The sequence below is a fragment of the Lepidochelys olivacea genome, assembly GCF_965140295.1.
Source record: "Lepidochelys olivacea isolate rLepOli2 genome assembly, chromosome: 1".
Taxonomy (NCBI): domain Eukaryota; kingdom Metazoa; phylum Chordata; order Testudines; family Cheloniidae; genus Lepidochelys; species Lepidochelys olivacea.
This window is the reverse complement of record NC_140411.1, coordinates 195,337,181-195,625,538: the sequence shown is the minus strand read 5'-3', so window position 1 is coordinate 195,625,538 and position 288,358 is coordinate 195,337,181. Positions and strand designations below refer to the sequence as shown.

Sequence of the window (288,358 nt, the reverse complement as noted above, 5' to 3'; positions counted from 1 at the left end):
CAGCAAGTCTAATGCCACCCCTGGCGACCTCACTCAAATGGGGTCACGACCCACAGTTTGAGAACAGCTGATCTAGACAGTCAGTGGTAGCCTGCAGCAGCAAGCCTACCTCAGGCTCATGTTACCATGCTAAAAATAGCTGTGTAGACAGATCTTTTTAGGTTGGAGCTTGGGCTCCAGCTAAGGCTCTGACACCCACTCCCATCTATAGGTTTCAGAACTTGAGCTCCAGCCCAAGTAACAACATCTACACAACTACTTTTACTGCGATAGCATGAATCTGAGTTTGTCAACCCTGGGCTGGAGGCTTGCTGCCATGGGCTGTGTAGATGTACCCTAAGTGACTTGCCCAAGATCACACAGGAGGACCAGGAATAACCCCCCCGCCCACCACACAAACAAACAAAATGGACCCAGTCACAACAAGTACTCAACAGCAGGCAACTTTAGAGGAAGGCTAGACTGCAAGATCACAATTAGATTTCTAGCCAGATGGACATTATTGCAATTTTTACTTGAATTGGAAATAAACGTTATTATGTAGTCTCATTTCTGATTCTCAGACTAGCGGTGGCAGAGTTATCGTAATTTATATTGAAGCCAGGATAAAACTAAACATGTCAAACCAGGGGAGTCAGACAATTAAAAAACTTGGCACTATAATCCAAAAGCAGAACAAGAAAAATGCAGAAAAATGCCATTGCATAATAGTAGCAGCCACTATGTTTCATTTCGAAGTACGTGAAAGAATGAGATGTAGTCAGAAAATGTGGGCCACATTTAATCAGATAACCAAATTTGAGGATTTAGCCACCAAGTAAATCAAAAATAGCCCCAGCGTGCACTTGTGTTTCTAAGAGGTTTCATCTTCTCTTATTGATGTACACGCGGAAATTCCATTAGTGTTTCTGGGAGTTGCAGCTCACATGGAGTATAAATGCCCTAAGGGAGGGAAGGGAAAGAGGAGCATGAACTGAGCTGCAAAACAGCATTTTATAATTTATTGCAACCTTGAAAGGCAACAGAGAAGGATTAGGAAGCAGCTCTATGGATTTAATCTCTAAAAACAATCAGCACAGAAATTCTGTTTAACAAAGTCTCTAGCACCTGGAAAGGACCCTATTCCATAGATATTTCATGCATACAACTCCCATTGACTTAATTACATGAAGTAGGTACGGGATCTGGCATGGCACAAGAGGTGAGCAGAGAGCAAAAGGGAGCATGGCCTGAGAAACAAAACATTTTATAACACCAATCTCACAGACAGAAATGATGCCGTGTTTCAAATTCTGACTTTAAGCTTTCTGATGCCTTCTAAAGAATACCTTACATGCTTTCTTCCTTCAGACAATTTATTTCTCTGCTCAAAAGCCAAAGAATCCAAGACAGGCTCTTGCTCTAACTATTAGTCAATACTCCCTAATATGGAAAAATCTTGAAAGTGAAATTTCAGAAGAGCTCCACATGAGTAGAGAAAATAACTTCTCATCATTTCCAGCTCTCTACTCTATTATTCCATTTTATATGCCACACTTTAAAGGCCATTTGTCACATATTATTATGGCCAGGGTGTTACATTGGGTTTTCAGAAGATTGAGATTTGTGCCTTTGATATTACTGCCAATATATTTTGTTCAGGTTATCACATTACTTTAATAATAATTCATTCTGCTTAGTTTGATCAAGACTGTTTCATCAGAACTGCCTCGGTGCATTTTACAGACAATAATTCATAAGAAACATTTTTTTTTCATTCTCTTTCTTCTAAGCTAAAAGAAGCTACATCTCCTTTATGAATTTGATTTGCCCTTTGGCAAATTGAAATTATTTCCATCTGTAAAGTCCCCACTTTGAAAACCTTTCAAACCCTTGGGCACTGTAAACTGTCTTATTCCAGTTGCTCTAAAAAATAGACACTACACAACTGTTGTGATAATTGGGCCTTCAAATTTACCCTAATTGTGAGCTCAACAGTAAAAAGTGAGTAAAAGTTCATAGGGGTTCACAACAACTTATAATAATAAATATTGATGGGAACAGTTGCAAAAGGAAGACTGAATGACTGAATTAGTACAAACAAAAAGGCCTTCTGATATAACTCAAGGACTGTGTTAAGATCACACCTGGTAAACAAGAACATTGGGAGACCAAGTATCGATGACCCAAAACTGGTGTTATGGAAATGAGCTCTGTTGGTGGCCAAAGTAACGAGGGGATGGGCTGCTCCGCCCACCACTTCCTTTTGGATTTCTTAAAAAGAAAGACTTTGGGAAAAATATTGGCTCCAGAGTGAGCTTCACCTTCGTGACTGCCATCCCTAGACCTCCATCATCCTTATCTTCAGAGATGCCCTGACCAGACTGGGCCAAAGAGAGGGAACCGGATGACACTGCCACCTCTATCGGCTTCAGCTATATATTCCAACCACCACCTGGGATTGAAGACGGTCTTCCCTCCCTTCACCCTCTCCACGGTGTCCATTTCCCTCCCTAGCTTATTTCTTCTTTCCTATCGTTCTCCCTGTGCCTTTAGCTGGCCAAGACTGTATATTTTACAACACTGCTGTAAGCGTATGAGCAGAAAGAAGCAGCTAAATGCAATGCCCTAAAGAGCCCCAAGCTGATACAAGTTTGCCAGGTCTGATAAGGAGTGACTGATAAGCCCGTATGCTGTGCCATGTGTTTTTCCATCGCTGACACTGCACGGGAGTCAACACCAGAGACAGAAGCGGCGTTTTCTTTTTTTCTTGTTCTTTTCTCTCCCCTCGTGTGTGTTTGTCTTCTTAACTAACTACTTCTCATTTCCCTAAAAGGACAGTTATTACCATCTTTAGTACTGCCTAAAGACTATCAAACAAGGCCTTTTTCCTTCTAAAGGCTCTCTACAGCTAAGAGGGATGTTAACAGGAAAGCCTTTCTTAATGCCTTACCTTTCAAAGGCTTTAACTGCTTTTTCTTCTTTTTCTGTCTTTAATACAAGTTTAAAAGGATGTTTAAGGGGGTGTTTGCCATGGTACTGAGCAGGCTGAGCCCAAACCTCGTTTAACACTGTTGGGCAGTGACTGGGTTACGTTAACACCCGTTAGCCCACATAGTCCATCTAAATTCACACCATACCACCGAGGAAGTCTTCACGAGGCCTCTGAGGCCATTTGCAGGCTGATGACTAAGGCAAACAGTACAGGCTTCTGGAGCTAAAAAATCCATCATTGCCCATCATTATTAGAGCTCCCCATATTACTACCCACAGCTGGAACTGAAAAAGTGTTAGCATGGGTAGGACATTGTACACAACTGCCCGAGTTTAAACAGGACTTCTGCAGCTCCTCTTTTTTCCAACAGTGCAGTAATAAGCAGAGGTATGGCTCAGAGTGGCATGCAGCGAGAGAGAGAGCGCACGAGCTGCTGCTCAAAGGACCTGAGAGCCAGTTCAAGTGCAGGGAAGAAGCTTTTCTCTTCCCTCCACCACTTCTTCAGCAAGTAGGGGAAGAAGCCCAGTAGCAACTGTTACTTAGTAGGATGATGATTTAATTCCCCCAGGTGACAGCTCATTTCTCTCTTTTCTCCCAGTAAGGGGCGGAGAAACCCAGAGGCAAAAGGAGAGCACAGCATGACTTCACTACTCATAGCAATGCATTTATTTATTATATATACACACACACACAGAAAGAGGGGGGGGGCAGAAAAATTAGCTGATTCCATTCCCACATGGCATCCCCCTTTTTTCATCACTGCTTTTAAAAACAATGAACACATCACCTTGGATGTTTTCACTGCTGATCAGTTCAATAAAAAGCTTTAAAGGTTGATGTTTAACTTGTCAGTGTTTGGTTTCAGCATTAACACTTGCCCACACCTGTCAGAGCTACTTTTCAGACTGGCTGCAGATTTGAGGGAAGGAAAAAAAAAAAAAGAAAAAAAGTCCGGCATCTAATAGTAGTGGCAAGTTAACTACCTTCAGAACCACGAAGGACCTCACTTTTAAAATAAAATCCAAAGCTTCAGTTCTGCAGAAACTGATTGGAGAAGAGTGTTCCTGTTAAAGTTTGAGGGTGTTAAACCACCATCCCCATTTACAGAAAATTGTCTCTGCTGAATAGATCCATGTAAACCCAGCCTGGTGCTTCATTATATAAATACATATTAATACCGATAAAACTACATTAAGATGGAGTTATGTTTGAGATTATGTACCAATAACATAAGTGTGGAAAAATTACATGGATGTTGTAATTATCTTCAAACTAAAAGTATCTCAAACCCAGGAAATTCAGAGACAAGGTTACACTCAAAAGAAATCCAAACATGTTAGAGTGGGAAAGGCACAGTTAAGGCCCCCAAACAACTGTAACTCTCCTGCATAGCGATGCCATGCAATAACTGTATGATCATGATTAAGGCATTTTAGTATTTGTGGGCCCTGATCAGAATAAACTGATTTTTAGAGACATTACATTTTAACCCCATGTTTTTCCCTTAAGTGATCTGTACTCTCAAGCTCAACTTTGTCTTAACAATTTTTTCTCTGGGACTTTCCCTAGTTTTTTTTTTTAAACTAAAAAAACCTCATACACAAACACTAAACAAGAAACTCAGAATACTACGAGGTGATATTTCTAATGGTTTGAAGGTATGTAGAATCAACTTGAGATCATGTTGTAAAATGTATTTATTTAGTTAGTTAGTTCCAACTTTTAAGGGCAGATTCACCAATAGGCCAAAGAATCACAGAGCAGCCAGCACCTACTGGTCAGTGAAATGGAGTTGACCACTGTTTCAAGTTGCTAGAGCAGTGCAATCCGTGAATCTGGCCTTTTGTTTGCAATTGACTTATTGGCTTGGAGGGCTGTGTTAGTGAGACCAATGCTATGTCAAGGGAGGGCAGAGAGAGCCCAGTCCCTGAGCCCCAACAGCTCTGAGTTTTAAGGGCTCCCGTGTGCTTCTGCCCCAGTTCCCCCGGTCGTACTCACTCAATGGACAGTGCAGTCAATGCATCCATGCCCTGGAGAGCTTTGATGCCCAAACCTGCATGTGGCCATGGACGCTTTAAAGAGCAGGGACGGTTGAGACAGTAAATCTACCAGTGAGAACTCTTGATGCATGTGCTCTGTGTCCCTCATATCACTGAGTCATTACAGCCAATTTGTTGCATGGAAATTTTATGTAGAGGAAGGGGGTGATTTGATTAGTTGAGTTACATCTGATGTCACAATGGACCCACTTAAAAAGAGTTATTTGAGCCCGTCTGTAGCCCATATAATCACAACAATTAGATATAACAGTTGCTTATAACTTAATTATAAACTAAGTTCTTCAAATACACCCCATGCACAAGATTTCAATTAGTTTTAACTATATGGAAAATGTCAAGTGTCTGTGCTATTCCATTTTCATTCAGAACAAAGAAAACAGTGACAGATCTAAATTTCTTAAAGGATCCAGTTTGGAATGTATTTGAACTCACATTAATTAATGGAACTGTAAATTCTCAGTACATTTAATCAATTCTCAAAGAGTAAGTGCTGTAACTTTTGGGATGCTACACTTTATGTTTCATACAGGAGCTAGAAACACAACAATATGTATAACACTTATTGATACAAAGGTCTACAAATATTCCATTTGCCCATAGCTTCTGGAACATCTCAATATAATAGTCTGAAGTCTCCATGCTTCCAATGTCTCACATCTCCCCTCTGGAAACGATCAGTGACAATAAGAAGCAAAAGAAGTTAACCCTTTCATCCTGGTAGGTAACAGTATGTATTGCGGGGTGGGGGGTGAGGGAGGGAGAGAGGACCAAGTACATGTATTCTTTCATAAAATATAAATCTGAAGTTTTCCAGTTCTCTACCCCTGGCAGCAATCTATTTGCATCATGAAACAGATCTGATTTCCTTTCTGTTTTGGCATATACTACTGAAATAATCCAACTGGTTTAAAGAACCTACTTAATTAAAAAAAAAACTATGAAAATATTAAATCCTTGACTGCAGTGACCAAAGTCACATTTTTACCCATGACAGAACTTCTTGAACTAGCTTTCAATGAGATCATCATATCAAAATATGTATAATGTACACCATGATTTATTAGCTTGCTGTATCAAGTTACTGTGAACAATGTAGATAGCTACAGGAAGTAACAACCTCCTGCCATTGTGTTTTACATTTCTTTAGAAGACATTCTGTTTACACTAGGAATTTACGGAAATCAGCTGACTGAATTGCAACTGTAATTATCCCAACTGGAAGAGTAAGCATAAGAGAGAATTGGGTTCATAGTCCTGCAACACCCTGCCTAAATGACATGAAGTGACCTTGTCTATTGTTCTCTAAGTGGTTTTTCCAGAATGTCACATGCATCTATTACCCACTTAACCCACTTGAGCATATAGAAACCAGCCAATGTTCTCCTTGCTACATATGGTTATTAAAAATGCAGTATCAATGTGCATTCAGTATCTCTAAACAAAATTCCTAATCCATATACTGTAGAAATATGATCTTAGATTAAAAACGTCACAAAAAACGTTTCACCTGAAAATAATAGTTCTAGAATAAATGTTTATATGTAGTAATATGCATCCAAAGGCTTTTAAGCTTTTAATGTTTAAGAAGTGAGCTTCATAAAACCACTCTGACGTGAGAACTATGCCAATGTCACACAGGGAAACTGAGGCAGAAAGTCTAAGATTTAGCCAGGGTAATACAGGAATTGTATGGAAAATCTAAAAAGAAAAGGAGTACTTGTGGGACCTTAGAGACTAACAAATTTATTAGAGCATAAGCTTTTGTGAGCTACAGCTCACTTCATCGGATGTATGCAGTGGAAAATACAGTGGGGAGATTTTATATACACAGAGAATATGAAACAATGGGTGTTACCATACACACTGTAACAAGAGTGATCAGGAAAGGTGAGCTATTACCAGCAGGAGAGTGGGGTGGGGGGCAAGGAACCTTTTGTAGTGATAATCAAGGTGGGCCATTTCCAGCAGTTGACAAGAACAGTAGGAGGGGAAATAAACATGGGGAAATAGTTTTACTTTGTGTAATGACCCATCCACTCCCAGTCTCTATTCAAGCCTAAGTTAATTGTATCCAGTTTGCAAATTAATTCCAATTCAGCAATCTCTTGTTGGAGTCTGTTTTTGAAGTCTTTTTTGTTGAAGAATTGCCACTTTTAGATCTGTAATTGAGTGACCAAAGAGATTGAAGTGTTCTACGATTGGTTTTTGAATGTTATAATTCTTGACGTTCTGATTTGTGTCTGTATGGTAACACCCATTGTTTCATGTTCTCTGTGTATATAAAATCTCCCCACTATATTTTCCACTCTATGCATCCGATGAAGGGGGCTGTAGCTCACAAAAGCTTATGCTCTAATAAATTTGTTAGTCTCTAAGGTGCCACAAGTACTCCTTTTCTTTTTAAGGATACAGACTAACACGGCTGCTACTCTGAAGCCTATGGAAAATCTAGGAGCTGAACTCCTTAGTGCCTCACCCTAGTCTTTATTAATTTATATATTTTCCAAAGTATACTAGAACAAACACACCCTGCCCCTTGTTTTCTTAGTGCAGACTCATGAATAATGAAAATACCACAAATGGGGGAAATGCAAGGGTGAGAGGTCTGATGGTTAAAACAAATGGTTATAACAAAAGGACTTGCAGTTACTTTGCTGAGTTGCCTGCATATTAAATGGTTGTGTTTATAAACAAATTTAAAAAGCTAGATTGGGCTACTTTCACCCATGCCAGGAAATAAAGCGGGGCGGGTGAGGAAAGGAAAAGAACCCTCCCTCGCCTGCAGCTGTATGTGGACTACCCAGATCTGGGGTGTGGGCATGACAGAGTAAGCAGGGGAGCTAAGGAGTGAGAGGAATGAACCACCCCTCTTCTTGCTCTCACAATTTCTTTGCAAGGGTGTTTCTGGAGTAACACAACTACATGTCCCTTAATATGAGCAATGTCCTTGGAACATAGTCTAGCCCCAAACTGTTTTTATGCTTCCAGTTGAAGTGATCACTAATTTAATATTTCAGTTCATAACATATTTATGGGAATTAGGTTGATTGCCACTGTTTATATTTCATGAGTCTGGGTTAAATCCAAGAAAATGTTACCACTTCACAACAGTCCGAGACTAATGCCAGACTTTAGCTACCTTATTTAAAACTTTATCTCACTTCTCAGCACTACAGTGAATGGAAAATACTTACCAAAGATTAACACCACTCCTTGCAATCTGACCCTTTAGTTACTTAAATGAATTTGTACTGTAGGTACTTTGAAGCAGAAGATTGTAGGAAAAATCTATATGGGGTGGCCAACCTATCGCTCTGGAGCCACATGCGGCTCTTCAGAAGTTAACATGCGGCTCCTTGTACAGGCACCGACTCTGGGGCTGGAGCTACGGGCGCCAGCTTTCCAAAGTGCCGGGGGGGCTCACTGCTCAACCCCCAGCTCTGCCACTGGCCCTGCCCCCACTCCACCCCTTTCCTCTCCCCCGCCCCCCGAGCCTGCCGTGCCCTCGCTCCTCCCCCCCCACCCCCCAGCTTCCTGCATGCCACGAAGAAGCTGATTGGGAGGTGTGGGGGGGGAGGGGGAGGCGCTGATCAGTGGGACTGCCAGTGGGCAGCGGCACTCGGAGCGGGGGATGGGGGGAGTGAGGAAGCTGAGGGGGGGCTGCTGACATATTACTGTGGCTCTTTGGCAATGTACATTGGTAAATTCTGGCTCCTTCTCCGGCTTAGGTTAGCCACCCCAATCTATAATTTTACTGTGCAGGTGATCTGACATTTGATAGCCTGTAAGAGAGGAAACATTCATATCTACTGTACATCCACAGCAGCCATGCTACAGAAATACTTTCAGTCTGCAAGACATTAAAAGTTTCTATAGAAATTCAGAACATTTACATTTTAAAATCTCTTCACCCCCAATTCTTTGGGTCTTATTCATGTAGAATGACAATATTTTATGTCTATGTAGGATCATATTAGTGAGAGACAAGAGACCTATTGAGAATCCAACTTCCTACAAATTCAGGATACAGCCTTCCTGGAAAGATATAATGTAACAAAATTGATCTTGGCCAAAAGGCCTTTTATTCTAAAAGATCCGAGTACAATTTAAGCTATAACCATATAGCACTGCGCTGGAGGATCGCTCTGCTTTTATTGACTGAATCAACTTCTTCATGGCCCCCTTGTAGTGGATGGGTTCTACAGGTTCTCATCAGCCACCTCTAATGCAAAAGCTGCTGGTGCACCTGAGCCAGGCAGGATACAAGGAGCATGATCAAGTAGGGAGACAGAACTGGAATTCTAGCGCATGGGGTAGATGAACTGCTTTGGTCTCCTAGTATAGCTGGAGCTCCTGGCAGGTGGGGTGCTTTAATGTCTTGCGACTGGAGGGGCTGCAAAAATGTACCGGGTTGGTGTTATGCCACTGGCCCTGACTATGCTGTGGCAGGGGGTAAGAGCCACAAAGAAAGGCATTTTTATTTCTCAACAGATATATACTGAAGAAATTGACAATTTTTCACAGTATCGAATAGGTTCATTGTCCTCCACTTTTATTAAGTGGTAAAATTGTATTATGGCCAACATAACGAAACCCCCAATACATGTGGAGTGTGGCATGTTGCCACATCTCAGTGTACCAGGATAGTAATAATTTCCATAGCAACTTGTCTAAAAAAAAATTCCTATTTAAAATAGAGCCTTTCAAAGCTCCAGTACTTAGTACGGTGAACCAACAGCTTCATTTAAGGTTACTTGCTTCTGAAGGTTTTACAACTGGCCTAGGCCTTGTAATGGCACCACCACCAGATGTCAAAGTAAAATGTTTAGAGATCAAAATGAACATCTTACATTTCCACAGCATTTTTTCACCCTAAAATACATCAAAGCACTTCAAAATGTATTATCGGTGGGGAGGGGAGCACCACTTATTAAGATGCCTAATGCTTCCCATTGTAACACCCTATTTTCAATTACTTATAACTTTCCCCAACTTTAATGGCTTGGGCTAAAATTTTCCACGCTGAGTGACTGCCTCAGGCAGAATTGGTCAGGGGGTTTCCTGTGTGTTTGGGTTTTTTTGAAAGTTTTGCTCAAAATGGTTTAGCCTTTTCCCAAAATTAGGCTGAGGAAAAACACTTTATTTTGCTATATAAAAAAATTCTGGCCACCTTTTCTTTGAGAAGCTCCATCACCTCTATGCTTTGGATCAGGGACTTAAATTTGGAAGGAGGTGGCCTTTGTGGCAGGGATGTGTGTCTTTTGCTGTTCCTGTGACAATCCACCCAAATTTGGCCTAGTGGAAATATCACACTTCACACATGCTTAGTAAAGACTTTAGAGGTTTTAGCAGCTAAATTCTCCAAAAGTTCCCTCATCACTGAGCATGCTCCATCGCCTCAGAGCTCCCAGTGCTGACCAGACTGAGCATGCTTCAAGCCCAGGGCTATATGTGCAAAACTGGACATTTCCTGTAATTGCTGCTCCTGGCTTGTCAAGGCCAGAGCAGGGCCAGGTTTCAGAACTGAGAGCAGGGAGCATGTCTCTCTTGTACTCCCAATCATCACCCAAACTGGCACCCAGGCAGCATAGAGGAGGAAGCCACCTGACTCGAATGCACAGGGGAACAATAGATAGAGCAAGAAACTTCTCCCACATTGTCGAAGGCAAACTGTTTTTTATATACTGATGCAGTCTGCTTCTGAAAAGCTGTGAAGGTTACAATCCCTCATTGAGAATTCCTATTATTTTACAAGGCCACAAGAACAAAAGAGTTATATTCAGAATAGGAGAAATCCACACAAGCAAGAAAATTCACAGATATTTCATTGTAACCTAGATTTCAGGTTGGATATGGCATAAAAATAAACCAAGGATTCGTTGAAGCCAGTGGTTCCCAAACTTGTTCCAGCGCTTGTGCAGGGAAAGCCCCTGGTGGGCAGGGCCGGTTTGTTTACCTGCTGCGTCCACAGGTTTGGCCGATCGCGGCTCCCACTGGCCGCGGTTTGCTGCTCCAGGCCAATGGGGGCCGCTGGAAGCGGCGGCCAATACGTCCCTCAGCCCACGCCGCTTCCAGCAGCTCCCATTGGCCTGGAGCAGCGAACCGCGGCCACCGGGAGCCGCGATCGGCCAAACCTGCGGACACGGCAGGTAAACAGATCAGCCTGGCCCACCAGGGGCTTTCCCTGCACAAGCGGCAGAACAAGTCTGGGAACCACTGGTCTAAGCTATATCCTCAGGAGATAAAAAGAGAAACAATTAAGGCACTTGATGTGACACAAATAAGCAAGCAGCAATGGCTTTTGACCTTTTTTCTAAGATAAAACAAAATATACTGTAACTGATCAGTGTTGTATTTTTCCAGGGCTTACCATAAGCCTCTGGATTTTTAAATTACAGCAGCTTTATACTTCCTTCAAAGGTCATAGGACTTTTTGGCTGTCCAGTAAAACTCAGTTGAAATGCAACACTTGAATACCAACATAAACAAACAACACACAGATACAGTATTCTAAAGTAAAACCCAGCCAAGATAACAGCTGCTTACTAACAAAATTAGTTTTTAATAACATAATCCAGTGTGAGACCCCAAAACACATTATAAACTCACAGTTACTTTGAAGAAGAACTTAGCCCTTCATGAGGTATTTGTCCGCTAGTATAAAGACTCAGTTTATGTTTGCAGAAATCAGTGAAGAGGATTACAATTCCTGAGTAGCCATTTCTGCTATGTGGAAGATCCTAGCCCTATATAGAATCTGCTTTTCATGTTTGGGTAACTTTTTCCAGAGATGATATGCTTTGTCTTGAGGGAAAGGAGCTGCAGAATTTAATCTGCATGTATTCAATGACAACCCATTGGATGGAGTCAGAACAAAGACAACATATTGGGATTAGGAGACAATCACATTAAAAGAAAAACACAGCTGTCAGTTATTATGCTATTGCTAATTTAATTTAATGTAGCCATATCCAAGGAAACCTGGGACTCTTTTCTTCTATTTAGTTCCCCTACTGTGAATCCCTCCATTGTCAAAGAAGTGTTGCTATCTAGAGCCAGTTGGGAACTTTGTGATGAAACATTTTTGCATTAGAAAATGCAGATTCATTGGGAAGCTTTCACAACTCCAGGATAGAAATTCTGTTCAGAAAATGAGAAAGACCCACTCCAGAATAGCCAGTAGCCTGGTGGTTAAGGCACTCACCTTACATGTGGTTTTACTCTTTGGGACTGGGGCTTTACCAGTCTTGTGAAGCACCTAGCACTTTTCTGGATGCTCTTGAAAAGAGTATTACCTATCTCCTGCCCCCACACATGCTAGAAGTGAAAATCCTGCCTTATCTTCCCTCTTTGCAGATGACTGAAGGTTCAGCCATTAACTTGCTCCACTTCTGACCTATCTGGATACATATATTGTTCCCATCACAGTTATATCCTAGAACCTGTGATAGCAATGAGTTTGTCCATGCAGAACCTTCATTTTACATTGAGGGAACAGAGACATGAAATTCAAGAGACTTTCTCAAGATCACACAGGCAGTCTTTGGTAGCAGAGCTGGAATATGAACTCAGATTTCCTGAGTCCCAATCCAGGGCCTTAACGATAAGAGCATCCTTTTTCTTCACAAATCCCATTGTGAGTAAGCATGAAGATTCAGCTACAACATGGAAAGTGCAGCAGCATGCAGTCAGTCTCCTCAAGGGTTAATGGTTACAATGAGTTTCTCCTGTAGGTGGCTTCTGCAGAAATCTTCAAGTTGAAGGGCAGGAACCTGAGGTGGAATTTCTGGTGAGTTTAAGTGGATGATGTGGCCCGGGGGTTTTTTCCAGCATGGGGTATGGGTCACTGGCTGGAGGATTCTTTGCACCTTGAAGTCTTTAAACCATGATTTGAGGACTTCAATAGCTCAGACATAGGTGAGAGGTTTATTGCAGGAGTGGGTAGGTGAGATTCAGTGGCCTGCATTGTGCAGGAGGTCAGACTAGATGATCATAATGGTCCCTTCTGACCTTAATATCTATGAGTCTATGTCTACGTGCTTAAGTAAGAGAGAGGTGCATAAATAGCACCATATTATTATTGAAAAATATTGTTAGACTTTCAACCCTACACAATAGAGTTTATATTTTCAAGAAGTTCTTCACTGGGCCTGCAGACATGAGTGAATTGCAACCAAATTCTTGATTTAGTCCTAAGTGTAGCACAGGATCTGGTCCAAGAGGTGATTATAGCTGAACCACTTGGTAATAAGGACCATAATACAATCAGATTTAACATCCCTGAGGTGGGGATTGGGGGCAAATATCAAAGAAGCCCACCACAGTCGTATTTAACTTCAGAATGGGGAACTACACAAAAAATGAGGAAGCTAGTTAAACAGAAATTAAAAGGAACAATCCCAAGAGTGAAATGCCTGCAAACTGCATGGAAACTTTTAAAAACCACCATAATAGAGGCGCAAATTAAATGTATACCCCAAATTAAACATAAGAGGATAAAAAAAAACAACGTATGCTACCGTAGCTAAATAGCAGAGTAAATGAAGCAATCAGAGGCAAAAAGGCATCCTTTAAAAATTTGAAGTCAAATCCTAATGAGGAAAATAGAAAAGGAGAATAAACTCTAGCAAGCCAAGTGTAAGAGTAGAATTAGGCAAAAGCCAAACCAGAATTTGAAGCGCAACTAGCAAAAGAATCAAAAACTAACAGCATTTTTTTAAAGTACATCAGAAGTACATAGGAATCCTGCCAAACAATCAGTGGGGCCACTGGACAAACTAGGTGCTAAAGGAGTATTTGAGTAAGACAAGGCCATTGCTGAGAAGCCACAAGAATTCTTTGCATCAGTCTAAATGGCAGCTGATGGGAGGGAGAGTCCCACACCTGAGCCATTCTTTTTAGGTGACAAATCTGAGGAACTGTCCCAGAGCTCTGAAGGAACTCAAATACGAAATTGCACAACTGTCACTTAAATCATCATTCTCCCTTACTGCAGATTAAGCCCGTTACTTCTTGATCTACTTTCAATGGGCATGGAGAACAAAGTCCTCTTTATAGCAGCCCTTAACATATCTGATGACTGTTATCAGGTCACCCCTCAGTCTTCTTTTCTCAAGACTAAACATGAGCAGTGTTTTTTAACCTTCCCTCATAGGTCAGGTTTTATAAACCTTGTATCATTTTTGCTGCTCTCCTCTAGAATGTCTCCAATTTGTCCACATCTCTGGCACCCAGAATTGGACATAGTACTCCAGCAGGGGCCTCACCAGTACCTAGTAGACCAGGACAGTTAGCTCCCATGTCTTACATACAACGCTCCTGTTAACACACTCCAGAATATTAGCCTTTTTACAACTGCACCACATTATTGATTTATATTCAATTTGTGGTCCACTATAAGCTCCTGATCTTTTTTCACCACCTACCCGCTTATTCCCCATTTTGTTGTTGTGCATTTGATTTTTCCTTCTTAAGAGTAGGACTTTGCACTTCTCTTTATTAAATTTCATCTTGTTGATTTCAGATCAATTCTTTAATTTGTCAAGGTCATTTTGAATTCTAATCTTATCCTCCCAAATGCCTTCAAGTCTTTGCAGGTTGGTGTCATCTCCAAATTTTATAAACATACTGTCCATTCCATTATCCAAACCATTATTGAAACTATTAAATGGTACCAGACCCAGATCAGACCCCTTTGGGACCCCATTAGTTACACTCTTCCAGTCTGATAGTGAACCACTGATAACTACTCTTTGAGTACAGTCTTTTCAACCAGTTGTGCACCCACCTTATAGTAATTTCATCTAGACCGCATTTCCCTAGTTTGCTTATGACAATGTCACATGGGACTGTGTCAAAAGCTTTATTAAAATCAAGTCTACAGCTTCCTCACTATCCAACAGCCCAGTAATGCCGCCAAAGAAGGAAATTAGGTTGGTTTGACATGATTTGTTCTTGACAAATCCATTCTGGCTATTACTTATCACCTTATTATCCTCTACATGTTTACCAATGGTTTAATAAATTTGTTCCAGTATGTATCCAACCATCGAAGTTCGGCTGATTGCCCTCTAATTCCTTAGATCCTCTTGGTTCCTCTTTACCCTATTAACCTAGTCTTTCCCCATTTTGGCTTGCATTTCTTCCCCCTTGTTTTTAATATTAATGGTGTTAAGTATCTGGTCACAATTTACCTTTTTAGTAAAGGCTGGAGCCTCCTCATCATTCTAATACAAGCCTTCTAATAGAAACTTAGGTGTAATACTGATTCTAATAGAAAGCTTCTAATATAATTGAATAATCCCATCACAAATCAATTTCATAAAGGCAACTTACAATGCAAAGAAACGTTACTTTGAACCTAACAGCAATTCTTCTCCTGAAAACATCAGTTCATGAATTCATGAATCACACATTAGGAAGCAAGTAGCAGAGAATTAGACAGTAGAGGGTCTCTCTTTGGAAGGGTTACATGGAATGAGAGTACGAGAACCATTGACTTAACACGTGTATGCTGTGATGCAAAATCAACAAGCAAAAGAGTTTGCTTATCTCCATTGTAAATGAATATAACAGAAGTTGGAGATAAAAGCTGGAAAACATGTTACCTGACAGTGTCTTCTCTGACATTTACATCTTCCCTCAGAGGGTTGCAGGACTCTTCCTGCAGTTACCAGAGCAGTCCAGACCCACCACTCAGGCTCTGAGGCATGGCCATGTCCCTTCCCCTGCCTACTAGTTGAGTATTTCCAAAGCTGCAGAGAAACATATATCTTGTTAAGTTCCAACTAATATTTAATTTTGAACATGACTAAGCATGCATTACATGCACATCTGATAAACATCAGATTTTCGAGAAAGTCATCCCGCACAGACCAGATGGGAGATCAGGACCCCAGGAAATCTGTTATCTGTGATACACTACGTGCAAACTGCTCCTGGCTTCTGTATCCCTCTGCAACAGGAAAATACTGGTGAGAGGAAGTTGGCAAGATGGAATTGCTATGTGTTAAGTTATGTTCAGTTTTGCTCAGCCTTTCAGAAATAGCCAGGCATGGAAGAGTCATTCTATACGTAACTGAATGAGCTTTCTTCACTCAACTTAAATACCTACAAATACTCTCTCTTTAGGTGGCAGAAAGAGACTGTTTTAGCTTACAAAGGAGTAGAGGGCCTCTCTTTGCAACTGACCTGGGAACAAGGAAGTACACTCATTTGTTTGCAATGACTAAGTTTTGCACAGACAGCATCAGTGGAATGGACTTGTTCAGATCTCTGAGAGCCAAATTTGTGCCTTCTACAGAGCAGAACATTCCACTAGATGTATCAAAGCATGTCTAGATTAATTTGGCCCACTTTTAAAATCTGTACTGTTGATCAGCGTTAAACTTGTTTGCAGTCCCAATTTCAGCTGAACCAGAAGATGAGTGAGGCTAAAGGTCCACTAGAATGACTTGACAGAGTGCTCAAATGGATACCAACCACGTTCAGCGAAGTCAACCTATTAAGATTGCTCTAGTCATCCAGTTATGTTAGACGACTGCTACGTCCAAAGAGGCCTCCCTAAAAAAAGCACTATTTGAAACAAGAGTCTTATAAATTTCAACGAGCCAAGATAATATCTAACCAGACGAACCTGCATCTCTAACATATGCAGACATCTGAAAGGTCTAGAAAGCAAGCTGGAAAGAAGCTTTTATCTCAGCTTAAAAGCCTATGTACAATTTAAATGAAAAAAATATATGCAGCCCTAAGGCTCCTGGCACATAGCTAACTCAGCTCTTGGCACTGCAAAGATCATTCACTACTGAAATCTATAGGTGAACTTTTGCAATTCTCTGCTTTGATCTGACAGAACTTTAGATCTCCCTTTCTTGACTTTTCCCAAATCGATCTGATTATCCACGTATTTAGATCACTAGCCAACACACTCAGATTAACATCTGTTACAAATATGAACAGTGTAAATAATGTCAGCAATTCAATACATTGCTTTGTATAAGCAGAGCTGGCAGCATCTCATTATAAAGACCCTGTTTTCAGCTGATTACAAATTTTCTAAACTTAACTGTTTGGGCTGCAGTTTCCTATGCTCCAGCATATGCCTCAGGCCAATTTATTTTTTTGAAAAATTTCAACCAAAATAGTTATGCTGTTTCTGGTGACCTTTTCTTTGGAAAGAATTTGTGGCCCCGTCCTCCCCCCCATGCTTTGGAGCTAGGACTTGAATTTTGGCCATTGTTTTAGAGATGCGGCTTTAGAAATCTGCCTAAATTATAAAACCTTAGGGAAAAAAAGTTAGTTTGCACATGCTCAGTAAGGACACTTATTTGATTTCAGTTAAAAAATTCCCAGGCAGCCAGGGCTGAGCATGGCTTTCCCAACAATTGCAACTCTGGGCCATAGTGGGTTTGGGTCCCAGACCATAAACGGAGAGCAGGGAGCCTGTGATTATGCTCTCAAAGACCCTCCTGCCAGGCTCAGGCATTGTGGAGGAGGAAACTACCCAATTCAAATGCAGAGCAAAGATGAGCTGGATGTGTGGGAGGTGTAGATTGGGCCAAGGAGCTGTGGGGGAGGGGGGACACACATAAAACTGAAACCCAGGAGAAGGGAGACAGACAGGGAGCCGACAGATTGGATGAGGAACTGGAAAGACTAGGACTGGCTGAGTAAGGAGACTAGGACCAGTGGGTTAGCTGAAAAGGAAGAAGTTACTCACCTTGTGCACTAACAATGGTTCTTTGAGATGCGTGTCCCCATGGGTGCTCCATTGTAGGTGTGTCTGCATCCCTGTGCTGCTGATCAGAATACTTCAGTAGCAGTGTCTGTCAGGCCCGTGCAGGTGCTGTCTCTTCTTGTGCTGCACCATGAGTCTAGCCAGCACGCATGGGCTAACCATCCTCAGTTTCTTCTCTACCGCAGAATCATAAATGAGAACTCTGAAGTAGAGGGGAGGAGGGCGGTTGTGGAGTACCCAGAGGGGGACACATTTCAAAGAGCCATTGTTACTCCACAAAGTGAGTAACTTCTTCTTTGAGTAGTGTCCCTATTGGGTGCTCCATTGTCAGTGACTCCTGAGCAGTAGCCCTTCTGGAGGGCTGGGACTTCGGCATTGGGTCACTCACAGATGACAGAACCGTGGGGCCAAAGATGGCATCAAAGACAGCGTCACCCCAATCATTGCAGAGTGTTCTGTAAAGGTGTGGGCTGATGCCCATGTCGCTGCTCTGCAGATCTCTGAGATACAGACATCATTAAAGAAGGTGACAGATGAGGAGATCAGTCTTGTGGAATGTGTAGGGATCGAGTCTGGAGGGATCATGTTACGAATTTGGTAGCACTGTCGGATGCAATTTGAGACTCACTTAGAGAGTCTTTGGACTGATATTGCTGAACCCTTAGATCTTTCCTCCATAGAGAGGAACACTTTAGGGGACATCCTGAAGGCTCTTGTCCTGTTGAGGTAGAATTGTAGGGCTCTCCTAGTATGATCTCCCTATTGTCTTGGTGAGGCTTGGGGTAGAAGATGGGAAGGTGGATTGTGAAAAGTTTCATGTGAAAAGAGGAGGTTACCTTAGGAATGAACTTTGGATGAAGCCTGAGCGTAACCTTGCCAGGGAAGAATACTGCATACAGGGGATGTGCCATCAGAGCTGCTACCTTCCCTATTCTTCTATTCAAGGTAACTGCTATCAGAAAGGCTCTTTTCATTGATAGTGAGTGAACAGGTGGCTACAGGTTCAAAGGTGGACCTGGTCAGCCCTTTCGGTACCAGGTTTAGGTCCCATGATGGGGTAGGAAGCCGAGGTTGAGGGAAGAGGTTTGTTACTCCCTTAAAAACCTTTTTGTGGGTGATTGTGATAGTACTGAGTATCCCTCCATGGGTTGGTGAAATGCTGTGATGACTGCTAGGTGGACCCTGAGAAAGCTCAGGGATAAGTCTGATTTTTTAAGGGTCAGAGCATGTTCCAGAATATGTGGAAAAGTTGCTGACACTGGAGAGGTTTGTTGGGACATGCACCAAATCTGAAACCTGGACCACTTCTGCAGGTAAGTGCATTGCATGGAAGACTTTCTACTGTGTAACAAAACTTCTTGCACTTCCCTTCAGCATGAGCTTTCTAGGTTCTGGAACCATGTAGGAGCCATGATTTGACACAGACAATCCCCAAGTTGGGATGCACGGTTCTGATAAATATAAAGGGAAGGGTAACTACCTTTCTGTATACAGAACTATAAAATCCCTCCTGGCCAGGGGCAAAACCCTTTCACCTGTAAAGGGTTAAGAAGCTAAGATAACCTCGCTGGCACCTGACCAAAACGACCAATGAGGAGACAAGTTACTTTCAAAGCTGGAGCGTGGGGGGGGTAAGGGAACAAATGGTCTCTGTCTGTCTGTATGATGCTTTTGCCGGGAACAGATCAGGAATGCTCTTCAGAACTCCTGTAAAAAGTTAGTAAGCAATCTAGCTAGAAATGCGTTAGATTTCCTTTTGTTTAAATGGCTGGTAAATAAGCTATGCTGAATGGAATGTATATTCCTGTTTTTGTGTCTTTTTGTAACTTAAGGTTTTGCCTAGAGGGATTCTCTATGTTTTGAATCTGATTACCCTGTAAGGTATTTACCATCCTGATTTTACAGAGGTGATTCTTTTACTTTTTCTTTAATTAAAATTCTTCTTTTAAGATCCTGATTGTTTTTTCGTTGTTCTTAAGATCCAAGGGTTTGGGTCTGTGCTCACCGATACAAATTGGTGAGGATGTTTATCAAGCCTTTCCCAGGAGAGGGGGTGTAGGGCTTGGGGGGATATTTTGGGGGGAAGACGTCTCCAAGTGGGCTCTTTCCCTGTTCTTTGTTTAACAGCCTTGGTGGTGGCAGCATAGGGTTCAAGGACAAAACAAAGTTTGTACCTTGAGGAAGTTTTTAACCTAAGCTGGTAAGAATAAGCTTAGGTGGTCTTTCATGCAGGTCCCCACATCTGAACCCTAGAGTTCAGAGTGGGGAAGGAACCTTGACAAGGGTACATCCTTTGTCCTGTGAGAGGAGGTGAGGAGTGGTCAGAAGGGAAATCAGCAGGCACATCGCGAGCTGCATCAGGCAAGGATACCAGGTCTGGCTTGGTCAAGTAGGAGCAATCAGGATTACGTGAGATCTTAATCTTTAGCAGGCCCTTCAACAGAAGAGGAAATGGAGGGAAGGCAGAAAGAAGGTTCTTGAACCAGGGGAAGAAAACATCGACCTCAGAGTGCTGTCCCATCCCTGCCTTGGAGCAGTACCATGGACACTTCTTGTTCTGGTAAGTGGCGAACAGGTCTGTGGACGGTGTTTCCCACCCTGAGAGCAAGTCGTGAAGTACGGGTGAATGCATTTCCCACTCGTGGTCATGCGGGAATTTGCGACTGAGCTTGTCTGCCATCAAGTTCTGTGTGCCCGGGAGGTAAGTCACGGACAAGGTGACATTGTGAGAGATGCACCAGTTCCATACCCTAATCACTTCCGTGCATATGGAGGGTGACCTGGCCACTCCCTGCTGGTTGATGTAGTACATGCAGGCTATGTTGTCCATTAGGATCTTTGTACGTGACCTGCTATCTGAGGAAGGAAATGAGTGCAGCCATTCCTAACTGCTCTCAATTCGAGGAGATTGATGTGCAGGGATATCTCCCCGGTGACCATCTGTCTTGCATCATGAGGCCATTTAAATGCACCTCCCGATCCTATAAGCAATGTGTCAGTGGTAAGGAGCGACGACGGCGCCTGCGAGAAGGGAATCCCTTTGCATGCATTGGCTGGGTTCTTCCACCAGTCCAAGGAGTTTTTGATCCTGGTAGGCAGTGATAGGGGTTTATCCAAACTGTCTCTGTTTGGTCTGTAAAACAAACTGAACCATAGCTGTAGGCGTTGCCTGTGTAGTCTGGCACGCAGTATCAAAGCTGTGCTTGCCACCATATGCCCCAAGAGTTGGAGGTGGGGTCTGGCCAGTATTTGAGGACTGTATTGAGCTGCATCTGAGTGAGACCAGGGATAGGAACTGGTCTTGATGTAGGAAGACTTTGGCCTGTAGTGCAGCTAGGTCGACCCCTTTGAAGTCCAGGTATTGCATGGGCACGATGGTCAACTTTTGGATGTTGATCTGAAGGCCTAGATCTGTGAACAACCATATTGTGAAATCGATAGCTCAACAAGCCTCCTGGAGTGACCGGGCTCTGAGAAGACAATTGTCCATGTAAGGGTAGATCATTATCCCTTGTGATCATAGATGAGTGGCTACCACAGAAAACTTTGGAAAATATGCTTGGGGCTGACAGAAGTCCAAAGAGGAAGACTCTGTGTTGGTAATGGTCGTGTCCCAGAATAAATCTGAGAAATTGTCAGGGAGACAGTAGTATTGAAATAGGAAAGTAGGCGTCCACTAGGTCGAGGGACAAAATGATGGAATGATCATTGATAAAGTGACCATCTTGAAATTTTGAGCTTTGACAAACTTGTTGAGAGCTCTGAGGTCCAGAATAGGTCTCCAAACTCTCTTTCTTTTGGGTCTTAGGGAGTAATTAGAGTAGAACTCCTTGCTTTGCAGATGTTGAGGTACCGATTCTACAGCTCCAAACTCCTGACATAGTAAACTCTCATGAGAAGGAACCCTGAAGGGGGATGGAGAAGAGTGTTGTGGAAGGGATAGAGAGGTGAAATGGATCCAGTATCTGGATAGAATAATCTCTAGAACCCCTCTGTCTGATGCTTTGCACTCCCAGGCTCTGCAGAACACAGCTAAATGGTGCATGGTCACAGACAGTAGTGGGGAGGGGTCTTGTGGTGCCTCAATCTGCCTGTCAAAAGTTGTGTTTAGGGGCAGGGACGAAGATTGAGAACTGGAAGTTTACAAATTTTATCTTCTTTCCTTTGGGGCTCATAGTGGCACTAGATGGAAATTGAGACGAATGGGACCCGTGCTAGGACTGGGTGCTAAAACATCTCTACTGCCCCAGTGTGTAGATTCCCAGTGACCTGAGAGTAGCCTTGGAAGCCTTCAAGGTGTGGAGAGGAGTCTGTCTCCTCCACAAAGAGTTTCACACCCTCAAAGGGGAGGTCCTCTACTGTGGTCTGCACCTCCTTTGAGAATCCCGACAGGTGGCTCCATGGTGGCTGTGGAGCCATCCAGCCGTGGAGATGGATCTGGCAGCTGTGTCAGCGTCATCAAGGGCCAAGTGTAACAATGTTTTTACCACCAGTTGTCCTTCCTGGATGATGACCGTAAACGATTCCTAAGAACTCTCCAGCAGCTTGTCAAAATCACCTAACTTATTGTAATTCATGTGGTTATATTTTGGCAATATGAAATTGTAAGACGGCTGAGGAATATACCTTCCTACCAAAGAGATCGAGGCACTTCCAGTCTCTGTCGTAAGGCATTGCTCTGAAAGGATGTTGTCAGCCATGAGAGTTTACAGCATCCACCACAATGGATTGGATGGCGGGTGGGAGAAAAGGAATGCTGATTCCTTTGCAGCGACATACTATTTCTTGTCTGCTGCTTGCGCATTGGTGCTACCAATGCCAGGGTTTGCCACACCGTTTTAGCTAGGTCTAAGATTGCCTTATTGAGTGGGAGGATGATTTTTGAGGACAACGAAGAATGGAGGATGTCGATGAGCTGGTGGTGCATGCTTTCGACCTCCAATGGTATGTGGAGGGTATCCGCTATTTTCGCCGGCTTCTGACACAGGGGGAAGTCATCTGCCTCGCTGCTGAATCTGAGGAAGCATGCCTGGAGGGTTGTTGGTTGAAGCTCATGAGGCAGGTTGTCTGTGTGCAACCCAGGGGTCCCAGTTTGGCCATTATGGTGGCATATGGCCTGGTGGAGGTGTCCATCAGTGGCTTTACCAAGATGGTAGTGGTGCCATCTGCTGGTACAATTGTGGACCCTGTGGATAGTCTGTCCCATATGGATCTTGGGAGGAGTACTGTGAAACCCCATCTGGCTCACTGTCTAATCCCTCACTTGATAGTGGGGAGGCATGGCATGATTGCAGGGATATACGCCATACCCAGCAATGGCTTAGTGCCATGATCTCGGTACCGATTGGTGGAGAGTTGGGTGCCTCCATCATGCTTAGGTTACTGGCTTGATGGAATCCCACTGGTACTGAGTGTCCCAATGTCGGGGGAGATGGAGACCTCATCTGTACTGGGTTCTCAGGTGCCAGGTGGTCTATTATCACTGGCAGTATTGATGTCAACTCGCCTACAGGGAGTGTCCTAGGGCCTTCACCCTTCTCTCTTGACACTGTAGATAATGTGCTCATACCCAAAGGGTTCATGGGCCTATCAAACAATTGCTATGACTTGTAGGTGCCCAATTGTGGTCTGGTGCCAGCAGTGTAGAGGATACCGAGTGAGATGGTGATCGCTTTTGGCTACTTGTGGGCTTGCTGAGGGGACTTCCCACTCTCTTTTTTGACTCGTGAGAGGAGTCCCCAGGCCGTTTCTTCAACCCACTCTCCTTCAAAGTCGAAGGTTGAGGGGAAGGCTGGGGTCGGAGAGCTGCCTCCATAAAGATGATTTTCTGGCAAAGCTCTCTGTCTTTGTGGGTTCAGGCAAAACTGCTGGCAGAGGGATCACTTCTGCTGGATGTGGCCCTTACTGAGGCAGCAGATGCACTGGGAGTGCTTGTTCATGACCAGGACAGCTGTGCTGCAAATGTGGCAATTCTTGAAGCCCGGAGAGCTGGGCATACCCTTGTCCAGGAGGATTCCCCACACTGAGGACCTGACAAAAGAACAAAGTCCTTCTTTTTTTTTTTGTAAGGCACAGCCAACTAAACATTTAGAATGAGGAAAGAAACAAAAGACATTTCAAAGGAAGCTAAAATTTAGCAAATGTAAGAAAGTTAAAGATCCGCAAATGGACAGCTCGGGCTCTGACTCTAGCCAGATGCGGTTGAGAAGGGACTGAAGATGATTAGCCTGCGCGCGCTGCCTATCCTCATGGTGCAGCACAAGCAGAGACTACGCATGTGTGGGCCCGACAGACATGGTTACTGAAGTTCTCTGATCAGCAGTGCAGGGACGCAGACACCTACCAAGGAGCACCCATAGGGATGGTACTTGAAGAAGTAAGATGTTAAGAGGCAGGCAGAGAATTGGGACAAAGGAGCCAAAGAGTGAGGTCATTGAAATTGGATGAGGATCCCTCGGAGGGACATTGGAACTGCGACCAGTTGCTAATAGAGGCCAAAGTGAGAATAGGGAGACAGAGCAGATGAGGAGCCAGTAAGGAGTTCGAGGGGCAGGACTGGTATAGTCTGAAAAGAAAAGATTAGGACTTAATGGGCAGGAAGACTGGGATGGGAAATGGAGATGGGAATGAAGAACAGGGGCGGGGAAGACAGAACCTGGCAGAGATAGATTGGAAGGAACAGGACAGAAAGCGGGGGGGTCAAGCATGGGGGAACTAGGAAGGCCTTTGCTCATTAACAGAATCCTCTCCTATGAAGTCTGGAATGGAATCTAAGGCTATGTCTACACTACGAAATTAGGTAGAATTTATAGAAGTCGGTTTTGTAGAAAGCATTTTTATGCAGTCGATTGTGTGTGTCCCCACACAAATGTTCTAAGTGCATTTAGTTGGCGGAGTGCATCCACAGTACTGAGGCAATAGTCGACTTCCAGAGCATTGCATTGTGGGTAGCTATCCCACAGTCCCTGCAGTCTCCGCCACCCATTTGAATTCTGGGTAGAAATCCCAATGCCTGATGGGGCAAAAACATTGTCGCAGGTGGTTCTGGGTACATGTCGTCAGGCCCCCCTTCTCTCCCTCCCTCCATGAAAGCAACAACAGACAATCAATTCGCGCCTTTTTTCCTGGGTTAACCGTGCAGATGCCATAGCACAGCGAGCATGGGGGCCGTACTCCAGGGTGCTCTTTTAGCTGACCTCGGAGAGGTCGGTCGGGGCGCCTGGGCAAACATGGGAGTGACTCAGCCAGGTCATTTCCCTTTTAAGTTTCGTCTCATGGCGATTCAGTCCTGCCGGCAATCGTACTGCACCATCTTCTGCCGAGCACCCAGGAGATGACAATGGCCAGCAGTCGTACTGCACCCTCTGCTACCAGCCTAAGATGTATAAAAAGAGATGAAATGGATCAAAACAAGAAATAGACCGGATTTGTTCTGTATTCATTTTCTCCTCTCTTTCTCCCTCCCTCCGTGAAATCAACGGCCTGCTAAACCCAGGGTTCTGAGTTCTATCCTTGAGGGGGCCATTCTGTTTCTCCTTGATTCAAAGCCACCCACTTTGTTGATTTTAATTCCCTGCAAGCCAACCCTGTAAGCCACATTGTCAGCCGCCCCTTCCTCCATCAGAGCAACAACAGACAATCGTTTTGCACCTTTTTTCAGCGCAGACGCCATAGCACTGGGAACATGAAGCCCGCTCAGATCACCTCAGCAATTATGAGCACTATAAACCACGCATGTATTATCCAGCAGGATATGCAGAACCATAACCCGAAAGAAAAGCAAAACCAGGCGAGGAGGAGGCGACTGCAGCGTGGTGATGAGAGTGATGAGGACATGGACATAGACGTCTCACAAAGTACGGGCCCCTGCAATGTGCACATCATGGTGTCAATTGGGCAGGTTCACGGCGGGGAATGCCGATTCTGGGCGTTCTGGAAACAAGCACAGAGTGGTGGGACCGCATAGAGTTGAAGGTCTGGGATGATTCCCAGTGGCTGCAAAACTTTCACATGCGTAAGGGCGCTTTCATGGAACTTTGTGACTTGCTTTCCCCTGCCCTGAAGCACAAGAATACCAAGATGAGAGCAGCCCTCACAGTTGAGAAGCGAGTGGCAATAGCCCCGTGGAAGCTTGCAACGCCAGACAGCTACCAGTCAGTCGGGAATCAATTTGGAGTGGGAAAATCTACAGTGGGGGCTGCTGTGATGCAAGTAGCCAACACTATCACTGAGCTGCTGATATCAAGGGTAAGACTCTGGGAAATGTGCAGGTCATAGTGGATGGCTTTGCTGCAATGGGATTCCCTAACTGTAGTGTGGCCACAGATGGAACCCATATCCCTATCTTGGCACCGGAGCACCAAGCCGCCGAGTACATAAACTGAAAGGGGTACTTTTCAATGGAGCTGCAAGCACTGGTGGATCACAAGGGATGTTTCACCTACTTCAACGTGGGATGGCCGGGAAAGGGACATGACGCTCGCATCTTCAGGAACTCTGGTCTGTTTCAACAGCTGCAGCAAGGGACTTATTTTCTGGTCTGGAAAGTAACCATTGGGGATGTTGAAATGCCTATAGTTATCCTTGGGGACCCAGCCTACCCCTTAATGCCATGGCTCATGAAGCCTGGACAGGAGTCAGGAGCTGTTCAACTACAGGCTGAGCAAGTGCAGAATGGTGGTAGAACGTGCATTTGGACGTTTAAAGGCACGCTGGCGCAGTTTACTGACTCGCTTAGACCTCAGCAAAACCAATATTCCCATTGTTATTACTGCTTGCTGTGCGCTCCACAGTATCTGTGAGAGGAAGAGGGAAGACATTTATGGCAGGGTGGAAGGTTGAGGCAAATTACCTGGCTGCTGATTATGCACAGCCAGACACCAGGGCGGTTAGAAGAGTACAGGAGGGCGTGGTGGGCATCAGAGAAGCTTTGAAAACCAGTTTCAGGAATGGCCAGGCTACGGTGTGAAAGTTCTGTTTGTTTCTCCTTGATGGAAACCTCCCCCGGGCTCACTCTACTTTCCTGTAAGCCAACCGCCCTCCCCTCCCACCTTTGATCACCGCTTGCAGAGGCAATAAAGTCATTGTTGCTTCACATTCATGAATTCTTTGTTTATTCATCACACAAATAGGGGGATAACTGCCCAGGTAGCCTGGGAGGGGTGGTGGAGGAGGGAAAGACAAGGCCACACAGCACTTTAAAACGTATTGAATGCCAGCCTTCTGTTGCTTGGGCAATCCTCTAGGGTGGAGTGGCTGGGTGGCTGGAGGGGCCCACCCCGCGTTCTTGGGTGAGAAGGCTATGAAACTTGGGGAGGAGGAAAGTTAGTTACACAGGGGCTATAGGGGTGGTCTATGCTCCTGCTGCCTTTCCTGCAGCTCAACCATACACTGGAGCATGAATTTGATCCTCCAGCAGCCTGAGCATTGACTCCTGCCTTCTTTCAGCAAGCTGACGCCACCTACCATCTTCAGACCGCCACCTCTCCTCGCGGTCATATTGTGTTTTCCTGCACTCTGAGATTGTCTGCCTCCACTTATTTTGCTGTGCTCTGTCACTGTGGGAGGACAGAATGAGGTCAGAGAACATATCACGTGTGTGTTTTTTTCGCCTTCTAATCTTTGCTAGCCTCTGGGAAGGAGAAACATGTACAGCTGGTGGAGGGGGAAAAACGGGGAGAGTGGTAGTTAAAAAGACACATTTTATAGAACAATGGGTACACCCTTTCACGGTAAACCTTGCTGTTAACATTACATAGCACATGTGCTTTCATTACAAGGTCGCATTTTGCCTCTTATTGAGGGTGTGCTGGTTTGGTGTGAGAGATCACTCACGCAGGGGTGGGCAGCAGAATTCGGCTTGCAGGCAGCCACGGTAAGCCACAGTCTTTTGGCTTCTTTAACCTTCGTAACATGTGGGAATTGTTTCAAACAGCAGCACCCTCATTTCCCATATGAAGTAGCCGTTGGGTTGGCCATTAAAAATGGGTTGGTAATTTAAAAGGAGGGGCTGTGGTTTCCAGGTTCACATGCAGCAGAAACCCAACTAACTACCCTCCCCCATACACAATTCTCTGGAATGATGGCTTCACTCCTCCCCCCACCGCGTGGCTAACAGTGGGGAAGATTTCTGTTCAGCCACAGGCAAAAAACCCAGCAGGAATGGGCACCTCTGAATGTCAGTTTACTAAAACCACCCTATTTCAACCAGGTGACCATGAATAATCACCACTCTCCTGAGGGTAACAGAGAGATAAAAAACAGATGTTGTTTAAATGCTAGCAAACACTGGGACCATACGCTGCAATGCTTTATTCTGCAATGATTCCTGATTATGTGCTACTGGCCTGGCGTGGTAAAGTGTCCTACCATGGAGGATGGAATAAGGCTGCCCTCCCCAGAAACCTTTTGCAAAGGCTTTGGGAGTACATCCAGGAGAGCTTTATGGATATGTTCCTGGAGGACTTCTGCTCCATCCCCAGACACGTTAACAGACTTTTCCAGTAGCTGTACTGGCCATGAATGCCAAGGCAAATCAATCATTAAACACGCTTGCTTTTAAACCATGTATAATATTTACAAAGGTACACTCACCAGAGGTCCCTTCTCCGCCTTCAGGATCTGTGAGCCCGCCTTGGGTGGGTTTTGGGGGTACTGGGTCCAGGGTGATAAACAGATGCTGGCTGTTGGGGAAACCGGTTTCTCCGCTTCCTTGCCGTGAGCTATCTACAACCTTCTCCTCCTTGCCCCCAAAACCTGTTATAGCCTCTGTCCTTCATGCCATTGGAGATTTTTTCAAATATTTTGGCATTTTGTCTTTTCGAATGGAGTTCTGCCAGCACAGATTTGTCTCCCCATACAGCGAACAGATCCCGTACCTCCCATTCGGTCCATGCTGGAGCTCTTTGGCAATTCTGGGACTGCATGGTCTCCTGTGATGATGAGCTCTGCATGGTGACCTGTGCAGGTGAGCTCTCCATGCTGGCCAAACAGGAAATGAGATTCAAAAGTTTGCGGGCCTTTTCCTGTATACCTGGCCAGTGCATCTGAGTTGAGAGCGCTGTCCAGAGCGGTCACAACTGAGCACTCTGGGATAGCTCCCGGAGGCCAATAGTGTCGAATTGCGTCCACAGTACCCCGAATTCGACCCAGCATGACTGATTTCAGTGCTAATCCCCTCGTTGGGGGTGGAGTAAAGAAATAGATTTCAAGAGCCCTTTAAGTCGAAAAAGGGGCTTCGTCGTGTGGACGGGTGCAGGGTTAAATTGAGATAACGCTGCTAAATTCGACTTAAACTCGTAGCGTAGACCAGGCCAAAGATTCCCAAGTGTTACCATTCTTCTGCAGTCACCCTATACCTGTGGTAAAAAGTGTTTCATCCCCCTTGAATACTGGTCCATATATAGGATGACAACCTACTAAGCTCTACATTACTATTAGCTCAGCTCAAGTGGCAGAAGCCTGCAGTGGCTCTAAAGATTTCAAACCCTGCTGGTGATCCATGTGGGTCTGAATCTGATGCCATCTGATGGAATTTATTTTTTTGTTTTTAAAGAGACCTACCATATTAAGAGCATTCAAGTTGAAAGGCCAAGCACTCAAAAGTTAAGTGCCAGAATTAAGGTTGCCTGTGCAAACTTAATCCAGTTCCCCCTTGTGTGTATGCATTATGATAGTCTTTAATTACATGTTCACATACCGCCCCCCCCCCTTTTTTTTTTTATAAACACAAGACCCCTGCCTCATTCAGTGCACAGGGTTGCGTAGTGAAGAAGGCTGTTGTCTGTAGGACCCTTGCCTCGTTTGTTGCAGAAGTTGGAAGTGTGTAATAAACAAGGCAAGGGATTGTAGAAAGAAAAAGGAAAGTCAATTTAGGCATCTCAATGTTGCCTTAGAGAAATGGATTCTATCCCTGCTTCTCCCATAAGAGTTTCTATATGTAATGCTAGACAAGTGCCTTAAACCAAAACTTTTTGCTAGGAGTCACTATTTTCTGGGTGCACAACTTGAGGCTCTTGGGTTCTGATTTGCAGAAGCACCAATGCCTGCAACTGAAGTCAAGGGGAGCTATGCTTAATTATAATAAAGTAATTAATGCTGAAACCAAAAGAGGCCCTGAATATCTCAAATCCCCCCCCACCAAAACAGGATTTAATTATGACTGGCAGAAAGTGCTTTGTTTAAAATATGCCTAAGTTATTTGTAATTTCCATTAGGTAATATTCAGTATTACAGGTCAGAGAATGCAAATTACAAGTAATACCAATACACAAGTTCAGTCAAAGTGGTTTGATGCGTCCATGTATTCATTTGTTCAGAGTATTAATAAGGCTCAGCTAGCAAAGTAAAACTGGGGTAGTACATTTCTACAGAAACATTTATATAGAGAGCCTATCTTTGTGGATTCTGTATACTAAACCCTGAAACATTCATTTCTAATTGGCTGTGGCCATTAAACATTTTTATTGAATAGTCTCAATTCAGTGATCAGAATGCCTATTTTTAAAAGGGGAGAAAAATGCCATCTCAACATTTATCAGTTAAAATTAGTAAAATGCTTCATATTTTGACTAAGTACTACCTTACATAAAGGAGTTTTTGCCTGATGAAAATATTTACTAACTTTTCACCCATGAGAAAGATTTTTCAAAAATATACCTGTGCCTGTAAAATGATTTTATGACATTCCCTCAAACTTGTTAACCCCTTACACTGAACTATACATTTTAGCTAACAGGCTATTTCCTCAATATATGCATACAAGTCTAAAAAACTGACAAGCAACTGAGCTGGTAATAGAATATTTACCTTCCAAAGCACCCATTATCAAAGTCCGGGAAATGCATCAAAGCTGGAATTTATTATAGATTGACTAGTAGCTGTATCTCTAATTAAGGTTGCCCAACACTTTCTATTATAGTATATATGAAGCACAAACAAAATATGGAGTCTTTTTTTTATTCCCCTTCCCGTCGTGGAGGCCAATGATATCTATAAACTGGCCAACAGCCAAAAGATACACCAAGTTATAATAAATATACAATTGATAAGCAAGTTAAAATAGCCACTATTCAGCTGGAGTTTACAGATGTGTCTAATATGTAAAAGATTGTGCTCAGACTCTGCAGTTGAGCAGATTTAAAAGAGATGGACCCATAATACAACTGAAAAAACATAAGGCATCTACACTTATGGCAAGACCTTAAAGGCTGGTCAGTGCAAAATAAATAGTAAAATAATGGCAGTAATAATACAATTGTGATACACATTACATCATTCAAAATGCTGCTATGTTTTTTCTAAAATGCACACAGCCATTCTTGAAATTTGAGGTTGTAGACATGTTATTCATGTCACAGCCAATGTTGGTAAATTACAAGGAAAATAATGTTCCCATGACCCAGAAAAAAGCATGTCTTTTACATAAAAAGTATAAAATGTTCTTCACATGAAAATGGCAAAAGTAGTTATACTGTAAGTTTAAAACAGTATAAAATCCTTTATACAATGCACAGTTGACAATGCTGAAAAAGCTAGTGTGTGCCAGGTAAAACTGACAAATTAATTGCAGACCTCTAAGAATCAGAAGAAAGTGCTGTAAAATTTAAGAGTAATGTACTGATGGAGTTTAACAGATATTTGAAGATGCATAAAGAGATGTACAGTATTCCATAAATCTACCTTTTCTAATTTACACTACTTTCTGGAAATTTGACAAGTATGCATTTTTTTTCAAATTCACATCCTTTCACAAATGTGTGGAGGCATTTCTAATATTAGTTCAATTTTAATACTTAATGTAATTTCAACTAAAGCTATGTCAAATACAGTTCTCGCTGTAAAATAGGTCTCTTGCAACAAATACTACCTTTTAATCCACATTATCAACTCCATTTTATTTCTAGATTTGTACCTTAGACATTTGGAATCAATATTGCATTAATATTTCTATATCTGACATCTGTATAATTCCATACTGCTTATTTTGAGTCTACTTACAGAAGTGGCACTTAACCCTTCCATAATGAAAGTCTCAGTATATCTCACTGGCAGTAATAGGATGGGTAGCAAGAAGAGAGGACTCTTTCTCCTCTTTTTATTCCGGTGTCAAGGGATAGTTAGTCACATTAACAAGACCAGGGCTTTATCCTGCTTCCACTGGAATCACTGGGAATTTGGCCATTAAATCTCAACTAAAGCAGCAGCAGGCCTACCTTCTGTAATACGGCTCAGATTTTTCAAGCCAAAGTGTTTTTTTAAAAACAAGCAATCAAGTTTTTCTTCAATTAACAATGGTTTACGCTTGTGTCAATTTCAAGTGGGCTACGAAATTTGAGCAAGATGGTGTATAAACTTTAGACTTACACAAACGTACAAGATATCACAAAACCAAACTTTATACTACAGAGCCCTATAAACTGAGGTTCACAGTTTCTGCATTTAGTTTACCACCACTTAAACTGTGAATCATTGCTATCATATGAGAATGTTTGCTCAGCTCTTCTTGCTGCAGTTTTACTATGGCTTCCTTTTCTTCCAAACGTCCTTCCAGTTGGGACTTTTGAACTTCGAGGGAAGATGCCTGCAACATGAACAAAATCCAGTTCAACAGTCTCTTCCACAACAGAGATCACAGAACACTTTCACTTAATGTGTAACAGGCTCAAGTAACTGATGTAATACATTTAAGCAACATATTTAATAGCAAAGGCACAGTTTCAAAACAAAGGGATTTGTTTTGGATGTGTCTTCCCCCACACATACATACATTTTGTTCATAACTAGTGCTGTTATGCTTCAGAAATGATTTGGGCATTAATTTTTTTTTAAAAAAATAGCTATTTGTTGTCCTGTCATCTTCCTAATGGTCAGGACATTGAGTTAAACCCTAAACAAAAGTTTGTGGTTGAATAAAAACTAGCTTTTTTCCCTTAGAGAGGCAAATTGTGTGTAAGAACAAGGGCACTATCAGTTTTGTAGCAGACACTAGTTTCTTTGGATAATTAGCCTGCATTTCCAGGGAATAGAATATTATTATTGGTAAAAAGCACATGCTGTAATTTGCATCTTCAAAATTCTGTACAAATATCAATACTCATCACTGATGAGTAAGTATTAGCCCCATTTAAAAAATTTTAAAGACCAAGTTGTGCTGAACCCTTGCAAGAGCACACAAAAAAAAAAGTGCAAAAAAGTCTCTCTTTCTCCACAGCCTCCAACCGGGGTAAGACCCCGTGTTGTGCTCAGTGCAAGGACAGGTCCCTAACTAACTCTAAAGTAGAGATGTCTGTCTTCTAGACTAACCAACAGAGCCCATCAGTAATTGCAGAAGAACATACAGCACTCTCTCACAACCTGGTATAGCATATGTGCATGCTTCAACATGCTAGATAGTTCCAGGAGACATTGTGGCTTCCAGAAGCACATCTCCTATAACTTACTGGACAGGGTGGACCCACACCAACTCAAACAGAAGCTCATTGCCTTAACAGCACAGATAACCCAAATCATACCTCTCTGGTTTAAATCTCAGAAGTCCCTTACTCAATTAACTATATAAGAAATTGGGGCAGCCTTAACTTTAGCTATTTCTACCATTTTCATACAATTTTTCATTTCTAGCAATTATTTTTTAACTCTGGCTTTTATAGTTTTCAGTAGGCTACCAAAAAAAATTCTTACCTTAATGCTCAATTCTTTTCTTGCCTGTTCTGTTTTACTTAATTCCTTTCTGAGAATGTCAATAGTTTCTTCCATATCTGTTTTTTCTTTCTGTCGGGCTTTCAGTTTTTCTTCCAGAAGCTTTATTTTTTGTTGTAAGCCTTTTGAAAGATTTGTTAGAGTCAGTTAGCAAGTTTTAATTCGTCCAATTACTAGTAAAACTCCCAGTATGTTTAAGTTTTACACACACCAGGGCTGCTCATATAAATTACCCAGTACTGCCATCTACTACAAAATTTTAGTAGGAAGCTACAGACTTTTCATATTCACTGAAGACTTTGAAAATTATGATCTATCTAATCTAATGTCTAATTTGTAGTTTAGCAAAAAAACTTTTTAGTGAACTTGTTCTAAAAAGAAAGTTTTCAAGGAAGCAGCTATGGTTTTTGACAGCATGTAAAATGCAATGGTTTAAGTGTAGGTTTGGCAGACTTTTAAACTTCCTTGGACTTTCCCATCTGTCCTTAAAACAATTCCTCATTTTTTAGTTTACAAATATTTAAGTCTATGTTTTGACTAAAAGTTACAGGCTTTTCAGGAGCAGAAGGCAGCCAGAGAAGTGCATTTTGGGCCTTATAATCTATTTAGCAAAAAGGTAGCTGCCCACAGAACTAAGAAATTCACCAAAAAGTCTATTTAAATCCAGTTAATTCTATCCAGTATGGATAGCACAAGATTTAGAAAATCAGACAGTGACTTACTTGATATTTTACTATCTCTATCCTGTAGCTGTTTCAGTAATTCTTTTCTATGATCTTCTGTTTCCATCAATTGTGCAACAGTTCTGAAATTGGAATAAAATCCCGATTACCAGATATTTCAAACAGACAGATGCAAGATTCATGTCTCTATCTCTTAGCAGCAACAAGCTAGAATAACTTGTGCAGCATTGCTTTGCACGGTCATGAAAGTTCTTTTTAAACCAGGCAGGCTAAAGTGCACCTTTAATTCTGTGCTATACAAATATATTATTTTGATTCCTTATTTGGTTGAAAAAATATAGTATTCAAGTTTTATTTCCTTCCCTCTGTCAAACACACAGTAGAAACTCCATATCCTAAGAAACCTCATTCCTTCCTAGAGCTTGAATCCTGGAGAATCAGTCCCCACAACTACAAGCAGTAAAGCATTCTTGATATTACCAAGGAAATGAGCCCAACCATCCTACTAAAACTCTAAAAACCCATTTATCTAGTGTTTTAGATTTACTAATATTACACTATCCCATATTGAGCAAATTAGAAAAATCTGCTTCAAGAAAAAAAAAGTGTCTTCTGCAACTACTGTGCAAAGTTTCCAGTACAATTCTGTTCATCCATTAGGAGGACCACATATACTAGACCTGTGGTTCTCAACCAGGGGTATGCATACCCGTAGGGCAGTGGTTCTCAAACTTTTGTACTGGTGACCCCTTTCATACAGCAAGCTTCTGAGTGTGACCCTCTTATAAATTAAAAACACTTTTTATATATTTAACACCGTTATAGATGCTGGAGGCAAAGCGGGGTTTAGGGTGGAGGCTGAGAGCTCGCGACCCCCCATGTAAGAGCCTTGTGACCCCCCTGAGGGGTCCCGACCCCCAGTTTGAGTACTCCTACCATAGGGGTATGCAGAGGTCATCCAGGTGGTACATTAGCATCTAGATATTTTCCTAGTTTTACAACAGGCTACATAAAAAGCACTAGCAAAGTCAGTACAAACTAAAATTTCACACAGACAAAATGTGAAAGTACGTACTTTTTCAGTCACAGCGTGCTATGACACTTTTGTATTTTTTTGTCTGATTTTTTAAGCAAGTAGTTTTCAAGTGAGGTGAAACTTGGGGTACGCAAGACAAATCAGACTCCTGAAAGGGGTACAGTAGTCTGGAAAGGTTCAGAACCACTGTCCTAGACAATCTTTTTTGCTGGTAGCACATCTACACTTTAAGGTATTAATTGCTTAAGATACAAATTTTAAATGGTTAGAATTTAAGTTTAGTTCGACTCCATCACTGTGACCACTAACTTATGCAAATGCACTAATGTGGGTCACTTTGTCCTCCCTCTAGTTTGTCTGTTATTCACCTGTTGCCTATTGTCTAAATCCTAACTGGAAACTCGCAGGGTGGCGGATGGGGAGTGAAGGGAAGTGGACTTATTTATTTCACAGTACCTATTACACTAGGGTCCCTAGGCACTATCCCAATAGACAATCTGAAAACGGCCATGTGAAACACAGAACAGCTTCCTGGTGTATGGAGTAATATCTGATTGCTAATACACATTTTTACACTTATTAATGCTGAAGACACAAACTACAAGAATGTGAATGGCATTCCAGTCTGCCTCATGAATCAGACTTGTTAACTAAATTCTGATTGCAGAATTTTTACTACTGGCAATACAAGAGCCAGGAATAATGCAGCTTGACCTCCAGGGCTGGCAGCTAGAAAAAAAAATCAAGCATTTTACTTATAAAGTGAACTTGTTTGATCTGGCCTGACTGTCATTTTGAAGAAGAGTACCAGACTTTTAAAAAAAAATATTTTTCTTGTTTCTAACTGATATTTTAGTTATTTACAACCAGGAAGCCTCTTCCCTCAGCTGCTGTAGTGAAATATAAATTTTCCTGCCCTGCCCCGCTCTTGTCAGACCACCAATTTGCACCAAACTGTAATTTCTATCCTCAAAAACCTGGGTCAGGTGGTAAGCTGGAGGATTAGGAAAGATGAATGAAAAACAAAATTCAGAATTCTTGCTCATTTGGTATAGGAGTATGGATGTACACCTGTGCTTGTGAAGAGAAGAAAGAAGTTAAATAAATAAATGATGTTTGAACATGTTTCAAGTCCTACATCACAGGAGGAGACTGAAATGCAGCAAAAGTGAATTATATATTGAATTACAGTAGTGATTATAGGTTGACTCCCTGCAATCAAGGACAGCCATCTACCACCATTACTTCAAGTTGTACAGAAGACCCCTGCTATAAAGGTAAGTGATGAACAAGTTAGAAGCTCTACAACTGTAGAAGAGAGTTTAAGAGTCAAGTTCTTTTCTGCCTTAACTACTACCAGCTAATAAAGACTGTCAAATTTAGCCACATATATTAATCAAACAACTCCTGCTGGACTTTAATAGAAAGTTGCCTGCGTCATCAAGGATTGAAATTTGGCCCACGGTAGTTAAATGATAGTGAATTTCAATAAACTCTGGCATGGATTTAAGATACCCTCTAACGAGAGGGCATTAATTAGCAAAACTTTTGACCCCATCTGCTGACAAAAGCAATATTCTACGTGAGTAGAGAGAATCGTTGTACATTAGAAGGGAATCTTGAAACCTACTAAGTTCCATAAAATATGCTGTAAGTAGTCTCAGGTATTATACATGACCTCAAGTTCTCTTCCTGTTTGTGTGTAAGACCAGAAACAAAACCAGAAGAAACCGATTACACAGAGGAAACAGGTGAGAGTAACTAATTAAAGCAAAATGGAGAAGTCTCCCCCCCCCTCACACCTCAGGTGATACTTGAAACCACAGACACTTAAACAATCAGTATTGATGTGACTTGATGGTTTCCCTTTAATTTGCTTTTAAAAAAAATGAACTTACTTGTCATTCTGTTGCTTGAGCGATTCATTCAGCTTTTTCATGGCCTCAGCTTGTTTATTTAGTGAATTACATGTAATCTGCAGATCTTTATATTGTCTTTCAGTGGTTTCATGCCTAAAAGTAAGTTAGTTAATGGGTTATGGTTAAGAAGCCTAAGTAAACTTTTTAAAAGGTTTACTGTGTCATGAAAGAAAAAATACTTTTGACATCCAATGAGCTATTTTTCCACTCCACTTCCAAGCAAAACATAGTTATGCCCACTTTTGGCAAAAAAAATTATTAAAAAACCTGCAGTGCATAAAATATAAAAAGCAAACAGCAACTTTCATCTTAACCTCAATCCTCATTGGAACCCTTACACATTATCACTGACTGTTTATTAAGATTAAGAATTGGATTGAGACTACACGTTTCTTACAGACAAAGTTCACCACAATCAGGTAGTTCACACAAATGTAGCGAGTTATACATAATCAGACCAGTAGCTGGAAGTAGCTTGTCTGACAGAGGCCAGACCAATGCTTCAGAGGTAGTCAAGAATTCCCATAATGGACAATTACGAGATTATCTGCACATAGGAGACGTTCCTTCTTAAGGAGTATCTGGTAGAAGTTAGTCTCTGCCTAAAGTACAAAGGTTTTTATTCTTTAGAAAATTTTTGATCGTCTAATCTAACTCCGAATGGTCTCATCCAAACAAGTGCATTCCTTTTTTGAATCCCACCAACCTCTTAGCCTAGTTTTTTTTGTATTCGCTTTAAAGTTGTTGCCTTTATTTCACTAAGTGTCCCTTTATTCTTGTATTATAAGGACAGGCAAGTAGGAGCACTCTATTTGCCCTTTTCAGCCATTAATTTTGTACACCTATCATGTCCACTCAACAAACTAGTTCCATTCTTTCTTTACATGGAAATCTTTACTCAAATCATCCTCACCCATTCCTTAACTTAATAGCTTTGGAATCTGCACCTTCATCCATCAATTTCTATATTCTGTTCAAGTTACAAACTTTTTCAAACACAGGATTAATTTGATCCAAGAACAAATAAAATTCAACTACATTAGCAGTGACCCACTTAAAACCTATATACAGAGTGTTTTAACACACTGTCCTGCAATACGATTAGCCTAGAAAAAGACAGTGCTTTGAACGCCTCAAAGCCCTTCTTCTGCTTCAGCTAAATTGGGCACTTACTGGATTCAAACAGAGCTCTAACCAGCATTCCTTGGCTGAAAGGACTAATCAGGTCAAAGTAGGTCCTTTAAGAAAGGCCTGTGTAAACCTATTTTCTCTTTTAATCTGTTACCTATCCAAAAATTTTCCGTTTTGGGTTAGTAAACAAGTAGTGCAGATAGATTTTAAGTTCTTACTTCTGCAGAAGATCAATGGAGGATCTTTTCAGTATCTCATATTCTTCAGCCACTGTTTGTAACTTCCTATTATGTTGAAAGAGCTGCTCTATGTCATTCTGCGCCCGTTCAGATTCTACATGCTGAGCTTTCAGCAATACATCTAGTTCTTCATTTTTTCGCTCTGCATCCTTCAACATTGCAGCAAGCGTCCTTGCCTTTTAGCAAAAAGCAAATACACAGACTCCTTTACATGCTTAATCTATGCTATGTTACTTATCTCACTCAAAACAACGGGGAATTTTACATGGAATTAGAATTTACCCTACTGCTAAATTATCCACAAAAACCTATATGATCAAATGTTCCATGGTCAGTGCACTATATTTAAAATTAGATAGCAAGTTTTAAGCATGTCTAAAGTTTTGGCAAATGATGACCGAATCAGTTATTTTACACTCAGATACAGTAGTCATTTGTGACCTTAAAAATAAACCAAAAAAAAAAAAAAAGTTTAGATACTCTTTTAAAAAGTATCTGAAGTGCTTACACTTGTGGCTTAAGCTTCATTTGAAAGCCCAGACTAGCTGTTAGCTTGCACATAAACAGGAAAAGGTTCTAGGGCTGTGTGCAAACCCCTAACATTTTAGTACTGTACTTAGAAGTACAGTACTCTAGAATAGTGTTATAAAACAAACAGTAACACTAGTACAGTAAATCTTGTTGCGTAGATGGGGGAGATTATTGAGGCTGTTCTGAAAGACCAGCCATTAATGGGGCATTAACACTAGATAGCTATGTCAACAAAAGGTCATATACATAATTTAGCTAAACAGTGGAGGAAGGGACAGCTTCAAAAATGACATAAGGTCATACCTAAAGGGCAAAAATGTCAAATATGGAGGCTCAAGTTCCTTATAGAGAGAAGGGGATGAAACTAAAAGAATATTTACAGTAAGTATCAGAAAAATTTAGCAGTGACACTAGATTAGAATATTTTCCACAAAAGTGGTAATCTTAGAACTTGAGTTTCTTTTAAAAACTAAACACAAAGATTATCTTAATACTCATGTAGAGAACCATTCTGTACTGGGGCCTCGACTAGATGACCTTATAAGTATCTTCCACCTCTTCCTTCTAGAGTGTGGTTGTTCATACTCACCTCAGATTCAGCTTGGACTCTCTGACAACGGTACTGAGCAATTAGCCTATCAGCCTGAGCAAGCGCTAGTGCCTTTGCCTCCAATAGATCTTGTAACCTGGTTTCTTTGGACTAAAGATTAAGAAAGATTAGTAGCGCTATTTCCTTAATTTTATCTTTCATAGTAAGTACACATACTCTACAGTCACGTAAATACACATGTTCATTTGTACTCACGGCTAATGCCGCTAGTTTCTGTTCGTAGACATCCATTATGTCAGACATCCTCACATCAGTGATTGGTTCCTTCATCTGTGGGAGAAGTTAGAGTAGTAGAATTCAACAGCCTGAAGATAAATAGTCTAATTTGTAGCTTCTGGATGAACAGTCATTCATTTTATAGATGTTGATGAGAGGATATTAATTAAATAAGCCCACAGGCTGGCAGCTACTCTGCCTTCAAAGCCTTGCTGCATCAACTTGATTATAGCTCAATCCTGTTCAGTTTAATGTAGGAAAGTATTGGAATTACTGAATAAAATTTACCCAATAAAGGGACAATCATAACATCAGCTATCATGATAAGTTAATGTGACTCCAAAAATGAGGAAAAACTCATTACGTACATATTGCTGGCTACTACAGTAAACCTACTGGTTCGGTTGGGTGTGGGAAGCTTAAATGTTCCTCCTGACAAATGGTATTTCAGTTCTGCAAGACTAGTGGCAGGGCATTATGGCCAAAAACCTAATCTCAGACTTCATTGAGCTTGACAGAGATAGGTCAGAATATTTTGATGAAAATAATCAGAGAAAGTTTTTGTGAAATGTCTCCTCCATCTTTCATTAAGATTCTTTAGTATGCTAAAGAATTTACTGACCTTTATGGCACAATATAGGGCTTATATGTTTACTCAAATGAATACTTGTGTAAACATTTACATTTGTATATATTCAGTTAAGTAGGTAATTGAGGAGACAGTCTTCCATTGGTGGGCTGGGGATTAAAAAAAAAACTTTCCATGACGATAGTGCTCGGGGAGGTGCCAGTGCCAGTTCTGGGGAGACCGTTCAGTGTAGGCTGATGGATGATGCTGTGCAAGTGAGCCCAGCTGTTTGTGCTTTTCAGTACAGAAGATAAATGTCATCCAGTGGTAGTTTACTAACATCTTGTTTTCAGAACAGCACCAGCTCCTACACAGGGAAAAATTAGTTCAAAATTCCAGACTGCAGAAGGAGATTAGATATCTATTCTTTTCCCCCATTTGTATGTTTTTCAGTTCTCTCTGTATTGTCTTGGACCCTACCGCTGTTGTTGTTACAAAGCTGAAGGATCACGTGGCATAAGTACTTTCATCTAGAATTTTATTTAAATGTACAAACAAGTCAATAACAAAACATGACTTGCAATATTCGGTTTTCTGCACATCTTGTATTTAATTTATTTAGCTTCTTCACGTGAAGAACTTAAACTACATTACAACAAGATGGCATATTCTACAGTGTCCACTTTTCTTCTGTAGCTTGTGTTAAACATTTAAGGCTGAAGAGTTTGATGTTCATGGAACAAAAGATCAAACTATAAAAAGTCATTCCCTCCTAGAAGGAACAACTCCTCTGATCAGAAGAGTTAAGTGCATCGCTAGGTATATGCCAATAAGCTTTCTTTCTGTCAGAAGTTCATCTTATGGTCTGGGTTGCAGGAACTGTTTCTGTATTTGGAGTTCCTTTGTGTTGGAGAAACCACAGTTAACTTAATGCAACAAATTCTGCATTTGGTGCCTAGACACTATGGTGACATGCTTTAGAAAATTCAAATAAAAGGAATGATAGTGTAATAAAGTTATTCATCAACTTACGATGCACACTATATCGGAGGGAAGCAAGATTTCCACTGTTGTAAAACGACTTCCCTAGGGATGCTATCAAATATCAAGATAAGGAGGTGCTCAAAATACTACCGTGTTTGGAGGGCACATACAAGTATCTAAAAGATGGGTGATTATCCCTGATCCTATACGCCAGAATGTCATCTGCCCCCCAGGGAGTGTCTTTCTATAAAAAACTTCTCTCTCTCTTATCATTGCAATAGCTTAGATCTTCTGGGACACATCTGCTAAGTCCCCATGTCTGAAAGCTAGGTAAACATAAGCAATACGCTCTCAGGGTAAAGTTTCTGAACTATGAAAGTCTGACAGACCAGACTGTTGACCTTTCTGGACACAACAGGGATCCTCTGCTGGAGCCTTCTGCCTGAGAATGTAATAGCATACGATTGAGTTCTGGTGAGGTGTTTGAGTTTACATTTGTCAACGTATACACCGTAGTCTAAAAGTTTCAGGTGCTACACCCCTTCTGTAAATACTAAGAATGTTAGTAGTTATCCTACCAGAAATATTAAATAGTATTAACCTCCAGTCCAGACTGAAGTTTCTGTATAAGCTCTTGAATGTTCGAAGTTGTTGCATCATCATTTGAAGGGTAAGAAGTAGAGCACTTCATGGACATAACACTAGTAATGGATGACTGCACATGGATTTTTTTTGGTGCATGCTCTGTCTCTTGTTGTCTGTAAGCATTATTTGCTGCAATGCTTTCACCAAGCCTATATAACAAGATAAATGAAGTAAGCAATAGAACCTGGAAAGAATGTTAATGTGAAGGCAGGAGACAATGATTTTATACGTCTACAACAATTACACACTACACTTCAAAAACATATCAACCCTTCTTGTACTATCATACTGAATTAGGTACTTCAGTTAGATATGTGCATGAAGTATTTCGAGATATAAAAAAGGAGAAATGCTAAAAAAACAAACAGAGGCTGATCATTCACTCATAGCAGATTTTCTCTACAATCACTGTGTGTATTTTAAGGTTCCATAACTCATTATCTACTATATCTAGAAACAAGTGCCATATCCTATTGGAAATGATATTTCCAACTCCTCTCAAATGGCACAACATCTGTTTCTAGCTTTGATAGTTTGAGTTATTGGACTTTAAACCTCTCCGAGAACTGTGAATGTGGCCCAGCATGCATGACAGACCAGCATTGGGGGTGATGAGAAGAAAGATTCAACTATGAGAGCAGAGAAAATGTTTTGAAGAAGGTAACAATTACTCAAACATTTGGAACATTAATAGTCCTAATGAAAAAGATTCAAACACAGACTTTACACAAGTCACTCAGACTAAAGTAAGGAAAGTGAAAGACACCACATTATTACCCCCTTACCACACACAAGAAACTCACACTATGGCAGGGAAGTCTGGTAATGGTGCTGCCTCAAACAGTATTCTAAGTCCAGCCTGTACTTGTTCTCTGTGGTCTGATGTTAAAGCAAAAGCCATAGGTGTAATCAAACGTTGATCCTGGGCAGAAACCACTTACGTCAATTTATAATCAACTAAGAATCCAGATATTTCAACAGACCGAAGCCAATGTGAATAGATATAAATTTTTAAATTTCAGTTACCCTTTAAAAAAAAAATTATGTATCCACACATACTTGCAATTTTCTGAAAACCCATTTAGTTAACCAGAGCAATGACCTTTTACAAATCTGCAAGACTTGCTTTCAGGATTCTGTACATTATCTGCACAGAATTATGTAATAGAAGCATTCAGATCAGATAATGTGTAACGAGTGAGTGGTATTATTGTCCCTGAGCGTAAAATCATCTGACGTATCTAAATACTAGTCTTCCTCCCATCTGGCCTGGATAGCAGAGGGAAGACTAATGCCCCAAACCTGCAATCCATTAAGCACGTGCTTTACTTTGAACATGACGGGTCATGTGGTAAAAGGGTTTAACCTGATCATGCCAGAAGCATGCCTAGAATAGCTTAAGTCATCCACCCTCCTGAAAGCTACACAAATCTTGTTTTAGATGGTCACCCAATGAGAACTAGAAGGAAGTTGAGTGTCCTTGCATTTGCAAAAAAGGGTGCAAAATACAGGCATTATGATGGTTTTTGCACTGTGAACCCTTGTCCACATGAAAGCGTACTGAATACTATTCATTTGACTTGTCAGTAATGACTGATATTGTACCATACGAACAAAACAGCTAAACTGGATTCAGACAAGAGGTGAAAAGTTTCATTTCCTAGTAACCAATCATCCGAGCCAGCTACATGATATAGGAAGCAAAATAATTTTCTGAGTTTAGGACATTTTAAATTTCAACCCTAATACTATTGCTGTAGTTGATCATAAATGCTATATTTAAGTATATCTTAACATACATCACTGGAATAAAAGGCTCAAAACTTCAAAAACTAAATATTTTAAACAAACAAAAAAACCATTTGGACTGAACAAGAAACATGAGGAATCTCAGCTCCCTGGATAGGTTCTTCAATGTGTTATGGACACTTAAGATTTATACTGGAAACACATTCAGAATCAAATCAAGGGTGATATAATATACACTCACTTTCTTAATGATTCTCTGTAAATCATTTAAAGCCTACCTGAAGAATTTTGTAGAAACTGACTTCCATACTAGGCACCAACTGTTTAAGTCTGCTCATAAGATCAAGCGTTTTCAAAATGACAGCAGCAGCAAGTTTGCTTTAAACAAAATAAAATTGGAGTGAAAAGTCTGAAATATACACTGAGAATAAGTTTACACTTACTTAGAAAAAGTATGTGTTTTATTTTTAGAAAAAAGGTTGACTTGAATTTAATGATACAATGGCAAACATGGAGATTGAATAGAACTGAAACAGGTGGTAGCAATGCAGGCTTCCCCTATTCTACCATGTAATGTGCACCAACTATATCTAGCAGAAAGTTCAGTCATCACACCATGGTCTCTCTGCTTCGATCAATGATAAGGAAGCCAATAGCAACAATGGAGGATTTTACAGAAGACATTTGTAAAACTTTAAGCTGACATAAGAAATTCATTTCATATAAGCCAATTAACAGAGGATAAATGAGAACTCCAGGTCACCAATCATTTGGGATAGATCCAGATTGGTGACATTATGGTGAAACGTATGATGATCCCATTCCCATGCCCCAGCCCATTTGGTCCCCCTGAAATCATGTATTTTCAATGTTTCTACCAAAATAATTTCAAATAGATTTCTGAAGTTCAGTTGTCTAAACCCAAGATGTAAAAGAATGGATGGCTTGAACATTAAAGGCTCCTAGGATATAAACTGATAACTAAGGTTGGACTAGTATATATTAGGTTAGCTTTTCCATAAAACCAGAATTCCAATTTAGCCTGAAAGAACTACAAAAGGTCTAACAATTTAAGAAAGACACTCAATGAACAGCTAAAGCTATCATTCTGCTCTCTCAGTGCTGCTCTCTATTGCCAAGAAAATTAGCCTGAACAGAAGCATAGTTTTTTTTTGGTACTTTATAACCCTCATTTTCAGAGTAAATTAGGTTTTAGACTAATTTGATTTTAGCATGCTCACCACAGTTCAGAGTCCACTACCTTTGTCCCAAAGCCAATGTCAATCCCACTGCACGTAAATTGGTGTTCTATAAGAGATGTGCATCTGCTTGCAGTCAGTGCCTTAGAGACATGCATTTTCATCGGGTCATCTCCACAAAGCAGTAAATTCAGTTAAGGATGCAGACTAATTTATTCTTTTATGCATTATAATAAACTAAAAGCTTTCTGAATTAGATTAAAAAAATCAAATGTTTGAGACACTTGACAAGTGAACACAACTTCTCAATTACAATGAAGCGCCTTAAAGACACAAGGGAGTAAGCTTTTGTTTGTTTTTCTCTCTCCAAAACAAAACAATTTTTTTGGCACTTAAGAAACCTAAACTCATACCATATTAAGCTGCAAATCACTAGCAAAGCAAAGTTTGCCTAGGCCAGTTCTTGGATGGGAATCTCCCAAGAACACCAAGATGCTACAGGAAATAACTGATGACTGAAAAGAAGGCACCCTTCACTTTAGAGCTCATGCAAAAGAATACCCCTCCCCCCCATCACAGGACATGATCATTAATGCTGTAGATGTAATCTTTCCAAATTTACAAAAGAGGACTGACAAATGCATGAATTGAAAGCTTTATGGTGCTCCTCATAGTAACTGACCATTCCACATTGTTATTACTTTATCCTCAACACTGATGTGAAATAGCATAATAGCCCCCGCTCCCCCCCTTTTTTTCTTAAATAGATGGGACACTGATAGGGAGCAAGTGACTTGCTCAAGTCTGTGTCAGAAACAGAACACAGACTGCCCAAACAGCAGTGCAGGTTCTTAATCACAAAATAATCCTTGCAAAAAGAAAAGGAGTACTTGTGGCACCTTAGAGACTAACCAATTTATTTGAGCATGAGCTTTCATGAGCTACAGCTCACTTCATCTGATGCATACCACGGAAACTGCAGTAGACATTATATACACACAGAGACCATGAAACAATACCCCCTCCCACCCCACTGTCCTGCTGGTAATAGCTTATCTAAAGTGATCATCAAGTTGGGCCATTTCCAGCACAAATCCAGGTTTTCTCACCCTCTGCCCCCCCCCCACAAACTCACTCTCCTGCTGGTAATAGCCCATCCAAAGTGATCACTCTCTTCACAATGTGTATGATAATCAAGGTGGGTCATTTCCAGCACAAATCCAGGTTCTCTCACTCCCTCACCCCCCTCCAAAAAACCACACACACAAACTCACTCTCCTGCTGGTAATAGCTTATCAAAAGTGACCACTCTCCCTACAATGTGCATGATAATCAAGGTGGGCCATTTCCAGCACAAATCCAGGTTTTCTCACCCTCCGCCCCCCCCACACAAACTCACTCTCCTGCTTGTAATAGCCCATCCAAAGTGACCACTCTCTTCACAATGTGTATGATAATCAAGGTGGGCCATTTCCTGCACAAATCCAGGTTTGTGAGAGACTAACACGGCTGTTACTCTGAAAATAATCCTCCTTCTTTTCCGATCATCTAAAATCCGTGGATTTTTTGCAAAAGCAACCTAGCAAGTATGTGCTACTTAAGTTTCCCCTGCAGTTTCAACTAGAAAAGGTTATTTTCTGTCATAATTGTGGGTAGTGGTACCATGTGCTGTTAAACAACTGCCTGCCACATTTCTGTAGGCACCTGTATTGAATGTTAAATAAGGTGATCTTTGTATATTGGTTACAATCAGTGATGAGCTGCCAAAATCTTAACAACCGATTCCCTCCTCACACCACGAGGGGGTCGTGGCCCCCCCGGGACCCGTACCCCATCCACCCCTCATGCCCTGTCTCCTGACTGCCCCTGGAACCAGGCAGAAGGGTCTCGTGGGCCACCGTAGTGGGTGCCCACTCCGCCCCACCCCTAAGAGCCAGAAGGACCTGCCGGGGAGCGAGGTGGGGAGTCCCAGCGGTGCTTAACTGGGGCGGCTCCCAGGAAGCATCCGGCAGGTCCCTCTGGCTCCTAGGGGCGGGACAGCATAGCTAGGGAGGGAGCAGGGGGAGCGACTGATCACATCAAAAGTGGCACCTTAGGCACCCACGGGGAAAATTTGGTGGGTGCACAGCACCCACTAGCAGCTCCCCACCCCCAGTCCCAGCTCATCTCCGCTCTGCCTCCTCCCCTGAATATGCCGTCCTGCTCTGCTTCTCCCAGCTTCCTGTGAATCAGCTGTTTGCGCAGGAAGCCGGGGAGGGCTGAGAAGTAGGCGGCGGCTTCGCGCTCAGGCCCAGGGTGGCGGAGGTGAGCTGCGGTGGGAAGCGGTTCCCCTGCGTGGCCCCGCCCCCTTGGGTTATCTGCTACAGCCCAGACAGCCCTCCTCGCGCCCCCCCGCCCCAGCTCACCTCCTGTCCTTGGGCGTGAGAGCGAAGCCACTGCTTGCTTCTCAGCTCTCCCAGGCTTCCTGTGCGAACGCGGGAAGCCGGGGGGGGCGGTGAAGCAGAGAGAGGCAGAGCATAACTCAGGGGCGGAGGCAGAGCGGAGGTGAGCTGCTGGTGGGTGCTCTGGACCCAACAAATTTTCCCCATGGGTGCTGCAGCCCTGGAGCACGGACTGAGTCGGCGCCTAAGGCGCAACTTCTGGCTTAACAACTGGTTCCAGTGAACCGGTGCCAACCGGCTCCAGCTCACAACTGGTTACAATAACTAGTAGAGTACTTTTCATCCTAAAAGATTCCAAGCTGCAAGAGAAAAGGAAAATTTAATTTTCAAGTTTCCTTTTAATTAAGATCTATTAATTTCAGGTCATCTTAATATCTTTGAAAAAAAAAAGCGATTTTATATCTAAAAAAATAGCAACTGATACTATCCTACAAGAACAGAGCTCATGTTATACAGCCAACAGGAATAACTTGCATAAGGATATTTAGCATGACTTCAATGACTTTGACTATTCTTTCACATTTCTTCTTTGCTAATAGCTCATCCAGATTCTGTTCTGGCAACTGAAGGTGATCAAGGAGGACAGGGAGCAAAAGATCCACAAAGCGTTCAGCTGAAGTGCTGTTGCCGGTATCAATAACATCCTGCAGCAAAACACATAAAGATTCCGTATTTAAACCACCAATCAAGGATGTGCAACCTACTCTTATCCCTAGATCAGCCTACTAACTTCCTCACCTTGGTCCCAGTGACATTCATGCATCCAAGCCTAGGGGCCTCTCCAGCTCTGCCACCAACTGATCATGCTGTTTTTAGATTTACTTTTCAAACTATTGACCAGCATCATCAGATTTGAGGAAAGACTTGTTAACTATACACAATCAGCAGAGACCACCACACTTCTGCAAGTCCTTCAAAATAGCTACAATTGTTTATTATTTCTTGATGAAATTTTGTATTCTAAACATTTTAGAACCAAATGCAAGACTTTATGCATTTGGGTAACAATTTTAATGTATATCAGATAAGATCTAGACTGACAGTGCCTTCTTAAGTGGAAAACCGGGTTACAAAATGCAGAAGTCTAGAAAGAAACATTACAGCAATAACACTTAGGGTTTATCATCACACTTTGCTTTCTAAATAAAAACATGTATGTGATACCCCATTTATGATTGGTAAAATACAGGCGCATATGTTTCTGAATTGGATAACATATAATTCAGATACAAGGTGACCACTAAAATCAGTCTTGGTACCTCAAATATCTCCTTGAACAATTCTAAAGTTAGAACACAACAGTTTTCAGATCCTTCCAATGGCTGGTTTAACCAGTGCACTAAAACAATAGATGGCTCTGAAGGTTTAGAACGGGCTGTGAATCTGGTACTTCCAGAGACTGGCACACCAGATGGCTCCAGTATTGTCTGACGCACAACATGGCGCAGTTCAGTCACTGAACAAAAAGCAAGTAGTAATTCCAAGACCTGTACAAATCAGAAGTACATGAGGAGTTAAATATTTTAGTCATGCAAATAAAGCAAATACATTGTTTATTAGAATTGTGCACAGTGACATCTACTGCCGAGGTTGTCTCAGCATATCCATGAAGGTGGATTGATTTAAAGTGATTTAAATCACTGATTTTAATTATGATTTAATACAGCAAACAGGAAATCTTGATTTAAGTCACTGATTAGGAAAATAACTAAAGTACAAATGCAAAACAAGATTATAAACAAAAGTTGATTTTCATTGGCATTTAACCATAAAAACATTTGCAACTAAATATAGCCTTTACACTAAATTTGGTACTTTTTGCTACTAAGAGGATGCACTATACACATTTGAACAATTTCATATATTCAGATTCTTAATTTAAGCTACGTTAATGTTAGAAAATGGTGAATAATGCATTTCTTATTGACTAAATTAACTTCAATTTGTGACTTGTCAGGCTGCACTTGAATAGAAATTTAAATTGAATTATTTAAGCTAATAATTTTTTTAACTACCTTAAAGTGCTGGATACATAAGAAAAAAAGTTTATCAAAACATATTTTGCATTTAAAATGGATATATTAAAACGTAAGTATTAGCTGTAATAAAGTTAATTGAACTGATTTTTCCTGGTCACAATGTCCTTCAAGATTATATAACTAGCAGACCTCATCCTCTCAGATTTTTATTCATAGATTCGAAGAGAAAACAAGCTTTTTCAGATCCCAGTCTGTTTCTCAATTTTAAATGAGCTTCTCATTGAATTGAACTAGCTGAATAAAACAAAATGAAGAAAATACTCTCTCACACCTGCACAAGCAGCCACCACTGTCAAAGCTGGTTTAGGATTTCAAGCTAATTCTAATTCCAGATATTTAGTCAGCGACTTCCACTAGTACAGTAGTTTGTCGCTATCTAAAATTTTGGCAGCAAACATGTATTGCTTGAGTATTAAAGTCATTTAAATTAATAGATTAGCCAGTTTAGGCCTTAAAATAGGTTGTGAAATTCAAATTTAATTGAAATTACATTTAAAAAAAATTATTAAAATAAAAAAATCTAATTTAAATCAATATCCACCTTTTCATTAAAAATGAATCATCCATTACAAAAGATCACTCGGTTGCTTGCAGCTCTCTCAGAATATTATTCTATTAAATAAATTAGGTATGCTTGCTCTCTTTTAAGGGCAATTATTTTTCTTTGAAGGTAGCAGGTTCAAATTCCCTAAGATGTAGATATCCCTTTAAATGGTCTGATGGAAACCGCACTAATTTGACCAAGATATAAGGGTTATTAAAAAAAAAAAAAAAAAAAAAAAAAAATACTTTGCCCATGCACACTGGATGTTAAACAATAAGACTATTGCCCAGCAACCTATTGGCAGTGCACACGTATATATAATAGGATATTAATGGATGAAAATGTGCACATTCACAAAAGAGATTTCAAATAACGAATCTCTAGGAACCTTCACATATCGAGAATGTATCTTTTTGTTCACTAGTAGACTCAATGTCCAACACATTAAAATGTTTTAGCATTTATCGTCTGCCATGTTGTAAAATTCATTCTAGGAAGGTTTACAAAAACCTTTAAAAATAGCTAAGTTTACATTATATGCAAGGTACAACTGCAAATATTTAACCTGTAACATTTTCAGGTTGCTGTATGACTATTAATCTTCAAAACAAGAGGAATTATTTCATTTTATGAACAGTGAAATTGACACAGAGGTTAATTGCCTGATCCCAGAATATACTGAGCACCTTCAACTCCCACTGATTTTAACAGGACTGAATACCTGTGAGAGAGATTTGGTTAAGGCCGCAAAGTATCTAGAGACAGTATTAGAAGTTAGCAGCTCCTGATTTAGGCCAAATGCTTGGTAAATTAGATTCCATAGTTTCTCTCTCTGTAAAATACCTTTGATGATGAATCAGGATCCCTTCCATGAAGAAGGCCTAATACTTGATTGAGGCATGAGGTGAAGTGTTCATATCTAGATTTTAAATGAGAAAAAGTAAACTAAGCTCTTACTTCAATGACGTAGTTACTCGATTAAACATTTATGAACAGCAGTGGATTAAAATGCCCTCTTCCAGCCACATCCCTAGAATAGTAATGAAAAGCCAATAGGAAGAAATAAAAGACAAAGGAAACATCCTCCATCTTGTAACTGCTATATTCAAAAAGACTAAGCTACAGTTTAAAAATCACTTTCTCCTGAAGCTTGTTTTTGTATTTTATGTTTCTATCTAAACATTTTTTTTTAAATAAAAGGAGTACTTGTGGCACCTTAGAGACTAACAAATTTATTTGAGCATAAGCTTTCGTGAGCTACAGCTCACTTCATCAGATGCTGTAGCTCACGAAAGTTTATGCTCAAATAAATTTGTTAGTCTCTAAGGTGCCACTAGTACTCCTTTTCTTTTTGCGAATACAGACTAAGAGGGCTGCTACTCCGAAACCTTTTTTTAAATAGGAACTCAGGATGTTAAGTTTCTTTCATCATTATTTGAAGATGAGTCTAAAACTGCAACTGGCTAATTTTACAAAGCAAAGTCATACCTAGTGAGATAATCTGCAATTTTGGGGTTCTTCAGCAGATCCATGAGTAGATCAACAGAATATTTTCTTGTCAGTGTGCCATCGCCGTTTACAAGAATGTTGAATATTAACTGAAATGTCTGATGAATGTTTCGGGCATGGAAGAGCTAATAAAAGGAAATGAGAGCTATTTATGCTACAACACCAATAAATCATCTCCCACTAGTCAAAACAATCAGAACAACCGACTCAGTCATTGTGGTTACTCGATAGTTTTACTCAAAGTTTACAAATTTCAGTGAGATTTTCATTACAAGACTCCGAAATATTTACTTACCTTTTCTCCAACTTCTTCATTTAAAGTCAGGCTTGATAATATCGAAAGTGCAAACACGACCATAGTTAAACTACTATGGGCCAAGAAACTGATCAAGGTACGATAGAAACCCTTCACGTCATTCTATAGCAAAAAGGAGAAACTCATTAGCATTTGACAGTTTTGATGAGAATATAATTGATAGAACTGTCTGGAATAATGTTTTATAAACAAGGATTCAATCTAGCCTAAGAACTATTCTAAGGTGATACCCAGAAAAAGGTCAGTGAATTACATGGGAAATATACAAAATGTGATTTCCACTTAAGGCACATACCGGTATGCAAAGTATCCTCTAGAACAGAAATTTTAAGTCAAACTTGAATGGTAAAGAAAAAGGGGAGGAAGGATTTTCACTCATTTTACAAGATGAATGGAATGCCATTTCATGAACATATGTCTTTATAGATAAAAGATAGCTATCATAAATGGACACCCGATTCCTGTCTAATTCGGCTATATTTTTTTCTTTATAAATATCAGGGTTACAATGGAGGTATACTTTCAATGACATCTATGGAAGGATTAACTTCCCCACATGCTGGAAATATCTATGTATGCTCCTAAATAGTTTGGAAAAGCTGAGGGTACATTTCACTTTTCCATTTTATTCCCTTAATTAGGGTGAGAATTATTTGGTGAAAATTTTAGCTTTAGTTTGCCCTAAGGAACCAGGAGTAACTTGAAGGGTGTTAACTACTCCCTAGGCTTTTAAGTAGGATCCTGTGTACTCTAATTCTGCAGCACTAGACTTCACCTCATGGCACATAATTATGCTCCAAATTCTCAGCTTTCACTAAAAAATATGTTTGGAGCCTATATCATAGTAGAGAAATCTAAAAACAACCAAGACAAGCCAAATGTAAAGCAACAGGATGATGTCTGCTTGAGTCTGCAGAGAAGCTAACTGAGATGTGGATTTCCCTTTTCACTTTAATCTGGCCCCCTGGATTAATTCCAATGGCATGGAATCTGTCTTTCCCCCCCCATAAAATGCCACAGTTTTTCAACTTTGCTGGGAATTCATCACTCAACTAAAAACCACACTTAACGTTAATTTGTGTAGTGGAGGGAATAACAGTGAAAGTATACTACTGTTGAATAAACTGGTGTCGATGCTGAATAAGGGCATGAATCCAACATCAAGATCAGGGGTGATTTTTGCTTTCTTCTCAGATGGGCAAAAGCCTTAAGTATTCAAGTTATGCCAAAAATCAACACTGGTTATCCAAATCCATCTACAATAGTAACATGAGACTGTTTTAATGTTAAAGATATAAAGAAGATGCCATGCTTTTACACTGACAAAACTTAGCTTCTCCCACAAGATCTCAACTGGTGGGTCAGAATCAGACCTCAACTTAAATCTTTCACTAACAAAGCGTGGAAGCAGTAGGTGCAATCTGAACTAGGTGGTAATGGTGTGGACAAAGCACAGAGAAGAGCCTGACCTCCTGAGGTCCCTTCCAACCCTGATATTCTATGATTCTAAGAGTAGGCGCTTCACATTAAAATTGAGGAAAACGATCAGTGGGATAAAGTGGGACTGCAAGCTCTGGAGGGAAAGTTGGAATCATCACTGCATGAGGGATGGGGAGAAACAGGATGTCTGTGAAAAGGAGCTCTAAGTCCTCAAATGATCAGATTCTGACTACTCTCTTCCTTTCCTCTATCCCCAGAAGAGAAAATACATAATCAGAGAAGTTTCTTACCAAAGATTTTATATGAGCTTGAACAGAGAGATTGTGTCGACAAAGATTTGCCATTAGTCCCAAACATGGTATCGTTAATTCATCTTCTGTTGATTGACTAAAAAAAAGTTCCACAGGACTTAAGAATTTAACGGTTACAGCCATTTAGCTTCATTTATATATTCAGAATTCAATGAAATCTCCTTCTATATATAAACATCCATCCAAATTACAGTCATGTATTAAAAGGACATTTATAAACTTGCAATGCATATTCAGTATGGGAAAGCTACCCACAATACAAAAGTGAAACCAATCATATGACAGTTCATTCATGTCTATGGTCCTGAACCGGCAACGGGCTTCAGGTGCATGTAAAGTCACTAGAGCTCTACACAGGCACAGGGATCTGCCAGCACAGAGCTTGTTGTAGAGTTGGTGGTTCAAATTGTGAAATAAGTCTAAATGACAGGCAGAAGTGTTCTGCTATTTTAGTTTTTTTGACTTATTTCTTCAAAAAGCTCAAATTCTCCTTAAACTCTACCAGCTGTTGAAAATCATAAGTAAATGCCCCATCTTTGAATATTCTTTGCAACAATAGCATTTTGAAAGAGACAAATGTCTGGTAATTTAGAAGCAATTACTACATAATTTATGCTACATCCAAAGCTTGTGAAATAACACATTAATGAAGCTATTAAAGAAAGTTTAGAAATGTGTTTAGCTAAAGATTTCCTCCCCAGAAAGAAAATTGGACACATACTTACATATGACGCATTAGGAATAAAATCAATTCATCAGTATTAGTGCTGGCTTGAAAAACTCTGACATTGTAGGTTAATCTCTGCAGAAGTTGAATACTCTGAAGAAATAAAATGAAGTCAATTATATAGCCTTCCCACGGCATTCTACTGTAGAACATGGACATTTGGTGTTCAGACTAGAGGATACTTCTCTACAGTTTAATGAGTCATAAGAACAAGCAGTGTTAATTTTGAGACTTGATCACATTTAGATCTCATTAAGTATAAAGTTATGGTATTACAGAAACAATGTAGTATTGATACATGTGGGATATTCACCTAGCATATCTTTATTTAATTAATGAAAGCAAGGTAACAATCTTGGATTAGTACATTTGAATGCTCACAAACACATACAAATTGCTTAGAAATAGGTTGCCCAGTTCTCCCACACAGCTTGGCCAATAAACTTGCAATGAGGTGGAGGGATTCTCTATATTTAACTGGGTTTCAGTGGGGCTCCTGAATTTTTTTTATTTTTTTTTTAAACAAATCCCATATAACTATTTAGAGACCTCCAAAATGTAATCCACAACAGCAATAGTATATTGTAAGCAGACATGCATACTAAGAAGAACAGTATAATTTTTTTTTTTTTTTAACATGAAGGCTTTTCCCCCAAAGGAATATGGCTTTTTTGTCAAAATGGAAAATTTCCATAGGAAATGTCTGTTTACAACAAAAATTTTCCCAGGGAAAAAACATTTTCCTACAAACTGTACTATAAATACGCCCCCATTCCCCTTTTTATGTGCAGAGAAATGACAGTGACTCACTCAACTCACTCAACTTCCCAAAGTAGCTAATTTGAGATTTGACTGTAAACCTTTACATAGCATAGCCAAGGTTATCACCCAAATACATAACCTAACTTACAATTTCTAAGTTAGGAAAGTGGGGAAAAATATAAATATGCTGGTTGCCACTACCCTCAACACTTCACTGCTATTTTAAATGGGAATTTTCATACTGAGAGAAGCTTTCCTATGTTAGACACCAGACAAACCCATGAGCTGCTTCAGTCGCCTAGTGCCTTAACAGTCCCCCACAGGCCCTCTGACCTGTGGAGAGTCCCCTTAGATCAGAAGAGGTGGGCTCCAATGGTGACTCAATCTGGTCCCTGCAGATCCCTGTCTAAACACCATCAAAGGAGTGCAGTATTGTAGGCAGATCCTGTTCTTTTGTCTGTCTTTTCTCTCTACCATAAAGAAAGAGAGAGCTGCAACACAACAAGGATGGCAGTGAAGTGACAGCTGGGAGACCAGTACCAGCTAAAAGAAAATCTACAGGGATTAAAAAAAGCATTGCCAAATGCTCTGGGTTAATAAAGAGTGAACCAGTGAAATCAATCTGGGGAGGACTGCTTTAAGAAGAATGAATAGGATCTGCCTGAAGCTGCTGGTGGCAGAACATATATGGCAGGGTCTAAAAAAGTACAGCCATTCCCATTCTGCCTTGTCTGATAGGTCTGGTTCCGCCTTCAAACAGCAGTGAACAGATGGCAAAACGAAAACATGGACACGCTGTAAGTAACCTGCAGACCGTTCAGTGGGAAAAAGCCAGTTTTCCTTTCATTAATGACTGATGTTAGAGTAGACACAAATAAGTTGACCAGAGAATCACTGTCTATTGGTATTTATATCATTCATTCTCCCATCCATGAAAAGGGATAGAGATGTCTGTCTCCTTTGTAAAGTGCTTTGAGATCTACAAATGAAGGGTGCCGCAAGAGATGGGGGGTTAAAAGGGTCTGTAACAAAAATTTAAAGATGGAAATATGCAAGACAGCAGAGAGATATCAGACTATCAAGAGTGATATCCTAAAAGCTAATACTTGCTTCAAAATAATAGAAAATGAACCCACTCCCCCCTCACTCATTTCTTGAAGTAAACATTGCCAATTTCTAAGTTAATAGTTTTTGTAAATTAGAGCGAGGTGAAAACACAAGATAAAAGTAAATAAGCAGTTTACCATAAGTAAATACTGAAAAGTAGTCCTAAAACCATTTGTACATCACTTAGATACTACGATGATGATGATATAGAAAACTTTGAGACAGTAAATAAAATATACAACTTAAATACTTTGATTCTATATATCAGGGAGATCACCTTGAGCAGCATTTCGCAAATGCGGCCACCAAGGGCTCTTCTTGCAGCCACAGCCTCCTGAACAGCAATTGAGGAAGGGAAGAAGTGGCTTTTCCTTTCTGGAGCCACAAACGCCAGAGGAGCAGGCAGCTGATGTGAGTTGCCCACATTCCCAGGGGCAGTGGGACATGGGCTTCCACCCTGGGGTGGTGGGTGGCAGGCTCTGGCTGCAGGGCTTCAAGCTCAGGCTGCAGGCTCACCAACCCCCCAAATGTTCCGGGCCCTGGCACTTCCCTCAGCCCTCCATCACCCCTGGCCCCCACTGCCTCCCTACCCACCTTTCTATCCAGGGCTTAATTTATTGCCCGGCTCGTGCTAGGGCTGAGTAAGTCTGCTGTGAAAAGTGATATTTGTTATCATCACTCTTCACTGCCTCCGAGCTATATAGTAAGTCTGCTGTTTAAAGTATATTAGCAAACATACAAGTATCAGTTTTCACAGCAGTAGACAGGTTTCAGAGTAACAGCCGTGTTAGTCTGTATTTGCAAAAAGAAAAGGAGTACTTGTGGCACCTTAGAGACTAACCAATTTATTTGAGCATAAGCTTTCGTGAGCTGTAGGTCACGAAAGCTTATGCTCAAATAAATTGGTTAGTCTAAGGTGCCACAAGTACTCCTTTTCTCACAGCAGTAGACTTACAGATGCTCCCCAGGTTACGCAAGACCCAACTTACGCAAATTCACACTTACGAGAAAAGTTCCGTAAGCTAGAAATAGGAAGGTTTTTTGGGCTCCGTAACTGTTGGGTATACGTTTCCGACTTACGCAAAATTTGAGTTACGCAAGGTGTACTAGCGTCTGTACTAGCTAGCAAGTCTAAAAAAAGGAATAAAACAAAACAAAAACAAAACAAAAAAGACAAGACCATGCAAAGCACCTTATTTTATTTCTATTCTGTTTATGTCCAGTAAAGAAGAGACAATTGTACATTATTTTTTATTATTGAGACAGCAAAAAACCCTACTTAAATAAATTGTGATTTGGACATGTATATGTGCATATTTGTTTTTCCTCAAGTTAAGTATTTTAAGAAACATTGTCAGAGCAGCCACCATCAAGAGTTGGTGGCTGCACGCTAAGGCCACCAAAACATTTTTTGTGAGAATTCCTGACCTTGAGTTTCCTAAAATGCATGATTTCTATTAGGGATCCCTGCTTATTAAAAATATAGCATTTTTGGTTTTGTTATAAATGTTTGAGAACAGACTCTTCAGAAGAATTAACTTTAGGATACAGATAAAATATTAAGCATTATTTTGTCTTACCTGTAACAATACTGGATCATTAGGATTTGTAGAGCTTCGGTGAACCACTCCTGCCAGCACGCTAGTCAAATTATAAGTATTCTGAAGAGCTTCTCTGGTCTCTTTGTCCAAAACTACAGTGTAAAGTCATTTGTTAATGTTGTCCTGCACAATTGCAGTTAATAATAAAAGCAGCATTAGCTAGCAGTCTGAGCACTGAATTGGGAACCAGTAACTCTGAGCTCTATCCCTAGTTTTGTTGTTGTTGTGTGTATGTATTTTTTTTTAAACCAGCTTTTAAACTTTGTACATGCTCTGTGACCATGAGCAAGTCAAAACTTCTCTCTGCTTGTTCCAGACTACCTTCTGCCTAAATGCAACATGGGAACACTTCCACTTACTTCACATGATGTTGTAAGAACCATTCCACCCTGACTAAAAAACCCTCTTGAAGTATTATAGGCCAGCTGCACAAAACTGTCAAGCAGCTTTGTTAGCCTGTGCAGAAAAATCTACCTGTAGTTCTTCAACCAAGATGCGCGGGGGGCGGGGGGGTTAAAACTAAGTTTACTCACAGATCAAACACACGGCAAGATACAACTACTCTTCGCTCTAGTGAGTAAACAAGCAGACTTTTACAAAGGTGATCACTGCCATTGCAAACTATCCAGTCTCAAATCTACCTCTAACCATGACCCATCACCCTCAGATCACATGACACAGAATATAACTTAATAGGCTTAAAACAGGCATTTTGTCTAGGTTACTGCTACACATTTAAAAAAAAAACTGTTTCAAGCTCTAGGAACCCATTAAAATCCTTTACAAAAAAAAAAAAAAGATTTAAAACAGACTCCAACTATCCCGTATCATACCAACATACAACCAGATGTAATAAACCTAAGACAACCAGCCCCCTTCAAATGCCCTGCAACCTCTTTCATTTCCCAACTTTTATGGGCTAGATGCCAGAAAGCAAAGATCATCCTTCAAGCATGCCCTGGAGATTGGCTTGAATCACCCGGAGTCTGTTAAAGAGCAGAAGCAAGTTCCAAATGTGCAGCCCCATAACAAATGCCCTGCCAGCAACCCTCTCTTTTATCTCAGACACTTCTGCTAATTGCACTGTGAAAGAATCTCAAAGGGAAAGCAGCTGTCAAAGAAAATGAATACTGCAAGTGTCATTCAGTTACACAAGCTAGGTTGATGGGGAGAGAGAGAAGACAACCACGAACTATATGGATTGAGGAACAAACTTCTCCTATGGGTGTATTACAGGGGTTCTCAAACTGGGGGGAGGTCATTACATGGAGGGTTGCGAGCTATCAGCGTCCACCTCAAACCCTGCCTTGCATCAAACATTTATAATGGTGTTAAATATATTAAAAAGTGTTTTTAATTTATAAGGGGGTGGTGGTGTCACACTCAGAGACATACTATGTGAAAGGGATCACCAGAACAAAAGTTTGAGAACCACTGGTGTATTAGATAGCTGTCAAGCACAGGAGCTTTTACGTAGTTCTCTGAAACATCTGGTATGGGCCATATTAGAGACAATACTAAACCAGATGGATATATTTTCTGATTCAGTTTGGCAATTTCTGTGCTCCCATAGAATGCAAGATATTACACATTGCCAGGAATAAGATATTAGAAAACTAAATACTTAATTTTGTTACAGTACATAGTTAATTATTCCCCATCCCTCAAATCAATGCAATTTACACAGATAGTATAGCAGATAACTCACTTGCAAATGCAACCTGTCACAGATTCCAACTGTTTTAAGACTTATTAACAATCTTTGAAAATTTAGCTTTAATTCCCCAAAAGAAAAATTAAAGATGTGAACAACTTACCTAGTTGTGACAGCAAAGTAATCACAGACAGGATTAGACATGGACTTATATTTGGGTCCTCAATGAGCTCCGCTAAACAGCTCAGACATTCACTTGGCAGTATTTGGTTTGATGCAAACAATCTTGTTAGCTTCAATCCAGAGATAACCTAAAAACACATTTTAAATTAAATAAGTATTATATAACTGCAACAATATTTGTCTCAGTTCTGCACAAGATTCAGAGGGGAGTTGTATTTTCAGTTCAATGCAATATACTGCCAACACCAGTGGCATCCTTGATAGCACACAGATACTTTCGCTTGCCTCTTTTAACCCACTTTTGTTGAATTTGTAAACTCTGGAAACATGTTTTTCATTACAGTAACTCCTCACTTCACATTGTAGTTCTGTTCCTGAAAAATGCAACTTTAAGTGAAACGATGTTAAGTGAATCCAATTTCCCCATAAGAATGAATATAAACAGGGGGGTTAGGTTCCAGGAAATTTTTTTTTTTGCCATACAGTACAGTACTATAGTTGAGAGGTGCCCCCGCCTTACCCCATACAGTCACAGCCCACTGGCATTGGAGACAATGAGGCAGGCAAGGAGGCTGAAGGTGCTGTAGGCTAGGAGAAGCACGTTGCTCAGCAGCAGCTTCCCCTATTCTGCAAGCACCAGGGGCAGGGGGCTCAACCCTCTGCCCGCCCACTCCACCCCTTCCCCAAGCCCCCACTCTTAACCCTTCTCTTCTTCCCCCCTCCTTTACTCCGCACGCAGCATCCTCACTCCTCCCCCCTCACTCCCGCCCACGGCAATTAGCTGGCTTGCGACATTCAGGGGGCAGGAGGGTGGACACGGCGCGCAGCCTCCCCCCTTCCTCCCCGCAGCAATCAGCTGGTTTGCAGCGTTCGGGAGGCAGGGGGAGCCTGCATGCCAAGTCCTCACTCCTCCCCCGCCCCCTCCTGAATGCCACAAGCCAGCTGATTGCCATGGGCAGGAGGAGGAAGGGGAAGGCGCTGATCCGCAGGGTCTACCAGCGGCTGGGAGATGCTGTGGGGGGGGCCATAGGGGAGCTGATGGGGGGCTGTCAGCTGTGGACAAAGCAGGCAGCCGTGGACAAAGCAGGCAGCCAAACAACATTATAGCAAAGCATTGCACAACTTTAAATGGAGCATGTTCTGTAATTGAGTAGGGACGCAAGATCAAAACACCGTTAAGCGAGAGGACATTAAGTGGGGAGTTACTGTACTGTATGTGTCCCCTTTATATTTGAAAAACATACATTTCTTCTGTTTCGGACTCATAATTAACAGTTGGTTTACTTTGTGCACAGCTCTACCAATTATACCACTGGGAATTGATTTTAAGTTAACAGCTGCTGCAGCGTGAACACAAATCATTACTAGTTTATAAATACAAAAATACTACAAGTCTGTATTTGTACATAAGAAACATACAGCATCAGGTAAGTTACCCACCAGTTTATATATCTTTTAGGATAAAAAAAAAATTGGTTTTACATAGCCTGGAAATGTATTGTTTAAACAGAATGTTTGAAAATTAGTTCCCAATTAAATATGATAGACTAATTCACAGTAAGACACAGATTTCAATAAAAAGGCATTATTCTGTACAAAGATATGAAATATCATTCACAAAGAACTTATCTGTTGTATTAAAGAATGCAAGGCAGAAAGACTGAACTCTATTTCTTCAACTCCAAATTAGTGGTTGTCAAAGAAAGACTTGTTTTCTTTTATGTAGAACCATCAAATTAATTAAAACACGCTGGAATTAATCTCATTTTAACTCTACAGCCTATACCATGGAATAGCTTGCTAGAACTAGTATATACAATAGACAACAAAAAAATTACAGCAGTTATGTCTACAGTTGGTTGCTATAGACAATGAAAAACAAAAATGAACGAACATGGAAAAGCTACAGACAGACTCATTAAAATATTAAATTAATTATCTTCATTTGAGCATATTTTGAAAGTTATGCAACTGACAATTTCAGCTGTAAAACATTCATGTACCACTCATAACTCGCACCAGCAGACTGAGCGATTGGCTGAAACAAGAAATAGGGCTGAGTGGACTTGCAGGCTCTAAAATTTTACATTGTTTTATTTTTGAATGCAGGTTTTTTTGTATATAATTCTACATCAAGTGCATTTTGGGAAAACAAGGTTGCTTAGAGTTTTAACTAGGGCTGTCAATCGCAGTTAACTCACACAATTAACTAAAAAACTGATCACAATTAAAAAAATTAATCATGATTAATCATAGTTTTAATCGCGCTGTTTAACAATAGAATATCAATTGAAACTCATTAAATATTTTGGATATTTTTCTACATTTTCATATATATTGTATTCTGTCTTATAACTGAATTCAAAGAGTAAATTATTTATTACAAATATTTGTACTGTAAAAATGATAAAGAGAAATAGTATTTTTCAATTCACCTCATACAAGTCCTGTAGTGCAATCTCTATCGTGAAAGTGCAACTTACAAATGTAGATTTTTTTTGTTACGTAACTGCTTTCAAAAACCAAACAATGTAAAATTTTAGAGCCTACAAGTGCACTCAGTCCTACTTCTTGTTCAGCCAATCGCTCAAACAAATGTTTTACATTTAATCGGAGCTAATGCTGCCCTCTTCTAAATTACAAGATCACCAGAAAGTGAGAACAGGCATTTGCATGGCACTTTTGTGGCTGGCATTGCAACTTATTTACGTGCCAGATAGGCTAAACATTCATATACCCCTTCATGCTTCGGCCACCATTCCAGAGGACATGCTTCCACGCTGATGACGCTTGTTAAAAAAAAAAATGCATTAATTAAATTTGTGACTGAACTCCTTGGGGGAGAATTCTCCTTGGAGGAGAAACGGCTCCGTTTCTGCCATATATTTCATATTATAGGCAACTCAGATGATGACATGATGTTCATTTTAAGAACACCTTCACTGCAGATTTCACAAAACGCAAAGAAGGTACCAATGTGAGATTTCTAAAGATAGCTACAGCACTCGACCCAAGGTTTAAGACTCTGAAGTGCCTTCTAAAATCTGAGAGGGACGAGGCGTGGCGCATACTTTCAGAAGTCTTAAAAGAGCAACACTCCGATGAGGAAACTACAGAACCAGAGAGGTGTTCTGATGGAACCACCAAAAAAGAAAATCAACCCTCTGCTGGTGGCATCTGACTTAGATAATGAAAATGAATATGCGTCAATCTGCACTGCTTTGGATTGTTATCAAGCAGAACCCATCATCAGCCTGGACGCATGTCCTCTGGAATGGTGGTTGAAGCAAGAAGGGACATAAATCTTTAGCACATCTGGCACGTAAACATCTTGCGACTCCGGCTACAACAGTACCATCAGAACACCTGTTCTTCAGGTGACATTGTAAACAAGAAGCAGGTAGCATTATCTCCTGGAAATGTAAACAAACTTGTCTGTCTGAGCGATTGGCTGAACAAGAAATAGGACTGAGTGGACTTGCAGGCTCTAAAATTTTACGTTGTTTGGTTTTTGAATGTAGGTTTTTTTGTACATAATTCTACATTTGTAAGTTGAAATTTCATGATAAAGAGATTGCACTACAGTACTTATGTTAGGTGAATTGAAAAATACTATTTCTTTTGTTTTTTTACAGACTAAATACTTGTAATCAAACATTATAATATAAAGTGAGCATTGTACACTTTGTATTGTTGTAATCCAAAAATATTTAATTCTTAAATAACAGCATTTAATATAATAAATCATATTTAAATAATCTATTACAGTAACTCCCCACTCAACGTTCTCTCGCTTAACGTTGTTCTGATCTTACGTGCCTGCTCAATTATAGAAAATGCTCCATTTAAAGTTGTGCAATACTTCGCTATAATGTTGTTTGGCTGCCTGCTTTGTCCACAGCTGGCAGCCCCCCCATCAGCTCCCCTTTGCGCCCCCCACAGCACCTCCCGCCCGCCGGCAGACCCCACAGATCAGCGCCTTCCCCCTTCTCCTGCCCGCGGCAATCAGCTGGCTTGCAGCTGGCTTGCAGCGTTCAGGAGAGAGCAGGGAGGAGCGAGGAATCAATACACAGACTCCCCCTCCCTTCCCAACGCCACAAACCAGCTGATTGCCGAGGGCAGAAGCCAGGGGAGGAAGGGGGGAGGCTGCGCGCCTAGTCCCTTCTCCCCCCACCTTCCTGCCCCCTGAATGTCACAAGCCAGCTGATTGCTGTGGGCAGGAGGGAGGAAGCAGCATGCAGAGTAAGGCGGGGGGAAGAATAGGCAGGTTAAGGGTGGGGGCTTGGGGGAAGGGGTGGAATGGGCAAGCTGAGGGTTGAGCCCCCTGCCACTGGTGCTTGCAGAGTAGGGGAAGCTACCACTGCTGCTGAGCAATGTGCTTCTCCTAGCCTACAGCACCTTCAGCCTCCTTGCCTGCCTCATTGTCTCCAGTGCCAGCGGGTTGTGTCTGTGTGGGGTAAGGCGGGGGCACCGCCCAACTATTGCAAAAAAAAAAAAAAGTTTCCCTGGAACCTAACCCCCCTGTTTATAATCATTCTTATGGAGAAATTGGATTCGCTTAACATCGTTTCCACTTGCAGTCGTATTTTCCAGGAACACATTTACAACGTTAAGTGAGAAGTTACTGTATTGTTTAATCACGCAATTAATTTTTTTAATCGCTTGACAGTCCTAGTTTTAACATGTATTTAGATTTTTTTAACCCGATCCACAGCGCTGGGGAAGGAGGCTAGAACCACATTTTAACTGTAAAGACACATGTTATAAAATAGATTCCAGCAATTTCTAAGGAAATTGCTTCATTCAAGTCTCACCCCACGGCTTTGTTTGTTAATATTTACAATTTCTAGTTATGAAATGACCCCCCATTGTATTATCTGTAGATCAAACTAAGAAGTGCTTTGGCGTGCATAAGAGACTACATAAATGCAGAATACGATTATTAAATGACAGCACGAAAGTATTAGCATATCTTCCAAGGACAGTCATCCTGAAGCTTTGACCAATTCAATAAGTTAAAAAGTCTCAAGCGTATGCCTGCCTTTTAGGCTCCCTGACAGTTGCCACTGTTTTGTTTTATAAAGGCATATTTTTTAAAGTATTTTTCCTTTTCTCTATTCCTGTGTGAAAAGGTCCAAACGAGCAACAGGGTAAACCGACTTTTCCAAGCTTAACACGGATTTAAAAAAAAAAAAAAAAAGCCGCCCCCCCCACGCTCATCCCGGGACTCCCGGAGCTGGGGCTTTAAGGAAACACCCACCCAGTATTCTAGGACCCCACAGTAACTCCCCACCCGCCGAGCAGAGAGAGACCAAGGAGGCGGGCTAGGAGCAGCCCCCAGCCCGACGAGGGGTGTGACGCAGGGAGCTGCGCGGTGCCCGGCTCCGTCTCTCCCGGGGGCCCCGGGCTGACCGCGCGCTCACCTCCAGACTGCGCTGCAGCAGCGCCGCGTGCGCTGGGCTCTTGGCGGCCCGGTACTGGGCGGCGGCCAGCAGCAGGGACTTCATACAGGCCGAGGCGTCCATCCCGCCCCGCCCGGCGCCTCACGCGCGCAGCCGGTTCGCAATCGTATTTGGCGCCCGCGCCGCCATCTTAGCTCCGCGAGCGTCCGAACTCCGGGGAACCAGCCCGCCCCCGCGCGGTGCATGACGGGACCGGCGCGAGCGGAGGCGCTGGCCATGGCGCTGTGGGAGGGGGACCCTCTGCGCGGGCATCCTGGGAGCTCGGCCCAGCGGGCGGGGCGGAGTCAGGTTCCTGCTGGTGCATGCTGGGAACGGCGGCCGCCATCGCTCTGTGGGGATAGGGTCCCGCCCGCTGCCCATGCCGGTGGACCGTACCGTGGGAAGGGAGGCCGCCATTGCTCTGTGTAGAGAGAGCTTCGCCCTGGTGCATGCCGGAAGCCCAGGGAGCGTGGCGTCCGCCATCGCTTTGTGGGGGGGGGGGGGTCTACCACGTTCGGTGCTTGGGGCGCCCGCCATCGCTCTGTGGGGGTGCGCTCGGCAGGCGGCGAGACCAGGCAGCTGCTCGGTGCTTTGTCCTTGCTGGGCGGGTGGCCCAGTGCCCGGCTGGCAGCGGGGCTGGCACAGTGTGTATCCTGGGGGAGCTGAGAGGCATTGAACCAAACTGCAAACCCTGTATGTGACAGGGACCACGGCAAGCCCCCGGCGGGGGGGGGGGGCAGCTGGACCCCTAGTTCCCTCACTATGGGAGGGAGCAGGGTAGCCGGCAGCTGGGCGCGCCTCAGTGCAACCCCCTCTGCTCCAGCCACATGGCAGGGCAGATGCCTCTGCCTGCCTGCCTGCCCCGCCCCTGGAGCCAGTGTCCCCAGCCCCCATCGCCATGACACAGCAAGCGTCCCGACATGTGTCCTTGGCGCAGCCCAGCCACTGAACAGGGCAGGATGCTGCCCACGGGCTGCAGAGGCTACATGAGCTCTAAGTGTCCCTGGCCCCTAGCGTGGGCCACCTGCCCTGGCCAGTTAACATGGCACCTGCTCTATGGCACGTGAAAGTAGCACTGACAGAAAGTATCCCGGGCAGTGAGACCACGGTATAATTTTGCATCCTGAGTAAAGCATTGTGGGCTGTAGGCATCTGAAAACCAGCATAATGCTTTCTGTATGCAGAGTTGTTGGGGTGTTGATCTGACAATATTAGAGAGACAAGGTGGGTGAAGTAATATTGTTTATTGGACCAAGTGCTGTTGGTGAGAGACAAACCTTTGAGCCACTCACAGCTCTTCTTTATGTCATCTTCTGCTTTGTGAGAGCATGAAAGCACCTTTTTTGCACCAATAGAGGTTGGGCCAATAAAAGATACCACGTCTTGACACTTTATGTCCTTCAAATGTACAGCACAGTAGAATGAGTCCATAGGGAAAGTGTGATAGGCAGGAGAGTGGGTAGCAACATGTTAGGCCAGAAGGGGGAGAGCTCAGCTAATACAAGGGACAGGACCTCTCCTGATTTAAATCAAGGGGCAGAAGACAGTGGAAAACAGGCTGCCATGGGTTTCACCCCTACAATTTTCTCAAGATAGTAACCCATCCCTCCTGTCCTACCCCCTAGAAAAACAGCCTTCTCTTTGGATTAAATGGTTTTTGTTAACCTTTTAGCTCATATGATAGCAGTCTGTACTAGAATAGTGATGGTTTAAGGCTCAAATCCTTCTATGACTCCTAAGGAGAAATTAGTTGTTAAAGTTGAACACAAAATTTAGTTTTACTTTTTTTATAAAAAAGCAAATACAAAAATAAACATTGTTTCAGAATCAAGTACTCAAAAATTAGGAAGTGCAAGCTTATTTTCACCACTGCATGCATATATATGCACACACACAGTGATAAAGGTTTTAATTACACGATTATATATATTTTTTCCCACTACTCTCCTGCTTCATTCAGTGCACAGATGAATCCATAAGGGGAGCAGAATTAAGGCTGTACAGGCAACCATAAATCTATCATTTGCTAATCTCTGTATGCTTGAATTTTCTACCTAACATTTTTAATAGTTTGTGTGTAATACGGTTGATAGGAAGTTTGCCAGAATCCCTCAAGAAAAAGCTAATAAATCTTTGATAGGTTCTAGTCCTTGCTTGAGCTGCACATGGAAGAGTTTGCCTCTGGCATCAAAAGCCTTTCCACTGAAAATGATAGTGTAGTTTAATCCAATATGGAACATTTGTTAATCGATTTAAAAGGTTTACTTTGGGATGATCTCTTAATTATGGTCAGTTGTTGTTGTGGAAACTCACCAGCTCTGCAGTTCAGCTGCAGACAAAATGTTCTGGCCCTGCCCTATATCGTCCCACAACTGTAGGCTTGCTGAATGCTCTGTAAGAGATAGGCTTACAAGGAAGGATCAGGTGGTGTTATTATGAAACAGTTAATCATCTCTAAACTGTTCCTCATTAGGAAAGACATCCCTAATTTTAGATTCTAATTTACTTTATGTACACACCTGGTGTTCTCACTTTGATTACTGAGTTAGAAATACTTAAGAAATTGAAATCAGAAATCCTTCTGGAGGCTGAAGAAATTGGCACAATCAGAGCTCCCGCCCCTATCATCTTTCACTTCAACTCTATTTTACATTATATTCCACATTGGGTCATTAGACTATCAAGCAGTATGGGCTAAGTAATCACCACAAATAACTGCTAGTTCCTATGGCTACAAACAGTTTTCAAAAGATCCTGGGTTGTTCTTAAGGTTGACTCCAAGCAATTTAGAGGGTTTTAAACCGAATCTTGTCATATTTTTAATCCTCATTTAAAATGCATTACGTCTGCCTACTGTGGGGTTCTTATAACTTACTCTGAAGCATCTGGTACTGAACACTATGAGAGGCAGTGTACTGGAGTAGATGGATCTCAATTTGATGCAGTCTGGCAATTCCTATGTATCAGAAGACGCATTTTTCCTAGATAAATTGTGAGAGAACAAGATTTTTTTTCCTCAGACTTCCAAAACGTTAAAACCAATAGTGAGTAAATGTAAAATTAGGCTTATTTGGCTCTGTTATGTTGTTTCTCAGCCTGTGCTGGATAAGGGGAAATGAAAATTACAGCTAGGTAAAATTTTTAGGCAAATGGTTAATTTTGCCAAAAATCCATTTTTCAGGGCTCTGAAATGATTCATTGAATTTGGCCCAAGTTTGCAAATAGCTTCAGCTGGAAAAAAAAAATAATAAAGAAACCTTTCAAGAGTCAAAACAGTTCATTTCAGCCATTTGGAAATGAACCATTTTGTTTGGCCATTTTGAAACTAAATGTTTCAGCTTTTCATTGAGAAGCAGCATTTCATTTTGAAATTTAGCTAATTTTAACAAAAACTATCCAAAAAACTACACCCCCCCCAAAAAAAAGTGCATGTGGGAGGGGGCAGGAGGGAGGGCTTTTCCTACAGAAATAAAAGTGAAATCTGTTCTACCACCCTCTAGCTCCATATCAATTCTGCGTTCTCCACCTCTGCTTCTCCTGGAGCTCGTCACCTCCTCTCCCAGGCCTACATGGGCTGCAACAGGATCCCCTTGTGACAGAATACACCCTGGTTTTCACACCCTACACACTGTTGTACTAATCTTTGTGAAAATATGCCTTTTGAGATATCATTTCAAAAACTAAATGTGCTGGTCAATAATATCATGGTGAGATGTATATAGCAACATTAGATGTAAAGTTATGAACGTGCTCTGAACTCATGACTGAAGTGCATTTATCAGACACGTCTGAGGAGTGGGTAAGCCTGGTTCTCAAACACAAAGGACAAACTGACACCTCTAGCCAGGTGTCATCAAAGCTGATGGACCATCACCTGTCAAGTGGCCATTCTTTGGTAAAGAAGGGGAGTGGGAACAAACAGATCTACAGCTTATCAAACAACAGCATGAAACCTTTTCACAACAAGACACCTTGCTGCTGTCCTCACAGCGGGAAGGAACTTTATCAGGCAAATGCATTTCAAAGGGTTACTGAACTATAAAAGTGAGGGGCAAAAACACCCGTAGTTATCTCTCCCTGTCCATCTCTCTCTCCTTCATCCAAGATGACAAAAGAAACAGCCTTTGGACTTGGGGAGATCCTGGCCTGAGAATTTGATCAGCCATGTTACTGGGAATGTGTGGTAAGAGATTTCACCTTGAATCAAGTCTAGTTTGTTAAATTTTAGTACTAGGAAGAGTTTTATCTTTATTTCTTTTGTAACCATTTCAGACTTTAATGCCTTATACTTGTATTCACTCAAACCTCTGTCTGTGTAATTAAATAAACTTTTTTATTCTTTAATCAAAAGTAATCCAGTGTTGTATTTAAACTGAATTGTGTGGGTAACTCCAGTTAGGGTAGCAAACTGTTGTATACTGATCCCCTAAGAGGGGCAACAGACCTAATATATCTGGACTGGTGAGGAGGGGGCTGGACAGTGCAGAATACATGTTTTGGATGAAAATTTGGGACTGGGGATATGTTGGGATCACTCTGTAAGTAGTAATCAAAGCTGGTGAAAACCAGAGTGGGACTAACATGTGGCTGGCAGGCTACAGCTATACACAGACTCTCAGGATGTGACCTGCCTGCTGTTCGTGAGTGGCCTAGGTGGGAGCTACAGCTACAAAGCATTGTGAGGCACCACAGGTTGCCGGGCAAGGGTGACACAGCCCCTCACTGGTCTGGATTGCTCCCTGAAATGTCATACCCCTGTACCTCTTCCAGGCTGGGTTCAGCAGGAAGAGGAGGGGAGAGGAACAGTAGAGCCATTCTCTTGCTCACAGGAGGGAAGGAGGGAGCAGAGCCATCTTAAGGGGCTGCTTCCTCTTTCTGCTCCGTCTCTCCCTTCCTGTGAGAGCCACTTTGGCTCCTGAGAGGAGCCAGGCAGATCTTTTTCCTCCTTCCCACAGCAGTTCTGATTCCTTGCTCTTCCTTGGGAGGGCAGGCAGACAATGAAATCAGCAAGGTTTTTCCCTCAGGCAGGGCTGAAGTCTGCATCCCTCAGCTAACTGGCTCAAGCTGTAGCAATATTATTTGCTGGGCCTGTGACCCAGCACTCTTTAAGCACTGGTAGTAGAAGAACAAACAAAAGCCCTTCGTCTTTAGGTCACCTATTCAAATCCAGCCCAGGTTGGTAGTAACCAACAGTCATTACCATCCTACAGTTGTTCAATAGCCTGCATGAAATGCTCTGGTCTAGAGAATAAGTGTTTATCTCAGAAAAACAACATCACTTCATTGATAGTGACTGGCGCACTGAGAGTCTCGGCATTGGCTAAAAGCTGAACAGGAAATCATATTACAATTTTGATTCACAAGTGGCCCTTCCAAGTTACAGTTAAAGTATATTGGAGAAGAGAGGTGGAGAAACTTGTGGTTTCCTGTGCTGTACTGTTTCTAACACTATTTAAAAGTCAAGAAAAGAGAGTAACTCATTCTCTGTGACTTTCAAGCTAGAGTCTTTCCTCAGAATTAAATCTTATTTTCAACAATGTTTTTCTCATTCAGTGTGCATGGCCTGTGCTGACCTAATATGTTCATTAGAAAACACCTAGCAAAGATTTCTGCAGGAGTGAAGTTAGTGAGCTAACTTAGTGAACTTTATTCAGATCATTTTCAAGAAAAATGGATGCTCTTTTGCTGTTTCGATTTTTAAACATACATGTAATGCAATACCTGCCTAGGATACTGGCATAAAGCTGCCTCTGATATATACAGTCATGAGCTTTCCCTGAAACCTTTATAGAATTAATACCCCACTCATTATTTCCTTGATTTTTCAGGCCACTGTTATCATCTAGTCTGACCTCCTGCATAACACAGACCATGGTCGGGCCTTAACCTCTTGCATGTAGGTATTAGAAACTTGGGCTCATTTTCCTGATGCTCAAGGCCCGTGAATTATCTAGAAATAAGACATCTGACTATGTATTCCTCCCCCTGCCAATAATCCCACACGCTGCTGAAAGAACAACTACTGCCTATTCCAGTGGGTCCTATATGGGTACAGGTGGGTATTTTGGCTCAATTTATCTTTATACTCCCTACCCTCTCCCCTCTTTTAGGACCCGATCCTGCAATGTGCTGACTGCTCTGTGCTTCTACTGACATCTACTGTACTTATTACTTCCAGCTGCAGCAGATTGAGTCCCTCGTTCTCTCACATGTTCTTCCAAAGGATATGTAGTTGGCTGACCTATTCTTCAAGCCATCGAGAATTGAACACAGCTTCTTGTGGAGCTTAGTCTAATGATGCAGCATACTGTAATCTGGAAACCTGAACACTGCTGGCACTTAGGTGGGGTCGATACTAAAAAGTTAGGTTGATCCAGTTACGTCACTCAGGGGAGTGAAAAATCCACACTCCTGAGTGACATAGTTAAGATTGTTATGCTTATAAGAAGCACACAGAATTTTTAAAAAGGGGATACGGCAATATGCCGCATTTATTGAGAGTACAGTTAAAGCATTAAAATTAGTATATGCTTCCATTTACACACACCTCCCCCACCAAAGGTTCTGCAGCTAGATTATATAGTTACCAGTCCTTCGTGTTGCTCAGTCAGTTCCAATGGTCGGCTGAAACTGCACACGAGGGAGGGGGCGCTGTGTTCTGACGAACACGTTCGAAGATCTGATGTTGATGCAGAACGAACCCAAAGTCCCATGGCAATACACTCTTTTTTTATAGTAATAAGTTCCCATACAAGTCTTTGGACCTTGCTGTGTATGCCCTGTTCAAGGTTGCTTTAATTAGCATTATTTGGGTTGTTACTGGGAGTTATTCGCAGCTGTTTCTTATCTCGTCCCTCTGGCTTCACTCTTTATCTTGTTCTTGGGGTGTATGCCTTTGCTTTAGGGTTGTTAATTTGCCATCTGGGTAAAAGTTGGTGCCTCTCGACTCCTCCACTCCCTTCTTGACCATCTGGCCTAGCTGACTGTTCTTTCTTAGTTAATTACCATATATTCTTCGCTCACACCAAACAGTAAATAAGGCAATTACAGCCATACAATTTTTATCCTTCTAAAAACAGTTATTAACACAATTAGTAAAGAATAAACTCAGAACAATTTGGGCTTGTGGTTTTAATTTGAGGCTACAATTTTTTTTTACTAATTTAAGGCTAGCAAAATAAAGTATAAGGCAAAATAAGCAAAATAAAGTACAATTTTACTTGAAACAATTTCTTCCCATTAGGCTTTTGGCCTACAAGATGACCTAATCCCTGGCGTAGACAGCGTTAGGTTGATGGGATAATTCTTCTGCCAACATAGCTACTGCCTCTCCTGGAGGTGGATTAACTACAGTGATAGGAAAATCCTTCCTTTTGCTATAGTGAGTGTGTACACTGATGTGCTATCTCAGTGCTGTAGCAATCTGATGATAGAATGTGGAGCAGGCTGCTGGAGCTCTGCTAATATAAAAGCATTAATCCCTATATTTCTTTAAAGTAAGATTTTCCCTACAATACGGAACAGTTTTTTCTCCCCTTCGGCAACCACTTACTTTCTCAAACAAATCAATGTTTTGGCCGTCTACACTAATCAACCTGGAAGTCTACGGATTAATTTAAACACCTATTTGCATCATAACACTACAAATACCCTCTGATTCCAACATGTGGAATCACCAGCACTTTAAATTTACAATGAGCCGAGAGTGATACTTCACAATTCTATGGCATGTTACCTGAAGATCTCAAGGCCCTTTACAAACATTAAAGAAACAATTTTTGTCGTGCCTCTGTATCTTCATTTTACAGATGTGGAATGCACACAGCAAGGTTATATGACTTGCCAGAGGTCACAGAACAATCCATTCTCCGTTCTTAGTTCTGCCAGTCAATAGTCCTGAGTTCTCTTTCTGGCAGGTAACCATTAGACATACCACTTCCCCAAGCAGTGACCTTCAGAACAAAACTGTACAATAAGCAGATCCCTGGTTTAATTCTTTAAAGCCAACTCTTGTTAGAAAAAAGAAATATAGACACCACAGAGCCATTTGTTTGCTGTGTCAAATGCATGCAACAAATATTAAATATAAAAAAATTAAACTGTTCCTAAAAGTATCTGTGTAAAACTTGCAGTCCCAAAGTAAATCTTCAACACTACCATTTATAGATATGAAAACAGTCCAGGTCATTTATTTACACTGTATAGTATATTCTCTATTTTCAGTTGCTGCTACTTTCAATGCTTTTTTGTCAGCAGCCTTGGATTGTATCAGTGCTACAGGATGATATTATTCCTTCAAGACAGTAAAGATTCTGATTGAATACACCATTCAGTTAGCTGAAAATGAGGCAAAACTAATGTCTTTTGCACAAAGTATGAAAACACAACAAAACATGGTTTTAACATTCTGTGGAGTCTATAGAGTTTGTATCATAGTAGATTTCAGCTCTGCCATTACCATTTGATCTACCCATATGCAATTAACATATTTACCTTACTATTTTCTAACAGGCTGCAGACCGGGGCAGCTAGAACTTCAGTTAGCAAAAAGGAAAATAACAAATTAAAAATAAAAATAAGTTATTCTAATAATGAATAAAATAAATATAACTTGGATTGTGTCCCAAAGAGTACAAGTCTGTTACTTGGATGCGCTGCCCAGGAGAGTGAATTTCAGAGGCACAAGTCCACTGATGAGAATGCCCAGTCAGCAGATGTGGCATGTGCAAGGACAAGTTCTGAGAGCAAGCTTTTTACATTTGATCTGCTGAGATGGGGGCCAGGATAAGAGGTGGCCTCTGACAAAAACCAGGTCCCAGATGATTTAAGGTAAGACATCAACATAATCTCCATCTTCAATTTCTGTAAAGAAAGCAGCATAACAGTATGTCGTCATTTGTACATTCCAATGATCTTCTAGGGGGAGGAAAGAGGAGCTTGTTGTAAAATAACACATTTTATTTTGGTTTTTGAGATGGAATCATTCAATGTTCTGGACACCAATTATATATGACTCCAGTTAAGACTAGGGTCTTGCAGATTTGGCCCCCAAGACCACTCCTTTGCCATTGATCTGAGTGAAATTGCCTGAAACTCAAGCTGAAGAGATCCTGCATTGTTCTCCTCCAGAACCTGACAGCTCAGTTCTTGAACTATCATGTCCATGAAGTACAGTTAGGAATGCCTCATAGCAAGAAATAATCAACTGCTTCTGAGTGGAAACAGTTTACAAGACAGGTCAGTGGATCTGATGGCCAATGCTACAACATATCCTTCTACTACGTACAATAGTTCCAAATAGAGAGACAATTGTAAATTGTAGGGCAAGAGAACCTAAGACTCCTTTTCTCTGAGAATAATAAATGTAATGCTAACTAACTTCTGTATTTAGCTGGGGACAAGGATGAGATTTGAGGTCTTAAGACCCTCATCTCCCTCTCCATTAGCTTAGATGTCCTTTCAAGCTGCTATCTGCACTGAACATTTCGTATATTACTATCACACATTCAAATTTTGCAAGAGAAAGGAAGTTTAGTAGAGGCCCAGCTACTTGTAGAGCTTAGGCAGATAGCTGGCAAAAGGATATTGCGGTTTTCTTTAAGAGACACCAGTGGCCTCTCAAGGTATCCAGTGTCAAACAAACATTATTCTTTAACCTCGACTCATCTGTGCAACTCAGTAGCATTACACGGGAGCCAAGGCTGCTGCAAAGTGGAGCTTTATGTAGAAAGGAACAAAAATGGTGTAAAAATAAATACAAACTACGTTTCCAATCCCAAAGTGTTATGACAAATCCCTACACGTATTTGCCGGGCCACAAGCCAAGTTCAGGGTTCAGTCTTTCTCCTGCAAGAGCCGATGCAGCTTCAGCATCAGATACTACAGCATGTTTTAGATTAGCCTTTTTCTTAAAATCTCCCACCATTACTCTCCTGCCAGTAGAGCTCCCCGCGTGCTAGCAAGGATGAGAACTCTAGTTTAGACCAGCACTGTAGCCACCATGCCAGGAGCCCTGCTCAATGCCTTTCACCTCAGCTCAGAGCAGGTCTAGATGGCAACTGATCTACCCTAGTGGTCCCACCATGGCTACCAGCTATCGGCAATTGTGGGGAGGCTTAAGAAAACCTGCTAGTATAAACAAGGCTGCAACTTTACTACCCTTTATTGTTGGCTATGGTGTAGATGCACTGGCACCAGCAAGATGGTGAACACTAGTAGGCATAGGGCTCAAGGGATTCCTGGAGCAAGTCTTCTTGATGCTGTGCTGAAGATGTCTAAGTTTTTTAAACCATTGTTCGAATCAGGGTAGCTGCACCATTGCTGAAAAACAGGTGCACGGTGCCAATGTAGACAAGGCTCTAAAGCAGTGCAAGAGCGTCATTCCTTACACCGCTTTAGATGCCAGGGATAGGGCTTAGCTCTTACTGGGGGACTCAGGTAAAAATATATTTCAGTTAACTATTAGCATGTACTTGTCATTTTAAGTCTACCCATGTGTTGCACTAATGATCTGGAACCTTAAAAACTGGGCCATTTAAACATAAAATGTCAGTTCACCTTTAATTAGGAGCTATTTCAAAGATTGCCATTCAGGGCTCCAGGCTACCTACAAGAGGTGTAACTCACGCAGAGGATTGGAAACTTGAGTTTACACTCGTATAGCCACTGTTCCTAAGTGAGGACTCTTGCGTCATGCATACATGATTCCTACACTTTTGCTGGTATAATCACTTACTCTTATGGGTAAGCAGTTCTAATGGAGAAACGGTTTCTAATGACAGCTCACACTGCCTGATTAACTCAGCAATTAAGCATTATTCAGCAGTTCTTAAAGTCTTTTGCTCTGTGTCAACAGCACTGTCCGGATTAACAGTTACCACTCTTACTAAATTCATCCGAACAAAACCAAGGGCATGTTACAGTAAAGACACATGACTACAGTCAAAGTATACTATATCTGAAAGCCTCACAATTTTTAATGTATTTATCTTAAACACCTTGGTGAAGTATTAGGCACATTTTATAATTGGGGAATTGAGACAGAAACAAAGTGAGTTGCCCAGCTTCACAGAAGATGACTATGGCAAAGCAAGGATTGACCTTGAGACTTACAAATTCCAGGACAGCGCCCTAACCACTGGACAATACTTCCTCCCCCAATTTTTATTTTTAGGACAGTTTGGATTTAAGACTACTTATGATGTTAGAACACAAGGCAAAACAAAAAAACTATGAGTTTGAAGTTAGTTTATATTTTCTCCCCTAGGCCCTCAAAGATAATTTAGTTTGTGCCATTTTTGGTATGAAGGTAATTTAGGACTCGATCTCTCACTGAAATCAGTGGACTCAGCACCTTATAGGAACTATATTGTAAATAACCATACTAAAGTAATGCATACTGGCAATGTTTATATTTTTTAAATCTTAAAACATTATGGGTCAAATCCCAACTCCATCAAAGTCATTAAGTATGTCTTTGTCCCCATTTTCGTTAGCGGGCTATTTAGCTAATGTCACTGGTAGGATTTTGATCACTTAGGCAGAATATGTAATTTTTGCTTTTCATCTTGAAATAAAAAGAAAGTTTAAAATCAAGTATAGGGGACTCAGTGATTCAGGGATGCGAAATATTTTGCCTCTAACTCATGGGTTCAGATCCAGCCTGTGTTGGTAGTACTTAAGATTATAACCATCCGGAGGGTGCATCGGAGGCAAGAATTCTGAGTATCACTCCTGACTCTCACCGTGACATGCTAGGAGAGTTTAGATGAATTCTCAAACCTTTCTGTGTCTCAGTTTTACCCATCGGCAGTAGGCCGAATTGATTTTCACATGCCTGTTCATTGTGATGCGGACACCTATTCTGAGAGTTGCCATTATCTTGTTACTAATGGGTACCTTGATTGGCAGGCTAAGAAAGGCTGACAGAGCTACCTTCTCTCTCTTAAATGTGATTCAAAGCGTTATTGAAACACAGTGGTAAGGACTGAGTAGGAAATGTATAGAACTGCTGTCTGGGCTCTCTGTGCACTGAAGAGAAACAGAAGGGATTCATTCTCAGAACGGTCAATCCAGCACTAGGCTAAAAAGACAGAAATAAACCTCTTACCATCATAAACTTCATCCATCTCTACCTTGGCTTTCCTTGGGGACTTCAGTCTCCTTACTGGGTAGCGAAGGTTGATGATGAGTCCTTGATTTGGCTTTTCATATGCGTATATCAAATCATTTATCGTTTTGAAGACCCGTTGTGGAGCATCTTCAGAAGTCTGAAAGAAAGTGAAAAAAGCGTTGCCACTGCATGTATGTTTCATCCATAGGGTGACCATATTTCCCAAAGGGAAAACGGGACACCACCTAGCGTGGGGCTGGCCCAAGCCACTTGCCTGAGCTCCCCGACTCCCTGCACAGGGCTGGCGTCACTGCTTGCCCAAGCACTGCCTGCCCCCCTGCCCAAGTCCTGCCTACCCCCTGCATGGGGCTGGCATTGCCACTCACCCCCAGGCATATTCCTCCACACCCTGCTTTTTTCACAAAAGTGGGCATTTGTCCCATTTGCTCTTGACAACTTGATCAGTCAAGGAATATCGTTAAAAAAAAAAAAAAGAAAAGAAAAGAGAGAGAGAGAGAGAAAGAAATCACACTCTTAGCTGACATTTTTATGCCAGGGAAACTTTCTAGGGTACACCTTGCCTGAATCTCTCAAATAGTTAATCTGACCCACCCTGTTCTAAATGTTTTTGTTGCTTCCCCAGAACAGCAGTTCTCCTGCAGGCATAATTAAACCACCCGCAACAAGCGGCGTTAGCTATGTTGACAGAAGAGCCTCTCCTGCCAGCGTAGCACTGTCCACACCAGCACTTTTGCCGGTGAAACTTAAGTCGGTCTGGGGAGTGGTTTTTTCACACCTCTGACTGACAAAAGTTTTATAGACAAAAGTGGTAGTGTAAACAAAGCCTTAGTGAATCAAAGTTCACGTTCCAAACACCATCCCTCACATTCAACTGGGTGTATAGCAGTCTCCTCTGCCCAACCTTGTAAACAGCACTGAGACACTCTGGAGGTGTCATGCCTGTGATTGAGGGCCCAGGCTGCTGTGATCAAGGTGAGAAGGCTTTTGAGAGTTGTGGTGGGAAAGATAAGGCTTGGAAGTTATCCCTCTATAAAAAAGGATATGCTGTAATGCCAATTCTGAGTGTTCCAAAATCAGGAGATTGGCTTAAAAGGGATACTTTTTTAGAAGTACTTTTGAGTTCTTTTTGTCTTCTGACATCATAGTCTTTAGGTTGAACAATTTGTCTGCAAGCTTTGCTCTGCAACCATAAAGGACGGAAACTTTTTCTAAATGAATAAACACAGGCCATCAAAATTCCACTCAAATACCCACCACCAATACCTGATGCCCCTGGAATGCCAGGGAATTAGTTTGGTGAGATATCCCCAGATGATCCTAGCAAGCAGTCTATACCCTGTGCTATAGAGGAAGGCAACAAAATAAAATAAAATAAATAAAGCAGAATGCCCTTGCGTAGAAATCCAGCCCAAATCAGTAATGCTCGAAAGCACCTCTCGGAGCATTACAGTCGCACAAAAATATTATATACAGATCTTTTTAAAAGGAAAGGACTAATTCCAAAATTCAAAACCCCTGAACATTCAGAAGCACAAGGTGTTTGTACACAGGACCCAGCAATGTCTTTGGTGAAATGGAAGCGGATTCCATCAGAAAAAGGATGAAAAAAAATATGTGAGTAGATACTCAAGAGATAGATTTTATGTTGTCAAAAAGACATGATCAAATCAGTAGCTATGGGCAAGCCATGCAATAAATTATGGATACAAAGAAATTACTGTGGAGATAGCAGTAGTGTATTACTTCCAAGCTAATGGGTAATGAGAGAAAGTGTTGTTAAGGGTTGTGTGAGGTAGAATGCAGGTATGAAAATACCTTGTGAAGGTGAGATTTTATGTATATGATTTTTTAATCAGAAAATGACATTAAACAATATTTTCTCTTGCAGATGAAATGAAATTTTTTACCTGAATCCTAAAGTAACCTTCATGTTCCCTGAAGATTCGATAAGTGTAGATGAGCTGTTGAAAGCTGTGAAGAGATACCCTTTCATAAACTGTTTTTTAATCAACATTCAAGGAACAACAATGGCTAGACACCACTACATCTAAAACTTTTGGTGGAAGTATTTTTTTTTTTAAATGTAAACCAAGCTAAAACAATAAATGACTAAAACCCCAGGGAGCCAATCTCAGGAAATGTCTGTCATTACATTTTTTGCTAACAACAATTACATACCATTTACATCTCTTCCAAAGTACAAAGTATGTCACTTGTACAAACAGCTATTTTAGAAAATGCTTAGCCACTTAATTAGTGAAGTTAGATACCCCAAAGCTAACTCTGCAGCCTAAATCTAATAAATAAATAAATAAATAAATTTTAGGAGTACCTAAAAACAGAAATAGTGTCCATTTACCTTTTTAAAGTGTATTGTGTGCATTTATAAACACTTGTCTTCAAGCACTACCATTGAAAGAAGGATACTGGAGAGTTTTGGGCACACATTTGATTACATTTGATTTAGATTAGGGCTGTCAATTAATCGCAGTTAACGCAAGCAATTAAATCAAAACAAATTAACTTGATTAAAAAATTAATTACGATTAAACACAATTTTAATCGCACTGTTAAATAATAATAGAATACCAATTTCAATTTATTATATTTTTTTTGATATTTTCTACATTTTCAAATATATTTATTTCAATTACAATACAGAATACAAAGTATACAATGCTCACTTTATATTATTTTTGATTACAGATATTTGCACTGTAAAAAGATAAAAGAAACAGTATTTTTCAATTCACCTCATGCAAGTACCGTAGTGCAATCTTTATCATGACAGTGAAACTTACAAACGTAGAATTTTTAAATTTTTTTACATAACTGCACTCAAAAATAAAACAATGTAAAACTTTAGAGCCTACAAGTCTACTGAGTCCTAAATGTTGTTCAACCAATCGCTAAGACAAACAAGTTTGTTTACCTTACAGGATATAATGCTGCCCACTTCTTATTTACGTCCCCTGAAAGTGAGAACAGGCGTTTACATGGCACTTTTGTAGCTGGTGTTGCAGAATATGTACGTGCCAGATATTCTAAACATTCATATGCCCCTTCATGCTTCAACCACCATTCCAGAGGACATGCATCCATGCTGATGACAGGTTCTGCTCAATAACGATCCAAAGCAGTGCGGACTGATGCACGTTTTTTTTTTTTCCACCTGAGTCAGATGCCACCAACAGAAAGTTGATTTTCTTTTTTGGTGGTTCAGGTTCTGTAGTTTCTGCAATGGAGTGTTGCTCTTTTAAGACTTCTGAAAGCATGCTCCACACCTCAATCCCTCTCAGATTTTGGAAGGCACTTCAGATTCTTAAACCTGGGGTCTAGTGCTGTAGCTATCCTTAGAAATCTCACACTGGTACCTTCTTTGAGTTTTGTCAAATCTGCAACGAAAGTGTTCTTAAATCGAACAGCATATGCTGGGCCATCATCTGAGACTGCTATAACATGAAATGCATGGCATAATGCAGGTGAAACCATGGAGCAGGAGTCATACAATTCTCCTCTCAAGGAGTTCAGTCACAAATTTAATTAACACTTTTTTAAATGAGCATCATCAGCATGGAAGCATGAAGGAGCATACAAATATTTAGCATATCTGGCACATAAATACCTTGTAATGCTGGCTACAAAAGTGCCATGTGAACATCTGTTTTGACTTTCAGGTGACATTGTAAATAAGATGTGGACATCATTATCTCCTGTAAATACAAACAAACTTGTTTGTCTTAGCGATTGGCTGAATAAGAAGTAGGACTGAGTGGATTTGTCGGCTATAAAGTTTTACTTTGTTTTATTTTTGAGTGTAGTTCTGTAAAAAAATAAAAGATTCTACATCTGTGAGTTGTACTTTCATGATAAAGAGATTGCACTACAGTAATTGTAGGAGGTGAATTGAAAAATACTATTTCTTTTGTCTTTTTAACAGTACAGATATTTGTAATAAAAATAATAATATAAAGTGAGCACTGTACACTTTGTAATTGAAATTAATATATTTGAAAATGTAGAAAACATCCAAAAATATTTAAATAAATGGTATTCCATTATTGTTTAACAGTGCAATTACACCGGTGATTAATTGCGATTTATTTTTAATCTCGTGATGAATTGCTTTATTTGTTTAACAATCCTAATTTATCAAACTAGAGTTTTCAGACCCTGGAAGCAGACATCTGTTTGTCTGATGTTGTTGCTTCAAGTCATGTTTTAAAAACAAAGGCTGGTTAAATGTGATTATGTAAAAATAGCACTTTCTTCGCATGCAAGTTCTGTTCAGTTAGTTTTAGGATCCAAATTTGCTTATCTTAGTGCAAAGTGATCTTCTTCTTGTTCCTCTGCAGAAGCAGCACAGCTAAGAGCCGGTCTGTAGTGCAGTCACTTGGTGCGACTGCGGATGGAGCAGACATACCGAAGCTAGCTTTAATTTAGCTAGCTCAGGTCCTGGAACAATGAAGCTGTGGCAGCACGAGCTTTAACATGGGCTGTCCAAACCTATCCAGAACCCTAAAGCTTGTGCTGCCCATGGGGATTCCACGTGTGGTAATGAGCCAGCCACTTTAACCTGGGGTATATCTGATTGGGCTGGATTGCAGCTAGAGATGTATATGGGACTTGGTCTTTAACATATTACCATGCCAACTGTATGCAAAGCATGCTGTGTGCCACCCTTCCAACCTTTTCAATTTCAGGGACTCCTAACTACTGCCACCTCCCTCATGCAAGACATGTTTACCCCCCACCCCTTCCATGCCCAAAGTCTTCACTCCCTCCTATGCCAGAGGCAATGTGTGCCCCTTTCCTCTGCAGAAATATTTTGTACGCTAACTAGGGCTATGCAACTTATTTAAGTTTCTGGCCTGTGAGATCACTTTCACATTTGCTACTTATTCACCTTTAAGGATGTAATAACTTCCACTTGTGATTGTCTTAAAATTAATGCAATTTTAAAGTACAATACTTACAAAACACAAAGACATAAGGCTCCTGTCACGCTCTCGCTCTCTCGTAATAAAAAGCTGCCATCCTTGCCTTTCTTGCTTAGTAATTCTTCACAGGTTTTTTTTGTTATGTTTCCATGATAAAATGGGAACTCCATGGAAGAACAGCAACCAGACCCCTTGTCTTTATAACTGATTCCAGGTGAATTCAGCAGTCTGGCATGAAAATGAAGTTGTCTAGAGGATGTTGAAACTGAAACTGTGGTGCTAGGAGAAGTTTTTCTTGAAGCATTGAGTATATCAGTGGGTTCATCTGTGTGGTTGTTACTGACCATTCTGGAAAGCTTTTCTAGCCAACAGAGAGCAAATGAATATGATTAACACAGGAAGTGCGAAATGGCCAATAGTTTACCTGAAATAGGCCCCATCCCCCAATGCTTCCTTATAAGACCTTGTTTTCCAATGCTCATAGCAAAGTTTTGTTGTACCAATAAAATAAAAACCAGCAGGATCTTATTAAAGGGAAAAAGGCAAAATACCACATTTATTGTGAATACAGAAAGAATCATAGTAAGCAGTTAGTTATAGCTATAACATTCCATTCAATCTCATATTTATTCACACATTCATTCATACAAACACACACACCCACACATACACACCCACACACACAGGTTCTGCAAGGTTGTTATCATAGTTACCAGCCTTAGAGTTGCTCATGCCAAGCCACTGGCCAGGTGGCCTGGACATGAGGAGGGAGCAGGGCCTTGTCAGATGCTCATCTGAGGCTCCTGGAAGTTGGTTTGCAGAATCAGACCCCCAAAGTTCTCACTTTTTAGAGTCTATTTTTATAGGAATTTCTTCCTATGCCAGTCTATGGGAATTGCTTCATCATGCTGTTGCTGACTCAATCAGCAGATAGCACATTCCTGACGGCTCCAAGATGTTATCTTGTTCTTTGGTTCTCCCATTCTTGAGGCTGTTGGGTGGATTCCAGTCTGCCCTCCGGGGGCGGGGTGGGGGGGTCCTCTGGTTATTTCCCCTTGACGCCTTCTTCAGCCGATGGACACTGGATTCTTAGGCTGGCACCTCCCTGATCATTCAGTTATTATCCACACCAAGCATCCATCCACATACATCCTCTATCTCTATTTTAATCACAATTGTTAATACAACAAAAGGGTGGGGAGTCTCTGGGTGCTGTTTCTGTTGTTAGAGTATTGCTTTGAGTCTCTCTGTGTGTGAATTGCTTTGAGAACAGACTCTGTCTTAGAATGTACTAACACAATTAGCAGCTTGCAAGTTTCACACAGAGAGGGAGAGAAACGGTACCAAAAACCAAGAGACCTCTTAATTAGTGATACCCTGGAATTTAAACTCTGGGGAATCAAACTCATTTGTGATTTTAATACAGAACTTCTTTAATATGATCCAACATAATCCCCCTTTTGACACTAAGATTTATAATCGTCAGTGTCACTTTCTATGTAGCCTATTCAAGAGAAAGTACTGTGAGGCAATTTGAGTTTGTGATTCCAATTCTTGCCACATACATGATCCTAGTGATGTATCTTTACTACAAGGTTCTGGGGCAACAGGCAAGGTGAGGCACACCCACTTTTGAGGAGTCCATTCGGTACAACCTCTAGTGTCCAATAGCTTCCCTCCCTCCCCAGCCCACTGGCTCAAGGTCCAGGGTAGCCAAAAGGATCCCATGTGTAATATGGGGAGTGGGTTAACCTTCAATACCTTTGCCTCCAGGGACTGTTGGTGTGCAATTTTGACAACAATTTCTCCCATTAACAAGTCTGGTTTACAATAGTGGAAACATATTGCATCCATTCATATTGATAAGTGTCAAACAATGATCTCTTTCTTTTTTAACAAATGCATCAAACCCTTAATATTTCCCAATATGACCCAGAACATTTTGTGTTCCAAAGTAGCTCGTGCAAGTATCTGCATTTCAGTGCATCCGATAGCTATGGCTGTGTAGTTTCCTATTTCTAATATTTTTTTTTTCTTATGGATAAGCCATGTGGTAGTATTAAGCCATTACTAAAGATTCCATTGGCCTTTTAGGTTACCCAGACCAATTTGGACCAAGTCTACATTGGCATGTACTTGTTTTTGTATCAGGCTGTCCTGTAGCTGGGACAGAAAGCTTAATTTATTTTTAAGTTCCTGCAGGTCTTCAGTATTTTTTTTTTTTAAACACACAACAGTGCTAGCAACAACACAAAACACAATTTCTATTGTGACAGTAGATTCATGGTATTGGGTTGCTTTTCAGCTGGCAGCTTTTCCTGATTTTCTGAAAGACAAAAAGAACATGTTTCTAGCCCTTTTGGGGTGGCAGATTATTGCTTAAAATATTTCTTTTACAAATACCCTTGCTGATTGCTGGCAAAACAGAGAAATTGCCCCCATATTTTCCTGTTTTTGTTCTATAGGCAGGCCAGGTTTCAAAGGCTTTTATCTTTTAAGGGTTATGGGGAAATTATCCCACTGTTTAGTCATTAAATCCCTGAGTTTTCCTTCTTATACAGCAGACCAAGTTTATAATGTTTTTCCTGCTGTGTTAAGCTTTAAGTTTTATTTACAGGTAATAACTGAGAAGCATCATTACCACACGACCTTAAAGGATTTTTCCAAAAATCATACACACTATACATTGTTACAGGGATACTTATTATCATTAAATTTATTAAAATTATCTTGTTATCCCATGCCTTTTATTTAGACAATTTGTTTGCTGACCAGGTATGTCCTTTATCTGCAGCTCCTTTGTGCTGCTAGTTCTTTCCTTCCTTTATCATTTAGGTAATTTGCATTTTCACAGAAACTTCCTGCTTTTGGATTTAAAGCCATCAGCAGCTCAGAGACTCTATCTTAAAAGGGACACAATCAACTTTCACCAGAGTTTTGATTACTTTTAACTTCTGCTTCCAAAACACACAGCAATCTGAAAAAGAAAACCCAACCTATTGTGGCTCCCTTTGGAGCCCTAATAGCATTTTAATTAAGTAGCATGGTATGTTTGCATTTCTTTTGCCCCTTCTACAATATACCCTGCACATGTTCTGGGGCAAATGCACATTCCTTCCATAGTTTAACTTCTATAACATTATCCAGATCCATTTTTACATAAGGTGTCACTATTTCTTTTTTTGCTTACAGAGTTTTCATGTACCTTTATCAAAGTGACAGTCTGATTACTCAGAGCCATTTTAAGACTCAGTGTTTCTAACATTGCTTCTTTTTGTTTTGTGCACCTCACCCCTGCTGTTGCTTCAGAGAGGCACTGTCTTTTTTTAATTTTTTTTTTTACTACAACTCTCATCTGCTATTTTGTTACAAAAACAAACAAACAAAAAACAAACAAAAAGAATCCAAATTTTTTTTTTTATATTCTCCTGATTTTGACTGCCCTGCTGCAGCCACAACTTAAAAACATTTTAAATTTAAATTTAAATACTCACCAACAACCACATACCACACAACAGAACCACTAACCCAGGAACTTATCCTTGCAACAAAGCCCGTTGCCAATTGTGCCCACATATCTATTCAGGGGACACCATCACAGGGCCTAATAACATCAGCCACACTATCAGAGGCTCGTTCACCTGCGCATCCACCAATGTGATATATGCCATCATGTGCCAGCAATGCCCCTCTGCCATGTACATTGGTCAAACTGGACAGTCTCTACGTAAAAGAATAAATGGACACAAATCAGATGTCAAGAATTATAACATTCATAAACCAGTCAGAGAACACTTCAATCTCTCTGGTCACGCGATCACAGACATGAAGGTCGCTATCTTAAAACAAAAAAACTTCAAATCCAGACTCCAGAGAGAAACTGCTGAATTGGAATTCATTTGCAAATTGGATACTATTAATTTAGGCTTAAATAGAGACTTGGAGTGGCTAAGTCATTTGCAAGGTAGCCTGTTTCCTCTTGTTTTTTCCTCCCCTCCTCCCCCCCCAGATGTTCTGGTTTAACTTGGATTTTAACTTGAAGAGTGGTCAGTTTGGATGAGCTATTACCAGCAGGAGAGTGAGTTTGTGTGTGTATGGGGGTGGGGAGGATGTGAGAAAACCTGGATTTGTGTAGGAAATAGCCCAACTTGATTGTCATGCACATTGTGTAAAGAGTTGTCACTTTGGATGGGCTATCACCAGCAGGAGAGTGAATTTGTGTGGGGGGGTGGAGGGTGAGAAAACCTGGATTTGTGCTGGAAATGGCCCACCTGATGATCACTTTAGATAAGCTATTACCAGCAGGACAGTGGGGTGGGAATAGGTATTGTTTCATATTCTCTGTGTATATATAAAGCCTGCTGCAGTTTCCACGATATGCATCTGAGGAAGTGAGCTGTAGCTCACGAAAGCTTATGCTCTAATAAATTGGTTAGTCTCTAAGGTGCCACAAGTACTCCTTTTCTTTTTGCGAATACAGACTAACACGGCTGTTACTATGAAAACTGTCATTTTAAATTTTGTAAAGCATTGAGTTACCTTTTAAGGGTTAAATGCCAAATCCCAAAGCCAAACAACACTAATTACCTGTGTCTAGCAAAAAGGTCTGTCAGTTTTGCAACTTTGAATTAAAGAGTCAAATGGATTTTTAGTGGCATTATTTAAAACAAAAACAAAACTAACTGGTCCTTAGAACTTTACATATTTACACACACACAGACAGATACATACACATATTCTTTTCCTTAACATCCCTTCCACACTGCTCTGTTTTTTACATCTTACATTCCCTTTATACATTTGAGGCAGTTAAGTTCCAATAGAACCCTCTTATGTTCTTTTAGCAAATTTGACTAAATTGTCCAGTCAAATGATTTTAATCAGATAGTTTATTTTTGCCTGGCTAATTTACAGACATTCCTTTGGAAAAGGGCCCATTTTTCTTTCAGAATGGCTGCAAAGAAACCAAGAATGCTCTAACACTTTTCCTTTTTAACATTTTCGGTTAAAAGTTGTTTGGGTGAAATACAAAGTTTAACTGCTTAATTCCCTCCAGCCTCTGCAGAGTTAAATTTTTTTTTTTTTTTACTCTCTTTTCTCTTTGTAATTATGCCTGGGGGTGCCTACATAGGACCTTCTCCCCCTTTACCTGCCTCCCTCCAGCCTCTGCAGAGTTAACTTTTTCACTCTTTTTGTATTCCTGGAGTGCCTCTTTCACTATTTTCAGCTGGCTTTGGATATTTGTAGCCAGCACCTTCCAATTGTCTGCTCCCTTTTCCATTTGTGCCTTTTCCTCTTTACATGAAGACAAGCGGAGGGAAGAATCCTTACATGCCTCCCACAACAACCAAATTGCTGCTGCATCTCTTTTGGCAGCACTAGAAGGTTTGTATATGAGGATATACTGAGCCAATCTATCCTCTAGGTCCGAAATAGTGCAGACATCAGCTAGGGCTTGTTTAGTCCAAGGACTGTGCCCAAATTTTTGAAGGATTTGTTTAAAAGGTGTAATTTCTTTAACAAAAGGTGAGGTTGGAGTTCCTTCTGACTCCATTCCTCCCTCTAGTACTGGCTTACCCTGTTTTCTTTTAAACATCTTAACATGGATATTTCAATCTCTTTGTCACTGCTGGTATTACTTAGCAAGTGACACAGCCTAGATTCTGAAATCATAGCTTAATCTATGCGTTTTTCCCCTGCTACCTTCCCGGAGGCCAGCAGGTCCCCTGCTACCTTCCCAGAGGCCAGCAGGTCCAGTTAACCTATTTCTCCCTGCTACCTTCTCGGAGGCCAGCAGGTCTGGTTAACCTGTTTCTCCCTGCTACCTTCTCGGAGGCCAGCAGGTCCGGTTAACCTGTTCTTCCCTGCTACCTTCTCGGAGGCCAGCAGGTCCCCTGCTACCTTCCCGGAGGCCAGCAGGTCTAGTTTAATCTGTTTTCCCTGCTACCTTCTCGGAGGCCAGCAGGTCTGGTTAACCTGTTTCTCCCTGCTACCTTCTCAGAGGCCAGCAGGTCTGGTTTAATCTGTTTTTCCTGCTACCTTCTCGGAGGCCAGCAGGTCCCCTGCTACCTTCGAGGAGGCCAGCAGGTCTGGTTAACCTAATAGAAATGCCTAGCTCACTAGAGCTGGCGGTGTGCACACCAATATTTACAATAACTGAAGTTTTTTACCAATATTCCCCCTTTCGCAATTCTCCACCAAAATGTTGTACCAATAAAATAAAAACCAGCAGGATCTTATTAAAGGGAAAAAGGCAAAATACCACATTTATTGTGAATACAGAAAGAATCATAGTAAGCAGTTAGTTATAGCTATAACATTCCATTCAATCTCATATTTATTCACACATTCATTCATACAAACACACACACCCACACATACACACCCACACACACAGGTTCTGCAAGGTTGTTATCATAGTTACCAGCCTTAGAGTTGCTCATGCCAAGCCACTGGCCAGGTGGCCTGGACATGGGGAGGGAGCAGGGCCTTGTCAGATGCTCATCTGAGGCTCCTGGAAGTTGGTTTGCAGAATCAGACCCCCAAAGTTCTCACTTTTTAGAGTCTATTTTTATAGGAATTTCTTCCTATGCCAGTCTATGGGAATTGCTTCATCATGCTGTTGCTGAATCAATCAGCAGATAGCACATTCCTGACGGCTCCAAGATGTTATCTTGTTCTTTGGTTCTCCCATCCTTGAGGCTGTTGGGTGGATTCCAGTCTGCCCTCCAGGGGGGGGTCCTCTGGTTATTTCCCCTTGACGCCTTCTTCAGCCTATGGACACTGGATTCTTAGGCTGGCACCTCCCTGATCATTCAGTTATTATCCACACCAAGCATCCATCCACATACATCCTCTATCTCTATTTTAATCACAATTGTTAATACAACAAAAGGGCGGGGAGTCTCTGGGTGCTGTTTCTGTTGTTAGAGTATTGCTTTGAGTCTCTCTCTCTGTGAATTGCTTTGAGAACAGACTCTGTCTTAGAATGTACTAACACAATTAGCAGCTTGCAAGTTTCACACACAGAGGGAGAGAAACAGTACCAAAAACCAAGAGACCTCTTCATTAGTGATACCCTGGAATTTAAACTCTGGGGAATCAAACTCATTTGTGATTTTAATACAGAACTTCTTTAATATGATCCAACAGTTTAATCTATTGGGCTGATATTTTCCCTGTCAAGTGTGCACCTCAGGCTTGGGGGAGGGCGGGGAGGAGGAAGTATCAGGAAACATTGCTCAACTATTTGAGAACAAAATTAGAGAAAAACATGTTTTACCCATGTTAAAAATTGTACACAACCATTTTGTGGAGCAGCTGGAGTGCGGCCAAGATTTAGAACATGGAATGTGAAATTTGGCTGGGCGGTGGTTGCTCTGCTGTCAAGGATGTCCCTTCTGCTGTCCCCAAGAAAATCTACTCAAATTTGGCCAAATTATAACTCTTTGAAAAATGTTACAATTCACGCATGCTCAGCAAAGACTATTTAGAGTTTGACAGCTAAATTTGCCCAAGATTCAGTCTGTACTGAGCATGTGCCAGCCCAGGGATGCAGAGACAGAGCAGAACTTTCATTGGAATTGCTACTCCCAGCCACGGAAGCAGCAGAACTGAGAGCAGTGAGCTTGTCTTTCCTGTGCTCTCAGTGGTCTCCCTTTTACTGCCCAGGTAGCATGGAGAAGGAGGAAGCATTCTGAGTTGAATGCAGAGGGGACAAGAGGCAGACTTGGGGGTGTGGCAAAGGAGGGATTAGATTGGGATGAAGAAGGGAAACCCAGAGGAGGAATCTAGGACTACTAAAGCAAAGAGACTAAGGTCTGGTCTACACTACGAGGTTAGGTCGATTTTAGCCACGTTATGTCAATTTTATAATGAATGCGTCTACACAACCAACCCCATTCTGCCGACCTAAAGGGCTCTTAAAATGGACTGCTGTACTCCTCCCTGATGAGGGGAGTAGTGCTAAAATCGACCTTCCTGGGTCTAATTTGGGGTAGTGTAGACGCAGCACTGTGCAATTCGATGGTATTGGCCTCCGGGAGCTATCTCAGAGTGCTCCAATGTGACCGCTCTGGACAGCACTTGCAACTCCGATGCACTAGCCGGTACACAGAAAAAGCACCAGGAACTTTTGAATTTCATTTCCTGTTTGGTCAGAGTGGTGAGCTCAGCAGCACAGGTGATCACGCAGTCCCAGAATCGCAAACGAGCTCCAGCATGAAGCGAACGGGTGACACTGGATCTGATTGCTGTATGGGGAGAAGAATCTGTACAGGCAGAACTCTGATCCAGCAGAAGAAATGCTAATATATATGCCAAAATTGCACAGGGCATGGTGGAGAGAGGCTACACCAGGGATGCACAGCAGTGCCGTGTGAAAATTAAGGAGCTCAGGCAAGCCTACCAAAAGACAAAGGAGACAAACAGTCACTCCGGGTCAGAGCCCCATACATGCTGATTCTGTATCAGCTGTATGCCTTTCTAGGAGGGGGGACCCTAAGAGTACCCCAACACTCTCTGGACACCTGCAACGTGGCAGCCTCACGCAACACGGATGACGATTTTGTGGATGATGATGAGGAGAATGCACAGCAGGCAAGTGGAGAATCCATTCTCTGCAGCAGCCAGGACCTTTTCCTCACCCTGGCGCCAATACCCTCCCAGAGCCTATTGTTACCAGACACTGACGGCAGAGAAGGCACCTCTGGTGAGTGCACATTTGTAACGACACTATGGGGTTAAAAGTAATTGTGTTTAATGTTTGATTTGCCCTGAGCAATTGGGATGCATTTGCAGCCAGTACAGCTACTGGAAAAGTCTGTTAACGTGTCTGGGGATGGAGCGGGAATCCTCCAGGGACGTCTCCATGAAGCTCTCCTGAAGGTACTCTGAAAACCTTTGCAGAAGGTTTCTGGGAACCTGGGGAAGGTTTCTGGGTTTCATCCTCCACGGTAGGACACTTTACCACTCCAAGCCAGTAGCAAGTGGTCTGGAATCATTGCAGCACAAAGCCTGGCAGCGAATGGTCCTGGGTTTTGGTTGCATTCATGCAACATTCGGTCTTTATCTTTGTGTGTCAGCCTCAGGAGAGTGATATCATTCATGGTCACCTGGTTGAAATTGGGGAAGTTTTGTAAGGGAACAGTAATCCCTTCTGTTTGCTGATCCCCAACACATTAGACACATTATGCTTGGCTAAAAGGGATCATCCTGGAGAATAGCCATGCGGGGGGTGGGGGGGCAGGAGCGGTGTGCTGCATATTCACCCCAAAACCGCAGCCCCTCCTTTTAAACGGCAAACACAATCGGCATTGGGAAAGCAGGATGCAGCAGTTTGAAACCATTCCCATACGTTATGAAGGCGGAAGAAGCCAACCCCACGTACCCTTTGGCTTACCATGGCTGCCTGTAAACCGAATTCTGTTGCCCAGCTATGTGTGATGTGTCACCATACTGGCAGGCGCTCAATATAAAAGGCAAAAAGTGACCTTGTACCTAAAACACATGTGCTGTCTGCTGTGAATTGCTTGATTCACTGTGAAAGAGTCTCCCTTTTGTTCTCAGAAATGTATCTTCTTAAAAGTCTACTCTCCCCTTTTCCCCCCTGCAGCTGCAAATGCTTCTATGCTCCCCGCATCAACTCTGTCCCTGAGGTTATCGCAGATTAGAAGCTGACAAAAATGCACTTGCAATGACATGTTTTCAGAGCTCATGCAATCCTCCCGCACTGATAGGGCACAGCTGAATGCATGGAGGCTTTCGGTGGCAAAGGCCAGGAAAGCATTAGGTGAGCATGATCGCAACACGCAGGAGGAGATGCTGAGGCTAATGGGGGAGCAAATGGACATGATGAGGCATCTGGTGGAGCTGCAGGAAAGGCAACTAGAGCACAGACCCCTGCTGCATCCATTGTGTAATCGCCTGCCCTCCTCCCCAAGTTCCATATCCTCCTCACCCAGACGCCCAAGAACACAAGTGGGGGTGGGAGGCTCTGGGCATCCTGCCACTCCACTCCGGAGGATGGCCCAAGCACAGAAGACTGTCATTCAAACAGCTTTGATTTGTTGTGTGGCTACAATAAGCAATGTGGCCTTGTCCTTTCCTCCTCCCCCCACCCCATTATCAAACCCTTTGTATACCCCTGCTTCCTTTTACTAGTCAGTGTTGTCAATGATCTCAAGTATTTTTTAATAAATAAAGAATGAATGGATTCAGAACAACAGGGACTTTATTTCCTGTGCCAGCTGTGGTTGAAGAGTGGGAGGGGGATTGGCTTACAGGGAAGTACATTCACCAAAGAGCGCGGCTTTGCATCAAGGACAAACACACACAACTGTCACACCATAGCCTGGTCAGTCATGAAACTTTTTCAAAGCCTCTCTGATGCGCAGCGTGCCTGGGTGTGCTCTTCTAATCGCCCTGGTGTCTGGCTGTTCAAAATTGGCCTCCAGCCGATCTTCCTCAACCTTCCACCCCGCCATAAATGTCTCCCCCTTACTCTCACAGATATTATGGAGCACACAGCAAGCAGCAACAATAATGAGAATATTGCTTTAGCTGAGGTCTAACCTACTCAGCAAACTGTGCCAGCCCGCTTTTAAATGTCCAAAAGCACATTCTGCCACCATTCTGCACTTGCTCAACCTATAGTTGAACTGCTCCTTACTGCTGTCCAGGCTGCCTATGTACAGCTTCATGAGCCATGGGAGCAAAGTGTAGGCTGGGTCCCCAAGGATAACTATTGGCATTTCAACATCCCCAATGGTAATTTTCTGGTCTGTGAAGAAAGTTCCTTCTTGCAGCTTTCTGAAAAGCCCAGAGTTCCGAAAGATGTGTGTTCATAACATGTGGGAATAGTTTCAAACTGCAACACCCTCCTTTCCCATAGCAACCAATGGCGGTTGTGTTTGCCATTTAAAAGGAGGGGCTGTGGTTTTGGGGTGCATGTACAGCACACCCCTCCCCTGCTCCCCGCGTGGCTATTCTCCAGGATGATCCCTTTTAGCCAAGCGCAAACAGCCAAGTTCCATATTCCCTTCTAAGAATGATTAAGAGCCAAGAAAGCCATAGGGTCTTTGACATCATGAGGAACAAAGCAGCATAGTGCACAGGTCAATACCATACCTCCCCACCGTCCTGGGTTTCACAGGATTATCCTGCTCTGACCCGCTCCTGCGCCTGCCCCCACAAACTCCATCCCCATTGAAGAACAACATTTCCCACATTCAGTGCTGTACACAGCCATACGCATGGCAAGCATGGTACATAGCATTGACAGGGTGAGAGCTAGGGAGGAGAGCACCTTTGGCTGCTCTTGGGCATGCTCTGCCCTCTTGGGAATGCTCAGTGGCTGCAGGAGAGCTTAGGGATGGAGAGTGACACTGCACCTGGGTGGGCCAGGCTGGAAGGTGGGGGCTGAGCATGGCACAGACTCGGCAGGTGAGGTACTAAGGCTAGCAGCTGCAGTGGGGATAGCTCCACAGGGATTAATGGTGACTAAGTGTATCCCACTTTAGCCATTTAAAGTGCTGTGAAGTCTGAAAAATATGGGATTAAACTACATTGCTGCCAGGCATTGAAGACAAAGTAGGTGTAACCATTCTGCCAGGTGGAGTTGGCAGCAACAAGGATCAGATTCAATATCAAGGGGTTCCTTTGCTAACCATGAACAGCCAACCGTGAGTGGGGTACAGTGGAGGGAGAGAGGAGAGATGTGTGATTCATTCGTTGGAGTTTCCCACTGTATGGTGGGAAACTAAGCCAAAGGACACTGCTCAACTGTGGGGTCATATTTGCTTATAGTCACATGCTTTTGAATGTGGTTGTGATGCTTTCCCAAACTAATGCTTGTAGGATTGTCAGTTTTGGTTGGACGTATTCCTGGAGGTTTCATCACATGACAATTTTTAATTAAAGACTAATCTTTACTTCCTGGAGACTCCAGAATAATCCTGGCCGGTTGGCAACTCTAAATGCTTTGTTCCTGTTCCCTTTTACACAGACTCAGAGCCTGCAAGTGGGGAAGTATTGCCTTAAATTTTCCCAGATTAGTTAGTTCTGTTCTGTATTGTTTATAGGAATCCCTAGATATTGAACCCAGCCTTCGTTGCTGCTGACACTACCTGATAGAAGGGTTACATTTTGGGGGGCTCATCCGGGATACTTGGGTCAGTACCTCTCGCAAGCACATCTTGAGTAAACCATTATTTTGGAAAAACAATTTTGCTATATTTTGAGGAAATCACAATTTGTATAATGGCTGTACACATGCTAGAGGATTGGTGCAAGGGGATGAATACTGACCCTAACAACTGCCTTCAAGTAACAAGGATACCTGAGGCATTCGATGAGGGCTCAGATGAATCCACTTCACAGGCAGCCACAGAGAGCCTGAGGAAATGCAGAGTGCATGACTGCATTTTATGAGGGACAATGGTACCTTTGCAGCTCTGTGTGAGCTGCCAGAGGCGGAGGACGCCCCACAAGTTCCAAGTGAGGTAACAGTGGTGGGCAACATGTGGAAGCTGGTAGGCTCTGGAAGCCAGTCCCCACCCACTCCTGCCTCAGATGCAGTTGTTTAAGAAGATGTCTGCCTTCTTAGGGAAAGAGGGAAAGACCCTGACTGATACGCTGGATGTCTTGGGTCTTGACCCAGAAGCCCTGAGTCTGGGGGCAGCAGCCTCACCCGATGAGTGGGCAAAGACACTGAGGCAAGCACCAGAAAAGGTTGTGCTGTCCCATCCTAAGTCAAGCTCCTATCATAAGTTAAGGTTATTTGCTGGGGGTCACATCCCAATACCTGGAAAAGAGGAGTTTGAACCTTAGTTGGAACATACCACTGAAATGCTGCAGGAGTGGGATGTACCTGATGCAGAAAAGTGAAGATGTCCAGTAGAGAGCCTCAGGGACCCAGCATCAGACATGATTCTCACCCTGAAGCTCAGTAACCCTGGGGTCAGTATGAAGGACTGCCAAGAGCAGTGGTTCTCAACCAGGGATCCGGGGCTCCCTGGGGGGCCGCGAGCAGGTTTCAGGGAGGCCACCAAACAGGACCAGAGTTAGACTCGCTGAGGCCCAGGGCAGAAAGCCGAAGTCCCACAGCATGGTGCTGAAGCCCAGAGCCCTGCCACCTGGGGCTGAAGCAGAAGCCTGAGAAACGTACCTTCTCAATACTCCCGGTGGTTTGGGGCCCCAGGCAATTGCCTTGCTTGCTGCCCCTTAACGCCAGCCCTGACTTTTATTTGCAGAAAGGCACAGGTGGGCCGTGGAGTTTTTAGAGCATGTTTGGGCGCGGGGGGCTTCAGAAGGAAAAGGGTTGAGAACCTCTGGCCTAGAGGCCCTCAGTCACACCTTTGAGAACACAACAAACTCTGAGGATATTTATTTTAAGTTCCTTAATGTCTGACAGCAAAGGGGCAAGAAGGTTCAGCTTATATACAGAGGTTGGAGAAACTGCTACAGAGAGCTGTCAAGAGCAGAGCAGTGACTGCTGAGCAGATGGATCAGTCTAGACCGGCTCACATTGTAAGAGGAATTCAATATCAAACCCAATTCTACTTCGTCTTCAGTTAAGAGAACAATAGGAAAGAAGAAAGGCAACCAGCCAGTGAATTTTGGGAAGCCCAATCACCTGAGCCAGCCAACACAGCACTGCTGGGACCAACCAGCATACTGATGGCGAGCACCAGAGAGGAACTTGCCTAACAAATATGGGATCTGATGGCACAGATGACTGAACTACGCACAACATTAACAAAGTGCTAAGCATGTAAACAGAAAACAAGAAATAGAGGAAGTGGTCACTTGTATTTTTGGCCATATAATAAAAGCGGATATGTGGGAGAAGAAAAACAATGCTGAGCTACAACTCTGTCTGATGTGGTCTTTGATTCTTTCTGTAATATGTGAAAAACTGCCATGAGGCAGGCGCCTCTCAACATAGGATCATAAAATAAAAATACGACTCAGATTTACAGTGCAAACTGGACCAAACTAGGTTTTCAACATATTACCAGATCACATTGAAGTCTGTAATGTCCAAGTCTGTAGTATGATTAAGGTATATAGTTTGGTCTCATCTACACTGCAAGACCAACCCACATTTTAAGCCTATTCGGTGTGCTGCCTCATTGTAACTAGGCTCTCCAATGAAATAGATTTTACCTCTGTAGACAGGCTTTTTGTTACAGCAGGATAATCAGATCTTCAGACTGAAAGAGGATAGTCACAATGTAAATTCAAGAAGCAAATGCAATTGCCAAGATCCATAGATAATAGGTGTTACTAAAGGCAGTTGTGCCACACTATAATGAAGATATATCACTAGATTGCCTCCAAATTGAGAAGCCAAGAAGAAACTTGATCCCACTCTCTTTAGAGTGGCTTATTTTTATGAAGGAATTAGGAAACAGGATAACCATCCAGATTTGCCTCTGATAAATCAGAATTAAAAAAGCAACATACATAACTGCAGCCTTATCCACAATACCATTAGCAGACTGACCACCAAAATTTCCATCCTGCAGGAAATTCCAATATTTCAACCTCGGTTTTCGGCCTATAGATAAGTTGTGAAAAAATGTGGTTTGCAAATGTTGAAAGAATAAAATTAGATATATCCTAGAAAAATGAAATGTTTCAACATTACCAGATGGAAGCATTTTGCTGCATGAGGCAGCTCAGCCTCTCAGGTGGCATGTGCTGGAAGTGTTCTGGCACTTTTGCCACATGGAGGACACAGTTTTGCTCTGAAAATGGCATCCTCCGCATGCACCGTCTGCGTGAAGTCTTGCTGGCAGGGGCATTCCGGTAGTATCTGTCCTTGCCCATTCAGGACTACTCCCCTGAAGAAGAGACCATGGGGCATCAAGGGAGATGTAGTCTGGCTGGAGAGCTGGATGTGCAGGAGAGAATGGAGGCATTAGGAACCTGGAATTACATCTCCCATGAGGCACTGCAGCAGCTCAGGCACATGCAGAGATACAGATCAACCTGAAACATTTAGTTTAGATTTTTTCCCAATGTAAAATTCCACTGAATTTTCCTGTGGAAAATTTTGATTTCAATGGAACTCCATTTACCACAGGGAAAATGTTTCATTCAAAGTTTTTCAGCCAACCCTAATGGTAACTGTTGGCATGGGACTTTGTAACGATGGCCACAGGGAACACATCGGAGTCCTCCCAATGCCAATGCCACAGTGCTACAAAACAAGTGTCACAGAACAATGTTCAAACTCTCCAGTGGATGATGTCTTCAGTACACATTGGGGGAGGGATAGCTCAGTGGTTTGAGCATTGGCCTGCTAAACCCAGGCTTGTGAGTTCAATCCTTGAAGGGGCCATTTAGGGATTTGGAGCAAAAATTGGGGATTGGTCCTGCTTTGAGCAGGGGGTTGGACTAGATGACCTCCTGAGGTTCCTTCCAATCCTGATAGTCTATGATTCTATGAATACATTTCTCATGAATATGGTTTTCCCGCATCACTGGGAGGAACACTTGTGCATGCTGCTGCACAGCTTGAAAAATCAGCGGCTGTCTTAAGCATTTGCAACAGTGGGGTCTCCAGAGGCTTGGATGAAATGTGCTATGAATTTGAATCTTGCTCTTGTGTCTGTCTCCTCTGTGAAGAAAGAAGTGTAGCTACTAAGCGGCAGGGGACAAAATGCTCATTATGAAAGCACAGCATTCTCTCCTCGTTCATGCAGTGTACCTACCGCTAGTTACCCCTGAGACCTGCTTTGTCCATGTACTGCATAAGATAGAGCTTTGATGGTGGCTGCGAGTGTGATGAGTGTGATTGTGTGTAAATGTTTTAAGAGAGACTTTTGCAAGGATCCAAACCTTCTAAACTCAGGACTGAGACAAAAAGCAAATCTGTTAGTCCTTTGGTGTAAAGCCAGATAGCAAGCAGGAATTACAAAGCAGCTCAAGAACAATCAGCTTTCGAACTTGTGTGCACAGTGAGGTTAGTCTGCTGCTGATCTCAAAAAGTCAGAGCTGTTGTCCATCCTGCGCTGCAGTATCCAGAGCAGCAGGTGTTGAATGGAAGACACTGCAGCTGAAGGAGAAATGCTGCTCATGGAGAAGACATGGATGGAGCTGGAAGCCATGCATTAGAGTGAGCAAGTAGAGCCGGAGTGACAGAAGCTGAGGCAGAGATTACATCAATGGGTCTCAAACTTTTTTTACACGTGACCCCTTTCACATCGCAAGCCTCTGAGTGTGACCCCACTAATAAATTAAACACAATTTTAAAAATATTTAACACCATTATAAATGCTGGAGGCAAGTGGGGTTTGGGGTGGAGGTTGATGGCTCATGACCCCCCATGCAATGATGTCGCAACCCCAAGTTTGAGAACCCCAGGATTACATGAACTTGAAATGGAGAAAATGTGCCAGCAGCACCCTGATTTGGTAGCTAGGGACAGACCCCAGTTACCTGGTTTCTCAGATGGCATAAATTCTAAATGATTACCACACTAAAGAGAGTGGGAGGACATGGAAGTAATTTTAAATGCTTTTGAGAGGAGTTATGAAGTAATTGGGTAACCAACAAGGACTAGGTCCAGTATCTGTTCTCCCTGTTGACAGAAGGCACTAGAAGCTTTTCTCCCAGATGTCTAGGGAAGACTGTGGCAGTAATGAGCCCTGTAACCATGCTCTACTCAGGAAGTTTAAACTAACACCCGAGGCATAGAGGAATAAACTTGAGAGGGGCAGGGAATGGAGGGGTAGAAAAAAGGAGAACTGAGTTATTTTGAACTTGAAATCTAAATTACAAACAAAAATGGGAAAGTGTTTGAGGAGTTAATAATATCGAAAATGCTTATCAGAAATGAATAGACTACAGTAATTTTACAAACTCTGCTGCCTTGATCTAAAAATCCTGGTTAATAGGCCGAAGCCCAAGGGCTAGGTGCACTGTAGGGAGATGGGCTGTTACTTCTGCAGACAGCTGGGTCTCAGAGAAGACCCAAAGGGGAATGGCCTCTACATGGGACTAAGAAGGAGGACATGAGGGCGCTCCCTGCAATGGGGAAACAGGCAAACCAGCCAATTACCCATGGTCATACATCACAGCAGATTAATTTTGTGGCAGCCTGACTGGGGCAGGGGAGGGGCGTTGGGACATTGCCCCACAGGTGCAGCAGACTAACCATATAAGTGCAAACAAAGAGGAAGTGTATAACATGCACAAGACTGAATGCATACACCAACCTTCCCTGCATCCTAGAGTCATACACAGCCAGATTCCCCCGTGGAAACAGGAGGCAAGAATCAATGGGGAGACATTTGAGGGGTGGAGACACACTGTTACCTGTCACACCTTAGTCAAACACCACGTGGTGAAACCCTAGCAGCTGCTAGCAAGTAAACGGATAAGGGTAAAAGGCCCTATGATGAACCCCATCCCCCTGCCAACTGCCTGAGTCAATATGGACAACAAAGAAAGTCTTTGGATTCTGAGAGTAGGGGTAGTGTAGGATATTCCTTTGGTGTGTTAATGGGAAATGATATGGGAAGGGTTGAATCCAGAATGCTGAGGCCTGATATACGCTACAAAGTTCTAGCTGACATAGCTATGCTAGCAGGAGTGTGGAAAATTCACATCCTCTAGATGACATAGACCTCAGTGTAGTCTACTCCAGTTCGAGTCGGCTAATCCATACAGAAGCAGAGTTCATAGCACATTGGAGGGAACATTTCAGCCAGCTGCTAAACGCAGCCCCAAATTGTTTGGACCTTTACATCAAGGCCACTGCCGAGCTGACCCATTCTGCACAAAATGATCCTGGTGAATTGACTATTGATGAAATCCACAGAGATGTAAAGAAGCTTAAGGTAAGTCAGGCAGCAGGAATCTGTGGAATTCCTGCAGGCCTGTTAAAAAACACTGGACCAGTTATTCTTTTGTGGCTGCAGACGCTGTTCAATATCATCTGGAGAACAGAGTTGGTCCTGGCCAACTGGCAAAATATATTATTTTGTTGATTTGGAAATGTAAATAGGCAAACGAGACTGTTGTAACTATCACAGCATTACTCTTCTATCTGTCACAGGGAAAGTTTTTGCTTCAGTCTTGTTGGCCAGAGTTGCTGATAAGGGCAAGTGAGGACCACAATAAGCCAGCTTTACTCCTAGATGTTCCTCGACAGAGCAATCTTCACAGTGCACCAGCTTATTGAGAAGGTATGAGAATTCAAGTACCCTGTTCACATTGCATTTGCGGATATCAAGGCCACTTCTGATTCTGACAAGGAATTGCTTTGCCCGATCTTGAAACTCGCAGGCCTCCCGGACAAGCTCTGTAAAATAGCTCCTCAAGCTGGGTACTTAATGGTAAAAAAACCCACCTTCTTCCAGGTTAGGTCAGGCATTTGACAAGGATGTGTTGTCACCGTAGAACTCTTCAATGTCATCATATACTATGAGTTTGATTAAACACTAAATAAATACATTTTAGGCATATGCCTTGATAAGAACCTCACTGGCACTGATTTCACCAATGACATAGCGCTGGCTGTTAAATCAATGAATGAGCTAGTCTTGGCACTTAAAGCCCTGGAAAGTTCAGCAGCAAAATTCAGACTGAAAATTATTTGGGGTAAAACCAAAATAGTTCCCGCCAGTAATTAGAAACATGCTGCAGGCTCTAAAATCTTAATGGGTGACCACCCTAGTTGAGATTGTCAGTGATTTCACCTACCTCGGCTCTGTTGTCAATAACATGGGCAATCTTGAGAAAGAACTTGAGCAAAAACTTAGTCAGTAAAGAGGTGCGTCATCAAGAACATCTTTCACAACCCAAACCAAACCACCATGATACTTACAGAGACAAAGCTAAGGATATATAATACTTTAGTGGTCAGCATTCTGACCTATGGGACGGAAATGTGGCCCCTCCCTGTGAAGACTGAAAAGATGACAAGTGTTGCTCTCTCAAACAGTCACCCAACTCTCTAAGGTGGTAGGATCAGCTGCTCCGAACACCGACGGAATTCTCTGTGAGAATCATCTTCGATTTGACCCAATGAAAGCAGGATGGAAAAGACCCCCTGGAAGACCTACGATATGATTGCTGGATGGTATCAACAGACACCTGTCCCTCAGTGGCATCCGACCCCATAGTGCACCAGATCTGGCTCAAGACATAAGATCATGGCGGCACATAACATGTTCAGTGGCCTCTATGCTGTCCAACTGACAGCATGAGATCTAAGCTATTCTAGGTGACATTGCTCTGCTGGCAAAATCCCTTCCGTGGATGCAACTAACCCAACAGAAAAAGTGCTTTTATCAGCTTATCTAATGTCCTTCCTGCCCTTTTACTCTGTTGGCAGAAGAATTGCTTCTATTGACATATGCAGCATCTACTCCAGGAGGCTCTGCCAGCATAGCTAGGCCAACATGGATTCAGTACCGTAGACATGGCCTCATATGCAAACCCACCAAAGCCAGACCACAAGCAGGGATCTCACTGCTGACCCTTACCAGGGAAACCAAGTCAGTGCCAACTGTGTCTGTGGTCAGAACTCCTTCTTGGAAGCAGGAGAAACTGAGGTGCAGCTGACAGGTGCTGAGAATCAAAACCCTACTAGGAGAAGGGAAATGGAGGCTGGGAATGAACAGAGCCAAATGTATTATATTCATCAGAGGGTGGAAAAAGCCCCAGATAAATGTAAAAAAACTGCTTGGAGAATCATAGAAAAAAGGTGGTGGTGGGAATTTCTCCCAAATCCATAACAACAGGTTGGTCAGTCTAAACATAAATGAACCTGAGAATGATGGGGGAACAAGTGCAACTCATCTTTCCTCAGCAGGTGAGAAGGAGATGGGGACTTGGCTCAGGGGTTAAGTGGGGAGACTGCCCCACTTGGGAACAGGGGCCCCATATCTACCAGAAGCCCTGCAGGGCTAAGGCTCACTCAGCGGGGGCCAGGCCTTTTGTATCCTACTCAACCACTGAGAAGTATTGACAACCCCATATGGAGCACACAGACTCTGCCCATGCGTACCCGGCGTGTGGGTCCATGAGGGAAGAGATTTGTATGACACGTGTGGGAACTGATCTGTAATGAAAACTGTATATTGGTGTGATGATTCCTGGGACTGTTTTACATTAATGTTTGAAACAATCAGAGGTAATAGCAGCTGAGGAGTGTAAGAACTCTTCTGGGGTACTTGAGAGGTATCCCAGCCTCATTCCTTTTGAAGGGGGAGTGGGGTGAAGAGATGTAACCATATGTGAGATCTGTGTACAACCTGTTAGTTTGCTGTATCATTGAGTGATTCCATGTATGTGGAGTCACCCATCTGCTAACAGGGCTGGTGTCATATCCCTTCTAGGTGAGGGACAATGGAGAGTTATTAAGATGACTAGTTTACATTTTAATGGGATTGGGGGAGGGGTCAGAGGATTGGGGGTCCCAAGTCTCCACCAGACCCCAGTTCAAGTCTTCCCCATTTGTAGCACAAGGGTTTTCCCAACACAAACAAACAAAAGGCCCTATTCTCTCTCTCTTTCCCTCATGAGACAGGGGATCAGTGTGAAACAAAGGCAAAGATGGCTTATCTCTTACGCAGTCTTTCTGGGGTCAGCCCATTGGCGATTGGCTTCTCAGCTGGTCTACTGTCTTTAATTAGGGTCTGCCTCTGGCAGCAGGTCTGTGCAGTTTCAGGGACACTGAGGCCTGCAACTGTCTCCCTCTTGGCTGATCTGTCCTAGTGGTCAGCAGTCTCTGTGGTGTAGCAGTCTTCTTTCTGCTCACCACTCCTTCCTGTAGCAGGTTTTCTCCTTTAAGCTCCCCCTCCAGGCAGTACAACCCTTACAGGTGCACCGGGCTAATGCTGAATGAGCCCAGAAGAGCTCATTAGTCTTCTCTCTACTAGAGTGAGGGCATGCCCCTTCAGAGGGAGCACTTTAGGACAATGGGATGGCTAAAGCCTAGGGAAACCAGTCCAATTAAGGGCTTCTCTACACTTAAAATGCCACAGTGGCACAACTGCGCTGCTGTAGCTCATCAGTGTGGACACCTCTCCAAAAGGCAGATTACCTCTGTCTGCATGGGGGAGGGGGTTGGGTTGGTACAGGGCTGGATTAATTTTTTATGGGCCCGGCGCAAACATATTTGTGGGCCCCTCTGGGGAATGAAGGGGCCAGGGGCAAGAGCACAGCAGGCAGAGTGGATTTGATTTAAATCATGATTTAAATCTCTAGTCAGGGAGACTCGATTTAATCATGGTTTTCTACATAAAAGTGCATTCTTGTTGGTTGTTATAACCTTAATACATATTCTTCACAACTCAGAGATAGATGTAGGTTTCATTTTTAGAAGGTACATACTATACATTTTTAAACAGTGATTTATTTTGAAAACTTTTCAGATGAGTTTTACAGCTATATCAGAAAAAGAATGATTATTTGGTTATTTCATTTACCAGAGATAATTGAAGAAGATATTTATGAAGTCATTGGGAGGTGAACTATCTCCAATTCAACAGGTTAATCATTAATATTTGGAGAATTTTCTTGCCATGCTGTATTGGAAGGAGAACATCACCAGAGAGACATTTAAATTGTTTTATTTAACTAAAACAATGTTAAGTATTCTGGATTTTTTTCTTCAACTGCAAACATATTTTAACAAAAAAGCATACGTCCCTCGCTTCTCACATTTATCTCCAGGCTTCTTCTCCTTGTCCAAATCTATTCTGCCCCCAACAATCTTCTATTCATTGACCTTTTTGAAACTTTTCACTTTTAGAGAGAGGTAAGGGATTAACTGTGTACACAAATTTGCAGAGAGACAATAGGGTTGAGGTCTGTTATTTCCCACCTCTATATATTCTTTATTTATTTAAAACATTTTTGCTGTGAACAAACATGTTACTTCTGGAGATACAAACCACAGTTTGAGAACTGCAAAACTAAGCATCTCTGATGGTATCTTCTAGACTGAGCACTGAGTCTCACTGGGTAGATAGAAAGATTAACCTAAATAATAATCTATACAGAAGCCCCTGGAACCCCATAAGATTGGGTCCCTAATCCATGAACTATTGGAACTCACTTACAAAACTTTTCTTAAACATTACATAAATATATTGTCTCATACTATAGAATTTGAATGTATAATCCCTATTCCATGATGAGATATAATGTATCTTAATTAAGACTATTTTTACACAGGGTTTTTCCTCAAAAATCCAATTTAAATTAAAAAAATCCGATTTTTGGATTTTTTAAAAAAAGTCATTGATTTTTATACACCCTGACAGCGGGTCATGGTGGGGGGAAAGGATTGGTCCCAGCTGGAGCAAGGCAGGGGCCAGGGGCAAGAGCACAGCGGGGCATGGTGTGGGGGAGGATTTGTCCCCAGCTGGAGCGAGGCAGGAGCCAGGGGCAAGATGAGCAAAGTGTGGCATGCGGGGAGGATTAGGCCCTGCTGCCTGGAGCAAGGCAGGGGCCTGGGGCAAAAGCACAGTGGGGCGGGAGCTAGCTCATGGCAGGGGGCTGGAGGGGGTATGCATTGATTCCACCCTCTTCCTCAAGGCCCCAAAGGGCCTCCCGCCCACCTCTCTCTCCTGTGGGGATAGCGGGCAGAAGCTTGGTCCTGCCAGCTCCTGCTGCAGCAAGGCAGGCTCTGCCGGCAGCCAAGCTCCTCCTCCCCTGCCTCGTCCCCTTTGGAGCATGGGCCCAGCGCCATGGCGCCCGTGGCACCATGGTAAATCTGGTACTGGGTTGGTTTAACAACACTGCTCCAGGGTATGGATTTTTTATACCCCTGAGTGACATAGTTAAACCAACCTAATTTTCTAATGTAGATCAGGCCTAAGGTCGTCTGCAGGGAACGGTGGTTGGAGCAGTGAAATTTTCCCAGAAGTGGAACAAGGAAACCGGGTATCAGTGTGAACTTTTAAAAACACAGAGGGAGGAGGAGAGGAACAAAGGGACAGATCACAAAGGGCTCTTTCCCCTTATCTGATTAAAGGTTGCTGACTTGCAGCACATGTGTTATAGATATACTGTTAACTGGGGGCTTGTCTACACTGGCAAGCATTATTGATGAAACTAACATCAACACAAAAAAACTGACAAAAGCAAAGTCACCAAAGCGAGTCTACATTTGCTCCCTCTGTCGACAGATCAGACAGATCTTGGACAGATCGTGTCCACATTCGGGGCACCATTCTGGACAGCATGAGCAATGCACTGTGGGTATGTATCCCAAAGGGCCTGGTGAAACTATCTGTCGCAAGGCATTGTGGGAAGGCAGAAATGGAGGTCAGCACATCCTGGGACGTACAAAATGTCCCATCATGCACCGCTTTGTGTCCCAGCCCTCCAATGGTTTCTGGCTTCCTTTAGTGCCGTTCTGGCTTTCGTTTCGCGCCGTTTTTCCAATGGTCAGTCTTTGTAGTGCACGCCAGCATCTGCAGTGAGAGAGGATGGATCCCACACTTCTCTGCTATATGCTGTTAACTGTCGTGAGAACATTGTGCGCAGCAGCAGAGTTACTCGTAAAGTTACTGACAGAGGATGAATCGCAGGCACCCGAGTGTGATATGGACAGCAGCAACTTATCAGGGCTTTTGGCATTCACAGAGCAGCTGCATACGGTAGACTGTCACTTTGGGGCTAGGGAAACAAGCCCTGATTGGTGGGATCGCATTGTAATCATAGAATATCAGGATTGGAAGGGACCTCAGGAGATCATCTAGTCCAACCCCCTGCTCAATTTTTGCCCCAGATCCCTAAATGGCCCCCTCAAGGATTGAACTCACAACCCTGGGTTTAGCAGGCCAATGCTCAAACCACTGAGCTATCCCTCCCCCAATGCAGGTGTGGGATGAAGACCAGTGGGCACAGAACTTTAGGATGCGTAAATCAACCTTCCTGGAGCCATGTGCTGAGCTGGTCCCCAACCTGCGGCGCAAGGACACCAAAATGAGAGCTGCTCCTTTCAGTAGAGAAGTGTGTGCAATTGCTATGTGGAAGCTGGTGAATCCAGACTGCTACCGGTCAGTTGCAAGTCAATTTGGAGTGGGGAAGTTCACTTTTGGGGCTGTATTACTCCAAGTGTGCAGGGCAATAGATCGCATCCTGCTGCGTAGGACCATGACTCTGAGAAATGTGCACGAAATAGTGGATGGCTTTGCAGAGATGGATTTCCCTAACTGTGGCAGGGCGATTGATGGCACACACATTCCAATTTTAGCGCCAGACCACCTTGCCTCAGAATACGTCAATAGGAAGGGATACTTCTCCATGGTGTTGCAGGTGCTTGTGGATCACCGAGCATAGAGAGAGGTGGGGTTGGCAAAGACTTGTGCGCGTGCTGCAATGGAGGTCGACCATGGATCTGCTCAGTCTGCAGCTGTATCAAAGACTTGAGCAGCTCTGTCTGATCCTCCATCACTTTTATCATCCGCTCTGTCGCTTGCCTAGCAAATGCTGCATTCTCTTTTCAGTCCTGCCTTTTGGCTTCCCAGCACTCTTTGTGTTCCCTGCTCTATCTCTCATCACGCTGCAGCTCCTCCCTGGACAGGTCTTTGCTGCGTCTCAGCTTCTTTCTTATCTGCCAAAGCTGGTCGGCAGGGGTGCGTGGTGTGTTCCTCAAGGTCTCGGCTGCTGTGGACAATGCAGAGAAGAGGGATTGTTACATTCCAGCAAAAGATTGAAATGTTTCAGTAACAAGGGCCTTTTTGCAACTAGTAGCAATCACTTTCTCTCTGAGACTCTAGGCAGGCACACAGCTCCGCGAGCATCCCAATCATGATGAGTGTCGGGAGTGGGGGGGAAGGTGGTTGTGTGTAGGGACAAAATGGTCATGGCTTGCAGGGCAGATTTGCAGGGAACTCATTCTAAAATTATTGCATATTTTTTAACAGGCGGCCAACCTGCTGGCTGACATCTCTCTGCTGCAGGTAAGCAGGGAAACCAGGGAACAACTACTGCATGCTTGCGGCTTTCTCCCTGGTCTATATGCAGCTCAGCTATGTGCTGCTTTGGTCCCAGCTCCAGTGATTGCTAAATGGCATGGTACAGTTTCCTACAATGGGGGAACTAACAAGACTGCAATCCCTTGGAAGCTGCGGCAGAGGATTAACAAGTACCTCTTGACAGGTTTCAGAGTAACAGCCGTGTTAGTCTGTATTCACAAAAAGAAAAGGAGTACTTGTGGCACCTTAGAGACTAACCAATTTATTAGAGCATATGCTCTAATAAATTGGTTAGTCTCTAAGGTGCCACAAGTACTCCTTTTCTTTTTGTAAGTACCTCTTGGAAATTTTCCAGAGCCTCTCTCTGGAGGATTCCCTGCAGGTCTTGATGTCCATCGACACGCTGCTTGGCCATGCAGATCAGCTACCTGGGGCAATGTCCAGCTCACATAAAACACTACCTGCCTCCCATTTTTCGATTCCCTACACAAGCCACAGCAACTTATCCGGCACCTCATCTGCTTCCTTCTCCCCGTAGAGCACTTCTGGAGTGGAGAAAAGCTCTTGGCTGCCTGCCCCACCGGGTGACCCCGCTGGGAACTCCACATCCTCTTCTAGCTCCATCTCTTCATCCAGAATTTCAGCCTCCAGGTTACCTGCTCTTTCTGCTGCCTGCGAAGTATCCATGGGGCTATCGGCGATGGAGGTGGGGTCACCACCGAGGATAGCATTCAGCTCCTTGTAGAAGCGGCAGGTCTTATGTGCACCACCAGAGCGATGGTTTGCCTGCCTCAGCTCCTTTATCTTTGCTCTGCACTGCTGCATGTCCCAATCATAGCCCTTTTCGCACAAGCCTTGAGAAATTTGCTCATATGTGTCCTGATTCCTACAGGTCACTCGCAGCTGCGACTGAACAGACTCCTCTCCCCATATACTGATCAGATCCAACAACTCAGCGGTGGTCCAAGAGGGAGCGCGTGTGGTACGATAGCCAGCCATGCTCACCTGGAAAGCCAGCAAGCAGGAAATGAGATTTAAAATCCCCGGGGCTTGCAAGGGGGAAGGGCGAATTGGCTGCAGGGCAGCGGAGTTCAAACCGCTGACTGGAGCAGCAGCATGGGAACTGTGGGACACTTTCTGGAGGCCAACGAAATTGAAAAGAAAAAAAAAAACGGCCTGGCGTCTACACTGGCTATTTGTTGACAATAAAGAGAGGGGAAAAGAAAAGTCTCTCGCAGGGGTGGAAGTTTTTTGTCGCCAAAACTGGGCATTTTTTTCGACAAAAGTCCCATTGCAGTGTGTACGCTGTCGCTGTTTGGTCTCCAAAGGGCAGTTTTGGTGACAAAACTTGCCATTGTAGACAAGCCCTTCCAACAAGAGTTGGAAGTATCATTCTGACTGGCTGAGATGCTCTGCTTTCGCCTCTTCTCAGAAAAAGGTCATCCAAACTAATGATTTCCATGGCAACGGTATATAATGCCTACTCTCCAATTTTCCTGAGCCCTTTAAAACCTAGGCCCTGTTTTCTTTGCCTGGGCTTTTCCTAAAATTAGGATTTCATCTCTGTGTCCTTAGTCAAAATGCCCACAGATGTGCTAGGTGTCCATTGGCTGCAGTCTGCCACCCCCGAGGTGGCAGCACTGGAGTTATACTGGATGGTTTCAGTTTACAAAATCCTCAAGGATATTTCAAAATTAAAAATACTGTGTAAGGTTATTTTCACTATGTTAATCCACCATTGCATGCTTTAAAACAGAATGACGGTGCTTTCACTTAGGTAAATATCAAATTCCAGAGGGCTCTCAGGTTTCTGAATTCCTGTGATGCTCACACTTCATGGGGTTTTTTTTGTCTCTACCATCCCCTTCTCCTCTGCACTTGGTTAAACACATTTAATAATGAAGCCCCGCTCATGTAGAAGTGCCCGTTCTAGCACTTTGCACGGTTTTACTGGGAAATAACCTGGTTCCCACGTGAACATAACCCACGAACTGTACTGTAAACAGTGTGACCACACTGTTATTGCTTCACTAAGGAACTGCAAGCTGTGTCACCTCTAATGGTCTAAATTCTGTGACATCTCTGGTAAGACAGAATTGGTTCAACTGCTTCTTTATCCAGTACTGTACTTTATGAAATCAGCACTAGTAATTCCCACTTGGGTTCCTCCCATACTGGCTTTGAGGATTTCTGGGGATATCAGCAAACAGTACCATGATTCCATTTGTTACCCAACAGACTGTACCTAAAGCCACCTTTGCTGCTTAGTGAATAACACTATCCCGAATCCCTAACTGGTCTTCTAGCTTTCTATCATTTTGAAAAGAAAGAGAATCTACTGCTGATGAACTGCCTGCCTGCTAACTTAGCTTTCATGCCAAGATTAACAACTAATCCAGCTCCTAACTAGCTACCATCACGTTTGGTATGGACAGCAACTCATAATTCATAGGTCACTCTGCCATCGGTTGGTAAGAGATTTCTGTTACCTGAGTGGATTCGAACCACTGACCAAAAGGATGACATCCTTCCAGAAAGTTAAATACCTGATAAGAGGGGCTTAAAATAAAAAGCCTCCTCAATATGGCAGTATCACTATTACAACTCAGTAACTCTTGCTCATAAAGTTCTGTTCTGGTTTGTTTCAATTCAGCCCAGCCGATAAACAATTCTAATGAATGCATGCCTTCAACTGAAAGTGCACTTGAAATATATGGTTCCACCTCAGAACAAGATGAGAGTTTTGAAAGGAAATAACTGTGAATTGGTTGCTTAACTTCCCCTTGAAAAATCTCCTCCATTGCACTGATAACTATGTTCATTACAAAAGAGTCGGTAGCAAAGAAAATGGGTAATGTCAAATTTCCACCTCTGCATCCTTAGCAAAGTCAGGGCCTTGTCTGTGACGCTGATGGAGATACATAAAGGAGTGCTGTGGGGAAAAATAGCATGTGATCACATAATTAAAGACTATGATAATGCATAAAGGGACTAAAATTAAAGTTGCTAGAATTAAGGTTGCCTCTGCATTTCTAACTTTTGAGTATTTGACTGTGCAGCCTAGCAAACATTCTTCAAAATAAACAGGAGGACTTAGAGACTAACAAATTTATTAGAGCATAAGCTTTTGTGGGCTACAGCTCACTTCATTGGATGCACAGAATGGAACATATAATAAGAAGATATATATATATATATATATATACATATACATACAGATAAGTTGGAAGTTGCCATACAAACTGTGAGAGGCTGATTAGTTAAGATGAGCTATTAATTAATAATTAATTAATTAAATGTTAGTCTCTAAGGTGCCACAAGTACTCCTGTTCTTTTTGCGGATACAGACTAACATGGCTGCTACTCTGAAACCATTCTTCAAAATCAGTTTTTTTAATGCAAGTATAAAATTTGTTCTGCCATTTACAAGTGTAGCAAATTTTATTTGTTGCTTTGCTGTGTTTGTTTTTGATTGTTGTCCACTTCCTCACCTTTTATTATTTGGGGCGGATGCTTCATTGGGAATCAATTCATAAGGCTTTTCAATCCATTCATAAGTCTTTAAACACATGCTGCAGCATAAGTGAGCATGAAACACCACTCATACTGGGGCATGAGCAAAAGGGTAGTCATATGCTGCAGCTTCATGATTTTCAACTTACCAGAAGGGATTGAAATGCAGAAACCCGTTAGCTAGAAATAACACCGCGGACTGAATAGACGACATTCTGAAGGCTAATATACGTTGACCACATTCCACCACAAGTTTTTTGTTTGACAATAAGGTGCTGCTGTTTCTTCCACTAGGTTGCAAGACTATTAACATGCAGAAATTTGAAGGCTAGAAGGCACATTACAATAGCTGTATGCTGCTGCATTTATGCCTTTGGACACCTCTTACCTGTGTTACTGTTTCTGGACTCTGCAGCTTTCCCTTTCCATTGTCCTTTTCTCCATTTGATGTAGTATTTCTGATATCATCAGAAGCCTGTGTGTGAAGAGGTACTTGGAGGACATGAAAAAACCATGTGCCAAATTCCAGCTTGTCCTGAAACCTGGAAAAAACCTGGAACGTGGCAGCAAAATGTATATATGGAGCAGCTAACTAAATGGCCTTCATGGGCAAGTTTACTTCTCGTTTTAGTCTTGAGATTTTTAAAGCATGATGGTTTCAAAACAAAAAGTGTTTTTTACCCACCTAGAAAACTAACTCAACCCTGTAACACTGTCTCAAAGCCACCCAATCACTAAGCTATCAAGGGGCTATTTGATTGTTTCTTGTACACCCTCTGAGAGCATGTTTAGATCTTCTGCTCCCCAGCCATGCCTATTTACTCCATGCTAAGTTATTTTCTTGGAGTTATTTTCTTGCCTCCTGAAAAATAAGTAAGGCCTCTCATGCTGGCTTTTCATGCTGAAATGATTCAACAAATTGCCCCATCACAGTCTAAAAGCAGCTCCATAGGCTTGTTCAAGATCTTCTGTAAAACAAAATATCACTCAAATTGTTACAACCAAATATGCTAAAGCTGTACTGTATATATGGCAATGGGAAGGTAAACTCCAGTTGTGTGACAGACTTTAAAGAAATGCAGTCAGCTCAGAGCATCCCTCCCAGTCCTGAACTACCAGCTCAAACATCAACATTTACGAGTGAGAAAGAAATACACAAGAAACGACTTTCAAGAAGAGATGGTAAAACATTTCTCAGTCTCCTTATACAGTTTCACTGAGATTGTTTTTACACTACTAAATTAAATATGGAATGTTAAAGGGAAACTGGCAAGCTAATTATTATACATAAAACAGATTCTTTCCCTGTGTTACACTAACACCACCTTGCAGTACTAAGAGTCTGATCCTTTTAAGGGATCCACATGAGCAGAATCCAGAATCCTACACCCAAGCAGAGTCCCACTGATTTCAGTGGGACTCTAGACTGGCAGGATGTTCCATTTGTGCGAATCCCTTTGCAGGGCTGGGGACCAAACTAGAAAGTTTTAGGCATTTATTACAGTGCAGCCAACTCTTGTGATGTCGTTACTGGAAACCTCCCTGTGTGTGATGTTTTATGTAAAGCCGCAGCTCCTGTAATCATGTTCTTACATAAGAATCCCTGCTCTTATTTTTTTTAATGAAGGTAAGTTTCTAGCCCTCATAGCAGCAGAAAAAAAACTTGATGATCCTAAAGGCTCAAATTCAGAAGGCAAATAAAAAGACAATTTTAAAAAATCCTCATTTTAAAGCTAATTTCATGGGGTTTGGGGGGTGGGATGGGGTAGGACTGATGCTTTTAAACCATGGGACTGGCCAAATTTAATGTAATGTTCACTCTTCCCTGTTTACACAGATTTTTCCATATCACTCAGGTTGTGTCTACACTACGGAAACTATAGTGGGCTAGCTATGTCAGCGTAAGCCTGTAGTGCAGATGCAATCTGCACCAATGGAAGGGTTTTGTTTTTTATTTTGTTTTTTTTTCCAATCTGCACTGGAGCACCACCTCCCTGAACAAAGTTAGCTGCGTCAGTGGAAGCATTCTTCCATTGACACAGCTGCATCTGTGCTGGGAGTTAGGTCGGCGTTGCTACATTGGTCAGGGTTCTGGGTTCTTTTTTTCACATCCCTGACTAATGTAATTACTTTGACTTAGCACTGAAGTGTAAGCTTGACCTCAGCTGAGCCTAAATAAGTTTGACTGGTGTGTTAAAAGATGAGAGACAGAAGTGTTGACAAGACCGATGTTTATTTTCCTGTCCCTGATCTCATGGAATGCATTAGGGTTACAATAGTTTGTCCCTGTCATGTGGCATTCAGTGTCCAGTTGCTACTGTTAAAACAGGTTAGATTCCTAATATTTAATTTCTAATCCATTTTGCTTCTCCATTCATTTTTAACATTGCCGTGGAGCGTTAAGATCACCCCAAAACTTGTTATTAATATATATATATATATATATATATATATATATATATATATATATATATATATATATATAAAATAAACACATTCTACTCTTAAGTTTTGTAAAGAAAAATCTTTTATAACCCTCAAATGTTAAGATATTCAGCAGTGTAGTCCTAGAGTTTAAAAGCAGCTAGAACTACTTTACTCTCCTCTTAACTAGTATCTGCCAGAAATAGAAAAAGGGGACTACCTAGGAGCATCCTTACTTATATCCAACAGATTATTTATACTGTTAATTTCAAAAATAAAAAATCCTTTTCAGTATCTAAGCTGTTTATTTAGTGCATTTCATGCATCAGGTGTAGATAGAAGCTTCTCTTTCTAACTTCTAGCCAGTTTCTCTTTCTAGTTCAGTCACCAACATCACTAACTTCTACAAAGTGCTTTGCATTCATAGATCTCAAAGTGCTTTTACAAGGAGGGTAACTATTTTAATTTTACAGCTTCAGAAACTGAGGCACAGAGGCAACGGTCGTAGACCTTGGATGGGAAAGCTGGTTTCCTGACATCCACTCCAGTCTCTAGCCCCTGGAGCTACAAAGCCATTGTGTTTGGGTTCAGGATCACACTCCTGAAAGGGACTGATTAAGTCTGTGAGGGTGGGGGGAGGGGAAGAGGAAGAAAGAAAAAGAAACATTCTCCAACCTATACATTACAAAGCCCTTTTCAGACCCCTAGCACCTTAATTTCAAGCAATGTTATACTTGCAATTAAAAGTTCTTTTGCATTTTCAAACACTTAGCTGCCAACAGCCTTGGTTTGGCTGGGTTAGTCCAAGATTTTGAACATCAGTCCTGGAGAACTGAAATATTAGCTGATATCTCAAGACTGTGGCAGTTGGCAAGCTCCTTGCTCTGATCCTCCTTCCCATCCAGGGAAACGAAATGCAGTTCCTGACCCAGCAAGATCTGATAGTAGTTTTACTGGAGGAGGAAAAAAAAAGGAGAGAGGTCAGGTGTTGGTGTTTAAATGGGTGTGGCAGGGCTAGTGATGGCAGAAGCAGCTCCTTGTGAGTTTCTGCCAGGTGTGAGATAGCTGACCCCCCATACCACTACCTGGAAGCTGTGACAGGGCCATACGTGTGCATTATCACATAGAAGCTGTGGAGACAAACACCACAGGAAGAGCCACCTCGGAAGGCTGGACTGATAGCTTCCTTTGGGTCCCCTGATTGGTCTAGGTGCCCTATTTAATGCCAGGAGGAGTTCCAGAAAGTGGCTGTGCAACAAGGTGGTATCCACTGACAATGGTAGTGATGGATCGGCCTTTTGGCTTGCTCTTGGACTCCTGATCCCTGCTCTGACCTTTGGGTCCGAACCCTGGCACTGACCTTTGATGCTATTCATGGCCTCTGACCGCAACTGCTTCAACCACCAGGCCTGGCTGCCCAGCTCTGTTTGTGACACTCCTGGGCCTCCCTCAGTTAGTCATTAGGGGGCAGAGGCTCCCATGTGCTGCTGTAGCTCTAACCTCTTTGTTTTCTTCCTACTCTGGGTGGGAGCACAGGGACAGACGTTCATGGGGCAACTCACAGCCATGAGGAAATGGAGGTGAATAGGACCCATGGACGTGGACATCTCAAATTGACAAAAAGGCCACAGAAAGATAGAGGGGAGATGTGACAGATGAGGGAAGGCCTAACTCTTCCCTGCTCCTGAGAGAGAGACGCCATGATCTGCCCCCATTTTGCAGCAAGAGACACGGAAGCAATATTCTCTGAAAAACACGAGTGGAGGGAGTAGGTCCAGTGTTGCCAACTCTCATTATTTTATTACAAGTCCTGCAATATTTGAAGTTTTATTTAAACCCACAGCCAGTGAAGACAACCGATTATGTGAAATTCTCAGCTTTCAATTTATAAAAATGTTTTAGCCTTCATGGTTGAAAGCTTGAAAGGGTGACCCCAGTGCAGACATCAGGTTGTTACACCAATAAAATAAAAACCAGCAGGATCTTATTAAAGGGGAAAAGGCAACATGCCACATTTATTGTGAATACAGAAAGAATCATAGTAAGCAGTTAGTTATAGCTATAACATTCCATTCAATTTCATATTTATTCACACATTCATTCATACGCACACACACGCAGGTTCTGTTATCGTAGTTACCAGCCTTTAGAGTTGCTCATGCCAAGCCACTGGCCAGGTGGCCTGGACATGAGGAGGGAGCAGGGCCTTGTCAGATGCTCATCTGATGCTCCTGGAAGTTGGTTTGCAGAATCAGACCCCAAAGTTTTCACTTTCTAGAGTCCATTTTTATAGGAATTTCTTCCTGTGCCAGTCTATGGGAATTGCTTCACCATGCTGTTGCTGAATCAATCAGCAGATAGCACATTCCTGACGGCTCCGTGCTGCCAGATGTTATCTTGTTCTTTGGTTCTCCCATTCTTGAGGCTGTTGGGTGGATTCCAGTCTGCCCTCCGGGGGTCCTCTGGTTATTTCCACTTGACGCTGATGGACACTGGATTCTTAGGCTGGCATCTCCCTGATCATTCAGTTATTATCCACACCAAGCATCCATCCACATACATCCTCTATCTCGATTTTAATCACAATTGTTAACAAAGCGAGATGAATACAACAAAAGGGTGGGGAGTCTCTGGGTGCTGTTTCTGTTGTTACACAGTATTGCTTTGAGTCTCTGTGTGAGTAGTAGTTGTTGTTACAAAGAATTGCTTTGAGAACAGACTCTGTCTTAGAATGTACTAACACAATTAGCAGCTTGCAAGTTTCACACATAGAGGGAGAGAAACGGTACCAAAAACCAAGAGACCTCTTAATTAGTAATACCCTGGAATTTAAACTCTGGGGAATCAAACTCATTTGTGATTTTAATACAGAACTTCTTTAATATGATCCAACAAGGTGACAAACTGAAAGAACCCCAATTTTTTTAATCTCATGATTTTTAAGCCAACCTCACGATTTGTGACATTTTGGGGACCAGCAATACTGTGGAACTGCTGCTCCTCCCTGAATAGTTTACAAGGGATTGCAAACCACTGGGCCTTCCCCCAAGAAGAGCAGGGGGGAACCTGTTGGAACAAAGGAGATCATTTGTGACTGGGGGCAGTGGTGGGGAAGTCAGCCCTTTTGTGCGTTCTGACTGCTTAGCTTACTTCACCAACCTTTGGAGGCCCTGAAAGAGGAAATACTCGTTAAAACCATGTAGAATTCTCTAATATGCTATCAACCACCTGATCAAGTCATTCTTGACTAACTGATTGAGTGCAATATAGAAGAAACCAGAGATATGGAAGACTTATTAAGCTACCTAGACCACCTCCTGAAACTGATGTTTCACCTGAGGCCATATTCTACCGTGGCTCTGCATTCAGACCCTCCAACCATCTGAGTGGAAAGTTGTTTGTTTAAGCTGACAATATCCAGTTGAGACTAGAATCCTTCCTCAAACCCTGAAGGGATTTTCTTTCATGACAGGACAGAAGTTAAAGTCTGTTGGAAAATGAAAGTGGAATAGTTATAGGTATGGATCATTCTGGAGGATTATTTCAGTTTTACTGACAAGGGGCAAGTGGTTTTGCTAAATCTGTATCCTTCAAAGATTTTGGAACCAGACTAACATTCCATGGAAACTAACTCAGTTGTTTCACTACATTTTTAGATACTGTACTTCATAGGAATGTGTGTAATGGTACATTTTTGTAAAGACAGACGTTTACCTGACTTTACAATCCAAATATGCACATTTTCACCACATAAAGCTTCAGAGAAGGCAAGAAACACAGAGGTGATTTCTTTGAGCCAATGAAAACCAGCTGAGACAAGAACAACAGTTATACCAACTCTAATGTCCAAAAAGATTACTTAGTGAATACAGCGCCATCTGTGACTCCAACACAATTCTTAAAACAACTGTAGTTAACTATGTGACTCTTTCAGTTCTTTTCTTGCCTTTTTCCCTTCCATCCCTTTTGAATTCGTTAACTTAATTTTTAGCATCCGGATCTGAAAATGTGATGGGACAGCGCCTACAGCTGAAGAGTAAAAGTCATTCTCTCAGTGTACAGTTTTGTTCTGAAGGCAAAGAGGCTTGATTGTACGCACGTGCCAAGCCTTGAAGCTTTTTATTTATTTTAAATCAGAGCTGAAATCCTTTCAAAATCTTTGTACCGTCTCTAGGTGGCACTGTGCCCCTGTATTAGTCCCAAATACACAGAGAGCAATACCATTAAAAACAGTTCATTTTTGAACTGCCAGGTGGAAAAGAATTCATAGCTGCCAAACAATATGCTTTGAGTTCTTTATATATTGGGCAAGTGCAGTAATAGCTTAATTTATAGTGGTTAATTAGTTCTTCAGTCACAACACAAGCTTATGCTTGACAAATAATCTTATAGAAGTTGCTTGTAGCTAATGCTGGAAGTTTAGCTAATAGATAAGCAAAACAAAGTGCCCAGCTTTTTCCTAAAGAAAGTGAAGTGGCAAGTCTCAATACAATTAATTAGGGGCTGAATACTTGATTAACATTGCATGGTTGTACGCACAAGAGGCAATGGCTTTCATTTCTATAGCTGGGTTGTGTGGTGTATGCAACCGTAACGAAGGGTTAATCAGCCGTATGATTATCATTATCTTGCTAAAGCATATATAAGGTTATACTGTGTGTTGTCCTGGAACAGGCAAAAATATTTCTCCTGTTTGTGTAGTGGAATTAAACTGCTTAAATTATCTTTATAAAAATTGGTGCCATTTTCCTAACTACTTTTTACACAAGTACCATCCCTAATGTGAAAGTAGGATCATTAGCCGGTGATGCCTAAGGAAATAAAAAATAATGAACAGGCTCAAGATTACAAGGCCCTGTCAAATTAGACATTACCCAACACAACATATTGAGCACTAGGCTAGAGTCACTAAGGCCCAGATCCTCAAAGGTATTTATGGACCTAACTCCCATTGTTTTTGATAAGAATTAAGCACCTAAAACACCTTTGAGGATCTGGGCTAACTGTTTATCATTGCCAAAAAATTAAAACCTTTGATTCCTCAATGGCAAGCAGAGGACCTGCTTTAGTTCCAGTGAAAGATCAGGGCTAATGTTCTGGTTATGCTACATATTCCCCTATGCTTAGATTACAATTGGAATTCACCCCTAAAAATAATGAAATTAAATTTTCCACAGAAAGGGTTAATCTGTCCCGTTACCCACCATCCTCACAGAAGATCTGCTTTACATGGTGTGCTGGATGATCCTTCGGATCCATGCCATTTTGCTCAATTGACCACAGATTTTTGCATTTGAAGAAGTGCTGTGCATTTAAAATATACAGGCACAGACTTGTTCACCAAGAAGCTCCATTCAAACCTGAGAGATAGGCTAGGACTTTCAAAAGAACCCACCATTGGCCTAACTATGCTTCCCTTGAAGCGAATGGAAGTGTTTAGGGGTTGGAGCAAGTGTGACAAATCTGCTGCAGTTCCCCGAATTGGGAGTTAATGTGTTATTCCTCTCACCCTCAGCAGTTCCAGATTTGCAGCTGCTGAGCTATGTATCAGCTTCCTGACATACCAGCTTAATCTGCTCCGCCAGCAAACTCTTTAGCACTCTGCTAGGCCAAACCTTGCCCAGCAGGTAACAATGAGTGAACTCCAATGCCCAAGTTCCTCAGAGACATTTCTCTGCTGTGTCCTGCCCTCTCACTGAACACACTCACACACGTTTTTAAAGGAGCAGCAAACTGAATGAGACAGTACCCAGCTGCTCACCTTAATTGGGTACAAACACACTATTTTAATCAAAGCACTGAATTGATTTAAAGTAAAGTAAGTTTATTAAACAAAAAGTCATAGGTTTTAAGTGATATCAAGTATAAGGAATAAAGATAGAAAGGGTTACAACAAACAAAAGTAAAAATACACAACCAAGACTGAAACCTGATTTAACAACCTAGAGTCTCATGTTTGAAGAAGTGTTTCTCCCCAAGTCTCTTTCCAGCATGGCTGACCAGACTATCTGGCCAGGACCCTTCACAGAGATCAAAAGGGCTGGGTTTCTTTGTCTCCTTGGGTGAAAGATGCCAAATGGCACTTTTCCCCCTCTGCTTATATCTTCCCCAAGTTCATTGACCCTGATTCAAGAGGCAGGGAGCTTTCCTAGAGGTGCCGTTCCCATCCCCGATCGAGATTGTTAAGTGGTCATCTTTCCCGCTCTCTTTTGTTTACCTTGCTTTTTTCTGTCTTTGGTCACACCTTGCTTACTTTACTTTGGAGACACTCAAGCAGGTGGACCCACATTCCATTGTCTGGAGCAGGCATGGCTTAGGCACTGCTTGCCAAATACTTTTAAAGAACATATTCCCAGCACATAGCTGTAAAGTTCTTTGTGGGTTTACTGTACATACGACACACAAGAATATTAATGATCAGTGAGTTATTGGTTTTCCAGTGATATATTACGTGCCACCTTTTGAGTATATATCACTATAACTGTGTGCCAACTGGCAATGGGGGGCTCTTAGGATCACAACAAGATACTGGAATTAGGACCCCTACATTTTATTCCCACTCTGCCACTGCTTCACTGGGCCTGTTTTTGCTCTCAGTTACTCCCATGCTAATCAGAAGTAACTATCCAAGATAAAAACAGATATGAGAGTACTCCTTTTCTTAGTGCTACCTTAGATAACCAGTATAACCTCTCTAGTCTCTTGATCCAGCTGTAAAATAGATGCAAGTTGTCTGCCTTAGAGGCAGGACTGAGGCTCAGTATTTGTGATTTCATCAAAGAATTTCAAGCCCGGAACCTTAGAAAGTGCTTAACTTCCATTGAAATCGATGGGGATTAGGTTCCTAAATGTCTCCGAGGATCTGGGCCTCAGAGATTTACAAAGTATTTAGTGGAGTGCAGATGTAGCGAACTTTGTGCCAGACATTCTCCTGGTTCACATCAGTGTAAACATACAGGTAAGCTGTTTGACCTCTATTTTGTGGATAATAAGAGTGTTAGGAGAAATAATCATTACTCCAGCTGATATTCTGAGCTACACAGAGAGATTTATCTAATTTCTTTACCAAGCCCAAGAGGGAGCAAAGTATCCTTCTGCAACACAACTACCTTGTGTCAAAGTCTTAAATAAATACTGACTGCTCCTGAGTTTTGTGTTTCAGATCTTGGTGAGCGGCAGGAATAAACTAGAAGGCATAAATAGAAAGAGAAACCCAAGACAGCTTTAATTGCAGAGGTAAACTAAGCAATAATATTCTAACAAGCAAACCCCTGTACATTATTGACACATGATAAAGCTGCAGGAGTCTCGCTCTATCTTACACACACAGCCAGTTGGCAGGATTTCTTTCTTCTCTCATTTTTAAAGGCAAACTGCACTTGTCTTAGCCATGCCACACTAATGTCTTAAGCAGCTGAATAGCCAATCAATCATTTCAACATGCACCTACAGTATGTTTAAGTTATCCAGGTCCTCAAGGGTATGTCTACACTGCAGCTGGGAGCAAGACTTGTGTCAGCAGGGCTTGAGTTAACATGCTGAAAACAGCAGTGTCTGCGTTGCAGCACAGGGAAGGGGCCTAGGCTAGCCATTCAGGCTCCGAACTATCCACTGGGTGCTGAAACATCCACACAGCTATTTTTAGCATGCTGGATTGAGACCTGCTAACGCAAGGCTGTCAACCTGGCCTAGAAGGCTCATTCTCAGTTACTGCGTAAACATACCCAAAGGGTTTGCTCCAAGATTACCTTTCTGCTTTCCAGAATCATCCCTTGTTTCCTAGAGGACATTGATCACCATTGCAATGCTACAGCAGGAGAACTTGGTTACAAGGAAGGATACCTCTGCATATTGTTTGGTTCACTGAAGTTCTTTTTTCACATTTTATATGCTTTTAAAAAAATCCTTAGCAAGCTTCCCTGCATTGAACAAAACAAATAGTCCTCAGAAGCAGACTCCTGGCTTGCTTCAGTCTTCTGCATGCTGGTATGCTTGAGCAGAGCAGGAAGTTGATGACCACCATGAAGCAACAAAAGTTTGTGTCCTTTCAGGACATTGTAAGACTTTACACATTAACTTTGTTTGGCCACCCAACTGCTCTGGCGGGTAGATAGCAACTGACTACCTATGGAAACATTTGTTTAGCCGACCTGCACCTGAACTTTGCTACCCAGATCTGAACCAACTCTTTGTTTTGGGAAAACAAACCCCAGTTGATAAGCCACCCCTTTTACCTATCCCTCATTCAGTCTGAGGCCCTGTCTACTTTAAGGAAATTCATAGTACAGGTACTCCCCTGTAGCTTCACTGGTCCAAGACCCAATTACAGATAAACGGTAAAAGTCCAAAGTGGGGCTAATGCCAGTTTACTTCACTGTGTCACTAGATTAAGCTGCACAGGCATAAACGCTGCTTTAAAGTGGCACAGCGTATCTAGTAACCGGGCTCATCCTGGATATAGTTCATGTGAATTTCCTTAAAGCAGACAGGGTCTGAGAGGGGCCAAAACTGGAACATGTCATATAATCTGCTCACGGTAAAGATCTGTATCCTTGTGCTGGATGAGATATACTGGTGGCTTCTGGCTGGTGTGAACTCTGGATCCAGAAGAGCCAATAGATGGCCAGATAGCTGAATTTGCTGGGCATTCTGAAGTTGCAGTGGAGTGGTAATTTAGATCGATTGATGTAACCTTGCACTACACCCTGCAGCTAGCATGATGGAGCTGACAATGGACCCGAACCCAAGTGTCAAGTCTGAACCTCTGTAATCTGTGTAATCTGCAACGTGACAACCACAGGACTGAAGGAGTTATATAATGTTTGGACAGAGGCAGATTTATAGTTAGGCTAAATGGAACAATCAGTTTATAAAAGTGAGTAGGCAAGGCTTTGCATGAATTCCCAAATGTAGGAAGTTCAGGAAAAATAGGGCAAGGACCTAATTCATGTTTTGCAAAGCAAGAACCACTCTGGGCGTATCAATTTATAGAAAGTGAAATGTTAGTTTACAGAATTGCAGATGCTGCTTTTTTTCTCCCCTCTACAACCCCCTTCAATCAAAAATAGGAAACAAGAAACGGATATTGCACGTGCATGCTAGAGACTGCATTTTATTTATTCCACTTTGTATTAGCCATCTTTTACATTCTGTGCTTCCAGCAAGACTACAGATACTTTAGCCTTCATCTGCAAAAATACACAAGGAACAAGGAATGCAGCTAGCAATAAGAAATGATTTGGCAGCAGAGTCTACTGATCTTGCACTTAGATGTATTTTATTTAGAGATGGATCTCAGGCATAACCCCAAGACTGAGAAAAATTCAAATACCAGCTTCACAGCTGCATCTCTCTAAATTAAACTGAATCCAAATCCAACCACTCAAAGATCACCACATTTTCACCTAGGATGAAGCAATTATGGCGAGAGAACTGTTCACATACCAAGCCCTGAAACCACCTCACTGTGAAGTAAACAAATTAAGAATACCAGGTATTGAAAGAAATCTATTGGAAGAAAGCTTCGTCTCCCATATATCCTAAACTGTGAAGTTCAGATTTTGATCTAAATTTACTCAAGTTTGGAGTATCTTGACATGGGTTTCAATTACATTTTTAATTTTTGATTGAAGAGTCAAAACAAAAATTTCAAATTGAAATATTTTGGAATTTTGTTCTGCAAAAGGTACTGCTATTTCAGGACAAAATTACAAGGTCAAAATATTGGAATTTCCTGCAGGATAAAAAAAAAAAAAATCAAGTCTTCTCAAACAGCTCTAGTTTTGAACTGGGCCCATCTCTAAATGCAGAGAAGTAAAGAACCAATTTGTTTGAGCTTATTTACAAGCAGTTACTTAAAATTTGCTCTCCTACTGTGAACTTAAATAAAGGGAAATATTCAATAAGGTACACTTCAATTAACTAGATGACAGTATGAAGGCTGCAGCATAGGTATTGATTATGATTATTAGATCTCCTGTACAGAAATAAATGTAAAAAAAAAAAACCAAAAAAACCCCAAACCACAACCCCCTAGTTGTAGAAGTTTGGGAGCACTTGATAGTCTAGTACTCTAGAGAGCCTTACGTTACACATAGCTGATCTTAGCTCAGCTCTTTCTTGATAGATTTATTAGGAAATAGACATTTTTAAACAAGAAATCTTGCTAAAAATGTAATTTTTTCAAGTTTTCCCCTTATGTCCCTTATATCATTTTCCATTACATTATCTTAAATGAGAGTATGAGAAAGATAAATCCACAGTGTAGGTAATGAACAAAGCTAGTTAGTGCTCCCTGATCCTGAGGGCCAGCCTGAACTAGCTCTGGTGAGAGAGAGCAGCTGAGGGGCTGCTCTAATTTATGTCACTGTTGTAAGGTTTCTAGTGTGTGTTGGCATCCTTTCATCTGCAAGAGATGGTGGGAATTGCAGCCTATGATGTAGATGGTTTGCAATGTCTCATGTGACTGAATAGACCAATCCGAGATTTGCATGTTCTTTGGCAGTTATTGCAAATGTATATATCTTGGTTGGGAGCTGCTTGCTGTCTATGGGCTCTTTTCTCCTCAAGCTGTAGGAGCCAGCTCCTGTCATGGACTTTGATACTCTGATGGAGACAATGGTGCCACTTGTTACAAACATTTGCTAAGATTTCCCATTGGTCAGGATCAATTCCAAATTCCTTCATATCTCGCTTGCATGTGTCTTTATAGCAAAGCTTAGGACATCCTGTTGTTCTTGTTCCCTCTGATATTTCCCCATATAGCATGTCCTTGGGTATGCATCTGTCTTCCAACCTACTCAGATGACCCCACCAGCGCAGTCGTCTTTGCTTGAGCAGGGCTGTCACAGTTGGTAAATTTGCCCTTTGAAGAACATCTGTGGTGGTGACTTGCCATTTGGTGTTGAGTAAGTGGCGTAAACAACATAGGTGGAAACTGTTCAACCTTTTCTCCTAATGAGCATAAAGTTGTCCAGGTTTCCCCACCAGACATGAGAGAGCTGAGGACGCAAGCTTGGTACACTAGCATTTTGGTCTTGATAGTAAGCTTTGAGTTGTTCCATGCTCTTTTAGTTAGTCTGCTAAAGGTGGTGGCAGCCTTTCCAATGTGAACATTTAGTTCTTGATCCAGTAAGAGGTTGGTGGTCACCGTAGAACCTAAATAGCTGAACTTTTGGACTACTTCTAGCTGATTTGCATTTAAGGTAATTGAAGGATCTTATGGAACCCCCTGACCTACAACCATTTTCTTGATGCTGATGGTGAGAGCAAATTCCTGACAGATACTTGAAAGGTGGTCCATGAGTTCTTGTAGTAGATCTTCATTGTGGGTTATGAGGGCAGCATCACCAGCAAATAGAAGTTCCCTGATTGGCACCTTTTTGACTTTGGTCTTTGACTTAAGTCAGGACAGGTTGAAGAGTTTCCCATCTGATCTTGTATGGAGATACACTCCATCTTTCATGTCCTTAAATGCACAGTTCAAGAGTACTGAGGAGAATATTCCAAAGAGTGTACAGGTAAGAACACATCCTTGCTTCACTCCACTTTTCATCTCAAAGCTGTCTGAAGTGGACCTGTCAAACTGGACAGTTCCTCTCATGTTGTTGTGGAATGAACATATAAGACTGAACAGGGTTGGTGGACATCCTATCTTTTCTAGTATTGCAAATAGACCTGCTCTGCTGACTGTGTTGAATGCTTTAGTTAGGTCCACAAAGGCGATGTACAATGGGGGTCACTTTTGCATTCTGCACTTTTCTTGGAGTGGGCGCAGAGAAAATATCATGTCTATAGTTGATCTTCCAGCCCTGAACCTGCACTGTGATTCAGGGTAGACACGATTCACCAGCTGTTGTAGGCGCACTAAGATGACTTTTGCAAAAGCTTTTCCTGCTACGCTTAGTAGCAAGATACCCCTGTAGTTGTTGCAGTCGCCCTTTTTGCCTTTTTTTTTTTTATACAGAGTGATGATGTTTGCATCACACATCTCTTGTGGTACCTCACCCTCTTTCCAGCCTTTAAGTAGCAGCTGATGAAGATATGGTAATACGCTGTCTTTCCCACACTTGAGGATTTCTGCTGGGATGCCGTCTTTTCCAGGAGCCTTGCCACTTGATAGCAAATCAATGGCCTTGCTTTGCTCTTCTACAGTGGGCACCACATCTAGCTCTGACATGTCTTGTAGAGTTGGCATTTGGTCCAGTGATTCGCTGGTGCTGTTTCTTTTTCGTGCGTATAGCTCTGAATAGTGTTCAACCCAACGAGACAACGGCCTGCTTTTATCTGTAATGATTTCACCGCTGTGCGATTTGAGAGGGGCACCCTTGTTGACAGTGGGACCTAGAGCTTTCTTCAGACCATCAGATGTAACTTTGAGGTTTCCTGTGTCTGAAGCTGTCTGTATCCTGTTCACAGAGCTTGATCCAGTAATGATTTGCAAAGTGTTTGCTTGCTTTCTATATCTCGGTTTTTGCATGTCAAAGTCTCACTTTGGTGTTCTCTGCTGGCTTCTTGTTGTGTTCCAGATAGGTTGTGTTCTTAATATTGAAGAGAGATAATAATTCCGCTTCATTTTCTTCAAACCAGTCCTTTTTTGATGGTCTCTTTCCCACAAATATAGCTAAAGCGATTTCATGGATTGTGGTTCTTAAATCTTCCCAAAATTCCTCTGCCTTCTCTGGTAATGACTTCCCATGTATACTAAGTACAAAAGCCTGCACAAACTCCTGGCATTTCCTCTGGTTTTTGGTGTTAATAGCATTGATTTTGGGCTTGCTCCTAAGTTTTGCTCGATGTAGTTTCTTGGCTGCAATCTTCACTTTGCTAGTAATCAAGGAGTGGTCAGTGTCACAATCAGTGCTGTGGAACATGTGAGTGTTCTGCACTAAGGGTAGGTCTTTCCTCCTGATGATAACAAGGTCTAATTGGTGCCAGTGGCCTGATCGTGGATGTGACCATTACACTTTGTGGTGACCTTTTCCTGTAAAATATGAATTCGTAATGCACATTTGGTTTTGGGCACAGAATTCAAGAAGTCATTGGCCATTCTCATTCATCTTACCAATGCCAAAATGTCCTAGGCAATCTAACTATGAGTTGTTGTCTGCACCGACTCTTGCATTAAAGTCACCCAGGAGGAAAAGTTGCTCAGTTGATGGTATTCTTTTGACGACTTGATGCAAAGAGCTGTAAAATGTATCCTTCTCTTCAGGGCTAGATTTGAGTGTTGGTGCATAGGCACTTATGATGTTCACAGAGCCGATGGCTGTCTGAAGTTTAAGTGAGATGATACGCTCTGACTTCCCAATGGGTGTTTCTAGGAGCTTTACCCACTTGTTTCTCACAGCAAAACCGACACGTGCAGACGATTTTCTTCGCTGCTTTTACCTGGCCAAAAGAAGGTGTAATTGGCCTCTTGGACAGAACCAGCATCTTCAAGTCTTGTTTCCTGAAGTGCTGCAAAGTCAACATTGAGTTTGTACAGCTCACAGTCTATCAAAGCTGACTTCCATACGCTGCTTGTGTATTGTAGGTTGTCATCGTCTGTCAATCCCAGATACATAGTCCTGACATTCCAGCTGCCAAGCCGGAAAGTTCTTGGTTTCTTATTTTTGCCAGGTGCAAAGTTTCTGTCTGCCATTCAACTTTTGGTCTACCCCCACAGACTCCTTGAGGTGGGCCCTCCTCCACGCCAACCCATAACTGCCACCTTCTGTGTTGTGTCCTTGTTGCTAGCAAGGATGGAGTGTTTTCTCCATGTGATTTGGCTGCAATAGCCTGGGCAGTTGATATGGAGGCTCTGCTTTGCCCATGTGCCCACTGCAGGAGTTGCCAGAGCAGAGGAGATCTTCCATCTGCCTGCCTTTCGGTGCTCCATTCCTACATTGGTTATCAGCCACATCTGAAGGGCCCAATCTGTCCTGTGTGGATGTCGTTGGCAAAAACACTGAGTGAATGTGCTCATCTGCCTTTTGATGGTATTTCCTCCCTCAAGGGTTCCACTACCCTCCTTAGGCACTCATCAGCCCAAAGCTGTTGGCGCTTCCTGAGGTTTCTGGGTTAATTAGCTACGGCCCAGCACTCGGCATTGACCAGTACAGGTTGTACCACTGATGGTCATAGCAGTAGCAGATTTTCAATTCTGACCTGATCAGAATAGGATAGGCCTCCCCTGCCATGTCCCCTCCACCAGAGCTGGGTGGGACAGCTGGTGAATACAGTGCCTTCACAAACTTTACACAAAAAGTTTTTCCTTGCACCAGTGGAATTCCCTTCATACAGATTCAGGCTTCTTTGTATGTGTCACTCCAGCAAGAAGGGTTGGATCTCAGTGTGACGGGCTGGGTCACAGAAACCCCTTTGGGACTACCTCTGAGCCCGTTTTCACTGCCATCTTGGGACTTCGGTGCCTTGCCTTGTTTGAGCCAGGCATGCTTGCCTGCTGCAAACACAGATCCAAGTTTGGACCACGTCCCCCACAAGCTGCAGGCTTAACTGAAAACAGTTTAAGAAGTGCTCCTGTCTCCAGCACTCAGACACCCAACTCCCAATGGGGTCCAAACCCCAAATAAATCTGTTTTACCCTGTATAAAGCTTATACAAGCTAAACTCATAAATTGTTCTCCCTCTATAACACACAGAGAGATATGCACAGCTTCTTGCCCCCACCCTCCAACCAGGTATTAATACATACTCTAGGTTAATTAATAAGTAAAAAGTGATTTTATTAAATACAAAAAGTAGGATTTAAGTGGTTCCAAGTAGTAACAGACAGAACAAAGTAAATTACCAAACAAAATAAAATAAAACATGCCAGTCTACGCCTAATACAGTAGGAAACTAACTGCAGGTAAATCTCACCCTCAGAGATGTTCGAATAAGCTTCTTTGACAGATTAGCCTCCTTCTAGTCTGAGTCCAGCAATCACTCACACCCCTGTAGTTACTGTCCTTTGTTCCAGTTTCTTTCAGGCATCTCTTTGGGGTGGAGAGGCTATGTCTTGAACCATCTGAAGAAAAAAAGGAGGGGTTTTCCCAGGGGCATATATAGTCTCTCACTTAGGGGTGGAAACCCCTCTCCCACTCTGTGTAGAATCCAGCTACAAAATAGAGTTTTGGAGTCACATGGGCAAGTCACATGTCCATGCATGACTCAGTTTTCTACAGGACCTTCCCAGGAAAGCTCGGATGTGGACTGGCATCTATCAAGGTCCATTGTTAATCAAGTACTTCCAATTACTTGAATTACCCCTTCACACTATGTTGACCAAATCTGCCTTAGGTGCTTTCTACAGCAAACACTTTAAATACAAGCATAGAGCCAACGATCATAATGTCAGATATAAAAATGATACATGCATACAAATATGATAAATACATGCAGAAAAACATAACCATTGCAAAGATATGTTACATGGCATAACTAGCATAAAACATATTCCAGTTATGTCATATTTACATTCATAAGCATATTTCTATAAAGCATTATGGGGTGCAACATCACACTCAGTAGATAATCTGGCCTTCTGTGTTCAGATTTCAAGTTCCAAGTTTAAATGTATTAAAAATAGCATTTTGTCTACCAGTTGTGACCATTTATCTAACCACTGACAGAGAGGGTGAGAAATCACATAGTTATCATATTGCACGAATAATCTCTCGCCTTCATGTCACGTGTTCCAAAAAGGAATTAATTTGAATGCAAGAGCTTTGTCACAGCAACACCAAAGCGTAGAATGTGTTGCATTTTAGTTGAAGAGGAAGAGGCTGATTGCTTAGATCCTTTAGCTATTGGGGTGGGCTTTTGCTATTCTTGGCAGGCATCTGCCTTAGAGGAGTGGGCAGTAGGGACAGGCTTATGGTTAAGGCACAGGTCTGGCAGCCCAGAGATCAGGTTTCTATTTCCAGCTTTGCCACTGATGTACTATGTAGCAACAGGCTTGTAATGGAGCGGAGTCACCCGGTGGCGCCTCCTGCTGCTCGTCAGCAGGAATTAGTGTGTCAGCCTCTGGAGCGCACCTGTCTGGTGATCTGCCTTACCACTGGGCCCAGTCCCTCCCAGGACCCAGTGCCCCCTCCCACAGGGGTGCTGCCCCTTGGCAGTAAACCCCAACAATCCCTGAGGGTCTCCCCTCCCCGGGGAATTCCCACCCACTATCCCCACCTCGCCTCAGTCTTGGCTACTGCCAGTCGTCGCCTAGCCCCGCTCCCCGGGGCAGACTGCAGTGTATCAGCCACTCATCACCAGCAAGGGGGTGGGACCTGCTGCCTCTGTCTTCCCGTGGGCTGCCCCCTTGCAATCCCAGTACCTAATAGACCCTAATCTAGGCCTCACAGCCTGGGGGCTCCCCTGGACCTTTTCCTGAACAGAGAGAGAGAGACTGGCCCCTTTATAGGCCCAGCTGCAGCCTGATTGGGGCGTGGCCCAGCTGCAGCCATTTCCCCAATCAGCCCCGCCTTTCTTGCCCTCAGCCCTGGGCTTTTAAGCCCCACAGGGCAGAAGCGGGTAACCACCCCACTACAAGGCTGGTCGCAATCAATACCTCAGAACAGGAACAATAGCAGCCTCTCCAGGGTGTTGTAGTGCTTAATTCATTATTATTGATAAAGCACTCTGTGATCCACATATGGAAAAGTGCAAGAGTATTAATCCTTATATCAAACCTCTAGCTAGAACAGGGTATTAGGAATCTGGGCTCTTGGGATATGTTTGTATCTCAACCACAGACTGTGGGACCTTGGGTGGATTAATTAACCTGCATGGTTTAGTTTCTACACATGTAAAATGTGTAAATACTTCTCACAGGTCTTTATTAAGTTTAATTATTGTGAATAATTTGATGCTTTGATGTCCTCAGATGAGAAATACGATATACTTTTGTCATGCTAAAACATTTAATGGTCAGAGACACCTCTATTATAGATCGCTTAATATGAGAAAAAGTCAGGCCTCTATTCCTCACTAACTGCCAAAAATCGCTATTTAAAGAGCTTTGAAGTTTGAGATATCTGAAAAATGTTCTCCAGCATCCTGGCAATTAAAGAGAAAAGTGACATGGATAAGCTAAAAAGACCTGAAGAAGAGCTCTGTGCAAGCTCGTCTCTCTCACCAACAGATGTTGGTCTGATAAAAGATCCTGCCTCACTCACCTTTTCAAGTTAAGAAGAGCTGGTTCCAAATCATGGTCCAACAGTTGTTGGGTCAACAGGTGCAAATCACATAGCTTCTTTCCTTCAGTATCCTTATCAGTAAAAGGGGCTACACTTCTGCAGATTTTTGAGATCAAAGAGGGAAAATTATGGTTTATTCCTGTTTTATTTTTGTTGAAGTCTTATGACTAGATCCACTGGAAACCTAAGCCAAAACAAACCCCAGATAGGAAGAGTTAAATTAAATATTGGTTTTTACTGTCAGATCTCCAGCTTCATTGAATGTCCTAGAGCTTCTCTACACACCCATTTAGTTCACAGCAAGCTGGGGTGTGACTCCACCTGGCACTAGGCTGCCTTGTCCACCTGGATCCTGCTGACGTACAGTAACAGATCCTTAGTGCACTTTGATCAACTCCTGTTCCAAAGTGGGGTAGACCTAAAGTGCAGTAAGGAACCATCCATATGGACACTCAGTGCACAGCAAGCTAGTGTGTGTGTGGGGGTGGTTACACCCCAGCTTGCCTCAAATGAAATGTTATGTAGACAAGCCCTTATAAAATTTCTTATGAGCTTGATACTCTAAGATGCTGAGTGCTCTGGCATTTGTTCAACAAAGTGCTGAAGTGCATGCTTAGCTATCTTACTGGATAAGGGCCAACATGCTCAGCACTGTAGAGGACAGAACCCTCTATTAATGGCTAGTAACATGTGCTTACAGAAATTATGATGTGAAGCTGGACAGCACAGCATGGGGAGGAGGTGACCAGCCCTCTGCGGAGAAAGAAGTGGTTCAGGACTATTTAGAAAAGCTGGACGAGCAGAAGTCCAGGGGGCCGGATGCACTGCATCTGAGAGTGCTAAAGGAGTTGGCAGATGTGATTGCAGAGCCATTGGCCATTATCTTTGAAAACTCATGGCGATCGGGGGAAGTCCCGGACAACTGGAAAAAAGCTAATGTAGTGCCCATCTTTAAAAAAGGGAAGAAGGAGGATCCTGGGAACTACAGGCCAGTCAGCCTCACCTCAGTCACTGGAAAAATCCTGGAGCAGGTCCTCAAGGAATCAATTCTGAAGCACTTAGAGGAAAGTGATCAGGAACAGTCAGCATGGATTCACCAAGGGCAAGTCATGCCTGACTAATCTAATTGCCTTCTATGATGAGATAACTGGCTCTGTGGATGAGGGGAAAGCGGAGGACGTGTTGTTCCTTGACTTTAGCAAAGCTTTTGACATGGTCTCCCACAGTATTCTTGCCAGCAAATTAAAGAAGTATGGGCTGGAGGAATGGACTATAAGGTGCATAGAAAGTTGGCTAGATTGTCGGGCTCAACGGGTAGTGATCAATGGCTCCATGCCTAGTTGGCAGCCGGTATCAAGTGGAGTGCCCCAAGGGTCGGTCCTCGGGCCGGTTTTGTTCAATATCTTCATTAATGATCTGGAGGATGGTGTGGATTGCACCCTCAGCAAGTTTGCAGATGACACTAAACTAGGAGGAGAGGTAGACACGCTGGAGGGTAGGGATAGGATACAGAGGGCCCTAGACAAATTAGAGGATTGGGCCAAAGGAAATCTGATGAGGTTCAACAAGGACAAGTGCAGAGTCCTGCACTTAGGACGGAAGAATCCCATGCACCGCTACAGACTAGGGACCGAATGCCTCAGCAGCAGTTCTGCAGAAAAGGACCTAGGGTTTACAGTGGACGAGAAGCTGGATATGAGTCAACAGTGTGCCGTTGTTGCCAAGAAGGCCAATGGCATTTTGGGATGTATAAGTAGGGGCATTGCCAGCAGATCGAGGGACGTGATCATTCCCCTCTATTCGACACTGGTGAGGCCTCATCTGGAGTACTGTGTCCAGTTTTGGGCCCCACACTACAAGAAGGATTTTTTAAAAATTGGAAAGAGTCCAGTGGAGGGCAACAAAAATGATTAGGGGACTGGAACACATGACTTATGAGGAGAGGCTGAGAGAACTGGGATTGTTTAGTCTGCGGAAGAGAAGAATGAGGGGGGATTTGATAGCTGCTTTCAACTACCTGAAAGGGGGTTCCAAAGAGGATGGATCTAGACTGTTCTCAGTGGTGGCAGATGACAGAACGAGGAGTAATAGTCTCAAGTTGCAGTGGGGGAGGTTTAGGTTGGGTATTAGGAAAAACTTTTTCACTGGGATGGTGGTGAAACACTGGAATTCGTTACCTACGGAGGTGGTGGAATCTCTTTCCTTAGATATTTTTAAGGTCAGGCTTGACAAAGCCCTGGCTGGGATGATTTAGTTGGGGATTGGTCCTGCTTTGAGCAGGGGGTTGGACTAGATGACCTCCTGAGGTCCCTTCCAACCCTGATATTCTATGATTCTATGAATTAAAAGGCATAGATGAAAACTGTGCAAGCAAGTTCTTTCTACGCATTTGGATTGGGGCCATGGCGACCCTAACAAATTAGGAAATACTAGATTTTGCTGCTTCATTTGCATAAACATAAATATAAATCATCTTATACTTGGGCAACAATGCCCTAAAGTTGAGTTTAGTAAAAATGAATCCCAATGAGACTAAGTCTTTGGCTTATTGAAGTAGTGTCACAGGGCTATGTGTCCTGTTATTAAATTACAAAGATCTGAGAAACAGCAGCTGAAGATCAGAAACCATACCCAGGTGTTCCATTTGGCAATCCAAAGCACCATAGCTAGGGCATGGTCCAGAAACAGTTTTGCTTTCCAGTGCTTATCATTATGTGTTACTTCTAGCAGCTGCAAAGGAAACATGAGCTCCAACTGTAGCGGTAGAAAGAGCAAAATGCTTTTATCGGATACTTAGAGTTTAAGTGTTAGATCCCTGTCAATGCAGCAGTTCACTCGTAACTATGTTTGGAAGGATTAGATTATCACTAAATGTTGATAGACAGATTTCACCATACATGCACAAACCAATGAAAACATATTTCCATCAGTGATAAGAGAAAATTTACAGATGGGCAAATTAAGAAAAATGCTGCTTGTGAACTTAGAGCTTTATTTAAGTCTATTTTCTTTGTATACTTTGATATATGATGTTGACATGTGTTTTAATAGTTAAAGCTTTAACTTTTTGAATCCCCGTTTACTGTCATTAAATAATTGTCTGATCCCTCCCCCTTATAATTTCCTGCAACTATAAACATTTAAATAGATACAAACAGAAAAAAATGCTTAAAAATAAGCATTGATTTTATCAAAATTATGACTAAAAAAATAAAAATCGAATTGTCCCAAGCCTAGTCATAGCAAGATTAGTAATCACTGACAGACACCTAAGGCTTGGTTTTCCTTTTGGAGTAGACCACTGTAAATCAGAAAATCAATGGAGTTATAATGGTGGAGAGCTGGTGTTTGTTTTCAATTGTCTTCTGCATTAACAAGATTATCATTTTTATGTAGGAAGAATCTCTCACCACTTCATCTATTAAATAGGACAGGTACAGTTTCTTTTCTACATTTATTTCCACATAGATTATGCTCAATCCCTTAAGCTTTTTTTATTTGTATTGATGCCTCAACACTTCAGGAGAAGGAGACCTTATACGTCATCAGATTTTCAATATACAGGCACAATCCTGCATTGGATTATGATGTGATTATTACATTAATGCCTAACGGTTCCAAACAAGAGCCGAGGCCCATTGTGCCATACTTTATATATAGTAAGATGCCTTGGCTACACTGGTGGCGGCGTGTACTGTATGTATAGCCACACCCCAGAGTGAAAAGCGGGCTTCATCCAGGCTGCAGTGTGTTAGATACGCAGGACAGTAAAGACTCCGGCAGGGGGGGAGTGGAAGACTTTCCCTGCTGTGGGGAAAGGGTCCAGCAGTGGGACACTTCAGTGCTACACAGAGCAGTGTGGAAGACCGAGGCACTGCTTGGGCATGTAGAGAAATGTGTAGAATACATACCCTAAGGTTCTCATGTGTCTTTGACTAGCTCTACACTTATGGTGGCATACACAGCACATATAGACTAGTGCTAGGGGTGTGTGGAGTGTATGTACTGTATATGCCACCGTAAGTGTAGAGCTAGTCAAAGACACACGAGAACCTTAGGGTATGTATTCTACACATTTCTCTACATGCCCAAGCTGTGCTTCTCGGTCTACATTGATATATAGATACCTATACCTAGGGAGGTGGTAGAATCTCCTTCCTTAGAGGTTTTTAAGGTCAGGCTTGACAAAGCCCTGGCTGGGATGATTTAATTGGGGATTATCCTGCTTTGAGCAGGGGGTTGGACTAGATGACCTCCTGAGGTCCCTTCCAACCCTGATATTCTATGATTCTATGACCGGTGCTAGGGGTGTGTGGAGTTTATGTACTGTACATGCCACCATAATTGTAGGCATACTCAGAGACAGTGGGCAAAAATAGGTATCCCCATTTTATGAATGGGGAGCGGAGGTACTGAGCAATTAAGCAGTTTGTGCAACATAATACAGGAAGTCCATGACAACTAGAGCGGGGTGAAATTTTTCATCAAAAACTTTTTTCAGAGAAAAATGCAGATTTGGTGACATTGAAATATTTCACAAATTCATGTCAGTTTTGCCAAAGTGTTTATGGCAGGGAAAAACAAACAAATGGGGGAATTCTAATAGTTGATATGAAACATTTCAACATTTTCTAAATGAACATGTCACTGTGTTTTGATTTGAAATAACTGTTTAGAAATTCCTTCAGGTTTAGTTAAACATTAAGCACTCATCGTCAAAATGTTTAGTTTAACTCAAATAAAAAATCTCTGATATTTTGGAATTGACAAAGATTTAAAAATCTGTTATTCACACAGTGATAGTGACACTCAGGATTTGAACCCAGATCTCCTGAGTCTGTTCAATTCCTTCATCATAAGATCTCCCTTCATCTCTATTGTCTTTTTGTATGAACTGCAACAAAACTGGGAGGAGAGGTAGACACGCTGGAGGGTAGGGATAGGATACAGAGGGCTCTAGACAAATTAAAGGATTGGGCCAAAAGAAATCTGATGAGGTTCAACAAGGACAAGTGCAGAGTCCTGCACTTAGGACGGAAGAATCCCATGCACCGCTACAGACTAGGGACCGAATGGCTCAGCAGCAGTTCTGCAGAAAAGGACCTAGGGGTTACAATGGACGAAAAGCTGAACATGAGTCAACAGTGTGCTGTTGTTGCCAAGAAGGCCAATGGCATTTTAGGATGTATAAGTAGGGGCATTGCCAGCAGATCGAGGGACGTGATCGTTCCACTCTATTTGACATTGGTGAGGCCTCATCTGGAGTACTGTGTCCAGTTTTGGGCCCCACACTACAAGAAGGATTTTTTAAAAATTGGAAAGAGTCCAGCAGAGGGCAACAAAAATGATTAGGGGACTGGAACACATGACTTATGAGGAGAGGCTGAGAGAACTGGGATTGTTTAGTCTGCGGCAGAGAAGAATGAGGGGGGATTTGATAGCTGCTTTCAACTACCTGAAAGGGGGTTCCAAAGAGGATGGATCTAGACTGTTCTCAGTGGTAGCGGATGACAGAATGAGGAGTAATATTCTTAGGTAAGTTGCAGTGGGGGAGGTTTAGGTTGGATATTAGGAAAAACCTTTTCACTAGGAGGGTGGTGAAACACTGGAATGCGTTATCTAGGGAGGTGGTGAAATCTCCTTCCTTAGAAGTTTTTAAGGTGAGGCTTGACAAAGCCCTGGCTGGGATGATTTAATTGGGGATTGGTCCTGCTTTAAGCAGGGGGTTGGACTAGATGACCTCCTGAGGTCCCTTCCAACCCTGATATTCTATGATTCTAAAAGAAATCTCAAGAAATTAATTTTATATTTAGCACAGGGCTTGGAGAGTAAGTTAGGCATGGCACCACACAGAGAGACGATAAGCAATATCTAACTACCCAATTCAATGAGCACTGTCAGTCCTGTGTGCTGCATGACGTAAGAGTCTTGTGGAAAAACATAGTATATGATCATGTAAAGACAGATTATTATAATTCATAAGAGTGGGGGCAAATTAAGATTGCACAGGCAACCTAAAGTCTACCATTTTTTAAGTTTTGAGTGCTTGACTTTGCAACAGTAATGTTGCACTACACTATATATGGTGTTTTTTAATACAGGCTCCTTGATTTCAGTGGGCTTTGGATCAGACTTCACATTAGCACTATTTGTCGATCATCAGATTCATTAGTGGGACTGCCTCGCCCAGGAGATAGATTATGGGTAATAATGTCTTTCCCCTCTACTAGTGGTAGCGAATTCTCAATTCTATTCAACCTATTAGGCATGGGAACCCATCACCATCTGAGGGCGGTTTGATAGCCTGGTCCATTAAGTTGGCAGGCATCCAGATCACGAAAGCCACCAGAGTTGCTGTTATTTTGTAACATTCTGGGCAATTTTGCGGGGGGTGGGAGGGACAGGACAGAGAAGCCAACTCCTACCCCCCTCCCAAATAAAAACCCCATAATGGGTCATGAAGACTGAATTATGTTCTTGTCCCTACAGGCAATGCCTGCGGAGGATCAGAGTTATATTCCATTGATCCATTCAGAGGGGAGAAACTTGAACTGCTACTGATTGTGACATCCCTATTTTACAGAGAGAAAATTTCTAACTCATGAATTAGGTCCAATGTTCATCACCAGCACTAAATGCTAATTAAGTGAAAAGAGTCTTTTCAAGCAATCAGAATATTTCCTACCAGAATAGCCACGTGGATCACAGCACAGGAGCCAAATCCCATTTTAAAGATAAATCACTGCTTATTATTGACAAAATTTAGACTAAAAATATTAATTTAGCTCACTGGGCATTTTACAAAGTGACAGAACTGGCCAAAGTCAGCACTGGAATAAACCGTTTTGTCAGGGCTAAATTTAGCTTCATGTTTTATGGCAATTTCTCCACCTGATCAATGAGTACTTTGTCCTTCATCATTCATCCCTTTGAATCCCACCAGCATGTATCCTACTTGGTTTGTATTTTGGTTTTTTTTCCCTTTGAGACAGGTTTTTAAATCTAGGAAGCATTGCTTGAAGTTCTACAAATAACCAAGTATAGTAGAGCTCATCCAGTTTGGAAATTCAGCTTGAATACTGTAGTTACTTCACTAACACATGCTTCGAGGTGTAAGAGCAAAGCAGTAAACAATAAACCACAGATGCTGAACTAACTGCTAAGGCGGACTAAAAACCACAAGACTGGGGTTTCAGTTTAACTCCACGTTTGCCAGACATGATCAGAGACCCTCTATGGTACACAGGACCAAAAAAAGATTAAAAATACACTGCTACCCCATGGGAAATTTTCAAACATTTCTCGCACACAATTCTGTCAACACATTTTAAGAGATTCTCTTTTTATTACCAGGATATTAGCCTGACTTTTTCTCTTGTTTTATTGTCTCCAACTCCATATTCGACACATGAGGCCCTGATCCTTTCCGCAGCTACCAAGAGTGACAATGCAGGCAGACCATGAGTAGGAGCTCACCATCTACTACAATTATGAAGAGTCAGAAAATATAAGAGCAATAGCATTGGAACAATGTGTATAGTGGGGGTGCTGAGAGCCATTGAACCAAACTGTAAACCCTGTATGTGATGGAAACCACTTCAAGCCAGGGCAAGCTGCTGCACCTCCAGCACCCCTAGTTCCAGCACCTTCCATTATGGAAGCACTCCAGATTCCAACATGCATTATTATAAATGCAGCACCATAGGGGTTCGTCGAGCCAGAAACCTGTCACAATTTGCCTATAAATGGCAAAGAGTTTACAGTCCAAGCCAGACAACATAGAAAAAGATAACGAAAGGCAGGGAAATGCTGCAGGAGGACAATGCTTATATACAACCATACAATAACAAAGGCTCATGTTATATGGCTCAGGAAGTATTTCTGCAGCTAGTTGGTTTCTCTCACCATGCCTTTTATTTTTAAAGTGAGTTTACTTTGTGACCAGAGTGAAGGCTGTTTCAGAACAGCAGCTTCATGGCTCAGATGTGCGCCATTTTAGCTTTTGGTTTGGTCAGTTTAGATTTAGCAGCATGGAAAAGCTGAACATTCAGCTTCCCAGGGAGATTTTTAGGAAGGGGCAGGGCTGACCTTACCATGAGGTGAACTGACGCGGCCGCCTCAGGTGCCAGACTGTGGTGGGGCGCCACTAGGACCCAGAGTTTCAAAGTTTTGGCCCAAGTGAGGGGGTATGGGGGTGTCATTTGAGCTCCCTGCCTCAGGTGCCAAAATGTTGTGGGCCAGCCCTAGGAAGGGGCCCCACACTGAGGCAATTTTTGGTACAATTTTCCATGCTGAGGACTGGAGTAAAACTTAACTGTGGCCCAGGGCTTTGTGTGGGCATGGGCCCCTCTGATCTGGGGTGAATTTCATAGTGAGTAGCTATTCAACATATCTTTATATTAATGCACATCTATCTCCCCTGCTACATAGCTACTGGCTAAGCAACTTTGTGTACTGTTTTGAGCTGGACCCAGATAAGTTAGAGCTCCGGAGTCATAGAGTCATAGATTAAGTCCAGAAGGGACCACCAGAGTATGGTAGGTGTGGATTAGGACTACTAGAACATTTATTGTACAATAAACCGGAGAGACTCATCTCATTTGTTGCTTCAGCACTTAATTGGCATGACAGGTATACAAGGGTGGCCAGAGCATAAAGGATGGAATTCAAGAATCTGTCAGAGGGACCATAGATCAGCAGCGCAGAGTGTGGTTAAAGAGACAAACACCCTCACCACCAATAATGCACTCCAGTAACCATTTCCAGGTGAAAATTACAGACAGAACCAGTCTATAAATGTTTACTTTCACACCCTGACTCAGATTCTGAAAGCTATGGTCCTCAGTTTCCTCATCTGTAAAGTGGGGATATTGATACTTGCCTCCATTTGTAAAACACTTTGAGATCTACTGATGAAGAGCACTGCATAAGAACTAGGCATTATTATTTTAAGAGAAAAAGTATGGCAAAGAAAGAGTCAGGTTACATTTGTACATCATATTGTCTCCAATTCCATGGACATACATATCGTACCAGCTTTGGGTACTTTATTTTCAAGTGCCAAGCCCTCTAGTCTAGGGTAATTCCATACATCTGAATTTTAATTAGAGGAAGTTACTTTCAAGAAATAACAAATCTCTAAAATAATAAAGTTTGGTTAATTAAAACCCTGCACATACGATCCTCCTCCTCTTATTCAAGTTAATTTATCAATGTTATTTCTTTTGGAACATCCAGTGTTCTCTATCACAGTCTTTAAAATAGCTCCATTAACAAGTGAAATCTGTTAGACTGTGGAATAGCCTTGAAAGAAGTGGAAGAATCCCCATCCCTTGTGTCATATAAAGTTAAATAGAACATAGTACTCGGGTATGTACCATACAACACAATGCTATATTGACAGAACGATGGAGAAAATTACCTAATAGGTGTTTACCAACTCTGGTAGGATTTATGAACCAACAGAACAAAATTTATGGTTTTGTCATACATTAGTTCCACACTTATCATTTACCTTCCTGTTTACTGATTAACTGTTCTTAACATATTTTGTCTGGTAGTTCAAAAATGGTTAAGACAAAGTTTGAATTCTGGTTTCCAGTTTTGTGCCCACAACCAAGTAGGAGTTCAATTCTGTGGGCACAAAACAACAAGTCTGATTTGCAGGTGCAACTAGCTAAATCAATGTCTAAAGGAAATACTTAGTCTCCATGAAATTGCAAGATGGTTTTATAACTGTTTTGCTCTTACAGTAATTGCAGAAACAGGCTTGTCTCATTTCTGTTTTTTGTAGGTGTTCATTACAGCCCTTTCCCCCAATAAGAACACGGTCTAGTTTTAAGTTTCCTGTTGTGGTTAACACATTCCACCCCTCCAAAGAGCCCAGCATGAATGATTGTAAATCTTATTTGTGTTATTGTATTTCTAGCAGAGTCAAAGAGGGGAAAAAAAGTCAGTTTTATTTAAGTCATAGTTTAAAGTGAGCCTTCAATTTGAACTTGGAACAGAAAAGCAATGCATTCTCCTGTCATAGCTGGTTTATTTTACTTTCTCCTAATTAAGGCTTGGAAGAGCTTAACTGTCCAGTGTGAAGGTATGGTCATAATATATTAGATATATTTCTTTAGCTACTAATACTGTTCTAATTTTGGAGGGGACGTTTAGTTTATTTCATCATCACTATGTTGGTCTTAAATAAGGCTGAAATCCTGGTCCCATTAAAGTCAATGGGCACGTCCGTGTGGATTTCAGTGAAGCCAGGATTTCATGTCCAGTGTTTTTCTCCTATAGAAATGTATAGTCATGAAACTAAAAGTATTTCATTAAAATCAAAAGGCAGATTTTCAGGATCCTTTGTGCTATAAAATGACAGACACAGACAGACAGACAGACAGACAGACAATCTCTTTTAAACTTAATTTTATAGTCACTTATATTAGGCATAAGTTCTTGGTTGTGGCCAAGTGGTAATATTACAGACTGGTTTGGATACATTTGCTGATGACAGACTTCACCTTTGTTTCAAAATAATGCCAAAACTCAATGACATTTCTAAAAAGGAGGCATAGTAATGTTCTGTTATTGTGAATTTTTTTTTAAAAAAAAACAACTTTGTTGCAGTCACAATATTTGGCAAACATTAAATGGAGCAATCCTTTTATTGGCTTTTTACGGTGGGGAAAAATTAGCACAGAGGATGCGTGATTTGCCTCAGATCACACAGCAAGGCTCTGGCAGAACTAGAAATAAAGCCCCAAATCTCCTCATTCAGAGATGTACGTTTGGACTGCCCTTCTCTTTCACTAACACAGAAAAGGTGGTTTATTTTGGAATACTTTCTCCATAAAAGAGGATGTGATGAGAGCAACTGTATGTTTACAGTAGCATAGCAACGAAGAATCAGGGAGGTCTGTGGGTTTTGCCACTGAAATATCCATTTACATTCAATTAGCCGTTTTTAGGAGGGTGAGGAATGAAATGTTTGAGACCTCCTAGTCAGAACTTTATTTTGTATACATTGATTTAGAATGTTTCTCCTGTGCTTTGCTATGAAAAAAAAATTAAGTCCACAATAGCAAACAAGATTCAAACAAAGAAATGTAAATCTTTGCTTTGTAATCTCTTTATCATTGCAATATTTGAGTGTAAGAATTAACTAATTTTAGATTGCATTGTTCTATTATGTACATATACCCTGTTCTGTCCGTTAAGAATAACGCATGAATACGAGGTCTAGGAAGAATGGTTATTATGAACAGCACTGTATTAGTAACAGAGAGACAAGGTGGGTGAGGTAAGATCTTTTATTGAACCAACTTTTGTTGGTGACAGAGACAAGCTTTCAAGCTCCACAGAGCTCTTCTTTGGGTCTGGGAAAGGTACTCAGAGCATCACAGATAAATAAAAGGTGGAACAGAGCGTTTAGTGGAAGTAGTTGACACATACTCTAAGGGACCATTCACACCCCTGTAGTCATAGGACAAAAAAAGAAGGGTTGGTGGGTTACAATAAGCCATAAATCCAGTGTGTTTATGAAGACCATGATTTTTAGTGTCTAGCAAAGTTATGAATTTAAACTCCCAGGCTCATCTACTGAAGGCAGTATGCAGGTTTTCTTTGAGGATGGGGATTGAGAAGTCAGATATGGAGCGATTGTTTTGTGTAAAGCATCTGCATGCAGGCGACATGGTGTTTTCTTCTTCTATCACATTTCTGTGTGAAGTCATTCAAGAAACCAGACAATCACTATGTTCAATCATGGTTTTTACTGGGGCATTTAGAGTGCACTAGATGAGGTACATCACATGTTGTGATAGGCATGGCATGGATCTTGCAAGGTGTGTTGTGGGGGATATTGATCAGCATAGCAGGGGAGATACATCTGCAGATTTTGTATCAGTGGTTCTGGCAGGGTCTGGTGCTGCTTTGAGCTGGCTCCTGGTCTCTGGGGAGCGTGTTGCTGCTGCTGAGTTGGCAAGGTTGACGGTGTTCGGAGGCCAGAAGAGGGGGTTTAGGAAAGATTTCTTTCAGGATGTGGTCCCTATCGAGTATGGGTTGTAACTATTTGATGATACCCTGTATAGGTTCCAGTGTGGGGTGGCAGGTGACAACTAGGGGTGTTCAGTCAGAGTGTTTTTTCCTGTATTGATACAGGTGTGCTGGGGGTATTTGGGTGTCCTGTTCCATGATGTGATCTACTTCTCGGGGGGGAACATCCTTGTTTGGTGAAGGTGATTTTAAGTGTTAAGAAATGGATCCTGGACTTTCTCCTTGTGTGGTATCTGAGGACCTGGCTGTAGATAACAGATTTCTTGGAGTGTTTGGGGAGGTTACTGGATCTGTGAAAGTAGGTGTGGTGATCTGTGGGTATCTCATATATAGTTGTCTGAAGGGTTCTATTATTGAAGCTGATTCTGGTGTGGGAGTATACTAGAGAGAGTTTGATGGATGGATGCTGATGGTTGAAGATGTGGTGGAAATCTATGTGCGAGTTTAGGTGGTCCGTTCCAAGGATGAAAATATCCATGTATATCATTGGTTTTGTGGTGCATTGGTCCAGAAATTCTTCCTCAAGATGGCCCTTGAAGAGGTTGGCATATTAGATAGCCATCCATTACCCATAGCTGTTACCAGTACTTCAGTGTCAATCATGGGAACTGGCATGGATAAACCCAATATATAAACATATGAAGTTTCTAAATCAGAAAGCAAGAATGAATAACCAATCTTCCAATTATTATTTTGTAGAGCCAAAATGTTTAGTTCGTGGCTACTCACCTTAGGCTAATTCCTGAGCACCTGGCCCTTATCCTGCAAAGCATTTAAGCACATTCTTAACTTTAAGCATATAAGTAGCCTTTTCAGCTCAGTGGGGCTGAATATGTGTTTAATTTTAAACATGTACTTAAGTGCTTCGTGGGGTCGGGCTGGTGTGCTCAGCACCTTGTAGAATTAAATCTTGTGTGTTAATTCATACAAAGTCTGATTCTACAGACCTTCCATTGAAGTTTATGGTAATTTTAAGTATCTAGGGACACTAGAGGCCAAGCCTTTGAAGTATAAACGTTTTTCTATGGAAATTGCATCAACAAGTTAAAAATGATACATTCTAAGAGAAGCTGTTTAAAATTCTAGGAGGTACATTTAAAAAACCACTCTAAAATTTAAAAAAAGGATTCCAGCCAAAAAAATAGTTTTGACCAGTAGCTAAAGTTGTCCTTTTCACTTGATTTTCTACTGTATTTTTTGCTGATCTTTGGAGAGCCAACATAACCAGATATCTTCCTGTACTGGACAGATTAGACAACCAATAGCAGTCTTTGGGAAGAGCACCCATCTGGAAGCTTACAGCTGTGACAGACTGTCAGGGTTCCTTCCCCACTCTGAACTCTAGGGTACCGATGTGCGGACCCGCATGAAAGACCCCCAAGCTTATTTCTACGAGCTTAGGTTAAAACTTCCCCAAGGCACAAATACTTTGCCCTTGGAGGGTACGCTGCCACCGCCAAGTGATTTAACAAAGAATCAGGGAAAGGACCATTTGGAATTCCTATTCCCCCAAAATATCCCCCCCCCCAAGCCCTTATACCCCCTTTCCTGGGGAGGCTTGAGAATAATATCCTAACCAATTGGTTACAAAGTGATCACAGACCCAAACCCTTGGTCTTAGGACAATAGAAAAATCAGTCAGATTCTTAAAAGAAGGATTTTATTTAAAAAAAAAAAAAGGTAAAAATCACCTCTGTAAAATCAGGATGGAAAATAACTTTACAGGGTAACAAAAGATTCAAAAACAGAGCAGAACTTCCTCTAGGCTTAGTTTCAAAGTTACAAAAAACAATAATAAAGCTCCCTCCAGCAAAGGAAAAATTCACAAGCAAAACAAAAGATAACATAACATGTCTTGCCTGGCTTTTACTTACAATGTTTGTAATATGAGAGACTTTTAAGATGGTTTATAGGAGAAGGAGTTTTCAGACCTGATGCTTCCCAAGAGAACACGCACAACAAAGCCTTCCCCCCACCCAAGATTTGAAAGTATCTTCTTCCCCCATTGGTTCTTTTGGTCAGGTGCCAACCAGGTTATTTGAGCTTCTTAACCCCTTACAGGTAAGGAGGAATTCTAGGCTACCCTTAGGTGTATGGTTATGACACAGACTTATAAAGGCACCATCACTGTGATAGCTGGGTGCAACTGACGTAGCTGAAACTGGGTCATTGTGAATCCAGAAAGAAATACACCATCCTTCCCAGCAGCTTTAAAAACAAAGGAGATGAACCTGGCCAGTCAGCTACTGTCCATCCTTCTTAGGGCTAGTTAAGATTATTGCTTTGATAGTTAAGTGCCACTAAGACCCTAGGACTTCAGAGTTCGGTCAGTTGAAAAAGCCTGGGCCACAAGATGGACCTTGACACTATAGAGGTGGCCAAGCTTGTGCTTCAGAGTATTTTCACTAGGCACATGGCCCCACTACAAAGAATACCCTGCCTGGAGCTCCACCTAGGCTGGGTCTTCCAAGGCTGCGGTCTAGGGTGCTAGGAGATGAAGACACTGTCTTGAAGGCCCTTCTGAGTTTTCAGACATGCAGAAGGGCATAATTACCTGCCTCACATGTGTGCTGAAAAGAGCAAAGAAAAATAATTGACAGATTCCATCCCAACCTCAATGGCTTATCTATTACACTGCAGGGGGAAAATCCTGGTGTTGGACAAGCTAATCCAACAAGTCTTTCCCCTATCTGCTGCTTTTGTGACTTAGTGCTGTAGCTTCTCTCCAACAATGACAATGCTTGATATAATTCATAGGTTGGTGTGAAACCCCACAACGAACCTGGTTTTGATTTCACAATTTTACTTCAGTGGAGTGCTATTTATTGCATTTATTGCACTGGAGTTACCCCCATTTAAACTAGTGTTACTGGAAGTTGAATTGGGCCCAGTGCATCTAATCATGAGGTTCTTACAGTCCTTGTTCACTCAGCCTTATCCAGCAGCAACTTACACCTCACATGAGTCAGAGACTCCACGGCCAGAAGGGATCATTCGGATCCTCTAGTCTGACCTTCCATACAACACAGGCCAGAGAATTTCCCCAAAATAATCGCTAGATTTTATATAAAGAAATCCAAACTTGATTAAAAAATTGTCTGTGATGAAGCATCCACCATGACCCTTGATAAATTGTGCCAATGGTTAATTACTTGCACCATTAAGAATTTACACGTTATTTCAAGTCAGAATTTGTCTAGCTTCAACTTCCAGCCATTGGATGTTACACCTTTCTCTGCTAGACTGAAAAATCCATTTAGTAAATATTTGTTCCCCACTTAGGTATTTATAGACTGTAATCAAGTTACCGCTTAACCTTGGTCTTTGTTAAGATAAATAGATGAAGCTCCTTGACTATCACTGTAAGGGCAGTTATCAAATCCTTTAATCATTCTAGTGGCTCTTCTCTGAACCCTCTGCCATATATCATCATCACACTGTGTAACAACGTGCTAGATTAGGACCATTGCAAACTCTCTGGGGCAGGGACTGTACCTTTTAGGTTTGGACAGGAAATAGCATATTGTGGGTGCTATAATAAGCAGTACCTAGTGAGGAACTCTGCAGTCTGACACTGTAATGGCCATTACTGCAATACTAGCTGCCCAGGAGTTTGAACCCAGTGATTTTCTGGTTACCCCAGGAACAGTCTTTGGTAGATGTTACTTTGGCCTGGATTATCCTGCCAAATTCCACGTGTCAATGTCTCCCCTAGCACAATCCTCCCTGCTTCTCTAAACCTCACAGGGACTTCTCCATGGGAAGTGGGTGGGAGACTGGACAGATTGGGCACAAGAGTGAGTGAGTGAGTGAGTGTGTGTACACCTGGGGGAATGCACATCAATTCCCCAACTTCCACCACAAACAACATCCCTAATGTGAAAGCTGGATCATTAGCTGGTGATGCCTAAGGAAATAAAAAATAATGAACAGGCTCAAGATTGCAAGGCCCTGCCAAATTAGACACTACCCAAAACATAACAGATTGAGCACTAGGCTAGAGCCACTAAGGCCCAGATCCTGAAAGATATTCAGGCACCTAACTCATGTGGATTTCAATAGGAATTAAGCACCTAAACACCTTTGAGGATCTGGGCTAACTGACTAGCATTGCCAAAAAATTAAAATCTTTTATTCTTCGATGGCAAGCAGAGAACCTGTTTTAATTCCAGTGAAAGATCAGGCCTAGTTTTCTGGCTACGCTACATATTCCCTCAGGTTCAGTTACAATTGGAAATCAACCTAAAAATAATGAAATTAAGAGATGACAGGAGTTTTCCATGGAAAGGGTTAATCTGTCCTTTTACCCACCATCCTTACAGAGGATCCGCTTTACACAGTATGCGGGATGATCCTTCGAATCCATGCCATTTTGCTCAACTGACAACAAATGGCTGTATTCTCTGAGGGAGAGCTTTGCCCTTAAAATACACAGGCATGGCCTTGTTCACCAGCAGGCTACATGCCAACCGGAGATACAGGCTAGGGTTTTCAGAAGTGCCCAGCATTGGCTCAACTGCTTTTCCACTGAAATGAATGGGAGGATTTAGGGGTTGAAGCATGGTACTTGACTCAGGAGTCCTTTCCCAGCTCTGCCATTGGCTTACTGGACAGATTGGGCTCAAGAGGAGGGGTGGAGCTGGGCGAATGCACATCAGTTCCCTCACCACCCCTGCAGAGATTAGCCCAGGTTATGTATTTTCCCCAGAATCTCTTTTCTGTGTATGTTCTATACCCTATCCCCACCCCCGGGTATCTGTGGCCAGCATTAACCTCCCTGAACTGCACTGTTAGTGAGCCAGAGGGGACCCCATTGGGGAAGGGGGGCACAGTTGATGCAGAGGCACAGTCTCTCTGTGCTAATGGCCCTGGCCTTCCAAGGAACCTAGGGGATATATTGGGTTTGGGGCAAATTTCTCCTCTCAACAAAACAATGTGGGCAGGGCAATTTCTGCAAGGTGGAACTTCACCTGAGTTTCTTCTCCTTGAGCCTCTGCTTATTGATTTTCCACACAAGGAGCTGATCTGAGCTTATAGCAAGAATTTTCCTTGACAACAAGGAACTCGTATACATAATGAACTTAACTTAACATGGGAACGATCACACCCCTCCTTTGATCATTTGCAATGGAGTTTCAACTAAACCCTTTTCTTGCTTTAACTATTCCAAAGACTGCGTCAATATTTCAAACCAAACCTTGCTACGGTTGAGCTGCAGAGTTGGTCTGCATACATCTGGTGAATTCCCCAACCCCACGAGTGTAACAACATGCTCAGACTGATACTGCTCTAAGTATGGTTGGCCTTTCACTTCAGCTTTAATTTTTTTTTGTTATATTTCCAGACATTCAAAAGGTGAGAACTAGAAAATAAAACCCACATGGTGAACCAGCTGAAGACCTTTGGGGGTGGGGTGGAGTGGGGTGGGAAGAGGAGAAAAACCACCAATGGTTCAGATGAGTTCAGTATGCCACAACAGGTTGTGCATATCTTGGCTCTAAGTGGTTTTTTCATCCACCTCAAAAGTGCCCCGAGAACTAAATAATGCAGACAGTGTGTTTTAAAAAAGGTGACAGTTTGGAGCATCCATTATAATTAGTTATGACAACTAGAGCAGTTTTCTGGTCTAAAACACAGTTTGAGACTTAACAGTTCACCTGTTAATTTCCAATTTGTATGGTGCAAGACAACCCTCAACACACTCACCTGGCATACCGTGTTCAGTTCTGGTCACTCAATTTGAAGATTTTACAGAAGCAAAACCGAGTCTATAGACAGACAAGCTAGAGGTGCGGAAAGACTTCTAGGAGAAGAAAGGAATGAGATTGTGATTATTTAATTTTAGAGAGAAGATTAATATTAAGCAATATTATTAAAAGGCAACGAGTTTAAAATGTATAGAAATAAACTGTACACAGTGCCAAATTTAACTGTACAAGTCACTAACGAAGGCACTTATCAAAGCAATCCAAGTAACCATGCAGATTTTAGAGCACTCAGAACAACAGAGATTTGAACAGACAGCTAGACTAAACCTTAACTATAGTAGAGCTGGCAATCCGTTGTATTATGACCTCCATCACCATAGTATCTATGCACCTCACCATCTTTAACATACTTAGGCCACGTCTACACTAGTGAGCTTGCAGCAGCACGGCTGTACCGATGCAGCTACACCACTGTAAAATCTCTCGTGTAGCCGCTCTATGCCGGCAGGAGAGAGCTCTCCCGTCAACATAATAAAACCACCTCAACAAGCAGAGGCAGAGGGAGAAATGATCCCACCGGCATAGTGCTGTGCACATTACCACTTATGCCAGTGAAACTTATGTCGCTCAGGGGTTTGTTTTCTTCACATCCCTGAGCGACATACATTTTGCCGGCATAAGTGAGAGTGTAGACATGGCCTTAATCTCATAAAACCTGTGAGGTTGGGAAGTGCTATTATCCCCTTTTTAGAGAGGGGGAGCTGAAGCACAGAGAGGCTAAGGGACTTACCCACAGTCACATAGGGAATTTGGTGTAGAGCAGGGATTTGAACTCATGTCTCTCAAGGCCTAGGGTAGTACCCTAACCCCTGGCTCATCCTCTTCCACTGGACCACCCAGCAGGGTTATAGAGACCAAACATTACCAAGTATGAAGAATATAAACCCTCATGCTTCACCCATAAGGCAACCCCTAAGTGCTGGAGTTAGGAAGAAACTTACCCAATGGTAGTCAGCAACATAGTGTCCTTACCAAGGTTTCCTAAACCTTTTTCTGTAGCATATGGTACTGACCACTGTTAGAGACAGAATATTGGCCTAGATAAATCACTGGCATATTAGGAGATCTTGCAGATTTTGTTCCTGAGTTTATGTGATAAATTATTCACAATAAATTATGACCACATTCTGAAAATTGATCCCTCTTCCTCAAGAAACCATTGCCAAAGTGGATATACTTTATCACCAGGATGAATGTGCATGATGATGGGTGGACATTTACAAAAAAAGTCTTGCTCGTGAAAATTAAAGCCTCATAAAAGTTAAGCATGAACACCTGAGCTAAAAAGTAGGCAGTACTGTGAAGCTAAGCAAGAGACCTTGACCTGTAATGAAATAGGAGTTCGCTGAGTAGGTGTTTGAGACAGGTATTTTTAATCTGAACAGGCTTCTGTTTTCTTTGAGTAGGCATAGCAAAGAACAAATGGACACGAAGACCAGGTCTACAGTCAAAAGTGACATCAACCCACGTACCTCGCTCAGGGGTGTAGATTGTTCACTTCCCTGAGCGACATATTAAAGCCGACCTGACCCCCACTGTAGACAGCACTAGGTTGATGGCGTAGTTAGTTTAGACTGATGAAAATTCTTCCAACAGGAGGAGACACCCTTCCACCACTGCAGTGAGTAGCTACACCTCAGACACTACAGCAGCACAGCCACCGTAGCTTGCCATGCCACCGTAGCCATGCCATGCCACCGTAGCTTCAAAACGTAGACTAGCCCTAAGTGTTTGTTGTTACTCTAAAACCACATCATCAGTTTACCACATTACTTGTTGTTGGTGTCTATTGCTCTTAAACATAGAAGATGAAAAGATCAGATGCAAGCTTGAACATATTCAGCAATGCGTTATACAACGTAATCCTCGATAAGCCATGCGTTACACAGCTTCCACTATTGACCCAATGTCTTGGTGTTATGGTGGGGCTGGAGGTCTGTACTATGCCCTCAGCAGGATTTAGACACCAGGGCCAACATTTTACAGCTTTGCTGCCAATAGGAAACTAAGCCCATTCTTGGGCATCTATATAATAGCAGCTTGATTTCTAGAAGAGCTGAGTATCTGCAACTCCCACTGAAGTCAATGGGGGAACTAAGCAAATAATGGAGTTGGCAGGTGGTTGGGAGACCTTGCTGGAAAATTATGGCCATCTAAAACAGAGAACCAATGACATAACCAATGGAAACTTCAGTGTTTCATTTAAGATGGCAGTGGTGAGTTCTTTACACCTGCTCTGGCCCCTTCACACTGGGTGAAAGGGTCACAGCAGCATAAAGAAGCCCTGAAAGCCCTGGTTCTGGGCAGAATAGGATTCCCTTGGTTCAGGCACTGTGGCAGATGGCAGTAAGTCTGCCTCCCAAAAACTATTCCTCCCATTGTAGAGGCCATGCTGGGAGTAGGGCCACAAAACACAGTGCTGAGGCCCCAGGAGGCTGCCCCAACTTGGAGGGGCCCCGCACAGGACTGTCACATTATGCCTCAGGCCTCTCCAGTAGTCCAGAATCATGAGGGTACAAAGATAGCTTCAAGGTACCTTGGTCCCCCCTCCCCCTGAGCTGCAAGTTCTATGCTGTGACTTTTAGAACTGCAACACGTAATCTGGATGCAAACTTGTGAAGAAAAACTGTCTGCAGATTTAGATTCTGTTGCTATCTGCAAGCTGACTGGCTGGCTAAAAAAAAATCTGATCTATATTTCCTATTCATACATACATCCATCTATGTCTAGCACTACTGAGATTATTTGTCAACATGTACAAATTTATTGACCATTCATTTGTGCTTTATTCTAACATCAGGCAGACAATTTATCTTAGGCTCTGTCAATTTAATTGATTGTGGCTTGATCTTACACCACCACAGCAAACAAAAAAGCAAAAACTCCCCAGCACCCACCTCTTGCCCTTCCCCCCCCCACCCCCAAGCACCTTGTTCAAGAGTCCCATTCTACCAGATTAAGACCTGCAGCAGCCAATTCCCACTGCATTTTACTGAGCAATTCTGTAATACCAGGAACCAGAGAGCGTAGTCAAGTCCTGCTCTGACCACTAGCTACCAAGTTCCTATAGTACTGTACAGCGAAATCTGGAATGCTAGCTCAACCTCAAAGCATGAGTGGAGCTACCTATCCAGACCTAATGGTTTTGGACTTTTGTAGTAGCTGACACTACAGTCAACAACTCTCTGTATTCGCAAAAAGAAAAGGAGTACTTGTGGCACCTTAGAGACTAACCAATTTATCTGAGCATAAGCTTTCATGAGCTACAGCTCACTTCATCGGATGCATGCAGTGGAAAATACAGTGGGGAGATTTATATACACAGAAAACATGAAACAATGGGTGTTACCATACACACTGTAACAAGAGCGATCACTTAAGGTGAGCTGTTACCAGCAGGAGAGCGGTGGGGGGCGGGGGCAGATACCTTTTGAAGTGATAATCAAGGTGGGCCATTTCCAGCAGTTGACAAGAACGTCTGAGGAACAGTTGGCGGGGGGGGGGGGGGTGAAATAAACATGGGAAAATAATTTTTCTTTGTATAATGACACATCCACTCCCAGTCTTTAATCAAGCCTAAATTAATTGTATCCAGTTTGCAAATTATTTTCAATTTAGCAGTCTCTCGAAGTCTGTTTTTGAAGATTTTTGTTGAAGAATTGCAACTTTTAGGTCTGTAAGCAAGTGACCAGAGAGATTGAAGTGTTCTCCAACTGGTTTTTGAATGTTATAAGTCTTGACATCTGATTTGTGTCCATTTATTTTTTTACATAGAGACTGTCCAGTTTGGCCAATGTACATGGCAGAGGGGCATTGCTGGCACATGATGGCATATATCACATTGGTAGATGCGCAGGTGAACGAGCCTCTGATAGTGTGGCTGATGTGATTAGGCCCTATGATGGTGTCCCCTGAATGGATATGTGGACACAGTTGGCAATGGGCTTTGTTGCAAGGATAGATTCCTGGGTTAGTGGTTCTGTTGTGTGGTTGCTGGTGAGTATTTGCTTCAGGTTGGGGGGCTGTCTGTAAGCAAGGACTGGCCTGTCTCCCAAGATCTGTGAGAGTGAAGGGTCATCCTTCAGGATAGGTTGTAGATCCTTGATGCGCTGGAGAGGTTTTAGTTGGGGGCTGAAGGTGATGGCTAGTGGTGTTCTGTTATTTTCTTTGTTGGGCCTGTCCTGTAGTAGGTGACTTCTGGGTACTCTTCTGGCTCTGTCAATCTGGTAATAGCTCACCTTAAGTGATCACTCTTGTTACAGTGTGTATGGTAACACCCATTGTTTCATGTTCTCTACGTATATAAATCTTCCCACTGTATTTTCCACTGAATGCATCCGATGAAGTGAGCTGTAGCTCACGAAAGCTTATGCTCAAATAAATTTGTTAGTCTCTAAGGTGCCACAAGTACTCCTTTTCCTTTTGCAAATACAGACTAACACGGCTGCTACTCTGAAAACTCTCTGTTTTGTAGACTGTGGAACACCTGTCTCTTCTTCCAAGAAGTTCTCCGTCATGCTGCAGGCATCAGCCAGAAGGGGATGCTCCCAATTCAGAGCAGCCTGTATCCTTTAGCTGGGAAGAGGAATGATGTGGAATGTATTAGGCTGGAATCAAACATGTTTAATTTGTTCCCACCCTTTGTTGTGGTCTTTCTAACTAATGGACTAATAATATGGCAAGGAAATCTTATTCGGTTTGTGCAATGTATTTCTGCTTTATCTGCACTTCATAACCAACAATATTAAAGGATAGCCCTAGGAACTATAAGCCTCTATATGTAGTATAAAACTTGGCAGCTTTTGTTCTCAAGGGGTTTGTGCAAAGCTTCTCTTGCTTTTTTGCTCGGAGTTTGTACCTTCCTGAGTTTCAGTTTTGAATGAACTCAAAATCTCAAAGAAATTCAGCTAGTACTGCTAGGTTTCACCCAGTCTTGTGTCAAAATAATGCAAAACCCACCAAATTTCACTTTGGTACCAAGCCATGTAGCCCTGTTTGGCACCTAAAATATGACCCAGTTTTACTGAAAATGTTTGTGAACTTGACCAAAGGTTCAAGTTTGCAATAAAATCTGAGACCAGATAACTCTTGCCTAGCTTACGGTATCATGACAAGAGAATTGCACAGCTTTAGTGTCACCAAACTATTGCCTAGGGTCAGGATGAACTGACTGTCCCAGTTTCAGGGTCACTGCACCTATATCTCCGCTTCATGGTCCACTCCAGGAGTGCCCAGTCAGGTCTCAGGCTCCAGCTATCGTCTCTGGGCAGGGACCAGTGTCCCACTCCCTTTTGAGTGGGGATGTCAAGGCTACATGGCTTCCTCACTGTGATGTCCTTAGCAAGCCATCTGCCTAACAGCCACTGCCTGAGCATTCCTTTCTCTCTCAGGGCTATGAACAGTTGCAAGTTACCACACAGCTTTCTTGGCAGAAAACATTTATCCTTCGGGTAAAAGCCTCACAGATCTGGTCACGCAGACAGAAATCAGAAGACCAGAAGTCTGAAGTGCAGGCAATGCAATGTTTATTAGGGTTAGTTCCAAGCAAACATAACCATAGCTCTACATGCCGGCAGAGTCTGTTTCCCAGTGTCCCCGTTCCCAGCTCTGATGCTGCAGAGCCTTGCCTGTGACCCCATTCCCCATCCCCACCCACTCCTCCGCAGGCACTGCAGGTATATTTGGGCATGTTCCTAGTCACACCCCTTACAACTTATGGTCATGTTCTGTTTTGGAGGGTTGTAAGTCTGAGGTCTTTGTCCCACCTCTTTTGTATCCTATGGGAGGGGTAAGGAGTGAGGTTGTATTCTGGCCAAGGCCAGGCCTCTCTTTGGCTTTTAGTGTCTTATACCGCCCTCCCTCTGTGCCCCGCCAGCAAGCCCCTTGCCCTTCCTAACTGGCAGCCTACCAGTGTATGCTTATCTATTACACTCCCACCATACCCTTTAACACTTAACTGTTCTTATCTGTTCCCATTATACTAACAAACATCTGTCCAGGCAGAAGCAACACACACAGTATCTTTGTCCCTTGTTTACACATATTAGCATCAGATATAAAAGTATCAAAAAGTCAAACCCAAAATTCTATCCCAGGCTAACACACAGGCCTATATACTAACATCTGAGCCTGTGTAAACTCAGCCTCTTATATCAAAAGCCTTTCTTTGTCTCTTGATTTCTGAAAAACTCAGTTTGACTAGCATATGCAAGCCACCACAAGAGGTGGTACCTCTCAGGAGTTGTTTATAATCTGAGCAACTCACCTAAAATCACCCCCCACCACCCCCGCACGCACACACACTATTTTGAGCTCCTGTAGGAGTTGTGGTTACCTGCCCCCATGGAGTAGAACACAAACATACCAAAATCGTTCACAGATTTAATACAGCGATCACCTCAGATATTGTATGAGATTGCAATTATCGGTCACAACAAACCACCACAGAAAAGGGAGTGGTGGACAGGAAGCCAGGGAGAATGTAGCAGTATTTATAAAGGGGAGCATCATCAATATTTGGTTTGTCATTATCTAGTCATAAAAAGTCTTTAGTCCCATTTCCCCATAAACACTCCTACCTCCCACACAAGTCCAGAGCTTCCTAAAGAGGCAGGCAGAGCTCTGTTGATGCCCAACTCTCTCAACTCTGAGTACTCTTCTCCCCAAGATGATTCTCCTGCTTCTCCTTTCAAGAGCTGTTTCCCCTCCCCCACATTCCTTCCACCTCCCAAGACTTTTTGAGTAGTGTCTTTTCCCTCTAGAAAGAGTTGGGTCTGGGTTACATAGGCCCCAGGCCCTGCCCACCAGCCTCTGGGAGGATTGGATAATTGGAGCCAGTTGCAGGGGGATTTTTAATCCTCCCGCACGTGACAGTTTTCTCTGGAAATTTGTACCTCTTGCATTTCTGTTGTGAATTAACCCAAAAATTGCAAAGAAATTCAACTGATATGGCTAGGTTTTATCCCATTTTGGGTCACAACAATGCAAAATCAACAGAATTCCACACTGGTACCACCAGAAGCCACATAGCCTTAATTTATCCTCCTTAGCATATCTGACAATGGTTTTGTCTACTGTAATGCCAGACAGGGCTATCTGGCACCACAGGCAAAGCCCACATGGGTCCCCCCATGTCTTGACCCCCCCACACTATGGCCCCATCCTTCCATAATGTGGCAGCTATTTCAGAGATAGGACAAATGGGGCAGTTATTGTTTCAGGCCACACGCAGACTCAGATAACTGTCAGTTCACTCCATTCACATTTTCAGTTCACATTTTCCAAGCTTCTCTTTGCATCCATGTGGGCCAGAAACTTCTTAAAATGAAAGCCAATATCCTGATCTTGTTATGCAACTCCAGGAGATAGGCACTGAAAGCCAGTGCCTAGGACCCCATGCCTTGATACAGCCCTGGCACCCAGGCAATTTCTATTTACCACAAACAGCCCAAATAAAATCTTCATTTCTGAGCCACTAATTCAATTCCATTAGCGCAGCTAGGCAAGAGTCACAGACTTTAATCCAGATTTCATGCAGTTCTTGAGCTTTTAATTCATGCCTGAAAGTTGATTCTGAAAAACAAGCCAATGAAACATAAAGGAAATAGGAATTAGAACCTTCTGCAGCACTTTGCTCTAGTCATCCATTATGAAGTAATTAACAGACATTCTACAATAAGGAGAGCACCAACCAGCAACAATTGACAGATAAATCACAGGCCATTAAAGTGCTCTTCAAAACTTTATAAATAAGTGAGAGGAAGTGAGAAGTGAATTATGAGATTTGTAATTAAATATTGTAAAATAAACTAATTTATGACTCACTAAAGCTTCCATCTTAAACATCAGTGGTTATAGAATCATAGAAATGTAGGGCTGGAAGGCCATCAAGGCCAACCCCCTGCACTGAGGCAGGACCAAGTAAACCTAGACCATCCCTGACAGGTGTTTGTCTAACCCATTGCTAAAAATCTCCAGTGATGGGGATTCCATAACCTCCTTTGGAAGCCTATTCCAATGCCTAACTATCCTTGTAGTTAGAAAGCTTTTCTTAATATCTAACCTAATAAACCTCTGCTGAAAATTAAACCAGTTACTTCTCATCCTATCATCAGTGGACATGAAGAAAAAATTATCACTGTTCTCTTTCCCCTTAACATATCAAGTCCCACCTTCAGTCTTCTTTTCCTCAAGCCTAAACATGCCCAGCTTGTTTAACCTTTCCTCATAGGTCAGTGTGACAGAGTGCACCTATTGAATTCTGGGAGGTGAGCCTGCACTGTGATCATTCAGATGTTGATTAGTTCCCCTTGAGAAAGCTGATGTGGGTAATTAGACAATTAGGCTGGCCAGCTGGATGGAATAAGGAGCAGTTTCTGGGGGAAGAAGGCTGGAGTGGAGCCATGTCGCATGCCAGTCAGGTTTTCTAAACCATTTATATTTGTTACTCTCCTCTGGACTTTCTCCAATTTGCCTACATATATGATCCCAGTGTATATACAATCCTGGGGTAAATGAACTAGCCCAATAATATTGGCAACATCAAGAAAGGAGTGAGAAAGGAGACCTTATTTTTCCTTTAGAAGATATATCCCCCTGGTCTTGATTTGAGAGTTTCCTTTTAAACCTTAAGGTAGGTCTGCACAGCAGCTGGGAGGTGTAATTCCCAGCTCAGGTAGACATACATGAGCTAGCTCTGCTTGAGCTAGCACCTAAAAATAACAGTGTGGCCAGAATGGCATGAACAGTGGCTTGGGCTAGCTGCCTGAGTATGTACTCAGGGGCCAGGTGGGATTGTACTCAGACAGGTAACCTGAGCCACTGCCTATGTTGCCAAGGCTCAGGCGAAAACTAGCGTACTTACATCTACCCAAGCTGGGAATGGCACCTCCCAGCTGCTATGTTGCTGCTCCCTTAGTCAACATGCTTGGATGCTACATTTCATAAATTAGCTGAAATATGCCTCCTACCCTCTCTCTCTCTTTCCCCATTAACATTATTGGGGTCTGAGTCTTTTCCTGCATGAAAGGAATAACTGATATTGTAGGTTAGTTTACACTTGTAAGCAAAGGGAGTTACACCTATTATGCAGGAGGACAATCGAGCCCTTGGATTTCACATTCTCTTAGCTGCTTTCTGTAAGTACAGGAAATGGAGGTTATGATACCTGCTCCTTGTTAATGACAGCCACAGTTAAATCCAGTTTTTATCCACGGTAGTGGATACTTCGCTAAGGTTGCAAACAGTTTCTATTCCAAATCCAGTCACCACTCCATTTGCATGTACACCTAAGTCTGCAGCAACATTCATGTTTTGGGGGCTCCATGCTTGATCTCTGCCTTAAGGTTTGTTCAATTTTTTCCCCAAACACTTCCAGAGTCCTTTCAGCTGTTTTTCACTAAAAGTGGGCAAGGGCAAAATTTTCCCTATTATACATATAAATAAATGCATGCACACACTGGAGACCAGCAGGGGGCCAGAATAACACAGTTGCCTAAAGCCTGAGTGGATAACAGAACAATCTGCTTCCATTGACCCCCAAGCCCACTAACCTCCCTCCCCCTATCCACCCACACACCCCCAAAACAAAACCAGAACACAGTTGCAGAGAATGGATTCTCCAAGAAAATCTGAAAATTTCAAGCTACCTCACTAAGAAGAACGCTTCTGGCTCACAGTGTGAAGAAACCACTCAGACTCCAAGTGAACACATTTCTGCCTCGTTTGGCTGCTATGCCAGAGTTGAAGAAAATCAGAATGACCTCTTTGCTGGCCATTTCGGGGGGTGGGAGGGGGAATCTCTGAGTCCAACGCTATGAGAGATGATCGGACGACCAAGCTTTTCACAGTAAAGGAAGTAGCTGATTTGAGAGAGTCACAGTGCTAGAGGCTGGTCCAAGAGAAACAAGTGAGGGAACCAGAGCTGCACGACACTGATAGAGCAGAGAGAGAGATGCAATTTAAATGGAATGATATAGAAAAACAGATCAAGATGGAACATCATCAGAATTAAGGGACTGACAACACACTGAGGGAGGTAACCCGATCTGGCATGTAAAAACTTTAATTGTGGGGTTGTTACATCTGACCTCTCTGGAAGAGGAAAAGTGGAGAGAGCAAACACAGTGCTGCTCCAACGACCTGGGCCTCATAATAAATCCAGAGACCTAACTGAAATTTCATGATTATCAACAGAAAAAAAAATTATGAAGAAAAGCCAGAGTGCATTCAGTACTCATACTCAAAAGACAACAAGCTGCAAATTTTTCATGACCTCTTTTGCCCTAACTTTTAAAAAGAGGAGAAGAGCTGGGGGGAATTACAACAGCACTCAGGAGGGCAGATTTCCACTGCAGATGGGGATTCCCATTTGAACCCTCATTCAGCTTCCAAAATCATATTATACAATAAGAAACTAAACAGGGAAAAACACACTCCAGTCACTTGGGATCTCAGACGTACAAGACAACTCTCCAGAGGTAGTAACTACAGATAAACTGCTGAAAAACTCCTGGCAAATGGTTAAAAACCAGGAAAAAGACTACAAAAGACTCTAGAGACCATACTGGCATTGGCAGACGTTCAGACACCTGAATAGTAATCCAAAGACTAATCAGAAAGGACTTCTTGGGAGTCACCAGAAACAAACAGCTGAACAGTAACTATGTTAATGTTATAAAGATAATAATATGATGTTCACTTTAATTGGGGGTGAAGAGTAATAGGTGTGTTCTGTATTTTAAATATAGACATAAATAAGGACAAGAGCAAAGTGGGGTGGGATTTCAAAGTTGGAGGAGATTGGAGAAAATAGAGAGGGGGACGGAAGGAACCTTTAGAGGGTCTGTGTAAACCCGTCCCATAACTGAAATGATCAGATGGTAATCTATCCCTAAAGCTGAGGATCAAGGTGGAGTAGGTACCTCCTTTGGATTGCAAGAGAAGTAGTCCAAGTGCTTTCGGGGAAATTACAGGGGTTCAGGGGTCAGCAAATCAGTCATTTGGAGACTGTTTTACATGTTATGTTGGTATTTCATTTGTGGTTTTAGAGTAAAGGGAACGGAGTAGAGGGAAGGTAACTAGGGAGGCAGGGAGGAATTAATACAAGAAATAGACATGGAAGCTCACAAACATAAACCACGCCATATTCCAGCACACAGTAGTAAATGCAGCATAATTAGAATCAAGAAACATTGGCAACACAAGTGTTCATGTAATCAAACAGCTAAAGAATTGTAATAATTTAAGGTTTAAGCTAAACTAGTTACTGTCAATGTCTCTTCCTTTTAAAGTAACATCTTTGAAAGTCTAAGAGCTAAATAATGTAATTAAAAAGGAACAAAAACCCCGGTGGAACTTAAAACACCACTCTCAGATTATTCTACTTCAAGAAATTCATTTTCAGGAGGCAAAAATAATAGGCATGAAAGGCAGCTGATTTCAACAGACATATTTTACTTTAGCAAATATTATGCCCAATCCTCTTTCCTTCAGCTGAACATGTACCTTTTCAGATTAAACATCAATTTGTGGATAAAAAGGGACTATTTATATTGCTGGGTTATTAACAGTGGGATCAGTTTAAAACCCGATAAAACTTTGGGAAAGGGGAAATTATACTTGCAGGACACTTCAGATGCATCCTAGAACGATGGTGGTGGTGGCGGGGGGGAGACCACACCCCATGTTGGATAGGGAAACAGGTACAGTACTGACTTCCTGGTGCCAACTATTCACTCTTTCAGATTGCTGGTGAGAATTATGCCAAGGGGAAAGAGATTACTCATGTTATTTACACCCTTCCAATCTCTAAATCCTTAATGAATCTGACAAGATCTGCAGAAACTGGCAACATTACAAGATCATGCACCAGTGGAAGTAATATTTGATAGCTGGGTTGGGCCCCAAAGATCACTATACTGGAAAATGAACTGCTTGCTTCTCCAAGGAAAGATCAGGTTGCAGCAATGAAAGACATTGTTCAATACTTCAAATTAAACAATATGGACAATATAAAAACATGCCTTCTCTGGGAGTCAGGAAAAGCTGTATTTAGGGGTTAGCTGATAAGCAGAGCCTCTCAATTGAAAAAAAGAGCTCTAGAAAAAAATAGAAGTTAGAACAGGAGATAAAAAGGTTACAAGACATTCACAAAGCACAAGTGCAGAAAAACAAACAATTAACTAATATTAGGGGGAAGTTGAATATGTTGATGCCAGAGAAAAAGCCCTTGGAGATACAAAACAGATGTTTTATGAAAAAAGGAAATAAAAGTGATAGGTTATTGGCTTCAAGAACAACATATATTATTCCCCCCAATTAAAAGCAATCGGCAAAAGATTGTTACAGCCTAAATGAAATATGTGCTACTTTTTCTGTTTAATAATAAACTCTCTATACCGCAGATACTCCAAGCTCTGAAGTTATTAAAAATATCTGGAAGTTGCAGGCTCTCCAAAGAAAAGCCAAATTGATAAAGAAACTTTATCTAAAGAAATAACAGAAGAAATCCTAGAGGTAGTAGCAAGTATGAAAAGTGGTAAACTCCAGTATCTGATGGCTTTCAAACTGAACTTTATAAGCTATGTAGGGAGGTGTTGGTGGGTGCTTTGAGAGGTATCTTCAATGCAATTCTGTTAGGGGAGGAACTTCTACAACTTGTGAAAGAAAGTTATCGTGGTTGTTCTCTCTAAAGATGAAAAAGACCTTACCTTATGCAGTTCCTATATGCCCATCTCTCTGTTGAATTGTGACAAAGACTTTAGCAAAAATACTAGCCAGCCAACTGCAGTGTATGCTCTCAGTTTGTATAAATCCGGATCTAACTGGATTCATTAAGGATAGACAAACATCGGACAATATCTCGGGAGTGCTTGGAATCATCCATAATGCCAGAGAAAGTCTTTGATAGAGTAGAGTGGAACTTTCCATTTCAAGTCCTGTCCCATATGGACTTCTGCCCCAATTTCCTTTAATGGATAACTGCTCTTTACACCAGCCCAAAAACAGCTATGCAAGTTAATGAGGTTAAATCTCCTCTGTTTGAATTACACAGAGGGACTAAGCAGGGGTGTCCACTCTCTCCTTTACTTTTTTGCACTGGCCATGGAGTCTTTTGCACAGAGGACAAGGAATAATGGATCCATCACAGGAATAAAACTTGCAGGAACACATCAGAAAATAGCATTATATGCAGATGTAATATTTTGATCTAAACCAAATATTTCCCTAAAATTAGTGTCTAATGAAATCTAAGATTTTAGTAAAGCATCCAGATTTAAAGTAAATTATACCAAATCTGAAATGCTAGCTATAAGTTTGCCAGACTCTCTTAAGAGTCAATCTTCCAGAAAATAAGTAGGCAACCAATTCTATAAGAGATGTGAGATTTAAATCTCAAAGAACGTGGAAGAGCGCTATGATTTAAATGTCAAACCACTCTGCGGAATACTTACAGTTAGGCACTTTTGCTGAATAGCTGGCCAAGTTATTTAGCAATCAAAACTAATTTTAACTAAACCACTCTCCCCTGGTACCAGTACTTCAAGTCAGGCACTGTTTCTCTCAACTTTCTAGAAAATCTGTTTTATGGAGAAAGCTAACTTTAATAGAAGTGATGGTGTCTGGTCAATTAGGAAACAAAACCAAAACCAAACAAACCACTAGTTTATATCAATCTTTACAGACAGATTTTTTTAAAAAAAAAAAAAAGGGAAAAAAAGTGTTCCTATATGACACTTTGTGAAAAGTACGTAGATAGAAAAATTACCCCAGAGAAATAGGGTTTGATCTGGAAAAGAGGACCAGCAACCTCAGTCTGAAGCACAATAAAAGAAAATTTCTTTAAGATACTATTTCAGTGGTACCTCACACCAACCAGGTTAAAAAAAAAGAGAGAGAGAGACTGAATGGGGATAAATGTTGGCAAAATTGTGGTTGAAGAAGAGATTGTGTGCTTAGGAGGTAGATACGTCCAGTCAGAGTGTATTGGGATGCAATCCGTAAGCAAATGGTTGGAAATTTATCACCAAAATGATCCTTTGGTAAACCTCCCGCGGCTTCCTAGTGGAAATGGTCACACAAAAGGAAATGAAGAATTATTCTCTTATCTGTTAGAAGCTGCTTGGTAACTGGTAGTGTCTCAATAGAAAAATAAAAATAGCTCAACCATTGAGCAATGGTTCAAAAAATATAAGTTGTGGTTATGAAAAAAATTAACACACCAATTACCTATGCAGCAAAAAGGCAGACAGATATTTGGTTACCTTGTATTCAGTCCTCAAAGTACATTAATCTAACCTCCACCCCAGCATACCTGCCCATTTTTTTTTAAATGTTAAAATTTGATAGACACACCTGATCTGTTAAATATAGAGATTAGTAGAGAGAGATATTTCACTAAATCTAATGAAATTACTAGAAAACAACATGGGTGTTGGAATGATGCTCATTCTGTAATATGGCAACACCCTGTTAAATAGAAAGATCTGATGATTAGATTCCTGTATAATATCTCTTTAAACAAAAGATAACAGTTCTAAGGATTGTTTTGTTTCTCGTATTTACATGGCAAGGATTTGTAAACTTGTTAAAACTTCCTCAATAAATAAGAAAAAAAAATGATGCACTTTAGGTAGTTGTGGCGATAGCATGTGAAAAAGCTGAATCCAAACTGAACTTTTGAAAAAAAAGAGTAATTTAGCCGCACAAGTCCCATTGACTTTCAGTGGAATTTGCTACTAAATCACTTACCCCTTTTTGAAAAGCCAACCTTATTAAGCTTTGGAAACTCAAGTTATGGACATTTGAATATCTATGTAGGTACATACACATTAATGCTGCTACATGTTAAGTTGGGCATGAAGCTAACTCAACTTTGAGGAAACAAGTAGGCCCCTAAATTGTTTTGAATCACAGCAGCTTCCCTAGTATTTTAGGAACTCTACGGTCTGAAAGAAGGCATCAATCCTCTTCTCTCCACAAAAGTGCTCCCTTGGCTCATGGTTGTCCAACCTGATCCAATATTTCAACTTTCTAACCAGAAAATATCCAGCATCTAACAATCCAATTGTTACATCAGTGATATGCATATGTAAAGTGTGTCTCCATAGTATTAGTGCCGAGCTCTACAGGATTGCTCACAATGAACAATATTGCCCAATCATCATTAATAGGGAAGACAGTGGGGTCTTGTAGATAGAGCACCAGACTAGGACTGAGGAGACATAGGTTCTATTCCCAGCTCTTCTGCTGGATGATCTTGGACAAGTCAGTCACTTCACCTCCCTGTCTTATATTTCACCATCTGTAAAATGGGGATAAGAACACTGAGTTCCTCTGTAACATGCTTTGAGATCTCTAGATGGAAAGCAAGATATAAGAGCCAGGTATTATTACTTGTGTGTGTGTAAGCACTTCTCAGCTTTGGGGTTGCAGAAACAGACTGTTAGATGAAGTACAGCAATTGGGCACTGCTGTGCGGCTTTCTCACAACATGGATGTTCCCACCTCCTTAACAAGACAATTTTTTAAATGATGAAAAACTTGCTTGAGGAAACCTGAACAAAATTTTTATATATTTAGAAAAAACAACAACACCACTGTGTGAATTAGGAACTAAAATTCCAGACCCCTCTCTCCAGAACAGGAGCTACACTAATCTCTAATTACCCTTTTACATCGTCTCCCTTTTTGATGAGGGATTTCTTAAAGCAAGCAAACATTGAGAAAGCAGTGCTCCTGCTGTGATATAATCAGGAATACTCATGTAACAGCCCCATGAGAGAACACACAGCCTTCTAATTAAGGCTATTTTTAATCTATCAAACAGCCAGATTAGTGCCTAATTACATTTGGAGGCAGATTAATTTTAAAGCAAGTGTGAAAATTTAGGACTAATTTGGAAGCAGTAGCTGAAGATCTGCGAGATAAGAAAGGAACATGGACTAATAGATTATTTGTGCTTTTATTTTACAGCCTATATCACAGTAAAGCAATATCCCGCCATAGCCTCTATTAAATATGGCACATCTGCACTTCTTGATTGTATATTTGACTTCCAGTTTCTATCAGAGGCTGAAATTGAAGTCAACTGGAATATTCAACTGCCGCTTTTTAATGATTCCGTGAAGAAAATAACTATGTCTTCAAAGATGTTGCCTTTAAACCAAAGTGCTTCGTTGTCAAGGGATGATGGAAAGTACAAGCTCACAGGCAATCTTCTAAAAGGTGTAGTCTTCTTAGAAGTGAAGAATCTTCAACCACGGGACGTTGGTCTGTACACCTGCAAGGTGGCACGCCTGATACCACCTCCGTATCTAGAAGGAAGTAGCAATGGAACTTACATCTGTGGTAGGATTTTGCTAAGCCTCATTTTGAAACTTTTCCTTGATGTTCAGCTAAATTGTGTTAGTCTTAAAGGTACAAGACCATACTTCAGTCACTATTAACATACCAGTATTGCCAACGGACACCAGGCTGTTATGTTCTACAGAGAGAAACTGTAGCATGAGAAACCATTTTATGATATTTGTTGGCAAATGGTGACTTCTTAAATAGCAACTACTGTCCCTACTTAAGTTTAAATGTAATGAGCCGTCTTTATCCTTAAATGCAGGCATTTTTTCCCCATAGTCTGGAAAAACAACCCCCCCACACACTTTAATACTAATGCAAAATGCTGCATCAACAGCTCTGGAGACTGAAATTCTAGGTTTATTCACAGAACTAGTATACTGTACCAGGGACATCACCAATTCACAAGTTTCCCCACTCTACCACGCATTACTGCTGTTTTGGTACAGTACTGCCCTCTAGTGACTAGCCTGCAGAATATAAGAACCTTACTGCTACTAAAGGACTTAGCACAAATTGAGTGCTATGTAAATATCACATCCTTAGTATTCCAGTTAAAAAGTTTCTCCTTTGGCCTAAGTCACGAAATTTGCATTTTGGAAACAACCCCATTTTCAAATGCCACACCTATGTGCTGTAGCAGATAACTGATGCTTTCAGACAAAGTCATAGGTTTATTTATACCATCTAGGGCTGAATGGTGTATTTATAAATGGTTATTCATTTCAGTAAAATATGGATTATATACTTGTCATAAATATAAAGGGAAGGGTAAACCCCTTTGAAATCCCTCCTGGCCAGGGGAAAACTCCTCTCACCTGTAAAGGGTTAAGAAGCTTAAGGTAACCTCGCTGGCACCTGACCAAAATGACCAATGAGGAGACAAGATACTTTCAAAAGCTAGGAGGAGGGAGAGAAACAAAGGGTCTGTGTGTCTGTCTATATTCTGTCTTTGCCGGGGATAGACCAGGAATGGAGTCTTAGAACTTTTAGTAAGTAATCTAGCTAGGTATGTGTTAGATTATGATTTCTTTAAATGGCTGAGAAAAGAATTGTGCTGAATAGAATAACTATTTCTGTCTGTGTATCTTTTTTGTAACTTAAGGTTTTGCCTAGAGAGATTCTCTATGTTTTGAATCTAATTACCCTGTAAGGTATCTACTATCCTGATTTTACAGAGGTGATTTCTTTACTTCTATTTACTCCTATTTCTATTAAAAGTCTTCTTGTACGAAAACTGAATGCTTTTTCATTGTTCTCAGATCCAAGGGTTTGGGTCTGTGGTCACCTATGCAAACTGGTGAGGCTTTCTATCCAACATTTCCCAGGAAATGGGGGGTGCAAGTGTTGGGAGGATTGTTCATTGTTCTTAAGATCCAAGGGTCTGGGTCTGTAGTCACCTAGGCAAATTGGTGAGGCTTTTTACCAAACCTTGTCCAGGAAGTGGGGTGCAAGGTTTTGGGAAGTATTTTTGGGGGGGCGGGGAAAGACGTTTCCAAACAGCTCTTCCCCAGTAACCAGTATTTGTTTGGTGGTGGTAGCGGCCAATCCAAGGACAAAGGGTGGAATATTTTGTACCTTGGGGAAGTTTTGACCTAAGCTGGTAAAGATAAGCTTAGGAAGTTTTTCATGCAGGTCCCCACATCTGTACCCTAGAGTTCAGAGTGGGGGAGGAACCTTGACAATACTATAGAACCACAAGATGCTCTTAAAGTTACACTATCAAAACCCACAATCTATGAACTATTGGCTTTGTGTCAGACATTAAATATTAAAATAATGTTCATGGTTTTTAAGATTAAAACTACAGTCCCAATGCAGTCACATATTTGCAGCTGGTTTCTAGTTTCTAGACCCTGTTTTTAGACAGGGAAACATTTTTGTATACTAACTTGCAAATGGCTTGACATTTTGTTTTCCAAAAGCCCTTTTGGAGTTCCTGTGTTTTGACTCTGCAAAAACAACAAAACATTTCTCTTAAAGTGTGTGTTGGGTTTTTGGTTTTTTTTTTTAAAGCCTACATTTTTATGAAAAGCTCAATGAAACCTGAGTGGAGAGTATTTGCTTCAGAACCAGGTTTTATTATAAATTGTAATATTTTATGCTTAGGAATAGAAGATACATTGCAAGATTCCTGCAAGCCATCAGAAACTAAATTTGTCATATGCTTGGGGACCCTGGCAGCCTGTACATTTGTGATCATCATGACTACCATAATTTATGTACAGGTAAGCACACCATTTAATGAGTAGATTTCTCAGAGTGACACAGCAGCATTTTGTTTACAGTGAGGTCGTGTTTGTACTCCGTTTTGACAGGACTACAAAACGATAACTGACTTGTCCAAGGTCATGGAGTGTAGCCATCAGGAAGGAGTATCTATTCGGACATGTCTAATGCACTCACCATTCAGGTATCTAGGTGTGCAGACAGGACCAGAGAATGGGCAATTCTTCACGTGAATCTTTCCCTTTTGAGATTTTAAAGAACTCTATTAGTTTACCAAAGACAATTTCATTCTTGAAAGCCTGCACTAAAATTGTGCAACATGTTCACAGCAAGCCACTGATTTTGGATTAAGAAAAGGAGTACTTGTGGCACCTTAGAGACTAACCAATTTATTTGAGCATAAGCTTTCGTGAGCTACAGCTCACTTCATCGGATGCTCATGCTGTAGCTCACGAAAGCTTATGCTCAAATAAATTGGTTAGTCTCTCAGATGCCACAAGTACTCCTTTTCTTTTTGTGAATACAGACTAACATGGCTGTTACTCTGAAACCTGATTTTGGATTAGCTTTCCAAAGATCTAGAGACCAAGTTATCATTTCAAGTCAAACTACCCTGCAGCACACTGGGGCTTTTCATGGTTTGGGCCCAAAACCAAGGTGAAATGCAGGGATTTGGGGTATACAAACCTGAACTCAAAGTAAACGCAACAGGAGAAAAACCTGCAATACAGCAGGGAACTAAATATGAAGCTCCACCTAGCTATCTTATTTGGCCCCCATTCCTGCAGTATTGAGGCTCTCACAATGTATTTATCCTCACAACGCCTCTGTGAGGTAGGGAAGTACTATTATCCCCATTGTACAGGTGGGGAATGGAGTCACAGAGAGGCTAAAGTCACTCCATGAGAGGTGTGACTGCAGCCTCTGTAGCCATACCAGAGCTAGTTTTAATCCAGCTAGCTTGGATACCAATAGCAGTGAAGCTGTGGCGGTGTGGACTAAAGCAGTGGTTCTCAAAGCCAGTTCGCCGCTTGTGCAGGGAAAGCCCCTGGCACGCTGGACCGGTTTGTTTACCTGCCGCGTCTGCAGGTTGGGCCGATCCCAGCTCCCACTGGCCGCAGTTGGCCGCTCCAGGCCAATAGGGCTCACGCCGCTCCCCGCAGCTCCCATTGGCCTGGAGCGGCAAACTGCGGCCAGTGGGAGCCAGGATCGGCCCAACCTGCGGACGCGGCAGGTAAACAAACCGGTCCGGCGTGCCAGGGGCTTTCCCTGCCCAAGCGGCAGACTGGCTTTGAGAATCACTGGACTAAAGCACAGGCTAGTCGCCACTGCCAGAGTACACAGCCAGGGTCCTGGGTGGGCTAGTACAGCTCATGCTGTAGACCATGCCACCACAGTTTCACTGCTCTTGGACTTGAACTAGCTCGCTTAAAGCTAGCTCAGGTATGTCTACATGTGCTGCAATCACTCCTCCAGCTGCAGCGTAGGGATACCCTTAGTGATTTGACCAAGGTCTCACAAGAAGTCTGGGGCATAAGAACAGAAACAAATAGCATACTACTACAACAAAAACTTCTCCTATGGAGTATAGCAAATAGGCTGAAGTAGGAAATAGAAATTCCACAAGAAAATTTTCTTGTCAAAAAACCAGATCCAAGCATCTCCAGTAAATTGCAATAACCTTCCAAACTTTGGAGGGTTTATTTGAACTGCAACATCAGACTGTGTTTCCCATTAGGAATTAGAAGCTGAAAGCCTTGTAGTTCCAGGTCCTTTTTCTTCTTTAGATCAGTCTATTGCCCTCATTGCGTTATTTCAGTCTGATTGTTCTTTGTTTATATCTTAAAGCATTTTAGGAGATTACTTTTTCTTTGAAGTTTATTACTTTGCCACCAGTAATTCCCAACGTTACCAGATATGATTAGAAAAAAACCCCACCCTGCACCTACAACCATTTGGGAGAGTAAATGTTTACTTAGTAACATTTTTAGTCTTTTGTACCAGATTACACTGGAAATATTTTCCCCGTTCATTGTGTCTACTGAGTTGCATATCAGCTTGAAAAGTTGTAATTACTGAAACAAAAAGATCTAGATGAAGAAAGGGGAAGAGGCTGCAGCTTTGATGATCATCCCAGAAATCAAAGTTCTGGTGTAAACTGCACAGGGACTAACAACAAACTCAGATCTGAATTACGTAGACAGTGTAGTCGTCCACTCTTCTGAACTCTAGCTAGAAATTAAAAATTAAGTTTCTCTCCTCTGGCAAGATAGCAACAACTGCAGGTAGTTCTGCTCTTTCCCCATCAGAGAAAATTAGTGTGTGTAAAGCAATTTTAAAGCCTCCAATCAAAGGCACTTTTGGTCAAGGACTGTCTCTTCACCTGTGTTTGGAAAGTGCCTAGCACATTATGACTGCTACTGCAATCCAAGTAATGGTTGCACTTTATATTAAGGGTAAATTTAATAAATAGTTTATAAAGCTTTAATGATAGATGTATAAGCATGTTACAGGCAAAAGTGTCTCATGCTTCTAGTCATCTAGAACACATTAAATGCTTCTAGAGGATGTTATGGATTATTATAAGCACCAGAAACACTGGACTTTTAATAAATAGCTAATCAATCAGCCCTTTGCTTACATATACAGATGTACTCCTAATAGTATTATCTATTATCATTTAGATCACACTGAGAACAAGCTCCTATAGACAGATTCAGCCTTGGAACCCATTCTTCCCTGACCCACCCCTTTTCGATATCAATATCAGGCAGTCTCTTTGTGCAAGCCTTCAGAAAGGCATGCTGGCAGGAATACTGTCATACAGCTTGTGTTTTACATTAGACACTGGGTATTTGGGTTTCATTTCAGCTGCTTTTGGGTACAGAACATGATTTACAAATCTGTGTAGCCTTAAATTGGCTTTGTTGTTGAGTAGGAGCGAAGTAGATCCTCTCTATATTACATTATGAAGGAGAAACTTACCAGTTTAATTGCAGGACTCCTTCAATCCCTAAGTCTCATAAAACCCAGCCATCTTACTCCACTCCTCACAGATTTAAGAATCATTGCCATAATGAAGTCTTATTACTAAATTTTTTTACATGCACTAAGTACATGAGAAATAAGTGACATTAAAATATACATGTCAAACAAGACGAACCAAGTACAGTCTGTGGTGCAGAATTCTCATTCACTACCTAAAGCACAGAATTTACTCACTCAGAGGAACTTCAGGACAGTGAGACTCAAGACTTCTATAATATGCTTTTATTTATATTTTCTGCTAGTGTTTTATATTTCATTCTGAGATGCATAGACTTATAGGCTTTAAGGCCAGAAGGGGCCATCGTGATTATCTACTCTGACTTCCTGCACATTACAGGCCACAGACTCTCACCCACCCACTCCTGTAATAGACCCATAACCTCTGGCTGAGTTAATGAAGTTCTCAAATCATGATCTGGAGACTTCAAGTTGTAGAGAATCCACCATTTACACTAGTTTAAGCCTACAAGTGACCCATGACCCAGGCTGCAGAGGAAGGTGAAAACCCTACAGGGTCTCTGCCAATCTGACCTGAGGAGTGGGGGATTCCTTTCTGATCCCAAATATGGCGATCAGTTAGACCACGAGCTTGTGGGCAAGTCCCACCAGCCAGACACCTGGGCAATAATTCTCTGTAGAAACACAGAGCCCTCCCCATCTAGTGTCCCATCACCAGCCATTGGCAATATTCAGTGCTAGCAGTAAAAGATCAGCTACATGCCATTGTAGGCAGTCCCATCATACCATCCCCTCCATAAGCCAATTAGTTTCTTTGCCCTCACTGCTCCCCTTGGAAGGCTGTTTCAGAAATTCACTTCTCTGATTGTTAGAAACCTTCATGTAATTTCAAGCCTAAACTTGTCGATGGCCAGTTTATAGCTGTTTGTTCTTGTATCCACGCGGTTACTTTACCAGGGAAGGAGTGGAGTTATTTAAGTTTGTATCCCTCTGATGTATTTATAGAGAGCAATCATATCTCTCCTCAGCCTTCTTTTAGTTAGGCTAAACAAGCCAAACCCTGAGTCTCCTCTCAGAAGGTAGGTTTTGCATTCCTTGGATCATGTTAATAGCTGTTCTCTGCATCTGTTCCAATTTGAATTCATCTGTCTTAAATATGGGAGACCAGAATTGCAGACAGTATTCCAGATGCAGTCTCACCAGTGCCTCATATAAGGGCACTAACACTTCTGTCTCTACTGGAAATACCTTGCTGATGCATCCTAGGACATCACATTGGCGACTCAGTCATCCTGTGATCAATCAATACACCCAGGTCTTTCTCCTCCTCAGTCTCTGCTGACTGATAAGTCACCAATTTATAGCAAAATAGACTTAGGCTTGTCTCTAAGTGCATGACCTTGCACTTTGCATTATTAAATTTCATCCCAATTCTATTACTCCAGTTTTCAAAGTCATCCAGATCATCTTGTGGGATATTCCGGTCCACCTCCATATTGGCAATACCTCCCAACTTTGTGTCATCCACAGATTTTATTAGCACACTCCCACTTTTTATGCCAGGGTCATTAATAAGAATGTTAAATAAAATTGGTCTCAAGACCAGTCTGTGAAGATCTCCACTAGTAATATCCCTCCAGCCTGACAGTTCACTTTTCAGTATGATCCATTGTAGTCTCCCCTTTAATCAGTTCCTTAACCACCTTTCAATTCTCATATTAATCCCCATCTTCTCCAATTTAACTAATAATTTTCCATGTGGAACTGTATGAAGTGCCTTACTGAAATCCAGGTAGATTAGATTTACTGCACATCCTTCGCCTAAAAAAACCAAACCAAACAAACAAAAACCCCCCAGCTTCTCAAACAAGATCAGGCAAGATCTCATGATCTACCTTTTGTAAAACCATATTGTATTTTATCCCAATTAACATTTACCTCTATGTCCTTAACTATTTTCTCTTTCAAAATTTGTTCCAAGACCTTGCATACTGTCAAGGTTCCTTCCCCACTCTGAACTCTAGGATACATGAAAACCCCCTAAGCTTATTTTTACCAGCTTAGGTTAAAACTTCCCCAAGGTACAAACTATTTTACCTTTTGCCCTTGGACTTTTTTGCTGCCACAACTAAGCCTCTAACAAATATATATAACAGGGAAAGACCCCGCTTGGAAATGTTTTTCCCCCCAAAATCCTTCCAAACTCTACACCCCCTTTCCTGGGGAAGGCTTGATAAAAATCCTCACCAATTTGCATAGGTGAACACAGACCCAAACCCTTGGATCTCAAGAACAATGAAAAAAGCAATCAGGTTCTTAAAAGAAGAATTTTAAGAGAAGAAAAAGTAAAAGAATCATCTCTGTAAAATCAGGATGGTAAATACCTTACAGGGTAATCAGATTCAAAACCTAGAGAATCCCTCTAGGCAAAACCTTAAGTTACAAAAAGACACAAAAACAGGAATATACATTCCATTCAGCACAGCTTATTTTCTCAGCCATTTAAACAAAACAGAATCTAACGCATATCTAGCTAGATTTACTAAGTTTTAAGACTCCATTCCTTTCTGTTCCCGGCAAAAGCATCACACAGACAGAGAGCGCCTTTGTTTCTCCACCCCTCCAGCTTTGAAAATATCTTGTCTCCTCATTGGTCATTTTGGTCAGGTGCCAGCGAGGTTATCTTAGCTTCTTAACCCTTTACAGGTGAAAGGGTTTTTCCTCTGGTCAGGAGGCATTTTAAAGGTGTTTACCCTTCCCTTTATATTTATGACACATACAATTGAGGTCAAACTTACAGGCCTGGATCACTTCCCCCACCTGCCCTTTCTAAAAATAACAACATTAGCAATTCTCCATTCATAGGGTACGACCCCTGAGCTTACAGATTCATTAAAAATCCTTGCTATTGGGCTTGCAATTTCGTGTGCCACTTCCTTGAATATTCTTGGATGGAGATTATCTGGGCCCCCGATTTAGACACATTAAGGCAAATCTGAGTTCCATCTTGAATGTGATAATTTCTACTTCCATATCTTTGTTCCCATTAAACACCCTGCCACTACCCCTCAGCTCTTCATTTGCCTTATTAAAAACTGAGGTAAAGTATTTGTTTAGGTGTTGGGCAACGTCTAGATTATCTTTAATTTCCACCCCATTTTCAGTGTTTAGCATCCCACTTCTTTCCTTGTTTTCTTTTTATCTATATGGCTATAGGACCTCCTACTATTGGTTTTACTTTCGTATGCAAGGTCCAACTCTGCTTGGCTTTTGGCAGTTCTCACTTTGTCCCTACACTTTTTGACCTCCAAGAGGTAGCTTTTCTTGCTGAGCCAGCCCATCTTCCATTCCTCACATTTCATTCTGCTTTCTCTTAATACAACAGTGTGAGATACTGTTCAGCTTGGTCTGCCACCCTTCCCTATGCGTTTTTCCCCATGCTTGGGATGGAGGCTTCAGATACTTTAAGTCAAAGTTTCAGAAACTAATTCCAAGCCTCCGCCACATTCAGATCCTTGAGTTCTTCAGTCCAGTCCACTTCCCTAGCTCATGATCACTCGAACCAAGGTTGCTCCTGTGACCAGTTGTTCTAGGAGGTCCTCGCTACTCACCAATACCAAATCTAAAATGGCATCACCTTTTGTTGGTTCATTGATTGAGTGAAGAAATCTGTTGGCTATCACACCCAGGAAAACCTGGGCCCTACCATTATTAGTAGCGCTTGTCCTCCAATCTATAGCTGTGAAATTAAAAAGTCTTCTATAATCGCACAATTCTGAGTACTAGTTTTTTCATTACAAACATTAAAGACGTCTCTATCCACATCTGAATCGGATTCTGGCGGTCTGTAGAATACCCCAAGCAGTACCCACAGGGAACCTCTAGTAGCTTTCTTCCCCAAAGTGATTTTGACCCAGACTCTTTTATCCATCTATCACTCCCCGCCCTTTTGTTGTATTCATCTCACTTTGTTAACAATTGTGATTAAAATCAAGATAGAGGATGTATGTGGATGGATGCTTGGTGTAGATAATAACTGAAGGATCAGGGAGGTGCCAGCCTAAGAATCCAGTGTCCACCGGCTGAAGAAGGTGTCAAGTGGAAATAACCAGAGGATCCCCGGAGGGCAGACTGGAATCCACCTAACAGCCTCAAGAATGGGAGAACCAAAGAACAAGCACGGAGCCATCAGGAATGTGCCATCTGCTGATTGCTTCATCATGCTGTTGCTGAATCAATTCCCATAGACTGGCATAGGAAGAAATTCCTATAAAAATGGACTCTAGAAAGTGGGAACTTTGGGGTCTGATTCTGCAAACCAACTTCCAGGAGCATCAGATGAGCGTCTGACAAGGCCCTGCTCCCTCCTCATGTCCAGGCCATCTGGCCAGTGGATAGGCATGAGCAACTCTAAGGCTGGTAACTATGATAACAACCTTGCAGAACCTGTGTGTGTGTGTGTGTGTGTGTGTGTGTGTGTGTGAGAATGTGTGAATAAATATGAAATTGAATGGAATGTTATAGCTATAACTAACTACTTACTATGAGTCTTTCTGTATTCACAATAAATGTGGCATTTTGCCTTTTCCCCTTTAATAAGATCCTGCTGGTTTTTATTTTATTGGTATAATGCATTGCTGTATCTTTTCTTACTTGATTTTCCTCCCACTCAATGATAGAATCAGTTGTGGAGATTACTGAGTGCCTCCCGGGTGTCTCCCCCAAAATTCCCGTTTTAAAGCTCTTTTAATCAATTATGTCAACCTCCACTCCAGACGCCTATTTCCCTCCCTATGCAGATGGAGTCCATTCCATACAAACAGTCCCCTCCCCATGAATGCCTCCCAATGTCAAACATCCCAAATCCCTCCTTATAGCACCACTGCCTGAGCCATATGTTGATCATCAGACCTTCATTCTCCTCCTCTAGGGATGGGTAGAATCCCACTGAGGATCACCTGAGCCTCCATTTCCTTAAGTGTCTTCCCCAGCCTGACAGTCTCCCTTGATACGTTCTAGTCAGAATCTAGCATTATCATTTGTCCCACATGAAGGACAATCAGTGGATTCTTTCCTGCTCTTATTAGGGTCCTCTTCAGCCTCAGGTCCATATCCCTATCTTAGCTTATGGCAGACATCACGCCCTTCTGCTCTCTGGATCAGCTCTAGGGACAGGCCTGTCGTTCCTAGTAGGGAGTCACCAATAACTTAGACTTACCTTTTCTCAGTGATGGTGTGATTCTCCAACCTTCCTTCTGTTCTTTCTGGCTTCAAGTCATCTTGTTTTTTAATTCTCCCTTTCAATCTTCCAAGAGTTATTCTGAATCCTCCTGGGGCTCTGAACTCTGCATATCTCCGTTGGCTCTTCCTCTCTTACAGGACTAGCTGTTCTCTTTTTCCTGGCCCTTCCACCTTCAGTTACTGCCTGCTGGTCCTCTTCTTCATTTTCCAACTCAGCAAAGCTATTCCTGAGCTCTATTTCTCCTTCACTAGCTGGTCTTTTCCTCTGCTTGGTTCTCATCATATGCTTCCACTAGCCACTTTCCTCACCCAGCAATCTCCCCTCAGAGTTCTTCTGTCCAGCTTGCATCTGCCAGTCTTGACTTTTCCCTTCAGCGCTTCTCACCTTCCCTCATCTGCTTGAATCCCCTTCAAAATTCAACCATACTTTCCACCTGTGTCTCCAAGCCTCGGATCTTTTCTTCCATCAGCTCTATCAGGTGGTACTCCATACAAAGCTCTTTTCAGGTACCCACTCCAGGATCATGTACAACAACCCACAGCTTCTACATCCAGTCATCTTCATTGCTTCTTCCATTCCTTGGGTCACTACCACTGACGACTATCATGGCCTTCCTGCCTAACCTCCTGTCAAGGAAAACAAAAACCAAAAACTCCACATATGCCCCTCCCCAAACTCCCTGTACAAATACTCCCATTTACAGTTCTGTTTGCTGGCTCTTGTGCTGCTGGCTACTGTTTGGCTGCCTTTATAGGACCCATAATCAGGGAAAACCCATCCCTATCAGGATTCTGCTTCTCTGACAGCACATTGCCCCATGCCACCCTTTACAAACTGAAGAGGAAACACACACCCACAGCCTAAGGAACATTAATATCCAGTGTGAAACCCAACTACAGACAGACATTTTTGATAAATGGAGTACCAAGTTCCACTTGAAACATTATTACCTAATAGATCAATTTTAAGTCAGAAGTACAGATGTTTTTATGGCCTCTCCATTCAGAATAATGGGTCTCTAGTCACAGAGGCTTCATAATTTGAATAGAGGGCATCTTTTAGATTGACCATATGATTTATAAATCTTGCATCATGAGTTGAGAATCATTATGTAAATCAGAAATGTTTCTTGAAGTGAAAAGTGCTGTTGCTTTGATGAATGAAATCTGTATGTTCTTTGGAGAAATGATTTAAATTCATAATCCCAGCACATACTTTCATGGGAATAACATTATGCTAATGAAGCCTATTATCGATTTGTAATCCTACCTAATTAAATTTGAGCAATGGCTTGTCGCGTAAAGACATATGTAGTTTAATTTCCTGTGTGACTCACTGTCATGCCATGGCCTATAAAGGATCACACACAGTCTATGTCAACATGTAAACAAGAAAAACTCCCACCTGACAATTGCCCCTGATTGTGAAAGATCATGTGTCTTCTATTTTAAGCTCAAAGTAACACTTGGTATTATCTGATGGTTTATTTTTGTCAGACTATTGACATCAGAGATGTTGAGTCTTGCATGGGGTGCTATGGGGCCCGATCAGCTTCATAAGGGGTTGAAGAAATGAATCAGATATTATTACAAATGGCTACTTTTCCTTTTGTCTTTCACCTAGTGTAAGGTATTTTAAAGACCTGCAGTGCATTTTCCCTGGCAGATGGAAAGATATGAAGAAAATAACTAGCATTGATGGGGATGTTGTGTGTGACTGGTGAAGTTATAACTAACTACAGTAGAATCCACATTAAATCCTCACTACTTACCCCTCCTCTTCTGAGCTGCTAGTCTCTCCTGCACTGTTGCTTCTGAATTATCTGATAACACAACCATTTCAAATGACCCAAGCAGTGTCAATGATTAGTATCATACTGTGTTATTGTTTTGATTTATTTTGGTGTCTATAGTTGTGTTTGTGTTTTGAAGCAGCAGCAGCTTCTCCATAATTAAAGTTTCATCTAGCTTCCATTTTATAGACCTCTTTTAGCACTCTGAGAACTTTGGCTTGAAATGTGTTCTTGACCTGAAAATTGCCATATTGATCCTGAAAACAGAGAAGGAATTTGCAAAATTTGAAGAAAATTCAACTGTATTTGAAAAAAGAAAAGGAGAACTTGTGGCACCTTAGAGACTAACAAATTTATTTGAGCATAAGCTTTCGTGAGCTACAGCTCACTTCATCAGATGCATTCAGTGGAAAATACAGTGGGGAGATTTATATACACAGAGAACATGAAACAATGGGTGTTACCATACACACTGTAACGAGAGTGATCAGGTAAGGTGAGCGATTACCAGCAGGAGAGTGGGGAGAAAAAAACCTTTTGTAGCGATAATCAAGGTGGGCCATTTCCAGCAGTTGACAAGAATGTGTGAGGAACAGCTGGGGGGGAGCACGTGGGGGGAGGAATAAACATGGGGAAATAGTTTTACTTTGTGTAATGACCCATCCACTCCCAGTCTTTAGTCAAGCCTAAGTTAATTGTATCCAGTTTGCAAATTAATTCCAATTCAGCAGTCTCTCAATTCAGTCTGTTTTGAAGTTTTTTTTTGTTGAAGAATTGCGACTTTTAGGTCTGTAATCGAGTGACCAAAGAGATTGAAGTGTTCTCCAACTGGTTTTTGAATGTTATAATTCTTGACGTCTGATTTGTGTCCATTTATTCTTTTACGTAGAGACTGTCCAGTTTGGCCAATGTACATGGCCGAGGGGCATTGCTGGCACATGATGGCATATATCACATTGGTAGATGCGCAGGTGAACGAGCCTCTGATAGTGTGGCTGATGTGATTAGGCCCTATGATGGTGTCCCCTGAATAGATATGTGGACACAGTTGGCAATGGGCTTTGTTGCAAGGATAGATTCCCGGGTTAGTGGTTCTGTTGTGTGGTTGCTGGTGAGTATTTGCTTCAGGTTGGGGGGCTGTCTGTAAGCAAGGACTGGCCTGTCTCCCAAGATCTGTGAGAGTGAAGGGTCATCCTTCAGGATAGGTTGTAGATCCTTGATGCGCTGGAGAGGTTTTAGTTGGGGGCTGAAGGTGATGGCTAGTGGTGTTCTGTTATTTTCTTTGTTGGGCCTGTCCTGTAGTAGGTAACTTCTGGGTACTCTTCTGACTCTGTCAATCTGTTTCTTCACTTCAGCAGGTGGGTATTGTAGTTGTAAGAACACTTGATGGAGATCTTGTAGGTGTTTGTCTCTGTCTGAAGGGTTGGAGCAAATGCGGTTGTATCGTAGAGCTTGGCTGTAGACAATGGATCATGTGGTGTGGTCTGGATGAAGGCTGGAGGCATGTAGGTAGGCATAGCGGTCAGTAGATTTCCGGTATAGGGTGGTGTTTATGTGACCATCGTTTATTAGCACTGCAGTGTCCAGGAAGTGGATCTCTTGTGTGGACTGGTCCAGGCTGAGGTTGATGGTGGGATGGAAATTGTTGAAATCATGGTGGAATTCCTCAAGGGCTTTTTTTCCATGGGTCCAGATTATGAAGATGTCATCAATGTAGCGCAAGTAGAGTAGGGGCATTAGGGGACGAAAGCTGAGGAAGCGTTGTTTTAAGTCAGCCATAGAAGTGTTGGCATACTGTGTGGCCATAGCAGTGCCGCTAATGTGAAGGTATACACATTGTCCCCAAATGTGAAATAGTTATGGGTGAGGACAAAGTCACAAAGTTCAGCCACCAGGTTTGCTGTGACATTATTGGGCGTACTGTTCCTGATGGCTTGTGGTCCATCTTTGTGTGGAATGTTGGTGTAGAGGGCTTCTACATCCATAGTGGCTAGGATGCTACTCTGAAAACTGTATTTGAGTTACAAATTATTAAGAGTGGCTTTGATTTGAAGTTTTAGCTATTGTCTAATGTTTCTCTCTTCCTCAAAAATTGCATTTTATTGTTCCTTCACACTTTCACACAGGTAAGTCTCCATGAAAGCTTGTTCACAGGCTATATCTGAAGAACTTAGATTACTTTTAAGCAAAGCAGTGTGGCTGAGGACAATTTTGACATTAGGGTGGGCAGGATTGTCAATGGGGGATTTTTGCCGTGGACTTGAGTGGGAGTAGAATTAGGTGAAATGGATTTGTTCCAGGAAGCTCATTATCTTTACCACTAGAGGTGATAAAGCAACACTGACAAATTAAGAAGTCAGAATAGAAGTCAACTCTTATGTGTATAAGATGTGCCTGTGCATCTTTAACAGATTACGCACTAACTGTTTACGTAATACATCTTAATGCTTTCTTTTCAGGTTAGAAGAAAATCTACCTGCACAAGTTCTCCTTCACTGCCAAGCAGAGACTCTATGGTATACGTGGATATGAATTTTGCAAAACAAAGCACTAACAGCGAAGAGTGAAAACTATGGAGCTAGAAATATTGGAAAGTGGCTATCCCAGCCTTGGTTGAAATAAAAAAAAAAACTCTAGAATGATTGGATTTTTAAATCATAAAGCATGATGGGTGTAGAGCACTATAATGCTATTCTTAAGTATAGTTTGGCAGGATTTTGGTTTGTTTTTAAACATTGTAGAACCAGAATTTGTTATTGTAGCATGTAGTTCAGGCCCTTAGTCAGCAAAGTATTTAAGCATTCACCTGAGGTTAAGCAAGTGCTTACATCCCATGGAGCTCAATGATTAGCTATTGTTAGCTGCACATTATCTTAATTATTTTTTATGGTTTCTCTTACCACTTGTGTGTTGTATTTTAGCCTTTACAAGAAGCCAATCTTTTTGTGGCTGTCCAAATAGGGGTTGCAGCAACTTAACAGTTCTTTTGGTTTGTTTTTAAAAGCAATCTTGATAAACCCCTGCATTATGAAGAATTCTGACTAACTAGTGAACACAGTAAAGGAGCCCATCCATCTTGATGGAAGAGCAAGGCCCTAACCAGCTGCATGTCTTAGTGGTTCTGAGTCAGTTTTCACAGCAGTAGAATTTTTTAAGTCATGTTCTGGCCAAGTTCTAGTTGGGTTGTTTGTTTTCAGCATGCCTACAATCCCTTGCACTTTCAACTAGATAGATACAATATTCTTCTTAGCTTCCAATGTTGCTCAGTGTTGCTTTGAGCTGTGAAACCATTACTGCTTGCAAAGATACCTGCATTTCAGAGGTGGGAGTAATAATGACTGTATGTGGGGGTGAAAATAATTCAATCAGGAAAGTTTCTACTCTTAAATGGAAGGGTCATTAGAAAATCATGAAATCCCATTTTTTCCCCCTTCACATTAGGAGAACACATAGGATCGCTGAGCATTAGAAATGAAAGCCAGTTCCTACAGTACATCCCTATCACTGTCATATTAACCAGAGATAGCAAATGTAACTAGGAAGTAGAACATTTGGATTAACTAAATTCATAGGCACAGGAAGTAGGGGTGCAGCAGCACCCCCAGGTTTTAAGCAGGGCCACTGGCCCTGTGCCCAGGGCTCCACTCCCTGGCTCAGGGGCTGGTTCTGCACCCAGGGCCTTGATCTCAGCCCTCTGCCTCCCTGGCCCTGTGCCTGGGGCTCAAGTCTGGGCTAGCGAGCCTGCACTCCGATCCCCAACCCAGCACCCAGGGCTCTGCTCCTGGGGCCCCAGCCACTGTCCTGGCTCTGCACGTGGAGACCCAGCTGCCGGCCCCTGCCCAGAGCTCTGCTCTTGGCCCCACCCCCACCTGTGGCCATAGCCTTGGGCCCCTTACCCCTGTTCGGGTCCCCCCCTCCCAGACACAGCCCTGCTCCCAGCCTCAGCTTGGGGTGGCCGGGGGGCAGTGTGGGCAGCCATAAGGGGGGTTGGCTTTCAGCACTCCCAATACTAAAAGTGTTTCAGCACCACTCACTAAATCCATTCTATTTCATATTCCGTGTGCACACTAAATTGTCTGTAAAAGTTTTAGTTATCGTCCCCTACTGAATACAATTTGTATTTTTAAAACAGTGTCAACAGAAAGAAAAACATGCACAAAACTTAAAAAATAAAACTCAGTCTCTGAAGAACAGAAGGTATCAAGAGGAGACATGTTGGAGCCATATGAAATATGGTTCATCTGGTTGAGAGATGAGGTGGGAAGAGCTCTACAAGAGGACAGTTCATCTCTTTTCCTACTTGGTGGTACTCAACTACCTGTCCCTCCCTGGAAAGGCTTGAAGTAAGGAAATTGTCTTGAAATAAGAAGAGCGAGAGGAGACTTGAGCCACATGAATCCTTTAAATACACATATTTAAAGAGTTCACACAGCTGTCCAAAGTGGAGCCGAGTGGGAAACGATTAAAAAAATTCCATCCTAATCAGGACCAAAAGTGAAAAAACTAAGTTTTCATGAACGAATAATCAAAAAAAAAAAAAAAAGTCAACCAAAACATGTCAGTAATTTCGGTTGACTTTTTGTAGAAAAAAACCCCACTAAAATTTGAAACAAAACCTTTTTGCACAAAACTCAAAAACTTATTTCCAAAGTGTCAAAATAAGACACTTAATTTTGAAACTTATTTTTTTAAATCAGGAGATTCATTAAAACAGACCCTTTCTAGTAAACACTCTTTTGTTTGAAAATGCTGATTTGTCAAAACAAAGACATTTAATCTGAAAACTCCCAATCAGTTCCCGTTCAAACTACCTAATGGCCATGATTCAAACCAACTAGAGGACACATACAGAACACACATCTGGACCAAAGTTTCCCTTCCAAGAGAATCATTAGAAAAATGAAGGGGCCTGTCCTGCTTAATTAAACAGAACAAAAAAAATTTGCTATAGAGCAGTTTTCCCCCGCAAAGAGTAAGGGATGAGAATCAGGTGAATCAACCGTTTCTTTCATTCTTAAATCACACCCAGAATGTCCAAGCACTTGCCAGAAAGGGCCTGGTCAGTGATTGGATAGATCATCTGCTCTTTAGCCCAGGGTTTACCCAGGCCTGTCTTCATTATAGCCATAATTTTCTTTAATGACACTTTTATTTATTTCTTCAAATCCAAAGTGCTTGTTAGTGAGGTGGTGGAATCTCCTTCCTTAGAAGTTTAAGGTCAGGCTTGACAAAGCCCTGGCTGGAATGATTTAGTTGGGGATTGGTCCTGCTTTGAGCAGGGGGTTGGACTAGATGACCTCCTGAGGTCCCTTCCAACCCTGATATTCTATGATTCTATGTTAAAGGTTTCAGACTGATAGCCTTTCACTTGGCTAGGTGAAACAAAGAGCAGCAGTACAAGGCTCTGCTTAGGGCTCTGCAAATGTCACTCATCGCTGCCTGTCAAGATCACATAAGGGTAAGCAGCACTTGGTTCTTCATGCCCACTCTTATAGAGCAATACTTTGGTCATTATCCAAATGCTACTGCTAAGAACAATGATACTGCTGTGGTAGGGCAATTACTGAAGTGTTTTTAAGAGCATTTAGTGCTTAGGTTGTCTGTGCTAACTGCAAATGAGGCGGCCATTAGTGGTTGGGTTTGTTTGTGTGGGAGGAAGCATACCTGATCCATTAGACTTGATCTCAGTCGAATTCCATTTTTCATAGGAACCTAACAGCCCTCAAAAAAGAGGACAATGTTCATTCACTCTCAGCCTAAGCCATGTGAGGTGAAAGACTATTTGTATCCCACTACCAATCCCCCTGAGCCATCCAGGCCCTCTACAATATTTCTTTTAATCTGGTTACCACAAGCCAATAACCTTTCCGGATAGACGCTACCAGTACCTTCTCTAATACTTCACCTACATGCAGTCAGGCAGTTCCTTAAATCTTTTATTCTAGCCCTGTGTAACTAGCATGAGAATCACTTGCTTTTCTCAGCATTATCGCAGTTGTCTTCTTCCTGCCTCTCCTAGTTTAAACAGATTTCTCTCTTCTCCAAGGGTTAATTCACTTGTGCTATTCTCTCACTACTGCCTTTTCTTAAAAGAAGCAAGAGTAAGATTTGAAAGGCCCCAGTAAGCTTATGCATAAGTATTAATTGGGATTCTGTTCCCATGGAGACAGATATCAAGATGCTCAGGAGGAGACAAAATTACCAGGACAATATATCCCCAGCCACATGCTGCTTTTAGTATCTAAAGGATAGTTCAGCCATGTTACGTGGAAGAAAGTTAGCTGGACAACTAATTTGTACAGAAAAGTGTTAAACAGAGACATCAGTCTCACTTATTGCTAACGGCTCCAAAATGCATTATAAAAATGGGAGGTCAAATTAAGATTAAAGAGCAACAGATTTGTAGAGGTTACTATAAATCTCATCAACTAAGAGAATAATAGAGCTTTAAATTGACTTAGCAGGAGGTTAGGCACATGAGGTTAAGAATTAGGTCATCAAGGATTCTATGATGTTGCTAATAAGGGACTGATATCAATGAAGGTGAATAACCTTTGCTCATATCCTTTGCATTTATCTTCTTAACTATTATCTTAATCCTCACTATGTAGCACAAAGCCCAGCATTGCAAATCCTCGCTCAGCTTTTGGAATATTATTTTCACCAAATGAAAATCTTTAAAGCAGTTGTCTGTCATACTCAGTGGTAACAGTGCTTCATTCTCCAACACCCACGGCTTTCCCCATCAGCCAATTAGCTGTTCCAATTACATTCTTCATCAGCAGAAACCCCTTCATGCTGTATAGAGAGTTTACCATGTAACAAACTTCAAGAAAGGCAACAGGGCTCGCAGAGTCGGATTACACTGGATTACATTGCTGGCTCTGCCACCGATTCCCTGCATGATCCGGGTAGAGTCACTTAACGTCTCTGGAAAATGAGAACAATGATATTTATGCCATTGTAGCTACTGGGGTGTTGTGAACTTTTACTTGTGTACAATGCTTAGAGATCATGGCATGGAACAAGAGTGTTTATTACCTAAAGAACCGACTTTCATCCTTGCTTGTTTTTCCCAACTCCTTGTTCACTTCAGGTCCTCTTATCTGCATCTCATCTTTTTTAAATTCCTCTGTCCTTAAAATTTTGACCATTCAATTGTATTTATTTTTACTCCCTCTATTACTGTCCCCTCCTCCATCTCTTTCCAATTTTCCATTATCTTCACTTACTGTTTTCCTTGCCATCTTACCTTCAGGATGCTCTTTCCTCTTCAGTCCTTTATCCTGCATTCCCCCCCCCCCCCTTCCCATAGCCATTCTCCAGAAAATAAGCTTATGTCTATAAAAAAAAGGAGGGAAGGTATTTTATTTTCCTTCTCCCCAGGCTGTCTTGCTAAAAAATAGCTTGTTTTTAGTACAGTACCAACTAGAGGTCCCAAGTGACACGGGGGGGCGGGGAGGGGTAATATTTCCCCATTCAAAGGAATTTAGGCACCTAATTGGAATAGTTGCTTAAGTAGCTCTGAGCTTGTGGGCCGAAGTGACTTGCCTATGGTCACACAGGAAGTGTGTGGCAAAGCCCAGAATTGATCACTAACCTCAGTCCCATTCTGGTGTCTTAACCACAAATGATCCTACCAAAAATGTTAAAAGGTTAGCGCACAGCAACCATAGCACTGCGGATGATCTGCTCTTGACCCTAATGAAGTTTCTGGTTGTTTCACCTTATGTCCGCTGCACATCTCAGTACAAACTTGGCCAGGGTTGTGCTCTGAGCACAAGCAGAGCAGCTGCTACCCGTGTAAGAAAATTGGTTTCTACATGGTTGTATATTTAAAAACAGAAAGAATAGCTTTTTTTGCAACTATTTTTGTTACTCTTGGACTCCTGATTCTTAAATAAGCACAAGAAAGTTAGCTTGGAAGATTATGCATGGAAATAGTACCAATAGTGACAACGTAATGTACTTCAGCAGAGAGGAATTGGAAGATGTGCAGTTACAAATGATCTTTCCCTTCTTTTATCAGACACAGGAAGCAGGTGGTTTCCATCTCAATGATGGAGAGGCAACAGGCTGCTGCACAGGTTGTAGGGGATCAGCAAAAGAAATGGAGAGGACAGCATTATACGAACCACTCAGTGCCATTCAGAGTGCAGATTTGTCCTCTGCAGCAACAGCAGGAAGCAGACTGTAATGCAGAGCAGATTGCTTCTGATTGGGTGGTTGAGATGAAGCTGACTTCTGAGTGGTTGAACCATGTTCCCACATAGAAAACTTGCACTTGGGAACACCAGAGAGCAGACACCAGAGTTTGCCCCCCACCCCCTGCTTCCAGTTTGTAGCAAGGAGAAGACTGCCAAATGCCAATCCAGCTATTGGAGCCCATGAATTCTCTTAGATTAATCGGTGCAAGAATTCAGGCTCCAAAAAAAATTTAGGAGGAGACAACAGCAGGTTAGTGATCAGCAGCAATCCAGGGTTTTTTTGTTTGTTTGTTTTGGGGTGGGTTAAAGGAGGCAGGCTTTACTTTGAAGGCATGCTTTTCTTCATTCACAGCTGTTCAAAAAGGTAAGGGAAATGGGAGGGGGGAGAAGAGGAGAAATCAGGAAAACTAAAATCATCACAACCAGGAAAGCATGCATTGCCTCACCATTAGTGTAACATCCAAGCATTCCCACTAAGGTATGTTCCCCAGGTCTCTTCTATGAGCTAACAAAAATTATTCATTTCAAGTACAATTGATTCATAAAGAAGTCACAAAGTTCCCAAATTTAAAACAGAAACGTAAAATCAGATGTTCAGATACAGCCAGTCATCACAATCATGAGTCATCAGTTGCATAAAAAGTATTTGGGGTCCTGCTTTCATGAAACGCTAGCCGTCATCTATAGTTCAACAGTTCACCACTCAATAGTTCCATCCTCTTCCAAAAAAAGAAAAAAAAACCCACACAAGAGTACAGAGCAGCTCACTAATCTACCATTTACCGCACTACCTATTTTGAAAGTGGAATCTAGGCTGCAAGACCACCTCAGGATATAAAGGAGAGCAACCTAGGCAACAGCAAGATAAATATAGTTATGCTTTCACTTCTCCACCACACCTTTAAAAATTATGACATCATTGTTTAGAGAAACCTCATTGTGGGTCACTCCTCTCAGAGTTAAAAATTCCTGAACAGAAAATTTCCAGTTAGGTAAGATTTTTTTATACATGAATGAGAAAACGCGATAAAATATAGTGATGAAAGAGTGTGAAGAACCTAAAGATCATTTTATAGCTGAAATATATTTTATGCAATCATTAAAAGAGCACTGTACCTTTCTTACCTACAGGATTTCTTGGCAGTTTTTCAGTTGGTTTCTCTTGACAGGTCATCGTTCTTCCATGTTAGAAAACAAAACATATATAACCAAGTTAAGTAGCATGGGGATACAGTCAAATGGCAGGAATACTGATTTTAAGTCAGCAGCAAACCACAACCCAGAAGCCCTCTACTTTCTTGAAATGAGAACACAACCTCTTTCTCAAGCTGAGAGAAAAACTCCATTAGTGTTTTGTGGGTGGAGCCTGAAAGAGAACTTTAGGCAACCCTATCTTTAGAGAAAAATGTCTGACTTCCCAGCATTTGATGCATCATTACAGGCATTGCTCTGCTCGCAACACACCTGAGGATAAAGTATAAAAGACCAGTTTGAAAAAGTATGGAAGTGTCACATTAAACATTCACCTCAGAGCTACTTGTAAGGGTAGCTTAGTGTATGAGTATTTCTAGGAAAATCCTTCCATTTCCTTTGGAGCAACAGGAGGCTGGGTCTTAAATCTTTAGATTATAAGAACTTGCATGTGAATTTTTACAGTAAGATATTTAGGCCCCAATCCTAATATTTATGAGCATTGTTGACTTTACAAGTAATCCCACTGAACTCAGGGCTCATTCTGAACCAGGTCTGTGATTATGGAACCCTCTACCACTGGAGAGCAGCCTGAAATCATGGGACAACTCCTGTGTTTAAAATTAAACATATGCATAAGTTTGGAGGATCAAGGCCCTAGTTTCTAAACCTCAACTCTGGAGATAAACAGTTTGCTGTCTTGCAAAGTCATGAAGCAGGTGGGCTTCCCATTCCTCTTTCCCCCTCCCCCAATTTTAATATGCCCATCACTGCAGTAGAAAGGTACCAAATGCAATGAATTAGCAAGAAAGAGTTATCACGGGCAAATGATGAACCATCTTTCTTCCTTCTTGGCTACTTGTTAATCATTAAGAGGTGTCTTGTACGGTGCTGTCAAGGAAGCGAGACACAAACTCAGCCGGATTTCCGGTGCTAGGGAGCTTCACAGCCACAGCTCTTCTACTCCAGAAGCCCCGTCTCTGACTCTCAAGATTTTTCACTGGGCTCCATCAACTCTCCCGTTCTTGTTGCTCGGAGTATTTGCAGGGTGGTGCGGAAGAACAGCTGTTCCCTGACACATACAGGGTCTCTACCAATGAGGCTTTTGAAGACAGACACCACACCAGCACTACATATAGGCTGTCCAAACAATTTTTTTTTGGTTTGCCATACAAACTACACTTTGCCTTTCCTGAGCACGTGACCTAGTATGGGAGAGTTTTCTCTCACTGTGTCCTCTGGACTTGACTTTCTTTTTGGCTAAAACGAGTAAACAAGCATTATCGCTTTGTCACTGGATCAAAAGCAGCCACCGCCAAGCACCTGCAAACGAGAGGAAATAAATTGCCTGTAGAAAATGATAGTAATGTCTCAATCTTGTATCTGAAATGTCATCTTTAAACACGCAAGGGAGCATTGTTCTCAACTGGTATTTTCTTGCAAAGCTAAGAATTCTTGCAGGTTTTGTTTACATTTGGGACAGGCTGAGGTGAGGCAGAACACAGTAGTCAGGAAACAGATAAAGATCCATTCATTTCAAAGTCATCTTTTCAAATCTGTTATGTTTCTCCATATGCAGAGGGCAAGCATTCTGACTGGAAGACTTAATTCAGGCAAGCATTCTGACCGGAAGACTTAATTCAGACAAAGTATTTGTTTGCCTTTTATGTATGGAGAAACAGAACAGATTTATAAAGATTAAAAATGTGTGATTTGAAAATATTTCTTGTAACCATCAGCACTAAATTGAAGGACAAAAATGATGGTCCCTCTATTTAGGAGAGTTCACAGAGACTTAAAGGTGCGATATACAGAGTCCTAAAGTACATAGCATCATCCCAAATGTATAGTGCCTGAAGTTCAGCAATTGCTGTGAAATGAATCTTAGTCCAGTTTCCAATGACTTAAATGTGCGCTTCACAAACATACCACTACTATTGGCATTCTTGTTACCTGTTGTAGAGTGTGAAAGGACTGAAAGAATGCAAATAATGAAATACTCATCCACTCCCCTTAGGGGTGCTGTATTATTTTTGATTGAATATATGAGCCTAGTGTCTCAAAAATGTTAACATGACCCTATCACTGTCCAACATTAAACAGTTTTAAACAAGTTTTGGGTTTGGTATACAGAAACCTCAGGTTGCTTAGTACTATGGCAAACATGATTAAAGATCTTGTTGACCTTTTATTAAAAATAAAAGAGAAGGAGAAACAGTTAAGCGTTTGAAATTTAAAGTATTAAGTAAAGCTTTCATTTTAACATTCCTTTTTCCCTTTAGCTGTAAGGAGTCTTTATAAGGGTGAAAAAGATCTTATTTGACAGGCTTTTAGATAGTATTAAAAGTAATAACTATCCTCTCTTTGAGGAAAAAGAAAAAAATGTTAGTTGAGAGGAGCTGGAGCTGCTATTGTTAAAGACAAAAGGGAAGAGAAAAGAAGAGCAAAGACAAAAATGCAGCTTCTGTCTTTGCTGCTGAGTTATATGCTAGAAAAGACACAGGTACAGCACACGGTCTTATCAGCCACTCTGAGACCTAGAAAACTTGTACCAGCATCAGGCTAATTAGGACATTGCTTTTTGGTCACAGGCTAAAGCTGTGTTGCAAAATATGCAGCCTAGGCCAGCTAAGCCAGAGTCTTCTTAGACAGAAGGCAAAAGGAGAGGATAGAAGAGAGAAGAAATAAGGTGGGGAAGAAAAAGGATACACAGGGGAAAAGGAGATGAAAGTCTCACATCGAAGGTGGGTTTGAAATTTAGCCAGAGCTGGTGATGTCATCTGGGTCCCCATCTTTGGCCTGGTTTGGACATCTTTCAGGCTCAGGACAGTGAAGTACAGTGGTATCATTATGGAAATGGTAAGGATGGCAGCCATGATGATGATGCTCATTTCTTCCTGTTCTTTCACCTTTCAGTCAGCCAGCATCTGTGTCTACCAATTTTCTTCAATTGAGGACCCCAACAGGGAAGTGATAAGTGGACTAGCTCATCCCCTCATCATTTTGTTCATCAAATAGGATGAATTTCCAATACCAAGTTTGATCCATTGATTTCCAGTCCCATACTTGTCCTATTTTCTGGGCATGATCTTAACACAGCCTTTGACGCCTTTTTGTTTAGGCAATTCAGCCTGTCTCTCTTTTGCACCTTTTCTCATCATGAGTTATTGTTGTAGGTTAGTGACTTAACTTTTCTCCAGTCTCTCAGAGTTAGACTAACCGTTGGGGTAAGTCTAGTAGGCCTCAAGTACAGGGGATCCCTCTGTGTCAACTTGAGGTATACTCAAAACTTCAATTTCATCTTGAAATCAAATATGGTCTTGTTTAAGACTGTTCTTCTGTTGGTGGCCTCAGGTCTGTTTATCACTCCACTACGTGGTGCTGGTGCACAGAGGAAGAGAGAGAGGGAGCTTTGTGGTCAGACTTCTTGCTTTGTGCTGCAGTAAAATAGGAAGCAAGTGAAGCAACGTTCATTTATAACACTGCAACATTAACAGACATGACAGACTACAGCCTAGATTGTGTTCTAGGAGTGGGAAATTCACCCCCAAAGGATTCAGAGTAGCAGCCGTGTTAGTCTGTATTCGCAAAAAGAAAAGGAGTACTTGTGGCACCTTAGAGACTAACCAATTTATTTGAGCATGAGCTTTCGTGAGCTACAGCTCACTTCGTCGGATGCATACCGTGGAAACTGCAGCAGACTTTATATATACACAGAGATCATGAAATAATACCTCCTCCCACCCCACTGTCCTGCTGGTAATAGCTTATCTAAAGTGATCATCAAGTTGGGCCATTTCCTGCACAAATCCAGGTTCTCTCACCCCCTCACCCCCCTCCAAAAAACACACAAACAAACTCACTCTCCTGCTGGTAATAGCTCATCCAAAGTGACCATTCTCCCTACAATGTGCATGGTAATCAAGGTGGGCCAGGTCCAGCACAAATCCAGGCTCTCTCACCCCCCCCCCCTTTTCCTGGGGACACACACACACACACACAAACTCACTCTCCTGCTGGCAATAGCTCATCCAAACTGACCACTCTCCAAGTTTAAATCCAAGTTTAACCAGAACATCTGGGGGGGGGGGTAGGAAAAAACAAGGGGAAATAGGCTACCTTGCATAATGACTTAGCCACTCCCAGTCTCTATTTAAGCCTAAATTAACAGTATCCAATTTGCAAATGAATTCCAATTCAGCAGTTTCTCGCTGGAGTCTGGATTTGAAGTTTTTTTTGTTTTAAGATAGCGACCTTCATGTCTGTGATTGCGTGACCAGAGAGATTGAAGTGTTCTCCGACTGGTTTATGAATGTTGTAATTCTTGACATCTGATTTGTGTCCATTTATTCTTTTACGTAGAGACTGTCCAGTTTGACCAATGTACATGGCAGAGGGGCATTGCTGGCACATGATGGCATATATCACATTGGTAGATGTGCAGGTGAACAAGCCTCTGATAGTGTGGCTGATGTTATTAGGCCCTGTGATGGTGTCCCCTGAATAGATATGTGGGCACAGTTGGCAACGGGCTTTGTTTCAAGGATAAGTTCCTGGGTTAGTGGTTCTGTTGTGTGGTATGTGGTTGTTGGTGAGTATTTGCTTCAGGTTGGGGGGCTGTCTGTAATCATTCCGGAATGATTTCAACAACTTCCATCCCACCATCAACCTCAGCCTGGTCCAGTCCACACAAGAGATCCACTTCCTGGACACTACAGTGCTAATAAACAATGGTCACATAAACACCACCCTATACCGGAAACCTACCGACCGCTATTCCTACCTACATGCCTCCAGCTTTCACCCTGACCACACCACACGATCCATCGTCTACAGCCAAGCTCTGCGATACAACCACATTTGCTCCAACCCCTCAGAGACAAACACCTACAAGATCTCTGTCAAGCTTTCTTACAACTACAATACCCACCTGCGGAAGTGAAGAAACAGATTGATAGAGCCAGAAGAGTTCCCAGAAGTTACCTACTACAGGACAGGCCTAACAAAGAAAATAACAGAACGCCACTAGCTGTCACCTTCAGCCCCCAACTAAAACCCCTCCAAAGCATTATTAAGGATCTACAACCTATCCTAAAGGATGACCCAATACTCTCACAAATCTTGGAAGACAGGCCAGTCCTTGCCTACAGACAGCCCCGCAACCTGAAGCAAATACTCACCAACAACCACATACCACACAACAGAACCACTAACCCAGGAACTTATCCTTGCAACAAAGCCCGTTGCCAACTGTGCCCACATATCTATTCAGGGGACACCATCACAGGGCCTAATAACATCAGCCACACTATCAGAGGCTCGTTCACCTGCACATCCACCAATGTGATATATGCCATCATGTGCCAGCAATGCCCCTCTGCCATTTACATTGGTCAAACTGGACAGTCTCTACGTAAAAGAATAAATGGACACAAATCAGATGTCAAGAATTACAACATTCATAAAAAGAAAAGGAGTACTTGTGGCACCTTAGAGACTAACCAATTTATTAGAGCATAAGCTTTCGTGAGCTACAGCTCACTTCCTCAGATGCATATCGTGGAAACTGCAGCAGGCTTTATATATACACAGAGAATATGAACTATGAATTATTCTCTGTGTATATATAAAGTCTGCTGCAGTTTCCACGATATGCATCTGAGGAAGTGAGCTGTAGCTCACGAAAGCTTATGCTCTAATAAATTGGTTAGTCTCTAAGGTGCCACAAGTACTCCTTTTCTTTTTGCGAATGCAGACTAACACGGCTGTTACTCTGAAACATTCATAAACCAGTCGGAGAACACTTCAATCTCTCTGGTCACGCAATCACAGACATGAAGGTCGCTATCTTAAAACAAAAAAAACTTCAAATCCAGACTCCAGCGAGAAACTGCTGAATTGGAATTCATTTGCAAATTGGATACTGTTAATTTAGGCTTAAATAGAGACTAGGAGTGGCTAAGTCATTATGCAAGGTAGCCTATTTCCCCTTGTTTTTTCCTACCCCCCCCACAGATGTTCTGGTTAAACTTGGATTTAAACTTGGAGAGTGGTCAGTTTGGATGAGCTATTGCCAGCAGGAGAGTGAGTTTGTGTGTGTGTGTGTGTGTGTCCCCGGGAAAAGGGGGGGGGTGAGAAAGCCTGGATTTGTGCTGGACATGGCCCACCTTGATTACCATGCACATTGTAGGGAGAGTGGTCACTTTGGATGAGCTATTACCAGCAGGAGAGTGAGTTTGTGTGTGTGGTTTTTGGAGGGGGGTGAGGGAACCTGGATTTGTGCAGGAAATGGCCCACCTTGATTATCATGCACATTGTGTAGAGAGTTGTCACTTTGGATGGGCTATTACCAGCAGGAGAGTGAGTTTGTGTGTGGGGGGTGGAGGGTGAGAAAACCTGGATTTGTGCTGGAAATAGCCCAACTTGATGATCACTTTAGATAAGCTATTACCAGCAGGACAGTGGGGTGGGAGGAGGTATTGTTTCATGATCTCTGTGTGTATATAAAGTCTGCTGCAGTTTCCACAGTATGCATCCGATGAAGTGAGCTGTAGCTCATGAAAGCTCATGCTCAAATAAATTGGTTAGTCTCTAAGGTGCCACAAGTACTCCTTTTCTTTTCACCCCCAAAGGAGAGAGCCAGCATAAGGCTATGAATTAATTTAGGCTGGAAATTAGAAGGTATCTACCAGGAGTGAGGTTCTGGAAGAAGCCTTTTAATAGGGCAAACAATGTAACTAATTTTAAGATAGCACTTGATGGGGGGAGAGATAGCTCAGTGATTTGAGCATTGGCCTGCTAAACCCAGGGTTGAGAGCTCAATCCTTGAGGGGGCCATTTAGGGATCTGGGGCAAAAATTAAGGATTGGTCCTGCTTTGAGCAGGGGGTTGGACTAGATGACCTCCTGAGGTCCCTTCCAACCCTGAGATTCTGTGATAAATTTACAAATGGGATTGCCTGCAGACTGGACTTGATGACCCAGAAGGTCCCTTCCAGTCCTACGTTCCTGTGTATAAGTTATACAGGCCTAAGTGATGCATAGGACTTGTGCTGTGCCTCTGCACAGGGGGCATTTCACCCAATCAGCAGGTTTTTGGATCAGCGTGGGTTAAAAGCAATGGAATGGTACAACATCCCTTTAAACATGGAAAATTTCTTAGAACATGGTTAATATACTCTCCCTTTAAAGAAGCCCAGGGAAATAAATTCTGAATGAATCGGTGGACATTGGAGGGCCTAGTCTGGCACTGGGAGAAGAGCCCCAGTGGTGGAAAAATCAGTCAGGGGCTCAAGCTGCAATATTGGAAAGTGACCATGAAGTCCTCTATGTGGGGAGGGATTGACCCTAAGGTGATATTGGACAATCTATGGTTTGGTGTAAGCTAGAATGCTAAGCATACATATAGAAATAATGAAAGTTATTGAAGATGTAAAGCAAATAGTAGAATCTAAATATATGTATTAAAATAGACTTGGATGTAGGGCTTAAGCATTAAGTGTGAAGGGCTTAGAGTAAGGCCTGGTAAAAGTTGGCAGTTTGTAGCATGTTGGCTAGCATGAGTATTATGTGCTTGACCAAAAGTTATGAAGTGATACGTACTTGACCTAATGTTATAACTTTTACCAATACATAACTTGTGATAGTTCAGTAATGCATTATGTGATAAATAGGTAAATCACAAAACAATTAAATCAAATATGGTCCTGGACATGTGTGGGTGGAATAGGAAAAGGTGCATAAAAGATGTGGTTATCCATCCTATTGTTGGGATACTCGGGGATGACCTGGGACATCCAGATAGGAAGCCTAGCCCAGCCCCATCTTTGTTTCTAATGGTCTCCATCACATAAGTATGAACAATGCAGGAAACCACTTTACTGTACCTATTTTAATTGTATAGGTATTTCAATTATATTTGTCTGTGTGATGTTTCCCTGGTGTTATCTGAACCAGTGATCTGCTAGGCCACTCCAATCCTCAACTCTGGGGGCCAGCCTTACCCTGCTGTGCTGTGAGAACCCCCACTCCTGGGCTGTTCACACACAGCCTCTCGCATGTAAGCTGCTTGGATTGTGCAACTGAATGACGCTAGCCAATATCTCCAGTCCCAGACACAGCTACAGAGGACAACAAAAGAGGACAGTTGCCATCCCAAAAGAGTGTCACAACGAAAGCGATGTGGCATTTATTAATGCTAGCAGCACTAGATTGGCACGGCATTGATCATGGAGACATTCTTCCCAAGATAAATTTGGTACGCGCACACAAACTTTGAGCTTGTTATTACAGACTGGGACGCTCTGTATCTCAGGGGAAAACCGTGCACCCCCATGTTATCCTTATAATATGATTACATTGTTATAGTAATGTTATAGGTTGTAACCTCATGTATAGAGTTATGAGGCTGAAAATGTGTCCTCATGGCTTAAAACAAGCCCAGGCAAAACTCTCTCCAGGAACAGAGGGGCAGTTTACCCATCATCAGGGCATGTATGGGACAAACTCAGCCCAGCCTCACAGGAACAAAGGATTGGTTGGACTCTTGAGTGAATCACCCCCCTTCCCTTGGTCAGTTGGAACTATGATGAGGTAATATTTACCTGACCCTGAAGGGGGGGGGGGGGGAGGCAAAGCCAAGAGGGAAGAAAGAACACGATAAAAGGGAGAGACCTTTGCCATGCTCTTCCTCTCCCTTCCACCCCCATCTACAGACACCACCACCAAGTGACTGAAGCACTGATGAAAGGGGAGAGCCTGGCTGAAGGGCAACCAGCCAGCCTGTAGTGAGAAGCATCTAAGTTTTGTAAGGGCACTGAAAGTGTTAAGATCAGCTTAGAATGCATTTTGCTTTTATTTCATTTGACCAAATTCAACTTCTTGTGCTTAGATTTTAAGTGATTATAAGTCAGTCTTTTGTAGTTAATAAATTTTGTTTATTCTACCTGAAGCAGTGCGTTTTTTGTTTGAAGTGTGTCAGACTCCCCTTGGAATATCAAGCCTGATCCATATCAATTTCTTTGTTAAATTGATGAACTCATATAAGCTTGCAGCATCCAGCGGACATAACTGGACACTGCAAGATGGTCATTGGCATCACAGTTAGCACCCGCTGAAATGAACAGGACAATACATACTTCAGAGCTATTGTGTCAGGCTCTCTGAAAACCCAGGGAAACATTACGGCATCTGTGATACTCAGGGTCATAGACATACTTCCTAAAGTGACCCAACTGCTAGAGGCTAACTGAAAAAAAAAGAAAAGGAAAAAGGAAGGAAAATGAAGGAGAACAACAGGGTATATATCTGTACCCCTGGAAGTGGATAAATGGAAAATGCTGCAGTAGGCCCATCTCCTCCATATTTGTGCACGTAGCTTTAGCCCTGTGAACAGATCAACTGATGACAGTTGGACTACTCATATTCAAATGAAGCATGTGCAAAAGAGTTTGCATGATCAGGGCCTCAATTAGTAGTAAACCAGATTCCAAGTAGGTTGCTAGTGGGCACTGTGCTTCTGACTGTGTGCTCTTTCAGATGAAATATAAAGAAGATTCGGGGCACTTTTGGAACAGTAATTAAAGATCCCATACCACCTTGTCAAGGTTCCTCCCCCACTCTGAACTCTAGGGTACAGATGTGGGGACCTGCATGAAAAACCTCCTAAGCTTATCTTTACCAGCTTAGGTCAAAACTTCCCCAAGGTACAAAATATTACACCCGTTATCCTTGGACTGGCCGCTACCACCACCAAACTAATACTGGTTACTGGGGAAGAGCTGTTTGGACGCGTCCTTCCCCCCAAAATACTTCCCAAAACCTTGCACCCCACTTCCTGGACAAGGTTTGGTAAAAAGCCTCACCAATTTGCCTAGGTGACTACAGACCCAGACCCTTGGATCTTAAGAACAATGAACAATCCTCCCAACACTTGCACCCCCCCTTTCCTGGGAAATGTTGGATAAAAAGCCTCACCAATTTGCATAGGTGACCACAGACCCAAACCCTTGGATCTGAGAACAATGAAAAAGCATTCAGTGTTTTACAAGAAGACTTTTAATAAAAAAAATAGAAGTAAATAGAAATAAAGAAATCCCCCCCTGTAAAATCAGGATGGTAGATATTTTACAGGGTAATTCGATTCAAAAACAGAGAACTCCTCTAGGCAAAACCTTAAGTTACAAAAAAGATACATAGACAGAAATAGTTATTCTATTCAGCACAATTCTTTTCTCAGCCATTTAAAGAAATCATAATCTAACACATACCTAGCTAGCTTACTTACTAAAAGTTCTAAGGCTCCATTCCTGGTCTATCCCTGGCAGAAACCAGCATACAGACAGACACAGACCCTTTGTTTCTCTCCCTCCTCCCAGCTTTTGAAAGTATCTTGTCTCCTCATTGGTCATTTTGGTCAGGTGCCAGCGAGGTTACCTTTAGCTTCTTAACCCTTTACAGGTGAGAGGAGCTTTCCCCTGGCCAGGAGGGATTTCAAAGGGGTTTACCCTTCCCTTTATATTTATGACACACCTCCTGTAGAAGAATAGGGAAATTAACTCCAGCATCCTGGCCAAATTCCAAGTTGCCTAATTACATTCTGCTTGGTAGAATTCTCCCTGTATTTTTCATTAGGCAGCATTCTTCCATTCCTGCCTTAAACAGTTGTGTAGAGTTACTGCTGAATGGGTGCTATGTTTTACATCAAAACTGGCTGCAATTCAATCTTGAATGAAATGATCCTGGTGAATAATATGTATCATTTATTGAGTTTAATTTGTAAAACATTTGAGAGGTTTCAAACATGCAAAACAGGATTTCCATGTAAGTCCTTTATAAGGAATCTTCAAATCAGACTTTAATCCCAAAATCTAATCCACACTGGCATGCAGGAATGAGTTTCACCCACGCTGACAGAAGATGGCATATTAAAATAGTGCCTGTCTTGTCAACTCACTATTTTAACACATGAATCTTGCATCCAAGTATACATACTTGACAGACATAAGCACCACAGAAAATGTTATTAAACATAGAATCTGTTGTGCTACAAATCTGTCAGATGGTTCTTCTCTCTTGCCATAAATAAGAGATTAGGAAACTTCTTTAAAGGAAGATCTTTAGAGGAAAGAAAAAAAAGCAAAGAAAAGGAGGTGGCATCCTTTCCTAGATATGATCATTTATAACTGCAGAGAGAAAGGGATTCCTGGGCTTGTAGTTACAAATGAAATATTGCACAGTTGTGTATACATTTATCAGCCCTATCACCAGGTATATACAGGGAATTGGCCAAAAGTCCCTCTCACCCTCATTTTTGGGCCAAATTCAGTTCATTTACAGCTATTTAATCCTCATTAAATTCTGATGCATTGTAGTACCTGACTCCAAGAAGGTTTCACTCATGTAATGAAGGGCAGAACCTGGGCTTCTGGGTCTACCAGTATTAACAATGCAGAATTACATGGTGAAAAAAGTTATCAGTTGCATAGTCTCAAGAATGATGACCCAACTTTGCTCTGTTGGGTCCTTGACTATGAACTAAACCTCAAAGACTTTGATTCTTTATTTTCTTATAAATGATTAATGTCTGGCTACGTTTTCTACAGCGAGTATCTTGAGAAAGGGAGCTGGTGACGCCTGCCAGAACATCCGTAAAAGTCACAGAACAGACATTTAAAAAGGAAGAACAAAAGGGCTTGCAAAAAAGGGAAAAAACCCACAAACCAACATGGTCAGCCTTGACCACATAGCTTTTCACAAAGGCTGTAACACCTGTGTTGTTTGAGTACTGAGCACTAACCTTCTGAGGATTATTACACAGTTTTATAATCTCTCCATTTATTTTTTAAAACTACAGGTGTCAAACAAAGTTTCCACACAGGTTCTTCCCTACTCTTACAGTAACATTTCATGGTTTACTAAATGGTTTATGTATGAAAAAGTCACTTTGGCTAGGGTGAACATGAATGCGTTTTCCATCATAGTTTCACCTGGAAGCAAAGCTGAGTGTTTTAAACTGTACCTTGAAGTCAGCAAACGACTCCATACAGACTCCAGTAGTGGGACCATTGCATGTTAAACTCACTTGCTTTTAATTTAAATTGTAATCACTATGGGGCAGGGCCCATCCTTCATGTTGTGTCTATCGAAAGTAGCCTCATGGGTCCAGTCTTCTAAATCTACTGTAACATTATTAATACTAATTGTCATAAATATAAAGGGAAGGGTAAACCCCTTTGAAATCCCTCCTGGCCAGGGGAAAGCTCCTCTCACCTGTAAAGGGTTAAGAAGCTAAAGGTAACCTCGCTGGCACCTGACCAAAATGACCAATGAGGAGACAAGATACTTTCAAAAGCTGGGAGGAGGGAGAGAAACAAAGGGTCTGTGTCTGTCTGTAGTCGTCTTGGCCGGGGACAGAACAGGAATGGAGTCTTAGAACTTTTAGTAAGTAATCTAGCTAGGTATGTGTTAGATTATGATTTCTTTAAATGGCTGAGAAAAGAATTGTGCTGAATAGAATAACTATTTCTGTCTGTGTATCTTTTTTGTAACTTAAGGTTTTGCCTAGAGGAGTTCTCTATGTTTTTGAATCTAATTACCCTGTAAGATATCTACCATCCTGATTTTACAGGGGGGATTTCTTTATTTCTATTTACTTCTATTTTTTATTAAAAGTCTTCTTGTAAAACACTGAATGCTTTTTCATTGTTCTCAGATCCAAGGGTTTGGGTCTGTGGTCACCTATGCAAATTGGTGAGGCTTTTTATCCAACATTTCCCAGGAAAGGGGGGGTGCAAGTGTTGGGAGGATTGTTCATTGTTCTTAAGATCCAAGGGTCTGGGTCTGTAGTCACCTAGGCAAATTGGTGAGGCTTTTTACCAAACCTTGTCCAGGAAGTGGGGTGCAAGGTTTTGGGAAGTATTTTGGGGGGGAAGGACGCGTCCAAACAGCTCTTCCCCAGTAACCAGTATTAGTTTGGTGGTGGTAGCGGCCAGTCCAAGGATAACGGGGGTAATATTTTGTACCTTGGGGAAGTTTTGACCTAAGCTGGTAAAGATAAGCTTAGGAGGTTTTTCATGCAGGTCCCCACATCTGTACCCTAGAGTTCAGAGTGGGGGAGGAACCTTGACACTAATATTCTGCTTTGTCACTGGAGAAAGTGAATTAACATCAGAGCAAACATTTCACTTAGGGCTCTCACTGTCTAGCCTGCATTAAGGAACTGGCAGCTTCTGACTGCCAGCTAAAGAGCTTCCCTTTGAATTCGTTATTTTGAAATGTGCCCTTCCGGTTACTTTTCAAGCCTCATGGTTGGCTTCTTCAGGAGCCTTCCTAAAACAGTGTGAAGGATGACTCATCGGGAAAGACGGAAATTCCATTTCTCTCAGCAGTGCCTGTCTATTTAGTATTATTAGATGCTCAGCCTGCCTTGTATTGACAGCCATACAGCAGTGTGCCATACTACAGTTCGGCAATGTGTACAGACTCAGGCATTTTAAGTTGTCAGTCAAATCAGGCTCTGAATTGAAGTCTCCCAGCAGCTGCCAGCTAATGTCTTATTTTTTAAATGCCATTATATAGATTTGCTTATCTTTATGAAAAGACAAGAAATCCACAACTGACCCCCTCTGACCAATATTAAAAACATAACAAATCACTGAAAGTGGCCCAGTGCAGATGGGATTAGTAGATGATGATTAGATGATTAGTAGATCACACATCATCTACTAATGATACGGCCTTGACTCTGATAGCCTTGAGTTTTTTTGAAGCCCTAAATTCACTTACAATGGTGGGGAAAAGAAAGTCACAAGAGACTTAAAAAGTATTTCCTTGTCATATTTGCCTTTTCATAGAATCTTAGAAATGTAGGGCTGGAAGGGACCTTGAGAGGTCATCTATTTCAGCCCCCTGTGCTCAGCCAGGACCAAGTAAATCTAGACCTACCCTGACAGTTGCTCATCTAATTGGTTTTTGAAAGCCTCCAATGATGGGGATTCCAGAGCCTCCTTCAGAAGCTTTATTCCAATGCTTGGCTGCTCTTATAATTGGAAAGTTTTTCCTGATATTTAATCTAAATCCCACTTGCTGCAGATTAAGCCCATTACTTCTTGTCCTACCTTCAGTGGACATGGAGAACAATTGATCACTGTCCTCTTTATAAGACAGGATTTTAGCATACAACAACAGGAATGACAGTTTTCAGAGTAATAGCCGTGTTAGTCGGTATTCACAAAAAGAAAAGGAGTACTTGTGGCACCTTAGAGACTAACCAATTTATTTGAGCATAAGTTTTCGTGATGCATCCGATGAAGTGAGCTGTAGCTCGTGAAAGTGTTGGGAACACTGGGGCATGGCCACTAGGTAACTCGAGGGGATGGAAGACCACAAGTGTCGAAGCCCCCTCGCACTAGGCCCCGGTGTCCTTGGCCCCCCCCCCTCCTGCCTGGAGGCACTCGCAGCAGCTCTGCGTGCTAGGCCCAAGTGTCCTTGGCCCCCCCCCGCCTGGAGGCACACACAGCAGTTATGCTGAGAATCTGCAACAGTATGTTGCAGAGTCAGACTGCCTGAAACTAAGCAAGGCCAAACAGGGGAGATATGGAAGAACAATGCTGAATAAAGCAGCTTTATGTATAGTTTAACAAATGATACAGGGAATCAGGGAACTAGCTGGGAACTGGATTGGCTGGCTATATGGATACTTGGAGCAGCTTGCTATTGGATAAGTATGCTGGGAAAAAGGATGTATAAAAGCCTGTGTAACTTCCTGCTTTGTTGTACAGGATTTGAGATTCAAATCTCCCTGTACCTTTTTGAAGCTTCAAATAAACTTTTCTGCTTCTCCACCCCGTTGTGATTATTGGGTGCAGCACACCGGGTAACGAACCAACTCAAGCTGTTGTTCAGCCTCTCGGCCCTGGGTGCCGGCAACAAAAGCTTATGCTCAAATAAATTGGTTAGTCTCTACGGTGCCACAAGTCCTCCTTTTCTTTTTAGGAATGACAGTGGTATTCTTTAGACCCAAGTACGCCAATAACCTCCAAATACAAATTTGGAAAATAGGGCTTTAGGAAGTAGAAGGTAAGGAGAGTTTGTCTGAGATAGGAAACATTACAAAAGGCATTAAAAAATTGGATCTCACAAATAGGGGTCTCACTAATTTACACAAGTCTTCTGGACTAGCAACAGAGCTCTTCCCCACTGCACGTGTAGGCACACACTGACTGTTGTATTACAAAGAAGTTGGTGCACGTTTTTCTTAACCCACATGTTCTGTTGAAAAGGAAACAGCACAAGAACAATGCTCAAGCGGTATAGTGGAGAATGTGGCGAGACATCACTATTTTTACCTATCAGATATTTCTTTAAATAGCCAGCCACAAAACATGTCTGAGCTGAAAAACAGCTTGGTTATCTAGCCTATTAGCTACTGCAATACAGTACACCACTTCTTTTACTTTCTAAGGCACTGGTAGCACTCAAAGATCTAAGCAGGGAACAAAGTTACACAAGCTGACAACATAATAATGACAATAATACTTTGAGATCTATTGAAAAGCACTATGTAAATGCAAAGGGAATTAGAACAAAGGGTTTATACAATACCACCACCATGTGTATACATGAGTCTCAGACACTCAATGGGTAAAAATTTTCTAAAGTCCCATTTTCAAAAGTGACAGCTGCTCGGCAGCTTATATCTCACTGATAGTCAACGGGCTCCTAATTGTATTCAGTGCTGTAGCCGTGTTGATTCCAATATATTAAAGACACAAGGGGGCTGAGAATATCTTTTAGTGGATCAACTTCTATTGGTGGGAGAGACAAGCTTCCAAGCTCTTCTTCAGGCCTCTGTGTAGCTTGAAAGCTTGTCTCTCTCACCTCCCCCACCTTGTCTCGCTAACAGGCTCCTCAGTCACTTTTAAAAATGGGACTGATGCACAGTTTGAAAGTATTACCCATAGTGTTAGGAATTCACCTCACACTTTGCTGCAAATCAGAGAATAGAAGTTCACAGAGCTGGGAGGGGGTAAAGCCAGCAAGAGAGAGGAGAACCAGGCTCCTTGAGTTCTGTGGGGCAACTCATGTTAGTAGAGGCTGCAGCAGGATCAGACTTGTACTTACAAAGGGGAAAACTAAGCAACGTGTGTTTTTTAACTAAAAGTTAAGTGTCAAGGGAGATTATGACTATCAAAAAATCTACTCATAAGTAGAATATATAAAAACATTCCTCCAATGGAAAAGTCCCTCTTTGCCAGTGGCTCTTTTGATAGCCACTGTAGAGAGGGATGACTTCTCTCTTCCCCTCCCCACGTAGCAGCTCTCCCGAGCCTGAACTAAAGCTCACTGAAGTTAATGAAAAGACCGCTAGTGATTTCAATGGGTTCTGGACAATGGGCTCTGCCTATTCCACTTGGGTCCAAAACCCACTCAACTTTCTCATGCAAGTAATCCCAAAATATTGCGAGAGTAAGGTGGGTTCTCTCTCTCAATGGAAATTTTGAGACCGATTGCCACAAAGATAAGAGGTTTTTCTGCAGGTTCAGTTTAGTGTCAGAGTCCTTGAGAATAAGGTTGTGCAGATATCGGAAAAAAGCCGTGGTTTCCCCACAGGAAATCTGTGATACAGGTTGTAATAAAAGCCATCATCTGCTCAAGCGAGTGAGCTAAAAATAGCAGCATGGCTGTGGCAGCATGGGCAGTGATCAGGCTAGTCGCCCAGCTACATACACGGGGGGTCAGGCAGGATTGCACTCAGGTGGCTAGACCCAGCTGCAACCAGTGGCCATGAGAGCACCAGTTGCAGCTGAAGCATGCTAGCTGAAGCAGTGCTAGTGCGGGTCTGTCCACGCGCACTGCCAGCTGCTGTGAAGCCATACCCTTTCAAGTCAATCTGTTCTGGAGCCCTGGGGAAAGACAACTATAGCTGAAATACACCCACATTTTTGAGGGGGCCTGTGCATGGCACTGCAGAAGTGGAATCCACGCTGGCCGCAGTTGGACACCGAATGCACAGAGACGACTCAACACATCTGAGCCCCAAGTCCTGCTTATGGGCCTGTTTCTGATTACACGGTGGTGTAAGCCAGGAGTAATGCTACTGACATTACACTGGAGTAAAATTGCTGTAAAAAAACAAAAACAAAAACAGAATCAAGCCTTTGGAGGGGGACTTAAGTGGTGCAGACCTAGCACATTTCTGACCACGTGCGCTGGGGAAGTGCCTTCTCAGCTGCTGTGTGCCCTAAGACAGAAGCTCTCAACCTTTCCAGACTACTGTACCCCTTTCAGGAGTCTGATGTCTTGTGTACCCCAAGTTTCCCCTCACTTCAAAACTACTTGCTTACAAAATCAGACAAAAATACAGGCGTAAAAATAAAGCACATTACTGAGCAATTGCTGTGTCTCATTTTTACCATATAAAATATAAAATAGGAATATAAATATTGTACTTACATTTCAGTGTATAGTATCTAGCACTATGTAAATGCAGTATGAACAAGTCATTGTATGAAATTGTAGTTTGTACTGACTTTGCTAGTGCTCTTTATGTAGCCTGTTGTAAAACTAGGCAAATATCTAGATGAGTGGACGTACCCCTGGAAGACCTTTGTGTACCTCAGGGGTACGCATACCCCTGGTTGAGAACCACTGCCCTAAGATGCACACTGTAAGCAGAATTACTATCTGCACATTGCAGTAGCACTGAAACTATTCAGGACTTTCACTGTACACAAAATCATTCTCTGTTTACTAGTGCATTCCATTGTTAGCCATGATGCTACTTATTATGCGGAGGGCTGTTTTTCAGTGGTTGTGATTCAGGGAATCATTATCCTTTAGGAAGCTGGATCATACACAAAGTAGACATGAAGGGCCAAACTCTGCTGTCAGTTATGCTACTAATTTCTGTAGGAGTTATGTGGGCATAAACACACTTGATGATTTAGCCCAGTTCCAGAAAGTTATATTACCAATGCTTATTGAGGCTGATAAAATGACTCTCAGTCTTAAACCTCTGCAGCAATATGTGCAAATTGCGAATTTGCAAATATGGAATACAATTTATGAAGCTATGTTACCCTATTACTTGAAAGAGATGGTTCTCTCCACTCTAATCAAGTATACCCGAGCCTTGTATCAGCTGTCTAGACTGTCATTCCTTTGATTTATGTATGTGGTTTTTTTAGTTGATTAATTTGTTTTACACCAATTTTTGAAAACCAATTTTTTTTTTTTAAAAAAACTGCTGAGGCTTCCCATCCAGTGTTTGCACTATAAAACAGACCATGTAAAGCAACAACATTTTAGCAGGGAAACTATTCAAGGGAGTGACAAATCTCATTTGTTTGACAGCATTAGAAATTAGTTCCCATTAGAAGAGGGAAAATAGCAGCGTGGTGGGGGCAAGCATTTAGACACATTTTTTACAAATCCTGAAATTCCTTTTAATTTGAACCTGTTTTTGTCTGAGATGTCCAGTGAAACTGTGCAGGTTGTGGAGGTTTGGATTAGAACGACGCAAAGCAAGTAAGGTAAGGATGGGCTTTTTGACAAAAAGTTTTGCTCGAAGATAGTCATCTTTTCAGGCAGCTTGGTGCCCTAGCCAACAACTCATTCCTGCAAGGTGTGAAATACACTGCTCAGAATCAGAAATATACTGAGACACACATAACTGGATCTTATTCAATGGCCACTGCCTCAATTTCCCCACTCCTTTCACTACAACTGGTGCTTTGTAATTATTCTCCCCTTATGGGGTCTGGTTTAACAGTACAGCTGAAACCTAGAAATCCATAGCCTTATTCTCCAGGCTCTCCAATTCATTATGCCTGGGCTCCCCATTTTATTTTCCTCCTGCCCCTCACTGCCAGTAGCTCCAGCCAGGCCTTTCCCCCCAGCTGATAGATATTTCATTCTGAATCTCTTAACCCCCAGGCAGAGGGCCTGAGGAACAAGTAGAGTGTCTCTAGGTATGTCTATGCTGCCATTAGACACCCACAGCCAGCCTGTGCCTGCTGACCTGAGCTTAGGGGCTGTTAACTGCATTGTAGGCATTTGTGCTCGGGTTGTAGCTCAACCTCTGGGACCCTCCCACCTTGCAGGGTCCTAGAGCCCAATTGTCTACACCACAATTGAAGAGACCCTTAGCCCTAGGACCCTAAATCCGCTGGCATGGGCCATCTGCAGGTTTATAACTGCAGTGTAGACATCCCCTCTGTATAGAGCAGCTCACAAAGCCCTCCTGTACCTTTGAACTTCTCCCCAAACTCAGCAGTCTCACTGAACTTAAGCCCTTTATACCTCCCAGCAGCCCTACTGCATCATGTGACCCCTGGACTCATTCCTTCACTTGGTGAGTGGGCTAAGCCTGCAAAGGTGGAGCTGAGTCCCAACCCCTTTAAAAGGTCAACTCCTCCTAACACAACATGATTAATGTTAAGCATGTGAATAGCTCCGCGGAAGTCAATAGGACTGCTTCCCTGCGGGATGTGTCGAAGTGCTTTGGTGAATCTGGGCAAGGGTATGCAGCATGTAGGGGGACTGAGCCCCATTTTGTCTTTTCACGTTCAGCAAAGTTTGATATAATGGCTATTTTTGGATAAAAATTCACATCACACATTTCAAATCTCAAATATAATAGCTTGGTAAAGGTCAAAGCTACCTTTCACTCAGAAATGGAGCCTTTTTCATACGAACATTTATCAAAGGAGCCTAATTTCATGTGTGTAATGAAGTACAAAAAACATTTACTGTTTTCAGTATTTTTACCCTTATTTGTTCCCAATTTAGGAAACCTAGAGGTCTATCAACCTTGGATAATCACAGGTTCCATTTGGCTTTGAGGCAAAACAGCTGAATAGTCTTAGGTTATCAGAACTAGGTTGTTTACTCATTCATCCCTAGGTAAGATACGGGTGTCGTAAATGCATTTTCTAAATATTGATCTAAGAAATTAATATATAAAAATTATCCTTAAGTAATAGTTTGAGTAGGAGAGGCATGGAAAAGAGCAGGATATTTTCCTCCTACAGTATATTTGCCACTGGAACTGGAATCAGCATGAGTCCATAAAAAAATTCCATAAAAAATTCCACATAAAAATATAATGCATACATGAAATTATAACTCTTCTAGCCTGCAGAGACCAGCAGGGTCATTTTACTTAGGTTTATTCTCAGAAAACAAGAAGATCTAGTCAAAGTGATTTTTTTTTTTAAATGCAAAAACAAAGAGTATACTTAGGTTTAACCTAAAATAAGGCATTTTAGTCTGAGGAAAACAAAAATAAAAGGCTTGTCTCCATGAGCGCGCACAGTGTGTTCGTCTCCTTGACAGCAAGCTATAGCTGCTCTAAGAACAAAATAGCTTCAGTATCTGACCACCAGACAGATTCCACAAAAATTTAAAGATACAGCACACTATGACCTGGCCTCTGCTCCAGGTCTTGTGCTCGTTATACTTGTAAATCTGCATATTGCAAGAACCTAGATAATAGATTTTAAGGTGTGATGGGGGTCATACTATAGTCTTCTAGTTTGACCTCCTGCATAACACAGACCATAGAATGTCACTTAGTGATTTCTACAACAAGCCTGTAAATTCTGGTTGAGCTAGAGTATCTTTTAAAAAGACATCTAAACTTGATTTAAAGCCTTCAAGTGACAAAGAACCCACCACAATCCTAAATAAGACTTTCCAGTGGTTAATTTCCCTGACTTAAAATGGTTGTACTTTATTTGCTGTGTGGAACCACGGGCAGGCCTGAATTCAACACTACTCTGGTATCATTCATACACATCCAGTTTCCCCACAAAACGGAACAGAGTTTGAATCTGGCTTCCAAAGGATATAGATCCATTTTATTAAGATGTCACTCCACAGCATACAAGACTGTGCTGCAATCATACTATTGAGGTGATTGAATACACTTGGGCAGCGGCCTGGTTTGTCACTCAAGCATACAAACCGCACCATTGAATTTAATGGAATTATTCATGTAAGTACTGCTTAATATGAGCAGATTGCAGAATCCAGCTCCTCACATGAGAATTTTAAGTCTCACAGTCTCATGCTGTGTATGTGGCAGGACAGATAGATAATACCAAATACAAATGATCACACATGTATGTTTTCACTTCTTTTTGAGGAAAACAATGCAGGAGATCACCAATTTGATATGAGGTAAAAGCGGCCTCCACCACATTTCCTGTTCATAAGTGAACAAGGAACAGATGTTAAGACTTAAGATCGAATAGAAATCTTCAGGTACATACTCAAATTGCAACGCCAGAGCAGAACAGCACATCGACCTCTGCCAACGTTTTAAAACCAAGTTTTGTTTGCGATAAAGGGGGAGGATTTTCTACAAAACCACCATATATGAACAGGTATGTCTTTTCTTCCTAATCTCTTGTTTCTGGGTGTATTGTACAGAAAAAGTGTTTAAATAGATTACATATCTCCTGAGTACGTTGCTTAGAGACTCAAAGGCTGAATATTAATAATTAATAATGAGTCATCATCATAAATCTTAGTTAATCTCCAGCGGAGTGGGCCAAAGTGCATGAAGATTTGTTAAAGAAGAAACATGAGCATCATTTTTAGGCTTAAAATTTTTGCCTGCACAGGGGGAATCTGATTTTACTGTGCGCTTTTTCCCTTCTCAAGTATGAAGTTTATATCTTAAAACGCAATTAGCCACGCTCTAATTAACTGCAGGTTAAGGACTCCTTTCCAGGGAATCAATCCTGTCTTTAAAGTTCACAGCTGAGGAAGCTTTATTAATGTTAATTTAACATTCAGTCACTTAATGGATTTTTGGATAAGGGTCATTACTACAGAACATTATCTTACTGTTTAATTGGAAAGAATATTTTCTTTCCATAGACTGTCAGAATTTAGTCTGCACGGAGAAACAGAAGGGCCAATGGAAGCGACAAAATCCACTGCCTTTTTTCCTTCAAATCGCCCCTTAAAATCTGGATCACATTGGTAGTGCCCAAAAGTAATTCAGTACATTTCCCTCTGTGATACAAGGTGTTGGAACTGGATTCGCCACATCCTCTAAGTGGACAGATGTCCGTTTCCCTGAGAAATCAGGATTAACTGGGAGGTGGTGAACTGACCGCTTTGGGGGTAATCATTTATTGTCCTCTGAATAGCTATAGCTTGGGCTGCTGCAATGACAAGCTCCCCCACATTGCTTCTGTACCTGACTTAAAGAAGCCTTCGTAGCAGTTTCAGCTGAAAGAACTGAACAGAGAATGAACTATCTGATCCTGCTTAGTGATGGCTTCTCGAAGTCAGGTACAGGAGCAATGTGGGGGAGCTTGGCACTGCAGCAGCCCAAGCTATTCAGAGGACAAATAAATGATTGATTGCCCCCAAAAGCAGTCAGTTCACCACCTTTCACCAGCACCCAATTAATTTGGTAAGAGAAGCCTTGCTGTCTCCCCTCCCCGCACCGTTCAGATTATATCAGAGCTGACGAGCAGGAGTTCAGACAATATATTTTTGATTGCAATTCTACCAGAGTCCTCTGCAAACAGGACAAGATATTTACAAGATGTCTGAAGAGGGGAATTAGAAAAGGGTAAAAAGCAATTGCATTGCCAGGGAAATATTTTAAAAGAATCTTAAACATTTTATTAGCACTACACTAATTTTATTTTTACGCTACAAACATTTTATTAGCACTACTATTAATGTACAAAGCAATGTACAATATTCTAAAACCAAGGGCAGACTCTGCCCTGAAGATCAGCAGCCCCCTCCCCCTCCAAAAAAGGGCACAGGCATTCCAGTTGTTGAAATTTACAAGCTAAAGGGACCAGAGGAAGGTATTTGTTTCATTTAGTCTCACCTCTCAATTTGACCCTTTGTTTGCAAACCAGTAATCCCTCGACTGGGGGAAAACAATAGAGTAGCACAAGTGGCGGCATAAATTCAGAAGCAACCCAAATGCAAAATGTTTTTAATGTACAACCATGTAATGTATTAAATATATCCCCCAACAAGGTACAAAAACTGAAACTAGAATTCCTGGTGCTCATGAGTTGTTTTATGAAGGTCTTTGGGCCGAATTGTGACCCTCTTCCACACAGAGAGGAACATGTTGCTCGAAAAGCAGCCAGGTTGACTTTGATAAGATTTGTACCTGGAGCAAGCTGCTCTTGAGAGCAAGTAAATTATTGGAATCTAGCCCTTTATGTTTCTTTGTCAGAGTCTGAAAATGATCCTAGAAGCCCTTGATGAAATTGCAGATTTATTATAGTCAAGCTACAGTTATTATTCCTACAGATCTTCTTTGTTCTGAAGCATTATTTAAAAAAAACAAACTCAATTGTTTCAATTTTTATCTTGTTTTTTAAAAGAGGGTCAGTTTGATCACACTTATTTACATATAAATGGAGAATGCAACCAAATGTGCTGATAAAGATCTTTAAAAACAATCTCTCTCGCCTACACAAAATGTATTGTTTTTGCAATATAACAGCAGATTATGTGGATGAGAATTAAAATTAGAGAAATTAATCCATAGAGCAATCCAAATGATGATGAGAGCGCGAATATTCTGACTTTTCTTTCCATTTTTCTCACTTTTTTTGGTCCCCCTCAGTTTTATTTTTTGGACATCTTTTGCACAGCAGGTCAGTTTTTGCAGGTTACACCTGCTAGCACATAGAGAGAGAGAGCGCGCACTTCAATTATCTGCAGGGACATTCTTTTCTGTGCAGAGCTATTGGGTTTCCCCACCACTGCCGCAAAAGTTGTAGATATTGAAATAATTCATTTAACATAGTAAATATGGGTAGGAGTCTATTGCAAGCATGCAGGTGATAAAGGAACAGATGGAGAAGAGAAGGGGAACATATCTATAAAGCTAGGAATATGGAAATACAAGATTTTGCTCATTTTCTGTTTAGATAGTGAAATTAGCTTGAAATTTACATTTAAAAGGGTCAGCCACACGGAGAGGCATTCTTAGGGCTTTATGGATATTTTAAGACTCATTGTTCATGAAATATAAGAAAAATGTTGGCTGACAAGCAGATCAAATATGTGTTCACTTATATAAGAACGATTAAAGATTCAGAACAGAAATGGGATGTGTGTGTATTTATATTTCCAACTTAAATAAAAGCCAATAAAAGAATGTTTGAATGAGGGCTTTGGAAAATAATTTTAAGATTTAAATGTAAAGTGACCTTCTGAGGAGAAAGCTCAATTGGGTGTGTGCCTCCTCGCAGCCCTTTTAAATATTTCTTAATGAAGTTAAAAAAAACAAAAACAAAAAAACCCCATGCACTTGTATAGTTGTGGGGTTTGTTTTTAATTGTCTGGTTGTCTTTTTACATTAGAAATTCAGATCTTGCATCTCTGGTTTTGCTAGGAGATACTAAGACGTAGGAGGCTTGTGACATCTTAAAATACCAAGGAAGTTAAACCTGATTATCTGAGAAGTAAGTTTTATCTAGACTGAAATATTGGTTAGTTATTAATGCCAAATTAAATCAAATGCCCCCAAAACTGCTGGGAGAACTGCTCATTTTAGAGGTTCAGTAACCCCTGCCTCTTCAGTTAGCGGCTGAGAGCTCTCAGTTCACACCTCAGACTGCTATTCCTGCTCCAGCAAAATCAGGGAGGATTAAAATTCACAATATTCCTTAAGTAAAAGGACAAACTGGATTTTTGTTTTAAATTTCAGGCCTTCTCTACTTCAGAAAGGGGCACCATCTCAGCTGTTTTATTATTTTTTTATTTGCAAACCACCTTAAAAACTCACTTTTTGGGAGACTCTCTCTTCTACAAAACTTTCTAATCCAGTGAAGGCAGAAGTGACATTTTTATGCTACTAGTTTCCATTACAGCTCCTTATACTTTCCTCCCTCTCAGGCCACATCATTTCCTTCTCCCCCATGCCTGGCAATAAAATGAAAGTGGAGAAAATGAAAAGCAAAAAGAGGTTGGGGAGGGGAGAAGGGTAATAAATATCTTCAGAAGGAGTGAGAAAGCAACACAAGGAACTACAGTTTTGGGATTAAGGTCCTGGACTGTGACTCAGGCGATCAGAGTTCAATTCCTGGCTCTTCCAAAAGACTTCTTATGTGACTCTGGGCAAGTTTGGGGGAGATTTCCAGGAAATGCAAAGGGCTTTGGATCTCCTGAAAATCTCCCCTAAGAGGAGATCCCTTTGTTCCTCATTTCCTCCTAGGGAAGAAAGGGGAGTAATGCATACAGACTTTATATCTCTATGAAATATAAGTTCTTAAAGCCAGTTACAAGCATTCATGATCCTCAAACAGCAGGCACTTCTAAACATACAAGGTGTTACTGGTGCTCAGACAGCATAGCGAAGGAGAGCCTAGAAATACCTTAGGCAGGCAGAACTGGTCTCAGAAAGCAGAGGCCTGAAGGAGGTCTCAGACCCATTGCAAAATAATGGGAGAAGTCTCACAGGTGGCAACAGCTGTCATTGGACTGCAGCAGCGTGTCTTCTGGGAGAAGGAGAAAAAAATTAGGGCTTCTTGAAACCAGCACGACACTTGCCAAAAAAAATATATTTTTCTTAATATTTAAGAAAATGCACGAAGAAGGTTTCATGACCCATGTGAGAGAATGCTAGCATTAGAGAGAGATTGATTGAATCATACGAAGCAATGTAGTTATAGTGCTCAAAATATTCCACACATTATTGAACCTGGAGAACTACAGCCTCACCTCAGTCCCTGAAAAAAAAATCATGGAGCAGGTCCTCAAGGAATCCATTTTGGAAGCACTTGGAGGCGATCAGGAACAGTCAACATGGATTCACCAAGGGCAAGTCATGCCTGACCAACCCGATTGTCTTCTATGAGAGATAACTGGCTCTGTGGATATGGGGAAAGCAGTGGATGTGATATATCTTGACTTTAGCAAAGCTTTTGATATGGTCTCCCACAGTATTTTTGCCAGCAAGTTAAAAAAGTATGGATTGGATGAATGGACTATAAAGTGAATAGAAAGCTGGCTAGATCGTCGGGCTCAATGGGTAGTGAGCAACAGCTTGATGTCTAGTTGGCAGCCGGTATCAAGTGGAGGGGTAGGTCCTGGGGCTGGTTTTGTTCAACATCTTCGTTAAGGATCTGGATGATGGGATGGATTTCACTCTCAGCAAGTGTCATCCGCGAACCAAGTGTGTGGAGAAGTAGATAAGCTGGAGGGTAGGGATAGGGTCCAGAGTGACCTAGACAATTTGGAGGATTGAGCCAAAAGAAATCTGATGAGGTTCAACAAGGACAAGTGCAGAGTCCTGGACTTAGGATAGAAGGATTCCATGCACCACTACAGGCTGGGGACCAACTGGCTCGGCAGCAGCTCTGCAATAAAGGACCCGGGGATTACAGTGGATGAGGAGCTGGACAAGAGAGTCAGCAGTGTGCCCTTGTTACCAAGGAGGCTAATGGCATATTGGGCTGCATTAGTAGGAGCATTGCCAGCAGATTGAGGGAAGTGATTGTTCCCCTCTATTCGGCACTGGTGAGGCCACACCTGGAGTATTGCGTCCAGTTTTGGGCCTCCCACTACAGAAAGTGTGGACAAATTGGAGAGAGTCCAGTGGAGGGCAATGAAAATGATCAGGGGCTGAGGCACATGACTTACGAGGAGAGGCTACGGGAACTGGACTCGTTTAGTCTGCAGAAGAGTAGAGTGAGGGGGGATTTGACAGCATCCTTCAACTACCTGAAGGGGGGTTCCAAAGAGGATGGAGCTAGGCTGTTCTCAGTGGTGGCAGATGACAGAACAAGGAGCAATGGTCTCAAGTTGCAGTGGGGGAGGTCTAGGTTGGATATTAAGAAACACTATTTCACTAGGAGGGTGGTGAAGCACTGGAATGAGTTACCTAGGGAGGTGAGGGAATCTCCATCCTTAAGAGGTTTTTAAGGATTGTGATTTAGTTGGGGATTGGTCCTGCTTTGAGCAGGGGGTTGGACTAGATGACCTCCCGAGGACTCTTCCAACCCTAATCTTCTATGATTCTATGACTAAGTAACCCCACTTAGCTCCTGTTGCTGGCAGATCTCTGTACCTGTGAAGCCCCATTGACTTCCCTGGGACTCAGGAAAGACACAGAAGTCCCGGTATGCCATTCTCTTTGCAGTATCAGGGCCTTAACCCTTAAATGAGAGAACTACTTGCAGCCTGGGTATCAAGTTGATTACAAGTCAGATGGCTGTCAGTGAAGAAGCAGCCATGTCAGCTAGTGGTTTCAGCAAAGAGCTGGGAAGCAGGGAGTTCTAAGAGAGGCTATGCCATACACTCACTGTGCCACTGTATTCTGACAAGTTGTTGGACCTCCTTGTTGCGTCCGGCCAAATCACCCTAAAAACCAGAGGCAAGAACCGAGCTGCAGTGACTGAGGTCAACAGGACACAATGAGAAACACATTGTTGGTGGTCTACAGATAAAATCATCATACTACTATACAAACGAATACCAAGGGGGTGAAGCTGAAAAGGCTATTAAAAAAAGGGCAAGGGAATGGAAATTTGATGACTTAGTTAAAAATGCTTCAAAAAGTGGCTGTGGGTGGATAGTGTGTAACAACCAACAACATTCTTTCAGAGAGAAAATTATGGTTAAAGCAATTCTACAAAGAAGAGGGATTTGTGGGGGAAGGAATCAGAGACCAGAGACCTGTGCAATTCGTGATGGGAGCAATTTTACTACAAAGTCCCATCTCCTGGCTCTTCTAGTGCATTTCTAGCTCCGGCTGCTGAGCAGTTGTCCTGTACAGACACAGGGCAATAATTGTGAGCCTTACATTGCTCCCGCTGAAATCAATGGAAGCTTTGTCATTGGCCTCAATGGTAGCAAAATTGAATTCGAAGAGCATGATCCAATGCCCTTACAAGTCATTTGGGATTTTTCCATTGACTTTAATGACCAATGGATTGGACCTTATGAAAAGGACATTTTACACAAGCAACTGCTGCTTGGACTTTTTTTTTGAAAAAGCAGCTCTTGCAGTATGTACCTCATTAGGGAATAAAAAGTGCTGCAACCAGAGGGAGCAATGCTCCAGGTGAGCAGCAGCTAATGAGCTGAGCAGCAGCTAACAAGCAGCAACTAATGAGCTGAGCTGTGTCTTCTCAACAGGAGTGAAAGCCCTGGCCCTTCCTGCAAGGAAAACAATTTTCCCCCTTTAGACCTATATATATATATATATATATATATATATATATATATATATATATATATAAAAAGGCAAAGGAAGTTCAAGGACGTCACATGAAAATGACGATCAGCACGCCTGATCTGACCCTTAACATTCACTCCAATTGCCACCCCCCTCCCCAGCAGCCCCTATTGGCCCCTGTTCCAGCTCAGTCCTTTCCTGCAGATTACTGGAGTTCAAGTGCTTTAACACCCCCACCCCCACGGGATCCATTTCAAGTGCTCTGATACTGCCATGATGGGAGACACAAGAACCTACAGAGAAGCAGATGTAGATTCAGGTTGTCCCTACTCATACAGTTGAGTATTTCTCTCTGGGAATAGTTCCCCCATTACTTGGCAGATAAGAGTAATCAGACGCATGACACTCTGCCCAGTTTTTGGCTACATCAGAGCAGGAGGTTGCAAACACACTATGGTCTACTCACCCAGGCTTGATGGTGGAGAATTTGGATGAGCTAAGTTAGCATCACAAGAGGAACCACTGTGAAAAATGAGGAAGGCATTTAGTGAGGTGGGTTCCTGCCTTGGGCAACAAGGAGAGGATGACATGGGATGGAGGGACCCCAAGCTGCCCCCAAATCCCCCCACTATATGCACAATTAACACTAGCTGACTATTACTTTAGGGTTCCTCTGAAGCTATTGCTCTTGCTAAGATCTGCCTCTGAAACCCTTTGGAGGTCCATGGACTCCCAGCTGCTTATATTCTTACAGCGCTGGGTCCTCAATTTCTCTCCCCTATCTTGTTGCTGGGGTAGAAAGACTTCCCTCCAGTAGCCCAGCTGGTCAGGAGGAGAAAATGGGAGTTTTTGGTAGGGGAAGAGGGAGAAACAGGGTCAACAGATTTTTCACAGAAGAGGAGATGTGGAAAAGGAGCAGAAAATATGAAGATGCAAGAATAGACCAACCTTTGAGGTTCCTTTGGAAAAAAGTCCTAATATACAGCCAAATAATGAAGTCCTTAGTCTTTAAGGAGGCAAACTCTCACTGAAGCCAATAGTTTTGCCTGAATAGAGAATAAGGCCTTGCCTACCAAGGGCGTTATTTTAGAACACCTATTTCTAATTAACTCCGTGCGTGAATGCTCATATTCTAGAATTAGTTTAAACTAGTTTGGAATAAGGCACTCAATCTGGAATAAAGTACAGTGTGAATTGAATGAAGATTAACTATTCCTCATTAACTCCATGTGTGGACACACTTATTGTAGAATTATTTTCATATAAAAGCTTGTCTATAACTTCAGAATTTGGCTCACCAACTGATGTAATATGCAGGGATTTGCTTTCTGTTACAGAAATGGAGTTTGCATGCCACTTTTCAATCTGGGGACTTCTAGCCTTTATGACTATGGCTCTGATTGTTTCGCTGGTCATAAATATTTCATACTGCATAGCAAACAAGCAAAAAGGTAAGAAATGACGTGCGTGCATGCGCATGCAAAAGATTGTGTTTGAGTATTTGAGAGAGACTACAAACAAATTCATCACCACAGGGAATTTTCTGGCAAGCAGACCGAATGTTTTATAATGAACTTTTTCCTAAAAGTTTATTCTAATACTAATGCATTTTTAACTTGCAAGGCATGGATACCTGATGTCACATGGTATGTCAACTAAAAACAAAAGCTTTCAAAACATCAGTATGACTCAATTTAAAAAAAAAAATCTAAAAACAATCCCCCAACCTACTCTCCCCAAATGAGCCAGCCAGACATGAGCAAGGGACAGAATTTAATTCAGATAATGTTTTCAACATTTTTCATGTAGACAATTTCCCTCATCTGTAAGTTTTAGCTACCTGAATTTCAGACACAACAGCACTTTAAGTACACATTAATACAAGCTATGAATCTAGGTGGCAATATTTTCTCCCCCCTGAATTTAGGAATGCTTATTTGAATTTCAGATTTCATCCAAATTCTATTTTTTCCCTGGCCTCCTGACTCCCTGATTAACCTGCCCACGCTATCAATCAGGCTGACCTGGAGCATTGGCCTCTCCCCATTGTTCCTGGGGACTGTCAGTCTCAGGGTCCTGATTTCCCAACAACCTTTCCCCTTTCTTTTGGTACTGGGAGCTAGCCAAACGAAAACCACCACTGAGTTTTAGTAGGGGTTGGCCCCTTACACATATATAAATTCTGCTGCCAGTGCTTCTGGGCTGATAAAAATCAAGCAAAGAGTCAGGGGGTAGACTGAAATAGATGGATAGATACTCACCCACCTCAGAGAGATTTGAGCTCCTTGGGGCAGAGTATTAGATACTAGTAAATAATAAGGTGCACAAGTTTACCTGCATGTTTGTCTGAAAAGGTGCCCTGTAATGGTTTATGAATGTAGGTCTCCTATGCAATCAGAATCATATACTTCCTCACACCATCCTCTCAAGTGAATTTGTAAAGGGATGAAGTTGTGAACCTGAATATGGGTTCCAGTAATCACTAACTCAGGGGTCCCTACCTCAGGCTAGGACCAGCTGCTAACTGGGAAGGGAAATTGTTTTGGTACCTGCTGAGAAGCCTTCTATTTGAAGAGTAATAGCTCCGAGCCAGGCCGTCAAGTTAATTGGGGGAACTGGCTGATGGTGTCTTACATGTACACTGATGAATTCTGACCTTTTACTGCAGTGACACTCTGGCTTTCTGTGTCTGAGTCAAGATGAGCTCTCTTGTGATTGGGGCTGAGCTACTGTGATGAGTTTTATTCTTGTTAAATACAATATTTGTTAATTGGTAAAGACATGTCTGTTGCAGTGTCGCTCCCACCCAGAGAAGGAAGCAGCAGGGCCAGAGCGAGGCAGAGGTTCTCATTTTTAAAAAGTGTTTTGACACTTCTGATATCATCTTCCTTACGGGCCATTTAATGACTGCCGTTTCAATTCCTGATGGAGCCAGTGAAGGGATGGCTGCATTGGAGTGAGCCCCCCACCAGCCTCATGTCCCGTCTCTTTTAAAACAGAAAGGAATTAGCCTTTGGTTTTTAAAATATTTTTGCCAGGCAGTTTCTTGTATTGTATTGCTCAGTTACACAATTCATATTTTCCTTTCTGCTTAAACTACTTGTGTTTTAAAATATTTTCCAGGTTACACGTACAGAGACTATCAAGAATATAGTCCAAGGTATGTTGAAGATTTTAACCTTTTAAAATCAGACATAATACTCAAATTAAGTTACAATGGCTGGATTTGAAGGAATGGGCCAGAGGACATATGAAAGGTCTTGTTTGATCTACATGGAAACATTTTTACAGCTAAAAGGGGTACTTAAGGAATGAAGGAAAGAATGCAACTTGTAATGGGACATACTGCACTCACTTCATTAAGCAGGTGGAGGGAGTTCATTTAGTAATAGGAGAAGCATGATAGAGTTAATCAGTTTAGGATAGCAAGCTAAATGGGTATTTATTATTGCTTGGCCTCAGAGAGAATGAAAATGGGCCCTCCAAACTCACTGCTAAGTGCTCAGATTAATTACTGCTCCATAATCTCTCAGTATTTGTATTTATATTTTACAGAATAGGGTTTTTTCCTTTTTAAAAAAACTGGCTCTGGATGATCCAACTCATGTTTTTCAGAAAACAGACATTTACAAAGCTCTTCTCCACCCCAAAAAACAAACAAAAAACCTTAATACAAAAATGCTGTACCCCAACAATACCCTACCATTGATTTGTCTGAAGTTAGCATGTAGACAGCCATACAATGAAAAATACCCTTTGAAAAACTATACACCACTGACCAGGCAAAGAATAAGCTGCACAGCTAGGAATGTGTCATACAAAACATCTTTCAGCATGCAGAAGCCTGCATGCACAATTTCCATGTTTTGGGCACACACCATTTTAAAACATTTAGCCTTTAAGTTATACCATTCATTGAGGATAGGATGCTCACCAAGACCAGGAGGATTCTGGATGTTCTATAATGCCAGCTGGGGATTGCACTTGCCAATGATTTCTTTTTTCTTCTTCAGATCTGCTTTTCTCCTCTACACTATCACCACCTTCAGTTTGTAGAGCTTTGAAGGTCAGAAAATATTTGGGCTAAGTGTGGTTTTTACAAAACTGATTACAAGCATATTAAATTCTTCAAGTGGACCACAAGGATGATCTTACGATTAAGATCCTGGACTTGGACTCAAAACATCTGGGTTCAACTCCTGGCTGTTCCACAGACTCCTTGCCCCAGTTCCCCAGCTGTAAAACAATACTTGCTGTCTCCCACTCTTCACCAGTCTTGTCTATTTGGACTGTAATCTCTTCTAAGGCTCATACTGATTTTTGTTGTTAATTATCTATACGTAGGTCTATATGAAAAGTGCTCAGCGCAATGGGCTCCTAACCTTGATTAGGGGCCTCTGGGCACCCCTGCTATTTACATAAAAAAGGATCAGGTTTGCTCTGTGCAGCAGAAGATATTTCAATGCACAATTACAGAGTGAATTACAATTATTTCTGATTCCCCATTATAGCGATGATGATTATACTGAAGAATGCCCAGTTTATGGCAACCTCAATCAGGAGATTTTAGGTAAGATATCTTATCCTAAGAACTTATTAAAATGAACATACAATAATAGACACAGAATGCTTAACATCCTTTATGAAAGGTCTCCTAAAACATGAATTTCTGAAGCACTATCTGTTGATAAAATGGATAAGCACTTGTTCCAGTTACAGGGGAAAGAAGCAGCGAACCTCCAGTTGCTCATTTTAAAACCAAAAATGTGTTAATTCCCATAATATTAACTTAGATCTTGGGATAGTGCTGTGACAGTGGATTGACTAGCACAAACTGAGTTTGATATTTTACTCTCCAGACATTAAGATATGTGAATGAAGAGGGCTTTTTAAAAGTTCTCAAAAGCACATAAGGGCTAATCTACATGCAGAATTGCACCAATTTAACTAAAGGCGCAATGTTAAACCAGTACAAAAGGCTGCGTGGTCAATTATTTCAGGTTCAACTAGGCCTATTTTGGTTTGCCTCAGAGAGATTAGCAACAGGTTTAAACTAAACTCAAAAGATGACAGTGTTCACAAGGGAGTTTGCACCAGTCTAACTAGAACCAGTGCAAATTTGTGTTCACACCCTCCCCCTCAAAACTCCTCTATGAGGGAAGGAGATGTCCATTTTACCAGGGCATAAAATGGAGGCATGAAGAGAAAAGGTAACTTGGCCCAAGTTTGTTGTACCAATAAAATAAAAACCAGCAGGATCTTATTAAAGGGGAAAAAGGCAAAATGCCACATTTATTGTGAATACAGAAAGAATCATAGTAAGCAGTTATAGCTATAACATTCCATTCAATTTCATATTTATTCACACACACAGGTTCTGCAACGTTATCATAGTTACCAGCCTTAGAGTTGCTCATGCCAAGCCACTGGCCAGGTGGCCTGGACATGAGGAGGGAGCAGGACCTTGTCAGATGCTCATCTGATGCTCCTGGAAGTTGGTTTGCAGAATCAGAACCCAAAGTTCTCACTTTCTAGAGTCCATTTTTATAGGAATTTCTTCCTATGCCAGTCTATGGGAATTGCTTCATCATGCTGTTGCTGAATCAATCAGCAGACAGCACATTCCTGACGGCTCCGTGCTGCCAGATGTTATCTTGTTCTTTGGTTCTCCCATTCTTGAGGCTGTTGGGTGGATTCCAGTCTGCCCTCCGGGGGGGGGGTCCTCTGGTTATTTCCACTTGACGCCTTCTTCAGCCGATGGACACTGGATTCTTAGGCTGGCACCTCCCTGATCGTTCAGTTATTATCCACACACATTCTCCATCTTGATTTTAATCACAATTGTTAACAAAGTGAGATGAATACAGGAAAAGGGTGGAGAGTCTCTGGGTGCTGTTTCTGTTACAGAGTATTGCTTTGAGTCTCTCTATGTGAGTAGTTGTTGTTACAAAGAATTGCTTTGAGAACAGACTCTGTCATAGAATATACTAACACAATTAGCAGCTTGCAAGTTTCACATAGAGGGAGAGAAACGGTACCAAAATCCAAGAGACCTCTTAATTAGTAATACCCTGGAATTTAAACTATGGGGAATCAGACTCATTTGTGATTTTAATACAGAAGTTCTTTAGTATGATCCAACAAGTTCATAGAAAGTTAGTGGCAAAGCAAGGAATAGAACCTTATCATTTTGCCCTGCCCCGCCATTACTCTAACCCTGACTCCGGGTATTTCTCTTACCCATATACTGTCCCTTCTCAGCTATATTTAGCTTGTAAGACCTGTCAAATCACATGGCGACTGACACTATCAAGTCTGTCAATGTTTTAAGTTGCCCCATAATTGTAAGACTTTTGCTGGACAACCTAATACACTGTCCAATAATATGATACTGTGAAAATAAAAAGCTAGGAAATCCCTGGGTAGAGTTTATTTCCTAGCAGCTTGAAGAGTGAGGGAGGGAATATAGTTTAGAACCTGAACTTCCACTAATGTAGGTATGGAGAATTGAGTTCTATAACAGGGTGTCTGTTCACTCTTTAATCACAGGCAGAATCTTCTAACCACTATTAAATATTTTCATTTCTAATAATCTAGATGAATGTTGCTATGAACAAATGAAGGCCCAGCCTCGGAGACGCGCTAATGAAGTAAAGGTATCCTTATTTATATTCTTGCTCTTAGCCTTCTGCATTAAGGCAGGCACTTTGCCTCAAAGCTCCTCACATGTATCCAATGGCAGAATATACCCCAAGAATTCAGTCTTCTTACAAAAATGGACATACCAATTCAGCAGAGCACTTAAGCATGTATGTAGGTGTTTTGCTCCATCAGGGCCTTAATTGAGGAAGTCTGAGGATTGCAAGCAGCTAAGTACCAGCCAGATGTGTCAATTGTGTCAAACTTGTCAATTCAGCCATTAGTCAGATGAAAGATTACATGTTGAAGGCATTTTACTATTTTGATTACCAATGTTTTATAATGTGTTCAGCCCTGTAGTATTGGTATACTACAATAAAAACTAGAAAACCAGAATTTTTGGTTAAGTGGAAGAGATATTATCCACTATTGTAAATTAAGCAATGGCCTGAAATTAAAAATGTTGCTATCAATTGCTAATAAGTTGCAAGCTGAAAAACCTAGTAATCATGAATTCATTAGGGATATAGTTCTATATTTGATTATCTCCAACATGCCCAGTACAAGGTAAGTACCCAAAAAACGTAAGGCCCAGAGTCAATACCACACCCTGTGGCCAAGACCACATATCCTCCCTACCCCCTGGGGCAAAACCAGTGTAGGTTTTCACACACCCTACAAAAAACCTGGCATCTGAGTTAACTCTTTACTAAATACCAGGATAGGAGAAGAAGAAATGGGGTTGGGAAACCATCTAGTGATGCCTCTGAGCCCAAAAATTTGGGGTTGCCTTATACCAGTAGCTCCCAAAGTGGGGTTCCCACACCCCTCAGTTATGCAGGGGTCTGTCCCTTGAGCATTCTGCCACTTTTGCCGCACAGAGAACAGGGCTGGCTCTAGGTTTTTTGCCACCCCAAACAAAACATTTGCTGCCCCAAGCTCCGAGAGTGCAACTGCCCAAGCAAAAAAAAAGGGGGTCCGGAATGCTGCCCCTGGAATTGTGCCGCCCCACGCATGTGCTTTCTTTGCTGGTGCCTAGAGCTGGTCCTGACGGAGAACAAAATGGCATCCTCTGCACAGCAGGACCTTGCGTATGCTGTGAGTGAGAGGTCAAATTGGCAGATATGTTCCAATAGTACCAGAAACAAAAGGAGTCCAGGACATAGTCAGATGCCAAAGGGGTCCTTGGCAGAAAGGACCCCTTGAGAACCAGACTTATACAGTACATCCCTCACCCTTCAAAACCGAAATGTCTCACAAGAACACTATGCTGAAGGTTCCAGACTGGTGGGTTGTCTTAAGAAGCTGAAAGTCTTAAAAGGTGTACTGATTAAGGAAAGGATTAAACTGAACAAAAATGATTTTCCTCTCAGGTGGAGGTTGAAACTCAGATGTGCTATGCCTCCCTCGATCACAGCATCAAGGAAAAAAACAGGAAGCCTAGGAAAAAGAAAGCTCCTCCATTAGAAGTGAATGAAGAAGAGATGCCATCTAAAAACAGCACCCTGGCTTCCCAAACTAGCATTTATCTCAACAGTGACCAGCTGGCAGCTGAAACTAAACCAACAGAGGAAGCCATTCATGACGACCCTATCAGGCTGTTTGGCTTGATTCATGCAACATAGGACAAAACATCTACAGAGGACCCCTGACTCAACTGACAGATCACACAAGATGAAGTAGATCTTTCACTTGTTTATGTTGCGGGAAAAAGACTGAATAACTAGTATCCTGAATTTGGAAGAATAGCTTGGTAAATGAAACCAATGGTATAAATGGGTAAGTGATTCATTCAAATTGTCTGCTGGGCATAACTGCCAACTAATTTAGGTCAGCAGGTAGCAGGATTTTAGACACAGAATGCTAATTTTTAAAGCAACCCAAAGAAGAGCTGGCCACCTTCATAGTTATCTATTTTGTAAAGCAGTTACAGGAGCCAAGTACCTCTCAGAATTTGGCCCCAAATTAGCAATTATCCTGTATGCTTTATAGCAGGATTTACTTCATTTCAGTTGCCCATGGATCCCACCTCAAGGGATCTAAAAATGGGCCACATGATCCTCTGTAGAAAGCTAGCATATTTTGCCTGTTATCCTATGTTGTTTCAAGAGTAGTTTGGGAATTCAAAGGCACTTTAAGACTGGCATATTTAATAGTTAAAACTTGTCCCGCTATTCAATATTTAATACTGTCCTACTGTGACCTGCAGTAATATTTAAGGTTAATTAGAAAATAATATAACTGCTTCAGTTCATTTAATTAGTGCTTTGCATACCCAGCAAACGTAATGCTATTCGAATATACTCTTAGCTTCCTATGGCAAACAGTACCAGAATCTCAAATCTCTACTTCTGTACCAGTAACATTTTCTCGGTCTATTCAACAATCTGTAAAAGAAAGTGGCAAATGATCTGTGAAAATAAGGCTCCTGAGGAGGACAAAATGACTTTAAAAACTATTTTAGGAAGATAGGAAAAGTCTTTTTACTCCCCAAACAATTCAGTAACTGTATGCATAGGTCATACTTAAAAATGTACAGCACAATTTTATCTTGAAAGCGCTTTGGGGGCAAAGACTAATTTTATGTATGGCACATTTTGGGTGTTACGTGAATAGGAATAGTAGCAAACACCAACACACCACTGCTATAATGCTGCCGCATCTGGGTGCCAGGGCAAAGGGGTAGATTTTTCCCATATGAAAAGCATAAAGAAAAACAGAAAGAACTTGATTGCTCAAGGTCCTATTTAAAAGCAACACACAAATTGACTTCCTCTCCTAGAAACTATTTCATTCTAAGTGAGATGTAGACAACTAGTGTTGCAGAGGCAGAAATAATGCTAGTAGGGAATGAACAGAAAATACATGAGGCATTATAAAAAAAACAATTCCCCAGACTAATACCTCCCTGCCCCCTAAACCTGAAGCTAAACACAAGGACATCAGAACAAGAAATGCTATCTTAATCTGGTTGCCCTAATTACCATAGTTGAGTGAGATTGAAACAAAGTAAAAAGACTTAGCTGCATATCAACAAGCTCTTGGCTCCATGAGCCAAAAAAGTTTTGAACAGCATCTCTGTTAATGGTGAGATGTAAAATAAGTATTTCAACTAAGCTGACACACCAAACAGATCTAGTACCAAGCCCCTTCAAGGTGATTAAAAATAAGGCTTATCTAACTAATTAGGCAAGCAAACAGCCCCCAGGACAAGCATTCATGTTGTCACATGTTTGTGTTATACAGAGAATCAAAATAAGGAATATAGTATTCTCAGTTAATACAATTTATGAAGACTTTTATCTAAATAAAGATTGGCTAAGGTCCATTACTCCCTATATGTCTCTCACTTTTTCAAAGGGCACTCCTACTCCACAGTACCCACTTGCTGGCTAGATAGCTCTGCTGAGGCCTGCCTTAGTTTCCCTTTAACTCAGTCTCCCTTAAAAAGTCCACACAGGCCAGATATTCAGAACATTCCCCCCTCCTGGGGTCCAGTTTATTAAGACCTGCAGAAAGTCTTTCAAAAGAAAACTCAGACTTACAATCTCTTCATCCCAGTTTCCTCTAGGACCAGTCCCTCCTCCCTGAGGCTCTGTCTTCCCTACAGACTTCCAGTACTGTTCACCTCCAGTTCTAAACTGAGCACAGCCAGCCAGCCTTCCTTCCTGGAGGCCTGAGGTATAGCCTTTTCCATTACTACCTTCCTCCTCCTGATTCAGGGCCCAGCCAGGGCCTTCTTATGCCTTACAGCACCTGTGAGTAACTGCTAACAACCTGCAGCTGTCTAGCCCTTTGTAAGGCCCAGGTGCCTTCTCTGAAGCACAACTAGGCAGCAGGTAATCAGTCCAGGTGCACTGGACCTCACACTCCCTCTCAAAGGGGCCAGTGACATTGTAATACACTGTTTGTACTCTGTGCATGGTCTGTATCTTTGGCTTCCCTGCCTCACACTTGAAAATCCCACGTCTCTGATAATCAAGGTTCAGAGAACTTTACCAAAGCCCCAATTCCACAAAGCACTTATGCTTAAGGCCCATTCAAGTCAGTGGGATTTAAGCACTTGCTTCACTTAAGGGCATGTACTTAAAGTCATTTACTGAGTTGGTGCCCAAGTCAGTACGCTTGGTTCCCTCTGTGGCATTGTCAGTCTTCACTGATTTCAGTCAAGCTATGACAATTTACACCAACATAGGGCGTACAATATTCCTTATACTTGTCCCTTGGTGGTTTGTTGGGAGAAGTGAAGATGGAAGTTATCAGCAATTCTCTCCCACACTCAGCTTTCCCTCCCTGGCTGATCACTGCAATGGTTAAGAACATAAGAATGGCCACACTGGGTCAGACCAAAGGTCCATCCAAACCAGTATCCTGTCTACCAATGGTGGCCAATGCCAGGTGCCCCAGAGGGAGTGAACCTAATAGGTAAGGATCAAGTGATCTCTCTCCTGCCATCCATCTCCACCCTCTGACAAACAGAGGCTAGGGACACCATTCCTTACCCATCCTGGCTAATAGCCATTAATGGACATAACCTCCATGAATTTATCCAGTTCTCTTTTAAACCCTGTTATAGTCCTAGACTTCACAGACAAGGAATTCCACAGGTTGACTGTGTGCTGAGTGAAGAACTTCCTTTTATCTGTTTTAAACCTGCTACCCATTAATTTCATTTGGTGGCCTCTAGTTCTTATATTGTGGGAACAAGTAAATAACTTTTCCCTATTCACTTTCTCCACATCACTCATAATTTTATATACCTCTCTCATATCCCCCCTTAGACTCCTCTTTTCCAAGCTGAAAAGTCCTAGCCTCTTTAATCTTTCCTCATATGGGACCCATTCCAAACCCCTAATCATTTTAGTGGCCCATTTTAGTTACATTATCTACCGCTGTCACCACAGCTTCCATTTTAGGATAAATAACCATAATGTTCATGTCAGTTATATATTGAGACACTTCTACTGTTGCTCTGTGAGATAGAGGTTTTTTCCTCCCCAGACTGCAGATATCTATATAATGAAGCAATTCTCTGGCTCTTTGGTCTCAGGTTCACTTTTTAACCTGGACTAAGCCTGTTGCATTGAGGCACTACATCCCGGAAAGCCATAACCTGTCCTAGCAATAGCCTTTATTTATTTATTTTTTTTTTGCCATAATGGCTTTTAGGGGGTTGCTAAATGTCTCTTAAAAACAAGTTGTCTGACAGCGAACATTCTTCCCTGCTCTTTAGGCAACATATCACCTAGTGGACCTGATGTAACTTTTGGTGTTATTGATTAAATGTTATATAAGTACAATGACATAAAGTGAATTTATTAGGATGACGTTAAGAATAAACATCTGCATTATTTAAATATTTTACTATGTTAATGACAATTTTTTTTAAAATGATACAGTACAGTCTGAAACCACCTTCATCATATCAAAAGCATTTTTGATATTTATTCACTACTTTACATTAGAATAAAGTCAAAAGAAAAAGAAACAAAGAGGAAAAAGAACAAAGCCATAGTGAACAGGGGAAAGATGACTAAGGGCTTGGCTACCCTTGCAAGTCAGAGCGCATTAAAGCAGCATCGGGCACCCCAGCTCACCACCCGTCCACACTGGCAAGGCACATAGAGCGCTCTGACTTCACGGCTAGAGCACAGCTGGTACTCCACCTCGGCGAGAAGACTAACGCTTGTTGCGTAGTGGCTGAAACGCCCGAGCATCAGCGTGAACGAGGTGTTGCATTACTGCACTCTGATCAGCCTCCGGAAACGTCCCATAATCCCCTTGAGTCAAGTGGCCACTCTTCTCTTTGTTTTGAACTTGCCCAGGAATGCGGATATGCCCTTTGAAAGCTCTGTTTCTTACAGCCGCTCCAAGACAAAGCAAGCTGTTACTGTGGAATGCTGTGTGAGAGAGAGGGGCGGGGGGGGGAAGAGGGGGTCTGTTGCTGTCTGAACTTACAAGACAACACGCTGACATGCTCTCAGCCCCCCCAAAACCCACTCTCTCCCCCCACATACACACAACACACTTCCTGTCACACTCCACCCCACCCCTGCATTTGAAAAGCACGTTGCAGTCAATTGCATGCTGGGATAGCTGCCCATAATGCACCGCTCCTAATGCTGCTGCAAGTGCTGCAAACGTGGCCACGCCAGTGCGCTTAAAATTGTCAGTATGGACAGACTGCGGCGCTTTCCCTACTGCTGGTTTAACTCAAAGCGCTCTACAGCTGCAAGTGTAGCCAGACCCTCAGACAAGACCTGGTAGACCAGACAGAAAAGGTAACATGTAGAACCAAGATGATGTCATACACATCACATCAGTCTATACGTTTTTCAACAGTGTCAGCTGGCACATCAATTGAGTTCCCTGGATACATCACCATTTCTTAGGGTATGTCTACACTACGGAATAAGGTCGAATTTATAGAAGTCGGTTTTTTAGAAATCGGTTTTATATATTCGAGTGTGTGTCCCCCCACAGAAAATGCTCTAAGTGCATTAAGTGTATTAACTCGGCGGAGTGCTTCCACAGTACCGAGGCAAGCATCGACTTCCAGAGCGTTGCACTGTGGGTAGCTATCCCACAGTTCTCGCAGTCTCTGCTGCCCATTGGAATTCTGGGTTGAGATCCCAATGCCTGATGGGGCTAAAACATTGTCGCCGGTGGTTCTGGGTACATATCGTCAGGCCCCCGTTCCCTCGCTCCCTCCGTGAAAGCAAGGGCAGACAATCGTTTCACGCCTTTTTTCCTGAGTTACCTGTGCAGACGCCATATCACGGCAAGCATGGAGCCTGCTCAGCTCACTGTCACCGTATGTCTCCTGGGTGCTGGCAGACGCGGTACTGCATTGCTACAAAGCAGCAGCAACCCATTGCCTTGTGGCAGCAGACGGTGCAATAGGACTGGTAGCCCTCATTGTCATGTCCGAGGTGCTCCTGGTCGCCTGTGTGAGGTCGATCAGGAGCGCCTGGACAGACATGGGCTCAGGGACTAAATTTGGAGTGACTTGATCAAGTCATTCTCTTTAGTCCTGCAGTCAGTCCTATTGAACCGTCTTATGGTGAACAGGCAGGCGATACGGATTGCTAGCAGTCGTACTGTACCATCTTCTGCCGGACAGGCAAGAGATGAGGATGGCTAGCAGTCATATTGCACCATCTTCTGCTGAGCAGCCATGAGATGTGGATGGCTTGCAGTCCTTCTGCACCGTCTGCTGCCAACCAAAGATGTAAAAGATAGATGGAGTGGATCAAAACAAGAAATAGACCAGATTTGTTTTGTACTTATTTGCTTCCCCCCCTCCCCTGTCTAGGGGACTCATTCCTCTAGGTCACACTGCAGTCACTCACAGACAAGGTGCAGCGAGGTAAATCTAGCCATGTATCAATCAGAGGCCAGACTAACCTCCTTGTTCCAATAAGAACAATAACTTAGGTGCACCATTTCTTACTAGAACCCTCCGTGAAGTCCTGCCTGAAATACTCCTTGATGTAAAGCCACCCCCTTTGTTGATTTTAGCTCCCTGAAGCCAACCCTGTAAGCCCTGTTGTCAGTCGCCCCTCCCTCCGTCAGAGCAACGGCAGACAATCGTTCCGCGCCTTTTTTCTGTGCGGACGCCATACCAAAGCAAGCATGGAGGCCGCTCAACTCACTTTGGCAATTAGGAGCACATTAAACACCACACGCTTTATTCAGTAGTATATGCAGCACCAGAACCTGGCAGAGTGATACCGGGCGAGGAGGCGACATCAGCACGGTCACATGAGTGATCAGGACCTGGACACAGATTTCTCTGAAAGCATGGGCCCTGCCAATGCATGCATCATGGTGCTAATGGGGCAGGTTCATGCTGTGGAACGCTGATTCTGGGCTCGGGAAACAAGCACAGACTGGCGGGACCGCATAGTGTTGCAGGTCTGGGACGATTCCCAGTGGCTGCGAAACTTTTGCATGCGTAAGGGCACTTTCATGGAACTTTGTGACTTGCTTTCCCCTGCCCTGAAGCGCATGAATACCAAGATGAGAGCAGCCCTCACAGTTGAGAAGCGAGTGGCGATAGCCCTGTGGAATCTTGCAACGCCAGACAGCTACCGGTCAGTTGGGAATCAATTTGGAGTGGGCAAATCTGTTGGGGCTGCTGTGATACACATAGCCCACACAATCAAAGATCTGCTGATATCAAGGGTAGTGACCCTGGGAAATGTGCAGGTCATAGTGGATGGCTTTGCTGCAATGGGATTCCCTAACTGTGGTGGGGCCATAGACAGAACCCATATCCCTATCTTGGCACCGGAGCACCAAGCTGGCGAGTACGTAAACTGCAAGGAGTACTTTTCAATAGTGCTGCAAGCTCTGGTGGATCACAAGGGACGTTTCACCAACATCAACGTGGGATGGCCGGGAAAGGTACATGATGCTCGCATCTTCAGGAACTCTGGTCTGTTTCAAAAGCTGCAGGAAGGGACTTTATTCCCAGACAAGAATATAACTGTTGGGGACATTGAAATGCCTATATGTATCCTTGGGGACCTAGCCTACCCCTTAATGCCCTGGCTCATGAAGCTGTACACAGGCAGCCTGGACATTAGTCAGGAGCTGTTCAACTACAGGCTGAGCAAGTGCAGAATGGTGGTAGAATGTGCATTTGGATGTTTAAAGGCGCGCTGGCGCAGTTTACTTACTCTCTTAGACCTCGGTGAAACCAATATTCCCATTGTTATTACTGCTTGCTGTGTGCTCCACAATATCTGTGAGAGTAAGTGGGAGACGTTTATGGCGGGGTGGGAGGTTGAGGCAAATCGCCTGGCTGCTGGTTACGCGCAGCCAAACACCAGGGCGGTTAGAAGAGCACAGGAGAAATGGTACGCATCAGAGAAGCTTTGAAAACCAGTTTCATGACTGGCCAGGCTACGGTGTGAAAGTTCTGTTTGTTTCTCCTTAATGAAACCCCCTGCCCCTTGGTTCACTCTACTTCCCTGTAAGCTAACCACCTGCCCCTCCTCCCTTCAATCACCGCTTGCAGAGGCAATAAAGTCATTGTTGCTTCACATTCATGCATTCTTTATTCATTCACCACACAAATAGGGGGATGACTACCAAGGTATCCCAGGAGGGGTGGTGGAGGAGGGAAGGAAAATGCCACACAGCACTTTAAGCACAGCACTTTAAAAGTTTACAACTTTAAAATTTATTGAATGACAGCCTTCTTTTTTTTGGGCAATCCTCTGTGGCGGAGTGGCTGGTTGGCTGGTGGCCCCCCACCGCGTTCTTGGGCGTCTGGGTGTGGAGGCTATGGAAATTGGGGAGGAGGGCGGTTGATTACACAGGGGCTGTAGTGGCAGTCTGTGCTCCAGCTGCCTTTGCTGCAGCTCAACCATACACTGGAGCATACTGGTTTGGTCCTCCAGCAGCCTCAGCATTGAATCCTGCCTCCTCTCATCACGCTGCCGCCACATTTGAGCTTCAGCCCTGTCTTCAGCCCGCCACTTACTCTCTTCAGCCCACCACCTCTCCTCCCGGTCATTTTGTGCTTTCCTGCACTCTGACATTATTTGCCTCCATGCATTCGTCTGTGCTCTGTCAGTGCGGGAGGACAGCATGAGCTCGGAGAATGTTTCATCTTGAGTGCGTTTTTTCTTTCTTTCTAATCTTCACTAGCCTCTGGGAAGGAGAAGATCCTGTGATCATTGAAACACATGCAGCTGGTGGAGAAAAAAAAAAGGGACAGCGGTATTTAAAAAGACACATTTTATAAAACAGTAGCTACACTCTTTCAGGGTAAACCTTGCTGTTAACATTACATACATAGCACATGTGCTTTTGTTACAAGGTCGCATTTTGCCTCCCCTCACCGCATGGCTACCCCCTCAACCCTCCCCGTGGCTAACAGCGGGGAACATTTCTGTTCAGCCACAGGCAAACAGCTCAGCAGGAACGGGCTCCTCTGACTGTCCCCTGAAGAAAAGCACCCTATTTCAACCAGGAGACCATGAATGATACATCACTCTCCTGAGGATAACACAGAGAGATAAAGAACGGATGTTGTTTGAACGCCAGCAAACATACACTGCAATGCTTTGTTGTACAATGATTCCCGAGTACATGTTACTGGCCTGGAGTGGTAAAGTGTCCTACCATGAAGGACGCAATAAGGCTGCCCTCCCCAGAAACCTTTTGCAAAGGCTTTGGGAGTACATCGAGGAGAGCCGCGAATGCCAGGGCAAATTAATCTTTTCACATGCTTGCTTTTAAACCATGTATAGTATTTTAAAAGGTACACTCACCGGAGGTCCCTTCTGCACCTGCTGGGTCCAGGAGGCAGCCTTGGGTGGGTTCGGGGGGTACTGGCTCCAGGTCCAGGGTGAGAAACAGTTCCTGGCTGTCGGGAAAACCGGTTTCTCCACTTGCTTGCTGTGAGCTATTTACAACCTCCTCCTCTTCTTCGTCCCCAAAACCTGCTTCCGTGTTGCCTCCATCTCCACTGAAGGAGTCAAACAATACGGCTGGGGTAGTGGTGGCTGAACCCCCTAAAATGGCATGCAGCTCATCATAGAAGCGGCATGTTTGGGGCTCTGACCCGGAGCGGCCGTTCGCCCCTCTGGTTTTCTGGTAGGCTTGCCTCAGCTCCTTAAGTTTCACGCAACACTGCTACAGATCCCTGTTATGGTCTCTGTCCTTCATGCCCTGGGAGATTTTGACAAAGGTTTTGGCATTTCGAAAACTGGAACGGAGTTCTGATAGCACGGATTCCTCTCCCCATACAGCAATCAAATCCCGTACCTCCCGTTCGGTCCATGCTGGAGCTCTTTTGCGATTCTGGGACTCCATCATGGTTACCTCTGCTGATGAGCTCTGCATGGTCACCTGCAGCTTGCCACGCTGGCCAAACAGGAAATGAGATTCAAAAGTTCGCGGTTCTTTTCCTGTCTACCTGGCCAGTGCATCTGAGTTGAGAGTGCTGTCCAGAGCGGTCACAATGGAGCACTCTGGGATAGCTCCCGGAGGCCAATACCATCGAATTGTGTCCACAGTACCCCAAATTCGAGCCGGCAAGGCCGATTTAAGCGCTAATCCACTTGTCAGGGGTGGAGTATGGAAATCTATTTTAAGAGACCTTTAAATTGAAATAAAGGGCTTCATCATGTGGATGGGTGCAGGTTTACATCGATTTAACGCTGCTAAATTCGACCTAAAGTCCTAGTGTAGACCAGGGCTTAGATAGTGGATAGAACTAAATATTGAAAAACAAATGACAACAAAAATTGTGGAATTCTCTCTTATGCGCTACTCTCAGCATTTCTCAATCGAGAACTGTTAGCATCTCTCACTTACAGAAATTAATATCAGATACAGGATCAAACTCAAATGCCTCTTGAGGTTTTTCCTGGACCACTTCTCTAGAATTCTTCTAGTCTGTTGGGACAAGTAGATTGGAATTGTGTACTTAATCTCAATCTCTAAATAATTTCTATTATATCTTAACTGAGTAAGAATTGTACAATACTTCTAGGCAGGAATGAACCTCACCTTCTATCACCAGTATTGGGAATATTACCCCTAGAACAGCCAAGGCCTGTCCAAGGAACATATTCAAATATACTTTAAAGATGTTCTGGAACAGTTAAAACAAAAGAAGATAAATTATGCGTGCAATATTTGAAGGATGGAGAAGATTTGGGAGATCATTGAGTGGGGAAGAATTTTATTTCAAAAGATCCATTGGAAATGGCATTTCCAGAGCACATCACCTACTATTCATGTGTGTTTGAAACGGGAAGAAACAGAAGCCAACAAAAACAATATATAAGAAAGAATTGTTTGTGTTTATTGTTACAAGGCAGACATCATCCCAAGGAAGAATCCAGTGTTCAGAAAGTCAAAAAAACCACGCAGTGAAAGGAATCTTATAACTGATTTACGTTCCTTTGCTACACCCACCAGGATAGGTGATATGGCACAAACAAAAAGAGAGCGCTTGAGGTTGTGATGAAGGACTTCTAAAATTATGTGCACAAGAGCCTTTTCTACTACTAAGATTAGTGACAACCTAGCAATGCTTTCTGTAATATTCAGGAGAGGTTTTGCCTACCTTTCACTCGATTATTTTCCCAATAAAGTTATCTTTTAAGTCAATTTGAATTGGGCATCTGAACTATTAGCTGGGGATAGTTGTTGCCCTTAGACAAGCGTTTTCTGGTTTCTCAAAGAACAGATGAGAAGTCTCTCATCTTACCCTGAGATTGAAAGCTCTTTTGGTTTAGGACCATCTTTTTGTACTGGGGCTCCTAAGAACTACAGTAATACATACATGCAACCAACCAACCAACCAGATGACTGCCTCGGTACAAAGTCACATACATAGGGATCACTGGTTTCCCTTCCTAAGGAGTGTGACAGGGGCCAGTTAGGGTCATTGTGGACACAGAATGCATGTGCCCTAATGGGCATCGTAAAATGATTCCTCTAACTTTTAGGAAGCAGCATCAAACCTCCCAGGACTTGTTAGGCAATGGAAGCATGCTCATGTTGTTGTACCAATAAAATAAAAACCAGCAGGATCTTATTAAAGGGAAAAAGGCAAAATACCACATTTATTGTGAATACAGAAAGAATCATAGTAAGCAGTTAGTTATAGCTATAACATTCCATTCAATTTCATATTTATTCACACATTCATTCATACAAACACATACACACATACACACCCACAGGTTCTGCAAGGTTGTTATCATAGTTACCAGCCTTAGAGTTGCTCATGCCAAGCCACTGGCCAGGTGGCCTGGGGAGCAGGGCCTTGTCAGATGCTCATCTGATGCTCCTGGAAGTTGGTTTGCAGAATCAGACCCCAAAGTTCTCACTTTTTAGAGTCTATTTTTATAGGAATTTCTTCCTATGCCAGTCTATGGGAATTGCTTCATCATGCTGTTGCTGAATCAATCAGCAGATAGCACATTCCTGACGGCTCCAAGATGTTATCTTGTTCTTTGGTTCTCCCATTCTTGAGGCTGTTGGGTGGATTCCAGTCTGCCCTCCGGGGGGGGGGGGGGGTCCCTCTGGTTATTTCCACTTGACGCCTTCTTCAGCCAATGGACACTGGATTCTTAGGCTGGCACCTCCCTGATCATTCAGTTATTATCCACACCAAGCATCCATCTACATACATCCTCTATCTCTATTTTAATCACAATTGTTAATACAACAAAAGGGTGGAGAGTCTCTGGGTGCTGTTTCTGTTGTTAGAGTATTGCTTTGAGTCTCTCTCTCTGTGAATTGCTTTGAGAACAGACTCTGTCTTAGAATGTACTAACACAATTAGCAGCTTGCAAGTTTCACACAGAGGGAGAGAAACGGTACCAAAAACCAAGAGACCTCTTAATTAGTAATACCCTGGAATTTAAACTCTGGGGAATCAAACTCATTTGTGATTTTAATACAGAACTTCTTTAATATGATCCAACACTGTGACCTGAAAGAAGTCTGTAATAAAGCGGCTCTGTGCTTGCAGCAGTTATACTAGCAGTTACATTAGAACAATCTCCCTGTCAAGAAAGAACAGGAGGTGGGGCCATGAAAAACAAAACAAACAGAACCCACAGCACAATGATCACCTGAAATGTTTGCAGATTACCCAGGAATGGGAGTTAGGCCAGAACGTGAACCAGCTGAAGTGATGCGCTCTGTAAATCTGGTAGAGCATTTGCCCTTGAAGTACCAAACATGCAGTAGGCAGACAAATTTGTCATATACACTCCTGTAACAAGGGTTGAACAGCTGGAAAATATATTCTATCTTCCCCAAGAACAACAGCCTGAATTCATTCTGGTGCTTCTGATAGGTTATTGCATATACACTGGCCTAACTGGCATGTTGTTTTTTTTGTGCTTTAGAGTATGTGGACCCTTATTACATTACATTATCATGATGAAATTGTCATTGGTAAGACTGGGAACGATGAAATTGCTACACCAAGTTTATATTTAGTAGTGCTGTCGATTAATCACAGTTAACTCACACGATTAACTCAAAAAAGTTAATCGCGATTAAAAAAATTAATGATTAATTGCAGTTTAATAGCACTGTTAAACAATAGAATGCCAATTGAAATTTATTACATTTTTTGGAATGTTTTTCTATATTTTCAAATCTATTGATTTCAATTATGACACAGAATACAAAGTGTACACTGCTCACTTGATTTTTATTACAAATATGTGCACTGTAAAAATCATAAAAGAAATTTTTCAGTTCACTTCAGACAAGTCCTGTAGTACAATCTCTTTATTATGAAAACACAACTTATAAAGGTAAATTTTGATTACATAACTGCATTCAAAAACAAAACAGTGCAAAACTTCAGAGCCTACAAGTCCACTCAGCCCTATTTCTTGTTCAGCCAATTGCTAAGACAAACAAGTTTGTTTACATTTATGGGAGATAATGCTGCCTACTTCTTATTTACAATGTCACCTGAAAGTGAGAACAGCCATTCGCATGGCACTTTTGTAGCTGGCATTGGAAGGTATTTACATGCCAGATACGCTAACCATTCGTATGCCCCTTGATGCTTCGGCCACCGTTCCAGAGGACATGATTCCATGCTGATGACGCTCATTAAAAAAATAATGTGCTAATTAAATTTGTGAATGAACTCCTCAGGGGGAGAATTGTATGTCTCCTGCTGTGTGTTACCCGCATTCTGCCATATATTTTGTTATAGCAGTCTCGGATGATGACCCAGCACATGTTGTTCATTTTAAGAACACTTTCACTGCAGATTTCACAAGACATAAAGAAGGTACCAATGTGAGATTTCTAAAGATAGCTAGAGCATTCGACCCAAGGTTTAAGAATCTGAAGTGCCTTCCAAAATCTGAGAGGGACGAGGTGTGCAGCATGCTTTCAGAAGTCTTAAAAGAGCAACACTCCAATGCAGAAACGACAGAGCTGAACCACCAAAAAAGAAAAATTAACCTTTTGCTGGTGGCATCTGACTCAGATGATGAAAATGAACATGTGTCAGTCTGCTCTGCTTTAGATGGTTATCGAGCAGTGTACACTTTGTACACTGTGTTGTAATTGAAATCAACATATTTAAAAATGTAGAAAACATCCAAAAATATTTAAATAAATGGTATTCTATTATTAACAGTGCAATTGATTTTTTCAATCAAGTGATTAATCGTGATTAAGTTTTTTAATCGCTTGACAGCCCAAAAATTAGTAAAACATTTATCTATTAAATTTTATAAAAAACTGCCAAATCCAATAATGTATAAAAAATTTATTAAGCAATTAAGATTTATGATGAAGTACATTGAAAATTAAACATTAAAACCTCAAATCTGATATTACAGCCACATTACAAAGTCATAATACATTATACTGCATTTGAACCTTCCAGACCAGTGTTTCTAGGAGCCTAATAACGTGCATATATAAAGCAGGGGTGGACAGGAGAGGCTAGGAATTCTGGTCGAATACAAAGCCAAGGTACATTATTATTAGCATATTAAAATCCATGTCTATAAGGAAACAGAAAAAAATGCAAATCACAAGCATCTATTACGATGAACACTACTAAATATAAAAGTTAAACAAATAACTCAGACCAAAGAAGGAATCTTGATTCCCTCCAGTGGACTTCTGGGGCCAAATGAATGACTCCTCATTAAGGAAAGGTGCCCTGCCCACCTTGGCTGAAGGCAAAGCTGGTCTCCAAGGAATTATTTTGGATGAGAGGGAAAGTACATAGCAGGACTAACTATATACTAGAGCACTATTCCTCAGCTCCCTCCCTATCAATAAATGCAATTTTCAGATTGCAATGGTTAATTAAAATGTCTTTGATGTCTTTACAAATTTATAAAATAATATTCTCTCTGTAGCCTTCCAGAAATGCTCCTTGCGTATCTTTAGCGATGAAGTCTTCCCAAAAGAACGCCTGAGCTTTTCTCTCTCCCATTATTGTAGCTGAGTTTTCTGGATACCCTGGAAAAGGATTTTAGATCATAAGTTACTGGTAATTAAAAAGCATCCATGCTAGCTGAATCTCCAACAGAACAGAACAGAAGTTGAATGCCAAAGCAGAGAATCTAGTCACCTTAAAATATTAATGGCAAAATGCAATAGGCCTAATACAGGAATTCCCACATCCACCCAACTGTCGAAAATCCTTTATTTTTTCATTATATTAATGCCTAAATAATATGAATAAATTAAATGAAATCTATTTTAACCTAATCTACTGCATGTGTACAAACATAAATGTAAAGTTTTGCTCCACTGAAGCAAATACATCTATACAGAATTCATCTACTGCTCTACTTTTCATTTTCCCCCTCAGGAACTGAAGGATTGGCAGTTTGTTATTTAGATTTGTTGTAAACTAATCTGCTCTGTGATCACACCCTCAAGTGGTCCATCCCAATACAGTGTGAGGCAACAATTCATAACAGATCTATAATAAATCTGTTTTTGACCTTTCCTTCTCTGAAATTGATCTTTTATAATTAGCTTCTTGCTAGAAGTTGCCAAATCCAAAGTCGTTACAGACACAAGAGGACTTAGCTGGTTCTTTCCCAGCTGTTCATTAGAACATATAGCAGCTTCACTATCTACTTGACTAAGATTTCTGAAGACTTCAAAACCACTCAGCACAAGTTCCATTTTCAGGATGTATACTGCAGTCATCTCTTGGACCTCTAAAGCTATCATAGTGCTAGACTGAGCAAACTCTCCAGCTGAGTCTTAATTCAGGTTACACAAATGCATAATCACTGATTTGCAATTAAGGAACACATTTTCTATTCCAGATAAGTTAGCAATCGAACACTCACTAATGCTTTTCACATGAAGCCTGTTACCTGTATGCACGAAGAAAAAAAAGTTTCTGGCTGGAAACAACTTGCCCATATCATAGGGAGAGGTTTCCATTTATAGCAGAGGGAAGAAAAAAGCATGAATTAAGAAACTGAGTAAAGATGTAATAAAAAATATTTACAGGAGCAAGCTCAAGCAAAGCTCACAGAAAGTTCACCTACCCATTAGCTTACTCAAGATCATCCACTAAATCAACTATGTTTTAATCTCATATAGAAATGAAAGGCCTTAACCAGAGAGAGATTCCATACTTTAATTAAAAAAGAAAATGAAAAGAGCAAACAACTTAAGCAGGAGTGGAGATGAAACTGCAGAAACACACACACACATGACCAGCCTACTACATTTTCTGTACACATCATGTGTTAGAGAAATTGTTTTTGAAATTATACTACTGTATAATTTTTTTGAAAAATTATACTACTGTATTGTTTTCAGAGTAGCAGCCGTGTTAGTCTGTATCCGCAAAAAGAAAAGGAGTACTTGTGGCACCTTAGAGACAAACAAATTTATTGTATTATCTATTCTGTTGCCTATAAAGCTGGATTAGTTATGAGTCTACAAGAACAAGACTCTGAGGGAGCTGAAGTTTCAGAAATCTGGTAGCTTAATATTTTCTTTCTAAACAAAAATCACAAATTAAAAATATTTGTCCACTGGAAAGCTGGAAGTCTCCCATTTCCAATGGTAGATAACATCATACCTGTTTCTAGCCTTAGTGCGCCACAAGATATCCAAACCTGAACCTGTCAATGTACTAAAGTTATTAATCCTGGGTCTCAGAAAAGTAATTTTTTTGGGAGGGAGGATAGGATTTAGGGAAGGACATGTGATGAGAAGAGAAGCAAATTTTGTGGTATGTTTAAAAATACTTGTGGATGTCAAGTCAATCTGTAGATTGTAACGTTAGTGCTCTTTCTATATATGGATAAGGCAGAAGAGATGGTCTGTTATGTTTCATACTTTATTACATATTCTATACATGTGCACATATATTTAAATAATGTATTCCTCTATCATGTATACAGACTAACTACAGCCTTTAAAATCTTAATGTAAAAAAGTCCCATGATATGATATATTACAAAAAGTCTGCGACACATGGATCCTAAAAATATAGGTTTTTATGAAGAGTAATGTAGTGTTATCAATTCAGTGATTAACTGCAGTCATTTTTTGTTGTAAGTCCATAACCTATATGAAGGCACCCACAGTCCCCCAAAACACCACATGAAGAAAATTAAAAATAAGGAGTACAGCACATTTGTAAACCTTTTCTTAAAAAAAAAAAAAAAAAAAAAAAAAAAAAAGGGAAAAAGGAAAAACAACAACTTATTTTGCTGCTATTTTTGTAACTACTGAAAAGTCACTTGCCTTTGTTAATATTTTTGTGCACTTCTGGATGAGCCATTATTTTGCAATGTCCTAGGGATACTTGCATAGATATTTGCAATCCTGGATTCTGGTGATAAAATTAATGGGGTCATAAGGTTAAGTACCACAGTGAGCACTCTATCCAGTACTGTATGTTAAAATATTGGACTATTCTGACCTTAGGAGCAAGCTCAGAGCAGCAGTTCTAAGTATTAAAAGAAAGCAACAACTTACTTCCATCTGTGAAGTATAATGAACGTTCTTTACGTGAAAGCCTCTGGCCAAATTTAATTTCAAATACAATTTGTACTTTATAACAGTGAACTTACTTAAGTGTATAACTAATTTCCTTTGAAGACCTTATAATTTATCAGCATTAGAAAAGGAGGGAAATATCTTGCAATTAGATTTAGGATCACAGAAAGGCATTGTAGGGAGCTGTGAATATCAGTTAAGAGAAATAATACAGAGGGATATAAGAGGTTAACAACTCAGAGCAAACAATAAAATGAGACTCATCTTGGAAAAATGAGACCTAAAAGAAATAGTGAACATGAAAAAAGCCTTATTTCTGAAGAATCTGTATCTACTATACTTACCAGAAACAGAGATTATTAAAACTGTAAGGCATTAACAAAAAAGTGTATTTTTTCCAGTCTGTTAACTATGTGCATTTGAGATTGTTTTATGTAGTCTGTCACCATTTCCCCTGCATATTGAGTTAGTTCTTCCCTTGCTGAAAAGATCCTAGTGTAACAGAAAAACTAACTTTTTAAAATGAAGTTAAATTTGACAGTGTCCATTCATATATCCGGGGGAAATAATTCAGAACACAAATGTTCAGTGAGAGTGAGAAACTTATCAAACAGAAACACTGAAACTGATGACAGTAGATAAATTAGATACACGTTTGCAATGCTACCTTGTCGGAAAAAAAGCTAGTGCAATTTCCTTACATAGAAACATCATATCAGAGTAGAAAGTTAACAGTCCCTCTTCCATATCGCTTGTATGTCATCAGACGTGGAATACTGCACTTGATTCTGGGTCTCATTAATTAGAGCACTGTGCAAATGCAAAATTTGGATTCGCATCTATCTGTGATCTGTAAAAATGGTCCACGTATATGGATATTAAGCGGATATCTGCAGATTTGAAGGGCTCTACTCATTACTAGACCTATACTAACTGGACAGAACTTAAGGAATAGCAACAAGAAACGACTGGGGGGCGACTGTGATTGATTTATAAAGAATGATTAAGACAGTTCAATACTTATAGTTTGGCAGTGACTCTTTAATTAGGTATGGACTGGAACATAGTAGTGAGCGACTAAATATTTAAATAGTATAAACATACCACAGATACAGGGGAGTATCTATAACAAAGACAGTATATAATAAAAATGTCAACATTTTGGTTGAATATCAGAGGGAAACAACCTTCCTGACAACAAAAGCTATTTAGATTGAAGAATCCTGACCCACAGAGGTGATGGAAGCTCCATCACCTGGGAGATGCAAGGACTAACTATGCTAAACAACAGAAGTACATAACAGGAAATAAAACTCTGCAGTGGCATGGAGATAGGCTAGATAACCTCACAGGAAAGTTTCATCTCTACTTTCTGTAAACTTATCTGATACTGTTACTTTTAACAAGCAGATCAGGGTGACAACTTTAAAGAAAAGAAAGTCAAGTCTGTTTACATATTATTTTCCACTTTTCCTCTTATATGATTGAAATTATTCATCCCTATATATCAAGTGCATCATTTTTTGGGAACCCCAGAATGGATCCTGCTTGGAGAGGATATTTATGTAAACACGTAGTTCAGAAATCACAGAAGGTAGATCTGAGTAACCAAAAAGTTATCTCTAGGAGATTCCAGGGATGTAACGCAAGGATGACGAGAGAAGTGATAGCAGAGGTAAATGACACGTCCTTTGAGACCAGAGGCTGGATCTCCGTCAAGCTTTTTGCCAAAGGGTAAGCTCTGGAAAAAGATGTGTTCCCCAAAAGTGTGAAATTTTATTATTCTAATTATGTTGATCATACCAATCTAGGTGAGCAGTTGTACAGATTTAGCTTACTCTAAACCTAGGAGAGCTTTGTTGATATCAGTGTACCTAGTGGCAAAGCATGCCTAGTACAGATTCAGTTTATACTGGCAAAACTGAGCTTTTGCCAATATAGTTAATACATTATGGATAACCTGAAAAATTTTGCTTGACTAAATTTGAGCAAGAAAGACTGACCAGAAAATTCTTTCCCCTTACAATGGCTTCTTTAAAAGTCTTAAGGGCTTTCCCCAACCCCTGCTGATGTTTATAAAGGTCTTCATCAAAGGAGAAGGCCAGCACCCCCATTAAATGTGTTTGGGTCTGCCCATTTCCCACCTGTCTCTTGCTTTTGTTTACACTACTGACAGCATGCCAGCTTCAGCAGCACTGAAGCAAGACCTCCCAACCTCTGAACTCTAGAGAAGTCCCAAAGAGTAAAAAAATCCCTCTCCTAGCTCCCACTGCTCCCTTCTCTATACCATAGATTGGGAAAGGAAGAACAACTTTCCTGTCTGCACCCCCAGCCACATACAAAATGGTCTGCGGAGGGAAGGAGGAGGTCCCCCTGGCTATCCCTTTTTGCCTCTTGCCTACACAGGGCTCCCAGGGAACGGGTATACTCTCCTGGCACCAAACTTAGAAACAGCAGAAGCTCTTCTCTTGTGTTTCTGGTAAAAAGTAAATGCCCCCTTACAGGCACTAAGGAGAGGCATACATGTTCCCCACAAGAGCAATGCAAAAGTGATGACATGCTAATGACAACTCACCACGAACAGAACCAAGAAAGTGAATAAACACAGTGCTGTCAAAATGCACAAAATAAAAAAAGCTGAGGAAACAGAAAAAAAAATCTTGAATCACTTTCAGCTTCTCTTATGTACTTCTTGCCACAAGTGGATGTATAACACCTCCAAAGAGTAATGAGATTTTTCAAATTTACTGTGTCCCCATAAGCTTCAGCATGGAGATTTTATGGCCAATTTAGATGGACCTGAAAATAATGTATTAAATTGGAAACACTGACAACTTTAACTATGAGAACTCCTGAGCAGGTGCTGCTGTATCTGAAGTAGCTTATTTTAAATATCAAGCTTCAGATTTACAATTCTCTGTAACTCTTTATGATGGTAACTACAAAGATTAGGAATTTTATAGGCCCTGGGAGTTTGTGCCTATCTAATCTCAAACCAGTTTAATTTTTCAAATTCAGAACTTGAGCAAATCCTCTTGCTGACTCAGTGGCAGCACTTGAATTTAGCTTAAGTCCTCCTAAGGAAGATCTACACTTACAATGCTGCAACAGTGCAGTTGCACCGATGCAACTGCACCGCTTAAGGAAAGATGCTCCTATGCTGTTGGGAGAGCTTCTCTCATCCCCATTATAAATACACCTCTGTGAGAGACAGTGTCTATGTCAATAGGACAGGCTCTCTGCTGACATAGCGCTATCTACACTGAAGGTTAGGTTGATATAACTACGTCGTCCAGGACTGTGGATTTTCACATCCCTGAGAGATATAGTTATACTGATATAAGTCTGTACTGTAGACCTGACCTAGGACATATTTGTAATCTTGTTACTGTGTAACCACAAGTTTTGTAGAGCTGGAAGCAGGAACTCCCCAAGAGTGGTGGTAAAAACTTTTAGTTCTTGAAAACATGATTAACTAATCAGCAACTTCTCTACTACACATTAACGGATATTAGCTATGTATGGTATTAGCAATACAGCAGAGAAGGGGAGCAGGAAAAAAGACGGTTACTCACCTTTGTAATTGTTGTTCTTCGAGAGGTGTTGCTCATTCATTCCAATTAGGTGTGTGCGCGCCGTGTGCACGGCCAGAGAATTTTTACCCTAGCACCTCCTGGCAGGTCAGCCGTGGAGCCCCCTAGAGTGGCGCCTTCATGGCACTAGATATATACCCCAGCCGATCCAACGCCCCCTCAGCTCCTTCTTGCCGGCTACTCCGATGGAGGGGAAGGAGGGCGGGTTTGGAATAGATATGGGCAACACATCTCGAAGAACAACAGTTAAAAAAAATGAGTAACCGTCTTCTTTTCGAGTGCTTGCTCATATTGATTCCAATTAGGTGACTCCCAAGCCTTACCTAGGCGGTGGGGTCGGAATGAAGTACTGTGGATTGTAGGACTGCTCTACCAAACGTCGCATCGTCTCTGGCTTTTCGGACGATGGCATAGTGAGTGGTAAAAGTATATACCGAAGACCAAGTAACAGCTCTGCAGATCTCCTGGATTGGGACCTGGGCCAGGAAAGTTGCCGCCGAGGCCTGAGCCCTTGTAGAGTGAGCGGTGAGTGGCAGGGTCAAAACACCAGCCAGATCGTAGCAAGCACGGACACAGGAAGTGATCTGGGAGGAGACCGGGAGGCCCTTCATCCATTCCACCACTGCGACGAAGAGCTGGGTCGTTTTCCTGAATGGCTTTGTACACTCAGTGTAGAAGGCCAGGGCCCTACGAACATCTAGGGGATGTAGCCATTGTTCCTGAAGAGAAGCGTGCGTTTTGGGTAAAAAACTGGGAGGAAAAATGTCCTTGTTGATATGAAAGGTGGATACCACCTTGGGAAGAAAGGCCAGGTGAGATCATAGCTGCACCTTGTCCTTACGGAAGATCGTGTATGGTGGTTCTGAGGTAAGAGCCCTGAGCTCAGATACACGCCTTGCCGATGTGATAGCGATGTGGAAAGCCATTTTCTAAGAGAGGTATAGGAGGGAACAGGTGGCCAATGGCTCGAACCGGGTCCCCATGAGCCTGGAGAAGACCAGATTCAGGTCCCGGGGACTAGCTGTCATACCTGTGAGTAGAGACGGTCCAGGCCCTCAAGGCACATACTGACCGTGGAACTGGCAAACACAGATCGGCCATTCGCTCCCGGGTGGAAAGCTGAAATGGCCGCCAGGTGGACACTAATGGATGATATCGCCAGGCCCTGCTGTTTCAGGCTCAGGAGACAGTCCAAAATGAGAGGCATGGACGCCTGGGGAGGGGAGGAGGGGGGTGTGCTGTGGTGAGTGCACCAGCATGAGAATCATTTCCATTTAGCCATATATGAGGCCCGAGTGGAAGGTTTCCTGCTACCCATCCTGCTGTACTAAATGAGAGCAGAGTAGCTCAGCCATGCAGCATCCATGCCGTGAGATGGAGGGATTGTTAGTTGGGGTGACAGAGGCAGCCGTGATCCTGAGTGATCAGGTCCGGAAAAAAAGACAGCAGAACTGAGGCGTCCACCGAAATCTCCAACAGTGTGGTGTACCAATGCTGCCTGGGCCACGCCCGGGCAACCAGAATCAGTCATGATCTGTCCCTGCACACCTTGAGCAAGACCTTGTGTACAAGGGGAAACAGCGGGAAGGCGTAAAACAACCTGCTAGTCTACAGGAGTAGGAAGGCATCTGTGAGAGAGCCCAGGGAGCGGCCGTGAAGGGAGCAAAATGCCAGGCATTTCTGGTTGCTGCATGAGGCAAACAGGTCAGCCTGGGGAAACCCCCACTTTAGGAAGATGGAGTGGATGACATTGGGGCGGAGTGACCAGTCGTGGGATTGGAAGGACCTGCTGAGGTGGTCCGCCAACATGTTCTGGACCCCTGGGAGAAACGACGCCATCAGGTGAATGGAGTGGGCTATGCAGAATTTCCACAGTCGAATGGCCCCTTGACAGAGGGGGAAGAAATGAGGCTCCCCCGCCCAACTTGTTGATGTAGAATATGGCCATGGTGTTGTCTGTGACGAATGCCATGCAACAACCATGCAACCGCTCCCAAAAGGCTTGGCACGCAAGACACACCGCCATCAGCTCCCGTACGTTGATATGAAGAGAGAGATCGGACGGGGCCCATAGACCTTGCGTCTGGAAGTCCCCGAGGCGGGCGCCCCATCCCAGGACTGACGCATCCGTGATGAGGGACAAGGAAGGCTGAGTGTCGAAGGGGCCTCCTCCGCCGACTGCCCTTGGGTCTAGCCACTACTGGAAGGAGGCCAGGACCCCCTCCGGAATGGTGACCACCAGGTTCAGGCTGTCTCGACCTGGGCGGTAGACTGATGCCATCCAGGCTTGAAGAGGGCATCGAGGTTGGGAAGATCTGAAGGCTCCTGATGAGGCCTGACAAGGCTTGGAAGCGAGCATCTGGAAGGAGGGCTCAAGCCCGCATGGAGTCGAGGACCGCCCTGATGAATTCTATCCTCTGGGTCAGTTCTAGTGTTGACTTCGCCACATTAAGCAGAAGGCCTAACTGTTGCAACGTGTCTGTGACAAATTGAAGGTGAGCCTGCACCTGCTCTTTGCTGTGCCCTTGGATGAGCCTCTGCGGACAAAATGTCAACCACAGGGTCCTCCACCTCAACCACCTCCTGTGCTTGCAGGTTGATGTTCCGCGCCACCCTGTGCAAGAGTTCCTGGTGGGCGCGGAGGTCTATCGGGGAAGGATGGGGGCAATGACTCCGTTATAGCAGTCCTCGCCACAGCCTCATCGGGTGAAGATGAGGAGGATGCCACAGAAGGGACAGGATCATCCAGAGACTCTTGCTGAGCTGTGCCCCACTGCTCCGGACCCGCAAACTCAGTGTTCAGGCCGGGAGCTGGAGTTGGAATACGAGGAACTGGTGCCTGTAAGGGCAATGCCACCGTCTCCATGCCTCTGGGAGCAGGACAGCTGGCAGAGGCCTCAGGCACTCACAGCTCAGACAGGGCCGAGTGAGAAGCCTCAGAGGGAGCACCCTGGGCCTGGTGGTACACCCAGGGTGTCCAAAAGGGCTACTGGGTGGACCCTTGAGTGGGGCCCTGTTCTTGCGCCTGCCACTGATCGGCCCGAGCCCAGGCGGCTGTGATCCAAGTGGTGGCAGTCTGAGAAGCGTGACCCTGCCTCAGACCCTGATGAGTGAGAGGTGGAACACAATGGTCATGGTGGTGCCGAGTGGGTCTGTGCTGAATCATGTTGACGAGACTAAACTGATCTCCAGCTTCGCTGTACCAATCGGTGCCACGACACTGGGGAGCGGCGTCTGGACCTAGATCAGTATCAGGACCTGGACCGGCGCCTGGATCTGGACCTGGGTCTCGACGATGATGACAGCCATCAGGAACGGTATCTACTCCTGTGTCGAGACCGGTGCCAGGAGTCGGAGCAGTGCAGCGAGTACAACCAACGCCGCGATGGAGAGTGGTGCCGGGACTGTGAACAGCGCTGGGAGCAGGAACGGCGCCAAGAGTGGAAACAGTACCGAGGCTCAACCGATGGTGCTGGCAGGTGAATAAGAGTCTGTTTGCCCCTAGATGGTGCCACGCGGACAGGTGGCGGTGCCTTGGCCAGTTGAAGGGATGTTGACACAGTCAAGGCAATCAGATCCGTTGCCGCCACAAAGGTATCTGGTGTAGATGGCAACTGGACCTCAACCATGCTGCGAGTCGGGGAGTCCAGTCACACTGGACTCAACTGCTTCGTTTTCGGTGCCGGAGTCAACAGTGCCGAGGCCGTCACTTATGTCCCTGGGCGCTCTGCTGTGGAATGAGGTTCTGGCCAGGCGAGTGAGAGCGGTGTCGGACTAAAGACGTTGGTTGCGGTGCCGGGGAACTTCGGTGCTGTGGCTCTCTATCAGCGTCTGACTGCGGTACCGTTCCTGTAACTGAAGCCGGGGCGCTGCGTACTGAAGTGCTCGGCACCGGGTCTTGTCACGCTGCTGGAGGCTGAGTACTAAGAGCCTCCTCCATAAAGAGCTGTCTCAAACGAAAGTCCCGCTCCTTCTTAGTCCGGGGACGAAAGCTCTTGCAAATCCTGCACCTCTCCGCCTGATGAGATTCCCTCAGGCACTTCAGACAAGAGTCGTGGGAGTCGCCCGTTGGCATGGGCTTGGAATCTGCAGGAGCAGGATCTGCAGGGCTTAAAGCCCGGAGCTTTGGGCATGAGCCCAATCAAGTACGGGAAGGAGGGGAAAACCCCTTCTCCCCCACTAATACAAACTACTATACTATAACTAGAACTACAAATGAATGCATCCAATGAAGTGAGCTGTAGCTCACGAAAGCTTATGCTCAAATACATTTGTTAGTCTCTAAGGTGCCACAAGTACTCCTTTTCCTTTTGCGAATGCAGACTAACACGGCTGCTACTCTGAAACCTAGAACTACAGCTGTTAATCTATAACAATACTATAACAACAAACTATGAACAAACTGTAGGGTGAACGCTAGGGAGAGTGGAGAGTAGCAAAGCCAAGCTCCACAGATCCAACGACCGTCACGGGCGGTAAGAAGGAACTGAGGGGGCACTGGGTTGCCAGGGGTATATATCCAGCGCCATGAAGGCGCCACTCTAGGGGGTTCCACAGCCGACCCACCGGGTGTTACTAGGGTAAAAATTCTCCGATGGCTGTGCATGCGGCATGCGCACATCTAATTGGAATTGATCTGAGCAAGCACTTGAAGAAACACCAGTATTTATTAAATGAAACTTTAAGAAGAAAATTCAGATCTTATCCAAAGAAAAAAAGTAAAACACTCCAAAAACTCTCAAGCTGTGGTCCAGGAAGCCCTTCTTGGTGATCTCTGGAAAGACACATTTTGAGACATAGCCAAGGATTGTTGGGAGAAAATGGGTGTCACTTAGGAAGAGGTCTGCAGAATTTAAGAGTTGGAGATCTACTGGCTTCCCCTTAAGAGAAGCCCTCCTAATTGATAAAGTAATTCAAAATGCTTTTTGAAACTTACCTTGCACAAAAATACTTGGACTAACCGGAAAAGTGTGATTTGAAGACGTATGAAACCCAGAATCCTGAAAATGAAGCACTGAGAAATTAAATCAAAGTAAACACAAGTGTGTTACAGTTAACAGCCTGGGTCAGAACAAGGAAATGGGAATCCTGCACTAAGGGTCTGATTTAAAACCCACTGAAGTTAATAGGACTCTAATGGTTCCAGGCCATTAGCTTGTCCGGCTCAATTTCCCTGCCTGCCTCTCTCACACAGGGCTGTGAAGATGATTTAACAATGCTCATAGTTTGAGATTTTATTCCTTTTAAACTCAATTGCAATGAACTAAGATTAAACTAATAATTTTGTTGAATATTTTTAGGGGCCATATTCCCTAAAATGGGGAAATGGGATTAGGGGGCCCATGAGCTTAACAATACTTTAAGCATTTCAACCATACTGGTCAAAAAACTGAAGCAGAAATTTTAGATTGACTTAGTCCAAGAGAAGCTTTAAGTCAATCTTTTTCAAAATGACTGTAGTAAAAGTTACAATTTTTTAGCCTTCTGCACATTATCAACCAAAATAGTAGAGTAAAAGTCTCCTTACAAAGTTTTCAGATGACTGACTTTGACAATTAGGGCCATCAAATATGCCAGGAGCAATCCCATCCATCACACTTGAGAAATCCAGGCCAGTTGTCTGAGGATTAATATTTTTTCTATGAGGAGACTGATTACTGGCTCTAGGAAAAAAATCTTCAGGTATATTTTTCAGTCTCTTTACAGGTGAAGACAAAAGATCTTCATTGTGGAAATCTGCTACTCTTTTAATTCTGGTAACTGCAGGTAAAGTTCGTATGGGTGAGTTAATTAAAGCATTTACAGTTTCTGACATCTGTATGCCTTCATATTTCCGTAAGTTCGAAGCTCTGAGAAACGTGGGCAGTTTTGGAAACCCTTCGGAACACAATCTCTGATAAACCTCGTCAAATGCACTATCATATTTTTTATGAGACTTTACAGAATTACAGAAGTAGGACTTGATTAGTCTCTCTTTTTCTTTAGGGTTTGAAGGAGGCTTTCTAATCTTAAGAGGTTTCTGAAGTTCTTTGGGGCACAGCTTCTGGTAAAGTTTTTCAAATTCTTCTTCACATTTCTGGCGAGTCTTGACTGGACTTTGATTCACAGGAAGTGAGGAAAAAGAATGACTGCGCTGCAGTGAAACACCTCCCCTGAAAGTTTTTATTTCAGGATTTCTGATTAATGCATTTGATGTTCTTACTAGAGAATAGCTGTTAAGTGGTGGAAAGGTATTAGCATCACCATTCAAGTTGCAAGTGGACAAGTGGAACCCTGATGTACTATCGAAAGCTGTATTGTCAATTTTGCCATTCTTGCTCTCTTTCACGAGACAAGGAGATGTTGTGCAAGTTACAGAAGAGCATCCCAGAGAAAGTACTTCAGGCAGCTTCCCATTTGGGCTGCTTTTTGAGTCATGTAATGTCATGGTGGTCTGAGATGGACCCTCAGTTAAAAATGTTTCTTCTGTTCTAGCAGTAACATTTGGAAAAACAGACTCTGAGATGTTTTGGTCTATTCTTTGAATGTATGAATTATCTTCTAAATTTTGAGGCCAATCTATTTCCATTTCAGTCGTATTAACATGTGGGTAAGATACCACACCAGATTCACCATTAGTCACACACTGTGTCGGACATTTGCCATCCTGAAGAAGCTGGTTACTTTCATTTAAATTATTTCGAACAGGCAATTTATGATCATTACTATTTGTGTTAGGCAGCATAGGCTTCAATTTAGATGTCCTGAACCTTCTTATTCTTTCTATGGTGACATTAAGCTTTGATTTTCTAGGAGGCCATCCTCTGTATTTGTAGTGTCTGATTATGGAATCAGCTGCTTTTTTCTGAGAGTGTTTGTTCATCAACTTGCTAAGTGTCTCCACCATTCCTGGATACAAATCTGCAAGTGTGACGTTGTTCCAGGAACATTCTTCATTTGCAGACTGGTACTCTTCCATGAAGCTATCATAGCCCGTTTCATTTTTTTCCAGAAAAGGTATATGTCTGGGTACAGTTATCTTATCTGCTGAAATAAGAAAACACAGAAACACATAGTATGAGAGACCTGGATGCAGGAGGTGCATTTCTAGACGCTGCTCTCCTTCTAAAACCATTAGCTTGGTTGTGTATTAGGCCAAATAAAGTTATATACAACAGTGATTAGAACCTTTCAAAAATGTATTAATTACATAGCATAAATCTAATTTTAAATATTAGAAGGTGTACAAATATTCTTGCAGTGTTGATCTTCATGTGCTGTTAATAAAGCCTTGTAAAATTCTAGATTGTTTTCTTTTTTCATGAGTGAAATCTCTAGTGTTTTTCATCACGATTCCCATCAGGTTACAGGATTGTTGCTGGACAAATATGTTTTAGTAAATTTTCATCAAAGTTTGTACAAGGCTATATTAACAGACTGCAGAAAATGGATACCAAGTATTTTGGAGTACAAACTATTTTAAAGTTCTTCTGGGGCATAAGTGGGAGTTGTCCTAAAAGGACTTCTTGCAACAAGAGTATGTACAACACTCAGTGGTGAATGCATTTTAGTGCAAAATACTTTCACTGCCAAGACAAAGAGAGCCTCTCCTCTTATCAAATCTGCAATAATGACTGGGAAGCAAATGAGAATTTCTTAGCAAGCAAAGACAAAAGTGTCATAAAATTCACTATGTTCATTTGACGATTGTAATGTTGTCTTAAAGTTATAATGAGTAACTTACTAAGTTACAAAGTGCTCTAAAGTATTTACTGTAAAAGTAACAAAGATTCATAAATGGCAGCACTTCACTCCTAAGTCATTGTGAAACAGGAAGAGACTACTGATTTTGGGGTAAATTATCATCTGCATATAAGCAAATGTGTAAATTAACAAGGTTCAATTGAATAATGAAACATAGCGCATAGCCTTATGTAGAGTTTTGGTCAAAGTAATACAATGATTCTCCCTAAAAGCCAAGTTTTTACCCAAGACTTTTATTGTCCCACCTTTAGTAACTGAAGCCCATTAAGTCCAAAAATGTAGAAGGATCAAGAGGACTTTCTGTAATCCCAGGGTACTATGTACTGAAAGGAAATGTTTTCAAAAGGCACAAAAGGCAATTAGGTGCCCACTAACCGCTATGTCTTAAATGCTAGGGACCAGTATGCTTGGTTGGGTGTCTGATAGCAACTGTTAGGATGTGAAAATAACATGGAAGAAGTAAACCCTTCTGCAAAAGGGCACCAGACTTCAACGCAAGTTTTTCCCTACCTAAAGACTGCAAAAATCAGGCCCATTATCTTCACGCTGCTCCTGCACAAGCAGTTACTTGCAAATACAAGACTCCCATGAGACTGTGTTGTGCTACCAGCTAAACAAATCATGCACAAAAACATGTAATAACTTGAGCATGTTTAAATTCTTTATTACGGTGGGTTTTTAAATGTCTCTTTTTCTCTGACTATTTTAGAAGAGCTGAGTTCATTTATAAGAGATAACTCCTTTTCAAAAAATGTTTAAAATATGCCTCTGGTAAAACATTAACAATGGGCCTATATACATCCTCAAGAATTCAAACTGTTGTATCTTTATGTTCAGGTGACCACACTTTTCTGCATTTTCAACAAATATGTTAAATAACTACAGTTCAGTGTCATACTCACCAACTGGAGATTTAGTCATACCCATCAAGTCTCGCCATGGAGATGTTACGTGGAGACGCTTTGATTTTTCTTCAGGTGCAACCTGAAAAACCCACAGAACTTATTTAGTAATTTATGTTTATATTACAGCAACAATCATGCCCCATTCAGGATTGTGGTCCCATTGTGCTAGGCACTGTACAAAAGACATGAACCATACCCTGAAGAGCTCAGTAAAACAGGGAGGAAAAAGTTCTATTTAAGATTTGCTTTTGCTTCAGTTACAGTTGCAGTATGATTTATTTGACAAAGCAACAGATAAGAACTTGAGAAAAAGGATATTTGGCAAAATATTCAAAATCTTACATGACATTTATAATTTCTAAATTAAGCATAAAGTTTGCATTTTTCCTAAATATTTAAATTTACTTCCATTTATAAAACAAGGAACACATATCTGAACACTTTAGGCACCTCTGACAAATACAATAAATTAAAAAAACAGCAGCCCCATTACATAAAACATTACTACATGACCATACAGCTCCCCACTTCCTCCAATTTCTTATTTTCCGTGAACATCAAGCCCAAAAATATTTGCTTCTTCAGAAAGTCTATTAAGATTTGTAAGTAATGACAGGTAAATAATGTATAATGGGAAAGAGTTAAATGATGTTTGTTCAGTTTCTTTGAATCATCCCACAATGTTTCAAAGCTATCAGAGCAATACTTTCCATAATGGGCAAAAGCCAGCACTCCCTACCCCACCAGAAAAAGCAATAAAAATTCAAGTGAGAGGCAGCAAAGGAAAGTATTTTGGTGGTCTTCGTGATGCAATTCTAATAAAAAGCCCACTATTATTGCATATTGGTGACTGTAACCTATGTTGAAAGAAAAAGAAATCAGGGATACTGAAGACAATATTTGAGAGTTTGAAGGAATGTTACACAAATGAGCTAGTTCAGTGATGAATGTACCTGGCATATACTGAGACTGTGCCTTTGTTCAGCAGCCAAAAATAGGGCTTAATAAACCGAGATAGCCAATTCTAGGGACATATCACTGGTCTCCAACCCAATAAGAAAGAAACAAATTGGAATATGACGACACTGACAAACTCATACTGGTATACGGACTCACAAGTTTGCTTTAAACTGACGAACTGTATATTGATTCAAATTTTTATAAGTGAATAAGATGTTCCATCTTCAAGAAACTCAGCCTATTTTTCACAAAGAAGTTCTCACAGATTTGGATTGCCCCTAGCCAAGGCACACCAAGCAATAGTTTGGCTAGCAGTTTAAAGACTCCAGTTTTAAGTAGTGAATTAATTCTACCAAACCAAGCAGATGCATTACCATAATCCATTTAGGGATGTTTCTTTCATCATCTTGTACTATCACATCCACACGAACTCTGACTTTCTCTCTCATTTCCAGCTCAGAAGGGTTTAGAAGTCGAATGTCCTCCTTTTATTCACAGAAACAAAAACATGTCAAATGCAACATCCGAACAAAAAATGTTAGTAACAAGTTAGTAATAGAAAACTTCATAAAACATATTCAAATCATAGGGATTTCAAACTTGAAAAAACAACAACAAAACAGTATAAATATTGACCAATAAAGACAAGCCCACTCAGGTCACTGCATTTCAAGTAAATGCTGTTTATATTGGAAGTCAGAGAGAGTAGTATAAAATGTTCAGTAACTGTAATCTAACTTTTCAATTATATATATTCTCTGGTTTAAGAAAAAATATGAAATAGTGTTTACATTAGATGCATGTATAAATAGCAATATGAAACAAGAAATTCACAGTCACCTCCTAAGTCCTTTGGAACCACGTGTACTTGTGAGATGTGAATAGCCTAACTAGAAGCCAATACCACTCCAACTACTTTCCATCTGAAGTATTCCAGCAGACTTTCTTCACCTTTAATTTATTTATTTTAAATAGGAAAAGTTTGATAATGATTTATGGAAAGATACTGTCTTCTCATAGCTATACATCACTGACAAGTTGGGTGATCCTAGGCAAGTCAACCTCTGTGCCTCAGAGTGCCCATCTGTAAAAAAGGTTAATAATACTTCAAAATATTCTGAGACAAAATTTTGTAAAGTACTGAGATCCTTGGATGCAAATAACAAAAATGCTAAATATTGTATACTAATAAATGAGATACAAATTATAATCCATACTCCTACATAAAAGGGAGATTTGTCTCCATTCTTAACCTCTACTTAACTCTAGATTCTCTGGCCTTCTCAGTGTTAATACGGGCCTTTACCAAAAACATAGGAATTGCCATACTGGATCAGACATGAGATCCACCTAGTCCAGTTTCCTGTCTTTGACAGTTACCAACACTAGATGTATCACAGGAAAGTGTCAGAACCCCACAGTTGGCATGCAGAGCAAAGTAGAGCAATCTGGACCCCTGCATTAAGTCTTAGAATCACTGAACTGGAAGGGACCTCGAGAGGTCATCTAGTTCAGTCCCCTGCACTCAAGGCAGGACTAAGTATTATCTAGACTATCTGTGACAGGCATTTGTCCAACCGGCTCTTAAAAATCCCCAGTGATGGAGATTCCACAACCTCCCTAGGCAATTTATCCAGTGCTTAATCACTTTGACAGTTAGGAAGTTTTTCCTAACATCCAACCTAAACTGCCCTTGCTGCAATTTAAGCCCGTTGCTTCTTGTCCTATCCTCAGAGTTTAAGGACAACAATTTTCTCCCTCCTCCTTGTAACAACCTTTTATGTACTTGTAAAAACAGTTATGTCCCCTCTCTGTCTTCTCCTCTGCAGACTAAACAAACCCAGTTTTTTCAATCTTCTCTCATAGGTCATGTTTTCTAGACCTTTAATCATTTTTGTCGCTCTTCTCTGGATTTTCTCCAGTTTGTCCACATCTTTCCTGAAATGTGGCACCCAGAACTGGACACAATACTCCAGTTGAGGTCTGATCAGCACAGAGTAGAGCGGAAGAATTACTTCTCATGTCTTGCTTACAATACTCCTGCTGATACATCCCAGAATGATGTTTGATTTTTTTGCAACAGCGTTACACTGTTGATTCATATTTAACTTGTGATCCACTATGACCCCCAGATACCTTTCCGCAGTACTCCTTCCTAGGCAGTCATTTCCCATTTTGTATGTGTGCAACTGATTGTTCCTTCCTAAGTATTTCGCATTTATCCTTCTTGAATTTCATCCTATTTACTTCAGATCATTTTGAATTTAAATCCTATCCTCCAAAGCACTTGCAACCCCTCTCAGCATGGTGTCATCCACAAACTTTATAAGTGTATTCTCTATGCCATTATCTAAATCATTGTTGAAGATATTGAACAGAACCAGACCCAGAACTGATCCCTGAAGGACGCCACTCGTTATGTCCTTCCAGCATGACTGTGAACCACTGATAGCTACTCTCTTATAGTAGCTCCATCTGGGTTTTATTTCCCTAGTTTGTTTATGAGAAGGTCATGCAAGACAGAAACAAAAGCCTTACTAAGGTCAAGATATACCACATCTACCGCTTCCCCCACATCCACAAGGCTTGTTACCCTGTCAAAGAAAGCTATCAGGTTGGTTTGACACAATTTGTTCTTGACAAACCCATGCTGACAGTTATTTATCTTCTAGGTGTTTGCAAATTGATTGCTTAATTATTTGCTCCATTATCTTTCCAGGTACAGAAGTTAAGCTGACTGGTCTGTAATTCCCTGGGTTGTCCTTATTTCCCTTTCCCATCTTTCCAGTCTTCTGGAATGTCTCCTGTCTGGAATGTCTTATTGTGGTTTCTAACAGTTAAAGATTGGCTTATGCATTGAGGCATATATTTTAACATGCCTTCAAACTCTGATTTTTAAAACAACTCCAGATTGCATATGGATATCAAAACTCTCTTTTTGATTTTGCTAAATTCTTGGCCTCAACCCTGTGAGGCAAGGTGTTTCAGTCTAATTACACATTGTATTGATTTTGAATTTGCCACCAAATATCATGAAATGGCCCTTTGTTCTTGTGTTAAGAGACAAGGAAAACTATTTCATGATCTATTGCTTCTTTACAATTCATTATTTTATATATTTTTATCACACCCACCTCCTCTTATTTAACTCCTTTCTAACATGAACAATCCCCATCTGTTTAATCTCAGATGAGGACACACCATTTATTTATATTCTCCATCACACTCCCTATGTATCTTAACATCATTTGCAATTTTGACTGCTCTGTGCATTGACCTGAGGTCTTCACTGAGCTGTCAAAAACTCCTGTCCCTTTCCTGAGTCAACATTAACTTCAGAAACCTGTAAAATGTTTTCAATAGTTCAATTTTTTCCCCAATCCAATGTATGTTACTTTACATTTATCAACATTGAACTTAATTTGCCATCATATTGCTTGTTTAGGGGTCTCTGAAATTCTTCGCTGTCTTCTCTGGGTCTAGAAACTCCAAACAGCTTATATGAAATGGCTTTGTTTGTGTCAGTCCAGATCACAAATGCACTGAAAGCGTTTAATAATATTAATCAATAACCTTGTATTGTAAGCAATCTCAGGTCTGAACAAGGATGGAAAATGAATCTCCCTCCCACATCTACAGTTGGTCACTAGCACCAAAGCAGCATATAGGCAACGTAATGGAGAAAAGGAGAAGAAAGTTGTATTAGTATAGTGCTTGCTGTTGGCCACGCTGTAATTGACCCGTGGATGAACAGGAATTAAGTTTGTGGCTGTCAGTCCAGAACTTGTCACCTACACAAAATCCCCATGAAAATATTTTAAATTAAAAAATCCAACCCCTTAAAGCATATGCAAAAGGTATAAAGCAGAATTGTTTTTACCTTGAGGTTAACATTTTCAAATTTTCTTCTAATCGAAACCAAATCAGCTTCGCTTTCGGTATCTACAATTTGAAGTTAAACACTAAGTAAATTCCAATTCATCCAAAACCAATGCAATATATTTGTATTTCTGGGAATGATTTTAAACTGACACTGTGAAGACCAAACTCGCCAAAAAATTACATCTTGAAAAAAATACATTTTTACAAAATCCTTAAAAATATAGTACAGGAACATATTTCTTAACTTCAATCTCATTGAAAGTCAGTGGAACTTGGGATCCGCAGCGCCTAAGTCACTTTTGAAAAATGGCATAACCAGAGCTCTTTGAGATGGACTATGTATATTCACACTCATGGAATACGCTGGACAGTGTAACTCAAATGGTTGAAATGTCTCACAGGAGTGACTGTTAGAGAGCTCACATGCCCCTCTACCCCACCGTCCATTCACAAGTGTTCCAAGGGCAAGGCTATTAAAGGGAGCATGGTGCCCTCTGCAACCTTAATTCCTTCCACGGTTTTCTCAGTCAGTATTTCATTAGGACTCTGAAGAGGACAGGAAGGTTGGCAAGGAGTGTGAATATGCAGAGTCCATCTCAAACAACTCTGGTCAGAGGTAAGTAAACTCTGTTTTTCTTCCTTCAAATGTCCTCTGCATATTCCCACTCATGGGCACTCAATACCCTATTCAGTGTTCAGAGAACACCAAACGAGTCTTCTAACCTTGCTTTCTCAGGTGGAGAGTTGTAAGAAGCGTAAGAGTTTTTTCCCCCCACTTCCCTTATAGGCAATGTATCTTGCAGATCTGGTAAATGATCTGACTGTGAACTTGTGTGATGCACTTCATCTAAAACCATGACAGAAGGAGCTGAAAGTACTGGTGACAAGGTTATCACCAGTTGCGGAACCAAAGTCTCTATGAAGTTCACTAAGAACAAAACTTTCCTTAAATCACAAACTTAGCCAAGACTAACACCAACTATAAAGCAGGAAACCACACTAAGCTAAAGCACTATAATAATCTAAGTGAAGGATCTAGATTAATGGAGGTTTACATCTATCTGATCCTGCAGTTGGAAGGAACTGAGTCTGCAGAGGGTGCCATGCCCCCTTTTAAAGCCTTGCTCTCAGACCATTAGAGAATGCAGACAAGTAGGAGGCGGCATGCATGCTTTAACAGATATAGGAAGTTGCTATAAGAAGTTGCCACCATCTGGGCTACAGCAGCCATAAAATCCCATGAGTACGAATATGCTGAGGAGATAGATAAAGACATTTAAAAAGCTAATGCGACTGTCCTTTTAATTGTCAGAAATGTCACATCTTGAAATGGTTGTTTTCCATTGATAGATAAATGCAGAGGGGCATTTTAAGAGATATACTATGACATGCTTATGGATAGGGCCCTACCAAATTCACAGACATGAAAAAAAGCATCGTGGACCGTGAATTCTGGTCTTATGTGTGCTTTTACCCTATACTATATAGATTTCACAGGGGAGTTCACGTTTCTCAAATTGGGGGTCCTGACTCAAAAGGTTGTGCAGCGGGGATCGCAAGGTTATTTTACAAGGGAAGGGTGGCGCGGTTTTGCCACCTTTACTTCTGTGCTGCTGTCAGAACTGGGTGGCTGGAGAGCGGCAGCTGGTGGCCAGGCGCCCAGTTCTGAAGGTGGTGCCCCGCCAGCAGCAGCAGCACAGAAGTAAGGATGGTAATACCATACCAAGCCACCCTTACTTCTGCGCTGCTGCCTTCAGAGCTGGGTGGCCCGAGAGTAGCAGCTACTGACTGAGGGCCCAGCTCTGTAGGCCGTAGCAGCTGTGCAGCTCTGAAGGCAGCACCACCACCAGCAGCAATGCAGAAATAAGGGTAGCAGTACCACAACTCTCCCTACAATAACCTTGCAACCCCCTCACCACACACAACTACTTTTTGGGTCAGGACCCTAAAATTACAACACTGTGAAATTTCAGATTTGAATAACTGAAACCATTAAATGTATGATTTTTAAAAACCTCTGACCATGAAACTGAAAATAAAAGGACCATGAATTTGGTCGGACCCTACTTATGGAGAAGTTTCATTTTCAATAATTATACCGAAGAGATTATGTACCAATTAATTAGACTGCTCAACTGTGATATGAGTTATAAGTAGAACATTACCAACCATTACCCTACTCAAAAGCACAAATCTTGCTCTTACAGATAGAAAAAGTCTCATCTGAAATACACATGTTGTGTGATGTCATTCAGAACACAGCTATTTGAAGACAACAGTATTAATACAAGTGTCATGACCAACTAATAAGTCAGTCAGGAACACAAAACATTTTCAAAAGTTTGAAATGGAGACTGACAATCATTGCAGGAGTCCTGGTCTCTCTTGCAGACACATCATGATGGCTCAGTTCAATGACTCACTTGCATGTCCATTAAAATTACTCCCCATGCCTTTCTGGTACAAACCTCTTAGGCACTATGGTGATACACACAAACCAACCAAACCAAAAAAATAATAATAAACCACTCATTTCTATTTTGCAGTATGAGTTTTCATTCTCTCTCCCCCTTTTGATTTATGAAATGGCAGACAGATGCAAAGGAACCTATTTCATACTTAGAGAGACAAGGTGGGGGAGGTAATATCTTTTATTGGACCAACTTCTGTTGGTAAGAGAGAGAGAGAGAGAGAGAGACAAGCTTTTGAGTTTACACAGACTCTTCTTGGATGCCATACCAGTCACTTCTGTGCTGGGGTCTAATCAAGGACACGAATGTTGCACTGGTCAACAATATGGTCTCATACAGTCCCTACTCAATACTTCAGCTACAACATATTAGGAGTGTAAAAAGCAGACACAGATTAACCCACCATTTTAATTATTTTGGAAAAATCACAACGAGCAGGACTTTCATGCATTTTAAATTAATAAATACTATGGCAAGATTAATAACTTTTTTGAAATCTTACCTGTGTCAGCAACTTGAATCTCTTCATAGGAGTCTATAAAGGATTTCCTAGCAGGTTCCTTGAAATAAAAATACACATGAACAAAGTCACAAGAACTAGTAGCAGTTTAGCTCTAATAATCTGGACTACTCGAATTCCCTTCGCCATTAGTTCCATTGTCATTGCTGAAAGCCCAATTCTCTTGTGAAAATGACTATGTTAAAAAGGCATCTAAAACAAAACTGCTCCTAAAGCCTATTCTTGACTCTCAGCTGAATACTCAATTTTTTACCACTTTTTCCTCCATTTATTCCCAGAGAACCAACATAAAAGTGAGAGGAAGCTAGTGCGTACTCGGTTACACATTATAATATAACAGCTCAACAATGATATAGTGATGGGGCTCAGATAGATTGGTTTAACAGCTAAAAGAATTTTAATTGCTGTATCTTTACTGTCGGTAATCTATGAGCCAAAAAGAATCCAGTTTGCACTTCAGAATCCATGTTGAGTTTGTAGACCTGGCAATTAGGGGAAAATAGCATACTTATAAACTGAGTACATTTCATCTGGTGTCATGCAGAGCCACTAAATCTTCAACACCACAATGCTATTCTTGGAGTAGAATCAAGAGCAGAACCACCTAGTTTCAAAGTAGTACCACACTTGAGGTTACTTAACTGCTATATGAAGGCTGCCTTGCAAAATGGTCATGGAACTTTACCAGCTGAGAAAAAAAAGTTTACTCTCTCATCCTCTATTATGAGATGGATACTGAAAAGAACAGAGATCTTATTTGCCTGTCAATTACAGTTGCTTGCCACAGGAGAACAGAAATTTGCAAGAGCGATTGACTTACTTTACTGTAGATACCATTACATTATAGAGAGAGTCAAATGAAGTTCTCTACTTCATCAAAAAAAGAGACTGGTTATTTGCAACTGGTTTTCTTAAAACTATATTAATATTCCTCAGAATATGGAGGTTTGATCCTGCACCCAAAGAAATAACTGGAGTCAACAGGGAAAAAAAAAAGTCACAATGTATGCAGATTAGGCTCTTAACAGTTTACTTAAAAGGTTTCAGTAGAGAAAATTTCAGAGTCAATATTTTTAGGAACTTTTTACATTCCAATGCAAAGGATACTCATACAGACAAATAGCATTTTTTACATGTTTTCAATTGACATCTTACCAGAGTTCTTGAAGAACCTCGTTGCAAAACAAATCTAAACAGTATTTTTCTATCTAATCCAAAAATGCACTTTGGACTGAAGACAACAGCAAAATGCAAACAGACAGAAAAAACTTTCATGAACTTGAGACAGATAACTAGAAAAACAATGTCATTACTTAAAGGGCGCAACAAACCCAAGAAGCCTGCCATACTGAATTTCAGGTACTGTTTCACATTTGATCCTGAGAAGGAGCAAGTCCCAAAAGCAGCTAACCCTTAAAGAGCCTGTAGAGTTTACAATTGACACATTAAACATCAGTAAGGTTAAAAAAACCAAAACCAAACCTATCTTCAATTGAAAAACAAAACAAAACCCCATCTGGTAGGTGTTAAAGCCCACAAGAAATAGCTCTTTCACTTCAGATTAATTTAAAACAGAGGCTGGGATTCAGCGAATGTTCATATATTCACAGCACAGGAGGGAGGAGATAATCACACGAGGGGCAAAGAGTTATAGAAGACATAATACAAAAGACTATTTCTATATGGCCTTCATATAAACAACATGCATTCCTTGATAAAAAGTGAAATAAAAAATACAACTATGTGTGCAATACAAGAGGAAAGAATATTGTAGTACACTTTAAAAACAGTAAGAACATGCTTAAAAACCTCCCCCGCAACTTTAGAACAATGGTGACTAATACCAGGGTCCAAATATAATTTTCCAATATTGTTGAGAGCTATAACCAGAGAAAAAAAAACAATAATTGCTCTATGGACCATACTGCTCACTGGCTTTCCAGCTTCACCCAACCCATAAAAGCCTCTAGACCCAGATGACTTAAGCTTAGCAGGATTCATTTTAAATCAGCAGTCATTAGTGTAAACTGATGCCACCTGACACACAGAAATGGATGAACAACATATCCATCCATTGCAGTTAGCAAATGAAGTCTCCCCCACACCTTATGTGCACAGGGTCCAGTATCCCAGCCTTGCAGGAAGGTCTCTGTTACAGTCCCACTCACTCATTCACCAGTTGGGAGTGTGGGGGCCATTCCTGGGGAGAAGCTGTTCAGCAGCAGGTTGGCCTCCTTTCAGCCAGGAGCTAGCTCTCCTTCTCGTGGTCTTGGGGATCTCTGTGCAATCCCCACCAAGACCACAGCCTTCCCTGCAACTTGTGCCTGTCGTGTCATTGGCCCTGCAGCTGTGCAGGGAGCCTCCTGCAATCTTTCTGTTAAGCTGTGAAAATGTACTAAAAAACTTGAGGTCCAATTACATCAGGGTTAGACAACTAAGCAGTACAGTTTAGTTGAACTTCTGTATGATGTGGGGTGCACCAAATCCAAGGGCATATTAGATCCAGGTTTGACATGGTCTGAACTCTGTTGCACCAAGTAATACAATTAGAAACCATTGTGCCTCAGCGCACATAAAATGAGGCCTCAAACTCATCTTGTAGATGGGGGATACAGCTGATAAGGGTATGGTGAGGTACAAAACCCATAACTGCAGGCCACCTCCAGTTGCTCCATTGCTTTAAAGATAGAAAATGTAAATTAGATGATCTCAGTAACTATGAGAATAAATTTTGTTTCAAACCATGCACATACTAACAGTAATAGCTCTTCTAAAAGGATGCAACTGGCCATAAAGGAGGCATGTGCATTCAACAGCTGGGGAACTATATGGGCAATTCTTGAAGGAGATGCACTGCTGCAATACCGTAGTAAACAAGGAAGAAAAATTCCTCATTTTTTCAAAAAGATTGTATCTGTATTAGACAGCATGGTAATTTAATTCAATAATTCACACACTTATTTTAAATTAGGCTATCATAAAAATCATACAGAATCCTGCATGAAGAAAAACATAGTAATTATATTTACAGAGTCATACATTCATATCTAACACATTCACATTTGCCAGAAAACCTTATGGTGTCCATACCTGATGTACTTTTAAATCTTCATCTTCAAAATCAGAGATCCATTGCTTTCGTGATTCTTAATTAGAAAATTTGAAAAAAGAAATCTATGTTAGAATGCGACATATTGCAAACAAGTGTTACATTTTCATCCAAAAACTGATTTAACTAATTTCTCATTTAGACATAAATATTTATGATTAAAGTATTTTCTAAATAAGTAAACTCCGGAAAGGTTTAACAAATTCAGAACACAGACAAAGAAATGAAAGAAAGGAAGACAGACACAGTCAGATTTTCACCCAACATAAATTGGCATAGTATCACAGAAGTCAATGAAGCTATGTTCATTAGATCAGCCACAGATCTCACCCAATGCTTTTAGACAGATACTCAAAAGCCTCCCTAGTAGACAACCACAAACTATTTGTAAAACACCGCTAATCTCTAGGGACCCAATATTACAATACTTAAGCAACTGTCTAACTTTCTTTATGTGGGTAAGTTCTACTAACCTTATTGGGACTACACGTAAGTCAAGTTATACACACACACACACACACACACACTTAAGTGTTTGCAGGATCAGAGCCTATTTCTCTACAGTACAGGTAATATTCACCTTTAAAATATACAAGTTGCCCAAAACCAATTATTAACATTCTCAAATGTTATGGGGGAGAGATTTTCAGGGGAACAAGTATAGTTGGGTGCCAAACTTCCTTTTGTACCTCTAGAAGTCATCCCTCTACTTCTGGACTTTTGCATATTCCCTTCTAGCTATGAAGCTTTTCCATAAGCATTGGTTCCTGGATATTTTTACTCAACTTTTTAAAGTTGTACACATGAAAAAAAATCAGGTTGTAGATACTGGAAATTACATTCAAAGCACAAGACTTTCTCTTTTAAACAAAAAGATTTACAAGGTTTACACTACAGTCATTAATTTACTCTTTTAGGTAGATAAATATTTATACTACTTATAACTAATAATTACTGATTATGAGTTGCAAATACTATTAAAACCATTTATAATGTTCTAATGAGATACAGCACGCCTTCTTCTGTGTTCTTTGTGTGATTATTTACATAGTGCCTAAAAATGTGCTAGAAAGCAAGGAAGGAGACGATTTAGAGCTAATTTTTTTTACCAATATATAAGGAAAAATAGAGTATCATAAATATACATTTGTCTAGTTTCAAGTACCCTTTTTATTTTGCCTGCTCCAGATACCGGCCTCAAACACAGCACTGCATTAAATGAACACTATTTACACAAAATAATTCTGCTGGTGTTCCCAGATCTGAGCCTTCCTGCACTACTTCACCAATACCATCTTGCAACTGTCAGATGTGCCATGACTGAACCAGGGAGCGACACCTCCATGTGCACACATCAGTTTGAGCTGCTATACCAGGGGTGGGCAAACTTTTTGGTCCGAGGGCCACATCGGGGTGTGAAACTGTATGGAGGACCAGGTAGGGAAGGCCGTGCCCCCCAAATAGCCTAGCCCCCACCCCCTATTCACCCTGTCCCACTTCCTGTCCCCTGACTGCCCCCTTCCGGGACCCCCCCACCCCAAACCGCACCGGCCAGGATCCCAACCCCCGATCCAACCCCTCCTGCTCCTTGTACCCTCACTGCCCCGACCTATCCACACCCCCACCCCCCGACAGGCCCCCCGGGACTCCCACACCCTATCCAACCCCCCCGTTCCCTCACAGCTCCAGAACATCTGCCTCTGGGACGCCCCGCCCCTAACCACCCCCTGCTCCCTGTCTGCCCCCAGGGACCTGCTACCCAACCCACCCGCCGCCGCCATGCACTGCCACCACCGCCCCCTTACATGCCGCTCAGAGCGGCAGGAACTTGCAGCCCCACTGCTGGCGAGGCTGTGGGGGAAGGAGAACAGCGGGGGAGGGACTGGGGCTAGCCTCCCTGGCCAGGAGCTCAGGGGCCAGGCAGGACGGTCCCGCGGGCCAGATGTGGCTCGTGGGCCATAGTTTGCCCACCTCTGTGCTATACCTTTCCCGCTTGCTCCCTGAAGTGACACCAGAAAGTGGATATTCCTCTGCCTACATTTCCTGGTACTGTCTTTGAGAGTCACGAGAGAAGAGAAAGAGGGGAGGCAGTTTTCTGTGTATTTTGAAAGGATATCAGGGAGGTTTGGGTTTTTTCCACCTGCTACTTCAGGAGCTGCTTTATGTGCTTCATATCTTTCTGGTATATTTTGGGCAGCCCATCTTAGAACAGTTTCTTCCATTACAAATTGTGCTTCCCCTCCTTGGCTTAAGGGGGATCTTGTCTCCATCCCTATACTTTAATTTTTTTTTTTTCCCCACAAGAAGCAAGACAAATGTAAAGACCATAACAGCATCTGTTGTTATAAAAAGAGTCTAAAACATGTTCCATGCTTTTTTCTCCTTTAAGAATCCAGTGAAAGAGTCTACTTTGTGCTTCAGTCCCCACCATCTTCTCCCTTAGCTTATTAGTGCACCAGAAGCACTCAGCCTGACTGATTAAAAAAAGCAATCAAATTTCCTTAAAACCAGTGATTACATCTGATGCCAACTTTATTTAATTTGTATTTACAGCTGCGAATACTCTTGAAGGGTAATTTGATTCTTGATGCTAAACTAGATACTGTCCTTAATAAAATGTCTCAGATGGAAAACTGATTTGAAGTAGTTGAGAAGAAACCTGAAAATATGAAGAAAAAGCCTTTGGCTCTGGAAACAGAACTAAATAGGTATCTTAAACAAGGATAACTCCTTGTTATATTGGAAAACAGGATCTAGTTTCTCAATAGTAGTACAGCCTCTAATATCCATACATGGGACATGCTTTTGATGTGCACCAGAGGCAGGGGAAAAAGAGTAATTAACTCAGTCTGATATTATTACATTATTAGCAAGAATTTGATTCTCCTCTCTAGAACGAAGGATACCTAATAAAAGTTCTGTACCTAAATCTTCCTATCTGCTGGTACTAAAACTGTAGTGCTTATGTCTTCTCATGACAGAGCGCATGTGATGCAGTTGGTCTGCAAAACATGGAAACATTATGTATAATAAAAATATATGTATAACCAAATAGTCTAAAGCTACCCATCCATGTTGGACGTGGAAAAAAAAAAGTTCCTACTGAAGGCAAAATTTGTTGCTTTTGCTTTAACTCAGAGGTGGGCAAACTATGGCCCACGGGCCAGACCGTCCTGCCTGGCCCTTGAGCTCCCGGCCAGGGATGCTAGCCCCCAGCCTCTCCCCTGCTGTCCCCCCACTCCTGCACAGACTCAGCTCACCATGCCACCAGTGCTCTGGGTGGCAGGGCTGCGAGCTCCTGCTGGGCAGTGCGACTGTGAGAGCCACTGGCCTGCCCCGGTGCTCTAGACTGTGAGGTGGTGTGGTTGGCTCCAGCCGGGAGGCATGGCTGCCAGTCCTGGTGCTCTGAGTAGCATGGCAATGGGGCAGGGAGCAGGAGGGCTGGATAGGCGTGAGTGTCCCGGGGGTGGGGGGGGGGCTATCAGGGGGCTGGGGTGTGGACAGGGGTCAGGGCAGTCAGGGGACGGGGAGGGTTGAATAGGGCGTGGTGTCCGGGGACAAGGAGCAGGCGGGGTTGGATGGGTCAGGGGTTCTGAGGGAGGCAGTCAGGGGGCGGGAAATGGGAGGGGGCAGATAGGCAGCCAGGGCCAGGCTGTTTGGGGAGGCACAGCCTTCCCTACCTGGCCCTCCATACAGTTTCGGAACCCCAATAGGCCCTCAGGCCTAAAAGTTTGCCCACCCCTGCTTAACTGCTTCAAGTCTGTTCCTAGATAAACTGACGTTAGTCAAAGATCAAAGTGTTATTTACTTTTATTATGATAGGAAAAAACCTTTTGGCTTCTTAAATTAGGCATATGGGGATCCTGCAAATATTTGTTCATTGTGCTCAATTTTACAGATACAAGTATTCGCACTGAAGTCAATGGGACAAATTTCATGCCTAGCAGTTTGCAGGATGAAGCCTTCGAGAAATGCATATGGAATTATAAGGGGAGAAGGACCAAACAAGACTATGATGGGATTACTCGCATGCATAAAGTTAAGCACCTGAGTTTATGCTGTTTGCAAGATCAGGGCCTTAGCTTGTAACTCTTAGGATCACAGGGATCCATCTTGCTCACTTTGTGAACACGACGTACATCTACAGTGCATTGAAAATATCTTTTAGCAATATATTTTATTTTTAAAATGCTGATTCAGGGTTACATTACTCCCAACTTAACTGTGCTACTGAGAAGCAATAAGGGTAGTCATATCAACCAAATTTCTGCTTTTGTCCCTAGAGAGCAAAATCTATTAAACATCACAGAGGGATTTTTTGTTTGTTTGAAACTGGAACAAACATCCCCTTTATTTAGGTAAGGAAAAATTTGGCCTGTATGTTAAACACCACAGAAATATCATTCTGCCAGGAGTTTAACACATTTCTTCCTTGGTCCTCCTACCCGCACTGTACACTTTGTATTCTCTGTTAAAATTGAAATTAATATATTTGAAAATGTAAAAACATCCAAAAATATTTAAGTAAATGGCATTCTATTATTGTTTAACAGTGCGATTAATTACGATTATTTTTTTCCAACTACTGATGCTTGTCTTTGCAACCTGAATGTTCTTTGAACATAGGGGTGGTTTTGGTTTGGTTTATCTTTGTTAATATATTGTTAGACTGGGTTAAAGGTGGACTCTTGGATAGGGAATGAATGTAGATAGCACAACAAAAGGATGTTAGGGTCAACTATCCTTTAGGGGGTTCAGCTGATGTAATTACATTCAAATGATGGGGGAAGAGAGTTAAAAAAGTGTATTGTTTATATGGGTCAGGTGTGAGCACAAGAGCAGTATTCATAAATCAAATGGTGTAATAGAAATTCTCCCCGAAAAAAGGTTTCTAGTATATGTTAACTGTAGGCTTTCTCCAAAGGCCACTGAAGTCATATGATCACACCTCTTAACTTTCTAATTTTATAATAGTATGTGTATATGCTGACAGGGGTGGGGGGAGAATGGTAATTAAAACATATTCTTAGGTAGTGGAATGAAATTGAGACAGTGGAACAGCTTGCAATGGAGACTTCAAAAGACAGCGTTTGATGTCTCTGCACTGGGAAGTCTTTGCATTAAGCTCCGGATTTGACCCTAGCCCTGCTATGTGCTAATGGCATTGAGATTAATGCCAAAGAAATGTATTTGTTCGGTTGGGGGGGGAGGGGAAGGGGGGGTTTGTTTTGTTTTTTAGTTCTAAAGACTTGATTTGAACTACTTTTAAATCTCATCATCTTTATTGTATGCAAGGCCATGTAGAAGAAAAAACACTTCACACCTTCTGTTTTCCCCCCCCTTTTTGAACTTAGTTATGCTAGTCTTAAGTCCTCCTAAGCAAGAAATACTTTACACTTGTTACCAAAAATGGATGGACAGCATGGATGTTTCTCTGCTTTTGTTCTGAGGCAAAAAAATAAATTTTCCAGTTTTTCTTTTTGTTTATGTATTTGTATTAGGCCTGTCAAGTGATTAAAAAAATTAATTGTGATTAATTGTACGATTAAAAAAAGCAATTGCATGACTAATCGCACTGTTAAATAACAACAGAATACCATTTATTTAAAGATTTTTGGATGTTTTCTACATTTTCAAATATATTAATTTCAACACAGAACACAACACATTTCCCCTCTCCCCCACCAAGTTTGACCCCTTCTGCCTTATCCCCTCCAGACTGGCTATTCCAGCCCTGTCTCTTCCCCACCTGTGGCTCCTTGTTCCAGGCCCTTTCTCCTTGCCTATCCAGTCCAAGTCTCCACCCCTCAGGATTCACATCCTAGTCCCACTCTTCTTGCCCAATCACCGTCCTAGTCACCCTCCTCAGGCTCCTCATACAATCTAAATCTCTCTTCCCACCACACCCCTATGCTCTTCCCCCACTGTTTCTTAGTGACTGTCTCCTAGACCAACCTGTCCCAGTGTCCCCACTCCCCTTCAGCTTCTCATCCAATCTCAGTGACCCCATCCGCACCACCAACCAGTTCCCAGAAGCCCATCCCCCACCACCTCCCAGTCTTAATCTCCATGCCCAATCAGTCCCAGTCTCCATTACCCCCGCTATCCTCAATCCCAGCTTCTCTCCCTCACTCCTTCCAGTCCCAGTTTTACCAAACAATTTGTCCCAATTTACTCCTTACCTTCCCCCAGTACAGCTTTTGTTCTCTCTGCATTCAAATCAGACTGCTTCCTCCTCCATGCTGTCTGGGTGCTAACTGGGGGGACGGGTCCCTATGAGCACAGGAGAGACAAGCTTCCTGCTCTGATTTTCAGTGTCCAGCAGCACCTAGGCCCAGAGCAGCCATTAGAGGGAGTACCCTGCTTAGCCTGCATAGCCCTGGGCTGGAACGTGCTCAGTCACTCTGTAAGGATGACTAGGGCCCAACCAAAGTCATGGCCATGAAAAACACTTCACGGACTGTGAAATCGGGTCTCCCCCATGAAATCTGGTCTTTTGTGTGCTTTTACCCTGTACGGTACAGATTCACAGGGAGACCAGCGTTTCTCTACTGGGGGTCCTGACCCAAAAATGAGTTGCGGGGTGGGGTAGGGGTGTCGCAGTATTGCCACCCTTACTTCTGCACTGTCTTCATTGCTGAGCGGCCAGAGAGCGGTGACTGGTGGCCAGGTGCCCAGCTCTGAAGGCAGCACCCTGCCAGCAGCAGCACAGAAGTTAGGGTGGCAAGACCATACCGTGCCTTCCTTACTTCTGTGCTGCTGGTGGTGGCTCTACCTTCAGCACTGGGCTCCCGGCCAGCAGCCACCGCTCTCCGTCCGCCCAGTTCTGACAGCAGTGCCACCGCCACAGCAGTGCAGAAGTAAGGGTAGCTGTATCACAACTCCCCCCCCCCCAACTCCTTTTTGGGTCAGGATCCCTACAAATACAACACCCTGAAATTTCAGAATTAAATAGCTGAAATCATGAAATTTACGATTTTTAAAATCCTATGACCATGAAATTGACCAAAATGGACCATGAATTTGGTAGGGCCTTCAAGGATGACAAATGCACATTCCTGTCACCTACAGTAGTCTTGAGGAGATGGAGAATGTTTAGTCACTCTGTAGGGACCGGTACCTGCGCTAGGAGCTGAGAGAGGCTCAAACATGCTCAGTGAGGATGGAATCTTCTGGGATTTTAGCTGCTAATATCAAAACTACTGAGCATGTGAGAGTTGCTATTTTCCCAAAGGCTTATAACTTGACCAAATGTAGTTACATTTTCACAAGGATGGCAAATCCACAACCCTAGCAAAAAACCCCATCCTCTCCAGCCCAATTTCAAGTCCCTGCTCCAAAGCCTGAAGGCGCTAGAGCTTTTCAAAGAACAGGTCACCAGAATATAATGGGGTAAAAAACCCTTATTTTAACCTAGACTGGTTCAGCCATTTTTGAGAATAATTCGGCTGAAATTTTCCAAAACTCAGCCTGAGGCAAACGTCCAGCATGGAAAATTTCAGCTTGAAAGATTTGGTTGCTAGAAGTAACTGAAAACAGGGTCTTATAATAGGAAGTGTTGGGCAATCTTAATAAGCAATGATACCAACCACACCTACTGGGTAAGCACTCATCTCAAGCTTTTTTTAAATCCACATTTCAGAACCTTTTGGAGCATTCATCTGACCTCCCTTCACTAACAATTTGCACTTTGAAGAGTTCAGATTTAAAAACAGGACTTTTAAAAAAATATCCCATAGTAAAAATGTATATGATAATTAGGGCTGTAGATTAATCGCAGTTAACTCACACGATTAACTCAAAAAAATTAATCGCAGTTTTAATCGCATTGTTAAACAATAGAATACCAATTGAAATTTATTAAATATTCTGGATGTTTTACTACATTTTCATATATATTGTATTCTGTGTTGTAACTGAAATCGAAGTGTATATTATTTTTATTATAAATATTTGCACTGTGAAAATGATAAACAAAAGAAATAGTATTTTTCAATTCATCTCATAGAAGTACCATAGTGCAATCTCTGTGAAAGCACAACTTATAAATGTAGATTTTTTTGTTGTTCCGTAACTGCACGCAAAAGCAAAACAATGCAAAACCTTAGAGCCTACAAGTCCCACCCAGTCTACTACTTGTTCAACCAATCGCTAAGACAAAGAAGTCTGTTTACATTTACAGGAGATAATGGGGCCCTCTTCTTATTTACAAGGTCACCCAGAACGTGAGAAAAGGCATTTGCATGGCACTTTTCTAGCTGGCATTGCAAGGTATTTACGTGCCAGATATGCTAAACATTCGTATACCCCTTCATGCTTCGGCCACCATTCCAGAGGACATGCTTCCATGCTGATGATGCTCGTTAAAAAAAAAATAACGCATTAATTTAATTTGTGACTGAACTCCTTGTGGGAGAATTGTATGTACCCTGCTCTGTTTTACCCATATTCTGCCATATATTTCATGTTATAGGAGTCTCATATGATGACCCAGCACATGCTGATCATTTTAAGAACACTTTCTCTGCAGATATGACAAAACGCAAAGAAGGTACCAGTGCTGCAGCTACCTTTAGAAATCTCACACTCGACCCAAGGTTTAAGAATCTGAAGTGCTTTCCAAAATCTGAGCAGGACGATGTGTGGAGCATGCTTTCAGAGAGCAACATTTCAAAGTGGAAACTACAAAATCCGAACTATCGAAAAAGAAAATCAACCTTCCTCTGGTGGCATCTGACTCAGATAATGAAAATGAACATGCATCGGTCTGCTCTGCTTTGGATTGTTATCAAGCAGAACCTGTCATCAGCATGGACGCATGACCCCTGGAATGGTGGTTGAAGCATGAAGGGACAGATGAATCTTTAGCGTATCTGGCATGTAAATGTTGCCAGCTACAACAGAGCCATGAGAATGCCTGTTCTCACTTTTAGGTGACATTGTAAACAAGAAGTGGGCAGCATTATCTTCTGCAAATGTAAACAAACTCATTTGTCTGAGCGATTGGCTGAACAAGAAGTAGGAATGAGTGGACTTGCAGGCTCTAAAATTTTACACTGTTTTATTTTTGAATGCAGCTTTTTTATACATAATTCTATATTTGTAGATTCAACTTTCATGATTAAGAGATTGCACTACAGTACTTGTATTACGTGAATTGAAAAATACTATTTCTTATTTTTACAGTGTAAATACTTGTAATGAAAAATATACAGTGAGCACTGTACACTTCGTAGTGTTGTAATTGAAATCAGTGTATTTGAAAATGTAGCAAAAAAATCCAAAAATATTTAAATAAATGGTGTTCTATTATTAACAGCGCAATTAATTGAGATTAATTTTTTTAATCGCTTGACAGTCCTAATGATAATCTTAAAAAAAAAAATCACGCTTTTTATAAAGGCATACTAACATGTCCAGTAGTGCCACTGTAAAAATATTTTCTGGGGTTGAAGATATCTGAGGTCTTTAGTCTTATACTGCCTAGCACATTAAAAGCAAATGTATATTTCTAAAACAACACATACAGTGATATGGCATTTTTATTTTGCTTTTGAAGAGATTAAATATAGTACATGCTGAAATATGTAAAACTTTTCCTTTACCTGTGATTTTTTGACATTGTGTGGCCCTCTGCAATTAAAAACAAAAAAGAGAAGAGTCAGAACAATCTCAGAACAGTGTAAGTTATTTTGCAAGACACTTATTTACTTTGCTTATTTATTTATAAGAGCCCTGATTCTGTAAAGTACTATTCAACCTCAATTCCCAACAGCTTTTGGTTGCAGTCTAAGAGGTTATTGACCTACAAAGCACTGAATATCCCTAGGATCATCTTACCTGAAGCACCACCTTGCTTTCTCACACCATATTGCTACTGTTAAAATCAAAGACACACAAACTGCAGATACCTTGGAATATGAGAGAGCTAAGGAGAGAGCATTCTCCTTTGGGTCCCCCCGAGACTAAAAATTCACTCTTCTTTCCTTTAATCTGCCCAGTTCAAAAAAATCCAGATTTGTTGACCTTCAAGACACTCCACACAGCCCACCTTTTAGAACAGGCATTTGGGAGAAGACTGAAGGTTTGGTTTCTTACAAATGTTTGTAATATACATTTGCTGAGGAGGCCAATATTTGTTTTTTGGAGTGACGCAGGAAGAGAGGGAAAAAGGAAACACATAAAATATAATTTCCACAACAATAAGGGAGGAGGAGAATTGAGCTTGGCATGCGCACACTTACGCTATGTCTACGTGAGACATCTTACAGCAGCAGAGCTATACTGATGTAGCTGCGCCGCTGTAAGATTTCGTGTAGCTGCTCTAGGCCGGTGGGAGAGAGTTCTCTCGTCGGCATAATTAAACCATGTCCAATGAGCGGCAGTAGCTATATCAGCAGGAGAAGTTCTCCCACCAACATAGTGCTGTGCACGCTACCACTTATGCCAGCGAAATTTATGTCACTCCAGGTGTTTTTTCACACCCCTGAAGGACATAAGCTTTGCAGACGTAAGTGGTAGTATAGACATGGCCTTAGAGACCATTCAGATTGCTAAAACATTGTCATTACTTTAGTTCAATCTCTACAAAACAATGCATGTAAATCATAGTAGAGGTGGGACCATTGGAGGCCCCAGGGCAGAACTTAGCCAACTGCTGTCATTTTACCTCAAGTATATTTTAAAGTCAACAGTGATATGCTGAAGAGGTACAAGAGTATTGTTAAAAGACCTTCAAGCTGTATTCTCTCAGCAATATTTTTTTTGGCCGCTGAGCTTATTAGCGCTATGAAATGGAGAATTATTTCTTTGATTGTATCCCACAAATATTCTTTGGAACAGCAAGGTTAAATTAAGGAAATCATACCACGCAAGAGAGTTATTAAATACCTTATGTAGTTTTTTCTTCCATTCATTAATGTTTTTTTCTGACATATCACCCCATAGCTGTGGTCCTAGATATAACAAAACAGAAGTTACAACAAACATTTTGCATGCATTATAGTATATGTTTATGTTGAATAACCTCTCTGTATTTACGGAGTGTGTTAGGCAGTGAAAATGTCATCAAAACCAAACTACACCTGCAGGGCATTTACGTTGTGTGTTGGCCAGCAATTTATATGAAAATGACTTCTTTAATGCAGTTCTATGTTTGAGATGAAACTGAATAAAGTCCATAAATTCAAAGTTAGTTTCCTTAATGACATAACTCAGCTCCATTGCATGTTATGGCCCTGAACCTACAAAAACCTAAGCAAGCAGCTAACTTTGTATGTGAGTAGTCCCATTAAATGCACCAAGCCTATGTGGAGTGTACAGCAGTTCACATGTGTAAGTCTTTGCAGTAATGGGACCTATACGTACTATTTCATATAAGGTGTAAACAGATGTTAGAAAAAGCAGACACATTACACCAGACACAGCCATTGCAAATTCACACATTCCAAGCAGCAAAAATGCAAACACACAAAAAAATCCGACCCTAATCCTTAACTCCTGAAAATATATTTAATTATATTAAGATTGTAAAAGCCTTTAAAAACACAGCCTAAATTCTGAACCTAGGACTACTGAATAGTTGGTATTTTTGTAGCATTTTACATATGCCTACAATAGTTAAGTTAACCCTGGTAAGGCACTTAGGTATCCATCCTCATTTGACAGGTAGGAAGCTATAGCAGAGCAGTTCTTGACTCCAAGTAACATATTCAAACCATTAGACCACATTGCCTATTTTAGACAGATCTCAGCCTTTTGTGTTCGAATCTCCTCATATACATACAACCCTTCTGATGGATGACAACTTTTATGAAACTTTGGAAAAACATGACTTCCCCCAATCTCAGTACAGTAACAAAATTAACCATGTGCTCTCACAGTGAAGAAAAAGTCTTCTTAAGATAATAATCTATTCCATCCAATGAGATGCTGCAAAACATTCACATCACAACAGCTTTTACATAACAGCTTCTGAGTTCTCCCCTTCATTCTCTTTTCTTTCCTTTAAACTCCTCTTCTACCCTAATGTTTGTTCCTTACAACTCACTATAGTAGAGCCCCAATACCTTTTTTTGTCTAAATAATGACTAAAATTGTAACTTGCTTTTACCCTTCACCCATTGCTACATATGGACATAGACCCAGAGCCTGTAAAAATTATCCATGCGTTGCATTTTACATATGGTTTTGCTGGGACTACTCCCATGGGTAAACTACAGCAGATACTGAAGTTTTTTTTAGGATCTGGGCCACAGAGTGAATTATTTTTGCCAGACATTATCCAGTCCTATTTGTGTAAATCTGTACACTGTAGTAGGTCTGAAAAAAAAAATGAAAACACCGTTATTTTAAGGAATTCTTACCAATGGGTGTATCATAAGTCAATGATTCCATAGAGACAAGTATGTCATCTTCAAAAGGATAATTGTACTATTTAAAAAAAAAAAAAAAGACCATCTTAACAGTTAGAAATGATTGGTTAAATTTTTAACAGCAGAGGTTTTACATAAAGTTCAACGATTTTCATAAGCTTGGTTTAGACTGAAAAACACACACACACAGACTTTTACTTTCAAATATTTTAAAGTCTGCAATCTGACAATACCCTCTTTTACATGAGATGAAATACGTTTTTAAAGGATAGAAATACTGCTGTCCCAAGGCATAAACCGAACACTAACTGAAAGGTGTTTAGAGGTAAATGTCCACCATGGACAAGATATCCCGTAACTGTCCCTTACAGGGCTTCTTCCACTTTCCTCTGATGTAACTGGTTTTGGCCACTGATAGACTGGGAATCTGATTAGAGGGACGGCTGGTCTGATCCCGTAAGGCAATACAGTCTAGAGGGGACTGGCAGGATGAGAAAGAGGCATTTACCACCATCACTGTCTAAACGCGATCACCAAGAAAATCAAGGGTACTTAAAAAAAAAAGTACACCGCATACGTCTTTTTAAAGTTTATAGATAAATATGGAGACCAAACAAAAATACTTGGGGAACTTCCGTCTCCCGGGCGCTGGAGCCACCCCCTTCCCGGGCGGCAGCAGCGTGGGCGCGGCAGTAACTGGCTTGTGACCGGCGACGTCGCTGCCGCACACAACGCCCCGGGCACGGAGCCACAATCTTCCCAGCACTCCGAGCCCGGAGTAAAAGGCCCCCGGTGTCCCCGGGCGGGGGCGCCGCAGCGCCTTTGCAAAGTGACCCCAGTCCCGGGCGACAGCTGGGGGACAGCTCACGTTGCGCACCCTCCGCGCGGGAAAGCGGCGCCTGAAAGGTCTGAGGCGAGTGAGCGCCCGGCCCGCCAAACGCCGCCAGCCCGGGCTGCTGGTTGCGGTTGCAGGGAGGGCAGCGGGGCCTCCGGACTGTGCCCGCGCGGGGAGCCGCGTCAGCGGCCGGGCCGCCCTGAGCAGCCACGGGCGGCGCGTCGGAGCCCTGCCCGCCCCCGCGCGAGCTGCGTGTAGCGCCGCCCCCGGGGGCCTGGGCCGCGCGACTCCCGGCCGGGCCGTTACCGGAGCCGGGGGGCGGGGTCACCCCGGCATAACGACCGGGGGGGGGTACGGTGACGAAGCCCCGCCCCCAGCCTCACCTTCTCGATGATCCGCTGCAGGGAGTCCACGAAGCGCGCGTTGCTCCGGCGCAGCCTCTCTTCCAGCTCCTCCATGACAAGACGCCCCCGCCCCGCTCCCCCGGTGTGTGTTCGTCGCCCCCTCTCGCCGATTCAAACTTCGCGCCGCCTTCCGCAGCCCCGGACAACCCGATTGGAGCTGGGCCGTGTCACTTTATTCGGAACAGCCAATCAGTGTTCCCAGTTCCTTTCGATTGGCTATCGTGTTCGGAATGCCTGCCCTTTTTCTTATTTTGTCCCGCCCATCTCCTTTTCAGAGTTTTCTAATTGGACGCTGGGCTCGGACAGGCTGAGGATTGGGAAAAAGGTCTCTATTCTACCTAGCAACACCGGCCCATCGTTAGCCCCTATTGGAGGCAGCATTCGGGTGGCCTCCGATTGGTCACTGCGACCCTGAATTATTATTATTATTATTTTTAAAGTCTAGGGCTTCCTGGACCCAGGAAGAGAAAATGCTGGAGAGAAGGGGAGGGGTAGTTCCTCTGCCTGCGCCAGGGAGGGTCTGCTCCAGCCTCTTCATGCCCAAAATCACTTTTTGAATTTAAGGGCAACCCAGGATAGATCCCGCCCCTTCCCCAAAGAGTCAGAGGTGTGGGGGTTGAGCACCCACCGGCACCAGGAGAAGTTGGTGCCTATGGGTCCAAGCTCTGGGAGGAAGTTTTGGGGCAGGAGGGGGTCCGGGCTGGGGCAGAGTGTTGGGGTGCAGGAGGGGGTACAGGATGCTGGCTCTGGGAGTGGGATCAGGGTTGGGTCAGGGCACTGGGGTGCAGGACGGGGTATGGGGTGCTGGCTCAGGGAGGGAGGTCGGGCTGGGGCTTGAGGTGCAGGAGTGGGTTCAGGGTGCTGGCTCCAGGAGGGGGCTGGGGGTTGGGCTATTTTTTCACACAAGGCACAGTCAGTCTGTGGAACTCTTTGCCAGAGGATGTTGTGAAGGCCAAGACGATAACAGTGTTCAAAAAAGAGCTAGATAAATTCATGGAGGATAGGTCTATCAGTGGCTATTAGCCAGGATAGGCAGGGATAGTGTCCCTAGCCTCTGTTTGCCAGAAGCTGGGAATGGACAATAGGATGGATCACTTGATGATTACCTGTTCTGTTCATTTCCTCTGAAGCACCTGGCATTGGCCACTGTCGGAAGACAGGATACTGGGCTAGATGGACTTTTGGTCTGACTCAGTATAGCCGTTCTTATATCAAGTATAAAAATGCCGAGAACTCTGAAAAAAAAATCAAGATCTACATATCTTAAGCTGGGCTTCTAAAATTAGTAGATACCTGACAGTTGTGGCCTTAGTCTCTCTGACCTTCAGTTTCCCATAAGTAAAATGGGAATAGTAATACCACTTATGCTCACTGGAGTGTTGTGAAGATTAATTAACGTTTGTGAAGCCTTCAGATACCCAAGAGGAAATTAATAGTTTTATATTTAGAGCAGGCTTTGGATGATGTGTTTTAAACAACATCTCAGGACACACACTGAATGAGAAGAGAAAAGGAGGAATATTGAATAACTAATCAAGTTTCTGAATGAGGCAGGGTCTTATGGAAAAAAATAGCATGGGATCATGTGACTAAAGACTATCATACAGCATAAGCACAAGGAGGCTGAATTAAGGCTGCATAGGCAGTCTTATTTGTGGAATTTCTGAACTTTTAAGTGCTTGACTTTGCAACATTAATATTTGTTTGACTTTTTTTTTTAAATAATTTTGTATTCGGAGTGAGCACTAACCTAGAAAAATAGAGTATGCTCTTGTCATTCTAGTATCGTCAATAGAAGATCAGCCATCCAGCGCAGTGTAGCTGGTGGTTAATTTTGGCTGTTTTGAATTCATGGTATATTTCACAGGAATGACAGGAGCACTCAATTTCAAAGGAATTATTCTACAAACCGTGTGAAAGAATGAGGGCTGCATTGTGCAGTAACACACAGAGCTGTTGTATGCCAGAAGTCACCTGTTTAATTATACGTAACCAAAACTTCCAACCTCAGTGACCTTAGGATTCATGAAGTCAGCAAACATCAGGTAATGCATGTTCTCTGTCTTGTGCCCAGAGAATGTGCCTGTGGAGACTGCAAAGTAAGGTAGTGCTGTTGTGGGAAACAAATGAGAAAAAGGAAAGAAACCTTTAATTTTTGTATAATTTTTCTATTTCCAAAGAAAATGCAAGCAGTATGATGAGGTTGGATAAAGCAGTTCTGTAGAATTCTGGGATGATATACTCACAGAGCTTAATATCCCCCTTCTGGTGCTCAGCCACAGGCTGAGAAAAACGTTACTTATGTCAGAGAGATATTTCCTATGGAATGAAAATAGCCAATATCCTCTTAATCCTATATGGAATGTCATTAACCATTTAGTGCCTTCAGATATAAATAAAATGTTATTTAATATGAAGCATAGACATTCCAAAGGACAAAACCTATTTGGTCCTAGTACTGGATTGCTTTAGAACCTTTTCTGTCCAATCAAGGTTTTAAAATTCTTATAGCATGGGATTGCCACTGTTTCTCTTGGAAGTCTATTTAACAGATCTGGGCAGAAAAGTTTCTCCCAATATTCAACCTAAACTTTCCCTTAATTAATTTGATTTCAGTAGTGTTCTGCATGCAGCATAGCTTATGGGATCAGGCCTTATGTCTAGGCTTGGAAAGATTAAATTTTTGTTGGTAAATACTGATTTCACCATACTCACACAAAATGATGAAAAAATATTTCCATTAGTAATAATCAAAATTTACAGAGAGGCGAGGCAAGGAAAAGGAAGTAAAATGTTGCTTGAGAACTTATTGGAATTTGATTTAAGGATATTTGTGTGTTTTGACATATGAGGTTGATATTGTGTGTTTTAACTGTTATAAAGTTTTAACTTTATGAATCTCAATGTCTGCCACTAAATAACTGATCACCCTAGCCCCATAATTTCCTGCAACTGTGAAAATCTAAATTTAAACATATGTAAATCAATAAGAATGGTTAAAGCTTATAATGTTGTGCAACTGTGACAATCTAAATTGATAAAAATTGAAAAAAAGTTTAAAAATAAACATTGCTATTACCTGTCAAAATTATATAAAAACATGCAAATCAAATTCTGCCAAGTGTACTTATGTCTCATTACTCCTAATTTTGTCCCTGTCTGTAATTTCTCTTTCTTCCTAGTATTTACTTCCTTCATATACTTGTAGAAATTATTGTGGTCTCCCTAAATCATCAGTTAGCCAAGCCTCATACCATATATTTTTCTTTTAATCTTTCCTTATACATCAGTCCTTCTGAGCCCACTAATCATTTTTGCGACTCTTCTCTGAACTTCCTCCAATTGATCAATATCTTTTACTATTTACACATTGATGAACAAGATATGTTGGAGTAGAGTCAACACGGCTTTTGTAAAGGGAAATCATGCCTCACCAATCTATTAGAATTCTTTGAGAACAACAACAAACGTGGACAAGGGTGATCCTGCTTATATAGTATACTTGGACTTTCAGAAAACCTTTGACAAGGTCCCACACCAAAGGCTTTTAAGCAAAGTAAGCAGTCATGGAATAAGAGGGAAGGTCCTGTCATGGAGCAGTAACTGGTTAAATGCTAGGAAAGGGTAGGAATAAATGGTCAGTTTTCACAGTGGAGAGAGGTAAATAGCAGGGTCTGTACTGGGACCTGTGATGTTCAGCATATTCATATCTGTAAAAAGGGGTAAACAATGAGATGGCAAAGTTTGCATATGCTACAAGAGAGTTAAGTCCAAAGTTGACTGTGAAGAGTTACAAAGGAATCTCTCAAAACTGGGCGACTGGGCAACACAATGCCAGGTGAAATTCAATGTTAATAAGTACAAAGTAATGCATATTGGAAAACATAATCCCAAATATACATACAAATGATGTGGTCTACATTAGCTGTTACCACTCAAAAAAGAGATCTTGGAGTCATTGTGGATAGTTCTTTAAAAACATTTGTTCATTGTGCAGTAACAGTAAAAAAACCTAACATGTAACCATTAGGAAAGGGATAGATAAGAAGACAGAAAATATACTAATGCCACTATATAAATCCATGGTATGCTCTCAGCTTGAATACTGCATGTCATTCTGGTTGTCTCATCCCCAAAAAAGAGATATTAGAATTGGAACAGGTACAAAGAATGGCAACAAAATTGATAAGGCGTATGCAGCAACTTCCATAAAGGGGAGATTAAAAAAGACTGGGACTGTTCAGCTTCCAAAAGAGACAACTAAGGGGCGATATTAGAGGTCTATAAAATCATGAATGGTGTGGAGAAATGGAATCAGAAAGTGTTATTTACCCCTTCATATACCACAAAAACAGGGGTCACCCAATGAAATTAATAGGCAGCAGGTTTAAAACAAACAGAAAGAAGTACTTCTTCACACAATGCACAGTCAACCTGTAGAACTCATTGCCAGGGGGATATTGTGAAGGCCAAAATTATAACTGAATTTAAAAAAATAATTTTATAAGTTCCTGGAGGATAGATAGGTCCATCAATGACTCAAAGTCAAGATGGTTAGGGAAGCAACCCCATACTCTGGGTGTCTGTAAACATCTGACTACTAGAAACTAGGACTGGACAACAGCACTGTATCACTCTCTAATTGCTCTGTTATGTTCATTCCCTCTGAAGCATTTGTCACTGGCCACTGTTAGAAGACAGGATACTGGGCTAGATGGACCACTGGTCTGACTGAGTATGGCCATTCTTACGTTGTCATTTAGGTGTTCATAACTGTAAATAATTTAGGAGCAGCTTCTGCAGAGACACATAAAAAGGGATTTTCACATGTGTACTCTCTAAACCTCTCTCTCTCTCTCTCTCTCCATATGCAGCCCAAATCACACTGTCAGGTTACAGAGTAGCAGCCGTGTTAGTCTGTAGTTGCAAAAAGAAAAGGAGTACTTGTGGCACCTTAGAGATTAACAAATTTATTTGAGCACAAGCTTTCCATCTTTATGTGGAATGCTGATGTAGAGGGCTTCTACATCCATAGTGGCTAGGGTGGTGTTTTCAGGAAGATCACCGATGGATTGTAGTTTCCTCAGGAAGTCAGTGGTGTCTCTAAGATAGCTAGGAGTGCTGGTAACGTAGGGCCTGAGGAGGGAGTCTACATAGCCTTGTTTTCCAAGTGGAAAGTCAGGGTGCCAATGCCTGAGATGATGGGGCATCCAGGATTTCCAGGTTTATGGATCTTGGGTAGCAGGTAGAATACCCCTGGTCGGGGCACTAGGGGTGTGTCTGTGCGGATTTGTTCTTGTGCTTTTACAGGGAGTCTCTTGAGCAGATGGTGTCATTTCTTTCGGTAACCCTCAGTGGGATCAGAGAGTAATGGCTCGTAGAATGTGGTGTTGGAGAGCTGCCTAGCAGCCTCTTGTTCATATTCCAACCTATTCATGGTGACGACAGCACCTCCATTGTCAGCCTTTTTGATTATGATGTCAGAGTTGTTTCTGAAGCTGTGGATGGCATTGTGTTCTGCACGGCTGAGGTTATGGGGCAAGTGATGCTGCTTTTCCACAATTTCAGCCTGTGCACGTTGGCAGAAGCACTCTATGTAGAAGTCCAGTCTGTTGTTTCGGCCCTCAGGAGGAGTCCACCCAGAATCCTTCCTTTTGTAGTATTGGTAGGAAGGTCTCTGTGGGTTAGTATGCTGTTCAGAGGTGTGTTGGAAATATTCCTTGAGTTGGAGACATTGAAAATAGGATTCTAGGTCACCACAGAACTGTATCATGTCCGTGGGAGTGGCGGGGCAGAAGGAGAGGCCCCGAGATAGGACAGATTCTTCTGCTGGACTAAGAGTATAGCTGGATAGATTAACAATATTGTTGGGTGGGTTAGGGAACCACTGTTGTGGCTCCTTGTGGCATGTAGTATTGTAGATAGTTTAGTGTCCTTTTTCTTTTGTCACATAAACACCACACTATACCAGAAACCTACTGACCGCTATACTTATCTACATGCCTCCAGCTTTCATCCAGACCACACCACACGATCCATTGTCTACAGCCAAGCTCTATGATACAACCACATTTGCTCCAACCCCTCAGACAGAGACAAACACCTACAAGATCTCTATCAAGCGTTCTTACAACTACACTACCCACCTGCTGAACTGAAGAAACAGATTGACAGAGCCAGAAGAGTACCCAGAAGTTACCTACTACAGGACAGGCCCAACAAAGAAAATAACAGAACGCCACTAGCCATCACCCCTTCAGCCCCCAACTAAAACCTCTCCAGCGCATCATCAAGGACCTACAACCTATCCTGAAGGATGACCCATCACTCTCACAGATCTTGGGAGACAGGCCAGTCCTTGCTTACAGACAGCCCCCTAACCTGAAGCAAATACTCACCAGCAACCACACAACAAAAACACTAACCCAGGAACCTATCCTTGCAACAAAGCCCGTTGCCAACTGTGTCTACATATCTATTCAGGGGACACCATCATAGGGCCTAATCACATCAGCCACACTATCAGAGGCTCGTTCACCTGCACATCTACCAATGTGAAATATGCCATCATGTGCCAGCAATGCCCCTCGGCCATGTACATTGGACAAACTGGATAGTCTCACATAAAAGAATAAATGGACACAAATCAGACATCAAGAATTGTAACATTCAAAAACGAGTCGGAGAACACTTCACTCTCTCTTATCACTTGATTACAAACCTAAAAGTGGCAATTCTTCAACAAAAAAACTTCAAAAACAGACTCCAACGAGAGACTGCTGAATTGGAATTAATATGCAAACTGGACACCATTACATTAGGCTTGAATAAAGACTGGGAGTGGATGTGTCATTACACAAAGTAAAACTATTTCTCCATGTTTATTCCACCCCCCCCCACTGTTCCTCACACGATCTTGTCAACTGCTGGAAATGGCCCACCTTGATTATCACTACAAAAGGTTTTTTTTCTCTCCTGCTAGCAATAGTTCAACTTACCTGATCACTCTTGTTACAGTGTGTATGGTAACACACATTGTTTCATGTTCTCTGTGTATAGAAAATCTCCCCACTGTATTTTCCACTGCATGCATCGGATGAAGTGATCTGTAGCTCACGAAAGCTTATGCTCAAATAAATTTGTTAGTCTCTAAGGTGCCACAAGTACTCCTTTTCTTTTTACTGTCAGTTTAAGCTGCCATACTGTGATGCAAACTCATATCTACACTTTAGGACGAGATAGTTCTCTTTGTTTGGCCACACGGCGAGTTTGGTCACCCTGCTTTTCCACAAGCCTTCGCATGGCCCACCTTGGTTTAAGTCTATGTATATTACACCCCTGAGTACTTGGGCAGGACACAGAGAACTTTACCTGGCTGTACCTTTTGTGAGCATCTGGGTAGGGAGTGGATGTAGCCACAGAGCAGTATTTGCTGGCTATGGGAGTATACTGAAAAAGGTGTAGTAAATTATTTTCCACAATGCAAGAGAGGAACCATGACAGCCACAGAGCCCCAGTACTGCCTCTCTGAGGCACAGTGTGGAAGCTATACTGCACTGTACCTTACCTACAGTCACAATTCCTGTAGAATGAACATCCTAATATCTTTGCATATATTGAAACATAAGTCTGGTTACTAACATTATCACAAACTAAACCCATCCAAGCCTTTCTCAGCCCTATTCACACATGAGATTAAAAGCCTTTTGGTTACAGGCCCAAATTAAGTAAAAAGTCAGGGTGAACAATGTCTTGCACTGTTCCTTAGAACCCCCCAATCTTGGGCTTTGCTGAATTCCAGTCACTAAACCGCTGTGAGTTCAGTCCTGAGGACAGACAGCAGAAGTATTCTAGCTGATCACAATTGCCATGACAGGGCATAGATGGAGAGGCAATTACTAGGAAAGCCAGGTGCCCATTATTTAGAGACTTATTGCTCAGAGACACAATACCTTCCCTTACATCTTGAAGTGGCAGACTGAAATCATAAAAAGCACTTTGGGCCACTTTTCTCATCTTGGAATTCGAGAGCAGGAGCAGATCCAATAAAACCCTACTATTGCAAGCCATCAGGACAAAGAGAAGGAATACCCTCTCAATGGATCAATTACAGCCCCTTTCAATGCCACAATGTACTTTCCCCAATCCACCAGGATCAGCTCAGACTTGTCTGGATTGACTTTCATCTAATCCCTAAATTCAGACAGCCACTTGGAAAACAAGGATACTATAGAACCTGGATTTATTGGAGGGATGCGCTACTGCATATCATCAGCATATTAATAGTATTAATAATACTTAGCAGTTGCATGGCACTTCTCATCCATAGATCTCCAATTGCTTCACTAAGGAGGGCAAGTATCATTATCCCTGACTGATAGATAGGAAACCCAAATTCTTTATTGCTATTCCTTCGTGATTTAATTTACACTGGAGTGGGTGATAGGATGGACGTCTACAGGTCCCCCCTCCATATGGTAGCCCTGGTGAAGAATGAGTAATTATCTGCAAGGAACAAAAAGAACCATTCTAAAGTCATCCCAGACATTCCTGCCAGGTTGCACAGATGAATGATCATGATCAGCTGTATCAAAGCCTGTAACAAAGCATATCGACTGCCGGGCTGGCCTTACCATGAGGCGAACTGAGGTGGGGTGCCACTATGACCCAGAGTGTAGAAAATTGTGTCTGCTGCTGGTGCATATGTATTCTCTCTGCTCTAGATGCACAGAGATGGTGGAGTGCTGTGCTGGAGGAAGGAGGGCACAAGAGACATAAGAGGCGGGCAGGAGAAAAGGTGAGAGGGAATAACAGAAAGCAGCAGGACCTGCAGGGAGAGAGAGGAGGAGGAGGCTCTTATATACCTCTCTAGCACCCAAAGGACTGATTAACACCAGCTTCTCAGGGAGCTTCCTGTTTCCTGCCGCTTCCCTGAACCCACTTGAGGAGAACAAGCGGTCAACTGAAGTAGTAGGAGCCAGTTAGGCCCTTAAGACGCTGATATCTTCCCTCACTCAGGCCCTGCTACCAGCCTGCTTATTTGTCCCCTTCAATTGAGTGTTGAGAGCCACTATAGTTGGCACTGAACAGCAGTCATGAGTGAAAGAAGAAAACGCCCCTCTGGGGCAGCATTCAGAAAAAGAAAGAAAGCAAAGGAAGCTTTTCTATCTAAGCAGGAATGTTGACAGTGAGCCTTCCGGCCACAGTGAGAATGTGAGTGGTGAGGAGATGCCTGACCTTCCAGTTAGTCAGAGTGCCGGTGACCTGGCAGCTATTGCAGCAGCCATATCTCCATCTCAAATGGATGTAACCATGCACATTCCTGAAGAAAAGTGTAGATCAGAGAAGAGTGTGGTGGAAGCGCAAGAAACAGCTGCTGCTGAGTTTAGTTCCTTAAGTCTAGATGATCCAAGACTGTGGACCTACTTGAGCAGTAGCCTGAGGGACTTCCTTGTACTGCACAAGCCACAGCAAGTGAAAAACGTCATGTTCTCCAAAGACAATGAAAATATAAGTTTCCATCCAATACATGACTGGCATGAAATCCCCAATGGTGACAAAGTAGAGAGGCCATGGCTTATGTACCCAAAAACCCAGAATGCTGCATACTGTTTTTGTTGCAAACTCTTCCAGTCTAATGTTCCAGCCACACTGGGTTCTACAGGAACAAAGGACTGGAAAAATATGGCTGGAAATCTAGCATGCCATGAGAAGGCAGCAAATCACCAGAGAGCATTCCATAGGTGGAAAGAGCTTGAGATGAGACTAAGGTTAAAGGCCAGCCTAGATGATCAGCATCAAGAGAAGACTGCATCAGAGTCTCTTTACTGGCAAAATGTTCTGAAAAGTCTCATTGCCATTGTGAGAATGCTTGCTACCAAAACCTAGCACTGCATGGCACTTCAGATCAGCTGTATGTGCTGAACAGTGGAAACTTCCTTAAAATTGTGGAGCTGATGGCTGAGTTTGATGCTGTACTCCAGGAGCATCTCAGAAGAATCACCACCCAAGAAATGTACACACACCACTACCTTGGAAAAACAATTCAAAATGAGATCATACAGTTACTGGCAACAAAAGTTAAACAGAAGAGTGTGGCAGATCTGAAGTCAGCAAGATATTACTCTGTTATTCTGGACTGCACACCTGACATCAGCTATAGGGAACAAATGACTTTAATGGTGCGTTTTGTAACAACAACAGAACCTTGTGAAAATGTCCCTGCAATGGTGACTGTCAGAAAGCATTTTCTAGAATGTATTGACATTGATGATACAACAGGAGCTGGTATGACAAATGTGCTTCTTAAAAAGCTGGAAGATACAGGAATTGCAATAGCTGACCTGAGAGGTCAGGGCTACGATAATGGTGCCAACATGAGAGGAAAGAACAGAGGAGTGCAAACACGGATCCGAGAGTTAAACCTTTGAGCTCTTTTTGTCCCATGCAGTTCTCATTCATTGAACTCGGTGGTCAGCGATGCAGCATCAGCTTCTAGTGAGGCTGCTGAATTTTTTAATGTAATTCAAAGCATCTATGTATTTTTCTCTGCATCAACTCATCGATGGCAAATTTTGAAGCAACATCTGGGAACATCCTCTCTGACCCTGAAACCACTGAGTGCCACGCAATGGGAAAGTCGAGTGGAGGCGATAAAGCCTCTCAAACACCAAATTGGGAAGGGAGATGTTGCCATTATGGAGGATAATGCTATGACAGGAACTGTTCATGGGAGAACAGTGGCAGAGGGAAATGGAATCACCAGAAACATACATAACTTCAAATTTCTGTGTGGCTTAGTGTTGTGGCATGACATACTGTTTGAAATAAATGTTGTAAGCAAGAGACTCCAAGGTGTTGACCTTGATATATCTGGAGCAATGGAACAACTGGACAAAGCGAAGTCATACCTACAGTCTTACCAGTCAGATGAGGGATTTCAAAATGTTCTGAAGAGTGCACTGAAGTTGGCAGAGGAACTTCACACTGAAGCTATTTTCCCACCCATTCAAGAATACAAGAGTCACCGAAGAAGAAGACATTTTAATTACGAGGCATGGGATAATCCAATAAGAGACCCCAAACAACAATTCAAAGTTGAATACTTTAACCAGGTGCTAGATTGTGCAATACAGTCAGTTGAAGAACGTTTCATGCAGCTCGAGGAACACAGCAGTATAGTTGGGATGTTGTATGATATTCCAAAACTCCTCACTATACCTGAAGAAGACCTACACCAGCAATGCAGGGCACTAGAGACAGTGTTGACACATGATGACATGCATGATATTGATGCGAGTGATTTAGGTGATGAACTGAAAGCCCTTTCAAGATACATTTCAGCAGGATCAACTCCAAAGGCTGTTCTGGAATATATGTTCACAAATAAGATGACCACCTTCTTTCCAAATGCTTTTGTTGCTCTGCACATACTTCTAACACTTCCTATAACAGTTGCCAGTGGAGAACACAGCTTCTCCAAGCAGAAGTTAATAAAAACACATCTATGCTCCACAATGACACAGGAGAGGCTGGTCGGCCTTGCAATCATCTCAATAGAGCATGAGCTGGCCCAGACTGGACCTTCAGGAAGCAGTTCAAATCTTTGCAACCAAGAAGGCACGGAAAGCAACACTTTGATCATTCAAACAGATTAAAAATGCCAGTGTTTACTATGCAGACAAGAAAAGTTACATTTGCTATTCAGGCATTTGAAAGTTAAGTGTTACTTAAAATTTTTGAACAAGGCATTTTAAGTTCTCCTTTATTGGGGTAGGTAGCAGAGCAGTACCATGAGAGGAGTAGAACAGGAAGAAGGCAGAACTGAAACCTTTCAAAGTTTTGGCCCAAGCGAAGAGGCATGGGGGCATCATTTGAGCTCTCCGCCTCAGGTGCCAAAGTGTTGTGGGCCGGCCCTGATTGGCTGTATCAAAGGCTGCTGAAAGATCTAATAAAATCAGCATGGATCCCTAGCCTTGCTCCTGAACAAGGAGATCAAATTGTTTAAAAAAGCTGAACCCAGTGCCCAATGTAATCAGTGTTACCCATTGCTAAGATCAACCAGAATGAAGAATACTCATTGAACAGCAAATATTGGTGGTGTTTCTAAAACAGTCCAAGTGTTTGTTGAAAAGAATATTGGTTGAGCCAAGAAAACAGCAAGTAGTTATAAATGTTTAATCACATTCTCATTCAGGCCTTCCTTCAGTG

General features: G+C 42.0%; 4 protein-coding genes across 8 annotated transcripts; 1 reads left to right on the top strand and 3 right to left on the bottom strand.

Moving 5' to 3' along the window:
* Positions 1 to 30,319: 30,319 nt before the first annotated feature.
* Positions 30,320 to 65,326, bottom strand: CIP2A (cellular inhibitor of PP2A). Its single transcript, XM_084636467.1, has 21 exons — positions 65,040 to 65,326; positions 59,597 to 59,744; positions 57,759 to 57,871; positions 54,308 to 54,402; positions 53,562 to 53,658; positions 51,811 to 51,933; positions 51,495 to 51,640; positions 50,850 to 50,925; positions 48,683 to 48,910; positions 47,908 to 48,067; positions 45,025 to 45,166; positions 44,062 to 44,161; positions 42,838 to 42,956; positions 41,991 to 42,183; positions 39,817 to 39,891; positions 39,601 to 39,711; positions 38,460 to 38,656; positions 37,090 to 37,203; positions 34,195 to 34,277; positions 33,455 to 33,594; positions 30,320 to 32,354 (listed from the first exon to the last, which is right to left on the bottom strand). Exons 1-21 carry the CDS (start codon positions 65,139 to 65,141, stop codon positions 32,184 to 32,186), a joined length of 2,733 nt encoding a protein of 910 aa, XP_084492593.1. The 5' UTR covers positions 65,142 to 65,326; the 3' UTR covers positions 30,320 to 32,183.
* Positions 65,327 to 73,854: 8,528 nt separating this feature from the next.
* On the bottom strand, positions 73,855 to 82,300 carry SH2D1B (SH2 domain containing 1B; the record flags this gene model as incomplete). Its single annotated transcript, XM_084617081.1, has 4 exons — positions 73,855 to 73,919; positions 77,167 to 77,326; positions 79,098 to 79,161; positions 82,167 to 82,300. The coding sequence occupies 4 exons, from the start codon at positions 82,298 to 82,300 to the stop codon at positions 73,882 to 73,884; spliced, it is 396 nt and encodes a 131-aa protein (XP_084473207.1). The 3' UTR covers positions 73,855 to 73,881.
* Positions 82,301 to 161,911: 79,611 nt separating this feature from the next.
* Positions 161,912 to 222,467, top strand: TRAT1 (T cell receptor associated transmembrane adaptor 1; the record flags this gene model as incomplete). Its single annotated transcript, XM_084626518.1, has 7 exons — positions 161,912 to 161,966; positions 163,980 to 164,354; positions 215,490 to 215,654; positions 217,327 to 217,363; positions 218,715 to 218,773; positions 220,801 to 220,859; positions 222,216 to 222,467. The coding sequence occupies 7 exons, from the start codon at positions 161,912 to 161,914 to the stop codon at positions 222,465 to 222,467; spliced, it is 1,002 nt and encodes a 333-aa protein (XP_084482644.1).
* Positions 222,468 to 236,122: 13,655 nt separating this feature from the next.
* HJURP (Holliday junction recognition protein) lies at positions 236,123 to 276,544 on the bottom strand. 5 transcript variants are annotated; one of them, XM_084635929.1, is made up of 13 exons: positions 276,128 to 276,543; positions 274,901 to 274,967; positions 273,426 to 273,490; positions 272,141 to 272,168; positions 262,517 to 262,572; positions 259,409 to 259,466; positions 256,434 to 256,495; positions 252,928 to 253,038; positions 251,591 to 251,672; positions 248,473 to 249,971; positions 247,882 to 247,945; positions 239,098 to 239,185; positions 236,695 to 236,832 (listed from the first exon to the last, which is right to left on the bottom strand). In XM_084635929.1, the coding sequence occupies exons 1-12, from the start codon at positions 276,200 to 276,202 to the stop codon at positions 239,103 to 239,105; spliced, it is 2,250 nt and encodes a 749-aa protein (XP_084492055.1). In that variant the 5' UTR covers positions 276,203 to 276,543; the 3' UTR covers positions 236,695 to 236,832; positions 239,098 to 239,102. The 5 variants fall into 5 exon arrangements, with proteins under 5 accessions (XP_084492054.1, XP_084492053.1, XP_084492057.1 ...); XM_084635928.1 differs by lacking the exon at positions 239,098 to 239,185 and having other exon boundaries at positions 236,123 to 236,832; positions 248,473 to 249,968; positions 276,128 to 276,544; XM_084635927.1 differs by lacking the exon at positions 239,098 to 239,185 and having other exon boundaries at positions 236,123 to 236,832.
* Positions 276,545 to 288,358: the final 11,814 nt, after the last annotated feature.

Coding starts and splice junctions, on each gene's coding strand:
- CIP2A (XM_084636467.1), bottom strand. CDS start 65,141: ATGGACGCCTCGGCCTGTATGAAGTCCCTGCTGCTGGCCGCCGCCCAG. Junction 51,641..51,810: donor ATGAAGAAGTTGGAGAAAAG/GTAAGTAAATAT, acceptor TCCTTTTATTAG/CTCTTCCATGCCCGAAACAT. Junction 39,712..39,816: donor AGAAACTAGCGGCATTAGCC/GTGAGTACAAAT, acceptor CTTAATCTTTAG/TCCAAAGAAACCAGGTTACA.
- HJURP (XM_084635927.1), bottom strand. CDS start 276,202: ATGGAGGAGCTGGAAGAGAGGCTGCGCCGGAGCAACGCGCGCTTCGTG. Junction 256,496..259,408: donor GATTCAAGTTGCTGACACAG/GTAAGATTTCAA, acceptor TTCAAATTGTAG/ATACCGAAAGCGAAGCTGAT. Junction 236,833..247,881: donor TCCAAGTATTTTTGTGCAAG/GTAAGTTTCAAA, acceptor ATCCTTTTCCAG/GGTATCCAGAAAACTCAGCT.